Source organism: Pleurodeles waltl, chromosome 3_1 (genome assembly GCF_031143425.1).
Source record: "Pleurodeles waltl isolate 20211129_DDA chromosome 3_1, aPleWal1.hap1.20221129, whole genome shotgun sequence".
NCBI lineage: Eukaryota > Metazoa > Chordata > Amphibia > Caudata > Salamandridae > Pleurodeles > Pleurodeles waltl.
The window spans coordinates 280,601,254-280,838,357 of record NC_090440.1 but is presented as its reverse complement, the minus strand read 5'-3'; the positions used below and the strand labels follow the sequence as shown (position 1 = coordinate 280,838,357).

Below are 237,104 nucleotides of genomic sequence, written 5' to 3'. Positions count from 1 at the left end.
CCACTACTGTGCTGCTAGACGTGGCTAGAATCCCCTCTTCATCTCATCGCCATTGTAATGAACTCCATTTCCAAAATAAATTGTGAAAGTGGTTTATTTGTAGCAGCACAGTGATTGTCTTCCACGATACACAGCTTAAACTGACTGGCCTCCTGCATTCCACTGGTAACCTACTCAATGGAATGCAGAACACCATACATAACATAACAAAGCATGTGCACAGAATATGCACTGAAGGCAGTGCTAAGTTACATGAGAACAGATATGACAATCAATATCCTTGAAATATTTCTCAATGGATTCACTGGGTATTTGCTTGAAAGGCTGGTCCCTAAGAAGGATTTTATCAAAGTGCCACTGAGGCATCCTCTGCAGGGCTGTCCGCTGCATTTTACAATCCCACAGAACCCATGCATGGTCTAAGAGCACTACAGAGCTCTGTTCAATAGTAGCTGTCGAATCAGCAAATATTTGGGATCTCCATATTAAGTTGATCCTAGAGTAGGATTTGTGTACATGGGAAAAGAAGGTGTAGTCCTCATCCGGGTGCTTCACCTTCCATAGATCTAAATACCTATATCTGGTATTAAGTTCATCGTCTCTCGGGGGAATGCACCCTGCAGATATTTATCCTGAGGGTCTCTCCAGCAAGGCATCTGTTGCGAGGTTAAAATTCCCCACTCAGACAATATTATCCGGTACCCATTTCTTGGTTATTTGCTATGCTCTGAAGGTACTGTGCCTGTCCATGGTTCGGGATATAAGCATTGAGAATAGCCAATGTACTGTCCCGAACCCTACCTTCCATGTACACATAGCACCCCGCTACGGAATCTCATTAAACCCTCACAACTTTGTGGGGGAAGTCTTTATGTATGGCAATCTTAACCCCTCCCTTCTTATTAGATGTAGCTGCAAAATACTATGTGGAGTAAAGGGGGTGTCTTGTATAATGCTTGTCCAAGGTTCTCAAGTGTCTCTCTTGAAGGCATAGTACATCCAGGAGCATACCCCTAATTTCTCACCATATTTCATGCCTTACGACTGGGGAATCTAACCCCTTTACATTCCGCATGTGGATGGTAACCGTTAGGTATTAGTGTATGGTGTGTCACTGCATGCCTTCTGTGGCCTGCTCTCACCTGCCGTGCTATGCAATAGTTCAGAGCTACCTACTCTTGCCTTACCATGTCTGACATCAGTTTTGTACAACCCCCTCCTTAAGTCCTGCTATCCCTTGCCCTCCCCCAAACCCCACATTTTCCATCCCACCTCCCACACCATCAAGGGTAAAGGAACCAGAACATTCCCCTTACAGCAATGAACCATGATGTACCCCCTGGAACCTCATCCACAAGCCAAAGTGTCCCCAGCCCAACAATACATACAGAAATGTGCCCTGGCAGTCCAGTGCATTGGCTCAGTGCATCTACTTAGCCCACCCAAACAGGCCTCCTTAGAGGCATCTAGAATGAACCATATATATGCCTTTCACCTGTGATATGACATCAAGCAGTAGGGTCACCACAGTACTAACAGTGCAAAATATCTATAGGGCCCATCAGGGTACATCATTTGCAAAGGTTCAATCCTACCTGTGGCACACCTGGAATGCCAGTGTGCCTTCAAGGATGGTGTCTCTTTCTGCCCATCTTATGTGTTGTCCGCCATCTAGGTCCAACTGTTTCCCATTTATTTTTGGTGGCCCATGACTTGCTCTGCGCTCCAAAGTTTAGTTGTCGCCAACCTTGTTTTCTAAAGTTACTGGGCTGTCTCTCGAGGGCCGCAGTACGTCTTGCGCCTCCTCCACTGTGCGGATAATGAAAGATCTAGCCATATCCTGAGCCACAGAGCAAAGGGAAACATCCACCTTTATCTTATTTGCTTCTATAGAGTTCCGCAGTCACAGTAATGAGCATGTGTCGTCTGTTGAGGGCTGCCTGGTCCTTAAAGGTGACCCATTTTTCTGGATTCAGTCACTGTTGTGTCTTTAATATGGGAGACAAGGAGCGATTTTGTTCACCATCATTTTACACATCCTGTTTACTAGAGCACACCAGTGTATTAAATTCCAGTCGCATTGTTCTTTGGATGTGAACGATTTGGACTTCAGGTGGAGGAGTTGGGTGTATTATGTGTCCTAGTAACTGCAACTAAGTTGGTTAAAGGGTTGGATTGGGATTTTTGTGAAGCATTATCTACCCTTCCCCTCAATTCCTTTAAAACTCTTTCTTGAACTGCAAGGGCAGTTACTCTGAACGAGGCCTAAACTGAAGTAAGCTTTCAGAAACGTAATCAGTCAGTGATCCATTCCTTACGCTTACTGCACCACCCTTCCGCACATCCTGAGCAAAAAATATACCCATCTACCAATCAAGCAAATCTCTTTTGTGGGAACATTTGTGCAGATAAGGACTTACTGTTAATGTATGGAAGTTTTACCTTTACTGACATCTCCAGTGTTTCGACTGAGAAACCTAACACCTTGTCTGAGCCACTCTCTTCAAATATTCCACTTTGCCCTCCGTTATTGGTGTCCTATCTTCATCAGACTCCATGATGGATATTTTGCTATTGGTGCAAAATAGCTTATAATTAATAATGGAGTATCAATAAACAGGATTAGGCTACTAAGATTAACATTTTTGGAGTAATTAAAATATCAATAAATGTGTCTCCAACTGATTACATTTTTGCACCTATTGATCATTATCATGTTTTCTTAAATTCTGTGATTACTTATTAAATCAGTAGCAACCACTGTCAATTTCGTGAAGAAGTATATACATTTTATTCTGTCAATCTGTAATCCCAATTAATTAACCCCGGAATGTGTCATACCTGAAAATGTATTGATAGACTATCTTCAAGATTTATATAGGGCAGGAGGTTTCAGAAATCAGGCAGACTTTCCCCATGAGGAGTGGCTAATTCTACTTCTGCTGTGGGTTGGATAATTTACCAGTGATGTTTTAGAGGCAAAATCATGTTTGGTGGTCCTCAGTTTTCTGTTGAATTGTGAAAGCAAGCAGTCCCCGAAGACGTAGATTCCAGAAAAGTTTCTTAAAAAGGGTGATGGAGGAGCCCCTGAAAACTGTCTTAGCTCCCTCTCAGATGCTACTGTCCCAGAGCAACAAGGAAGTTTTCAAGAGAATCATTCAACAATCTATTACTGTACGGCTTCTAGCTCATACTACTATTCAAGTGGCGGGTGGCTTGTTGCTACTTTGTCAATTTTGAACAGCTTTTGACTGTGTTTACAGAGCAATTTTGTGGGAAAAATTGAAATCTTGAGCATACCAACTGGGTCACTATTCATAATGAAGTTGTTACATAATGACAATCAGGCCCAATTTGAGGTCAACTGGGAGGGCAGACTATCTGAATGCATCATTATTAAGAATTGACCGTAAGCAGCTTTGAGTATTAGCTTCAACTCTTTTCATTTTATAGTTGGCCAATCTACCCAAGTTGCTTCCGAAAATTCATTACATCTCTCCTAAATTAGCAGCTAACAAAGTTTGTGTGTTCTTTATGCCTAAGACTGCTAACTGTTAGGGTTTTGAAGTGTAAATTAGACATTTGAATAATTATTGGAAAATGAACAGGTTACGGTTCTTTTGAATAAAAAAAAGACCCTGATGTTGCTGACTAAGAAGTTAAAGTTTTCATGGTGTTTAGAGGGGTTAAAACTGGAACAGGTCCAAACCTATAAAAAATGTTAAATGTGATCTTTTCCTCTTATTTAAAATTGGATATCCACTTTGCAATGGTTAAAATTAGGATTTTACGTTTTAATACTCAGTGTGGTGGATACTCTCAAGCCCCTTTTTTGGAAGCATTTAGAGAGACAATTGTGCTCCATGATTTATATGTGGCTAAATTATTGGCACTGGATCCATGGATTAACTTGGCTAACCTAGAAAGCCTTTATCTTTAAAGTACTTTACTTGTTTTACTCACAAAACAATGCTTCAAGCTCTTATAGCAGAACTGGGGAAAATCTAGGACATGTATGCAAACATTTGTTGTATAAAACAATCCTCACACTTAAGGACCATTTTATCAAATACAATTTCTAATATCTGTTATAATGCCATGAGTGTAGGGTTGTAAGAATTTACAAACAAGTTAAGTCATCATTCACAAATGTTAAGGTACGACCTGATCCCTGTCCGCCCACAAGATCTTAGTGTGAGAGGAATGAGACATCTGTAGAAAGGGTTTAAGAGTGTCTAAGGAACAAACCATCAGTTTGCTTTTTCAAAGAGATTGGTTAGAATATATAGAAACCACCCCTTACTTGTCAAGACTTCCTAATGAGAAGCTGAGGAAACAGATTTTGTGTTTAAGGATTTGTTTATGTTTTTTTGGCACTTACCAAATTGTCTACTTCAATTAAAGCAAACGACAGTCTGTGGATTAAACGTTAAAAGTGGACATTCAACATGTTTTGTTGAATTTGCACAGTTTATACGAGTCCATTGTTTATCCATACGCTTCATCTGTCCACTAAATTTAAAATATAACATTTTTAACTAGGAAGAGGCAATTAATTTTAAAACACAAATGTCTTCACTGGAAAAAGCTGTTTTCCTTGATAAATAATTATTGATATTCAAGAAATTGTATTAAAGATTATTATTCTGATTATTTGTTTGCTTTTATAAGATGATGTCTCAATAAAGCTATCTTTAGAAATGAAAACCATAACGAAGTAGTTTTTGCAGTAAAAAAGATTTATTAGCTCAATGGCTGATTTATTAAATAGTCCTTGAGGATAGCACAACATACCAGGTAAGCAGCAGGCTTAATGTTGATTTTATATATATATATATATATATATATATATATATATATATATATATATATATATATATATATACACTCTCTCTCCTGTCATCATTGATTGTAGTTTGCCTCACGTCCTCCCTCTCACTGTTTCCATTCCTACACAAGAAAAATCATGATCCCTGGCTGTGTGCATGTTTAAGAATAGTCATGCCTATTAGTGATCGTCAGGACTAAGGTAGACACAAGACACATTGAGATGGGTGGAGGCAAGATAGCTTCAAAGATGTGATTGTTCAAAAGCCACAGATGTTTGGACCCTCTACTTATAATGTGCAGAAATGTTGCATCTAACTAATCCGCTGACTTTTGGCTCCAATTGCAACAACATGACAGACTTCAACATCGGCACCAAGCTTCCTCAGTTCATCCAGCCAGATCATCTGCTTTTGTGAGAGGCGATCATTAGGACCTTTCACTTCCACAACCTAAACAATTGAAACATGTAAAGACGTTAAAAGTATTGACATGAGAAAGACACACAAACTAGACATTTTGTAATGATACCATCTGTCAGCAGTTTTGCAATCCCTAATAATTTGTATCATTTATACCCATCTTCATAGGTGAAAGTGCACAAATAAACACATATCTGACAGGTTCTTTCAACTTTATATTATTTATTGAATAGGTTGCATTACACACCGTGTTACTGACTGCAGAATAATATGAACTAATTTAATTTATGATCATGGTTTACAATCATTTTATGGTATTTATTTTTCAGCACACATTATACAAAGATCTTAGATAAAATGGCATATCACTATGATGAATCGATGTAAATTGTAACATAACTACAATATTGAAGTATAACCAGCTATTTGAGAAATATGCGGTTAACTCCAAAATCATAGTCAAAAAGTGACAGAATCAAATCAAATCATTAAAATTTATAAAGCGCGCTACTCACCCGTGCGGGTCTCAAGGCGCTAGGGGGAAGGGGTTACTGCTGCTCGAAGAGCCAGGTCTTGAGGAGTCTCCGGAATACGGAGTGGTTCTGGGTGGTCCTGAGGATGGTGGGGAGGGTGTTCCAAGTCTTGGCCGCCAGGTAGGAGAAGGACCTCCCACCCGCTGTGGAGCGGCGAATGCGAGGGACGGCGGCGAGAGCGAGGCTGGTGGAGCGGAGAAGACGGGTGGGGGCGTAGAAGCTGAGGCGGCGGTTGAGGTATTCTGGTCCCTTGTTGTGGAGGGCTTTGTGTGCGTGGGTGAGGAGTCGGAAGGTGATCCTTTTGCTGACGGGAAGCCAATGCAGGTGTCTCAGGTGGGCGGAGATGTGGCTGTTGCGGGGTATGTCGAGGATGAGGCGGGCGGAGGCGTTTTGAATTCGTTGCAGCCGTTTCTGGAGTTTTGCAGTGGTCTCAGCGTAAAGGGTGTTGCCGTAGTCCAGGCGGCTAGTGACGAGGGCGTGGGTCACGGTCTTTCTGGTGTCGGCGGGGATCCAGCGGAAGATCTTCCGGAGCATGTGGAGGGTGAGGAAGCAGGAGGAGGACACGGCGTTGACTTGTTTGGATATGGTGAGAAGTGGGTCCAAGATGAAGCCGAGGTTGCGAGCGTGGTCTGAGGGGGTCGGTGCGGTGCCAAGGGCCGTGGGCCACCAGGAGTCGTCCCAGGCGGTCGGGGTGTTACCGAGGATGAGGACTTCTGTTTTGTCTTAGTTCAGTTTCAGACGGCTGAGTCTCATCCAATCTGCGACGTCCTTCATACCATCTTGCAGGTTGGTCTTTGCGCTGGTGGGGTCCTTGGTGAGGGAGAGTATAAGTTGAGTGTCGTCGGCGTAGGAGTGATGATGATGCTGTGCTTGCGTACGATGTCGGCGAGGGGGCTCATGTAGACATTGAAGAGTGTCGGGCTGAGCGAGGAGCCTTGTGGGACGCCGCAGATGATCTCGGTGGGGTCTGAGCGAAAAGGTGGGAGGTAGACTCTTTGAGAGCGGTTGGAGAGGAAGGAGGCGATCCAGTCCAGGGCCTGGCCTTGGATCCCGGTGGAGCGGAGGCGGGTTATTAGGGTGCGGTGACAGACGGTGTCGAAGGCAGCCGAGAGGTCGAGGAGGATGAGGGCGACTGTTTCACCGTTGTCCATCAGGGTTCTGATGTCGTCTGTGACTGAGATGAGGGCGGTTTCAGTGCTGTTGTTGGCTCGGAATCCGGATTGAGAGGGGTTGAGAAGGTTGTTGTCTTCAAGGAAGTTGGTAAGCTGCTTGTTGACGGTCTTCTCTATGACTTTGGCAGGGAAGGGGAGGAGCGAGATGGGGCGGAAGTTCTTCAGGTCGCTTGGGTCAGCCGTAGGTTTCTTCAGTAGGGCGTTGACTTCAGCGTGTTTCCAGCTTTCGGGGAAGGTAGCAGCTGAAAACAAGGAGTTGATGATGGTCTGGAGGTGCGGGGCGATGATGTAGTCGGCTTTATTGAAGATGAAGTGTGGGCAGGGGTCCGAGGGGGCACCGGAGTGGATTGAGTTCATGGTGGTTTTGGTTTCTTCTGTGTTGATGTGGATCCAGGCGTTGAGGGTGATGGCTGGGGGTGTGGGTTCAGTGTTGGTCGGCTGGGTCTGGTGTCCGAAGCTATCGTGTAGGTCGGTAATCTTACGATGGAAGAAGGTGGTGAGGGAGTTGCACAGGTCTTGTGAGGGCGTGATGGCGTTGGCGTTGGGGTTGGAGAACTCTTTTACGATGCTGAAGAGTTCTCTGCTGTTGTGGCTGTTTTTGGCCAGTCTGTCTGTGAAGAAATTCCTTTTGGCTGCGCGGATCAGGTGGTGGTGTTCGCGGGTAGCGTTCTTGAGGGCTGTCATGTTGTCTGCGGTGTGGTCCTTACGCCAGGCTTTCACGAGGGCGCGACAGGTTTTCTTTGATTCTTTAAGGGTGTCAGAGAACCAGAGAGGTTTTTTGGTGTTGGCCTGTCTTGGAAGGCGTCTGAGGGGAGCGATGTTGTCTGCGCAGTTGGTGATCCAGTTCGTGAGGCTGAGGGCTGCGTCGTTGGGGTCGCCGTTGAAGGTAGGTTGGTTGTCGATGAGCGTGGAGAAAAGCTGTTCTTCAGGGATTTTGTTCCACTGTCGACGAGGGATGGGTTGAGTGTGGAGGTGGCGGGTCTCGCGTCGGAAGGTGAAGTGGACACAACTGTGGTCGGTCCAGTGTAGAGCGGAGGCGTGGCTGAAGGAAACGTGTTTGCTGGCGGAGAAGATGGGGTCAAGCGTGTTTCCGGCGATGTGGGTGGGGGTGTTCACCAGTTGCTTGAGGCCGAGGTTGGCGAGCAGGGCGGTGGTGTTGGGGTCGTTGTTCTGTTCTAGATGGAAGTTGAGGTCGCCGAGGAGGATGTAGTCTGGCGAGGCGAGGGCGTGCGGGGAGATGAAGTCGGTGATGGAGTCGCTGAAGAGGGCGCGCGGTCCGGGGGGACGGTAGATGAGGGATCCTCTGAGGGTGGTCCTGGGGTCAGTGTGGATCTGGAAGTGCAGGTGCTCGGCGGCGAGGGGGGTGTCTTCGGTGGAGGTGGTGACGCTGATGGAGTCTTTGAAGACGATGGCGATTCCTCCTCCTACTTGGTTGGTGCGGTCTTTCCTGGAAATCTTGTAGCCTTCGGGGATGGCTATGGCGATGTCGGGGGCCGAAGAGGCGTTCATCCAGGTCTCAGTGATGAAGGCGACGTCTGGTGCTGTGGAGTCCAGGAGGTCCCAGAGTTCAACGGCGTGCTTGTGGACGGATCGAGCGTTGACCAGGATGCATTTGAGGTGGTTGATGGCGCGTGGGCTGGTGGTCGTGGTAGTTTTGTGGTGGAAGGTAAGTTTGCAGGTGTGACATGCGAAGGTTCCATGGGTGCGTTTCGGGTTAGCTTGGAAGCAGGTGCTGGAGCGCCCGGGTTGAGGGCGTGGAGGGTGATGGAGTCGCAGCGGGGTTTGGGAGTGCTGAGGACCAGGGGTCGTGGCGCTGGGCGCGGACGGGCGCAGACGGGTTTGCCTTTGACGCGCCAGCGGCGCGCCCGCTGCGCACGGTCGTGCAGCGGCCGCCATAAGAGGGAGGAGGGGTCAGCTGGGGGGGGACAGGAGTGGGGCAACGAATGGGAGCTGGGGGGGTGGGGGCGTGCAGGAGGTGGCGGCGGGAAAGCGGAGGGAGGGGGGACAGGTAGAGGGGAGAAGAGATGGGGAGGAGGGGTGAGTTTAGGAAGAGTTTGGGAAGAGAGTTAGGAGGAAGGTTAGGAAGATAGGGGAGGGGGGGTTGTCGAGGTGGGTGAGGGTGAGAGATAGAAGATAGGGGGTTGCAGCGATGGAGGTGAGTGAGGGTGAGAGGTAGAGTGAAAGGATAGGAAGATAGGGGGGGTTACAGAGGAGGTGGCGAGTGAGGGGGAAAGATAGAGAGATAGGTAGATAGGGGTGTTACAGAGGGGGAGGCGAGTGAGGGAGAGAGACGAGACAGGAGCAGGAGGACAGGAGCGGGAAGAACCAAGAAGCAGGTAAAAGAAGAAGAGGAGCAGAAGATCAGAAGACAGAAGAGCACCGAAGAAGGTAAAGAAGAAGAGGAGCCGAAGAACAGAAGACAGAAGAACACAGAAGAAGGTAAAGAAGAAGAGGAGCCGAAGAACAGAAGACAGAAGAACACAGAAGAAGGTAAAGAAGAAGAGGAGTGCAGGAGACAGAGGAAGGTAAAGAAGAAGAGGAGCGCAGAAGACAGAAGAATACAGAAGAAGGTAAAGAAGGAGAGGAGCCGAAGAACAGAAGACAGAAGAACACAGAAGAAGGTAAAGAAGAAGAGGAGCGCAGGAGACAGAGGAACACAGAAGAAGGTAAAGAAGAGGAGGAGCGCAGAAGACAAGAATACAGATGAAGGTAAAGAAGGAGAGGAGCGCAGGAGACAGAGGAACACAGAAGAAGGTAAAGAAGAAGAGGAGCGCAGAAGACAGAAGAATACAGGAGAAGGTAAAGAAGAAGAAGAGCTACGAGCAGCAGAGGGAAGAGCCAAGAAGAGGGACAGAGAAGAAGAAAGCACACGCAGGTCGCGGTGCAAAGAGAGAGAGAGAGAAGCACACAGAAGAAGAACACAGATGAAGACAGAAGACGGGGAGCAGGAGAGAAAGAAGAGTACAGATGAAGACTAGCACAGAGGAAGAACAGAGAAGAAGAAAAGAGGCAGGAGAGGAGGTGAGTAGTGCGGGGCAGGGCGAGGGGCTGGGCGGTGGGGGGGGGGGGGTACTTACTGTGAGTTCGCTGGGCTTGCTAGGAGGTCTCAGAAGCCTGGGCTGGTGGAGCTGCAGCGGCAGAGGGAGCGACCTACCCTTGGGTCAAGGGTCGCTAGCTCTGTCGCGCAGCGGCCGCCATAAGAGGGAGGAGGGGGGGAGGGGTCAGCTGGGGGCGGGGGACGGGAGTGGGGCGACGAATGGGAGCTGGGGGGGGCGGGGGCGTGCAGGAGGTGGCGGCGGGAAAGTGGAGGGGGGGACAGGTAGGGGGAGAAGAGATGGGGGAGGGAGGGGAGTTTAGGAAGAGTTTAGGAAGAGAGTTAGGAGGAAGGTTAGGAAGATAGGGGAGGGGGGATTGTAGAGGTGGAGGTGGGTGAGGGTGAGAGATAGAAGATAGGGGGTTGCAGCGATGGAGGTGAGTGAGGGTGAGAGGTAGAGTGAAAGGATAGGAAGATAGGGGGGGTTACAGAGGAGGTGGCGAGTGAGGGGGAGAGATAGGTAGATAGGGGTGTAACAGAGGGGGAGGCGAGTGAGGGAGAGAGACGAGCCAGGAGCAGGAGGACAGGCGCGGGAAGAACCAAGAAGCAGGTAAAAGAAGAAGAGGAGCCGAAGATCAGAAGACAGAAGAACATAGAAGAAGGTAAAGAAGAAGAGGAGCCGAAGAACAGAAGACAGAAGAACACAGAAGAAGGTCAAGAAGAAGAGGAGCACAGGTGACAGAGGAACACAGAAGAAGGTAAAGAAGAAGAGGAGCGCAGAAGACAGAAGAATACAGAAGAAGGTAAAGAAGGAGAGGAGCGCAGGAGACAGAGGAACACAGAAGAAGGTAAAGAAGAAGAGGAGCGCAGAAGACAGAAGAATACAGAAGAAGGTAAAGAAGAAGAGGAGCGACGAGCAGCAGAGGGAAGAGCCAAGAAGAGGGACAGAGAAGAAGAAAGCACACGCAGGTCGCGGTGCAAAGAGAGAGAGAGAGAAGCACACAGATGAAGACAGAAGACGGGGAGCAGGAGAGAAAGAAGAGTACAGATGAAGACTAGCACAGAGGAAGAACAGAGAAGAAGAAAAGAGGAGGTGAGTAGCGCGGGGCAGGGCGAGGGGCTGGGCGGTGGGTACTTACTGTGAGTTCGCTGGGCTTGCTAGGAGGTCTCAGGAGCCTGGGCTGGTGGAGCTGCAGCGGCAGGGGGAGTGACCTACCCTTGGGTCAAGGGTCGCTAGCTCTGTCGTGCAGCGGCCGCCATAAGAGGGAGGAGGGGGGGGGAAGGGTCAGCTGGGGACGGGAGTGGGGCAACGAATGGGAGCTGTGGGGGCGGGGCGTGCAGGAGACTGAGCATGTTTTTGAGTTTCTTTGTGCAAATTACAACAAATTTAAGCATAAAATATTTTTTTTAAAGCGAAACAAAATTTAGTGAGGAGATACAAACTTTTGATGGAAAACGAAAAACGTGAGCAAAATAAAAACGGAGAAAAATACTAACCTTACCCACACTACTTTACCTGATTCGTTAAATGAAATCCACAGGGGAGACGCTCCTATTTTTTTTAATTCTACCACTTACCTTAGTTTCTTGAATTTAGCAAGTTAGATTTGGAGAGGTGTACAAACGAGCAAGAAGTGTAAAGGTCATATGTAAGTATAGTTGATCAGTGAATTGAGCCCTGAATTATAGGATTGTGCTGTGCATGCTAAATGTACGACTGAACGTGTATGTATACTGCTGTGGTGCCAGATTTGGTGAGCGAGATGCATGGGAAAGTATCCACATGTAATACAGTTGTGTATTTGGTGAGTTCTGGTTGGGACACCAGATTGTGTGGCGGCTTATGCGTGTTTGAAAGCTGCACGGCTGTGTAGTTGTTAAATAAATGTTAAATTCAGTAAGGGTTGCATATCAGGAAGTACCCGAATGTCATAGATTTTAATTCCGTCTCTCTGGAACAGCAAGTCGTTTGCTGGATTGTCTTGTATGGTGGACATCCAGGAGTGTTTAAATGACATTCGGATGCTCACTATTTGGTATGTCCTGGATTCAGCAGGGGCAGGCATCCATAAGTGCGCTGATGTGGTGTGGATGTTTTGTTGAACAGTGTGGAACAGCGGAGTGTATCTAGACGTGTAATGGGGTTCACAAATATTACATGCACATTTATTCGAATTTCAAAAGCTGGTCTGTGTTTTGAACAGTGGACGATGTGTGCGTTGTACACATTCTTGAGTGCCTGTATATCATACAGATGTGCATGTGATCTATGTCAAATGGCGGGTCCTCTTTTGAAATTGGTGGTGTAGTTTGGCTCTGCGAGAACGTCTGCCTTGACAACGATTCGGTAAAATACTTACACGGCCGCTGGATGCGAATTTCAATTTCTTCATAAATTGCTTAGCATAGGCATATGTGTAGTTATCCAGATATTTACCTGGGTTCTATGTGCATAGGACATCCACTGCATATATACACCTTGCGTTTCACATATGGCCCTGCCTCTGAGTCACACTCTGAATTCAGCAGACAAACGGGACAGACGAGGTTTTGCAGATTATCAAAAGTGATTTGTGAACACTAAAACAACTTTAACCATTGAAGCGCTATCAGGCCTGGTTTTATGTGACTGATCGTCCTCGGGTTCATGCACAGCCGACCATTCTGGTGAGCGGATCGAGGCTGTGAATGGACCTGATGTCGAGCAATGTGAACTTCTTTGGGACGATTACTTAATTGCTATAGGATGGGAGAAAAGTAAGTGCTAACGTATATCTGGAAAGGTGAAGAATAGTAGATTTTGTAATGGCAAGAGTTAAATCGGTTCAGGCAAAATGTAATATTTTGCAGTACTTAGTTCATAAAAGGTAGGCTGCATGGATTCTAAGTGTGTGCAAGTTTTGGAACGGAATAGAACAGAAAATTAATCAACGGACCACTAATATTGTTGACGTTAAAATGATAGGAACTTTCGGTACTAATACAATGGTGACATATACTCCGAGAGAAATAGAAGAAGTATGAGCACGATCTCTGCTCAGTGTAAATGAGCTAAATGAAAGTAGAAGAGTTCAAAAGAAACTGGCACAGCTACAAAAAGTCATACTATTCTGAGAGCAAATAAACATCCAGGGGGAAGCAGACCGGGTTACACATGGTCCATCATGACAGCTACGGCAATTGAAAATGAATTTGTAGAGAATATTGCTCAAATCTTTCATGTTAAAGTGGAACTAATTATCGAAAACTTTGTCTCCACTTCTGGAGGAAGATGTAGGAGATTACACAAGGAAAGTTTTAGGATTTTGTTGATCTCAAAAGTGATCACTCCTGGAAAACATTAAGTGTCAAGCTCCCTGCTGGACATTTGTCCAGGTATATATTCTTAAAACACACTTTAGCACCCACTCTAACAAACGTTATCAATGTCTATCGTAGTTTGGGTATGGTTTCCTCGACATTCAAGACCTTAATAGCATGCCTCCTCCTGCAGAGAACATCTTTAAATGCCAATGGTCCAGCAAACGTTAGGTCCATATCCCTCATATCACAAGCTGACAAACTAATGGAAAAAGTGGTGCCCCATTAGCTTCAACTCACTTCTGAGGAGGTAAGACTCTTAGGTGAGGTCCAGTGGTTTCTTTTCTTTTTTTTTTTTTACAACACAGGACTTTACAAGCATTTTCAATGCAACGGGTCTTGCATTTGCTCGAGTTAGAGCTATTAGAGTTGTAAACTCCTAACTGGACTTTTTTTGCCACACGAATTAAAAGAAAAAATAAACGCAGCGCGATCGCCCTATGTAAAATGCAGAGAAATCACGATGAATTTAAAAACGGAAAAACCGAGCGCGATCGCGCTATGTAAACCCCAGCGCGATTGCGTTGTGTGGAAAATAAACAGATAAAGTAGTCCGGAAATCATGCTGAAAACATCGAGCCTCATATGTTTTTTTAAGTAATTTACCGGTGCTGTGAAGGTGGGCTAAACACCGGAAAAGGCATAACGTATGCATGCCTTTCACAAGAGAAAGTAAGCGGATTTTAAAAGACAAGCGCACAAACCAATGAAAGTGACTGACGTGACATGGGCGTGGTTGGAAGCCCAAACAGAGATTACTACAGGGGCAGAGCGCTTTGCGCACGCCCCTAAAAAGAACCAGGGATAACGGTCATGTAGGCACACTGATACTTTTAGGTCGTTCAGCTGCTGATTACAGTCAACAGTCCCAGTATTACTAGAAGACTCAAGTACAATGGATTATCTAATTTTTTGATAGACCTATGGAAGCAGTACAGTAAGGATATTTCAGGATTAAATTTTGGACAAATGAAGTGGGAGGTCCCCAATAGGTCTCTGTAGACACCTCTTTTATTAATTCATTATCCTCTCACTTGTCTGCTACAAGGATATGGCTTTAGTGACAATTAGAATAATGAACAAATCTGAAGAAGAGCACAACGGCTCTGATAGGATAGCAGGCATTAACCATCTCTGAAGGAAATTAGAGACTTTTCCAAACAGTGCTCTGTGGATTACACAGGGTTTTAAAGATGACTCACTCCTTTACTGAAAGTCAGTTTTTAAAAGAGTGCGGTGTGAACTAACCTAGGAGCCTCCATCACCATAGCGCTGTCTAGTTTCGGATTATCTGTAGATGACATATCAGAACTGACCAAGGAGGATGGAATGGTTGACAGTGCCAATGCTGCTGACAGATAGGTGTATAAGCACTTATACACTTCCATCTTTGACCATTGCTATAAAATCATAGCTGAATAGCTATAAGGAGCAACTTGGTGATGTGAGAAAGTCAAAACCCTATTTAATTCAGAACCAAAGTTTGTTGCATGTACAGGATTACTTTGATAATGGTATGGCTGTAATATTTTAGATCCGGCAGGAATAATACAAAGTACGTGGAATTGGCATAGTGAAGTCAATGCTTAGTGATGGATGAGACAAACTGACTTTTACCCTCTAAAGGTAGGCAGGGTGCAATTCTTCTGAGGATTTTCATATGGTATGAACACTCCGAAACTAAAGCAAAGATTGTATTCGTAAGAAGGGGTAGGACTTAATTCAGGAGGTCAGTTTGATTTTTTACATCTACAATATCTGCGTCTCTGTCTTATCTGCCCAGTGTTTGAGCCAGTTACATTCCATCCAAGACCAGATGTCTCACTTACAGTGCTGAAAATTAATATTTTATGAGACGTCACCTCTTACCTTACTATCAACTTGGTATCACTGGGTTGTATGCATAAGGTCATCTGCCTTAGCTAAATGATCCTGGCTACCAGTTCTATATACCTCTTAAAACTGAGTGGAGAAAATGCTTAACCAAAGGGTACTCGAGGAGTCCAGCTTGAGGTAATTTGTAGAGAATTGCAGTAAGCGTTCTGTTTTAGTTTTGCCCGTGAGAAAGGATCTAAAACATAATAAAGCACAGTCAGATATCCCAACAGCACTGACATGACCAAGGAGGATGATATGATTGACAATGAAAAATGCACTGACAGATCTAGGAGTAGTAGCACTCAGATGCTTCCACCAATGGCCTTTGGACTACCCAGAGTGGCAAGAAGGAACAGCTTTGTCCTGTGGGCAAGACAAAGAACTCAATTAGTTCGATAATTATATTGTTCTAATATTTTAGCTGCTTCAAACAGAAGAGAAATGGGTGATAACATTTTAAGACAATGGGGTCTGCAACTCGGTTTCTGGGAATAGGAGTTAATACACCTTTATAAGCTGACGAGGGACTTTGCCAGATTTAATCAAGAAAATGAGCAGAGTTCTTAAAGATTCTAAGATGTGGGCCTTAAAATGTTTTAAATAAGAAGCCTGGAAAAGCTTAAATAATTAGTGTATTTTATTTTGAGTTTGTTAATTCAATCATCAGGATTGCAATAGTTTGTTAAATAAAAATTAGAAAAAAACTAGACGGAGAGCAGTTAGTTTCAAAGTCTATGCCTAATAAGTGGTCTGGGTATGCGTGATAGTTTCGCTTGGGCTATCGCAAACACTCATCTGCAAAATTAGTTTTTCTTCAGGCTAAGCCTGATATTTGGAATGTCCACATGTACTAATTACAAACAATGTCACTGCCACAGAGCTAGCCACATATATCACTGGCTCTATCAAGTGCCCCCTTGTTATGAACCAAATAACATGACACCTGTTTTTTTATTGTAATTTTATTTAGGGTTATTAAATGGTCTTTTCGGGTCACCTTACTTGAGAATGTAATACCTAAACACAGAATGCATCTCACTCTCTCCCTGTATTGACTGTGCATATTTATTTGACTTGGTTTTTGGACCCAAAATATTAACAAACGTGGGACTATTTGTTGTTGCGTCCCTTCCAGCAATATATGAAACAGATCAATTATGTAACTAATGGCCATTTGGTGTTTGGTTAATGGCACCAACTCCCCAGAACGCACACCTAATGGGAAATATTTCATACCATCTTTAAGGGTATTAATGGATTAATCGAGGAGTACATCAAGGCAGGTATTATAATAACTACAGGGATGAGAATTTGCAACTGATATACTCATCTAGTTGATTTAAATGTTTCAGATGTTTACCCATACCTGACTAATGGGCACAGATCTGTGTGATATTGCATCAATAAGCTTAATAACCCATTACCAATAATCATATCCCATGGATACCTCCCCACGTTTTCTCTACTTGCCTCATCAAATCCTGATTTAAGGTCCATAAAACTTGATAGAGGCAGCTCTTCTTGCTGTTACTTGCTTACTCTGAGAAATGTAGAATGTGTGCCAAAATTCCAACTCTATCAGCTTAATCCATCTGATTTTTAATCAGCCTTGTAGGTGTGTTTGCCTTAGGATTCGATGTATTACCCTTCTTAAAGAGAAGAACAATTACTGCATATTTGGAAGTCATAGCTAGTGGGTTCGTTAGAAGCACAGAAATTTAGTATGTCTGAAGAGGAGAGGGTACCAGAAAACATTATGAGAGTTACATGGACGTTATAGTTAGGAAATAGAATTTAAAAAACCCCATAGAAATTGACTTAAAAAAAACAAAGGTTACAGGGACGTTATAGTTAGGCTCACATTTTAAATGTACAAAACCATAGAAATTCACCAGTTATAGTTATCTTAAGTAACTATAACTTGAGCCCTACCATGAACATTTTTTCGTCAAGAATTTTACTGCAAACATCACATTGATATTATCAATGGTATTATCAAAGATGTCATGAGTGCCGTAATTTGTGGGGTAATTAGCAGTCCTTGGAGGAGTTCATTGCAAAGTTGAACTCTAATGGAGTAAACATCCAGCTACCTAGTACAATCAGTCACTTCTTTGAGATGGAATTGGAAGTTGATATTGGAGAATTAAGGACAAGAATACATATAAAAGCAACAGACAGAAATTCAATTCTCCACGCTAACAGCGGCCATCCTGCAGTATTGAAGTGGAGCATTCCATATAGTCAAATGCTGAGAGCAAAAAGAATCTGCTCAACAACAGAGGCGTATGAAAAAGAGAAAACTAAAATGATTGAAAGATTTACTCAGCGGGGATATTCTCTCAAGGCACTGAAAGAAGCTAAAGAAAGAGTTGATAATAGAATAAGAGAACAAGTACTATATCAGTAAAAGTGGAGTCCAGTGAAACAAATGATCAAGTGAAGAGATTATTACTGGAGTTTGGCCCCGGCACAACCCAGTATTAAAAAAGTTCTGCATAAAAACTGGCTTATATTAGAGAAGGATGAACCCGTTAAGGGGATTATTGGTACGGGCCCAAGAATAACATCTAAAAAAAACAAAATCCCTGGGAGATATCCTCATACACAGTTGTTTTGACCCTAATAAAGGAAAGAACTGGATATCCAATAAAATAAATAGATTTATAAAATATGGCTCCTGTAAAGCCTGTCAGCACAGAGTGAACCAAAGGATGTATCAGATGTACGAGGGCCGCACAGTTATGATCCAGGACAGTATAACATGTGACAATGATCATGTGGTGTACGTTTTAAAGTGCAACTGAAACAAACTGTATATTGGCAGCGCAATTAATAGACTGAGAATAAGAATACTGCAACACATGCGAGCCATAGAATATGGAGACAGGATTTATCCAATGGCTTGCCATTTTGAGAAATACCATAATCGATCACTAACAAGCTTTACATTCAATGGAATAAAACATGTAAGAAAGAACAGCCGATGGGGTGATTGGGAAAAAGAATTGAGGCAAGAGGAGTCTAGGCTGATTGTAATACTGGCACAGAAATCTTCCTGGGGTCACAATACGAATGCAGAGCTGCATCTGCATTTGTGGACTGTTCTAGAGTTGTCTGTGGAGGAATATCATCTCCCATGAAGTGGTCGATGAATTACTGTAATGTGCAGGAATGTATTAATGAATGAATTGTATTTTACTTATTTCCATTATATCCTCTTTTCAGCACATCACACTTTTACAGACATGGGCAGCATTGTCTGAAGTCATTGATCTTATATACAAATGCCAGGGGATGACATTTATTTTCATATGCTATTTTTTGCCTCCCATGAAATCCTTTGATCTTTATATGTAACATTCAATAATGGTCCATTATGAGTGACAAGAATGATGAAAATGCCACCCCAATTCCAGAATATATTATAACCTGACCATCATATTACACACACAACGATTTATAGCAATTTAGAATTTTTAAGAATACAGTCTTTAACTATGATTGGTCATTGATAATATGTTGCATATATAACAATTTGTCGCAATAGGAAATTAAGTGTAATTTGTGTTGTTCACAATCCAACTGAGATTACAACATGTCTAATTGAGAATTATAATGCAGCTGTAATTATGTGCCATAAATGGTGGGTAAGTATGAGCTTAGGACTGGACTTGGCATGAGGATTGTTGTTTGACTCTTTAGTGTCACTGACATCATCATTCCACAGAGCATGTGGCACTTTACTGCGATTACAACATGCCTAATTGAGAGTTGTAATGCTGCTTTAATAATGCACTTTTAAAGGAGGATATATCTAAGTTTAGGCCTGGAATTGTCATAAGTATTGTCGTTCGGCTCTATTGGATCATTGACATTATTATTGCATGGAGTACATGGCACGTTATATTACAAGTGAGGTACTGTATCTGTGACGATGCTGATGAAAATGAGGGAACCTCCCTCTCTACCCATGATGATAGAGAACAAGAAACATCTTCGGAGTAATGCATTTGGAACACAGCACTTGTCATTTTAAAAGACACAACATAGAAATGCAGCACATGTAATATTATGGCGGGGTTCATTCCGCGACATATAAATACTTTTGGGACACAGCAATATAATTCATTTATTAAATAGAATGGCAACACTCTGGCTCTACATTATGACTATTGCGAAAGAAATGTAACATTTCTTGATAGGATGCAGTCAGATTATGTGAATGGTGGAAAAATTATGAATTATGAAATGCGCTGCTTTCTAAATTGGGGTGATGTTTACATAATCATTATTCTTGTGGAACTATGCATGTTGTTAATAGAATAAAATAGAGACTCATGGGATCACAGTATAACATAAATGGCGTGTGACCGGAGTCGCATAATTTCCTGAATCTTGAAGTTCTAGTGTTACATTGAGCAGTACAATGAAGGAAGGACTATATAGTTTCACTAGTACCGATATGAAGGTTTGACAGTACCAGTAGAAGGCATCACCCCGAAAGGCGCCGGCCACGAAATGTATTTTTAGTTTGTGTACCCTTGCACACAAAATTGCAGAGCTTGTAGATGTTTCTATGTGACTCAGGATGGACTTTGATTAAAGCATGTTAGCACCTGTAGTGGAGTCTTGTGGTGTTTGGTGCCATCGTGTTACGTGTCAATGGAATGGGAACGCGAGGAAAATGTGTATATATATATATATATATATATATATATATATATATATATATTTTATATAGATATATATATGGAAAATGTCACTTACGCAGTGTACATCTGTTCGTGGCATGAGACGCTGCAGATTCATATGCTGTGCATTATCCTGCCATCTAGTGTTGGGCTCGGAGTGTTACAAGTTGTTTTTCTTCGAAGAAGTCTTTTCGAGTCACAAGACCGAGGGACTCCTCCCTTTCGGCTCCATTGCGCATGGGCGTCGACTCCATCTTAGATTGTTTTCCCCGTAGAGGGTGAGGTAGGAGTTGTGAATATAGTAAATGTGCCCATGCAATGGAGTAAGTATGTATGTACATAATGTGTATTAAAATAGTATTTATTTACAAATTTACAATTTTCATTCAACTTATAACGGCTGCAGGCTCCCGGGGAGGTGGGAGGGCGCATGTGAATCTGCAGCGTCTCATGCCACGAACAGATGTACACTGGGTAAGTGACATTTTCAGTTCGATGGCACGTGTAGCTGCAGATACACATGCTGTGCATAGACTAGTAAGCAGTAATCTCCCCAAAAGCGGTGGCTTAGCCTGTAGGAGTTGAAGTTGTCTGAAATAATGTTCGTAATACAGCCTGTCCTACTGTGGCTTGTTGTGTTGTTAACACATCTACACAGTAATGTTTTGTGAATGTATGAGGCGTAGACCATGTGGCTGCCTTACAAATTTCTGTCATAGGTATATTCCATAGAAAAGCCATTGTGGCGCCTTTTTTCCTAGTGGAATGCGCCTTTGGTGTAATAGGTAGATCTCTTTTTGCTTTAATATAGCAGGTTTGAATACATTTCACTATCCATCTGGCAATGCCTTGCTTGGATATAGGATTCCCTGCATGAGGTTTTTGGAAGTCTACAAACAATTGTTTTGCGAAACTCTTTTGTTCTGTCAATGTAATACATTAGTGCTCTTTTTATGTCTAACGTATGTAAGGCTCTTTCGGCTACTGAGTCTGGTTGTGGAAAAAAGACTGGGAGTTCCACTGTTTGGTTTAGGTGGAATGGTGATATAACTTTTGGTAAGAATTTGGGATTTGTACGGAGAACCACTTTATGTTTATGTATTTGTATAAAGGGTTCTTGTATAGTAAATGCTTGTATTTCACTTACTCTTCTAAGAGATGTGATAGCTATTAGGATGGCTACCTTCCAAGTTAAGTATTGCATTTCACAAGAGTGCATGGGTTCAAATGGTGGTCCCATGAGCCGTGTTAATACGATATTGAGGTTCCACAAAGGTACTGGTGGTGTTCTCGGGGGTATGATTCTCTTTAATCCCTCCATAAATGCTTTGATAACTGGGATTCTAAAAAGCGATGTTGAATGTCTAATCTGCAGATAAGCAGATATTGCTGTGAGATGTATTTTAATAGAAGAGAATGCTAGTTTAGATTTTTGGAAGTGTAATAAGTAACTTACAATGTTCTTTGCGGAAGCATGTAGTGGTTGAATTTGATTATTGTGGCAGTAGTAAACAAATCTTTTCCATTTGTTTGCATAACAATGTCTTGTAGTAGGTTTCCAAGCTTGTTTAATGACCTCCATACATTCTTGTGTAAGGTCTAAGTATCCAAATTCTAAGACTTCAGGAGCCAGATTGCCAGATTGAGCGATGCTGGATTTGGGTGTCTGATCTGTTGTTTGTGTTGAGTTAACAGATCTGGTCTGTTTGGTAATTTGACATGAGGTACTACTGATAGGTCCAGCAGTATTGTGTACCATGGTTGGCGAGCCCAGGTTGGTGCTATGAGTATTAGTTTGAGTCGGTTTTGACTCAGTTTGTTTACCAGATAAGGAATAAGTGGGAGTGGGGGAAAAGCGTAAGCAAATATCCATAACGCATTGCCCTTGGACAGAGGGTGTGGATACCTGGACGCGAAGCTTTGGCATTTTGCGTTTTGCGTTTTCTTTTGTTGTGAATAGGTCTATTTTTGGTGTTCCCCAGCGTAGAAAGTAATCTTGTAGGATCTGGGGATGAATTTCCCATTCGTGTGTGTGTTGGTGATCTCGACTGAGATTGTCGGCTAACTGGTTTTGAATACCTGGGATGTATTGTGCTATTAGGCGAATGTGATTGTGAATCGCCCAATGCCAAATTTTCTGTGCTAAGAGACACAGTTGTGACGAGTGTGTCCCTCCTTGTTTGTTGAGGTAATACATTGTTGTCATGTTGTCTGTTTTGACAAGAATGTGTTTGTGGGCTATCAGTGGTTGAAATGCTTTCAATGCTAGAAACACTGCCAACAGTTCTAACTGATTTATGTGCAGTTGTTTTTGTTGAATGTTCCATTGTCCCCGTATACTGTGCTGGTTGAGGTGTGCTCCCCACCCCACCATGGAAGCATCTGTTGTGATCATGTATTGAGGCACTGGGTCTTGGAATGGCCGCCCTTGGTTTAAATTTATAGGGTTCCACCATTGAAGCAAGAAGTGTGTCTGGCGGTCTATCAACACTAGATCTTGGAGTTGGCCCTGTGCTTGTGTCCATTGTTTTGCTAGGCACTGTTGTAAGGGCCGCATGTGTAGTCTTGCGTTTGGGACAATGGCTATGCATGAAGACATCATGCCTAGAAGTTTCATTACAAACTTCACCTGGTAGTATTGGTTTGGCTGCATATTTAATGCTATATTTTGGAAAGCTTGTACCCTTTGCGGACTTGGAGTGGCAATCGCCTTTTGTGTGTTGAGTGTTGCTCCCAAGTATTGTTGTATCTGGGATGGTTGTAGATATGATTTTTGGTAATTTATAGAAAACCCTAGTTTGTGTAGAGTTTCTATAACGTATTGCGTGTGAAGAAGACACTGTTGCTGAGTGCTGGTTTTTATTAACCAATCGTCTAAGTATGGGAATACGTGCAAGTGCTGTCTCCTTATATGAGCGGCCACTACTGCAAGGTATTTTGTGAATACCCTTGGGGCTGTTGTTATCCCGAACGGTAACACCTTGAATTGGTAATGCACGCCCTGGATTACAAACCTTAAGTATTTCCTGTGAGAAAGATGTATGGGTATGTGGAAATATGCATCCTTGAGATCTAACGTTGACATGTAGTCCTGTTTTTTGAGCAAGGGAATCACGTCTTGAAGTGTTACCATGTGGAAGTGATCTGATTTGATGTAGAGATTCAGATTTCTGAGGTCTAATATGGGTCTTAATGTTTTGTCTTTCTTTGGAATTAGGAAATATAGGAAGTAGACACCTGTTCCTTTTTGATGGTTGGGTACTAGTTCTATTGCTTGTTTTTGTAACAATGCTTGGACTTCTAGCTGTAACAGGTCTAAGTGTTGTTTGGACATATTGTGTGCTCTTGGGGGCACACCTGGTGGGAAATTTATGAATTCTATGCAATAACCATGTTGGATAATGGCTAGGACCCATGCGTCCGTAGTTATGTGTGTCCAGTTTTTGTAGAATGCAGAAAGTCTCCCCCCCACTGGTGTTAAGTGTTGGAGGTTTGTGACATTGAAGTCACTGTTTGGCTGGAGTTGTTTTAGGGCTTTGGAATTTTCCCCTTGCTCTTGGGAATTGACCACCACTGTATGAGCCTCAAAACCCTCCTCTCTAGTACTGCCCCTGATAGGTGGGTCTGGCTTGTGAGGTGGAAGGCTCTGTGGTTTGGGTACGAAACCCCCCTCTAAACTGTGGCCTTCCAAAAGTGCCTCTGCTTTGTGGGGAGTAGAGCGCGCCCATGGCTTTGGCCGTGTCTGTGTCCTTCTTTAGTTTCTCAATTGCCGTGTCCACCTCCGGCCCAAACAATTGTTCCTGGTTAAACGGCATATTTAACACAGCTTGCTGGATTTCCGGTTTAAAACCTGAGCTCCGTAACCATGCATGCCTGCGAATGGTTACCGCAGTGTTCACTGTCCGTGCTGCTGTGTCTGCCAAGTCCAGTGCAGACCTTATCTGGTTGTTGGAAATTGCTTGTCCTTCCTCAACAACCTGTTGGGCACGTTTCTGGTGTTCCTTGGGCAAGTGCTGTATTATATGTTGCATCTCGTCCCAGTGTGCCCTGTCGTAGCGAGCCAGTAGAGCCTGTGAATTGGCAATCCGCCATTGATTGGCTGCCTGTGCTGGCACTCGTTTGCCCGCAGCATCGAACTTCCGACTTTCCTTGTCAGGCGGTGGTGCGTCTCCTGATGATTGGGAGTTTGCCCTCTTTCTTGCCGCTCCCATGACTACCGAATCTGGTGTCAGTTGCTGTGTTATAAACACAGAGTCCGTTGCGGGAGGTTTGTATTTTTTCTCCATCCTAGGCATGGTAGCTCTGCCTTTCACTGGGTCCTGGAACACCTGTTTTGCGTGCTTGAGCATGCCTGGGAGCATTGGCAAACTTTGATAAGAACTGTGGGTGGATGCCAAGGTGTTAAATAAGAAATCATCTTCTATTGGCTCCTCATGCATTGCTACATTGTGGAAAGTAGCTGCCCTTGATAATACCTGCATATATGCAGTGCTGTCCTCTGGAGGTGACGGCCTTGCCGGGTAACAATCGGGACTGTTGTCGGAGACCGGTGCATCATATAAGTCCCATGCATCCGGGTCATCCTGTGTCATCCCCGTGTGTGTTGGTGACTGCATTGGGGGTGTTGTTACCGGGGACAGCTGTGGTGAATGCAGTGGAGAAGGCTGTGGCGAAAACCTTGGTGGTGGTGTTTTGTCTCTTGCCACCTTTGCCTTTGGCTGCATTTCCGACTCCTGAAATGCTAGCTTTCTTTTTATTTTAATTGGAGGAAGAGTTTGTATTTTACCAGTCTCTTTCTGGATGTGCAGCCTCCTTTGAGTAAGGTCTGGTTGTCCCATAATTAATCCCTGCTCAAATCTATGCTCTTGCATTTGGCTGGAAAGTCCGTGCTCTTCTGTGTAGGAGCCTATTTTCGGCTCAGAGGCAGCCTTTTTCGATACCGAAGGTTTCGGAACAGTCTTTTTCAGCTCCGAGGTAGCCTTTTTCACCTAGGGTGTGTCGAACTCTCGTGCCGAGATGGTTCGGATCCGGTATCTCGACCGGAGTCGGATGTCTTCAGCTGTTGTGTGGCCTTTTTCGGTGCCGATGGTTGGTCACCATGTTTTCGGGTTAAGCCATGGCCTGTTGGCGGTGGCATCCCCTTGGCCTTTATGATTTTTGAGTGAGTCTTGGACGGGGCAGTTTTACTCAGTTTTCTGCGGTGTCGTCGGTAGCTCACTTTCGGAGTCGTCCGATTCTGATTCTTGTATGGAGATGCCATCTGTAGTCTTCTGGCTCTTCGATCGCGTAGGGTCTTTTTCGATCGAAATGCCCGACATGCCTCGCAAGTATCCTCCCTGTGTTCCGGTGATAGACACAGATTACAGACCAAGTGTTGGTCTGTATAAGGATACTTGGCGTGGCAATTCGGGCAGAAGCGGAAGGGGGTCCGGTCCATGAGTTTCGACGATGGACGGGGTCGGGCCGACAGGCCCCGCTGAAGAGTGGAAGCCCCGAAGAGCCGCCGGAGCACTTCTACTATCGGTGTCGATGTACTAACACTAAACCGGTACCGAGCGCGAACAATACCGTCGAATTTTCGATAACTAGCTAATTTTCCCGGTTCTAAATACGGAGCGAAGAGGAACACGTCCGAACCCGATGGTGGAAAGAAAACAATCTAAGATGGAGTCGACGCCCATGCGCAATGGAGCCGAAAGGGAGGAGTCCCTCGGTCTCGTGACTCGAAAAGACTTCTTCGAAGAAAAACAACTTGTAACACTCCGAGCCCAACACTAGATGGCAGGATAATGCACAGCATGTGTATCTGCAGCTACACATGCCATCGAACATATATATATAAAGAGAGAGACAGAGAGAGAGAGAGAGATATCTATCTCACTAGGGACCTTATCTATACGAGGGCTCTTAAACGTGATTCCTATCACTTCAAACATTTATAACTTCTGCTAAGGTAATGGGCGCTGGATAACACACTTCATCATAAAGACTGACAGCAAAAATGTATTATCTGCCCCATTAACTACTGAATTTTAGAGCCTGGGGATATGGATTGCCCACTCATGTAGTTCAACCTCTATTTATAGGTATTAAAGACTAATCTATCTCATGTCATCCCCTGCCGCAAGAACATGGATCGATTGTGCCATTGAATCTCCCAGCTTCACTAGCTTATTACGCTACTCAGATAAGCAATGATTACAGATCCTTCCATGGGATTTGTAGGTTGTCTGTAACTTAGCTTTTAATTTTCTACTTTGGGATAGGTACCAACTTAATCAATATCACATTCTCGTTTCTGGCATTTGCTGCAGGTTTCACTTTTGGCTGCCAGCGCATTACACATTACAAAGGAAAGGATAGTAAAGACTTTGGACACTTATCTAAACACTGATCCTGTGCAATCATACAAGATATGATAACCTCCTCATCACTTGGTCAAATACCTTCCAAGCAAAAGATCTGTGATAATTCAAAAGCATTAAAGTGCCTTTATAAGTTAACAAAGCCCCGCAGAAACGTGTCACCTTCAGCTCTCCTATGACCTTAAATAATCTCAATACAATCAAAGCCCTAGACTCATGTATTGTTATTCATTTTTCTGGATTACTATCCAGAACATGGCCCGCGAGAGGGATCTAAATCCTCTGCAATCAAGGACTTAGATGTTGTACCAAAATGAGACAGAGAACCCAGTGTGCTGCAGCCCTAGTCCCACATTGATCATTACTTAAGGGTGGTGTGCATTAGATAATCTGATTCCTGTGTGACGCACAGGAATAGTAAGTGAAACTCAAGTCGTCTTTCATCCTGAATAGATACACCCAAGAAAACTGGGAAGCTAGGAATATATTTTAAAGATTTATTAGAATTAAAATTCTATCCTACTGCACACAGTATGAATAATAGTTATAAAAATAAAGATTATAGTGGTAATAATAATACTTGTCAATAGACAGAACAGAATATATTGTAAAATTATAATGGTATTTTAGGTTTTCTTCAAATCAGTATCCACAACCTCTCCCTTCCTTCTGCTAACTAAGCAGAACTTTGCACCATAAGGAGCTTAATCGAGTTTCACAGATGGTCGCACTCGCACACCTTTTCTAAACCATAAAAGCAGTGCTCAGTAAAGAAACAGCAGCTGCTATTTTTGTCCCTGTGTCTCAGTATCTATGTTCTCAAGCTGGAAAATAAGCCAGTTGGAGGGCTAATGTGCTTCCTCTGCTGCCTTTAGCAAGAAAATGAGTTTACAGCTACTTAGCAACCCCTAAAGTTCCTCTCCATCAACTAATGCTTTATTCAGGGTTACGCACTCCGTCTGAACATTTTTTTAACATTTTCATATTAAACAACCAATAACGAAGGCATTTAGCCTTTTACCTACTTCTGTTCTGTGAAACCTTGCTTATTATTTGAAGCAGTAACTGAGACATCAAGATAGTAATTTCTCTATAATCCATGGTCAGTATTTAAAAACAGAAACAAGAGCAATTCAAACCATGATAAAATAATACATGAATATATGAAGAGCAAGCTCAGTTATGTTCCAATGAAACAAATACTTAAATATTGGCATTTGTGCATTCCCATTTCAAACATACACCTAAGTCCAAGACAATATATAGTGCAAAAAGGGGACAGCTAAAACAAAATAATATGAAGATTATGACAGTATATACATTATTACAGTACATATAGCCACTAGTACATGCTACAATGTGTTATACAATCTGAAACATGTGGCTTTGTTCAATTGTTAAACATCCAAAAGGTCATCTAGTACTCTCTGATCAACACCTTTCTTAAATGTAAGTAATTCTTCAAAGACAAACCAGGTCCTGATTTTAGAATCAGTTGTAAAAAGGTGGTCAGGTGCGTAGCATTAGTGTGGTCCCTAGGAAAATTACTGCTAATGCTTAAATCAAAAGAGTTTGTAAAAGGTTGTTCAATAATGATTTCTAACAAAACAATGGCACTTTAAAGGTAGTTTAGTGTGAGAGCTGTTTTTTCACACAGCCTGAAACACTAATGGGCAGATTCACAACACAATTTTCAGCCAAAAATGGATGGGTTTATGTCTGCCAGGTAACTACAAAAAGATGAGTACCAGGCATTAAAACATTTTCTATTGTGCGTGTAATGCCATTACCATTTACAATTACGCAGTAGTAAACACCAGGCAATGGGGTTGGGAATGGGCAAATCAAGGTGGAGTCTGCACTGGGAGTGAAGGCCCACTAACTCAGTATTTTGTGAGAATTCAGAAGCTTCTGTCTGAATCTTAATCACCTTGGAAATGGTCAGAGATTTGCTCCAGGAAAGGGCTGATATAAATCCCCTTTCAGGTGGCAATGGCAACAGAAGAACCTCAGAGCATTCAGAGGCTTGTTTAACTCTTACTCACCTGAGAAATGGTCAGAGATTTGCTCCAGGAAAAGGCTGATATAAATCCCCTTTCAGGTGGCAAGGACAACAGAAGAATCCCAGACATCAGGTCTCCTCCACAGGAAAAAATGTTTTCCCCACAAGGGAAAACAAAATATAAAAACAAAAAAATCTGGCACTGCACAGCAGAGCAGGTGTTTTCCAGTAGGCAACTATACTGTTAGTATAATTTCACGATAGGACCACAAGCTTTTTTTTCCATTCCTTTTTTTTTTTTTTTACAAATTAAACGGGTGGTTGTGGCTTAACTATGTTTAGGAGGAGCGTTTGTGCAAAACTGGAATTTCAGAATGTGATTTACAGAACATCCTGTTGCATTATTTTCCCATCCTAATTGGGAACACTGTGGCTCTGTCAGTGAGCTATTTATCTTAACTCTAAACCCCAATTTCAAGAATATACAGTATTCTCCCATCAAGAATTGGCAATACTACATGTGCTGTCAATAATGGGACGCAGGGATACCAGAATACCAACCTTTTCTGAAAGAGGGATTGATTAAATGTGCTAACATGCCAGTGGCAACTTATCATAGGTTTGATTCCTGTAGACTTTGCCTTTAATTTTTCTAAAGCTGATAAAATCTGAACTAATATTAGTTATAAAGCAGTAAAGTGACGACAGTGTACGCTGAACAAACTGCATGATAGAGCAGGACCATCAAATACAAGTAATACTTTATCATCTTGCCTTAAATTTGCAGTTTTTTGTATTCCACACCACCAAATCAGGAAGTCCTCCTCTGCAGTGCCGGAGATCTTTGGACAGTCGCATACAAACACCACTTAGAAAAGGTCCACCAAAACAAACCACAAGGCTCTGAAAAAAAGTTGATGATGCCGATGTGAATATTTACAATGTCAAAAATAAACAGGCTTAAGAAACTGGAAAAAAGTGAACTGTTAACTGTAACTCAGTTTATGTATGGATATACTATGCACATATTTAAAATGTTACTTTTGTATAACATGTTAATACTAATTGACAATTATGAGCTTGGAAAGATAGAAAGTCAGTTTTGTATATGAATATGCCTAAGAAACCACGAAATGGTGGGGCTGTTAGTCCCACTCTATGCACTTATTGTCTCAAGATATCCTACATAAGATATTCTGAACTGCATTCTCTTACAGTATTTAAAAAAAAGCACCCACACAATCCTAAAGATTGTAGTATACTTTCTATGTTCCACCTATGCTTACAAACGTTATTCTGTCCAAGTTAAAGATATGGATAGAAGAAAACAACATTTTGTCCTTTACACATCTTGGTTTTCTAAAGAATCTTTCTACATTAGAAGAACAAGTTACTTACCTTCGATAATGATTTATCTGGTAGAGTCATGTTCTAGTTGCAGATTTCCCCAGGCGTCAGACTGGATCTAGAGATTTTCCTTCGTGCAGTACCCTTGCGCGCAGTTAGGTGGCGTCAGTCGACTCTGCGTCTATTGTTGGCATTATGGTCACCGTAATGATGTCGCGGTCGTTCATAGGTGCCACACAGACGCGCTGACATCAGTTTCTTTTCTCGACTTTCCGCACCATTAGCGGCTGGTAACTTGTTTATCTGATAGAGACTTCTAGTTGCAGATTCCTTACCTCAGAATAGATAACCAAGCAATACCATCCTTGGTGGTGGGCTGCGAACCAAGATCATAGTAAAAAGTCCTGCAGGACGGAACGACCAAAGTAGTCGTCTCTGCGAACCTGCCTTTCCAGGCATTAATGTCTTATGAACGTGTGCAGGAATGCCCACGTAGCTGCCTGACAGATGTCCAGGACAGGAACTCCGCGTGATAATGCAGTGGTAGCAGCAGTTGCTCTGGCAAAATGAGCATGCAAGCCCTTAGGGGGTTGCTTCTTTGCTAAAGCGTAGCACTTATCTGATACAGAGCAGTACCCATCGCGAGCTGGTACGCTTCTGCACCGCCTTCCCTTTCTTCACACCCACATATCAAACTAAGAGTTGATCGTCCACCTGGAAATCATTAGTGCAGTTGAGGTAGAACGCCAACACTCTTTTTGGGCCCAGGCAGTGGAGTCTCTCCTCTTTGAGAGGGATGTGGGGGTACATAAAAAATAGGCAAAGTGATGGATTGGCCTACGTGAAAATGCGTAACAACCTTAGGAAGGAAGGAGGCCCTTGTAAAGAGCACCATTTGTGAGGGCGGACAGACAAAAATGGTGGCTTGGAAGAAAGAGCTTAAAGCCCACTCTGCGAGTAGAGGTGATGAAAATAAGAAAAGCAGTCTTGATTGTTAGGAGCCGCAGGGGACAATTGTGCAGCCACTCAAAAGAGACACACATAATGTAAGTCAGGACCAGGTTCAAGTCCCACCGGGGCATAATGAACAGGGTTGGAGGAAATAAATGGGTGAGTCCCTTAAGGAACCTTCCAACAATGGGAGACTTGAATAAGGAAAGTTAGTCTGGCAATCTAAGAAAGGCTGAAATGACTGATAAGTAACCATTAAGGGTGCCCACAGCAGAGCCCTGCTGGGCCAAAGAAAGTATGAACAAGAGAAGCTCAGAGAGAGGTGCAGAAAGGAGCTTAACAGACTTGTTGGTACACCATGCCACAAATTTATGCCAATGACAGGCGTATACCGTTTTGGTGGTGGGACGCCTGGCTGCCAGAATAACATCACAGACTTCGGACGGAAGGCTGAAAGCTGTCAACTGCCACCGCTCAATATCCACGAAAGAAGGCGAAGACTGGACAGGTTCAGGTGGAGAACCGTACCCTGCTGCTGCAACAGAAGATCCTCCCGAAGGGGCAGTCTGATCAGAGGATCCGTAGCCATGCTCTAAATACCATACTCTTCGTGCCCAGTCCAGAGCCACAAGGATTACTTGGGCCCAGTCGGTCTTGATCTTCTTCATAACTCTCGACAGAAGTGGTATTGGCAGGAAGGCTTAAAGGAGGCCTGAGTTCCACTTGAGACGAAAAGCGTCACAGAGTGAGTGCCACTTTGGAAACTCCAACGCGCAAAACAGTTGACATTGCGCGTTCTCTGCGGAGGCAAACAGATCTAACCAAGGCTCTCACCACTGCTGAAGGAAGCCTTCTGACACCTCCGGATGGAGATGCCATTTGTGATCGACTATGCATCGATGGATGAGTTAATCTGCTCTGGTGTTCAGAAAGCCCGCCAAACATTGAACCACCAGGATTATGCCCTGATGTTCAAGCCAAGTCCAGAGCCGTAGAGCCTCTTGACAGAGACCACGACCCCACTGCGCTCTGCTTGTTTCAGTACCACATGGTGGTAGTGTTGTCCATGAACACTTGCACCACTTTTCCTTTTAGAGAGAGAAAGAATGCTTTCAATGCAAGCCTGATCACCCAGAGCTCCAAAAGATTGATGTGGAGTCAGGACTCCGTTGGAGACCAGAGACGTCAGATCTCTGCCTCTCCCATGGGGCCGTCCCATCCCAGGAGTGACGCATCTGTCATGACCATAAGATCTGGTTGGGGAAGGGCTCTGCTGTTGACCTAATTGTGATTCGAAATCCACCACTGCAGGTCTTTCGCAGTTCGTTCCGAGATCTGGACCATGTCGGAGAGTTTCCCCTGCTGCTGGGCCCACTGTAACTTCAGGTCCCTTGCAGAGCTCACATATGCCATCTGACATGTGCCACCAGCAGGAAACAGGGGGCCATGAGGCCCAGCAGCCTCAGAGTCATTCTCACTGAAATCCAGGATAGAGGCTGAAACATCAGAATCATAGCCTGAATATCCTGGACTCGCTTTTCAGGAGGACAGGCCAGAAACTGCACTGTGTCCAGAACAGCTCCGATAAAAGGGAGCGTCTGAGAAGGAGTCCGGAAGGGCAGTCTTGAAGGGGAGGGAGTTGCCCCTTCAGACTATTTGCAAAACCCACCTGTTCATCATGATGGATTCCAGAGGGGCAGGTGCAGGTGATGGAGGATTCTGGTCTGACATGGTGGAACGGACTTGGCGGGTTTGGAGGTTGGAGAAGGGGTGGCAGTGGACTGGACAGACCTCTGGTGCCCTGTCCCACGAGCCCGTGGGATTCCATGTCCTTAGCCACGCATTGGCTGAGTAGCATGCGCAGCTCTGTGGCTGACAGGTAAAGGATGCAACAAGGAGCCCCTTCCGTGATAACAAAAAGGGGGAAAAGCAAACTGTGTGGGCCGCAAGGCCCACGGGACCGAGCCGCAGCCCAGGTCTCCTTGAACCTCTTGAGTGCTGAGTTTGCTTCGAACCAACAAGACCAGTACCATCGAAGGTCATGTCTATGAGAGACTGTTGGACATCCCCATAGGCCCTCGACCAGGCGTGGCGCCTCAAGGCCACCGTCGATGCAACCGATCTGCCCAGTGAGTTGGTTTTGTCCAGTCCATAACGAATCATGAACCTAGCCGCATCCCTCCCATCAGCAATGGCTTGGGAGATGATGGCCCGGGCCTCCTCCTCCTACGGCAATATCTGCATGACTGTATCCCACAATGAATGGGTTTAGCGGCCCAAAAGGCATGTGGTGTTCACGGACCGCAATGCCAGACTGGAAGAAGAAAACATTTTCTTCCCAAGTTGATCCAGTCTTTTTGATTCCCTATACAGGGAAGAAGATGGGAATGCGCCAGAGGACGAAGAAGCCTGGATGACAAGGCTCTCAGGCATGGGGAGTTGGGAAAGGAATTTAGGGTTGTTCGGGGCGGGCGATTGTCCTGTTCACAGGAGCCCCTGTGCTGGGTCTGGACCAAGTACCCAGAAGGACATCGGTGAGGGCTTCATTAAATGGAAGGAGAGTCTTCAAAGTGGAAGCCCCACGCTGAAGCACCTCTGTCAGGAGGTTAGTCCTGACTACCACAGAGGGAAGCTCAAGGCCAAGTACCTCAGCTGCCCTCTGCCATTGCCACAGTAGGAGGAGAAAGCATGCAGACCACTAGGCTCGCCCAATTCCTGTGACCAGTCCAAATCAGGGTAATCTAGCTGGTATTCTATAAGGTCCAGTGTCCCCTACAACCCTTCCTCATTTTCTTACCCATAATAAAAGGGGTCAGAATCCAACCTGGGGTGAATAGGCCCGTCGAAGTCGGAAGCTCAGTTGATCGACGCCGTTCTGGCTCATCAGTGATAAAGACTAGGCTGATGTCGGACCAACCTCGGTAGCGTCGACGTCTTAACCAATGCTGGGGAAGGTCGCAATGGTATGACCGGCATCAGCACAGATCCGAGAACGGATCCGGAGGGGCCCTTGGAGGCCAGACCCGGAGCCCCTGGCACGGAACCCTATGCCCCAAAGGCACCGCAGGGGGTTCAGTCTGCCCAAAGATGAGGTGCATGGACTCCTAAAATTCCTTGAGCTGGGCAGGGGTGGATCTGGCTCCCGGAAACTCGGGTGGGCGTGGAGGGGACCCAGAAGTAGGCTCAGCGGACAGAGGCCTCGAGCGTCGAGAATCTTCCTGAGTCGCATTGGCCGAGCGACGGGGTGAAGTCGAAGAACGTTTAGCTTTCATCGTTTTCTTTTTATTGTGACTCGAATGTCCCAACGATTTGGAATGGGATGAGGAGGAATGGTGATAACTCCGCAAGCGGTCTCAAGACCTTCCTCTCGAGCGAGACCAGGAGCGACGAGGAGTCGAGCGCAGGGTCCCCATGAGCTTCAGGGACCACTCCCTCAAAGCCTTCAGGTTCACGGCCCGGTACGCAGAGTACAACTTTGGGTCGTGGTCGCGCTCAAGACACCACATACACACACGATGCGGGTCCGTCACTGACATCATGCAGCGACTGGGGGCGCAAGGTTTGAAGATGGTATTTCAAGACATCCTTCGACGCACCAGCGAAGTCCAAAAGATGACAAAAAGGTCAAATTTGGTTAAAAAAAATTACCAGAGTAGCTCTCTCCCGATCTACGCGTGGCACGGAAAGAAAAGGAACTGACATCAGCACACCTAGGTGGCACCTATGTATGACCACAAAGTCATCACGGTGACACCGACGACGGACAGCATGCAGGGGTACTGCTCGAAGAAAACTCTCCGGATCCAGTCTGACGCCTGGGGAAATTCTAAGGTAAGGAATCTGCAACTAGAAGTCTCTATAAGATGGTGGCAATACCTGCATGACTGTATCCCACAATGAATGGGTTTAGCGGCCCAAAAGGCATGTGGTGTTCACGGACCGCAATGCCAGACTGGAAGAAGAAAACATTTTCTTCCCAAGTTGATCCAGTCTTTTTGATTCCCTATACAGGGAAGAAGATGGGAATGCGCCAGAGGACGAAGAAGCCTGGATGACAAGGCTCTCAGGCATGGGGAGTTGGGAAAGGAATTTAGGGTTGCAAGGTTTGAAGCTGGTATTTCAAGACATCCTTCGACGCACCAGCGAAGTCCAAAAGATGACAAAAAGGTCAAATTTGGTTAAAAAAAATTACCAGAGTAGCTCTCTCCCGATCTACGCGTGGCACGGAAAGAAAAGGAACTGACATCAGCACACCTAGGTGGCACCTATGTATGACCACAAAGTCATCACGGTGACACCGACGACGGACAGCATGCAGGGGTACTGCTCGAAGAAAACTCTCCGGATCCAGTCTGACGCCTGGGGAAATTCTAAGGTAAGGAATCTGCAACTAGAAGTCTCTATAAGATGGTGGGGTTACCTTATATTTACTTGCAACTGTTTTTTGGGAATTAAAGACAACACACTATACTATGCTTTTATAGCTTTTGACTACACTGGTGGTGGGTGGGTTTATTGCTGTGGATTGGTACAGTACTGGGTGATGGAAATTGCCAGTATGGGTTCTCTCTTATGTGAGTGTTAGGGGGTCAAACAGTATAGGGGACTTAATATGCAAGCTGTTTGAACTACAGTTAACTGTGTAATCGCTGAGTGTTATAGTATTAGTATTAGGGTGGGCCAGGAGGGTTACATTTGAATTGACATTTCTATGTAATACCCAGGCTAGACACAGGTCAGCTCTTCATATCTTAGCTGGGCATAGAAATGTGTGTGCAGTTTGGGGCTCTTTCATATCTGTGGACTTTAAGCTGTTCTCCAGGGAGTAATTATTATTCCAGGTTCTATCCCAGGGTTGTGGGATGATGTAATTATCTTGGAAATAGACATGTATTCACTTCTCTTTTGTAAATGCTCCAGAATGAGTTGAAACTTAGCACTGAGTTACAGAGCTTGGCAGCTTGTACCAATAAAGCAGTGCCTCATAAGGATTTCTTATAGTGTGGCATGATGATCGGTGGAGACGTCTGTGGCATATTTTGTGTGTATTGCTTGAATTTAACTTGTAGGTAAACTGGCCGTTTTACTTGGGAGGCACTTTGGATGATGCAGTGTTTTGAACATTGCTCTTCTAGCTACTGATAGTCAGTGTAGTGAATGCAGAACGGGCGTTATGCGTTCTTTTCAATAGGGGTAAATTTGAGGGTACCAAGAGATAGGCTTAGTCATGCCTGGAGATTACGACTGAGGCTAGTTTGAAGCTATGGTTGGTGTCCAAGGACATTTATTGCGCAAAGGTACTCATCACATTTTCATTTTCAGAGGTCTTTTTTAGAATGATTTCAATATCATCTGCACAGTTATTACAGGAGAGATTAAATGATCTAACCAGGACCGGTAAGGGTGTAAGAAAGATGTTGAATGCTAGAAAAAAGATGATGAACTCCTAAGGGATGTCACAGTGTTAGGTGTACGGAGCTGATGTGAAAGGTGGTAGGTACAGCATGCTGCATCTGTCTCTGAAGCAAGGGGAAATACATTGTAGGGCGAGTTCATTTATTAATAGATGATGCAGTTCTTTTAGTAGTGTGTACTATGGAACAGTGTCAAATGGTGCTGGTCCAGCAGCAATAAGGCAGCCACTCCATTCTGGTCCACTTTTAGTTTATACCAAAAAGCTATGACAGTTGACTATTTGGTTTGAGTCCAGCTTATTGGTCTGAAATAAAGTAATTTTCCTCTGTAAGCTTGGACATTTGATTAAACAATTATCTTTTAAATATGTTTCCTAGGAAAGGGCCATTAGATATTAGATTGCAGTTTACTGGGTCTGTTGGAGCTTTCTTTCTGTGAAGTGGTCTTCTGGAGCACGTATCCTAGTTTCAAACGCTGTTTGAATAAGATTCTCGTTACCTACGCTATGCAGGTTATGTGAAGCATTTCTTTAAAGACTTTTGGAGTTGCAGTGTCTGAAGTTGACCCTGATGGTCGGCTTGCAATGATAATATCGAGGAAAACCTTTTATAAGAAGATACTGAATCTATTTAAGTTGGTCAAGACTGTTTTTGTCTCTTTTTATGGTGGTTGAGTCGTGTTGGGGCAGGTATTAGTGGTTTCTCCTTAAGGTAAGTTTCTTTTTTTCATTTTTGAGATCAATTCCATATAGAGTTTGTTACAGAAGGTCTGGAATTGTGGTGGTTCGGTGTTTAGTCACTCTGGACTGCAGGATTCTTGTGGAGTTCCCTAGAAGGGCAATAACCTTGAATTATGTGTTTCGAATAATGTTGTCTTTTCGTGGTTCTGATGGGTCTTAGGCTCCTTTATAATGATATACTATGATTTTGTCTTTTTCATCTACTGAATTTCTAAGTTTAGGTTCTAGGATTATGAACTGGGCTTTCGTTATTTTGATTGTAAAATGAACAGGTAATGGACGGAATGCTGAACAATGTCAAACATTCACCATCAAGTACAGAGATCTGGGCCTAAATCCATCGTTTTTTTGCTACCCATGCCATTCCAGTTTGGACCCAGCCATATGCAAATCAGTGTTAACCCTATTCCCCATGGGAACAGTCCAGCCCAAGCTGGCCTGGCTGATGAAGGGTGATACGCTGAAACTGGCCCCATTATGCTTGTTTCTAGTCCAGGGAGGATCTGGCTTGGCAGTTCGGGCTGGACTGTTCCCATGGGCAAACAAGGTCAAGACTGATTTGCATCTGGCTGGGTCCAAACTGGGGTGGTGGGCAAAAAATTATGAATTAAACCCAGGTCTTTGTGACTGGGGATGAATGTTTGCATTGTTCAGCATTCCGTCCATCATCTGTTCTTTGTGCTTTTGTTGCCCTAAGTGGAAATGGAATGCCCAGCCGTGGGTCCTGTGCTCACAGTGCCACTGGATTCAAGCTGGCCTGAAACCGGTCCCAGAATACTTGTTTCCGGTCCAGGAAGGATCTGGCTTGACAGTTCAGGCTGGACTTTTTCCATGTGGAACAGGGTCAACATTTATTTGCATATGGCTGGGTCCAAACTGGGGTGGCGTGGTGGGCAAAAAAACGACTGATTAAACCCAGACCTTTGTGACTGGGGGTGAATGTTTACGTTGTTCAGCATTCCGTCCCTCATTTCTTCTCTTTGCTTTCACTATTTTGATGTCATTAATCCAGGTGGTTTTCTTTTTGTGGTTAACCCTGGATGTGTTTTTTTATCAGTATTTGGTTGTCCAATGCAATGGAGATCCAGTTGTAGAAGTTGTGCGCGTCTTGAGGTCACATATTTATTGGGGTTCTTTCGAGATGGGAGTTGAGTTTTTGAGGTCTATTTTTTCCCACTGTATCTATATGCACTTTTTGTTGGTGGTTGTTGGTGTCGTTATTGCTAGGTATGATGATCCTGAAGGTAACGATGTTGTTTACTTTGTAATACTGGGGAGTTGTCTGTCATTGTGCCCTGTCTCATGGCAGAATACAGGACATCTAAAGTGTGTCCCACAAAATGTGTTAGAGGTTAAAGGCTGCAAGGTTGGTCATGATAGCTGTGAATGCAGTTTAATTCTTCTAGTCAAACCACATGATGATGTCTACTAGAATGCGTAGGTTGAGGTGGTTCAGACGACTCGATAACTGTATCTAGTGAGACATCTTCAAAACTTACATTGCTGGGTGGTGGTGGATGTGTTATTTTTACTGATATTCTATGGATGAGTGCCAGGACTCCTCCAAATACAATTTTTGCTGCTAATGCCTTATTTAGGAGGAATAGCTTTGTAGCATGTGGGTAGTGAGTCTTAACTGAGGCATGTTTCTGTAAGGGTTATGTCCAGTGTTGTTTCTGAGAGTAGATGACATATGTTCCTGGACCCTGCGTTGAAAGGCAAGTATTTAACTGGTTGTGTCTCTCTCCTCTTAATGTGATGGTTCTTTGAGGAGGTGTGATCTAGTGAATAAGGAGAAACAAAAGTATAGGGGATAAGGGTGGGTGTAGAACAAGGGTAGTCTGTTTAAAACCTGAGGTGCAAATAGAGGTATGGTTGTTGAATTAGATTTCTGAAGTTTAAGAGGTAAGTGCTGATGTGTGGGCTTTTTGTAGAAGGTGATGTGGTTAGCGGTGTTGTGCAATGGTCTGAATGCGGTATAGAGGTCTCTGAGGAAAGGTTTGACTATGGACCCTAGTGATCATATGCTTGCACCTTCCCTTGATTTCTAGTTTCCTCCTCACGAGTTACATTATGTGTGTCAGTTGTTTGGGTTGTGGCCTTTCAGTTACTGTGTGAATAGGAGTGTTCACATCTTCTCCTGTGCAACAGAGACATGCCGAAAAGTGTCACTTTCTGGAGAACTAAACAGAAAATGTTTGTTTTTTCAGAATTTTCTCAGTGTCTCCAAGCCAGTGTTTAGATTTGAATAGATGTGAAATGCCTCCCAAGAGTAAACAATTTGCTGACCTGAACTGGCAGAGGTGACTCCTCTGAACTTGCAGCACACTTGAAAAGGGGGTGGGGCTGGAGAAAAGGATACCACAACAATTCTTGTGGATCCACTGTCTGCTTTTGCCCTAACAGACTTCTGTTTCTTGGTTTGTTGTAGGAACAGTGGTGGCTTCAAACTAGATTTTAGTGTAAGATATTAGAGGGCACTAGGATTACCACAGTACACTCGCCCCACACACCTGCCCTCAGAGCCCAAGTTTAGTGTGGCCAAAGATGTCTGCCATCTTGAAAATATCCTAAGTGGGTAGAATCTGCCCTGGCAATATATACTCCATTGGTTAGGGCATGCCCAGTTGTTATTCCTACCCATTAGAAGGTCCTTGGAATAAATGTAGCACCGCTAGCCGCCTGCTTCAGAACACTTTCTAGATTTGCGGAAGATCAGAAAAGGAATTGACCTGCTGTCTGCGACCTGAGAGGAGCTGTGCAGGACCTCTCCTGCTCCTTGTAGTTGCCAGGACAAAGAAGTGAACACTTAGGGTCAGTTGTGTGGCTACAGGGAGACAACAAGCTGCAAGATGTCTTTTCTGGAAGTACCCACCTGACCAATGGCAACTATACCTGGAAAGGACCCTGCTGTTGGCCTCTTTCTGACACCCTGTGAGTCTCCTAGTGTCTAGCCTATATTGTATTTCTGCAGTGGACTGGGGCTCAAAAGATTAAGGGCCTGATTTAGAGATTGGCGGATGGGGTTTCTCTGTCAAAAACATGAAACGTGCCGGATAGCCTGTCAGCCATATAACAATTCCTTTATAACCTATGGAAATCATAATACGGTGAATGGGATATCGGTAACGTTTGTGATGGAATAACCCGTCTGCCAAACTCTAAACCAGGCCCTAAGACGGAAGGTAAAAGCTTTCACCAGGACAAACCTGTTTGGTGAATCCGACCCACGCACGATCACGGTCAGCCTAAATTTGCCCATAAGCCCCAGTCTACTGCAATCATTGACGAACATTGGGGCTTTGTGCTTTTTGGAGCTAGTTTTACTTAAAACATTAAGAATTCATATTCTGTTCCCCTAATTGGATTTTTCTAATTTTGCTTACTAAATTTTACTCTATTTTTCTGATTTAGTTTGCGATTTTTATTGTTTTGACTTTGGACTTTATTGTTTTAATACTGCATAAGTACTTTACACACTACCCTAAGTTAAGCATATCTGCCCTAAGCCATCACTACCATGGGGTTTAGCTCAGGTTATTTTAGTGACTTTGAGAGTAAACCCACCAAGGGTTCTGATTATTCCTTGAGGTGAGTAGTCACCCAGCCCAAATTATAATCCAATGTCTTACACCCATCCAGACATACCTGACTTTCAAGGCAATAGTGTTTCATGAATGTGTGCACTGATGCCCCCATAGCAGAGTTACAGATATTCAGGATAAGTACTACATGTGCCAGCGAAATAATAGCAGCTTTGACCCACATATAATAAGCCCATCAACCCCTCAGGTGGCTGCTTCTTAGCTAACACTAGCCGATTTTAATGTGGGGGACTATCCACCTAGAGAAGGTTCAATTTCTGCAATGCCTTGCCCTTCTTTGATCCGAGAGCCTCACAGAGTTCATCCTCCATCCGATGGTCCCGGGTATGATAAATCTAGAAATCGAGAGCTCTCTTCTAGACCGAATGAATGAGTCTCTTCTCCTCCTCTGCCTTCTACAAGGATGGGTTTATGTCGAAAAGGACAAACTAATGTGGTTTGCAGATGTAGTTGCTGGAGGGGCTGGGGACTCAACTGCACATTGTCCCATTGTCCCTGATGCCCTGAACTTTGTCTCAGGGAGCTGCTGCCCCAGCCACGAAATGGCTGAGAAGGCGATTGTGCTGGCTGCAGGGTCTGGAGCTGGCAATATTACAAACCCCTGGTATATCCATGAAAGGGACAAACCTGCTGGGAAAATTGCCTTGTAGCAGCAGACAGGACTAGGGAACAAGCTGTGGCTATGACTCTCTTTAAAGCATTCCAGGTTCAAGTTTACTTTCTCACTGAAAAGGCAAGAGCTATCGAATGGCATGTCCATTAACGATTCCTGGAAATCCAGAAAGTCTCAAAATGTTATTCAGGTATAGCACTGACATTCCACACTTATGCCCATCGCACAACCCAAGTGATCAGTTGAGTCCAGCCCACACTGGATAATAAATCATGCCACATCCTTGTCAACCTGTATGGTTTGGGCTAAAGACACCCGTAGGTCCTCTGGAACTGTTGGCAGAATTTGACCTACTGTATCCCACAAAGCTTACCTGTAGCGACCAAGAGGCAGTTGCCATTGACAGGATGTAAACCAAGGATGGAGGAAGAGAAAATGAGCTTGTCAAAAGTGTCTGTGACTTTGGATTCATTGTCAGGAAGGATCATCAGAAAGACGATAGGATTCAGTCTGCTGGCGAACGCCTATATCACCACACCCTCCAGCGTCAGTGGTTGAGTAGGGCTCTCCCAGTGCCAGTTTGTGGCAATGAGCTACCTGCCCATGGACTGAAGGCTGAGAAAATGTGTCCAAGACGGCATCTGTAAGGGTCTTGTTGAATGGCAGGAGAGGATCAGTAGGTGAAGGCCAGGATGGAGAATCTCCGACAGGAAGTTAGTCTTTACTTCCATGGTAGGGAACTGCAGGTCTCGGACCTCCGCAGCCTGATGCATGACGATGACAAAAGAAGCCCTATCCTCGTTTTCAGGACCATGAGGAGAAACAAGTCTAGTGTCTTGGAAGGGGTCTAGATCACTGGCATCCAATAATTCTGTATACAGATTGTCCACATCATACAGTGGGACAAACTTGTCTCCTTAATCGCTGTCATTATTGTCAGAATCAGGTTGGATCAGAACGTGCCTTAGTCGAGGTCGGGATGAGGCCAGCTCAGAGTCACAAACCACTATAGATAGCTGATCTTCTTCCAGCATTGGCACCAGTGTCCATGTTATGGAATCTATCAAAGTGAGTGGCACTAGAACCAAAGTCGGTGCTGAAGCCGGTTCAGAACGTGAAGCGGGATCAAGAGGCACGAATGGCACTGAAGGTGAAAGCGCCGTCAGGACCCCAAATTGTGATCCAAAGGTGCACCAGAAGGAACTGGAAGCGTGACAAATAGGTCCAGTATTGCTTCCCTAAAGACTTCTTATTTGCTGCAACTTCGCCAATGGATATAGAAATTCGGGTTGCTTCGGGCACAAATTCTGAATTAACTCTTCAGGAGTGAGACTGAGGCCCTCATTATGACATTGGCGGTAAAAACCGCATACCGCCACGGGAACGGCCGCCAAAACACCGTCGCCGTGGCTACCAGCCGACCGCCATACTATGACCATAGCCGGAATTTCGCCTGAAGGATGGCGGAATTCCGGCGACGCCCATAGCGGCAAGGATGTTGGCAGCAGCGCCATGCCTGTAGACCGCCGCAGACCGTAGCATGACCCATGATACGGCCTGACGGTGTTCTGTTGGCGGACAATGCTGCTGGCAGCAGCTCCCCGTCCAGTCTCCTGCCAGAGGACCACCTGAAATCAGGTAAGTTGGGTGCTCCGACAGGGGAGGGTGGTGGTGTGTGTGGCGGTGTGTGTATGTTTGTGTGTTCATGAATGTGGGTGTGCATGTGTAGATGTGAGTGTGCCTGTATTGGGTGTTGTGTGAATGCGTGGGTGCTTATATGAATGTAAGTGTGTGTGTATTTCTGTGTGAGTGGATGTATGCATGCATGCATGGATGAATGTGGGTATGAGTGTGTGTATGCGTTTGTATGTCGGGGGTTGGGAGAGGAAAGGGGAGGACACTGTGGAGGGGAAGGGGGACGGGGAAGACCCCTATCAGTGACAGGGAACAAATTCCCTGTCACTGATAGTGCCTACCGCCATGGTTTTCACAGCAGTACGGAAGCCATGAAACCCATGGCGGTAGGCAGGGTCATAAACCCGCAGGTGGGAATGTGGCGGCGGCACTGTAGTCTCCAGCCCGGCGGCTATTACCACCCTGGGGGACAGAGTGGTACATTGGCGGTTTGGCTTGAGCCAAACCGCCAATGTCATATTTTGGGGAAAGGTACAGCCAGCCTGTTGGCAGTACTTTTCTCCAAAATACCGCCGTCCGCTAGGGTCATAATGAGGGCCATAGTGACATACTAATGCTTTTGCGCCCTCTCTGGAGTTCAAAAGAGGTGGGAAGGGGTGATTCCCACTTGGAATTCTTGTGCATTTTCTCTGACTCACCCCAAAGGCTTCGACTGCAAAGAGGATCTGCTGCGAGAAAGACTTTGGGAGCAGCAATGGAAACTTCCTTACGACTTGAAGCAGTCGCCGGGGGAAGTATTCTGATGTATGGCAAAGCAGAGTTTTGCCTCCTGGTCCCATATGGCTTTAGGGTTCAGCTGGGTGCCCCGACGTTGTGTTCCAACCCCAGACACCACCAGCATACCTTGTGAGGGATCTGTCATCAACATTTGTTTGCGACAGCCCCTACAAGGTTTGAACCCTGTTGTTTTGGTAGGTGACCTATTTCCCTGGTTAAACAAAATTTTAAAAAATTGAACTCTAGATCTGCATCTGAAGGCACAGAAATGAAGGAAATGACGTAAGCGTGCCTAGGTAGCGATTATATGCAAGTAACGTTTGCAGCAGAACGTCATTGGTGCAGAGCTACATTACGCCACACTCTGGCACGAAGGAGTACTGCTTTTGATTTTCATTTCCGGCGATAGTCTGATGCCTACAGGAATATTCACAATGTGAGGAATCTGCAGTTAGATGTATCCATCAGAAGTTTGTATTGGTACTTTTCTTTCCTTCTGGGAACTAATCCCTAGAGGCAACAAGTCTCATCTTGTGTACTGCAATGGGCAACATTTCTTTTACCTGAGGCCACTGGGTCACTGGGTCGCAGGTGGGTGTAGACAGTTTGCTTTTGGTGTGCCCGGTGTGTGGATGTGCAGCTCTTCTGTATGTATATGCTGCCAATGCTACATACTGGTGAAAACTCAGAGCGTTAACCTCACTTCCTGTATGATAGCGGTCGTGCAAATGAACGGGGCTGGAAAGCAAAGTGTAATTTCAACCTTTCCAAATTCTTACACTAACCACAGAACACTGCAATGTTCTCTGTATTTACCCAGTAAGCCTCTTAAATCATTTTCACTCAACAGACTACAATACTTCCTTCCTACACTGTCTGACGGTCTAAGTAATGTGAGGGGCATAATCCTATTCCCATTCTGACACCGTCTAGCAAACCGCTTCAAGAATTAAGAAGATACTTATCTAGAAATATCCAACGTTTTTCAGAAATTTAAAAAATAAAATACAAATGCCCAAAATATAGTAAAGGTTAAAAATAGCATGCCACACATTTCTGACTGTTTCCACTGCAACACGCAGCGTTTTTAAGGAAATATGTTTTCTCTCTTTTTCAAACAATTATGCTCTTGTACAGGGGGGATTGAGGGGGGTTAAAGATATAGATCAATTCAGAGAAAACTACAAAATGTTATGACAATTTAACAAAAAAGCCATTTTGAACAATATCTCCTGTCTAACCGACTGGGGGGGTGGGGGGTTAGAGAGGAGGTGGGGGGCAGGGGGAGAATTACCTCCAACCAATTGACTCCTCTGGATAAATAGTTTAAAACATACATAATACTGCCATGTTTTCCAACAGTCTGGGGATTGTATCTCTAAAACCACAAAGCTTTGGGCAACAAAATATCCATTAAAATAAAAGGAGGCAATTATTATGCTCATATGAAGGCAAGCACATCTGCGCCTGCCAGGCAGCCCCATACATATAATGGAGGCCATAGAGAAAGCTTTTTAGGAAACTCTGTGCTATAGAAGATATGGGCATACAACAGATATTTTTTAACTATATGAATTTGAAAAGTTCCTTTACAGCCGAGGCTAGATATACTTCTGGAATTGACCAGATCTACTAAGCACTGGTAGGAATCACAAACCCGTAGGAAACCTACAAAATGCCTGAACACATATATAGGATATTTCTCTATGGACATCCCCATGTATTAGAAAGGCTAAAGAAAAATATCATAGTTTGGCAAATTTTGCACGTTATGTGAATTTTTTGTTTTTGCCATTCTCCTGATAAGCCAATAAAAGTGAACGGTGGACTGCCACTCACTGACAACTTGATAACGATGTGCAAATTATTTGCAGTTTGTTTTCGAATTGAAATGGACATCTCACAAAGGGCAAGGCTGTGTTGAGTGGAAAGATATAGAGCAGTATAACAGTGATTTTTTCAGATCAGAAATTCTCTGGAAGAGGCATTTAATAGGAAATAACTCCTTGTGGGATGTCATCCTAATACATGAGAATGAATGATGTTCGTCTTCCAAACTGATGCAGGCCTTTTCTATAGGAAAGACAGTGTTTCTATCTGATTATATGTGGTTCCTATTCGGTATTTAAACCTAAGGGCGTTGACACACTGCACATCTCTAAAAGGAAAGATACAGGAAAGAGGTGCATCACGTCTTATTTCTCTTCACAATACGTCCTAACAAAATCAGAAAATTATTTTAGTTTTATGTACCCAGATAAAACAAGGGTCTTCCATCCATAAGTCTAGCCCTTGCTACGAGCAGGGATAGAAGATGAAGAACTACAATTTTTATTTTGGTATGTACCAGCCGATGGTGCTTAAGCAATTCCTGGTATACAAATGTAGAATAAGTTATTTGCCTTCAGTAACACTCTTTCTGGTGGACACTCCAACTAACTGTAGCTTCCACAGCCTGGGGCTCCAGGCACCAGACTGGATGCCAAAACTCTTGCAATGTGTCCTATGTATTGGTAGGTGACTGTGCTTTCTCTGGACATGACAACACAGAGTCACATAAAGGCTCAACAGGTTTAATTTTAACTGGCAATGTGTGACTAATATGCAATCCTATCAGTTCTCAAGGGTCCACTTCACATAATGAGCAAGAGGCAGTGAAAAAATGGTATTAGAGTATCCACCAGAAGCATTATTGACAGCAAGAAATGTATTTTTCTGAGGGATACTTCTAACCGCACAATTTTCAACCTGCAAATCAATGTCAAAGCAATGCCTCCTCCAAAGAGATGGGTCTGAGGAGTGGACATTCACACCAGGAAGTCCTTCAGTGCCAACAGGGCAAAATGGACATCTCTGAAGACTGCGGAGTGAGTCGATGCAGTTGTGTCTGGTGCAATTACAGACAGAAGGCCATCTGGATGCCGAGCAAATGTCAAAAAGTGGAATGCCCTGAAACACAGCTGTAGTTACAAGCTTTGCCCTGGCCCTCTCAGGGTCCCTTTTTGGCCAAAGCATAGCAAGGCAGGATGCAAAGAACAAGCTATCAAGATAAAGCACATTTCTGGGCCACCTCTCCATTCTTCGCACTGGCAAATACAACAGCCCCAACAAACAGCTGATCATCTGCAAATATAGTCTCTACCAGAAGGTGCATTACCAAAGGTAGGTAACTTGTTCTTCTGATAGAGACTTCTAGTCAAAGATTCCTCACCTTTTTAATACATACCAGAGCACTAATTACTCGGAGGGGAGTCTAAAATGGCCTCAAACCAGAAAATCCCGCAGGACCTGTAGGAGGCTGGCTCAGCATATGGTGTACACCTATAGGTGAGGCACCCTGTACTGAGTACTGAGTACAGGCAACCCTTAGTGATAGTGTAGGTGGCTTTAGATAACCAGAGTACTCATATGGGTAGCTGTGGAGAGCAACTAGGGCTTATCCAGGAGGGTGCAAACACTTCTGCAACCCTGTGGTCGTGCATCCTCCAGAGACACTGGGACTCTGCCTGCACTCAGGAAGGCAAGAAGGAATCTCTGTTGGAGTGAAAGAGTCACTCCCCTGCATCCGCAGGCATCCCAATGATGACTGGCTTGTGGATTCTGCTGTCACACGGACTCTCCAAGGCTCTGCAACACAGTTGGTGGTTCTGTGGCTCTCTACAGGTCTGACCTATGTTCCTTGCAACTAGGAAGTTAGTGGTCCCTCACTGGAGCTGCTTGGCTGGAACCCAGTGCACCGTCTTTGCTTGTCATTGCAAAGGCTTGTTAGCTCTTCAGTCTGAGGACCCCCTAGCTCCAAGAAGCCCCGGCCTCCAGCACTCTCCAAGAATGACGTCCTCTCTGCAACTCCTGTGACGTGGGCATCTCTCCTTGCTGTGCTGTTGAGGCATCCCTGTGACTTCCTGTCCCTGTTGCCACAGGGTCCTGCGGGGTGCTCCACCGATGTCTGCTGGTTCTCCTGCATGCTGAGGGCTGGCCCTGACCTACCTACCAAGGCTGGATCACCTGGAACTTGCTGGTCCCCACAAATCCTGCTAACTCTGTGCAACACTTTCCTGCATTTGCCAGGGCTTGTTGGTGGTCCTGCTGACTACTGCCCCTCTGCAATTCGACGACCGGTGTGGGAGAGCTCGTGGACCACTCCTGGGATCTTCCTGCATTGCCTGGACTCCACAGCTGCACCTCTTCGTCTACCGTTCGACAGGGAAGCATCAACGAGAAGGGTGGCCATTGCCCTCCTGTACCATCTGGGTACCTCCAGGTGGTCTGGACTCTGTTCCCTTTTTCCTTAGGTCCTCTTCTTATGGAATCCACGCCTTGGTTTCACTGCCCTGGTCCACTGATCATGACAGCAGCTGGACAACCGATGCCCCCAATGACTTCAGCAGGAGGTTCTGACATGATTTCACCCCTATGCACCTGGGCTCCCTGGTATAAGTACTCCACTGTTCTGGGTATCCACAGGTGGGGGCACTATCCAACCTCCCTTGTGCCAATGGGTTTCCTCAGGGGCCTCTGGGAAGGGTCCTGAAACGCAAAAACTCCAACCGTGACTTCCCCATGTTAGTCTATGGACATTGATCTGAGATTTCGACTCTGCACTCGGGTCCTACCTAGTTACCTTTGGGGTTTTAGTACTTCCCCAGTCCGAAGGGTCCTTGGGTGGAAGTGTGGGTTGGGAGTGCTCTGTGCACCTCCCTAGGGTAGGAGCTGGACAGGAGGGTGGTCACTCCCCTGTCCTTTGTCTGCTTTTGCATCCGAGCGGGAACCGGGGGAGGGGAGGGGAGGGGTGTTTCTGCACTAGTACAAACCTGCTTATGCAAGAAGGGCACCTAATGTGGCCTTCAAAGAAGTCTGGTGGTGCTGAGATGTACCCAGCCCAGCTCATAGACACCGATTTCTACAGAAGTGGTCACACCTCCGTGCTTAAGGAAATCATTTGTTCTGCCTTCCACTCCCCGAGTTTGGCTCAGTAGCAGGAGGGCAGAACAGTGTCTGGGGCTAGCATGCAGACCCCACAGGGCTGTACAGGCAGACATTGGGGATCCCCTAGGGAACCCCGAGAGTACACAGTATCATGCAACTATTACTGGAATCGGTGTGGTTGCACGATTCCAACATGTTTGATACCGAACATGCCTACGTTCGGAGAAGCCATTACGTAGTAGGACTACTTGTGTTGACCAGTGTCCACTACATACCTTAAAATGGTTTTCTCGCACTTACAAAGCCCAAGGAATGGAGTCTGGGTTTTGTAGGGGCATCTCTGCTCATGCAGGGGTACCCTCACACTTAGAACCATGCACACTGCCATTGGGCTAAAGAGCTTACCTTAGGGGTGACTTACAGGGTCAGAGTGCGGTGACCATGATAAAAGGCAACCCTTATAGCTGAAGTGAAAGGTGCATGCACCATTTCACGCAGGCTGCAATGGCAGGTCGGTAGTCACAGTTTCATGTGCCCCTATGGGTAGCATAATCCATGCGGCAGCCCATGGGGGGCCCCTGATGTACCTGTACCCTGGGTACCTAAGTACCCTATACTATGGACTTACATGGGTGCACCTGTATGCCAATTGTGGGGTGTAAAACGTACCTTACAACTAAATTTAGGGCAGACAGCACTGACACTGGGGTCCTGGTTAGCAGGATCCCAGCATACTACAGTCTAAACACACTGAGTCCAGGAAAAAAGTGGGGGCTAGCTATGCCAGAAAGTCAAAATGCCTTCCTGGAGAACCTGACTGTTCAGGCAATAATGCTTCACAGAGGTGTCCAGGGACACCCATGTACCCGCCTGGCAAATGTCTAGGACAGGGACTCCACCTTTAGGCAAGAAGGATGGCGTGTTTGCCAAGCCAGTTTGTCTGGGAAGAAGGAAGTGCAAGGTGCATTGAAACTAATAGCCTGGAGCTCAATAACATGCTGTGCCACAATGATGGCAATGAAGAGCACAGTCTCAATAGTAAGGAGCTGTAAAGGATAGCTGTGAAGTGTCTCAATTCAAAGGAGCTTTATTGCGGCTACAGGAGCCAAAAAAGCGCAAGCAGAAATAAATACAAATAAATACACAAAATGATAATTACAAGTAAATATAATGATAAAAAGGGAGTAAAAGATAAGAAAAAATGGAAAAGGTGGAATAAAAATGGAATAAAATGCGCTCGCACAGGACGGTGGGACAGTCTTAATTGGAGTCTTTATACAGAAGGGTTTTCCCTCTAACAAGCCAGCTAGCTCCGAGGAATTTGGCGACGGCGATCACTAGCGTTGGCCTAGTGTCTGAACTAAGGATTCGCAGGGCTAGCGCAGAGCTGCGGACTCCCAGTAGTCTGCATGCCGGGGCCAGCCATTTCCTGCGGGGGCGGTGTACGCGGGGCAGGCAAAAAGGACGTGAGGGAGATTCTCGACAGGGGCTTTGCAAGCTGGGCATACTGTTGATTCATTGTGTGACCAGCTGCTGGTGAAAAGTCTTAATGGGAGTGTTCCAATGCGGAGCTGGAAGTACAGTTTCCTTTCCCTTGGGGTCGTGATTAGGTCCCAAAAAGCTTTGTACTTGCATGACTCTTTTAGGTTGGCAAAGTCACAAGATAGTGTAGTGTGGAGTGCAGCCCTTATGTTTTCGAAATTTGCCATTTGCCAATATAGTTTCTTTAGTTTGCTTTTCGAGGGGAAGATGGACGAGGTTGGTGAGTTCCAGAGATCATCGAGCCCAAGTGAGTACAGTGAACCCTTGATGCGTCGTAGCCAGGGGATTCTGTGAAGATGGTCGGCTTTTAGAATGACCTGTAGAGCTTCAGTGAAGATGTCAAGCTCAGGGGTGGTCCAGAGCCGCCGCCAGTACAGCAGAGGTCGCAGGCGGGCTTTGTGTCCAATGCATTTGATACCGAGATCCTTGAAAAGGGGGAACAGTGGGGTGCTTTGCGGAAGGGACACAAGGTTTCTCAGGAAGTTATTTTCAGCAGTGGTTAAGTCTTGGGTTTTGGTATAGCCCCATAGTTCAGCCCCGTAAAGCGCTGAGGAGACGGCCTGGGCTTCGTATAACTGTAATGCTGGGCAAATTGGTTTTGTGTGTGAGAGGTGAAAGTTTTTTAGTAGTACCCCTGTTGTTTGTTTTAGTTTTAGAGCTTGTTTCCCTATGTGTGGTTTCCAAGACATGTTGTCAGTGAATGTTATGCCCAGGTAGCTGAAGATGCCCACCTTCTCAAGTGTGGAGCCCTCTAAAGTAAACTTCCCTTTAAAAGATCTATGGGGATTGAGGGTCATTAGTTTTGTTTTCGAGGCGTTAATTTCGAGTCCCTGTGATGAGCAGAATTTCACGAAGCACGCAAGGAGTTTCCTTAGGCCGCTAGGGTTCTTGGATATCAGAAGAGTGTCATCAGCAAAGAGTAAGACTGGGATTTTTTGTGTGCCAAGTGAAGGTGCGTCAGCCTGCAGTCTGAGGAGGGAGGGGATGATTTCATTGATATACAGGGAAAAGAGGGTCGGGGCAAGGACGCACCCTTGCCGCACACCCCGGGAAACGTGGATTCTATCAGTTAGTTGGCCCTTGTTGCCCCACCTGACTTGTGCGTAGTTCTCCTCGTGGAGTCGTATCAATATGGCAAGAATGTGCTCCGGGATTCCTATCTGAGAGAGAGTGTCCCATAGTTTGTTGCGAGGTACTAGGTCAAAAGCAGATTTGAGGTCCACAAAAGCTACATAAAGGCTGCCTTTGCCAATGAGCATTGTTTTCCAATATAATAATAGGAATCTGAGGGCTTGATCAGTGGTGGAGATTTTCTTCCGGAAACCGGCTTGGAGGGGGCTAAGGATGTTGCGTTCAGTCATCCATTCTTCGATCTTTCCTAGGAGGCAATGGCAGAAGACTTTTTGGACACATTCAATTAGGCTAATAGGTCTATAGTTGCAAGGAAGTGATCTGTCGCCCTTTTTAAAGATTGGAATAACAATAGCCGCTTTCCAGGACTCGGGAATTGGCGCCCCAGATGCTATTGCGTTTGCTATAATGGTGAGGTATCTTGACCAGGATGCTAGGTCTGTTGAGAACAGGTCTGCTGGGACGCAGTCTGATCCAGGGGCCCTGCCGCGTTTTAAGGTGCTTAGGGAATAGGTTATGTCACTTTGGGAAAACAACAGGGGTGCTGCGGTGGTGGGTGCTAATGAAGGATTTAGGTGGGGGCCCGTGCAAACAGGGATGGGGCTATCATGGTCAGGGGAGTACAGGCTACTAAAGTGAACTACCCAGTCTTTCGGGGCAATATTGGTTGTGATGTCCAGACCACTGGTTTCTGGGCCTCGCGCTGCCAGGGACCAGAACAGACTATGGTTCCTCTCGCGCACAGCGTCACTGAGTGCTGTCCACCATTTATTATCTTGGTCACGCTTGGCTTTGCGTATTGCAGATTTATAGGACTTCCTAGCTACGTGGATGGCGGTGGGGTCCTTGGATTTAATGGCTTGAACTAAGCGCTTGTTTAGGGACCGACATGTTTTGTTGAACCAGCGGTGCCTGCCTATGGGTCGTTTGTCGTCATGGGCTGGGGGTACTGAGAAGTGGGCTGTGATATCCCTGAAACAGGAGGTGTGAATTAAGCTTATTTCCTGGTAGGGAATTGCAGGACCTGCCTCTAGGCCCATTAGTGTGGATTTTAGGGTGTTATTAGCAGCGTTGATGAGTGCGGGCCGAGCCACAACCTTGTCCCATTTTAAGTGTTGTTTATTGTTGGCCAGGCTAATACCCTCGGGTGCTACTGCTGGGAGTTAGACGTGGATGGGAGATTACCTAGAGCTAATGTGTGGGCAGAGAGAGGGTTGTGATCGCTTTCAGTCCTTTCAACGATCGTCATGTCGATGACTAGAGGCCATAGTCTTATGTTGAATAGACAATAGTCGATTCTGCTGGTGTGGTTGGTTTTGTTGAACGTGTGACTGCCATTGGTGTCTGATTTGGTTCTGCCATTTAACGCCCTGAGCCCGAACTCCATGGTCAGTGATTTGACCTGGACAGCGACCTGCGTCCATCTCTTGATGGGTGGGATTGACAGGGCGGGGATAGACCAGGCTTGATCCTCCTCGTTAGTGGACCTGAGATCGTCCCAGTCAAGGGGTTCGAATGTGACGTTGAAGTTCCCTGCCACAATGGTTTTATGATGGCGGGGATAGTTTTGTAAGAGGGCGCAGAGGGTTTTGGAGACTTGACCCCCCCCGACCCCTCGAGTGTAAATGTTAAAGATGTTCACCACAGAGTCAGGCCCAAAGGATAGACGAAGGCCTAACAGGTCGGGAGAGTCAGTAGGTAGCTGTGATATATGGCAACTAAGTGATGTTTTGATCCAGATGGTCAGACCCCCTGAGGGCCTGCCTCTCGTACTGGCCACAGCGGGGATGTGGAAGTTTGAATAGCCTGTTCGAAAAAGTGGGTCGAGTGACCATGTCTCTTGGAGAAGACATATGTCATGTTCGTCAATAAAGGAGGAGAAGGATGGAAGGGGGAGAAAAGATTTCAAACCTGCCACGTTCCACGAAACAAGTCGTACCCCGGTCAGTGGCTGAACTATCCTGTCTAAATGCCTGGGGTTTGTATGGTTGGCTGTCGGTGGTTGGTCTGGCAGATGTGGTTGAGTGAGGAGAAGTGGGTTGATACCAATGTTTACCCATGGGGCCTGGGGTGATTGGTGATGTTCCTCTATTGGAACTGACCTGGTCCTGATCCGGGAGGTGCTTGCAGGCCTGGCCAGCAGCACTTGGTTTGGTGGGCAATGCGCCTGCAAGATGAAAGGTGCATTGTTGTCATGTTTGCTCAGTGGACTGGCAGTGGTCTTAGTATCATGTGTAGGGAAGAGAATACATGGACAGACAGTGGTGGGGTATAAGGTAGATCTGGGGGTGATAGGTGATAGAAGGTTGCAAGGTTTGCCAGCATAGATTTTAGGTGAGGCTGTGAGTCAATCATTTTTACCAAGAGTGGATACATTTTCTGCTGGGTGGTAACTCGAGCACTCCTCGTAGTGCGTAAGTGGCCTGGGGTATTCAAACTGGATGCGTGAGTGTCTTGGTGGGCTTGTTCTTGCATCTAGGGCCACCAGATTGTTCACCATGGTCCCGTCCTCGAGTGTCAGTTTTAGGATGTCAAAATGTGTTCCCGGGTCTGGCCGTCGTACTACATTAATTAAGTCCTCGCGTATTATGGAGCGGCAGCCTCTAACATGGCGAATCCAATGGATTGCCTTGTTTTTGATAGCGTCTGCCCCTTCCTTGTGTGTCGATGTGGTTAACTTGGGAACGTTAACCATTAGAACTATATTACCTGAATGGGACCGATCAGTGGCAGGCTGAGCAGAGTATTTTGAGGCAGTGTTGCTCATGGGTTTGAGGGTTTTATGATGGACGTCTAGTGAATTTCCTATGCCTGAATTGTGGAAAAAGGGTGTCTGGTAAGAGCTCGTGGTCTTTTCTCCGATAGGGAGAGGGCCGACATGGCTAGAAGCTGAGAAGTTGGGCAGGTTTGTTGTGATGCCTGATAGGGTTGGGTTTTGGGTAAGGTTCGTGGTGGCTGTGTTATTTGTGTGAGTTAGCTGTTTTACTATTGCAATTAAGGAGTTAACCATAAGCTTGAGTTCTATAACTTCCTTTTTTAGATCTTGTATGCATTCAATATGCTGTGGGGTTACGTGAGGAAAATGCATATTTGTGGCTGCTGGCCCATCTGCCAGGGTGCCTGGATTGATGTTGTTGTGTGATTCAGGGGTGTTGATTAAGGGATTAAAGCAGTTACTGAGCTGGATGAAATCGTTGGTGGCCAGTGGTAGGTCTTCTACTAGAGAGGGGGCGGTATGGGTGATAATATTCCTGCTCTCGCCCTGCCCTGTAGTGTTAGTGACTTGTTCTCCACGTTTCACGAAAATCTCAGCGATTCTCATGGGACCATCCTTCCTGTTAATTGGTGTGGGCTCCCCCCCGGTTTCAATAGAATTATTTCCCTGGGGGCTAGTTAATATTCCATTACATTCACCCAGGAGAGAGTCGATTCTATCCATGACGCAGATGCTAGCTGCATGCTTATGTCTTTTTCGCTTGGCTTTTAGCACAACCCCGGCCCCAGACTCTATTGCTTTCCTTTTGCCCATCTGGAGTTGATGTTGGTGCAAGGTTGATCTATAAGGTGTCAGATTTAGTAGAGCAGCTTACTGAGGGCTCAGTTTTGGCAATAGCAAATGGGGCTAAGTCTAATGAGGCATGCTTGGATGGTAAATATCAGGGGGGTGGCCCAGCCCAGCCTCTGCCAGCCGCTGATGGGCGCAGGACGGGCCCGCCCTTGGCCCGGGCGCCGCCCGCGCGCGTCCCGCGTAGTGGGAGCGCTACGCGATGTTTAAAGGGCTCCTGCCCATTAAGGAAGAGTTCAAGCGCGTCCCGAGTGGCGGGAGCGCTACGCGATGTTTAAAGGGCTCCTGCCCAATAAGGAAGAGTTCAAGCGCTGAAGAGTTGAAGTGTCTCAAAAGGAAGGTACATCAAATAAGTCAGGACTAGATTAAGGCCCCACTTGGGGATTACAAAAGATAAAGGGAGAAACATGTTGCAGCCCTTTAAAAAAAAAAAACAAGCATATTATGACACACACATACCAATCCGTCACTATACAGCCACACACATAAATCTGCCAGCCCAAAGGTCAGTGATAAACTGGCGGTATTCAAACCCACACCGTTAAGCCAACAGAACTACGCCCACAACATTATGACCCACGAATCACTGCGGCAGACATTCCATGGCGCTAAACCATTGGCAGTACATACCACCGCGCACAAAATACACAAACTCAAACAAAACACCACCACATTGGACAAATCAAATTACACACACCTGACAACAATAAACACACCACAGCCACAACACTATAAAACACACACCCACATCCCTTTACGACTAGAAAGAATTGCCACCAGAGAGAGATACAGCAAGAGAACCCACACAACCAGAGCTACATAACACCATCCACACACCTTACATCACACACCAACACATCACCCCACACACCCTCAAACACACCACTCACTACACCCATGGCACCACAATGACACCCCAGGTTCTCAGAACAGGAGCTAAGGGTCATGGTGGAGGAAATCATCCCGGTAGAGCCACAGCTATTTGGATCAGAAGTGCAGCAGACATCCATTGCTAGGAAGATGGAGCTATGGTGGAGAATCGTGGACAGGGTCAACGCCGTAGGACAGTACCCCAGAACAAGGGATGACATCAGGAAGAGGTGGAACGACCTACGGGGAAGGTGCGTTCCGTGGCAGCAAGATACCAAATAGCTGTACAGATGACTGACGGTGGACCCCCACATCTTCCCCCACAACTAACAACATGGGAGGAGCAAGTCTTGCCAATCATGCATCCTGAGGGCCTGGCAGGAGTATGAGGAGGATGGGCCTCTGGTAAGTCAAATCTTTGATACTATCACCCGCCCCCTACCTGCATGCCATCACAAAGCCCCACCCTTACCCTCACTCCCATCACATCACCACCTCCCACATACCACACCATCACAACCTACTCATTCCAATACCAAGCCCTGCATGCAACACCAATGCATGGACACCCCTCACAGACCTGCATGGACACCTATCACCACTGCCTGCACACTGGAGAGAATCACCTAGCCTACTAAATAGCAACTCACACAAAGGCAAATCTGCCAGGGCAACAACAACCATAGAGGGCAACACACCCATGCACAATATGTCACATGCAGAAACAATAACACTGCATTTACATCCCCACAGGTCCCCCAGCCAATGTCACCGGAGAAGAGGGGCCAGCAACATCGAGTTCCCCCCACCCACAGAAGAGGCACACAGTGATGACAGCAGCTCTGCTCACCTGGATCGGGATGATTAACCTGGCCCATCAAGGATCTCCGGACAGTCAGTTATCCAGGCACAGTCACATACCAACACAGACCCTCCCCCTCAGGAAACACCACCACAGCACCTACCCAGCGTGCCCATACCTCTGTCCCCAGGACACGTCAATCAGCAGTGTGTCCACCACTACAGGGACCCAAGGTATCCCCACAAACACAGTATGATCAGGGACTTGGGGTCAGTGGCAGTGGGCACACGGTTCAGGGGACAGAGGCACAGGACAACAGGGAAGCTGGGAGGGCTGCTTTGTGACAGGGGAGGACAGGCCCAGGGAACTGACTCTCCAGGCGGCACTCACCGCGATCCTGGGAGCATACCAACACTCACAGGATACGCTGGACCAGATACTGGACAAGTTGCAGGAGAACATACGGCTGCAGGAGGAACAGTACCTGGGGATCAGGGAGGGCTTGAAGGACATCAACACCACCCCGGTCACCATTGCAGGGGTGCTGGCAGACATGGCTAACACTATGAGGGGGGCAGTGGCACACCACCGGGCCCCTGACACTAGCCAAACCGATGAACAGCCCTCCACCTCCGCTAGTGGACGGGAGGCCCCGCCACAGGAACAACAGGCCACCAGCACCCCTTCCCCTGCAGAAGGAGATCCACCCCGCAAACATTCCCTGAGACTCTGCTGATTGTCACCCTTGTCTCCCACTCTGTCACCCTGTCCACCTTGAACTGTCACTGCTCACCTTCCTATGCCCCTTGGACAATGCACCTGTGATACAAATAGACTGGACTCTATCCTGGACTTTCCTCCACGATCACCCCAGCCCATTGCACACCCCCCTCTGCTTCTTATCGCTTAAATAAACCCCCTTTGAAAAAATACAAGTATGTAGTATGTCAAATGATTGAAGTATGTATTCGTTTAACAAGGTGTAAACATTGCAATTCAACTGTACAGTAATGTATACATAGGAATGACCTGTAGTTGACTGCAGTCAACACACCAGGAGTGATAGTGGTGCACAAATATCTGCAAATAGAGTTGCCAAAGGGTACAGTGAGTGGCCATAGAAGTGGGAAAATCAGCCTGGATGGGAAGGGGCAGGGTGGGCCATGAGTGTAACAGGCAGGATGGTCGGACTAATACCTTTCCCTGTGTCAATTTCCCTGAAGGTCAGCTCCCATCAGAAAAAGGTTATATTATGTTCCATCGCCAAGAATGTGTGGACCCTGGGGGTCTACGGCAGGCGGAGCACCCACTGTCGGAAACGGTGGGAGGACCTGAGATGGTGGCCACAGAAGATGACCTCTCAACGAGGAAGGGGTGCCCGTCGAACCCTGACCCCACTGATGGCCAGCATACTGGTGGTGGCCTATCCAGAGTGGATGGGCACTTGGGGGCATCACAGCATCCACAAGGGGGTGAGTATAGTGCCCCAATATACAACTTGCGCCTGGAATCCTGGCGGGGGATGTGGGCCTGTGGGTGCCCCTAGGCCAGGCCTGACATTGCAGAGTAGGTGTCATGTTGGGCAGGGTTCTGATGTGAAAGTCCTCCAACCAAGCTAGTAGGCATCCAGTACTGGGCAGGGGTCTGTGGGTCTCAGGTATGCTGCAATTGGCGTTAGGTGTCCCTAACCATGGCCTGGTGACTAGCATTGTGACTGGTAGTGCATTGCCTAGTGCGTGGGGTGGGGTGTGTGTGTGTGTGTGTGTGTCTGTCTGTCTGTCTGTCTTGTACGCCAACGGTGGTGTTGGTGCCGCCATTGACCAAGTGTATCCTTTGTCTTCGCCCGCCCCCTTTTTGTTTTGTCACCCTGTCCTTCTGTGCATTAGCATCATCTGGTGGAGGAGCAGAGGCACCGGCGATGGAGGGAGCTGCATCCCACAGGACCCAGGATGCCGAATCCACAGATAGTGAGGGCACCAGTGGAATGGAGGGCAAGGGGAAAACCACAGCGGAGACTGGAGGTGACAGTTCTGACATGGATACCGCCTCAGATGGAAGCTCCCTGGTGGTCTGTGCCCACCCGAACTACAGGTACAGCCGCCACCCCCATACCAGCACCGCCCTTCCAGCAGCCCCTCAACGAGTTTTCCGTGCCCGCTCCCCCAGGAGGGTGGCATCTCCTTCGCCCCGGGCACCTCAGGCCCTGACCTAGTTAGCCCTACTGCCCTGAGTGAGGAGGCTATTGACCTCCTGCGATCCATCTCTGTTGGGCAGTCAACCATTGTGAATGCCATCCAGGGGCTTGCAGCCCAAATGCAACAGACAAATGCATTCCTGGAGGACATTCACACTGGCATGGCGGCCCAACATAGATCAATCCAGGCTCTGGCCTCCTCTCTGATGGCAGCCATTGTCTCTGATTCTAGTCTCCCCCTCCAACTTCCTCTACCCAATCCCATTCCCCTCAACCCCAACCTATCCCAAGCACACAGTCAGACGAGCATGCACCCAGGACAACACACAAGAGTGGACATGGCAAACACAAGCACCACTCTTCATCCCACAGGCACTCACAAAAACACCATCCTGAATCAGACATACCAACATCCACTGCCTCCACTGTGGCCCCCTCCTCCTCATCGTCTACCTCGCTCCCATTTTTGTCTCCACTTGCATGCACTACATCCTCATCTACTACCCCCATCACCAGCACACCTAACAGCACACGCCCCTCAATGGCAGTCACCACCCCCACTTCCATGCACATGTCCCTTTTTTCCTCTCCTACTGTGTCTGTGCCCCCCTCCTCTCAAAGTACACAAACGCAATCACTCCGACACCCAACAGCCATCCACCTCAGAACAGCATCCAGCCCATGCACCTGCATCCAAACACAGCAGAGTGACACCTCCTACAACCACTCCCTCTTCCTCCACTCCCAAACCATCTCCATCTTCCCACCCCAATGTCCCTTTGAAGCTTTTGCTCTCCACCGTTGACCTCTTCCCTATCCCTCCCCCCGTCCTTCACATCCTGCTCTCCTTAAAATGCTTGTGGAATAAGCTTTTTCCCCCGAACAGGTGAGACCCATTGAAAGACCAAGCTGGAAGAAAAGAAAACTTTGACAAATGTTTCCACTCCTTATAATTCCCAATCCAAGGGAGTGGTTGGAAATGTGTAGAGATTAGAGTGGCTGGTGGAAGCCTGCACCACTAGGATTTCCGGTGCAGGATGCAGTGAAAGAAAAGCTGGGTCACCAGGGGCAGAGCAATGGTGCCTGGCAATTTATTTATTGATAGGGGGACAGAGCAAGGATTGGCTCAAACTCCCAACCATATATCAGTTAGTGCCTAGTTAAAGGGAAGGAGGGGTTCAGAAGATGTTTGTCCCAGCTGCAGGATTTTGGTCAAGACACTGGTTTTAACCTCCAAGGTGGGGAGCCAGAGGTGAAGAACTTCCCTACCCTATACATCACCACAGCGTAGGAAGCGGACTCCTCTGTGGCTGATCCATAGGGAGAAAAAAGAGGAGCTGTGTCTGGGGAGGTATTGAGGCCAATAGCCTCATGTAAGCTCTTGTACCAATTATCATTAGGGATAGCAAATGCATCACCTGGGTCATAGTCAATAACTGAGTCAATCCCAAATGGTCAATAGAGAGAATGTTTAAAATCCTGTGTTAATTGAAGTAGGGGAAGCGGCACCTCAGGCGGGTCATCAGACAAGGTCGGACCGATGTCGATTTGGTGTCCGAGAGGAAAATCTAAGCCACTTCTTTAGGTGTCTGGGGCCGGCGCAGATTGTAGCGCAGGCAGCGAAGTTGCAACAAGAGCCAGAGGCAAGATAAGTGTGGTGGTTCCAGCTTGCACCGATGGCGAACCCACTAGTGGTATCCTAGAGGAACAACTTATTTACCTTTGGTAACGCACTATCTGGTAGAGACTCTATATCTAGCTGCAGATTCCTTGATTTTTCCAGGCATCAGGCTGGATCCGGAAACTTTTGCTAAGCAATACCCCTTGTGTGCACCATCTGGTTGCTCCATTTGACTCCACGTGCCGTTGGCACAGGATGTGATGTTGCAGCCCCCCATATAGGCACCACCCAGGCACGTGGGCATCAGTTACTTTTACCACAACCTTCCATGCCAGAAGCTCAGAGCCATGATAAGAACTGGAGCAAAGTGTCTCAGAACTAGGGCCCTGAAAAAGGGATCACCCTATCCCTAGTAACAAGTCCGCAGAGTGGTTGTAAGGAATCTGAAGCTAGATAGAGTCTCTACCAGATAAGGTGTTACCGAAGGTAAGTAACTTGTTCATCTGATAGAGACTTTTCGCAGAAAATTCCTTACCTTTGATTAAGTACCCAAGCCATATCCTCCTGGCGGTGGGCTGCGGATAATGTTTTCAGACCAAGAAGTCCTGCAGGACCGAACGGGAGAAATGCCCATCCCTGCGGGCCTGACTATTCAGGCAGCAGTGCTTTGCCGTGGTCGCAGCCTGTCCCCTGGTGAAATGGGCCCTTAAGTCCTCGGGAGGCTGCTCCTTAGCCAGGGCATAGCAGATCTTGATACAAAGAACGTCCCAGCGCAAAATGGTCCGCTTCTGTACTGCCAGTCCCTTCTTTGCTCCCACAAACCTCTCAAAGAGTTGGTCGTCAACACTGAACTGTTTTGTGCGATCAAGATAGAACGACAATGCTCTTTTTAGGACCAGCCGGTGGAGTCGCCCCTCTACCTTAGAGGGATGTGGGGGAGCAAAGAAGGTGGGCAAAGTGATAGTTTGACCCAGATGGAAAGGGATCACTACCTTGGGAAGGAAAGAGGCACAGGTGTGTTACATCACTTTTTCTGGAAAGACAGTGAGATATGGCAGTTTAGAAAATAAGGCCTGTATCTCACTGACCCTCCGGGCAGATATTATTGCCACTAAAAAGACTGTCTTGATGGTGAGCAGCCGGAAGGGAAAAATGTGTAATGGCTCGTAGGGAGCGCACATAAGGTAAGTTAGGACCAAATTAAGATCCTACCAAGGCATTACAAAGGGCATAGGAGGAAACCTATTTACAATAGGGGATTTGAAAAGAGAGGGTTGATCAGGCAGCCGCAAAAAGGCTAATAGAGCAGAACGATAGCCCTTCAGTGTCCCAAGAGAGGAACCCTGTTGGGCAAGAGAAAGAATGAAGAGAAGAATATCAGATAGAGAAGCAGCAAGAGGATCTATAGACTTCTCTCTACATATTTTTTTGCCAACAACAGGCGTATACTGTCTTTGTGGAGGAAAGCCTGGATGCCAAGATAACGTTACAGACTTCAGGAAGGTCAAAAGTTGTCAACTGCTGCCGCTCAATTTCCATGCATGAAGGAGCAGAGTTGACAGGTTTGGGTGGAGAACCCTCTCCTGCTGCTACGACAGAAGATCCTCCCTAAGGGGCACCCCGATCAGAGGATCGATGCTCATTTTCTGAAGGTCAGGATAGGAGTCTCGCCTTGCCCAATCCGGAGCCACAAGGATTACTTGAGCCCGGTTGTTCTTGATCTTCTTGAGAACTCTGGTCAGGAGTGGTATGGGTGGAAAGGCGTATAGGAGGCCTAAGCTCCAACCGCAAAGAAAGGCGTCGCTGAGCGAGTGCAACCTTGGATACTCCAACGCGCAGTAGTGCTGACATTGCACATTCTCTTTGTAGGCGAATAGATCTAATCAAGGCTCTCCTCACTGCTAAAAGAGTTCTTGCACCACCTCCGAGTGGAGACACCACTCGTGATCTGCTAGGTGTCTACGGCTGAGTTTGTCCACCCTGGCGTTCAGGGAACCTGGCAGGTGTTGAACCCTTATGACCTGCTGTTCCAGCCAGAGATGCAAGGCCTTTTGACAAAGGGTCCACGATCCCACCCCATCCTGCTTGTTGCAGTACAACATGGCGGTGGTGCTGTCCATGAACACCTGCAGCAACTGCCCCTTGACAAAGTGAAGAAATAACTTCAATGGTAGTCGGATGGCTTTGAGCTCCAGCATGTTGATGTGAAGCCTGGATTTCGTCGGAGACCAGAGCCTTCTGATCTCCACCTCTCCCAGATGGTTGCCACATCTCAGGAGTTACACATCTGTCACTACTGTGAGATCTGGTTGTGGAAGGGAGAGGAGTTTGCCTCTGACCCAAACGCATTTCATTAACCACCACTGTAGGTCTTTTGCAGTTCCCTCAAAGATTTGGACCATGACAGGGAGGTTTCCCTAATGTTGCACAAACTGGAACTCCAGGTCCCACTGCAGAGCCTGCATATGCCATCTGGCATGTTTTACCAACAGGATGCAAAAGTCCATGAGGCCCAGCAGTCTCAGAGTCATTCTCCCCGAAATACAGAGTAGAGGCTGAAACAATGGTATCATAGCGTGAATATCTTGGACTCGCCGTTCAGGAGGATAAGTTCAAAACTGCACTTTGTCCAGAACAGCTCAGATGAAAGGGAGCGTCTGAGAAGGATTCAGGTGTGACTTTAGCACATTTATAGTGAACCACAGCGAATGCAGTAGGTTCGCCATAGTCTGGAGGTGGGAGACAACAGCCTGGGGCAAACTTGCCTTTAACAGCCAGTCGTAGAGGTAGGGGAAGTCTGAAACTCTTGACCTGTGCAGATGAACTGCACCCACCGCCACCACCTTGGTGAATACTTGAGGGGTACTGGTAAGGGCGAATGGCAGCATGGTGAACTGTAAGTGTTCATGGCCTACCTTGAACCGCAGGTAGTGCCTGTGGGCCGGCAGAATTGGGATACACATCCTGCAAGTCTAGCCTACAAACTAGTCTTCTGGATCTAGAGCAGACAAAACTTGCGCCAACGTGAGCATCTTGAATTTTTCCTTCTCGAGGAAGAGATTCACGGTCCATGAATCTAGAATAGGGCGAAGACCAAAGTTCTTTTTAGGTATCAGGAAGTAGCGGGAATAACAACTACTGCCTATTTCTGATATCAGGACCTTTTCTGTGGCTCTCTAGGCCAAGAGAGCTGAAACTTCCTCTCGGAGTAGATTTAAATGATCCTCTGTCAGTCGTTCGAACGTTGGGGGAAAGGATAGAAAAGGCAGGGCAAAGTCCTTCCTGATAATCTGCAGTAGCCATGCGTCTGGCGTTACTGACTTTCAGTGGAAGAGATGATGGTATATTCTCCCTCCCATTGGCCAAGCATGGTCCTGCAGATGCAAGCTAGTAGGGCTTACAGGCTGCAGCTGCCGGTGGCTGTGTGGTAGACAACTTCTGGTCTGCAGATCCTCTAGATCTGAAGAATCTGAAGACACCACGCCAATGTCCGCGCATACCCTGGGTTTGTTACGTTTGATGGTGGCTGGCATAGGACTGGCACGGTGCCATGCCTCTTCCATAGCCATAAAAGGGGCAGTAGGCAGACTGTGGAAGAGGGGTCGCTGAGAGGCCTTAGGACTTGGCCATAGCCCGAGATTCCTTAAACCACTCCAGCGCCGAATATTCCTTCTTATCAAATAAGCGAGTGCCATCAAAGGGCATGTCCATCAGATTTGGTTGGACATCCCCAAAATGCCAAACGTCCTCAGCCAGGCGTGGCACATCAAGGCCAGTGTAGTCGCAACCATGTGCCCAGTGAGTCAGTTGTGTCCAGTCCACACTGTATGGTGAACTCAGCTGCATCTCTCCCATCTTTCACTGCTTGAAGAGTATGATCCAGGCCTGCTAATGGACCTGAAGCAGCACTTACGCAACCGTGTCTCAAATGGTTCTGTAAGAAACATCTCAATAAGATTGAGGTGTTCACCGCCCTCTGTGCAAGACTGGTGGAAGAAACCAACTTCTTCTCAAGGTGGTCCAGCCTCTTGGACTCCCTATCCGGGGAAGCGGAAGGGAATGCGCCATGGAACGTAGAGGCTTGGACAACCAAGCTCTCCGGGTAGGGTGTTGGGTGAAAAAGCTAGGGTCACACAGAGAAAGTCAATGACAGCAGGCAATCATCCTATTAAGAGGAGCCTCTGTGCTGGGCTTGGACCAAGTTCCCAGCAGGAAATCTGTAAGTGCATCATTAAAGGAAGCCCTGGGCTGGAGCACTTCCGTCAAGATGTTCGTCTTGACTGCCACTGATGGCAGTTTGAGGACCTCCTCTGCCCTACGCACCACCATTGCATAGGATGCTCCCTACTCTGTAGCCACAGTAGGGGGAGAGAATAATCCAGTGTCTGGAGAGGAGTCTAGACCACTGGCCTCTACTACCTCCTCATACCAGTCCACGGATTGTTCCAGCTGGTCTTCTAGAGGGTCAGGCGACCCCTCCAACTCTTTCTCCATGCCTGAATATGGATAATAAGTGGGTCAGGCAATGATTTAGCCCCTGTAGGCGCAGTCGGAAGTATCATCGGATGACACCGTTCCGGCTCATTGGGGATGGGAATGGGGTTGCAGCGCCAGGAGTGGTGTCGGGGAAGGTCGCATGGGTATGACCGACACTGGTCCAGATTCAGAAGCATGAGACTCTGCCAGTGCCAAGGCGTAAGCCGTCAGGATGGATTTAGCAGGAGTCTCTTCCAACCCTGTGGGGCCTGAGGCACACCAGAGGGGTCGACCGGCTCAAATACACGGCACATGGCCTCGTTAAAAAACTCTCATTTGAGCGAGTTCCCCATTCATCCCATCGGCCGACAGACGAGGCAAACTCAAAGGCCTCTTGGATGACTTCTTCTTCTTGTGCCTCTTTCTTGAGTGTCCCGAGGACCTCAAATGGGGAGAAGAGGACTTAGGGCATCAAGATTGGTCCCGCGACCTCATCGACTAGGACATTCTCGAAGTCGTGTGCACCGGTGTTGCCGACTGCCGGGCCGCAAGAAGGTTTAGGGACTGCTCCCTCAAAGCCTTCGGCCACATGGCCCACCAGTCCGAGCATGACTTGTACCTTCCAGTGCACTGAGGTACTGCTGAAAAAGTACCAGATCCAGTCTGGCCCCTGAGGAATATGCTAAAGGAGAGGAATATGCATCTTGAAATCTGTAACAGAAATAGCTTTGCCTGAGTTTCCTTTCTTTCTTCTTCAACTCATCCCTCACCTTCATAGTAGATGATACCTGATGAGGGGAACTAACATCTTCTTTTACCAGACATGACACAATATACCCTTATGTCTTCAGGGGAGAGCTACATCTCTGTACGCTACCAAAAATCGCAATTTGGAGAAGAAAATTAAATTAGTAGAAGTGGAGCATTAGATCTACATCTACAGGACCGGAAAACGAGAAATTGATGTTAGTCTGCCGTGGTAGCACATTAGTGCAGCTCTGTGCCGTCAAGTCTGAAGACAGCTCAGAGTCATGAAGTAGGCCAATTCCACCATCTGTCAGCAGGAAACATTGCAAGATCTTCTAGATCCAGACTGGTGTCTGGGTAGGTATTCAAGGTGCAGAATCTGCGGTCAGATATATACATGTCTAGAGACCAAAGAAACAAGTTGAGGTTTTAATTAATCCTCAAACCATTAATTGCCACGCAATTTTGGGCAAAGCTTGGAACTCTATGAAGGCCCAGAGCTGTCCAACCAGATAAACATAGTAAGTAAAGCGGTTGCTCATTGCATTCACAGGTATTGTAAGAACAAGATTAGGTAAAACAAAATCTCAGATTTTAAGCAAATCAACTGCACAGATCATTACTCCATCGACCAAGACTTGTCATAATTTGGGCTGATTTTCTGAAGCATGTAGCCAGGCACTACTTTGCTAGGATTCAAAACTTATCAGTTAAACTACCTTAATGAATGAATAAGATCGACTCTTCAAACCCCTCAGTAATATTTCCCGTGGGCTTGAGCCAGTGGGGAGGAAGGTAGTTTAATATTTTATTACATATATAAAAAGTAGGATAACTAAATCTTCCTATAACACTTTGGGGATTATTTTCTTACTACATAGACGTTCTGACATCATAACACCTGGTTAGTAAGAAAATAACACTACTAAGTTACCTGCACTAAATTACTATAAGTGACCTGTGATAGCCCGGTAGGACCACATGTATGACAGCAAAAATGCTGCAGATACTGGCCCATTCACTGCCTCTTCAGGAGAAGTGGCACACAATATCTCATCAACCTGCCGCAAGGCAGCACACAGCAGCCCATCCCCTTTGTATGCCTGTAAGAGGAAGGAGGCCACAATAACGCAGAACAGACCAACTGTCAGACATGCACCGAGACCCACCGATCTGCCACTATGCAGACCAACCGATCCACCTGCTGTGGATGTGACCCTGCTGTGAAGCTGCATACGCATGCCCATCCCTGTACAGTCAGAGAATGCAAACACGATAGGGAAGACCTGCAAATGCTGGCATAGCAGCAGCTCAGTTATTATTAGGCAAAATATACCTCTAAACTTGTTACATTATAAGCATATGGCAACTTACCTTAGAATGCCATGCACTTATAAAGGCACTCTGTCTGCAGACTCGTGCCATATGGCCATGGGACTGCTCTGTGACTTACAATATCCTTGTAATGTACATTTGGGAGTACATAATTGGTGCACAATCCAATATATAATACCATGATATAAAATGCCTGATGCCAAGCTTCCCTGGTGTATGATATTACGGTCTTTCTTAAAGCATTTGTATATCTTAATGCTTCTTGCAGCAACTTTGTCATCAACAGTGTTTGTAATCACAGCTGTAAAATGGAACTATATTGCTGTTAAATATCGTAAATCAATGATAAAAAGTCAAATATTTTTAATCAAGTTATGAAAATGCTACTTGCAGAGCACTGCAAATATTGAAAATAGGGATGGAGAACAGAAATGCTGTGAGAAGAAGGAAGGCAAGAGAGAAAGTGAAAATATCAGAAGAGTCCATGGGGAGAAAATGTTTAAAATAAAAATGTAAAAAGAAAGCAAAAGTGAATGAATGAAAAAAATGAAAAGGGATAAGGAGGAAAACCTACTCATTACACAAATGTTCTGTGTTGCTGGACAGCAAAGAGTCACTGTGATTGTGATAATAGCAACAGCATTGTGTTATGAGCGTATCACATTGCATCATACAGGAACCTAAGTGATTGAACGGTAAGCTGGCTAAGTGGAAAGGCACAGAAAGATATGACACGCTGAAAGAAGTGTACACCATGGCATATATTATCAAGAGCCGTGCTGCTGCTGCCACCTAAAAGGAAATAGCAGCTTAATGTTTAACAATGCTATCAGAAACACAAATTTACGTATAAGGTCTACATCACACTCATTATTTCTTTTAAGGTTCGTATTTTGCTGTCAAACAGACACAGTGAACGCATTATTGCCTCTATCTTGTCAAACATATTTTAGTTAAGATTTGAAAATGACAGCGTGGAGTACCTGAGCTTGCTCAAGGGAAGTAAACCGTTCCCAGCTGACGAGTGCTGCAGCTTTGCCCTCCTGATCATTCCAGACGTCAGCAATCATTTGTTCCAGGGTCTCTGTGCACGCTTCCGCAAGTAGCTTTATCCGGGATTCTATAGCATTCCTCCTGTTCTCAAAGAAGCTGTCGGTGTACAGATCCAGAGGGAAGGCCTGGCGGGAAATCCACAAAATGGTTACCAATACACATACCAATAACAAATAGAATGACGGGTGGGAGATGGTGGTGAGCGCGTCAGCCACACTTAAAAATAAACTGCGAAGTTACAAAAAAGTAGTTATCTCCAGCACCAGGTGAAGAATACGAGAGGAGGGAAACTGTAGCTGAGCGGTGCTCCTCTGCAGAAAAACAGACGTGACATATCGCTGCATGAACCATTTAGCAGGCTGCAAAGAAGAGCAACACTAGACTAAACCAATGGCAAGCTGCAGGCAGGAGCAAAGTCCTTTACTTAAAACAACAGGTCTTTCAGACAGCGCATGTGTGCTGCCTAGGTTCGACCTAAAAATGGGGAAGAGGGTGTATGCAAAACTGGTCATTCCATTGATCAAGGGAAAAGAATGGGCATTTACTCCGGGACGGAGAAAATGACTAAAAGTAATTATAAAAATGTGGGCAAAGGTTCGGTATGCTTCAGGTGTGGCAACAAAAGACATTTTGCACAAGATAAATACTGTCCAGGAGTTAAAGTCAAATGCACATATTGTGGGATCATGGGCCATTACGAAAGTATGTATAGGAAAAAGAAGAGTGGGAAAAACCACATGGTAAAATGTATATTAAACAGAGAGGAGACCCATGTACAGGATTCCTTGAGTGATGACAGCATTTTAAGTATTAGTGAAAATGATACAGTTTTAGATATTAATGTTAATGCTAAGAAGAAACCAAAGTGTGATATAAGTATAAATGAATTAGTATATCAGTTGTGGCAGGCACGGGATCTCCATATTTCATTATTCAATGTTCTGTATGGGAAGAGAAATTTGCAGCTGTGTGGCAAGAACAACCACATTCCATTGATATACATTTAGCGACGTTTATAGGCGAAAAGATTCCCATTGTGGGTTTCAAAGATGTAGTTTTCACATTTAAGAACAGAATGGTTGATGGGATGTTATATATCGCTGAGAAAGGGCCTTCACTTCTTGACTGGGTGGAACAAGGAGCTTTGGGCATTGTGTTGAATCCTAGTAGTGGGGACCCAGTGACGGTTGTCAAGGATCCCACTTTAAACCTTGAACACATGGCTAAGAAACAATTTCCAAGTGTGTTTTTGGGTAACGTTGGGAGATTGTTGGGGGTTCACAAATAAAAATTAAATTAAAGAAGGGTGCAATTCCGGTATGTCATAAAGTCAGGAATATAACTATGAGTATAAGAGAAAATGGTATCAGGGGATTGGAATCTTTGGAGAGTAAAGGAATTATTGAACCAACAGAAAGTGCTGAATTGTTGGCTCCGCCGGTTGTGGCTTGTAAATCCTATGGACATTTGCATCTGTGCATTGACTTGAGGGAATTGAACAAAAACATTGTTATTGATAAATTTCCCTTACCTAAAATCGATGAACCTCTGTCTCAATCCAATGATGCAAAATGGTTTTCAACCATGGACTTTGGCTTACCATCAAGTCCAATCACACGCATCTAGTAAGGACCTTACAGCGTTTATAACTCCATTCGGTTGTTACAGGTTTGTTAGAACGCCATCTGGGCAGATGTATTTCAACGGTTGATGTGTATGCTATTCAAAGGGATTGGTAAAGTAATTTACTTCTAAAATGACATATTGATTATGGGGAATAGTAGAGAGGAACATGATCACAAACTCAGGTTGGTATTGGGAAAGTTAGCTGAGGTGGGTTTGACTGCAGAACTAAGGAAGCGCAAATTTGCAATGAATTCAGTGACCTATCTAGGGCATCACACCTAAGAAGGATATTATCAAAGAGATTAGTGATTCACCTGCACCTACATCGAAAGAGTAAGTAAGATCCTTTTTAGGACTTACAGAATTTTACACTAAATTTGTAAAGAACTTTGCCATAAAACACACAAATTGGGACAATTATTAAAGGTAAGGCAAGAGTTCAAAAGGGATGAGCAATTACAAGAGGATTTTGAAAATATTAAATCAGATATTTGCAGAGCTAGTCCCTTACAGGTATGTGAGATAGGAGCACTTAGCATTGTTATAACAGATGCCAGTGGGAAGGGTCTAGGAGCCGTACTCACCCAAATATCTGAAGAGGGTAGAGAAAGCACACTGGCCTATGCCTCTCGTTCACTTTCGCCTGCAGAAGAGAATGCTCTGTGATTGAAAGAGAGATGTTAGCTGCCGTGTGGGCGGTAGGGCAATTCAGGCAGTTGTGGAGAGAACAAAATTTATTCTAAGAACAGATTACAAACCACAGGTGAAAATCCTCATTTCATGTGGGATTCTCAAAGCAACACCACGCATAGCAAGAATGACATTAAAGCTTTTGGATTATGTGTATGATGTGGAATATCTACCAGGAAAGATTAATAAAGTAGCAGATCATTTAAGTCAATCTCCATTACCCTGTGAAGAGACTGGGACTTGGTACCTCCAGATGGGTTAAGATTTAGAATTGAACCATGAAGGGCATCTGGGCATAGTGAAACTGAAGAAAAGAGTGAAATCCTTGGATTGGTGTCCTGGTATAGATGTAGCATTTGAGAAATTAGTGAAGAATTGTATTACTTGTTCTAATACTGATAAGTCTCACTCTGTGTTTAAACATTCCCTGGGTGAACGTATACTTCCAGAACGGCCTTGGGAAGAAGTGAGTATAGACATATTAGGACCAGTTTTGAATGATATAGGGATATCTAAGCATATGATAGCTGCTGCAGACAATTACTCTAAGTGGCTGGAGATTATGGTTTTAGAGAAGATTGAGGCGAAAGAAGTAGTTATCTTCTTAGAGAGTTTGTTCTTAAGAGAAGGTATTCCAAAGTATGTGTTGAGTGACAAAGGACCACAGTTTATGTCAGAGAAATTTAATAAGTTCATAAGGAGGAATGGAATCATTGCTAAAAAAAAAACTAGTTTACCATCCAGCACGAAATGGTATTGTTGAATGGTTTAACAGAGTAATCATGGGTAGTATACAAGCTGCCATTGCGGAGGGAGATGTGATGTCTAGGTTACTGGCTCCACAGTAACCGGACACGATGTTCGAGAATTGGGGAAACGGAGTGGACAGTTGGAGTGGAGCTGTAGATTAAGCGGTTATAGGTTTGCTCTCCTAAATAAATACATAAATTGAACATACCGACTCAGAAAGAATTCTGACAATGGACCATGCCCAGACACATTTTACATTTATTATGCTGGTTATTCACCACCGTTACTGACTGATTAAAATAAATAAACACAATTAAACAAATGAAATAACTGAATAACAAAAGCTCAAGATCTTCAACAAAAGAAAACAAAATTTGGTAAATAAAATGACAGATGAACACCTAACAAATAATAAAAGAAAACTGTAAACAACTTAGTGGCAGAGTAATCTCTTAGAAATTATACACTGTAAGGAGAAAGGACAAGTAGCAACAGATTCCTCGCCTTGTGAATATTTTGCAGAAGTGAGACTGGATCTCCTGAATGCCAGTTAGTGGTGGTGTGCAACCACGCACTAACGTCGTCCTTCTCTGGAGGTGATGAGCATACCTACATGTCAGCGCAACAACATCAGTTGCTTTCTTAGGCTGTCTGCGGCCTATTGGCAGATTGGTGTGATCCATGAGAAGATGGCTAAATTGGGACACTTTTGGGTGGGAAAAGAGTCAAGTTCACAGAACAGGGAGATAGGAGGGTCAGTAAGAAATCTGCAGCCTGATCTTTCTGTATTCACCAGAAAGATCATTACGGAACGTAAGTAACTTGTTCTTCAGGTGGATACCTCTAGCCACAGATTCCTCACCTTCTGAATAGATACCATAGCAGTACCTCCCCAGGTGGTGGGTCTATGAAGTAGCTCAGACCAAGCAGGCAAAATTTCCCCTTCGGCAGACCGGACAGTCAAGGTAGTAGTTGTCGAGCTGATCTTCAGCAGCCAGTCATCAAGGTAGGGAAAAGACTGGTAACCGCTATGTGCTGCAACCACTGCAATTACTTTCATAAACAACCTAGGGGTACTGATGAGGCCAAAAGGGAGCACTGTGAAGGTAGAGCATTTGGGCTAGTAGGATGGTGGTATGGAAATAAGTGTCCTGCTGGTCCAACACCACCATCCAATCTCTGGTGTCTAGGCCAGACAGGTCCTGGGCCACCATGAGCATCCTGAGTTTGTCCCAGACCAGAAACCTCTTTATTGCCCCTTTGGCTAAAAGGGCCTGCACTTCCTGCTTCAAGAAAAAGGGTTCCCCGTCAGCCGACCTGATGGCAGTGGAAGGTGCGGCACAGTAGAAATAAATGAGATGGCATAGACCTGATCTACAATGTGGAGGCCTCACTTGTCTGAAATGATGGTGTGACACCCCAGGATGACATACTGGATCCTGCCTTCAACGGGTAGGTTGCGTGCCAACAAGGACATACTAAATCAGTTTTGCAGCTGTGAATGCTGGAGACAGGGGACTGAGCTGCACGCTGTCCTTGCTGTCCTAATTGTCTTTGAGAACAGCGACCTAAGCCAGGAAAGGACTGAATTGCCTCCTGTGCTGATAGAGGCATCTGGCATTGGCGAAAACGAATACCCTTGACTGAAACAACAGAGAGAGCACAACTGTTGATGGAAATGTCTGAGAGAGCAGAGACCCCCAAGAAATGTGCTACTGCCCTACTCTTCTTAAAAACAGTTTCAAGGACTGAATCCTCTTTTTCTCCAAAATGGGAAGAGCTATCAATGGCATATGCTTCACAGATGCTTGGACCTCCCCAGAGAAGTTAGTAGACCTCATCCAGGCGTGATGGCAAAGTTCCATACTGGTGTCCACTGCTCAACCCAAGGAGTCAGTGGTGTCCAAACTAGAACCTATTACAAATTTCACTGCATCAAGAACATCCTGAATAGCTTGAGTAAGGGAACTCAGAAGGTTGCTGGTAAATATATGTCACTGTGTCACAAAGGGCTTGGAAGCAGCAACAGAGAAGACAGCTGGCTCACCTCAGAGCAAGGTTTACAGAGGATAAAATACACTTGTCAAATGTCTCTATTCTTACAGTCAGGCAGAGAAGCAGAAAAGGCATTGGAATTTACTTTGCTGGTGGACGCCAGTACCACCAAACTCTATGGTGCCAGATGTTGTGTATGAAAGGATGGGTTGCCTATTGTAGGGTGATGGCAACAGGTAACCTGCCTTTTACCAGATGGATCTGAACAAGGATTTACCCAAGTGCCCAAAACAGTATCCTCCAGGCCTTGTTAAATGGCAGGAATGCATCTGTAAAAGCCTGGCCTCTCTAAAGTACATCAATTAAAGCATTAGTTTTTACCTCCACAGTGTGGAGCACAAGATCCAAGACTTCTAACTCCCTCTGCATAACAACTGTGAAAGAGGCACTTTCCTCCATAGCAGGGCAAGGAGCAGACACAAGGCACCTTGTAGTACTTAATTCCAGTTTTCCTTATCATATTGTGGGTTATAATAATTCCATTCATCTTAACTTTCATTGCCTGGGTCAGTTCAGACAAGATTGTGTAAAGTTTGGACCCTACGGCATGGTAAGGGCAAAGTGTCAGAATTGGTGGGATAGCCTGTTGGCTGCATGCTGGTCACAGCTCTGCATTGTCTCAGTCAGGATCATGGTAGATAGCACAATAGTCTGTGAATTCCTCTGGTGGCATTGCCATGCCCAGACACATTTTACATTTATTATGCTGGTTATTCACCACCGTTACTGACTGCACAGATACGGACGTCTGCACTGGAGCCACTGCTGGACCTGATGCAGGTTCAAGGAGCAAAGATGGCACCAAGGCCAGAACCGCCAGCAGAAGTTTGACTGGAGGTCTCTGGGCCACAAGGATCTCCAAAGGCATGCCAGAGTGAGCTGGTAAAGAGTCATAAATACTCTTGCTGAGGGCTTCTGCTTGCTGTTACGTCACCAGCGGACACGGGAAAACATTGTGAGTCAGGATTAGACTTGGAACTGGCTCCGATGAAGATCGGGAGGAGTCTAGTAGGTAGGTTGAAAAAACTCACTATGGAGCTCGATAGGGGCAGGAAGAGGCCAACTCCCACTTATTATGCTTCTTCTTACCCAAATCCTTTGACCAAAATTATTATCTGTCACAGGAACAAGACCTTCTTTTCGACTTCAACTGCTTGCATTAGTGAAAAAGTTTGGCCTTGCGGCCCGATATGGCCCTGTATGGCATTCGGGTTCATCTCAGTGCAGTCATCAGAGGACCTGGAGTTGTGCTCCAAACCAAGGCACCAAAGACACACTTCATGAGGGTCTGTCACAGACATCTGCTTTTGACAGGCCCTACATAGCTTCAACCACTGTTCTGGGGTTCATTTTCTGGAGTTAAATTTTCCCGTGCACACTGGTAAAACTTTGACAATTTGGTCTTGATCTGCATGTGAAGGCAAGGAAAGAAAGAAACTGACGTCAGCTGGACTTATAGGCAGTTCTGCTCATCACTTCCGGAGCAGAATGACGTTGAGGTGGAGCCTCACGACATCACCTTCCAGCACAAAGGAGTAGTGCTTTAAAGTTTCTGCATCCAGTCTAACGCCTGGAGAATATTCACAAGTTGACGTATCTGCGATTTTAAGTAACCATCAGAAACCGTATTACAGTTTGTAAAAAGAACTCGTTCTTAGTGTCACTTAATGTTTTTGCATCATTTTAACTTATCAAAAGCAAATATTGGTAAATACCTGATAGGGATTTCTGAAGACATCTGGCACACCTTCCATAAAGATTATGTCCCACAAAAGTAAGCTAAACAGGGTGCTAAATGTGGATCCTTCACCATGAATTCCTAGGGTGAATCAGAAAAACAAGTTTTGAAAACACAAAGCCTCCAAAAGATATATGTTTAATAGGGATGTGCAAGATAATGAGAAATTCCTTGACTATATTTTTATGACCATTCAATTTTGTCAAATACTCTACCTTTTTCCTCGCTGGGTCACTCCGAATTTCCTGTCCACTTCTATACTTGTATGATTCTCCCTCTCCAACAGACTTGTATTTATAGTTCGTTTAACCCACTGAACATAGTACGTCCAATGCTGTTGACGCCATAGACATTTCCTATTCTAGTACTGATCTGTGTTACACAAGTCTTCTTTCTATTTTGGAGACTGTAAATTGAGAGGGCACTTGTAGGAAACCTGTGCCTGCTATAGCAGCAAAGGAGCCAAGAATATCGGTAGGGAGGAACATAGGATCAGTGGTGTCCATGCAGCCACTGCCTACCACCTACCGTTGGTCAAACCTGCTCCTGCCAGGTTTTATTATCTGTAAATAATAGTTTGGCCATTTTTGTGGGTTATTTGGGTAAGCAGGTAATACATGCTTACAATTTTTCATCTCAGTCAAAAGGGTGTCTCAGGCTGAAATAGATAAAGGTGCACATGCGGCACAGTGATTCTCTTGTATACAATGATGCTGACTAGTGACAAGTGGCTGGTTTACTACTTAAATATAATATGATATAATTAATATAATTCGTGACATGGTGACTTTCATTTAGGCCGCAAAAGATGACACCGTCAAATCAGGAAATTGCAAAATTCTTACAAATAATGTGAGAGAATCTACTACTTTTTTTAAATTTAAAAATGTTTCCTGTTGAATCACGTTATGTTGAAAAACACAACGGTGTTATTATTTACTGGCATAGCATCCACTGCATTTGAAGATTTGTGCTTATGTTAAGCACCCTTAAGGTGGGCACTGGTATAACAGGTCTCATAGTGACAAAGGCTGAGAAGGGGAATGCTTGAAAAACAGAGCCAAGTCTAACCTATATGATTTGGTTAGCTTGTCTTAGCACAGTTTTTTTCTGGAAAGAGAATGGAGTCTGCAAGCGTCATTGGGGCTTATTCTTGATTTTCTACCAAGGGAAAGAAGCGTATTAGATGTTTCAGGAGCGTTGAAATGATGATGTGTATGTTTTTTTAATGCATCCCTCCTATTCTCACGTTCTCTGACACAATGTACGTGGACAGAACAAATGCTTCCAGGCTCGCACCAGCCAGGTTGGCCATAAACCAACAGCAAAGCATATAAAGTAATTTAAGGACAGATCTGGAAGCAATATCGAAACTGCGTGGATCCAGCCTAGGGAGGCCACTGCTGGGACAAATCTCCTTCCCGAGTTATCTGTGCTTTGGTTGCATTGTGTGTGGGAATGACGGGGGTTATACATGAAGTACCACGCCTACGTGAGAGAAGGTTGCGCTGCGACTACCTGTGCTGTACTTTTCTTTAAGTATGATGGACACTTGCAGTGCTGTTGCCTGTGCTGCACTAACGTTGTCCATGCGCTCTCTATTCTGTAAATGGGAACCTCGAATAGTTACTGCTTTTGCTGTAGTGTCTGGTTGCAAGCTTGCCCTTCTGTCGCCATGTAGTACTTGTTTTATGCACTTAATACTTGAGCACCTGCTTCCTATGCTCTACTTATTAGATGCCTCAGTGAAGCTTGCTGAGCTGTGTTGGGTCTTGCCTGATGTATTGGGATCGTCAGTCTGTCGAGTCTTGTGCTTATTACCGAATCTTGGGCACGAGACTCAACAGAATACGGGGTGCATATGTGGAGGAGACGGTTGGTGGAAGCCGGTGGAAGAAGAGCGGAGATCTGTATCGTTCTTTTATATACAAATAAACTTACCAATTGTAACTACTAATACTTTGTATTGCCGATGAGGGACTCCTTCAGGACGATACTCTCATCCACGAGTGCATCAAGGTGAGATCTCCGATTTTCACAAGGCAGTTCGGCAATTAGCCTTCATTCTGTCGAGAGACGATACTCTGGCTGCCAGCGATTTCTGGTTGGTGGATGGGTGGTCCATGCCCGTGTTTGCAGCTGTCGCTGTTTTATTCCTTAAATTAACCAATTCTGGTTTCCCTGTGGAGCCACGAGGAGCTGATTTTGGAAGCGTGCGCAGCCGCGAGGAGACGATTTTGGAGGCACACGCGTCTCAGTTCCAGCGTGCGCGCTTCACAATGTGGTAGCAGTGGGGGTCTGTAGGAGGCTGGCCTGGCTTGTAGTGGGTACCAAGGGGTACTTACACTCTGTACCAGGTCCAGTTATCCCTTATTAGTGTAGAAGAGGTGTTTCTAGCAGCTTAGGCTGATAGAAGGTAGCTATAGCAGAGCAGCTTAGGCTGAACTAGGAGACATGCAAAGCTCCTACTATACCACTGGTGTCATATGCACAATATCATAAGAAAACACAATACACAGATAAACTAAAAATAAAGGTACTTTATTTTTATGACAATATGCCAAAAGTATCTCAGTGACTACCCTCAGTATGAGGATGCCAAATATACACAAGATATATGTACACAATACCAAAAATATGCAGTAATAGCAAAAGGAAGTAATGCAAGCAATGTAAAGTTACAGTAGATTGCAATAGGAGCACATAGGTATAGGGGCAACACAAACCATATACTCCAAAAGTGGAATGCGAACCACGAATGGACCCCAAACCTATGTGAGCTTGTAGAGGGTCACTGGGACTGTAAGAAAACAGTGAGGGTTAGAAAAATAGCCCACCCCAAGACCCTGAAAAGTAGGTGTAAAGTGCACCTATAACCCCCCAGAGAGCACAGAAGTCATGATAGGGGGTTTCTGCAAGGAAGACCAACACCAGCAAAGCAACCGAAGTGCATTTCCGGACCTGAGTACCTGTGAAACAAGGGGACCAAGTCCAAGAGTCACGACAATGTCGAGAGTGGGCAGATGCCCAGGAAATGCCAGCTGAGAATGCAAAGAAGCTGCCACCGGATGGTAGAAGCTGTGGATTCTGCAAGAACGAAGGGGAAACTTCCCCTTTGGAGGATGGATGTCCCACGTCGTGAAGAAGCTAGCAGAGGTGTTCCCACGCAGAAAGACCGCAAACAAGCCTTGCTAGCTGCAAGGGTCGCGGTTAGGGTTTTTGGATGATGCTGTGGCACAGGAGGGACCAGGATGTCGCCACTTGGGTGAGGAGACAGAGGGGGAGCCCAGCAAGTCAGGGAGCCCTCACAGAAGCAGGCAGCGCCCGCAGAAGTACCAGAACAGGCACTTGGAAGAGGAGTGAACCGGAGTCCACCCGAAGACACAAAAGGGAGTCCCACGACGCCGGAGGACAACTCAGAAGGTTGTGTACTGCAGGTTAGAGTGTCGGGGACCCAGGCTTGGCTGTGCACGAAGGAAATAATGGAAGAGTGCAAGGAGCCGGAGCAGCTGCAAATCACGAGGTACCCAACAATGCAGTCTAGCGTGGGGAGGCAAGGACTTACCTCCACCAAACTTGAACTGAAGAGTCACTGGACTGTGGGAGTCACTTGGACAGAGTTGCTGAGTTCCAGGGACCACGCTCGTCGTGCTGAGAGGGGACCCACAGGAGATTTCTTCAGAGCTCCTGATGCAAGAAGGAGGCAGGCTACCCTGAGAGCATGCACCACCAGGAAACAGTCGAGAAGGCGGCAGGATCAGCGATACAAGGTTGCAGTAGTCGTCTTTGCTACTTTGTTGCGGTTTTGCAGGCGTCCTGAGCAGTCAGAGGTCGATCCTTTGGCAGAACGTGAAGAGAGAGATGCAGAGGAACTCTGGTGAGCTCTTGCATTCGGTATCTGAAGAATTCCCTAAAGCAGAGACCCTAAATAGCCAGAAAAGGAGGTTTGGCTACCTAGGAAGGAGGATAGGCTAGCAACACAGGTAAGAGCCTATCAGAAGTAGTCTCTGACGTCACCTGCTGTACCCTGGCCACTCAGAGCAGTCCAGTGTGCCAGCACACCTCTGAATCCAAGATGGCAGAGGTCTGGGGCAAGCTGGAGGAGCTCTGGGCACCTCCCCTGGGAGGTGCAGGTCAGGGGAGTGGTCACTCCCCTTTCCTTTGTCCAGTTTCGCACCAGAGCAGGGCTGGGGGATCCCTGAACCGGAGTAGACTGGCTTATGCAGAGATGGGCACCATCTGTGCCCATCAAAGCATTTCCAGAGGCTGGGGGAGGCTACTCCTCCCCAGCCCTGACACCTTTTTCCAAAGGGAGAGGGTGTAACACCCTCTCTCTGGGAAGTCCTTTGTTCTGCCTTCCTGGGCCAGGCCTGGCTGGACCCCAGGAGGGCAGAAACCTGTCTGAGGGGTTGGCAGCAGCAGCAGCTGCAGTGAAACCCCGGGAAAGGCAGTTTGGCAGTACCCGGGTCTGTGCTAGAGACTCGGGGGGGTCATGGAATTGTATCCCCAATGCTAGAATGGCATTGGGGTGACAATTCCATGATCTTAGACATGTTACATGGCCATGTTCGGAGTTACCATTGTGATGCTATACATAGGTAGTGACCTATGTATAGTTCACGCGTGAAATGGTGTCCCCGCACTCACAAAGTCCGGGGAATTTGCCCTGAACGATGTGGGGGCACCTTGGCTAGTGCCAGGGTGCCCACACACTAAGTAACTTAGCACCCAACCTTCACCAGGTGAAGGTTAGCAATATAGGTGACTTATAAGTTACTTAAGTGCAGTGGTAAATTGCTGTGAAATAACGTGGACGTTATTTCACTCAGGCTGCAGTGGCAGGCCTGTGTTAGAATTGTCAGAGCTCCCTATGGGTGGCAAAAGAAATGCTGCAGCCCATAGGGATCTCCTGGAACCCCAATACCCTGGGAACCTCAGTACCATATACTAGGGAATTATAAGGGTGTTCCAGTATGCCAATGTGAATTGGTGAAATTGGTCACTAGCCTGTTAGTGACAATTTAGAAAGTAGAGAGAGCATAACCACTGAGGTTCTGGTTAGCAGAGCCTCAGTGAGACAGTTAGTCATCACACAGGGAACACATACAGGGCACACTTATGAGCACTGGGGCCCTGGCTGGCAGGGTCCCAGTGACACATACACTAAAACAACATATATACAGTGAAATATGGGGGTAACATGCCAGGCAAGATGGCACTTTCCTACAGGGTCACTGAAGCCGGCATTCCTCCCCTCATTACGTAACACACTACCAACGAGTCTGTTGTCCTGGAGACTATGATTTGCCTACAAATTGGGCAATTAACTATAATTCACTACACGGCACGCTGCAAACATGAATTTAGCGTTTTTCAGAGCGTTACAGCGTTTTTCAGCGCTCATTTACTTCTAGGAAGGACGGGAACTTGACAGCACGTTTTCTTCTGTTAGTGGCACTAACTGTAAACCATGACACACACCTTAACACACAAGCGTGTCACTAACATTCCAGTTGTACGTATTTACTATCGTATTCTATTGTTGGACAATTTGCCTTCAATTTACGGTGACACGCACACCTCATAATTTTAAGTGTGGCAATTTAATAGTACAAAATTTTCTCATGCACCACTCCATTTTACCACCTCCTGTTTTTACCCTGGATCCTGCTTCTTCAGATTCAGGCTGGGAATTGTGGAAAGAAGGATTCGAGGCTTATCTGGATACACTGGATGGTGATTCCTTTACTCACAAGAAAAAAATGTGCCATTCTTTGACATTGTCTAGGACCTGAAGGCCGTAAAATTTTGAAACACATTCCTCAAGTAGGAGTACCAGTGGCAGAAGGAGAGGGAGATGGAGGAATTGATGAATATTCTTCTGCTATTAAGTCTCTAGATGCTATATTTAAAGTGTGTAAGAATGTTATTATGGAGAGACACAAGTTTTACAAAAGAGTTAAAATTTCTGGTGAATCTGTTGCGAGTTTCGTGGTGCCCTGAGAATTTTAGCTGTATCATGCGATTATAAGGCATGCAAGGAGATCAACTTGTTGAAAAAACACACAATAAGAAGGTACAAGAAACTCTTTTGTCAACACCAAATTTAACATTAGAGAAAGCTGTGGAAATTGCTACTAGAATAGAAAAATACAACAACGGACTTGGAACAAATGAACACATCTGGTGACAAGGACTTGCATCAGAGTGTATCGCTAGTTTAACAGAAGTCTAACATTAATCATGTAAACGTTAGACCTGAGTCATCTGGTAAAAAGGAGAATTTTAGAAAGTCTGAGTTTTATAGATGCTTTACATTTAGGAAATGCGAGTGTTTGTCCAGCATTAGAAAAAAATAGTTCCAAGTGCCTCATTTTGCTAGGGTGTGCAAAGCCAAAGGTAAATTGGCATTGGCGTCCAATACTAGAGGCAGAGTTCTCAGAGTACTTAATGATAATGTTAGTGGGTTAGAGTCTACTACCAGTGAGGAGGATGAAATACAACCATTACTAACATATCTCAATTAAGTGAAGGTAATAATTGTGGGGTATTTTCCAATACGTCTAAAAGACTTTCTGCAATTTGATAATTTACGGCTATGAAGTAAAAGTGGTGGCTGACTCAGGTTCACCTTATACTCTCTTGAGTGAAAGGAAATGGAAGGAATGTTTTGCCCACATTGAACTTAAGGAATCTCACATCAAACCAGTGGGTTATGGAGGAAAACCTGTAGAGGTGTTGGTTGAGTGTGAAGTCGAAATCAGTTTTCAAAGAAACACGTCAAAGGGAATTGCGTATGTTGCAAGGGATGATACATGTTTATTGGGATGGGATGATCAAAAGAGTTTAGGAATCTTACTGGATCCTAACAATCCTGATCAAGTGATATTAAGCAAGAACTATAAACATGTATTATCTGTGCACGGCAAGATGAATTTCCTGGCGTCTTCAAAGAGGAGATTGGAATGTTCAAGGGTTTTTTACACAGAATTAAGGTGGAAGATAATGCTGTTCTTATGGTGCATAAGGTTCAGAGAGTACCTTTGGTGTTAAGGGCAGAGTTGAGAAAAGAGCTTGACAGGTTATGCGAGCAGGATGTCATTGAAAGGATAGAAGCTTCTGATTCGGTAGCTCCAATTGTGATTGCTCGCAAGGCTAACGGATCAACACATATGTGTGTGGACCTGCAAGATCTTAACGCACATATTTGGGTAGATCGCCACCCCTTACCTAACATTGCTGTGATGTTGTCTACTCTTGAAAATGCTAGCAGGTTTAGTTTGCTGGATATGGCTTCTGCATACCACCAAATCAATTTACACCCTGAGTCAAGACACTTGGCGGCTTTTATTATGCCTGAAGGGTTGTTCCAATTCAAACGCATGCCTATTGGTTTGGCGTCAGCTTCCGCCATGTTCCAAAGGGTTGTGGATAACTTATTAAAAAATCTAGGGGAATCATTGCATTCCAGGATGATATTTTGATTTTTGGGAAGGATCAAAAACAACATGATGAAAGGATGAGTCAAGCTTTGTCAATTTTAAATGACAAAGGAATCACTCTCAAGGCAAACAAGTGTAAATTTGGCACAATGTGTATTGATTAGTTAGGCTACAAAATATCTGAACGAGGGGTAGAACCAAAAGCAAGTTTGGTTAAAGCTATTGAAGATTTTCAATCCTCATACAATAAGGATCAAGTTAGGTATTTTATGGGATTGATTGAGTTCTACACCAGATTTATTCCCAATTGTGTGGAAAATACTTATAACATAAGAAATCTTAAGTTTGAGAGGTGCTGAAGCTACTTATTCAACTATAGAGAGGGAATCTCTTGCAAGTTGGTGGGGGACTATGCATTTCAAAACTTATCTGTGGGGTGTGCATTTTATGGTCAGGATGGATCATAAACCTCTAGTGCAGTTGTTTTCCACCAGTGGTGCGCAACATGCTACTCCCAGAATAGCAAAATTGCAGTACAGACTACAGATGTATGATTACCATGTGGAATATGTGCCCGGAGCTAGAAATGTACTTGCTGATTGTCTTTCCCATCTTCCAAGTCAATGTGATAATAAGCAGGATGGAGAAGGAATGGATGAGGATGATGTGTTGGTATGCTCCATAGATTGCCAACTGGATGGTGCTGTAACAGAAGCTGAGTTGAAAGAAGCGTGTGAAAAAGACAAACAAATAAAAGAAGTTAAGGAGGGCATTCTTCAAGGGTGGTCTGTGAGTAAGTCTAGTCATTGTGAGGCTTACAAACAAGTCATTGAAGAATTATCAGTTGTGAACCAAATTTTAATGCGAGCTGATGTTCTGGTTGTGCCAGAGGGCATGAAGCACAGGATACTAACATTGTGCCATGAAGGTCACATAGGAATGCGAGCTATGAAGAGAAGAATTTGTGAGAATTTTTGGTGGCCAGGGTTGGATAAAAGTGTGCAATAAGTGACAAGTCTCAAGTCACTTTACCTACTCCTGTTGAGGCAATAGAAGTACCCAGTAAACAACGGAGTAAAATTGCTAATGACATAATTGGTCAATGGCGCCAGTGGAGCCTAGGGCGCTCAAGGATAAGTGGACTGGGCCATTTAAGGTGGTGGAGCGCAAGAGTGAAGTCACCTACCTGGTGGACTTGCGGTCTCCAAGGAACGCTTTAAGGGTCCTGCATGTCAACCGCCTCAAACCTCACTTTGAGTGGACTGAACTGTCTATGCTCCCTGCGACAAATGATGGGGTAGAGGAGGAGAGTGAGCCTCTTCCTTACCTCCTGTCTGCAGGAGAAAAAGATGGGTCAGTGGAGGGAGTGATCCTCTCCCCCTCCCTGACTGAGGAGCAGCAAGGTAACTGTTGCCACATGTTGGGACAGTTTTCCTCACTGTTTCCCCTGATCCCAGGAGTCACACACTTGTGCACACATGATGTGGACACTGGGGATAGTACACCTATTAAACAGAAGCTTTACAGGGTGACTGACAGGGTCAGGACATGCATTAAGGATGAGGTATCCAAAATGCTTACCCTAGGGGTTATTGAGCACTCCAGCAGTCCTTGGGCCAGCCCAGTGGTATTGGTCCCAAAGGCTGCTGCACCTGGTGCCACTCCAGAACTCAGGTTCTGTGTGGACTACCGGGGACTCAATGCGGTCAGCAAGACTGACGCACACCCCATCCCCCGAGCTGATGAGCTCATTGACCGGTTGGGAGCTGCCAAGTGCCTCAGTACATTTGATTTAACATCTGGGTACTGGCAGATTGCCTTAACTGAGGGGGCCAAGGAGAGGTCAGCATTCTCTACACCAGATGGACACTTTCAATTTAAAGTGATGCCATTTGGGATGAAGAATGCCCCTGCCACCTTTCAGAGGTTGGTCAACCAGGTGTTGGCAGGACTGGATGAGTTCAGTGCCGCCTACCTGGATGACATTGCTGTGTTTAGTTCCACATGGGAGGAACACCTGCAACACCTCTGGAGAGTGTTAGAGGCCAAGCAGAAGGCAGGCCTCACTATTAAGGTGAGCAAGTGCCAAATAGGGAAGGGTTCTGTGGTGTACTTAGGACACTAGGTGGGAAGTGGCCAGGTGGCACCCCTACAGCCTAAGATTGACACGATTCTGGCTTGGGAGCCTCCCAAGACCCAGACTGAAGTGAGAGCCTTTTTAGGTCTCACAGGATATTACAGGAGGTTTGTTAAGGGATATGGTACCATTGTTACCCCCTTAACTGAGTTGACTTCTAAGAAGCAACCCAGGAAAGTGATCTGGACAGAGGCTTGCCAGAACACTTTTGATGCCCTGAAGGCTGCCATGTGCACAGCACCTGTGCTGAAGGCACCTGACTACTCCAAGGAGTTTGTTGTGCAAACAGACACCTCAGAGCATGGTATTGGAGCAGTACTCTCACAGCTTAATGAAGAGGGCCTAGATTAACCCGTAGCCTTCATTAGCAGGAGGTTACTACCAAGGGAACGTAGGTGGAGTGCCATAGAATGTGACATGTTTTCTGTGGTCTGGGCCCTGAAGAAGCTAAGACCCTACTTGTTTGGGACTCACTTCCGAGTTCAGACCGACCACAGGCCCCTCAGATGGTTAATGCAGATGAGGGGTGAGAATTTAAAATTATTGAGGTGGTCCATTTCCCTACAGGGGATGGACTTTACGGTGGAACACCGTCCTCGTACAGAGCACGCCAATGCTGATGGTCTGTCCAGGTTCTTCCGCCTTAGTAATGAGAAGTCCCATGAGGTTGGGTAGTTGCTCCCCACTTTCAGCTGGGGGGGACACGTGTTAGACTTTTCATCCTTGGCGTGGTCTCCCTTAACTTTTTGCCTCTGTTCCCCAGGTTGTTGATCTGTGCTGTTCTCTGATTTTGCTGTTTTTGTTACTCTGGGTACTTTACCACTGCTAACCAGTGCTAAAGTGCAAGTGCTCCTTTACAAAATGTGTATGTGATTGGTTTATCCATGATTGGCATATTTGATTTACTAGTAAGTTCCTAGTAAAGTGCACTAGAGGTGCCAGGGTCTGTAAATCAAATGCTACTAGTGGGCCTGCAGCACTGGTTGTGCCACCCACATAAGTAGCTCTGTAATCATGACTCAGACCTGCCATTGCAGTGTCTGTGTGCGCACTTTTACCTGTAAATTCGACTTGGCAAGTGTACCCCCTTGCCAGGCCTAAACCTTCCCTTTTCTTACATGTCAGACACCCCTAAGGTAGGCCCTAGCTAGCCCCAAGGGCTGGGTGCAGTGTATGGTTAAGGTAGGACATATAGTAATGTGGTTTATATGTCCTGACAGTGAAATATTGCTAAATTCGTTTTTCACTGTTGCAAGGCATGTCCCTCTCATAGGTTAACATGGGGGCTACCTTTAAATCTGATTAAAGTGTAGATTCCCTTTGGGAGCGGATGGACATGTGGAGTTTGGGGTCTCTGAGCTCACAATTTAAAAATACATCTTTTAGTAAAGTTGATTTTAAGATTGTGCGTTTGAAAATGCCACTTTTAGAAAGTGAGCATTTTCTTGCTTATACCATTTCTGTGACTCTGCCTGTTTGTGGATTCCCTTTCTGGGTCAGTTTGACAGTTGGGCTGGTTGTACCTCACATTAGACAGTGACACAAAGGGAGCTGGGGTGTAGCCCGCATATCCTGATGAGCCATCTGTGCTAGGAGGGAGGGAAGGAGTGGTCACTCGCACCTGAAAGGGCTGTGCCTGCCCTCACACAATGCAGTCTCCAACCCCCTCGTGAGTGTCTGGGGCCTGGGCAAGGCAGGATTTCACATTCCAAAGAGACTTTACTTTGAAGTAGGCCTACTTCAAAGGAGAAACTGGGTATAAGAAGGGCACCCAACACCACAGACTTTAGAACACTTCTGGAAACAAGAAGGAACCTCTGCCTGGAGAAGAGCTGAAGAGCCCTGCCTGTGACTGTGCTTTGTGGAGCTATCCTGCAGTTGCTGCTTCTGCCAGAGTAAGAGGGCAAAGACTGGACTTTGTGTGCCTTCCATCTTGTGAAGAACTCTCCAAGGGCTTGATTTAGAGCTTGCCTCCTGTTGTTTGAAGTCTCAGGGACAACAAAGACTTCTCTCTGCCAGCACCTGGAGTCTCTGGAGAGACTCCTGCTCTGACAAGTGGTGCCCTATCCAGTCCCTGGGCCCTTGAAAGGAAAGCTGGTGGAAATCCAAGGAAATAGACTTCGGACGACTTCGGACCGACGCCGCTGCTGAATCCAGTGACGCCGCCTGCACCCGACGCCGTGACCTTCACTGGAACGTGATGCTCTTCGCAGTCCCGACGCCGCTGCAGCCCGCTGAAGTCCGCGACTCCGTGGAAGTCGCCGCACCACGTCGTGACCGACGCCGCGCAAAGTGCGCGGATTCAACATTTCGCACAGACGCCGCGGTCCCCGACTTCGCGCATCGGCTTGTTTTCACTCTTCACCAAAGGTACTGTACTTGGGGGTCTACACGACTCCGTGTCCGGCACCGCTGGTGTCGGCTTGTTGGGAAGGACTCCATCATGACGCCGTGTTAACATCTTATCGAAGCATTTTTGTTTCTAAGCGCTATTTTTGAGTTTAATCTTTAAAAATTCATAACTTGACTTGTGTATGTCGGGTTTTTGTCGTTTTGGTCTTGTTTTGTTTAGATAAATATTTCCTATTTTTCTAAATTGGTGCTGTGTCATTTTGTAGTGTTTTGCATTAAGTTACTGTGTGTTGGTACAAATACTTTACACCTAGCACTCTGAAGTTAAGCCTACTGCTCTGCCAAGCTGCCAAGGTGGTAAGCAGGGGTTAGCTGAGGGTGATTCTCTTTTACCCTGACTAGAGTGAGGGTCCTTGCTTGAACAGGGGATAACCTGACTGTCAACCAAAGACCCCATTTCTAACAGTCCCATTGTGCTGTCTAGTTGTGTGGTCGAATATGGAGTATTATTGATTGATTTTTACAGCCGTTGGCCCGAGCTTAAGTTTGTTAAGGTACCGAATTGTAAAAAGTCATTGAGTTCTTATAATCTGTTTTTGACAGGGAAGGAATCCCTGATGAGATACTCACGGAAAATGGATGTCAGTTCACTTCAGCTCAACTTACTAGTTTCCTGGCATACATGGGCATTAAGCATGTCAAAAATTCGCTGTATTATCCTAGAAGTAATGGCCTTGTCGAACGATTTAATAGGGTGATTAAGGAGAATGTGCAGCTAGCTAAGGCCAGAAGTTTGAATTGCAAGGTAGAACTGAGGAAATTGTTGTGGGCAGTGCGTACCACTCCAAATGCAGATACAGAGTATCTCCTTTTGTATTATTGAGGGGTAGGGTTCCTGCAACCAAGTTAACAAGACAGTGGATGGGTGAGTTTGCCATTAATGAAAGCTTGATTGAGAAGGTAAATGAAAGAAGAGAGTCAGCTCAAAATAAGTATAGGGGGGAACCGAGGAAGACAATTTGTGTGAAAGAGGGGGATTATGTAAAGGTTAAGAGTGCACATATTGTTCAGAAAGGAGAGTCTAAGTTTTCTATCCCCAAAAGGGTTGTAAAAATTTGCAGTAATGCAGTCAAATTAAGTGATGGTAATTGGTGGAATAAGGAGAAATTGTTCATTGCGCGTGAAGTGGAACTATTGGATAAAGGGAGGGAAGATTCTACCATGGTTAAGCAGAAAACAAAAGATATAAAACGGAGAGCATCGTCAAGAGACAAGGTATTGCCCAGCAAATATCGAGATTATATGCTTTTCGCATAATTTGCTAGGATGTACTGCACTGGATTTCTTTCAGATATTTCTTTCCAAGTTCTCAGTGTTAGTTCTCAAGAAGAATGTGTTATTCCTAAATGAATGTAGTTATGAAAAGGCCAGGTCAATTGTTACTGTCATTACCGTATATTTCTCTTGGATTTGTTGTTGTGTTAAGCGGGAAGATGTGTTGGGTCTTGCCTGATGTATTGGGCTCGTCAGTCTGTCGAGTCTCGTGCTTATTACTGATCTTGGGGACGAGACTCAACAGAATGCGGGGTGCGTAGATGGAGGAGACGGTTGGAGGAAGCCGGTGAAACAAGAGCACAGATCTGTATCGTCCTGTTATATACAAATAAACTTACCAATTGTAACTACTAATGATATGCACATATACTGAGTGTGTACCGATGCTTGAGAGAGTGTGATACTCTGTACCAATGATGTCGGTACTATGCATGTTTGTGTGCTAGGGAAGCATGTGTGGCAGCTGTACAGGCTGCAGTGTGTGTGCTCATAGTTTGCACTGCTGCTATCCATACTGTACCAGTATTAGTGAAACCTGAAAAACCTTTTATCACAAAATAAAAAGCAAAACGAGGGGCTTCGTCTATTCTTGCAAGACAGAATTATACTTCAGTCAGCATGCTAATTAGCGCATCACTGCTTCTCAAGGAGGGACGTAGTACAAATGAAACTTTCCAGTGACACGTGAAAAGTGATTCATAAATCGCAAGTGACTCTTCCTCCATTGAACTTACACCTACCCGAGCAGCATCCATAAGAAACTAAAGCCCTCTGCCACTAATCTTCCTATGCCTTGGGGTATTGTTGCACAGAAAGAGACAAAAAGTGATTTTAAAATGCAATTTTAGTTGACTCCTTCAAGTAAAGGATTGCTTGAATCATCATAGTGGCCCATGCCAAAAAATCAAGAACAAGAATGCTCATAAACCTACTACTACTGAAAAATAAAGCAAGGCAATCTCTAATGAAGCTAACAAACATCTCAGAAGAGCTCATATATCAAAATATGCAATTAAATTTTTATAGGGCTGATGTTCCAATAAAGAAATATGATCAACATGGATTAAACATCCCTATACTAGCTTCTCCATGCACAAAATATTTTTCTACTGCTGTTTTGCTACTGTTATGACACAAAATCATGATAAAGACCAGATTTTACCCTGATCATAGCCCTGCTGCCTATAGTGGGCCAGCGCCAGCTCTTCAACGGAACACATGACCGTAGACAGCGTCGAACCTTCGCCACCTTCGTCATCGCATACCTCCTCACGTAGAAAAACAGACTTCCCCATCCCGGTGTGAGGAAACATCTTCCCTCTGATGGTAACCTGTAAAAAACACAAAAAAGAATGATTCTTTCAGACTATCACATGGTCCGGGATGCCAACTGACAGGCATCAGCTCTTCCCTGGAAGCAGGCATCTCTTTTGGGATGGTAGTACCATGATCGCTTTCATATAAACGCCCAACAGATCTCTTCTTTCAATAATGCAGGTGCGCATGCAAAGAAAATATACACACCAGGTGTACATACATGCACACACACAACTGAAACACCAAAAATCCGTGGTTATTCATGATTACTCTTTTTTGATCCATAAAAAATCATAGGGATGTTTTTTTTCTTTTAATTGCTTCCTTCCTTCTCTTCATTTCTATTGTCAATTATTCCTTCCCTCTTTGATGTACCTTTAACTTAACTTTTCTTTTACATGTAACTTTCCCTCACCACCCTACCTACCTCATGTTCAGCACTCCGACTCGTCTTTCAGTCAGACCATTATCACACCATGTCCAGGATGTGCATGGATGGCGGGATGCTCACACCTCATTAAGATTAGAACTGCAGCAGACAGAAGGTTAATGATGAGCACTTAGTAGTTCCTGCTTTCTATTTAGAACATGATATATGAGGGGTGCTGCTCTACGTCTTTTACAAGGCAGTGTGTCACACTGCCCTGTTCTTTGTGTCGAGGTACCATGAAGGAATCGAGCTAATAAATATGATCAGACATATTCCGTCTGTACATGGTTATAGTGGAAACGCCTGCTAAGAAATTAACAAGTATACAGTTAGCTATGGTGTCTTTGGTGACAGTCATCTGTGCTGCTTTATTAAGAAGCAGTGTAGCAAAAAAAGTTAATGACATGCAGGATACCTTCAGTTATTTGCTTTTGCTGGTTGTAGGAAGCTGGCTCTTTATATAGCTGGACCAAATGAGGTACACTGTGCAAAGAGTCAAAGCAATCCCCAGAGGTATCACAGAGGCACAAATGATATCTCAAATGCCCCCTTTTGTGGTTGTGTGGACAAGCACTGAGACATATCAGAGGGTAGGGCTAAGCATATAAGGCACACACTCATACAGTAAGTGAGACACACACTCAATAAAGAAATTAGACACCAATTTATATAAATAACACATACTTCTATATAAACGTTGATACCAAGATCATCAGAATCAGTTGAGTACTTTTCGAGTCAGGAATTCTTTGAGTTTTTAAAAGTTGACAATGCATTTTTCAGATGCAGTGTTATCCTATGGAGGAGAAACAAGCACTGTATACATGTATGGTACTTACCGGACCAATCTCCTTAACTAAGGGTAAGTACGGGACAAGGTCCAAGGCCCCACCAGCAGGTCACCTCGAGCGGCACTGGGGCGGTCGGGTGCCGTTCATCGTCTGGTGCCCCGTGTAAGTCTATTGGGATCAGTCTGGTTACAAAGTTGCTGCAGGTATGGACTGGAAGATCAGTCCAGGGGAACCCAGAGAGGGGCTCGACCTTTAAGGTCCTCAGGCATACGGGGCACCGCTGGTTCCTCTGGCTGCGTCAGGCCCGGGGCTGGAGTAGCTCGCGGTTGCAGGGGGGCCCGCAGAAACAGTCTGCAGGCATGGACTGGGGGTCCACTCCCACCAAGTGGTCTCAGGTCTCACAAAACTGGGAGACGCGGGGTAACCCTTGATCCTTTTCTCCTCAGTCCAGGGCGGACAGGTGTAGAGGTCTCCTGAGGCGTTGGGTCTTTTTCTCCAGGTCACCCGTGGATGTAAAAGGGTCTTTTAAACAGGCTGCAGGCACCATTGTGAAGTCCACAGTGGGCAAACTCAAGGTGGGCTTCGTTTCTGGAGGGCCTGGGGACCACACTGACACCATTGGCCCACTTCAGTTCAGGCTAGGTGGCTCTGGTGCAGTAGTACTGTCCGGCGTCTGGTTTTTGGCGGTCTTCACAGTTCTTTCTTTGGGTGTCTGCAGATGCAGAGAAGAAGCTCCTCTGCTCCAAGGGAGTTATTCTTGGTGATTTCCAAAGCACTGGCAGCTCTCCCTATTTGTTGGAGGCTGAAGCGGCAGGACAGGCCAGTTGCTCCTTGAGGGTTGGGTGTGGCAAGCAGGTTGGAAGGGTTGGCGCCAAATCAGTTGTGCTTCTTGATTCACTCCTTCACCGAACCAACAAGCATGGAGGTGGAATCGCCATCATCTACACGACGATGACGACCCGAAACCGGTAATAGAACACCCCAACTTCCAACTCCACACAGATGGAAAAAACACTATCAGATGCACCCTTACCTACAGACCACAAGGACCATGCCCCAGCTTCTGCAACGCCATCCCAGAACTCATCGCCCCGCAAGCAACAGACTCCAAGCACTATATATTCCTAGGGGACCAGCAAAACCAACTCCATTGACCTTCTGGGAAGCTTGAGCAACATCGGCCTCAAGCAGCTTGTCCACTCCTTTTGTGTCCAGCAAAGATTTGAGAATCTGGTATCAGGGGGTCTCCTAAATACTTAATTTAGGGGGCGTTAAGGAAAGTGAAGGGTAGTAGCCAATGGGCTACTTACCCTTTGGATCACTACAACCCCTAGATGACAACTTCCTGGTGGGAGTGGGCATCACCCTGTCAAAAGGTGCTAAATTCCATCACACACAAGATAACAGAATTTCCTAGGCTGTGTCCACTTCAGGCTGTTCACCCCAGGGGTGTGACCAGTCTCAAAATGTGACACACCTCCTGCATAGCTAATTTTCCAGCCTGTCCAGGTGCCAGATGGACCCTGGGGCAGGGGAGACGGCTTCCTCCTCTGAGGAAGGTCAGTTCTGCATACCAAAGGTGATGGGTTTCTTTGAAGCGCCTGCCTTGGAATGCAGGTCATCCTGTGGGAAGGGGAGTGTAACACCCCTGCCCGAGCATGCACTGTTTCTGATCTGCAGAGAGCAACGTCTCTCTCCCTTGGGTTCATATTCTCGTCTGTTGGTGGCAGACTGGTTAGAACTGGTCAGTGAACTCAACAACAGTCGGTAGGTTTTCTGGGGGTACTTCTAAGGTGCCCTCTAGGTGCATGTATTAATAAATCTGTCACTGGAATCAGTGAGGGTTAATTAATACGAGATGTTAGATACCAAACATCCCTATTTTCAGTGCAGCCATCATGTAGTTGGGGAACTCACATTGACCAGTGTCTAGCACATGTACTTAAAATGGCTTCACTGTTCACTTACTATGTCTAAGAATCGACAAAGACATATCAGGGGCATAGCTGCTCTTGCAGATGTGCCCACACATGTAATATAATGCACCCTCCCTTAGGGCTGTAAGGCCTGATGTACGGGTGACTTACAAATATTACATGCACTGTTTAGGGGACAAGGCACCATGTTGTGTTTTCACTTTTAGGGAGCACCTTGCCACGCATCCTGTAATGGGAGTCTGCATAAGGTTGTTGCTGGGTCCCTTATAGTGGCACAAGTTGAGCTGCAGCTCTTTAGGCCCGTCTCCAGTAACGATGCCCTAGGTACCAGCAGTACTACTAACTATGGACTTACAGAGGTGCTATAGGGCCTGACCACTTGGGGAATCAAGTTAAAAGGCGTCTTGCATTACGGAAGGAACACTGGCAACCTGGTTAGAAGGAACCCAGTACACTTCAAAGTTGCATTAAAAAACAGGCAAAAAATGGATTGGGGGGGTGGGGTGGGGGCATACTGCAACCAGAACCCAACTCCCTACACTGGTCACACTATGACTGATGTTTACTTTTACATTGTTGGGCTATGCCGTTTCGATTTTGTGTTTATTTGATAGCTTGTGTGCGGACAGCTAAACATTGATTTTATTTGAAAGCAATGCGTGACACAAGCCACTTTACCATTGAGGTCTGTGCAGTATTTACTGTTCTAGTCAAATTTCCGTCAGGAGGATTGTGGAAGGCTTGTGTGGGAGTTGTACAAGTCGCTTTACCTTTCTTTTCTGTGCAGCTTTCACTGTTCTAAAACATTTTCTGTGGGAGATGAGGAAAAAAACAAGCACATTTAAGTATGGCTTCGCTAAATACACTCACCATGGTTTGTACAGGGGATTTTGAGGAATGTCAGGCCTAGTTTCAGCACATTACGTTTCAAGCTTCATTCTGACATGGAGACAGTAGGAATGAGAGTTGAACTTGGTAACCCCAGGGTTCTATCATGATTATGTTCAACTCTGGAGTACAGACTCAGACCAGGTCAGAGTACCTATTTTTTCTCTAACTGTGTTGTCTGCAGCATATGCTAGATAAAAGAGCATTGACTGCCTCTTCATGTTTTTTGAGCTGCACTTTTTGCATCTTATATAGTAACTGGTGGATTTCTGATTTAATGTATGCGGTGCAGGCAGCACAATTTCAGCATGGACCTGTGCTTGGCTGCGGAAGATGTTTATAATATGGTACATGTTCTACTGAACAAGGAGATGTGGCACCTGTAGGTATGTTCTTGAGTCAATCACAGCATAAAACTAAGGACAGAAGTGAGCTATTGACATTGGAGGCATCATTATACAAAATCATCTTTGTTGTCACAATATTAACAGTAGAGCTTTCAGAGAGCTTTCAGAGAGTGAAGCTCTCATTGAAGGAGGATAACATCATGGTGATGCCTCTTTCCCTGGACAGAGCTCCAGATCGCAATTCAACTGTGAACCTGCTAGCAGGTACACAGCAATGTGCAGGGAGCAGTACGCTGAGGGCATATGATATCGGCCGAGCTACCAAAACGGCATAGGAAGTAGGTCCAGGAAACTTGTGGATGATCAAAAGGCCCTTGTTAAGTGGTTTATAATGGACTAAGAGGGTCTTAGAAGGAACATCCTTCACAGAAAAGTGCTTAAAGATAGAGGCTGCGCTAATTCTCTTCCACACCACCGGGCAGCAAATCAGTAAAAGTACAGCATACTCCAGTTCTGTCCAGTTTTTACTGAAAAGGAAATATTCCTTTTGCTGGTGTTTAGTTTGTCAGAATTGGCTTTAACTGAAAACCGGAAACGCCAGCCATAACCTACCTCAAATGTGAAAACGGCCAACACGAGGAAGAAAAGGGGGCGATCACTGATGCTGCTCTGCAGGCTTTGCTGCCACAGTGGAAAATAAAGTTCTGTCCGGCTTCATTATGTGCTCTGGACCATGTGTTAAAATATGACTGCAACTACTGGGCATCTCCTTTAACGTGGGATAGGAAAATGATAGCGACAAGGGAGGCACCTCTGGTGTAGCACCTCTTCGGATCCTGAGTGTCAGAGGGAGTAACAGATCCTGGAGGTCTGGAGCACAGCCAGTCATGAGCATGGTGTGCCAAGGCTTTGCAGGGAACAGTTTGCCAGTGGCTCATAGTGCTGCTATTTTCACATGGACCTGCAGGACTAGAGAGCCAGCTTTCAGCAGCGTACTGGAGCTGAATGAAGGAGCCATGGACTAGCATGGTTCAGAAAGCAGGTAAGTGTCTTGTGCTGCGGTACATATGCAGGGGAAGGCGTTTTTCTCATATCAGAAACACTTTGCTCACAACGTAAATGCTAGATGGCACTGTATAACAAGAAGCGCTTTTTGTAGACAACATCCATAGTAGTAAAATACAGGAGGGATAATTTTGCTTTAGAAAGGCACCAATATAAAAAAGTACATACCAGATGGTACTCAGCTAATGATACTGCCCAAGAGTGCAGCTCCTTATGCAGCTGCTCCTCCTGCCAGTCAACCATCTCAACGACCAGCAAATAGTGCAACAAGACGTTGCCAGCAATGCAAATGGTTGAAGGGGGTGGACCCACTGCCCCATGCTATTCTGTGGGCTGATTCGACATATGAATTACACTGCAATTGATTAATGGTTGATGGAGGCTGACTCAAAGCCCTTCTATTTGCTTTTAATGTTATTATAATTATAAAATGTATAATATTCTTGAGAGTACAAAAGGCATGCAGTCAGTTAAAGCTACTAGCACTTGGCCTGACTTAAGCATGTAGAAAGCTGAAAGAGTTGTGCTACCAAAACCATATCAACAACAGGAGAATGTTTAGGAGAATGTTTAGTTTGTACATTTCATTATTTTTCTAGTACTTTCCAACCATGCTTCTACAACGTACTATAATTTAGAGGCAAATTAAGGAAAAAAGTGAAATCATGCAAACAGAGTTTAAGGTATCTTCCAATAGATTGAGCAAAAATTGAAGAAACTCAACTAGTATCAACATCTTTTAGAGATGTTATAAAATTGTAGAATCATCAAGGCAGCAATATATACTCATAAAAAGCTGAACATTTCTTCCAAGACTTCAACTGCATTAGATTGCTCTGGGAGCAGAATCTTCAAGTGCAATATAGAACAAACCAAAACTCCTCCAGATTCGTGCCAGAATGCAACCTGGTTTGGTGCTTTATAAAACATTGGAAATAAATACATGGCTGAAGAAGCGTCATGTTATTTCTCTTCTCCTCAGCTCCTTATCTGTCAAAGTTCAGACTGCTGTTTGAAGGGTTTCTATCTCCTCAAATCAAAATGTGATCTGATCAATGATCTCTACTGCTTGGTGTTTAGAAAAATGTTTTAAGCTAAGAAAAGGGTTACCATGAGGTTAGGTATGTTTCATTCAAGAATGCTGCACTAAGCTCACCCATCAAGCAAACATTCCTGAAAGCAGAGTTGCCTTATTAGCTTCAATGTATTGGAAGCAAGAGTCTTAGATAGCGCCAGAGAATAGATTAGACCTTGTAAATCATTTGCATGGCTCATTTTGACCACAGTACAGTCTGAAGCAGGAACAAGTATATTCTTTTCTATGAAGATATAGGCAACAACATAGACAGTTAGGCAGATCCTACCCAAATACAGAGATTGTGATTGTATGGTGGCCTGCACCGACCTCTGGGTCATGGAAGATATGTCTGCTACCCATTGTATGTAAAGGCTCACAATCTCACAGTGCCAAAACTCACTGCCTTTACCCTCCCACCTCCAACTGACTTCTATATCAAATACCACCACACAAACAGGATCCATTCCGACTACAACCACTGTGGGCCACATGTCGCAAAAACATATTTTAAAGCTGGAATTTCTGAAGATTTATTCTGTGCAAAAAATAAATTCAAAGGTTCAGTGCAAGAAGAAGTAACATTAATCACAGAGCATTTAAACAAAGTTCACTGATGTACATGTACCTTGTCCAATCAGTAGAAGGCAGACTTTTTAGTTGGGAAACGTTCTACGGTATTCATTTGGCAGTTTTATATAACATGGACAATACCCCCCACAAAACAGAGCACTTTACAGTAGACCAGACAAGAAGAGACAGTATGCAAGTGACTAAATAAGCTGGAGGGTATATCTTCAAAATATACATATCTATGATTCTACCTACCTGTTTTGCCACTGATTCTTCAAGAGTATCACACATTGATTGATGGGAAATCAAGTTACATAAGAATAGGAGGACGTGGTGAAAAGGGGGCTTTTTACTGTTCACAAACAGCATAGTCTTTGGAATACTCGGATTTTCAGTTCTCTTGCTACTTATGTATAGTCTGAATTTGTTCTTAGATTGGGTGGGAGGGCATTCCAGATCTTTCTGGCACTTTCAGTGAAGAGCAAGTGTTCGCTCTTTCTTAAAGATAGGCGTTTCCAAGTGTAGGCAATCCATGTTCATGTTTCTTAGGGGTCATCATGTTCCAGATGGTGTAAGTTTCTTTGACAAGTATGTGGGAGTGCTACATGGAGCGCTTTCCTGACCATACAACCTTGCTTAAAAATGCTTCTTGATGCCATGAGTTAAACAGTGATGTGTAGAAGTGTGACATGCACAAAGCAACTCGTGTCTGCGATAAGAGTGGCTGCAACGCCAAGCGCTGCTTTCACAGGAGCACGGTGTGATTTGGGGCTCCTGGAAAGTTAGCACACCCTATAATCCAGTTGTGAGAGAATCAGGCTTTGGACCACTGTCTTGACATCAGGTATTGGAGTCTATTATTTGATAGCTCTCCTAAGACTAAGATGATGGTTGGCATTTCCTGCACCTATGTGAGCTTGCATGTTAAGTTTATTGAACAGGGTAATGCCAAGGGAATTTTGCACAGTCAATGGGTGAGAGTTTTCCGTCCAGGATATTAAGCAAGTTAAGCAATGATTAGGAGAAATTCTGTTTAAAGGGGGTTTAATTTGAGGTGCTGTTTTGTCATCCAGGATGAGATATCTGTTAGGATCGAGGCAAGAGTAAGATGTCTGCAGGAAAGGAGGCTATGAGCTGGATGCTAATGCAGACAAATTGTAGGAGATATTGGTTTGGTCACCAGGACCGAACCAACAAGCATGAAGGCGGAATCCCCATCATCTACACAACGGTGCACTATCAGATGCACCCTTACCTACAGACCACAAGGACCATGCCCCAGCTTCTGCAACGCCATCCCAGAACTCATCGCCCCGCAAGCAATAGACTCCAAGCACTACATATTCCTAGGGGACCAGCAAAACCAACTCCATTGACCTCCTGGGAAGCTTGAGCAACATCGGCCTCAAGCAGCTTGTCACTGAAACTACTCACATCGCAAGACACACGCTCAACCCCATCGTCACCTCCAGCAACAGAGTCAGGTACATCCACACCACGCCACTCATCTGGTCCAACCACCATAGCATACACTTCACCATCTCTGGACTTACATTCCCTGGCACTGTGCACCCCAGATCCAATGCGAAGAAACTGAAAAAAGGTACCAGAAGACCAGTGGACCAACGCTCTCCCCTCCCATCTCCCAGACTTTACACATGACCCTGAACAAGCAGCAGAGAGCTTCTCCCAGTGGATCACAAAATGCGTCAATGCCATCGTCCCAACCAAGGTCAAAGAATAAAGCAAAAGAGCAGGCTGGTTCACAAAGGAACTGCACTCCTCCAAATGCAACTTCTGACAACTTAAAAGGAAGTGGTGCATTAGCAAAGAAACAGAAGACCGCCTTCAGGTTCGCCCTCAACCAGTACCACTGCCTCCTGAAAAGAAATCAAGAAGAACGCACTTTTTCCACAACATGATCTTGGTTATCTACGAAAACTTCGAACGCCAACCCTCCACTGCAAACAGCATCAACCAGCTCACATGCATAAACATGAACCCCAAAAGCCTTCTCACCCACTGGGAACTCCTCACCACGCAATACACTATCTCCCTCATGAACCCCATACACTCAGGAGCACCCACAGACCCTTGCCCCCATCACATCTTCCACCTCGGAAGCAAGACTATCAGTGAAAAGCTCAGGAAGGTCCTGAATACCTCCATCACTGCGGCCTCCTTCCAAGAGGTCTCGAAACATGCTGAAGTGAGACCCTTCCTGAAAAAAACATCTGCCGACCCAGCCGAATTAAAGAACTACGGCCCATGTCTCATCTCCCCTATCCAGCAACCGTAGTCGAGAAAGCAATCACTCAGCAACTCACCCAATACCTAGAAGACCACAACCTACTGGACCCCTCCCAATCTAGATTTTAAGCTAACCACAGCACCAAGACAGCCCTGATTGCAGCCATGGATGACATCAGAGCTCTCCTGGATAGTGGGGAAACAGCAGCCCTCATCCTCCTGGACCTGTACGCTGCATTTGACACAGACTCCCACCACATGCAGATCAACAGACTCCACCACATTGGGATTCAAGAAAACACCCTCAAATGAATTGCCTCGTTCTTCATCGGCAAAACCCAAAGGATCAGTCTCCTCAGAGTCCAAAAAGATCATCTTTGGAGTCCTCCAAGGATCGTCTCTCAGCCCGACCCTCTTCAACACCTACATGACCCCCCTGACCATTACCGTCAATTCACACAGACTCAACATCATCTCCTACGCTGACGACACACAGCTCATCCTCTCACTGTCCAAAGATCCCTCCACCACAAAAGCTAACTTTGACAGATGTATGATGAACGTAGTGGGCTAGATGAAGAACAACTGTCTCAAACTCAACACACTAAAAACTGAAGTCCTCATGTTTGGGAACAACACTTCGCCTTAGACTGACACATGGTGGCCCGCGGAGCTCAGCACACCATCCGCCTCAACAGACCACGCCTGCAACCTTGGCACTATCCTGGATAGCAAGCTATCCATCAAGAAACAAGTCGTCGCAGTCTCATCTGCCTGCCTGCAACCTCAGCATCATCACCCACAGATCCGTCGAGCCAACAGCGGAGGACGCTCCTTCTCGCAGCTTGTGCTTGGAACAACCTCCCCCTGCACTTCAGGACCACACCATTACTCCAGCGATTCAGAAGAGAGCATAAGACCCACACGGGTGGTTTGCTGCGCTATAAAAATGCTTGTTTGATTGATTAATTGTTTCTGAAGATAGAACCTAGGTGTCCTATACAGACTATGTAGCTGTTAAGAAGTGTCAGGGAGGGGCTCTGGAATGTATTTTTTGTTTTTGTTTTTTAGCAGAGGGCTCCTACAGGGAGCTGCATATTCTCATCTGTTGGTCTCAGCCTTTGAGGAAAGAGGAAAAAGAGCACCAGACTTTTCCCTCTAGACCCCTGCATTCCTTTAAGTTGCTGGTGAGGGGGTTGACTAGATAGAAAACTGCAGAGATAACTACAAGGATTAGATGGTATGATCCACTGCCTAGGATGCAGAGTGCATCATCTATACCCATGACTGTTCTGTGCTGCATCCTTCTCTGAAGCTAGATTGGACAGTGATGAGTAGATCATTTGCACAAGTGTGGTGGTTGAGTTGTACGGCACAACAGGTCTTCATGACTTTGATCAGAGAAGGGTGGAATGTAACTGTTAAAAGTTATTTAGGTCCTTAAGATGTTAGCTTTCAGGAGAGGCAATTCCTGGCTTAGTTTCAAGTTAGATGCCATCTTTCAAAGATGTGTTGATGATCTTTGGTCCGAGGTAAATGGATATTTGGTCGGTAAAGTCAGAGGAGAGATTGGGGACATAAATTATCTTTGATGCTTTGTCAATAGCAATCTCCTTGAAAGGAGACAAAGTCTTGGTGCTTTTCCTACTAAATGATTGGAGAGATTGTTTAGGGAAAGAAGACGAGATGGAAGTAATGGAGTACTCAATCTTTTATCTTCTCATCAGAAAACTGCACATATTTCTTACTCTTCAAGGTTGCTCAAAATTGGAGGGGTTGCAGGACTGGTAATCATTACTGCTTGCTGCCTGCTTGTTCTTTCCAGTTCTTCTCTGAAGCGGATAGATTTTGGTGCAAGTATTATCTCCTTGTATAGTCTGCATTCATGACAAAGTGATTCAAGGCTTTTCACAGAAGGTGATTGTAGTAAAAAATGCTCAGTGGCTCGTTACTTCCCTGATTTCTTTTTTTTTTTACTGTACCATAGTGCAGATTTTGTTTTTATTTTTTGCCTTTTTTTTGTCTTTAAGGGGCAAGAACTGCAATTACTACTGTCATCGAATCATTGTAGTGCTTTACTAATGAATAAATCTCAATCCCCAAGTAGAGGAAGGAAGAACTGAGGTAACTTTAGTTTCTTGGAGCGTATACGGACGTGTCTTGTATCGTTGACCTAGATTTTCAGTCTCTGGGATTGTCTGTAGGTAATGGACGGTAATGGTTTTGAAGCTAAAGATGAAGAAAGGTATACAAATTTGGTCTGAACAGTCCAGATACGACGGATTTTTGAATGATTGCTAGCCCCATTTACCCAGCAAGAGACTCGAAGCTGGTGAGGAAGGGGGCTCAGAATCACAGAGGTGAGCGCGGACTCGGTGATTGCTGTTAACACAGGCCGCTTATGTTTCATAGCTGCCAGCGGGAGACAGCCTGCCTGTACACAGCACTTTTGGCTTCCCCTGGGGCAGAAAAAGGGCTGTCCCAAAGCCAGCAGGGTCCCATAGATGGATAGTGGAGGCCAGACACATGGGGATTACAGCAAGGATTCAGCCATGCCCCCAGGTAAGACACCCATAAAAGTGGCAGCAGAGAGACATGCAGGGCTGTCTACAGAAGGACTTAGTGCAGTGCAGAGTAGTATATGTGTGACACAGAACGGAGATAGGGGCCAGTGCATGAGAAGGGGGTACACCATAAAAGCAGCCTGAGATCCAAATAGGCTCCTACTATCCTCTTCCATTGTATAACTCAGCAAACTAGCACTGGGGGTTTGGAAGAGGTAACACCCTGAGAGTAAAGAGAAAGCTGGCTAGACCTTCACAAAGCGGTATGGACACAGAGTGGCGACAGGTGTTTTGATTTTTTAGGAAGAAAGGAGGATACCTCTTCATTCCCCTCTCCCCCCCCCCCCCCCCAACGCCTGTCCCCCAACAGCCCTGTCCCAGTCAACCTCCCAGCAGAGTATGTGACTCCTCCAAATGAACTGACATTTTGATCAAAGGCCAAGAACTGTCTCCTGAGCTGGGACACAGCTCTGGACACTTCACTTATGGCAGACCTGAGGCGGCAAGACTTAGACACGAGGAAGCATGGCAGGGAGCCTACAAACAGAACCTGCAGTTGTACACTACAAGTGTGTGCCTGGAACAGACAGAACCTCATGATGGTCAAGCCACACACTGCAAAAGGGGCCCCAATGGATGTTGTGGTTGGGGATGGCCTACAGAAACAAATCAATAACAACACCTCCTTGGCAGCACACATGGTGGCTATCCTGAAGGCCATAAAAGAAACAAGGACTTCACTAGAAACACAGATCGCAGAGGTAATAGGAGATTTGGGCCTACTGCGGGATTACCACAAGAAACTGGTAGACTGGGTCGAAGAGACAGAGGATCACTTGGAGACTGCCCTCCTACAGGTGAAGACCTTCCTCAGAAAGTTCGGCCATGAAAAAAAAAGTACGGCAGTTAGTGAATAAATTGGAGGATGAGGAAGGCAGTTCCCATCGCCACAATGTCCGGATAGTCGGGTACAGGAAAGGGCGTAGGGGCCATCCATAGACCTGTTTTTGGAAGAATGGCTAGAAAAGACAGTGCTACCAGGAAACACCTTCCAGATTCTTCTCCGTAGAAAGGGTACACAGAATCCCAGCATTCCCACGACCAACTGGGGCAAATCCACACCCGATCATAGCACGTTTTATGAACTTTTGGGACAAATATGTCATTCTCTAGGAGGAACAGACACATGGTCCCTGGACAACTGATGGCCAAGAAGTGAGCATAAACCCGGACTACAATAGTTTAGTGTAAAATCAAAGAGGTGAATTTATACCAGTAAAGAGGGTGCTCCAAAGGCTGAAAGTTAAATATGTGCTCCTTTACCCTGCTAAGCTGCGAGTGGTGCGAGGCGGACATACCCACTTCATGATATTGCCACAAAAGGCCTGGTCATCGTTGGACACCCAGGGAATGTAGTCTGCCCACCTCCCAGTACGCAGAAGGACTAAGGTTGGGGCAAGCAACATCGAAGCGAAGGAACAGAAAGAGGAATAAAATAGCCTCCCCACCAAAGAACAAATGAAAGCAGCACAGGAAAAAAAGTAAGGTCCCAAGTACTGATTTTAATCAGGACACTCCCCTTAGACACAGTACGCACTTCGATAGATACACAGGGTGCTACTTGGCCATCCTGGGCGAACATGAGGGTGAATCCCTATTACTGGCCAATGTTTATGCATCTCCTGGTCTCCAGATGGAGACTCCCCAGACAGTGTGTGGCCTGCTTACAGGAGCTCCCCCAGCTCTCACAATTATAGGAGGCGACTTTAACCTTGCTTTAGACATGCAGCAAGATTGAGGGAGTTCAAGGGTGGACGGGGAACTGACCAGAGGGAAACTGGAGGGATGTGCACAAGTGATGGATCTAAGTGATATCTGGAGGGCTCTACACACCAATAAACGAGGGTACTCCTTTTACTCTGGGGCACATGACATCACTCCTGACCTGTCCTGCTCCGGTTCACCTTTCGCTGTATTCTCACCCTCCCCGCTCCCTGCCGCTGCTCCCCTGCGGCCCCGCCCCCCCTCTTGCCTCTCTACCTGTTCCCTTCCCCGCGTCACCCCGCTCCCGCCTCCCAGCTTCTCCTCCTTCCTTCTGGATACTTAGGGACTGGTAGCGCGACGGGGAGCTGTGACCTGACCTGACTCTGGTCGGTGACGGTCGCTCCACCCGCCGCGCAGCTCTCCTTGAGTATGCCCGGTGTCCCTGCCTGCCGTTTCTGCCTGCTTCTCTGGTTCCTGCTCCGGTTCACCTTTCCCCGGATTCTCGCCCTCCCCGCTCCCTGCCGCTGCTCCCCTGCGGCCCGCCCCCCCTTTTGCCTTTCTACCTGTTCCCTTCCCCGCGCCACCCCGCTCCCGCCTCCCAGCTGCTCCTCCTTCCCTCTGGATACTTAGGGACTGGTAGCGCGACGGGGAGCTGTGACCTGACCTGACTCTGGTCGGTGACGGTCGCTCCACCCGCCGCGCAGCTCTCCTTGAGTGTGCCCGGTGTCCCTGCCTGCCGTTTCTGCCCGCTTCTCTGGTTCCTGCTCCGGTTCACTTTTCGCCATATTCTCGCCTTCCCCGCTCCCTGCCGCTGCTCCCCTGCGGCCCGCCCCCCCTCTTGCCTCTCTACCTGTTCCCTTCCCCGCGTCACCCCGCTCCCGCCTCCCAGCTGCTCCTCCCTCCCGATACTTAAGGACTGGTAGCGCGACGGGGAGCTGTGACCTCAGGGATGTGGAATTCCTATCGCCCGACGCCCGGGACATCTTGTTTGGGGTCAAGGGCAACAAGTTTTTATGTTTACTTTGTCCTTGGGACAAGTAGGCCCAACCCTCTGCAGCACAAACCCTTTGGCTGCCTGTTTACAGAGAGTGAATTTCTCTGCAGTTGAGGTAATGTGTTTCCAAAAGATAATGCTATTCGAACTTGTATTTATGGTTCATTATTTGAAAACCTTCATTATTAGGGTGAGTGCTGTAAATAAATGTTTTAAGGTCACACTTCACTACTGACGTTGGTTCCAGTACAAAAAAAAAAAACGTGTATACACATGTTTGAAAAGTTTAGACTATGAGGCTAAGTATAATGCTCCCAGAATGCTCTCTGATTAGATGCAAATGAAGTGTCATTTAGTAAAATGTTTTGATGCATGCTAGTATTTCCCAAAATTATTTCTAATGGAAAATCAGTGTAACCATTTTCAACACGATTATGGAAAGCATGAAAATAAACAAACACTGACAAAGCCAACTGATCTGACATATTTTTATAAGTCTTTTAGTTTCATCAATGCGTGTCTTGTTTTGACATGGCTTTTGTAACACTTTATTGTTGTGGGAGCTACCAGGCCCTCAACATTGTAACAAACACTGGCAAAACCCCCCCAAAACGTTTTTGAACTCTAAAAGCACACGTTGCCACCAGTGGCATAACAAAGGCCCTGCAGCCGCCCTCCAGGGGGCCCCTTCAGCACAGCACCTGCCCTGAGTGAGTTTGGAGAGGGGGCTCCTCCATGTTCTTTGCAAAGGGGCACCCTCCAGTTTCGTTACGTCACTGATTGCCACTGTAGTTCCTGACACTGAACAAAACTACTTTGTGTGCCAATATGCTCCTTGTGGAAGAGAAGAATGCGATCACTCACAGTAAAGCCAGCCGAAAGAGAGAGAGAAATAGAAGTTTAATAAAAACAAAATGTCTTTGTTAACACCAGACCTAATTAGGGACCAAGACCCACATGTAGGTAGCTTTTTGCATGTCGCAAACAGCGACTTTCGCGAATTGCGACGTGCAAAAAGCACATTGCGATGCACAAACCCAGTTTTGCGATTCGGTAACCTGGTTACCGAATCGCAAAACGGGTTTGCGACTCGCAATTAGGAAGGGGTGTTCCCTTCCTAATTGCGACTCGCAGTGCAATGTAGGATTGTTTTGCGAACGCGGGTGCAAACCAATCGCAGTTTGCACCCATTTCAAATGGGTGCTAACACTTTCACAAAAGGTTGTGAATGTCACTGTAAACATTTTTAAATGAAACGAAAACGTTTCATTTTTCGTTTTTGTAATGCATCTCGTTTTCCTTTAAGGAAAACGGGCTGCATTACAAAAAAAAAAAAAAAACTGCTTTATTGAAAAGCAGTCACAGACATGGTGGTCTGCTGTCTCCTGCAGGCCACCATCCCTGTGAGGCCGCCATTCGCAAGGGGGTCGCAAATTGCGACCCACCTCATGATTATTCATGAGGTGTGCATTTGCGAAGCCCTTGCGAATCACAGATGGTGTCAGGGACACCATCCTACATTCGGATTTGCGGGTCGCAAATCTGAACCTACCTACATGTGGCCCCAAATTCTTAAAGAAAGTCACAAAAGTGCACCCATGGTATATGTCGTACCCCTATAAAATATTTGTGAACTGTATTTTAGCATGGGTAAATACGCATGTGTAGATTTGCTCATGTGAAAATCTATTGAGCATTTGCAAGTTCATTTTCCCTCCAGACACTTTCTTCCCAACCCTGGAAGAAGTTCTAATTCTGCCATTGTCCGGAGTAAATGTCCAACCTTTCTTATTATGGGAAAATATTAGAGAGAAGCTGGTGAAAATCTTTAAAACATGCAGGTTAGTAGGTTTGCAGACTCAAAGGCATTCCAGCCCTGGAACTATTGCTGGAACTATTGCTTACTGCTTCCTTCAGCCCCAGTATGCAGATCTGCAGAAAGGTGGAAAAATAAGGAAATTGCTACAGTAGGGATTGAAACTGCAAGTATTCAAGCCCTACTATGGTAGTAGCCCTGGCATAATCAGAGAGGCTATTATCAGAGCTCTTACATAATGAGATTGCTGCCATAATTTGGCGCCACACTACATGGCACCAAAGGGACAAGTAGATCTCTTTACAGGACAAGTAGATTTGAGAAGCAACCTGTCCCGTGGACAAGTAGATATTTTAATAAATTCCACACCCCTGGACCTGACCTGACTCTGGTCGGTGACGGTCGCTCCACCCGCCGCGCAGCTCTCCTTGAGTGTGCCCGGTGTCACTGCCTGCCGTTTCTGCCCGCTTCTCTGGGTCCTGCTCCGGTTCACCTTTCGCCGTATTCTCGCCCTCCCCGCTCCCTGCCGCTGCTCCCCTGCGGCCCGCCCCCCCTCTTGCCTCTCTACCATTTATGGCGGAGTCCACACGTACGCGCAGCGGGTGCGCCCTATGCGCGCCAAAGGCGTGCCAAAGGCAAGCCCGTCTGCGCCCATCTGCGCCTGCACCGCACCCAGCGCCAGACCCCCTGGCCCCCGCCGACCATACGACGCCGCCACCCTCCACGCACTCAACACCGGCCGGATCCCCGGCTGCCACTGAGCCACCCCAGGACGTACCCACAGACCCTTCTCCTGCCGACCCTGCAAGTTCTCCTGCATCCGGACCTGCACCACACCCGCCAAGCCGAGCACCAGCAACAACCACCTGAAGTGCATCCTGCTCAACACCCGCTCCGTCCACAGACACGCCGTGGAACTATGGGACCTGCTCGACACCACATCCCCAGACGTAGCCTTCCTCACGGAAACCTGGATGAACGCCTCCTCAACGCCCGACGTCGCCATCGCCATCCCGGACGGATACAAGATCACCCGGAGGGACCGCATCAACCAGACAGGAGGAGGCATCGCCATCGTCCACAAGAACACCATCCGCGTCACAACCAACTCCGACGACACCCTCCCAGCCGCCGAACATCTTCACTTCCAGATACACACCGACCCCAGGACAACACTCAGAGGCACCCTCATCTACAGACCCCCAGGACCCCGCACACAATTCAGCGAAGACATCGCAGACTTCATCAGTCCTCTTCGCTGACTACATCCTCCTAGGGGACTTCAACTTCCACCTGGAGAACAACAACGACAACAACACCACCACCCTGCTGGACAACCTCGCCAACCTCGGACTCAAGCAACTGGTGAACACCCCCACCCACTACGCCGGCCACACGCTTGACCCAGTCTTCTCCTCCAGCAAGTACATCTCCTTCAGCCACTCCACCGGTCTTCACTGGACAGACCACAGCTGCGTCCACTTCAGCTTCAGAAGGACCACGTCTCACCACCACTCGCATCAGGTCCCCCGCAGAAGCTGGAGCAAGATCACCACCGACCAGCTCACCACATCACTGAACCAGAACCCTCCCGCCAGATCAGCGGACCCCAACAAAGCAGCCAACAACCTCACACAATGGATCACCAACTGCGCCGACGACCTCGCACCCCTGAAAAACCATCTCAGCAGGCCCAACAGCAAGAGAGCCCCCTGGTTCGACGACAACCTCAAGAACTCCAAGAAGAACTGCCGTACCCTCGAGAAAGCCTGGCGAAAAAACCCAACTACAGACAACATGACCGCCCTCAAGCACGCCACCCGCAAACACCACCAGCTGATCCACACCACCAAGAAGACAGCATTCAAGGATCGACTTGACAACAACGCACACAACAGCAAGGAACTCTTCAGCATCGTCAAAGAGCTCTCCAACCCCAGAGCCGGAATCAACGACATCACTCCCTCACAAGACCTCTGCGACTCCCTCGCCTCGTTCTTCCACAGCAAGATCGCAGACATACACAACAGCTTCGGCGCACAGACCACGCACCCAACCACAGAACCAACGCCCCCCACCACCACCCTCCGCGCCTGGACCCCGGTCAGCACCGAAGACACCATCCACACGATGAACACCATCCACTCCGGATCGCCAACCGACCCATGCCCTCACCACGTCTTCAACAAGGCTGACTCCGTCATCGCACCCCAACTCCGGGACATCATCAACTGCTCCTTCAACACCGCCACCTTCCCGGAGAGCTGGAAGCATGCCGAACTCAGTGCCCTCCTGAAGAAACCATCAGCAGACCCCACCGACCTCAAGAACTACCGCCCCATCTCGCTCCTCCCGTTTCCTGCCAAAGTCATTGAGAAGACCGTCAACAGACAGCTGGCCGCCTTCCTCGAGACGAACGGATCCCTCGACCACTCGCAGTCCGGCTTCCGAGCCAACCACAGCACTGAGACCGCCCTCATCGCAGCCACTGACGACATCCGAGCCCTGCTCGACAACGGGGAAACAGCGGCCCTCATCCTCCTGGACCTCTCCGCAGCGTTCGACACTGTCTGCCACCGCACCCTAGTGCAACGCCTCAGCAACACCGGAGTCCAAGAGAAGGCACTGAAGTGGATCATCTCGTTCCTCGCCGGTAGAACCCAGAGAGTCCGCCTCCCCCCGTTCAGATCCGAGGCCACCGAAGTCACCTGCGGCGTACCACAAGGATCATCACTCAGCCCCACCCTCTTCAACGTCTACATGAGCCCCCTCGCAGCCATCGCACGCCAACACAACCTCAACATCATCTCCTACGCCGACGACACCCAGCTGATCCTCTCCCTCACCAATGACCCAGCCACCGCCAGAACCAACCTACACGAAGGGATGAAAGACGTAGCCGAATGGATGATGAACAGCCGCCTGAAACTGAACTCAGACAAGACGGAAGTCCTCTTCCTCGGATCATCACCCTATGCCTGGGACGACTCCTGGTGGCCCCCGGCCCTGGGCAGCGCACCCAAACCAATGGACCACGCACGAAACTTGGGCTTCATCCTGGACTCCTCCCTCTCGATGACCAAACAAGTCAACGCCGTCTCATCCTCATGTTTCAACATCCTACGCATGCTCCGTAAGATCTTCCGATGGATCCCCACCGACACCAGGAAGACGGTGACCCAGGCACTCGTCACCAGCCGTCTGGACTACGGAAACACCCTCTACACCGGAACCACAGCCAAACTACAGAAAAGACTCCAACGCATCCAAAACGCCTCTGCACGAATCATCTTGGACATCCCCCGTCACAGCCACATCTCCGGACATCTGAGAGACCTACATTGGCTCCCCGTCAACAAGAGAATCACGTTTCGACTCCTCACCCACGCACACAAGGCCCTCCACGACCAGGGCCCCAAGTGTCTCAACAACCGCCTGACCTTCTACACCCCCACCCGCCAGCTTTGATCTGCCAGCCTCGCCCTCGCCGTCGTCCCACCCATCAGAAGAACCACCATGGGAGGAAGATCCTTCTCCTACCTGGCAGCCAAGACGTGGAACACCCTCCCCATCCACCTCCGCCGGACCCAAGATCACCTCTCCTTCAGGAAGCAACTCAAGACCTGGCTGTTCGAGCAGAAGCAGGCCACCCCCCCCCCCCCCCAGCGCCTTGAGACCCTCCGGGTGAGTAGCGTGCTATATAAATGCCTTGATTGATTGATTGACTCCAATCAAGACTATTTCTTTATCACCAGTGATTGACTCTACATTTGTTATGGCAAATACCTGGCATGGGGAATTAGTGACCACTTCTCCCTACAAGTAACACTATCCATTAACATGCGGATACCTCAAGGACAATGGCGGATGATAAAATGGTGCCTTGTGAATTAAATGTAGGTGAAACACCTGGGTAGGGCCTCCAAATGTTATTTTGAGAACAAAAATATGGTACAAAGCTATTTACACTGTAGGAAGTGTATAAGGCCACACTCGGAGGGGTCATTATAAAGAAGGAGATTGGGGATGGTAGGCTAAGACAAGAAAGTGTGACCACACTAGAAGGAGATTTGACACAGTTGGAAAGGGAAAATGCAGACTCTCCTACACCCTCTGGGAAAAAGGAAATGGACCGCAAAAGAGCTGAGTTTCAAGTTGTTGCCAAACAGGAGCTCTGAACGGCATATCTCACAAAACAAAAAAGGATATATGAGGCAGGTATTACAACAGGGAAACTGTTGGCTTGGATCGGAAGCAAGGAAAGGGAAAATATGATCATTACAGAGTTGAAGGCATCATTGGGAACATCGGTGAGAGGGAGCCAGGGAATAGTGGAAGAGTTCACTAGGCACTTGAAAAAATGCATAACACATACCTGCAAGTTTCGGAGCTGGATGTTCTGGCATTTATCAACGATTGCCCGATGAGGAGACTGGTCAAGCATCATATGAGAGATATTGGGCAGGGGAGGTCTTCCCGACCATGGCACAGATGCAGTCAGGGAAGGTCCTGGGCCCCAATGGATTCCCGGAAGAAATGTTTTGCAGATTGAAAAGGTGGACGGGGCCCTCTTCGGGAGGCCTACATGGAGGCTTTTCCTGCGCATGTCTGGGGTTGGCTGGGAGGTACAGGCTGATAGGAATGCATCACATTACACGCAGATGATATTTTATTATACATAACACATATAACTCATATGCTACACAGGCTGAGAGAAATCTTCCATATATTTGGGGAACATTCCAGGTGTGCCATTAATTGGGACAAATCTTTATCGTTTCCAGTGGGAGACTGGGAACAGGGGGGGACGCTTGCCATTACGGGTTGAAATGGGTAAATTCAAATATCTGGGGACATGGATCGTTAAAGACCCGTCCATTCAATTTGAGGAGGATCTGCGGTCCCTTTTGCAGAGGCTAGACCAGGACGTACAGCACTGGCAAACATTACTACTTTGTCTCTCTGCTTGAGAAGACAGAAATATTTAAAATGGTAGCCCTCCCGCAGTTCATGTACATCCTACAGAACAGTCCGTACAAGATTCAAGGTTCCTTTTTTACCTGGGTGGATACGTAGGTGCGAACACTGTTATGGTCAGGAATAGAACCCTGTATTGCATTAAGAATCCCATTGAGATCCAAATAGAAAGGGGTCATTGCCCCCGGAATGTTCGGGAATATTATGAGGCTGCATAAGTGAGTGTGGTTAGCACAGCCACCTGGAGACAAATCAAACAAAAGAGAATTGGTGGAAAAGAGAGGGCGGGCTGGGCACAGTAAAGAACTGGCCCTAGCTGCGGGCAATATTTAGACATTTTCAAAACTACAGAAGCTGTGACTGGGAGCGATGATGGTGAAAGACAAATGCCAAGGAAGAGCGCAAACTAACAAAATAGTACAGTACACTGTCCCTAGACATGGCACCGGAGAACAAGAAGGTGAGGGCTGACAGGGCCCCGATCGGAGAACACAGGCGCAGGATAAAAAAGAAATACTCAAGGCCATAAGAGGAACTTGTGTAGCACTGGAGACTAAAAAGGATAGTATGGCGATGGACATCAATCACCGATGGAAAGTTATGAAGAGAGTCACATCAGCTTCAGGATACAGTGGCGTGGCTCCAGACTAAGACGTCTCGAAAGGAGGAATGCATCGAGGACACTGAGGGATGTTCCAAACAGAACAACCTAAGATTTATCAGGTTCCCTGAGAAGGCAGAGGGTCACTCTGCGGAATTATTTTGGAAGATTGGATAATAGAAGCGCGGAGCCCTATCCCATTATCAAGATTCTAAACTACTGAGAGGGCTTATCGGGCTTTGGCTCCTGCCCCTCTTAGCCGGGGATGCCCCTGTGGGCCCTCAATGCACAACTGTTTAAACACAGACCCAATCCTAGAATGTTTTAGCTCATGGCCCACCTCAATTCGAGGATAACCAGATTCAGATATAGAGCAAAAGGAGAGGAAGGCATCGGCCAGCTTGCAGGAGGGAACCTTCGCTGAGTGCGGAGCCCACCCCGGAGAAACAAGCCACGGGAAGCATACTGGTAGGTGACAATGGTACTTTGAGGGCGGAGGCCGTCCCACTAGAGACCACAAAATAATTTTTGCCACTGAGCCTGATGCCACACACCCAGGAAGGCGAGGAAATGTCGATGGCCTGACAAAAGTAGAAAATAATCAGGGATGGGGATTTGGGGTGGGGTGGGCGCTGCTGTATGCAGGTAAACTAGGAGCATGACGGCTGTCGAGACTTGGAGCCAAAACTGGAAAATAAGTATTATGAGGACTAACAGGGAGATGCCACGAAAGATGACCCACCAGTCAAGTTAAAGTATATAGAGCAAGATAATCTGGTTGCCTCATCTGGGCACCTCGCTCAGATGAGGACTCGCGCTGGACTCTGATATAGGTACACTGGTTCGATTTATATTAAAGAGTTAACTTTGAGATTTCAGTTTAGATTTACGGGGAAAGGGAATTGTGGGTGGGGTTTGCTGTCCTCTTGCTTACTGTTTAAGCTAGGAGAGAGGGGTGGCCACTGCCTAAGGCTGGGAGGGGTGATGACACGACGTGATATTTTTGATAATTACAAATTATTCATTGCTGGGTTTACTTGGTAGGGTATTGTTCAAAGGGGAGGAGAGACTTCCATGCTAGAGGACTTCATATATTTCTACTGTAAGATATAGGATTGCTTTTTTAACAATGAAACATGAAAGGGGACGGGAATGATTACAAAGGGGGTCATTCTGACCTCGGCGGTAAAAGGCGCTTACCGCCGGTCAGAAGACCGCCATAACACCGCCGCGGTCGCGGTAAACCGCCACGGTCATTCTGACCCGCAACTGGCAAACCGCCAAAAACCCGACATCCACAAAAGTCCGCCACACCAAAGGTCAGCGAAAAAATGGCGATGACCAAACCTCCACCGCCACGCCAACAGAAATACGCCCATGCCATTCCAACCCACGAATCCACGCGGCGGTCTTTCAACCGCGGTATTCCATTGGCGGTACACACCGCCGCGCTCAAAATACACACACCCTTACAAAACACCACCACATTGGACATTTTGAAATACACACACCTGATACACATACACACACCACTCCCACACACCCAATCCAATATAAAATACACACCCACAAACCCTTACTACCACAATTGCGAATCAAGGACAGAGAGAGACTGCACAGCTTAGAGTAGACCATCACACAGAGGCTAATCACAACATCACCCACACAATTACAACGCACAAAACACCATACACCACCACACACATCACACTCCACAACACATTCAACATCCCTCACCTCATCCACACCACCCCATGGCACCCCAAAGACACCCCAGGTTCTCTGACGCAGAACTCAGGGTCATGGTGGAGGAAATAGTTCGTGTAGAGCCCCAGCTATTCGGGGCACAGGTGCAGCACACCACAATTGCTAGGAAGATGGAGCTATGGCAAAGGATAGTCGACATGGTCAACGCGGTGGGACAGCATCCAAGCAATCGGGAAGACATCAGGAAGCGGTGGAACGACCTACGGGGGAAGGAACGTTCCATGGTATCAAGGCACAACATTGCGGTGCAGAAGACTGGCGGCTGGGCCCCACCTACTCCCCCAGAATTCACAGCATGGGAGGAGGAAGTCTTGCACATCCTGCATCCTGAGGGCCTCGCAGGAGTACGCGGAGGAATGGACTCTGGTAAGTCAATTCTTAACTACTACTTCCCACCCCCACCCCACCTGCATGCCAGCACATACCCCCACCCTCACCCCCACCCCATCACACCAACTCCTTGCAAATGTCCCACCATCACAACCCACCCATCCCAACACCTAGACCTGCATGCGACCACAAAGCATGGACACCCATCACCAAAGCATGCCCACTGCACACACACATCACCCCCACAAGCCACCCTCACAAAAGCCCCCACAAGGGAATGCCTGCACTTGGGTACACGGACACCCACCCATCACACAAAATGCCACACACAGAACCAATAACCATACCCTTATACCCCTGCAGGACCCGAACGCCACCACACCGCCACGGAGGGTACAGAGATGTCCATCCCACCCCCAGAAGAGGCCCCCAGCGATGACAGCAGCTCTGTCGACCTGGACCCAGATGACCAGCCCGGCCCATCGGGGACCTCTGGACAGTCGGTTCCCCACACACAGCCACAGGCTACAGCAGACCTAACCCCCTCTGGGAACACCAGCACAGCTCCCACCCAGCGGGCCCATGCCTCTGTCTCCAGGACACGTCAATCAGAAGTGTGTCCGCCACTACAGGGCACCCAGGTTGACCCACCACCCCAACAACAGGGACCTGGGGGCAGTGGTAGTGGGCACACCGTCCAGGGGACAGAGGCCCAGGGAAACAGGGGAACTGGGAGGGCTGCTGTGCGACAGGGGGGGGACAGGCCATGGGAACCCACTCTCCAAGAGGCCCTCACCACCATCATGGGAGCATACCACCACTCCCAGGAGACGATGGCGACGGTACTGGCCAGGTTCCTGGAGATCCAGGCACAGCAGGAGGAACGGTACATGGGGTTCAGAGAGGAACTCAGATCCATGTCCCCTGTGGATTCTTGAGCTAGCACCAGAAACTGCTAAAACATTAAAACCTATATTTACCTTTAGGTACTTTCCCTAGTATCTGGAAAAATGCTAAAATAATTCTACTTATTAAAAAGTAATCTGAGTGAGTGAAAAAACTATCAGCCAGTTTCTCTTTTATGCTTTCCAGATAACTCTACAGAGAAAGGCTGCTTGAATTCAGAACTAAGTACAGTTCTGGATAAATATGCAATACTGGATCAGACTCAATCTGGGCTTAGAAGTGGACACAGTATGGAGTCGGCATTAATATCTGCCACGGATGATATGGTGGATGGTAAATAAAGGAGACTCTGTGGTACTTCTATTACTTGATTTTTCTGAAGCTTTTGATACAGTCAACCATTCTGTGCTATTGTCCCATCTGACAGAGTTAGGGATTAAAGGGGAAGCTCTACTGTTAGTGACATCATCTCTCACAGGAAGATGTCAGAATGTAGTTTATAACCAATTTTGCCCAAAACCCTTTTTCTTAGGGCGCCACAAGGATCTTCACTAAGTCCTGCTTCATTTAATCTTGATGTATTCTTGTTAGTAACTTTAATTGGATCCTTTGGCCTATTAGTACATTCTTATGCAGATGACACACAAATAGTTGTCAAGATCTCAGAGGATGTTCAATCAACAGCTTTGAATTTTCAAGACTGCATGAGAGCAGTTAGTGAATGGATGCTGAGAAAGTGCCAGAAATTAAATGCACAGATTGCCATGTAACTGCAAAACGTTGGAATTCTTTACTCCAAGATATACAGGACCTTCACAACCATCTGTCTTTTAGGAAAAGATTGAAAACATGTTTTTTTTAAATGGAGAGTATAAACATGGGTTGTTGTTGGCAGCGTTAGGTTCTTTTTTGTGGCAGCACCAAGACGCCTTCAGGGTATTCGAGCACTGTATAAACTGTATTATTATTATTAGGGTACTAAGATGATACAAATGGATTTCTAGTAAGGGTGGGTTAGGTCTGCGTTTTACGAAGTGTTGATGATATGGTGTTTATTGCGCGTGGATACATCACTAATGGAAGAAATCAATAGCAAAATAGTGTTATTTTCAGTTGTATCCAGAGTCCTATTGTGGGAGGGCCTTGGCTCATGTCAGCGTATCTTTGTGGGTCAGCCTATAATCGCTGGGAGAGAGGGGCGTAACTGGTGGAGATTCTCATGATTCTGTGCAATTTCTTTGAGACACAGCGTTTTGGAGGATGGCAAGAGGGTGGAATCCTGTTTCCTATAGCTAGATCGGCTTCAAGAGAAACTTAGGTGTCCACATTAGGTTTATATTTGTAAGGTATTCTGGCTTTGTGGGCTAAGGCTAGGGTTTTGGAAAGTACATTAGACCAAAATGTTGTGCTGTGCAAGAGGAATAGCAGTTCTGTTTTTGCGTCACGTTCCTGTTGTAGTAGTGGTATGTGATGGGGGTGTCCTTTGAAGACGCTGATTCAGGTTTTTGTTGCAGTTTTGGATTCATATGGGTTGTGGGGAAGGGAATAAACAAACCTTCAAGAGTGAGGGACTTCTTTATACAGGAGGTCAATAAGAGGAGAAGAGGGAATCCGTGCTGTCATGAGGATATATATCAAAGTACTATATCCATCAGGGTTGGAACATGGGCATAACTTGGATGTAGAAGGAGGGAATGAAGTGCAGAACCCAGTTCTGTTTTGTTGATAGTGAAAGTAAGTCTGATCCTTCATCCACTAAATTAGAGACGAATTAAAGTTTTTTTTAAGCAGGCCAGGTGTAGGTCATAAGTGTTCAGTGGATTAGGTTTTTTGGGGCATCGTAGTCTTTCTGTGGAGTTGAAGAGGTATGCACGGCACAAAAGAATAGTCTGAGTCATTATTAAGGCAAGTGGAAAATAGATTACTTTCCTTTTATTTAGCAGAGTAGGCAGGAATTAGGGCTTGTTTTCCATTAGTTTGTGCTGTTATCAGGTAGTAGTATTTCTCTAGCTTTTCTTTTAGTTTGCTGTAGGAATTTAATTTTCTTTCCAGCCGATTGAGCTGGGTTACCTACTTTCAGGGAAGGCTGCACAAACAAATGGGAGTTTAGGGGAGTTTATTCTTTGAGAGTGATGGGTTCAGTGAAGCTTCCCTTGAGTTCATGGAACCTAACAAGGTCACCTTCGTAGAATGATTTATTGCTTGCAATGCCGCCCACTAAAGGAAAATGTGACATACCCTGTTAGTACTGTAGATTCACGTACTCTGAATATCCCTGCCAGCTAGTGTTGAGCTTGGACATATAGAACTTGTTTTTCTTCCAAGACATCTTTCAAGTAACGAGGTATAGTGGTTCCTCCTATGACTCCGACTCCATTGTTGAACTGTTTTCCCGCACTGCAGATGAGGATGGAGACGGAGCACAAAAGCGCAGGAAGATGACCATGCAAGTGAATGTAGGAAAGAAGGAAAATAAAAGTAAAGACATCTGCAGCAACTAAAGGCTTCCGGGGAGATTAGGTGTATTCTAATCTACAGCACTGCATACCACGACAGAGTAAGCAACAATTTATTTTTGTGACATGTGTACCTGTAGAGAACATGCTCTGTATAGGATGTAAAGCAGTTCTTCCATAAGAGATGGCTAGTCAGAGGACACTGCAGAACATTGAAAAAGTGTACATAATACAGGCTGGCCCTCTTGAGCTTGCTGGTGTGCTAGCACATCAACACAGTAGTGTTTGGTAAATGTGGGTGTGGTGGACCAGGTAGATGCCCTACAGGTGTTAACTAGACAGGCCATGGAGGTTGATTGCTTGCATGTAGAAGGTGGCCTAGGTGTCGGAAGAGGTTGTTTGACTTTAGCATAGCAAGTCTGGATGTACTTGACTAACCATCGTGCTATCTCTGATTTTGGGAAATTGTGCTCCCTTGTAGGCAATAGTTGTTGAGTTTTACAAAGATTTTTGTACTATCAGTGTAGTACACGAGGGCCCTCTTTACTTTTACTGTGTGAATGGCTTTCTCTGCTACCGAGTCTGGGTGTGGAATGGACACCAGGAGGTCAATGGTTTGATTGACTTGGAAAGGAGATACAACATTGGGTAGGAATCTTTGGTTAGTCCTAGGAACTACTTTGTCAACATAAACCTGGGGAAAAGGACTTGAGGACTCCAGCTGAGGCCGTCTTGGGGCAAACGCTGTGTTTGACATGCAGCTCTGTTGGCGCTGATCTTTAAGTTAGCAAAGAGAAAGATCGCCATCTACATGACAGGATGCTTTCCTGGTTCAGTTCTCCAAGTATGGGGGCTAAGGCTATCCCTTTGGATCGGGCAAAGGTAGAGGGTCATTTTTCACTATGCTCTCAGTAAAGGTTAGTGATAGGTTTATCTTGAAACCATCTACCATGGTTGGGCTGTTTATTCTTTTCACCATGTTCATAATGCTGATAACGCTTTTTTTCATCTGCCAAATGATCTCAGCTCATTCTCTCTATCAAGACCACGATTGTTTCAATAAATGTATTGGAAAAATTATCTCTCTTGTGTTTTGCCTGGGCACGCATGAATAAGACAACGAAAGGGTAAAATCTGCTTCCACAACTCTCTTAGGGATCGGAGTGTCATGTTGCAGTGAGGTTAGGGGTTTGGGTGAGGCACTGTGAGCTAACCAGGAATTGGGCCAACAGCTTCTGATGGTGTGGACGAACTCAGTTACCGCATTCAGAAGTTCTGTTGTCCTAATGCAGTCTTACTATTTTGGTAGGAACCGTATAACATGGCTGTTACTGGCTATCTGGCTCTGGAGCAATATCTGAAAGGCTTGAACCTGTGCAGGGCTGGGGAACTAGCCCCAAAAGGGTTGGATTTGTAGGGGCTGGAGATGAGGCTGTGTAGTATTGATTGTGAACCCTAGAACATAAAGTAGGTCTGCGGTAGCCTGGGTGTGAGCCAAGCGCGAGTGCTGTTGTGCTCTTGATCAGCCAGTCGTTGAAGTAAGGGAAGACGTGGATGCAGCTCCTCCGAAGATGAGCAGCCACCAGTGGGGAGAGGGGGTGGGAGGATGTTGTTAGTCACCACAAAAGGCCGAATTTGGAACTGGATGTGCTGTCCACAAACCTGGGATAGCATTGTTGTACCAGGTGGATTGGAATGTGGAAACAGGCATCCTTGAGGTCGAGGGTGGTCATAAAGTCACCATGCTTAAACAGGGGAATGACATCCTGGAGTGTGCCCATGTGGAAATGCTCCAACAGTATGTACTTGTTGAGGGACCTGAGATGGAGCATAGGCCCCGGAGACCCATCCTACTTATGGAATAGCGAATACAACTCTTTGCTGGGTTGGTGTGGCGGCATAAGCTCTATGGCACCTTTGAGTAGGAGGGCTTAGACTTCCTCTTGGAGGGGGCGTATTGTGGAGGAGAGGGGATGGAAGGGAGGATATTTGGTAGTGGAGCAGTAGTTCCAGGCAGTAACCCTGCTCTATAATGGAGAGTACCTGCTGTTCTAAGGTGATATGTTGCCAGCGGGAGAAGAAGCCCTGCAGCCTTCCCATGACAGGTATTGCGTGGTCAGGAGGATAGAAGTAAGTCACTGTTTGGCATGAGCGGTTTACCGTGCTGCACCCCCTCTGCCTCTTCCCTTGGAATTAACCATGGGAGGGTTGACTGCTGCTGTTGCCTTTGGTAGGAGGTGGAAGCCTCTGTGGAGGTGGCTTTGGCAGGAGGCCCTGAAACTGGTACTTGTGAAAGGAACCACGTGCTAATGAGGTCTGAAGAGCTCCCATAGCCTTAGCCTTGTCTGTGTCCTTCTTGATTTTCTCTAGCATCTGATCATCTTGAGGCAAAAGAGCTGTTCCCATCAAAGAGCATGTTGATTGGATGCTGCTGGACCTTGGGTTTGAAACAAGACACATGGAGCCAGGTATGGCAGTGTATAAGGACACTGGAATTAAAACCTCTGGCAGTGGTGTGTAGAGCATTCCGAATCGTGATGTTGAAAATAGTCGTCCCTTCCACAACTAATTCCTCTGCCCCCTGCTTATAGGAATCCTGGAGGTGGTGGATCAAGTCTCCCATCTCATCCCACTGGGCCCTATCATACCTAGAGAGTAAGTCAACCGAGTTCCCCGTGCATTAGCCGATTTGCGTGCAGTATACGCCACTAACAAGTCTTGTGGGATTTGACCTTTTATATAGGGTGGGTACAGAGGTGAGGGCTTTAATATCTTATCCACCCTGGGAGAGACCACCCTACCCTCTACAGGGTCCTTAAAGATATCTGAGGGGCTGGGGGTTTTTAACATGCCCTTGAGCATACAGAGGTATTGAACTGAGCTGGATGTTGGAAAGTGTGGATACCTACCTTGTGGAAGGTGGGCACTCTATGAATGACCTCTGAAGGGGAGGGTTTGGCTTGATATAAATCCAGGTCGGTGTAATCACATCATAATCGCCCCAGGGATCATCCTGTGGCTCAGGACCCTAAGAGGATCATAAGAGCCCATAGAATGCAGGAGACTCCACTACCTGTAGAATGAATGTGGTGAACCCTCCTAAGAAGGTGGAGGAGGCACAGAAGGATGAGAGTACAGACAACCAGTGCCTTTATTCTGATGCTTCTTCAGCTTGAGAGGTGGTGGAGGCTCCAATGCAAGCTCCTCCTCAAAGGTAAGCTTCCTCTTGTGAGGAAGAGTCTTCACAACCCTTGGTGGTGGTTTAGCTGTAATTTTCTCCATGCAGGGTGAATAATCAGTCACTTTTGCAGTGTCCAATTCCTCCTGGAGGCATTGTAGAATTGTTAATTTCTGACCCTCAGAGTCTGCTGTGGGTGGTCTACTGGGTGCCAAAGGATGTTTCAGATATGAGATAGGTTGCGACACTGAACATTACGCTGTAAACAACCAATTGGCGCTGGCACCGAGAACCCAAAGAGCGCTGAGGAAAGCAAGGTTTTGGGTGGTTGGCTTGGTGCCAGGGATGGAGCCAGTGTGGACTCTAAAGGGCAGTGCAGGCTATGGCTGGATGTAGTGGTGGAGCGGAAGGCTGTGGCCCTAACTGTGGGCTCGGCACAAAACCCCCAGAGCGGCAGTGGGCGACCTGATTTTAACAGCTGTAAGGAGCTCCACTCACTGCCGAGGTCTTCTGATGTTGACCTGGTGTGGGCTGCCGAACTGCTGTCTCAGGGTCCAAATGTAAATCTGGCTCCAGGCTGAAAGAAGTCGCTTGTTTGACGAAAGTGGCGACAACCACCTCTCCTTTGGCGTCCTACCTGAAGATGCATCCTCATCTCGCTCTTTTCCATAGTGTACTGAGCGAGCTGACTATCCTGGTGGTATTGGATGATTTTCTTGGACTGGAAGGTGAAGCGAGCGGAGAAGGAGGTCTTATCATGCTCCTGCAATAAGCAGAGGTTTTACACCAACTGCTGATCTGTCCATGAGTAATTGGAGTGGCACTGTGGACAGCAACAAAAAGGTGCCCTTTCCACCACTGTCTGTGCATTCTCGAGGATTAAGCCCAATAAAACAAACCTGAGAGAGGTGAGGCCCCGAAATGGGAGTCGACAAAGTCTCAGACGTAAAACTGACGGAAGAACCACGGAAACCAAGAGACTATGATATTGCGAATAAACCAACTGTCTCTTGCAAATGGGAGTGGAAGAATTGAGGCCCCAATGGCGAACAACACGCAGTGTTGACTGAAAGCTCTGGCGATGCACATTCGACCCTGGCGGCAGAAGAAAATAATTTAACAATGGAGCTGATGCCCATGACCATTACCAGTCACTGAAGGATTCACTATACCCCGAGACTCAAAAGACTTCTTAGAAGAAAAACAAGTTGTGCACATCCGAGCCCAGCAATGGATGGCAAGAGTATGCAGAGCATGTGTCATAAATGTGTAACTACACATGCCACAAACACAAATTTCCTTTGCAATGAACAGAGCGTGGAGAATGTGTACACCCAAAATCATCCACTTGATCGGGACAGGTGATGTCAACCCCACGATGGCCTGGGCTATGCTGCATAGGATAAATCCCTTGACCGGTTCCCTGCTCAGTGGTGGCCGAGAAAACTTAATTGATTCTCAGGTAAAAACAGGTGAAGAGTGGCCTTAGGTGATCACATAGGTTCCATGGGCCAGTATCCTTAAGTCATGTCGGCCGGAGACACCATTCATTTTCTTAGTCTGTAGCCCTGGCTTTGCTCTTATCAGGATGTCTGGAAATAACACTGGACGAATATCAAGATATCCAGGGTAATGACAGTGGAGAAGCCAGTGAATATAAGAGTGGGCGTAAATTACGATCTCTGATTCGGGCAAGCACCGCAAGTTATCAGGGATTTCACATGTGCTTTTGAAATATGCACACATAACAAAAAAGGTAGGTAATCATGGTAGTGCTGCAAGTGAAACTCTGCAAATGTTTTTGCCTATAACGTTGTTTTGTTGTATGGTATTCTGGATGTATAAAATATTTTTCTATAATGACAATACCCATTGCCTATTCCTTAACACTGCTAACACTAAACAAAATATATGTTCACAACACTACTGCCTGTGTAATAGATTTTTTGTGAAAGCAGCAAACTATCCAGTACAAAAGCGGGGGGTAATGCTACAGTATAAATGGTACCAAATCATCTTGAGTTCGACAATCAATTACTAACTTTAATCACAGGGATGACACTTTCCACTGAGAGCAAAGGCCTATTTTGTAACAGGTTTCATAACTTTGTGCAGCAAGGTAATTCTCACAGATGCATTGTGCCAATGTACAGAATAAGACGGTGGCCTGAAAGGACAGATTGTTTTTTTCAACCCATTCTTAGTGTTCAAACCAATCCCTGACTTTACTCACATGGGTAACATCTTCCACTTCGATTACAGGCATATCTTGGAACAGATGTCGTAACTTCTTACAGCTGGCTGATTCTCTGATACGCAATGCACGTTGGTAAAGAGCAAGGCGATGGCCAGTTCGAACAAATGGGTCTGCTAACCCCTCCAAAACATATCCAATGGCCTGGAAAAAAGACAGACAAATGTTCAGAAGAGTCTGCTAACTCGACCTTTGTCAAAAATGATTTGCCTTTTATGAACATGAAACATGAGTGCACTTCAATAAAAGTCATGTTGTCTCAAGTATAATAACTTCTGTATGGTCTACATCAAGCTTGGTAAAGAAGGGTTTTACGATTTTGCAAAGGAAAACGAACAAGTAAAGATATGCAGTGTACAGCACAGCCTTAGTTAAACACAGCACATCACACATCAATAATAATAGTAATAAGAATAATAATGTTAATGACAATAAAAACTACGACAACAATAACAAATTCCACCAAGAGTGGTAATCAGAAACTATGAATAGGAGTTGATAACTTTAGGAAAGGAAAGCAGGGACAAGTGTTCACTACAGAATAAACAATGCACATATCCACACCTATGTTGCGTATGATTGCAGGGTTTCAATGCAGTACTATGGACAAGGTACTTAGAATCCAAGACTAAAACTGCTGTTGATATAGAAACATTGTGTGACTGTTACCGCCTTTGTCACAGGTGGTAAAGTCAAAGCAGTACTGAATTGCAGCACTGTGCAAATTTATTGCACAGGATTCTTCTGCGTTTGTCAGGAGCACAGCCACAAACCTCCCGTTCCTCCAGTCACTGCCTGAAGCAGCATCCACAATATCAACACAGCTTTTCTGCCAGGCAACATACAAGGACCATGCTACTGCTTTGCTTCCCTGGAAACAAGATAGCAAACAGATCCCAAACCTGCAGGCAACAGAAGTTTTCTGTGCCCACCCTCGAAAAGCAGGTACAGACAAAATCAACACACACACGCACACACTATAAAACTTCAGTGCTGATGATGCTCAAACCTCATCCCCTCCTGCTCACAAAGGAAAGCTTTGCTATAGAAGCTGACAGACCAAAGTATTTCAACAACCTAAGGATGATAAAGACCAGTACACTGTTAACACAACCTCGACGGTAGGAAAACAGAGGAGGACAGGGGGCGAAGTAAACTTGTTAATGCCTAAACAAACTTCACTGAGGTAACCACAAACAAAGACAAGTGAATTACATCATCACCAACAAGCACCAAACACACTCGAACAGCACAATCTAGTAACACATATATCCAGTAACATGCAAGCCTGTAGACTGCGTACAACTTAGGTTACCAACAGGGCATTCTGGCTAAAGGAAGAGATTTGATGAGGTTGCCACAGTCAGTTGTAGATGTTTCCTGCTACAACCTAAGAAATAGAAGGTGGAGATAAACTGTCACTGTGAACTCAATTTCAATCTTAGTATATTCCTGGAATGGCAGGAAGAAACAGACTCACAAACGGCAATGTACTATTTAACCAAAAACACCTCAATCTCAGTATCAAAAATGCCCTCAACTTACCTTACACATTACAATAACTGACTATCCTTTATGAGTGTTAAAATGATATAGACCGTATCAAGACTGCATGTAGTCGTTATTTGAAGGACATACTTTTTTAAATGGTTGTCCTGTGTGGTAGACCCTCATTGCCTTCCCCCTAATCCTTTAATTTTCAATATTTTCTCATATCAATCAATCTTCTAGTTCTGTTGGGTAAAATATAGGAACATTATGTTGCATCCTGGAGTGCAGGAAGTGGGTTGCTACATTTGCACATATTTTCTTTTGCAATTGTCATCATACATCAATAAAGTAAAATCATGGAGTAATTCCCACAGTGCATCTCATCTCTTTAGGATTGCCACCAAAGACAAACGGAGGTCTGTAATATTAAATTACTTCATTGTTATCAAGGTTCTGTTGAAGCAGCGGTGACCCATCATTTAGGGTGAGGGGCTGAGTCTCTCCACCCTTTTGCAAAACATGAAGAGTGTTGGTCAGGCTGAGCAAAGGTCTCTTCATTGTCTGGTCAGGCAGACAGGTGCTGATCATGCAGTAAAAGAGGAGGCGTCTGGCAGCCTGACCAAAGCTTTGCCAGGCTCAAGATTTCACAGCTCTGTGGGCGTGACCAAGTCAGTCTGGCAAAGAGCTGCAAGGTCCTCCTCCTCATGATGAGGGGAAGAGTCACAGATAGCATCAGACCTGGGCGCTTCAGATTTAAGCCCTGAAGTACCTAAGGCTGAGTGACATCATGGACGCCTCTCATAGAGTGGGTTGGGATCAGCAGCTCTCACTCTCCCTCTCCCTATTGGGAAGGTCCTCCTCTCGTTACCTAACCCATTACAAGGTCAGCCAATGGGCCATTGTGTTTTCCCTTCCCTCCCAGAAATATCCAGCTCCTTCCGGTGCTTTCTGCATCTTTTCCTGCTACCTGCTGGACCTGCTATCACAAGGTAAGTACATTTATTTTAATGTCTAGGTGCATGAGTGAGTGTATGAATGTATGTGTGCTGTAAATGGATTTTCATGTGTGTGTAGGCTTGTGAATGGCGAATGTGTGTGTGTGAGGTTGTAAATGGATAGGTGTGAGTGAGTGTGCATGTGGATGAGTATGTATGTGCCTGCCCATTACTTCCTCATAATAATGGCAGCCACTGCAGTAAAGGAAACTTTATTCATACCAATAATCCTCATTACACTTAGTCCTGTCTTTCCTCACCATAGATCTTACTGCTTGAGGAACAGTCAATGTTCGGCATTTAAGCAATCTTGCTCACCCTTGATGGTTATTAACATTTCTGGTGTCTCCCCCGTTTAACTTGATGATACTTATACCGCTCATCTCAACTAGAAATTCTCGTTTCAGATATCCAAGCAGGTTTATATCAGATACAGGCTAGGCAAGAGAGGAGGGGATGCTGTACTGTGCCAAGGAAAAGGGGTAGAACAGAGAGTAGTGGTAAGAAATCAAAACGTTAACACTTTGGTCCTGTTTCTTTTCGCACTCCTTAGTAAATGAGATGATTCTAAGCCAGTACAAAGTTGTTACCAACCACTTTGACATCTAGCCACTTGACACATACAAACAACAGGACATGTTGGATTACCAATTCCAACACACAGCTAAGCAAGAATCAACAATTCCATAACCAGGAAAGAAAAGGGGGATGCCCACTTTATATAATATTAAGGAAACGGAGTCAAACAGTACTAAACCAAGATCAAGGCAGACGTCAAAGGTGTGGATTGAATTACAGCAGAAAATCAAATCAAATCCTGATGTACAGTAGCATAGAATGCACCATCCAGCCTCCAGAACTGAAGATACCTGGAAAAACATCCCAGCCAGTCAGAAGATGGGATTTCCAAACAAGGACAGTTCAATCTGAGCCTGGAGGACTTGGAAGGACCAGTTGCATATGCATATACTGTATTGTTCAAGACTAAATCTCATTGAAGAAAGAAAGAACAAGCACTGAAACAAAGTGGTAGAGAAACAATGTATTTAATCAAGCTGTTCTTGAAGAGCTATGTCCTGTGTCCTGGCTGAGGAAACATGCAGCAGTTCCCCAGAAACACCGCAAGTTCAACTGTGCGAAGTGTCTTACGGTAAAAAGAATTAAGGAAATCCTGTCAGCACAAGAGAAAATACTTGTGTGACTGCGCTGCAAGAGCATGGGTGGCTACTATGTGTATTAAATGACAAAATTACTTATCAAACTGGGAGAATCCATTTATATGCCAAATATGATGTCAAAGAATAGGTGCAAACAATTACCACTGTAGGCTGAGAGACTATAGAACAGAAATGAAACTGTCAGGGGTACATCTTCCTGCATTTATCTCTCATTTTGAATATTCTACAGACACCAGATGGGATCCAGAAGCTTTATCCAAAGCAATAGGTCAGCTTCAGCCACAATACCGGCCACTCAGAATGTGCCAACACTGGATTATACATGGTGCCAATGGGTGTGCTGGTGACCTGTTTTTCTCTACTTTAAACATGGGGGTCCAAAGCTCTTCTCACTTCCTCAACGAGTAAATTCTTCCTCTTTGAATTTTGGTATTTTAAACCTTTTGCAGATGACGTAAGAAGAAAGCCTAGTTGCATATACATGACATATGCATATTGTGTCTAGGATTCGAACAATCCTGCTTATTCAAGCACCTAAGAAACAGTAGACCAGGTGATTTTTTGATTAAGACCCTCTGGTATATGCCAAATTGATACCCTTCCCCTGTAGGTAAGTCTTCCGCACAAGGGAACAACTTACCAACAGATCCTGCCAAAGCATAGAAAGCAGCAGTGGAAGCAGAAATTCTCATTTTCCTTGAAGCATGGGTCCCTCTCCCAAAACCATTCGGACTACCAATCTGATCCAATTCCCATGTAAAAAAAGATGAAACCAGAATTTACACCTTCATCAATTGACTCCGGGCACAGGCCGAGGTCTTCCAACAGGCCATGCTTTATATTTTTAGGGCGGCCCCGTTACCCTCTAAGTCACTCACTGTAAGTCGGTCCATTCCCTTTGGGTTTGACGATTCCAGTTGCTCCAACCCTAATGCCGACAGACTCTGTGACTCCATAGGTTCAAGCTTTGGCACTGCATCTGACAACTCCAAGGCACCACCCACCGAACTCTGACTCATCTACATCATTTGTTTGTGCAGTCCTCAAAGTCAATGTTGTTCAAAAAGAAGAAGTTCAAGCCTGTTATAATCATGAACTCTTGGCACAATCTATCCTTGGAGCCAAAAGAGACGCCCCTACAGTCAAGTTTTCATGTCCGACGCGAATGCCCTTGCATGCCTAATAAAGATTATGGCCATATGAAATAAGAAGCCAACAAAATCCTCCACTCTTACAATACAGATTCTGACATTTTCCTTTACTTACAAAACACCAGTGGGCTAGAGTCATCTCAAAAACGGTATCCCTTACCTTATCTGGGCCTTCCGAGGAAGTCACTTTGTTCACTTGGAAGGTACGAGAGGCAATGGAATTCTTTAAGTTAATCTTGCCTTCCAGTGAGCCCATACTAAATATTTGACTGAAATCCTTCCTCTGCAATTTGAGAATTTCTGCTACCTTTCAACGAGAAATGCTTTGAGAAATCACATGTTGCTTGGGAGTAACCCGTTTTGGATTACGCAGTCCACATGCAAATTGCTTGATGAAACAGACCCATTCCATGCAACGCAAACTTCTTCTCATCACATCCATAATTAGTGTCTAGTGGCTCAAGCCTCCCCTGCCAAGATGACTCCAAATGCCTTTACAGCTGTGCCTCGAAGGCCAAGAGTCCAAAGCTTAACTATATGGGTTGAAAAGTCTCTACCTCTGGTAGTTTCACCTTCTGCACAGCAAATGCACAGTTCCTGCTGAGCCAATACGCCAGAGTTGGCTAAGCTGATAGTTAGCAGCCTGCCTGACTACATTAAAAAATGTTTTTACTATCAGGTCTACAATAGGCTGAATGCTTCCCCACAGATCCTGTAATAGACACTGTTGCTCAATCCCTGGGAAAACCTGTCCCTCTATGTCTCCATGCTTAGGTACATTTCTCTGGAGATTTCCAGGCAACCCTTGTGGACAAACGCTTACATGATGAGCAGTTATTTGGAGAAAAGGCTGGCATACTTATGGGACGCTTCAACAGCAAAGCCATGACACACTCACTGCCTACTAAGTGAAAAAAATCCACCTGCAGTAAAGCTGATGTTCATGGTCGCTGCATGGCACAACAGTCCTGGCAGTACCAGCCTTCACCGATGATCCAAACACCCCAGCGTACTGCCCTTTTTAGTGGAGGGGTAGATCTAAAGGACACCAGACCCATGACAGCAGCAGCTCCAGGTCCAGACGTCTTCTGCTCAAAATCTCTACTTCCTCTGTGCCACCAACATTCAGAGTTTGGGAGGGTCTCTCATTTCTCCACCAACCGAGAGATGATTACAACAGACTGCCTGTTTAGCCAGCTAACCGCCAAGGGCTGTGCTGAACCCTTTGTACATTCTCCTCTGGACGGTCCTTTTTTCATAAGAACTTCTTCTCCAGCACATGCTTCAATTTTGGAGGTTGAAATTCTTGCCCTGCTGAACAAAGGGGCCACAGTGGCCTCAAAAATAAGGGGTATGATATTCTACTTCCTTTACTTCTTGGTTTCCAAAAAGGATTGAGGTTCAACACCCACTATGGACCTTTGGCTCCTAAATCTGTTAATTAAGCAGGATAAGTTCACAATGATGTAATACAGCTAGGTTGTGGTGGCCTTCAGCGCAAGTCAATGCGGTTGGTTGGAGTCCGCTTACCTCTAGAATGGCTACTTTCATCTGCCAATCCTTTCAGTACACAAGCATTACCCGAGGTTGACTGTAACGTCTTAGCACTTTCAGTTTCCAGTTCTACCATATGGTAGGACAACTGAATCACAAAACTTCATTAACAACTGCATTGCCAGATTTCACCAAGGTGCTGGATATAGTGGTGGCTGCACTTTGGAGGTCAGGAATGTATAACCGTACTCGGAAGGCAGGCCTGTAAAGGCCGGGTCCCCTCACTAGTCAGGGAACATATTCAACCTGCTGGACCTGACCCTCTCTGCAGGGTCACCCTGAGACGTTTTGCCTTTACCCTCCACTTCTTACCCAATTCTTTGTTGTTGGCCTTAAGACTCTGTGCACTTTACCACTGCTAACCAGAACTAAAGTGATTATGCTCTCTCCTCTAAACATAGCAAAATTGGCTTATACCCAACTGGCACATTTAATTTGCTTGTAATCCCCAGTAAAGTGCAGTACATATGTCCAAGGCCTGTGAACTGAATGCTACTAGTCAGCCTGGAGCACTTATTGTGCCACCCACTTAAGAAGCCCTTTAAACACGCTCAGGTCTGCCACTGCAGCTTGTGTGTCAGTTTTTTAACTTTCATTTCTATCAGGCAAAATAAACCTTTTGTCACGACCAAACGTGCCTTCATAATACATATTATGGCCCTAAACAGCCCAGAGATTAGGGTGCAGAATATTTAAAAAGATGGAAATGTGCTATTTAGTTTTACATGTCATGGTAGTGAAAAACTCTTACATTTGCTTTTCACTACAAAGAGGCCTACCTGTCTCGTAGGATAACATTGAGTTACCTTGTTACAATTACTTATTCATTATTTTCAATCAAGAGCAGGTCGAGTTTCGAGTCTAAATAATTGTAATTACAATCTCTTGTGAACGGTAAAGTCAGATTGTTTATCACAATTCTGAAAATGCCACTTTAGAAAGTTGTCATTTTCTTGTGCTAACCACTTGGTGCATGCAGTCTGATCCTGGGACACGTGACTAATTGAAGCTGGTCGTTGAGGTCTGCGTATTGCTCTTGGATAGTCAGACAAAGGGAAGATAGGTGTTGGCAGGATGGGTCAAGGGGCAGAAGCTTCACCTACCATGCTTGCACATCATAAAGATTCTGCCTGAGAACTCTCACAAGGGCCTGGGGTGAGGGCAGAGAGGCATGACATTCCAAGCACTTCTGAGGGGTAGAATCTCTGGAAGCTTCTCCTACTTAAAAGTGGGAACTAGTTGTAAATATTGAACCTCAGACCCCAACTCTTCAGTACTCTTCTGGACTCCTTGAAAACTCTGCCAGACTTGTTGAAAACTCTGCCAGGAAGAAGGACAGCTGTGCTGATGAGAGGAATGTTGCTCTTCTGAACTGCTGCCCTGAAGGACTGCTGGCCTGATGTTGCCTGGGAAAGATGGACTGAACCTGCAACCAGTACACCTAGGACCACCAAGCACTAGTCTCCTGTAACCAGCAACTGGACTCTGCAACTGTGACTCCTAGCCTGCCAAGTGGTGCCACCCCAATCCTGGACCCTTGGAATTAGGCCTGAAGGTTCCTTGCATCGCAGCCTCACAGCTCTCTGGAAATGCTGCTGCATGACGCATCTCAAGCCCGGAACTCGTATCACCTCGGCTATGCAATGCACCTTCGGCACAGGGCCTTGCAACACTGTGCAACCAGGATTTGAAGTACTCTTGTTCAGGAGACCTAAACAGGTCCCTGCAGCCGACATGCCCTCCATCGCAGTCAGTCTGAACTTGTGACTTTGTCCTGGTCTGGCGCGGTCAAGTAGCCACTTAAATCTTTAAAACTGCATATCTCTGGTTCTATTATTTGGATTTTTTTCATTTTTGTATCACATTAATTATCACATTTTACTCTACTTTTCTAAATGGTGTGGGATTTTTCTTGTGTTGTATTTTTACTTCATTATGGTTTGAAGTGCTGCATAAATACTTTACACATTGCCTCCACGATAAGTCTGACTGCACTGTGCCATGCTATCAGAGGGTTGAGCAGAGGTTAATTTGGGGTTTGCTTGTGACTTCACCATAACAAAGATTGTGGTTACTGCTTGAGTAAGGTTTCAACCCCCTCAATCAGTAACCCAATTTCTTACAATGATCAATGCACAGAAGTCTCATCTCACTTCTAGGCAATGACTGACTTCTATAGGACTGGTGTTAGACACAACTTGTATACTTGTAGGCTTTTCCTCCTCTGTGCAAAATTGCAAATATTTGAGACCTGATTCCAAAGCTTTAACGTTGGACACCAATTTGGGTTCCTCAAGGAATGCACTATGTGGGGCCACGTGCTAGATGGTGGATGAGGGTCCTTCAGTGACACACGAGAAAACAATGGCTCCAGCACCAGGGGGACCTTTCAGACTCAGTTACATGGCTATGGCTCCATACTCCTGAATTCGCTCTGATGAATGCACCCTATAAACTGTTGGTTGATTGCCCCTTCAGCCCTCCACAACTGAAGGCTACCATAGAAATGGTGTTCCTCATGGGGCTAGGGCGCTCACCTGGACCTCTACTGTGTGGTCACTGGCAGCAGGAGTTGTGGTCACTGTTGTGGCTGCTGGTGCTGTCCCTACCTTAGTGCCAATTGTTGTGGTGCTGTTGCTCCTGATGAGGGGGAGCTGTTGTCACTGAGGTGGGCTCTGCTGTTGTTGCAGAAGTGGTCAGTTCTCTGCTACCAGACCTGGTGGCAGTTGTTACAACTGTGGTTGATGTTGTGCCCCCTGCTCAGTTTGCAGCAATTGCTGCTGTTTTGGGAGTGAGGGGCTCATAGACAAAGCCCCATCAGTAAGCTTGTTTGTGTTCACATGATGTCTGGGAGGCAGTTAAAGTTGTGTATACATAGACCTAAAATGCCTCTGTCCATGTGCAACATAATAAAATTACTGGCCAATCAAATGGATATCATCTGAAAAGGGACTAATCAAGATTCCATAGCTCCCTCTTTATACTATTTTTATTCAGCCACAATTATTTATTTGAAGAGTGATAAATAGAAGGTACCAAGATACTGTTATAACCAAGAGATTGCAATCAACAAATCACAAAAGAAAACATGATATGAGACAAAATGCAGTGCAAAGAAAAATACCACCATAAACATTGACTTAAGAGACCCTAACAGATGGACTAATGAACATGTTACTTACCTTTGGTAACCCTTTATCTGGTACAGACTATATCAAGTCACAGATTCTATACCTTAGAATTGGCCCAAGGTGTCAGACTGGTTCTGGATTTTTTTTTTGTGAGTAGTTCTTCAGAGTACCTAGAGGAGAGCCCTACAGGGTAAAAAAAAAAGAAGAAAAAAAAGAACTTGAAAAGAGGGAGCAGAAAGGGGAACAATTTGCTTTTCTAAACACCATGCCACAAATGGTTTCCAACATCAGGCGTATACAGTTTTGGTGGAGGGACACCTAGCTACCAAGATAAATTGTCCTACTTCAGGAAGAAGGTCAAAAGCGGTCAACTGCCACCACTAAATCTCCACACAAGAAGGCGAAGAGCTGGCAGGTTCGGGTGGAGGACCTGCCCCTGCAGATGCAACAGAAGATCGTTCCGAAAGGGCAGCCTGATCAGAGGATTAATGGCCATGCTCAACCACTCTGGATACTATACTCTCCGTCCCCAGTACGGGATACAAGGATGACTTGGCCTGGTTGCTCCTGATCTTGTTGAGAACTCTGGGCAAGAATGGTATGAGCGGAAAGGCGCACAGGAAGCCTGAGCTTCACTTGAGACAAAAAGCGTCTCCGAGTGAAAGCCACCATAGAAAATCCAGCATGCAAAGCTGCTGACTTTGCACAGTCTTAGTGGTGGCAAACAGATGTAATCAAGGCCCTCCCCACTGCTGAAAGAGGCCGTGCACCACTTCCAGGTGGAGATGCCATTTGTGATCCGCTAGGTATCTTTGGCTGAGTTCATCTGCCCTGGCATTCAGAGAACTGGCCAAATGTCTTATTATCAGGCAAATGCCCTGATGACCAGCCATGTCCAGAGATGCAAGGCCTCTTGAAAAAGGATCCACAGACCCACACCACCCTATTTGCAATAGTACCACATGGCAGTGGTGCTGTCCATGAATACCTGTACGGGCTTTCTCTGGATGGAGGGTAAAAAGGCTTTCAGTGCCAATCGGATTGCTTGTAGCCTGAATATCCTGAACTCGCTGTTTAAGAGGATAAGCCCGAAACTGCACTGTGTCCAGAACACCTCCAATAAAAGGGCTTGTCAGAGTAAGTCATGAGTGACTTCGGCACATTGACAGTGAACCCTAGACTGTGCAGGAGGTCTGCCATAGTCTTGAGGTGGGAGACAACAGCCTGGGGTGAGCCCGCCTTCAATAGCCACTCATCGAGATAGGGGATGACTAGCACCCCTGATCGCCACAGATGCGCTGCAACCACCGCCATCACCTTGGTGTACACCCTAGTGGCGTTGATAAGGCTGAAAGGAAGCAGAGTGAACTGAAAGTGCTGATAAAGCCTGTGGCCAGGCAGAACAAGAGTGCAAATAAATGCGTCCTGCAAGAACAAAGCTACTATCCAGTCTCCTGGGTCCAAAGCAGACACGACCTGAGCGGTATGAGCATCCTGAACTTCTACTTCTTGAGGAAGAAACTGAGAGTGCAAAGGACTAGTACAAGTCAAAGGCCTCTGTCCTTTTTGTCACCAAAAAGTGCAGAAATAGCAAACACTACCTACTTCTGGCGTCAGCACCCTCTTTATGGCGTCCTTTTTGAAGACAGCAGCAATTTCCTGTCAGAGAAATGATGGGGGATCCTCCCTCAGCCAGTCGTAAGTTGGTGGTATGGGGAGAGGGGTAATCATGAAGGGGAGGGAGTATCTTTTTGGACAATTTGCAAAACCCACTTGGCTGATGTTATGGACTGCCAGTGTAGCAGGTGATTACACATCCTGTCACCAACTGAGTGACTATGGTGGTACGAGGGCAGATTAGGAGGGTTTGAGGGGGGGAGCTGCCTTTGGACTGGCCCGACTACTGGCAGCCCGAACCACGTGGTCTGGTCATACTGCACATTTGGGCACATAGAGGTTGGGGGGCATGCAAAGTGCGGTTGGTAGGAGAGTAAAGACGCAGCTGGAAGCCCCTCTGTGGTTGCAAAAGGTGGATTGTGGGTGACAAGAGGCCATGGAAAGCCCGAAGGACCTGGCTGTAAGCTCTGCTGTCCTTACAGTGCTCCAGCACTGAATCCGCCTTGTCTCAAAAGAGATAGGAGCCAAAGGGCATGTCCAATAGTGATGATTGGACATTCCCAGAAAAGCCAGTCCTCAACCAGGCGTGATGCTGTAAGGTCACTGCTGACTAAACCACTCTGCTCAGTGAGTCAGTTGTGTCCAGTCCACATCTGATGGTGAACTGCACTGCATCTCTCCCGTCTGCAACAGCCACGGAGAGGACGGCCTGGACCTCCTCCGGGAACAATGCCAGCACCTGCGCAACCATATGTCATAGTGCATGGAAATAGTGGCCCAAAAGGCATGCGGTGCTCATGGACTGCAGTGCCAGGCTGGGGGAAGAAAACATCTTCCCTAAAGCATCAAACTCTTGGATTTCCCATCCGGGGGTGAGACAGATATTGTGCATGGGTTTCCATGGGAAGTAGAGGCTTAGACTACCAACCTCTCTGGCAGAGGATGGTTGGGCGAAGAACTGTGGGTCCCCTGGAGCGAGGTGGTGGCAGTGGGCAATCATCCTAGTCACTGGAGCCCCTGAGTTGGGCTAAGACCTGGTCCCAAGTACGACATCCGTGAGGGCCTCGTTGAGTGGGAGTAGAGGTTCTGAGGGGACATTCACAGTTGTAGCACCTCTGTCAAGACAACAGTCTTAACTGCTACTGAGGGCAACTGAAGGCCGAGGAGCGTTCTTTCCACCAAAGCGAAAGACAATCAGCCGCCCTCTGCACTACCAAAGTGAAAGTCACTACTTCCTCCATAGCTACGGTAGGGAAATAATGCATGCCAGTATTTGGAGAAGTGTCCAGTCCACTGGCCGCACCCAGATCCTCACACCAGTTCATGTTGGAATCATAAGGCTGGTATTTTCAGGGTCAAGCGACCCCTCCTAATTATCCCCGATTCCTAGTCCTCTAGACTGGGATCTAGAATGACATTTGATCTTTTTGAATGGACAAAAAGACCCTTCCATAGAATGTGGAGGTGAGAGGGGAGTGAGGAATCTGCGGTTAGAGTATCTACCAGAAAGAAACATAAGGTAGTTCTTCTGCAGAATGCTCCAGCACAAAGAAATGCCTCCCAAGGTCGAGGAGTTGTGGAGAGGGCTTGGACAGAACAGGTGGGATGCCCTTCTCGTCCCATCTGGTTATCAAGGCAGTGGTGCTTTGTGAATGTGTGCACTGAAAGCATGTCGAAGACTGACAAATGTCCAGAACAGACAAACCACGTACCAATGCACATGGACCTCAATTTGTTGCAATGCTGCTGATGACTTACGGAGTTTGGGGTGCATTGGATCCAATTGCTTAATCAACTCCTCTGTGGATCAGGAGTGAGCTTGAGTGATAAGCTGACACACTTTCAACTTCTTTGGACAAAGTGTGGTTGTGGTGGGAATCAGTCTTACTAGGCTTTCTTGCGTTTTCTCCTCCATTTCAATCTGGACTCATATGAAAACTTCAACCGAAACAAAGACTGTAATGGGTCTGCATCCTCAACTCTGAACAAGAGATGGGTTTGTGAAGTTTCTTCGAGTGTTTGGCAACGTACAGATTCTCTTCACGTTCCCAGGTCACCTTCAGCTTTGGCTTGGAATCGTGCACTGAGCCCTATCACCAAAGACAATCCTAATGCAGGTCTGTCAACGACATCCGTTCACGACATTCATTGTATGGCTTAAATCCTGTAGTGTTCCTACAAATCCTGTAGAACATTATTCCCTTGTACACTGATTTTTTTTTTTTTTTTTTAGAAACATCTTTGCAAAATATATGTCAAAAGATGAAGAAAATGAAGAGCAGAGCCCGGATCCATGTCTGAAGGCACAGAAAGACAGGAATTTACGTCAGTGTGCAAGGGTGGCACTTAAACAGCTCTGCTCTATCACTTCTAAGGCAGAACAAAGCCAACAGAGAGAAGCACAACACCACCTAGTGCCAGGCAAAAGCACTGCTGCAGTCTGGCACCTCAAGATTATTCTAAAGGTGAGGAATTTACAGTTAGAAGTACCCATTGTAAAACCTCCATATGGCAAAAACAGAGGCTTGCATTATGATCAAGTAATAAGGTTTTATGTAGAGGTAAATTCAATACTTCTGCCATTTCTAAGGTCAGTACATAACAAAATGTTACTATTATCCAATTACAGTACTTAATTTACTCATCTGGAAAGGATGGAAGGCTGAGTCTGCTGTATCAGGATTCAGACATTCAGAACACTTCACTGACCAGGGTTAAAGCTCAGCTCAGTGACCCACTCTCCCAGCTAAAGTTTACCAAGGAGCAACAATGTTCTCTTATCTGATCAATTATGTTAAAATAAAATTCCTTGAAAACAAACTGGCTTGAGCAGTGCATGATGGACTCATTGACTCTTGCACATTATATTGTCCACTGAACCTATCTTGCCAACATACATGAGAATACAGGAACTTAGGCTTACTGATGGAAATTAAAAATGTTGCTGACTATCACAACTGCAACCAATATCTCTGCCCCTTAAGACTCGAGGCAACGGATTACACATAATTTCAGTCTCACAGCAATGGCAGGGTATCTTGCAAACCTAGCATTGGTCTTCGCCGGAACGGAAATGAAAGTTACAAGGTAGTTAAATTCAATGTCAATAAATTCAAAGTTCCCTGATGAAATATGCAACAGTAATAATTTCTTGGAAGATTCTCTGAGTTATAACTAGTCACTTCAGCCAACTGAGAAAATGTGGAATATATTTTGTTCATTTTCCAGAGATATGAGTGACTGGGTTTTTGTGGTATAACTTGCTTACTAGCACATAGACAATTTCATACTGCAAAGCAATCACATACTTTGTATTCTTTGCTGTACTTGTGTAGGTATTAAACCATTGATCTGTACAAAGAGACTCTTCCGCAGACTTACAAGTAGAAGACAATTCTGAAGTCAGATGTGGGACACAGAGCAAAGCTGCTGAAGGGGAATGTAGATCTTATCGAAAGCCGTATGCGCCAGCAAACCCCTATGGACTTCTAACTCTTGCATGGGTTATGTGGTTATGAATCTTAGACAAGGCTTTTTTTAAAAGCTCTGTATTATTAAGTTTGACCTGAAACCTTACAAGCCATCAATGCCAACATCAATGATCTCCTAGACCAAATTAAAAGGGAAGCAGTACTCAAGACAGCCAAACGACTGCAAGGAGACACACTTCTCTTACAAGAAATGTACTTGAAGGGGAACAAATTCCTGTTCTTGGCCAGAGGAGGATATGCACAGGTTTACCAAGAGAGAATTTTAAGGGGACGGTCACAGTGATTCAACAACATGAGCTCTTTAAACTTATGTAGCTTTACCAGGATAGTCATCGTGGTGGATACATGGCAGTAACTGGCTTGATGAATGGGAGTCTGCTGTCGCTAGTGAGCGCAGATGTTCCGCCACTACTGAAAGCAACATTTCTATAAGTTATCACTTGCCTAATGGAGAAACTGCAGAGGGTCCAATGATTTTAGGAGAAGACTGGAATGAGGTGGTGGAGGCCTAGGGGTCTAGTGGACGTATAGATTGTTTCAACCCTGTCAATGCAGCTTCTCATTTTAGCTAAAGGTGAAAAAAGCATTCTCTCGGCTAGACTACTTTTTTCTTCCCAGGACACCGGCACACAAGGTAATGGAGGTACAAATCCAAGCAAGAAGTATCCCAGGTAATGCCCTGGTGAAACTATGCCTACAAACAGATGTGTCGCTTGGAGACTAGAGGCATGGCCCCTGCTAAATGAAAAATGTGGAGGTTTTAAAGACCAAGCTATAAACAACGTTTTTCAAGCTATCAAGCGGTCAACTGAATCACCAGGGACGCTCGGGGAGGCATTTAAAGCCCAACTACAAGGTGATATTATCAGCTTCCTGACAGGGGTCCAAAGTAAAAGACAACAAGAGATTTTGATTTAGAGACTTGACGTAGTACACACACACCCACGAGCCTGAGACATTAAATAATTGTGTACATACTAAGACAATTCTACACCAAGTCTTAGAAGACGAAGCGTGAAAGGTATGGCTTACAGTGCAGAGTCGTATTTACCAATGGGGGAACTATGAGCCTCTCATGCATATTCTGGAGGTGGCTGGCTCAGCCATTATAAGGGAAAGTGACATAGCTCAGAGATTCACACAATACTACACACATCTCTATTGTTGAGAAGGGAAGAAGTTGGAGGAAAATATTTAAGGCTTACTATTGGATCTCCCGTTGAGAAGTATAATAGTGAAAGAAAGACTAGTTCCCGTCATAGGGACAGAACTACTTGAGTCTGTGACCCAACTACTCTCTGGTAAAATGCCACAACTCAATGCATCTCTGGCAGAGTTCTTTAAGGCACATACCTCTAAACTGATTGAGGCACTAAAGAACATGGTGGGAGAGGCCCTTGACGTGGATTATCTCCCTCCGGATTTGCACACAGTGTAAATAATAGTTATACGTAATCCAGGTGGACACAGACAACTATATTCCTCATACTGCCCTATGTCCTTGCTTAGTTTGGTAGCCCAAATAATGCAAAGGCTTTGAATTAATCGGGCTTTATGCCAAAATGGGCCATGAGGCATAATAAACTGCATGTCGACAACGCTTTGGCACTGACTGAGAAACTAGAAAGGGAGGTGACGATTCTCTCTACAGAGATGACAAAAGCGTCAGACTCAGTGAGTTGGAGCTACCTGTTTGCCTTATTAAAGAGGCTGAACATAGGTCCTAAATTATTTCTTATATAGAAAGGCAGCGGACAGGGATATATATAAGCCAGGGCATGGGTGGTCTGCCTGCGTTGACATGGTCAGTGACATACTCTTAACACTGACAGACCACACCACTGCAACCTGCACCCTTTGTATCCTTGTAATGATACGTGAGTTTTGACCACTGACTCCATGTTGCACTTAGCCTAGCAGCACACAGTCACATTAGTGACCACCAGCTTCATTATGCCTATTGACTTTATTTTAGCATTAGCCACCACCATGTTAAAAGCTGCAAGTAGTTTTCCACGTTGTACAGTGTGCTCATGTTTTTATTTTTCGTGTTCTTTCCCACTAAGGGCTTAGGCTGATAAGAATGTACTAAGGCGGTAGTGAACGGTCTAGTTTTGAAGTGGCACCCTGGGATTGTGGCCAAGTCCTGACGTGTTATTTTCAAAGTTGGCCTAAACCAATCAGCAATTTTTTGAATAAATAAACTTCTGCAGTGAGGGAAAGGTTCTAGAATTTTCCTCTCTTGTTTGTTCAAAGTATGAGGCCAAGAAAAAGATGGTCCAGGGACTGAGAGTGTTTTCAGATCTCAGGCATGCCCAGGGCGCTGGGGTATGTCATTCTTCCCATGAGGATAATTGACCTCTCTCTCCTCGATCGATTCTGGGATCTGGCAATCTGATACTGAATAGAAGGGAGATGAAGCAGTTGTGTCCTTGCCTCATAGTGATGCATATTTTTTATTCATTATTTGCTTTGCATTATAATATAGATACTATATTTGCTGTGTATACTGCAGTGGAGAATCATTTTTACATGTTTTCATTTCATTGCTGTGACCATTTTTAAATGTGTGCTTTCAGCAACAAACCTTACAAAGTGAAATAATAAATGTCTTCTTTGGACTAAGAAGCGCAATCCAGAGATTTTTGTCAGAGCATGAGTGTTTCTGCTAGAACATTAGTGAAGCAAAACAATCCTGTAGATTTGAAAGGAAGAAAGGTCAGCAGGTTAAGCACTGCAATAATCAAGATGGGAGCACTAGCAGCAAAGCCCTGTGAGCAGTTGATAGCAGACAAAGAATGTATCCTAAATTGTTCAAGTGACAGCCTGTCTTAACTCCGATCTGTGCATTAAACAATAAATCAAGACTGAAAAGGTTCACATTTTTTCCTATTTACAAGACTAGGAAATTCTGTACTAAAATTTCTGGAATGTGAAGAAAGGCTACACCCGATCTTCCTTGTTATCTTGACTATAAACATCTTAGAGCTATTTAAATTGAGACTTTTATGAGACAGCCATAGTTCATTTTTTTGAGAGAATGCTCTGCAAACTACCAACGATTACATATCTTTAGAAAAATAAATACAACCCGCAGAAAATCACCAGTAGACTAGGCTGATCGATGCAAATGTAAACAAGCATTTACAATGCAACGGTCTTGCGTTTGCTCATGTTAGAGCTGATCGCGTTGTAAACTCCTAACCCGACTTTTCACCTATCGGGCAAAAGTGCATTTATGTACATAACCCGAAAAAGTGAAATTAACTATGTAAAGCGCTCGACTTCTGCCAAGCGAGATCGCGCTCGTAAATTAGAGAAAAAGAAGTCCACGAGCCCGATGGAAAACAGCGAGCCGCGCATGTTTTCTGTACTTGGTCGCTGCGCTCTGGGAGGGCTAGCTACCGGAAAAAGGCATGACGTATGCGTGCCTTCGACTAATGAAAGCAAGCAGATTTTATTAGGCAAGCCAACGAACCAATAAAAAACACTGACGTGATGTTGACAGGGCTCCGAGCCCTTTTCTAAATGCTAAAGCGTCTTGCTGCGATACGCATGCGCGAGCGCATGCAACGCAGGCTCGACCATAAAAAGAGAGGTCTAGCAGTTATCACCGAGTGTGCTGATAAAAACCCTAGGCACTATGCAGATCAGGGGAAACCTTTGAATAAGTAAATGGACCCAGAAACATGGGGCTATAAATATAGATGGCTACTATTTAGGTCTATCTAATCAGACAGGATAGTATACTATGCCAACCTTTCCGGAGAGGTCTCCTAGAGCCAGCAGGCAGCCAGCTCCCTCAACCCAAAAGAGTAGGGTGCCCAACAATGAAGCCTTAAGAGTGTTTGTCTTCAGTCCATGTCTGGACTCACCAGGATAGATTTACCACTCGCAGATGAGAGGCTCAAAGAGCGAGGAAAATTATTTTATCTGCCTCGCAGGTTCAGGCTGATTATTAGCTGGCAAGCATGTGTTGCAACTAAAACAGATTAATATTTACTGGAATTTCTATAGCAATGTTACCCACTAGCAAACAGACACATACTTTGTCAGGTTCAGGTTCTACAGTACTTGTACTATGCAATGCAGAAAAGAAAGCAAAAATATTATCAAATGAAACAATGCAAAAAAAAAAATCAAATCAACGAGGCTGCTCTTTGTCTACTTCTCATTCAAATTACAAATTAGCATTCATGGGTCTTGCATGCAAGAAGAGAAAAACTAATCGGAGGTTGACACTTAAATTATCAGACCATCTCTTTTTGGCAAATTACTTCCTAAGCACCGTCGCTGAACATGGTGAGTGCCTGGAATGAGAATTAAGCCAAAACACAAAACGGATATACAAGTCTGCACTGTGAAGATTTGGTGTGAGAGATTTATTTTCTTGATGCTGCTTCAGAACGTTTTTAGCCATGCAAATGGTAGGGAAAGCGCTGCCCGTATACTGACGTGTCACGATGTATAAACGGCAGCTTCAGGCACTGGCTAAAAAGGTTCAAGCTAGCATTGCAGTTCCTATGTCCTGAAGCAAGGTACTGTTTCTTTTTTTATTTTTATTTAGGAATATGCTTATGGCATTTTGGCCCATGTACTGAGAGGAAATTTTATGGAAAGCTCTTAGGTTTACCGTGGATAATAATACTTTGAATTTCCTAAAACAGCATGTATGAGAAGGTACTACGAAGAAGTATCAATGACAATTACAAAACATACAGAGATTACGTCTCGCAATATCACTTATGTGAAAACAAAACGAGAAACAACAGCAGAAGGATAACTTAAAACTATGGCTGTAAAGACACTACCCCTGTAACCAAAACAGTCCTACTGACCTGGAGAGTTTCCCTGCCCCACACTTATTGGGTAAATACACTTACACAGAAAACACCCCTCTGCCATAGCACCTGGATCTGCGTAACTGCGACACTACAAAGCTTTGAGAGATAGGACCTCATTGGATTCTCACAGTCAGGTGATGTATGGTCAGGGACACATGTACAACCATTTCAAAAGCTTCAGCGCACTTACGCACACATTATTACACAATTTTATAAATACCTTAAGCTATGACATGCTATCCATTCCCACATCTCCCACAATTCAGCCCTATGGAAGCCAAACTTCTTATGGAATGTTAGGCAAAGGAGGGATTATCCCAAATCTACCGGACACTGATCAGTAATACCCCTGGCGACCTAGACCATCCCAAAACTCAGTGGGGGAACTGGATAGGCCCCTTTGACGATGATGATTGGAGGGACGTTCTGACGGCACCAAGGATTATTACCATTTCCTCCAGCTTGCGCCTCATGCAAACATCAGTGCTTATCTCTCACGCTCCACCGCACAAACCTTCTCCCTGAGCCCGTTTGTCCCCACTGTGGTATTGCCCCAGCTGACTTTTACCCTATGGTTTGGATGTGCCCTCAGATGCAAAACTATTGGTCTGCTGTAGTGGATGAGCTCACTTAAGTGTTGGGGTGTGGGGTTCCACTGATGATTCTGTTGGAGTTCTTGGATGGAGCTGGAGGTTTGGGGCTGACCAAGCATTCCTGGGCACGGCTCTACTGATTGCCAAGCAAGACATTGCAGCTCACTGGAAAGCCCCTGCCCCTCCCACCCCCTCACAATGGAGCTGAGGGGTTGACTGGTGAACCCAGCAGGAAAGACCGGTCTATGAGGCTTGAGGCAGCCCCCGTAAACATGATAGATTGTGGGGGGAAGTGGTTGGGACAAATACCTTAAAGCTCTGACAGCAGAATAGATGTATTATATCGTGCTAATCTATCTTATCGTTTGATGACTGAGTAGTGCTCACTTGCTTAAAGCAGTAATGGTTTTGCTTAACCTGCTGCCTGTATATTTTCTTGTCTTTTTTTAATGTTCTAATGAAAACACTCAATAAAATCTGTTTATAAAAATAAAAACTATGGCTGTAATCATTGTACGTTAACATACTATGAAACAAATAGCCTGCGATTTGGTAAATAAGGAATTCTTGAGTTTTTGTGGGTTCACTTTAATGTACTGGACACATGAATATGTGGAACCGTACACAACAAGTGAACCCCTTGGTATTCGACTCCCTGTCTCTGCCCTCTTCTACCCACTCCCCCAAAGACAACACTGCAAAGACCGTTGTCTTGGCAGTGTTTCTTGTGCTACCCTCCCCCCCCCTTCCAAAAGTCAGCCCAGTTTCGCTTTCGAGGGAATAATGGTGAAAATGCAGCATGCTCCTGGTGCCAGGCCAAGCAGAACCATAAAAAAGTCAGGGGGGTGCATGTGTGCCGAAGACTGAGGCGGTGGTGCCAGTGGTGGCTGTGACCAAAGGTAAGCAGAGACCATCCCACACCCCCTACCTCTGTCCTGCAGTCCAGTCCCGTGGGGAGAAAAAACTATGGGTGCATGAAATTGGCATAATTTGCAAAATTACGGTAAAATTTATCAAAACATTCAAAAAATTATCCAAACCGTACGTTTGAGTGAAAGTTCAACTCAAAAATGTAATTTCAAGTTGATTTACAATTGCTTGCATTCAAAACGCTTGGCAGTTTTGGTCTAAAAGATTATCCTAACGGTCTGCCCAGTAAAACATTTACCTAAAATGATTGTTGACTGCCGCTCGCATTTAAAACACTGCAGTTCTGTTAAATACCAAGCATGACAGTGGAAAGTTATATATAAATCCTCGAGTTTATTTTGATCAACAACAGCAACATCCGCTTGCTTCGGTCTCCAACAGCCGAGTCCCGAATCCTCGCATGCCTCCCACATTCCAACTCCACCCCACATTCCATAAACACATTCTCCTGTTACCTAGATACAACACATTTCCCTTCCTAAAACAGAAATATATAAAACGAAACCAAACACAATAAATGGTGTTGCATAGTCCAAAAAACACAGAAAATACAAAATAAAAACACAAAATATAGATAATGATGGAGAATGCAACAAAACTATTATACACATTAACACTTAATTTCTAATTACACAAACTCTCTAAATTTGCCCGGTGGACAACGTTTCCTCGCATTAAGTTTTACTCTTGAAGCGACAGAATCTCCATTCCCTATCTTGTCCCCAAAACTCCCTTGATCTGAGGAAGCATCAGCAGAGACAGACTGTCTGTACTCTCTTTCGCTTCCTGCCCACTCAACAGGTCGTACAACTTCTTCACAACAACCACTCCACCCTGTTACCAGCTGATCAATACAATTACCTTCATTACCATCAACTTGGTCACCACGGCACTTCGCCACCCTTCTCACATTCCACACCCTGCCATCCTGCGTAACCACACTATTTCTTAACACCTTGACCACCTTGATAGCCTTGCTAAATCTGCTTTCAGTCTTTCTTACCAAACCAGGCTTACGTATCTTAACCCAATCTCCCACTACAAACTTAGGTTCTTTCACATTCCACTTTCTGTCATAAATTTCTTTAATCTTCATCTGTTTGCCCTTGACTCTTTCCCTGACTTCTTCCAGAGATACACTTTCCCACTCCTCCTTTCCATGCTTCCTCTTGAACCACCATGGACATAATTTTGATACAGGATGTCTTCCCCTTAACAGTCTAAAAGGACTCACCTCTGTTGTGGATTGTGGAGTAATCCGATAAAGCCATAATCTTTCTCTTAACTTTTCCTTCCACAAACCTCCAAAACCACGTGCCCAAATTATGCTGTCTTTAAGAACCCGATTAAATCTCTCCACCTGTCCGTTGCCTTGTGGTTCATACAATGGAGTAGTAACATGTTTAACGTTGCTGTACCTAAAAAATCTCTGTGTTTCACTAGCAACCAATTGAACCCCATTGTCCGTAACTACAACTTCTGGATAGCCCTCTCTTGCAAAAATTTCCTTGAAAAATTCTATTATACTACTCGCTGAAACGCTTGGAACCATTTTCACCTCAGGCCATTTGGAAAAATAATCAATAAGAACCAGAGCATAACGTGCATCAGCTGGAAGTGAATAAAATGGACCAGTAATGTCAAATCCCAACTTCTGCCAGGGAGAGGTCGGCCAGGAAACAGGTGCCAAAGGGGCAGGCACAGTTCTTAACATTTTTTCTGCATTTACACAAACATCACATTCTCTGACCACTCTATCTACCATTTTATCTAATCCTGGCCACCAGAAACATGTACGTACCAAACGTTTCATAGACGACATACCCGGATGTCCCTCATGGGCTATGCTCAAAATGGTCTGTATCAATCCACTGGGAGGAATGCACTTCCCTTTCTTGAATAACATCTCATTTACCACTTCCAATTCATCCCTAACCATAGCAAACGGTTCTAGTTCTGATGCAAACCTCCCTTTACCCGGCCAACCATTTCTCACATATTTTATTACCTCCTTCAAAACACTATCATTTTTCAACCCATCCATCCAATCTTCTTCTTTGATACTCCCAAACTCTTCAGTCATGTATCCTGACACATTAGAAATTACATCATTCTCTAACATCTCACGGACTGCCTCATCCCCCTTAGTCTCATTCTGTGGAAGTCTTGATAGACAATCTGCCATCGCATTATTCCTCCCCGGTACATATTCAACATCAAAACAATACTCTTGCAATCTTGACACCAGCCTTGCAATACGAGCTGTGGCATTCCATCCCCCACCTGGAGAAAGAATACCAACCAAAGGTTTATGATCCGTTTGAAGAATGAACTTTGTACCCCAAATATAATCCCTGAAATGTTCCACCGCCCAAGTACATGCTAACAGCTCCTTTTCAATCACAGCATATTTTCTTTCTGTGTCGTTGAGTGTACGTGAGGCAAACGAAACATTCCACCTGTCCTTACCACTTCTTTGAGATAGTACACCTCCAATTCCATACATGCTCGCATCCACCGTCACCACACATTGCGCCCCCACACTGAACGGTTTCAAAGTTGGAGCCTCCACTATCTCCCTTTTTATCGCTTCAAAAGCTTCATTTTGTCTTTCCGTCCAAATATATTGGATCCCTTTCCGTGTGAGCTCTCTCAAAGGTTCCATTTTTGTGGCAAAGTTGTCAATAAATTTACTATAGTACTCACACAATCCAGCAAATGACAGTAGTTTCTCCCGATTGTCAGGAGCAGGAGCCTTCACAATAGCATCAACCAACGCCTGTTTTGGAACTACCCCATTGCCAGATATGCTATGCCCCAAATACTCCACAGATTCGGCAAAAAACTTACATTTGTTTTCCTTTAAAGTCAATCCTTTTTCCCTTAATACATTACAAACATTTGCTACATGTTCTTTGTGGACTTCTTCATCACTGGAAAATATTAAAATGTCATCTTGAAAACACTTTACATATTTATCCATGTCCTTGAACAAGTGAAACATTGCCCTTTGAAAAACTGATGCCGCAGAGGCTAAACCAAAGGGCATCCTTTTGAACTGGAACAAACCCTGTGGGGTGATAAACGCCGTAAGATGCCTTGAATCCTCTGTCAATTCTATTTGATGATACGCTGACCTTAAATCCAGGGTGGTAAAAATGTTTGCTCCTTCTAGCAGACTGATCACCTCATTGATCTTAGGCAGAGGATGACAATTTACAATAATGTTTGCATTCACCGCCCTCAAATCCACACACAATCTCAAAGATTTGTCTGGTTTCCGGGTCAACACAATTGGAGAAACCCATTCAGAAGATTCTACTTCTTCTATTACATTGTCTTTTATCATCTCCATCAATATATGTTTAAGTTCTTCTCTAACACAAATGGGTACATTTCGAAGTTTCTGCACTACAGGTATAGCATTATTCTTAACCTTTATCTTATGGCTGTAATTCACCAATTTACCCAGATTATTGGTGAATACTTGTGGAAATTTGGAAATAATGTCCTCCCTGTTTTTCTCACATCCTACTGCCAACACTGGTTCTCTGCTCCTGGGGTTCAAAATTATATTCAACTTACCTTGATCCTTCCAACCCAAGACATTCACGCCTTTCGATGCCACATACAATTTAATGTTTGCTCTTCTTTCTTTGAACACAATTTCCGTCTCCACAAATCCCATAACATCAATTGTCGTACCTTCAAAACTCTCAGCTACAATGTCAGGTCCACTCAAGTCAGTCATGTCCCAAATACCTTCAAACATAAGTTTGAAATAATCTTGCACAACAATTGTCCACGGCGACCCCGAATCCGCCATGAGTACTAACTTTCTTCCTGCCACCATCACCTCACACATAGGTCGTTTAGATACACTCTCTTTTTCGCCATTGCAACTTTTCAGTGATAACACCGTCCCACTATACTCATCACTTTTCACATCACTGCCCCATCCATCCACCTTAGATTTTCCAACACTCACACACGCCATCTTCCCTCTCAAAATGTTATTGTTTTTCTTAACATCCCTGCATACCCTAGCAAAGTGTCCCATTCTTCCACATCTCTTACAATCCTTCCCAATAGCCGGACACTGAGCTGATGACGCTAAGTGATTTAAACTACCACACCGAAAACAAGCATATTTATCCACCCTGCCAACCCTTTCTTTTCTCTCCACAACATTGTTGCTATCACCCATTTTACTATTGGAATTCCCTCTCACCGCTCCCACAACATCCAATTCCATACTACTAGCTTTGTCAGATTCTTGTATCGTTTTTATCCATTTTTCTGACTGTTCTAAAGCTTTAGCCGTTGCAATAACATCTTGTAGTTTAGGATCTCCCATAACCCACAAATGTTCCTGAATTTTCCTACTTTTTACGTGCACAATAATTTGATCCCTAATCATTTCATCAGTTATTTCTCCAAAATTACAATGTATCGATAAACCCCGGAGTGCCGTTAAAAAGTCATCAAAAGTTTCTTCAGGATGCTGCATTCTTGTGTAAAACTTGAATCTATTCAACGCAACGCTTGGTGTAGGCTTGAATCTGTTTTCCAATCTTATTAAAGCTTCTTTGAACACATCTACATCTCCTTCACCTTGTCCCAACATAGCCACAGGTGGTAAAGTTCTGAACACCATTTGTCCCTCCGAGCCCAAACAATGCAGCAAAATATTTTTTTTTCTTTCTTGAGACATATTTTCAACGTCAATCGCACTCAAATAGGTTAAAAATTCTTCCTTCCACCTGGACCAATGCATAGGCGGATCACCTTTGTTTTGCAAAAATTTAGATGGTGGTTCAAATTGCATCTTCAATCCTGGTAAGTCTTATTGTCCTGATACAATTCCTTCTTTTAAAATATATCACTGAAGCACGAGTTGCTCCCAATCAATACAAGCAGCACGAAGAAGACAGTGCAGCGCGTGTTACCTGATCGCGCTTACTGAACAGTGCAGCGCGTGTTATTTGAACGCGCTACTCCATCGCTGAAGGAGAATGCTGGCGCGCGGTAAACATATTGCGTGCGCCGCTTGTTTTGAACTTAGTCTTGTTAACGGCTAAGTTCAATGCCATAAATCACACAGTAACTAACATTAAAGTTACCAATTCAGTCCGTAGAATTTCTCCTCAGCTGTATGTTCTTAAAATGCGATCTTTCCAGAACACCAAAGAAAAATAATCGAAAAACTTCCCATACGCATATAGGTCCGCTAAAAAATACACTGTATCTAACGAAATTGTCTCCAGATCCTCGTCGCCACTGTTAAATACCAAGCATGACAGTGGAAAGTTATATATAAATCCTCGAGTTTATTTTGATCAACAACAGCAACATCCGCTTGCTTCGGTCTCCAACAGCCGAGTCCCGAATCCTCGCATGCCTCCCACATTCCAACTCCACCCCACATTCCATAAACACATTCTCCTGTTACCTAGATACAACAAGTTCGCATTCAGATTTGTAGTTTTCCCCACAAAAACTAACTAATGGTCCACTGGGGTAAAAAAAATCTAACAGACATGTTCCGTGTGTTAAAAAAAAAAGTACCCTAATTGTACATCTTGTTCTAAAATTTCTCCCAGAAATGATGCAATGATGAGTAATAATGTAATCTTAATAAATTTTACCTACCAAAATTAACAAAATGATGCCAATTACGCCTGTATAATTGAAATTTCATTCAAGCCTAAAAAACAATAGGTGCACTTCCCCCAGAAAGCCAGGCTTAGCCATTTGCCCCCAGTCAGAAACAAAATAGGAGGTGTGACCTCAATCAAGCAGCCAGAGCAAAGCTGCAAAGGTGATAATGGGATCAAAGTTAGGAGAAAGGCAAGTACCCTTGGGAAATGAACAGCAGCACAAGGGACTATGGACTGTATCCTACAGGTTTTATGGCAGGGAAACCAGTGCTCGAATATGGTGGTTTTCTCACAACCGTCACTGACCAGCTATGCTCCATCCCACACTAACTCCTTTCCCCAACCTTAAACCACCAAAGACGATAAAAAAAAAACCATAAACCTACTGCATTGCCTAAAACGGTGTCCCTCTCAAAGCAAAAACAGGGTTGCCCCATCCTGTTCTGCAAACGTTGTTAAAACAGTGATAACAGCGTACTGCCATCATTTTACAGAGCTCACTGATGTGTTACTTTGGCCAGTGTAGATGGACGTTGATTCACCAATTCGCTAGTGGTAACAGAAATGACAGTGCACACCATTTGATATCTGACAACATATTGTTGGTTCCTTATTCCTACTTAAACTGAAGGCTATGGAGTCTAAAGGTCAAACATGACCGGCAGCCCTCTTTCTTTTTCTGTTGTTTTCAATGATTTTATGATCTCCAAGACCAGGGTAGAAGGACAGGGTCAGGGGTACCAGAGGAAAAGCTGGTGGTAGCAAATGCTATCCATGGCCACCTCAAGTTGCCATCCGTGCAGCAGAGTCTCCATCAAGTCCAACCTCAGCCCTCATGAATTCCTTTACTGTGAAGGAAGGGTTTAAACGGTCATATGCTAGAGAGCAAAATCACAAAGGCAAACAAGGGTTAAAAACAAGCACTGGCAAAGCCAATAAGTCACACGTCTGGGTTCTACTGGCTTTGCCAATGGTTTTAAGCAATGCTGTGATAATGGCTAAAAGAGGAAACCAAAACAAAAGGTGCTATGACACAGCCACACGAGCCATGTCATTTTGCAGTTATGTTTCATGCAAGCACTCGCCTACAAAACGTGCAGGGCTATTTTTTTCTTTTTTTCTTACTGATCCAAATTGGATATGTAAATTTAAAACAAAAATAATGCTAAAGGATTTTTTTTTAAAGTGGATTGGGAAGCAACAAAGAGAGCAGGGTGGAAGCAACAGGTAAGGCACAGGTGGGTGGAGATCAAGAAGGAGAGGGGTGAAAGCAACACAGAGGTTGCAGAAGAAGTACACAACACAAGCAAGAGAGAGCAACGTGGAGCAGGGGTGAACAAAAGCACATGAGAGAGATGGCACATCATGGAACTTGGAGAGGCACTCCAGGGAGAAAGCAATCCAAGAGAGAAGCACAAAAGGACAAGCATAACATGGAGGTGCTTGAGGGATAAGCACACGGATGGGAACAAGAAGAAGCACTGTGAAGGGCTGAAAGGAAGTACACAAGAAAGACAGCTGGAAAGCACATCCACTCAAAAAAAGGCTAGATCAAAAGGAAGCAGTGGAAGGACACAAATAATGAGGCCGTGCTCCAGGGCAGGGACAAACAAAAGAAGACTTATTTAGCTAGTCTTTGAAGCAGAAATTAAACCGATTTAACTAGTCATTGAAGCAGAATGGACTACTGTTTAAGGTTGCTTTGTTAAAAGCATGCCAAGTAATGCCGTGGACACTAAGTTTTCTCATTAACTCTGCACAGCAATTAAAACATACAAGGCAATCAAATATAAAATGTATTCAAATGTTGAATCTGCCAAGCAAGCATTCCCAGCAACATCATACTGGAGAGTTCCTTCTCAGCCTCAACGTTCGCATATTAATTTCCACACATAAGGGGTACAGGTCAATACATAACTATACGCAACTTGTGAATATTTTTTAATCTTTGGTATAACTTAGCTATACTGGATATATAGATGCATAGTTTCAGGTGAGAACAAGTTACTTGATAGTAAACAAATGCAAACGTAGACCACAGTTCTCCATCAAAACAACAATCAGGTAATGAGTTGGAAAGGTCTGTTACAAATATAGAGCTTCTACGGGCATTGAGAGCTATGTTGAGTGAAAGGGCGGGTTAGGGTACGGAGGTGATACTGGTGGTGGTGAGGATGGTGAGGGTGTATTGAAAATGATGCTGAGGGTGATGGTTGTAGGGTGGTTGTGGCGGTAGGGGTTGTGAGGATGGAGGTGGTTAGGGTGGTGGCAGGGTAGAGGTGGTCAGGGTAGTGATGGTTAGGGTGATGGTGGACAGGGTGGTTGTGGTTAGGTGGTGATTAGGGTGAGGTGGTTACGGTAGGGTGGTGATTAGGGTGGTTGTGGTTAAGGTGGATGGTAGGGTGGTGATAGGGTGGTAAATCTCATGAGGGTGGTGATGCCGAGGCTGGTGGTAGGATAGTCATGGTATGGGTGGTAGCGGTAAGGGTGGTGGTTGTAGGGTGGGGATAAGGTAGAGGTGGTGGCTGTGGTGGATAGGATTGTGGTTGAGACCAGGGTGGTTGTGGTGGCTAGGGTGATGACAGGGTGGTTGTGGTGGTAAGTGAAGGTATATGGCAGTTATGTTAGGGCAGTGGTTATGGTAAAGTGGTGGGGGTTACAGTAGGGTGGTGGTGGTGGTAAGGGTAGGTGGTGATTAGGTTGGTGCTGGTAGAGTGGTGGTAGGCCGGTGGTGATTAGGGAGGTAGAAAAATGGAAGGGTGATGTGGTTAGGATGGGGGGTGTAGGTGGTGGTTGGTTAGGGTTGTGGTTACGGTGGGTAATGATTAGGGTGGTGCAGGTTAAGGTAGTGATGGTTAGCATAGGGTGATGGTGGTGGATAGAATGGTGGCTATGTTGCTTGTGATTTGGGTCAGTTAGTGATGGTTAGGGTGATGTGGTGGTGGTTGTTAATAAGTTGGTTGTGGTAGCTGTAGGGTGGTGGTAGTGGTGAGGGTGGTTGTGTGATGGTAGGGTGGGTATAGGACGTTGGTGATAGTGGCTGTGGGTAGGGTAGAGTGGTGATGGTTAGGGTGATGTGTAAGATGGTAGTAGGGATGTCATGGGGTAGTGGTGGTAGGGGGTGGTGGTTAAGGTGGTGTTGGTTACGGTGATGCAGACAGGGTGGTGTTGGTGAAGGCATGGGTGGTGGGTAGGATGGGTGTTGGTTAGGGTGATGTGGTTATGGTGGCGGTGAAGGTAGTGGTGGTGAGGAGGGAGGCAATGGAGTGCTGGTGGTAGTTAGGGTGATAGAGGTTAGGGTGGTGATGGTGGTAGGGTGCTGATTAGGGCAGTACTGATGGATAGGCTAATGTTGGTTAGGGTGTTGGTGGTCAGGGTACAGGGGTGGTGGTTATTGCTGGCGGTTAGGATGGTGGCAGTTATGGTAGGGTGTTGGTGGATAGGGTAGAGTTGTAGTGATTAGGGTGGCTATGGTTAAGGTGGTGGTGGCTGTGTTGGAGGTAGGGTGGTGGTAGGATGGTAGTGGTGGGAGGGTGGTGGTACACATACTGACAGGGAACAAGCAACAACAATGGTGGTGGATAAGAAGAAAGGAAAACAAACACCTCATTCCCCATACAAGTAGCAGAAGGACACTAATCAAAAAGAAGATAACAGTACTTGGTCAATAGTCCACAGAAGGAAGAAGCAAATGAAGTGAAACTGTGCGCGCTGACTAATCAGGAGCCAGCAAATAACAGTGGCAATACAGCCAAAGACTAGAAAGCAATTGCAATAACAAAAGCCTTTTTTCGTTAACAAAATGTCTTGCAATCAACTGTGCATGCGCCGTCTCAGGCGAGACCTAAAGGCTCTATTTATCAGGTCTGCATACACTACCACACCCTCCACAGATGGTACCTTCCCAGGTCTTTTTTGACACAGTGGTTAGATGTTAAATAAAGTCTTAAAATTCCCTGCAATAGGCAGCGTAATTCTGGTCTTCTGGTAGACAAAATCCGAACATAGCAACATGAAAGGTGTCAACAACTGGAGGCTAACACGCCTAATCAGAAATTACCAGCAGAACCAGCACTTGTTCTTCAGTTTTCGAATAGCAGAAGACTTTGGAATAGAATAACCATGTAGATATCAATGAAAAGTATATCCTATAATTATGTGAAATAGAAGATTACTAGGCTAAGCCTGACCATAAGAGCAGATATCAGAACACCTACCCACCCCCAACAATAATCAGGTTGCAATTTATGCTTTTTTTTAATAACGAAAGTCACTTCTACCTTGAATAAATTAAATAGTTAGTATATCTTCTGAGCAATACATTTGAAACCTGAACTTGTTTGGATATGATCATTAATGGACAGGGTCTAACATGTGAATAATAAACAAATGACAAATAGATGATGCTTATGCTCCGTGTAGTAGTATTTGAATTTGAACTATTAGGAAGTGCATAAATCACACTTGGCTTAATTTAAATAGAGCAAATATTTGATTATTTACCTTGGGGCCCACTCTCTTGCTCTCTATCCACTTTTTTTGGTCAAACCATCTCTCCTGTCAACTTACTAAAAAAACTTAATAAAGACTTGGGGACGGCACATTTCTTATTCCTCCTCATCTGAACTATTGACTACTTTGGGTAACTGTTCACTCCTACCGGGATTACAGGAATCATTTGTATTCTTGCACTGAAAAAAAATTAGATCCAATAACCTACATTCCAACTATGTTATGCCTTTTGCTGAGTAAGCAGCCGACACTACCGCATTAATCTGAAGACAGCCTTTTATGTACCAGGCATCCTTACACTAACCTTAAAAGCATTGGTACGATAACAATCCTTATGTATTTATGTAACTGCTCTGGATTATCAGTAATCATGCGTAAACTATTTCTGTCATTTTTTGCTTCGGCACAGTCTTTAAGTTATAAGGGTGAGTCATTTCAGGGAAACAGACAAGCCTGCAGGTCCAACACTTTTCGCCCCTCTCCATCTTATCAAGACACAAATGTCTGTAGTTCTCCTGGGGTCACATCTAGAACCCAACCTTGTTTCTTTATTTAGAGTTTATCAGAATGAGATTGGACATGCAACCTAAAATTATGGAAACTTGGCATTCCCTTAGCGAGTGTAATGGGACCCCGGTTCCTAAAGCTGTGGTGTGACAGAGGTGTTGTAATACTCAAATTCCCCCTTTTAATACCCATTTTGGGTGTGTCAAAGGTGATAAACATTCTGATGATAGGATGTCCAGCATAATTCTTTAACACACATTTATTACGGCGGAAATTGTTTTGTTGTTCTGTACACCATGCTCAATATTCTCTGGGCTTGCTGTTTTAAAGGTTTATACAAAGCAGGGCTTTGCAGTGCAGCCACGGCCATCTAACATTGCATTAGTTTCTGAGGGTAGTCTTCTTACGACAATTAAACTGATGTTATATATCCACCTCTCTCTCAAAGTTGGTATGTGCACTACCAGTGGGAATATAAAAACTATTTGCCCCATAATAAGCAGCTTGTTTAGCTTGGTTCACACAGGATGGGTTATTTTCTCAGGGTACCACCTTCAAATATCTCTAGGTTGTACTGCATTTCAAAAGTCGTTGGTTAAATTCTGGTGGCTGAAAGTTTACCTTGGGGTTCTGAATGAAAGGATTCAGATTTTCTTGCCTACGTTGCCAAATATCCAAGTTCTATTGACTTGTTATTAACAATTCTTTCAAGCTGTGAGGAGCTAGTAAAAGCCTTAAATATATTACTATTATGCTACAAGGTGGTCTTATAAAAGAACACCTAGTACAGCCACATTGCAATAATCTACGGTAATACTGTGGCTCTCTAAATTGCAAGGCATAATTGGACTGTTGTATTCACTGTATGTCATAATTATTAATATTTTTTAATATATTGTAATATTCCCAATGGGGTTTCTTTTAGAGACATTAATACACCATAGCCTGGCATGATCGCCAAATTAATTCCCTTTCAAAATGTCTGGCTGTGCTAGAATTTAAGTTTTGTCTTAAGATTTTTTCCAATTCCCACTATATCTAGCATCCACAAGACCTCAAGAGGACTACATAAGACATGTATCAAATGTATCTTCAGACATGAGGCCAAGATATGTATGACCGAGAAAACCTGAAGCTAGGTCTTCTAAAGCTACGCAGAAACTGTATGCAATATTATTCCCATCAAAATTCAGCTAACTCCATCTCTCCTCCACATGAGGAACAAAAATAAAGACTTTCTTCAAACAATATGTAACTGCTGTGTAACCTAATCACATGACAACACAGAAGAGTATCGCCATGTCAGACATAAGCACAAAACAATGACAACTGCTGTGTAACCCTTACCACATATTACAGAATAGCTTCACCATATAAGACATAACATAAATGCAAAACAAAGACACTGCTTTGCTCAGGAATACTACCCACAGGCAGATCATCAATGACTTGTTTCAAATATCAACCATCAAAACAATATAATCTTTTGTCTTACTGAACACACACATGAAAGACAAATTTAGTTAAGTATTTACCTACAAGGATTAGTTAATTCATCCAAAACAAACGAAAAAATACCTTCTCAGTGCATTTCAAATGTTGATGCAAATTGAGAGCCAGCCGGTCCCACCATCTTCCTCTACTGTCCAGGCAGTAAACTGTCTGAGATAAAAGACGTTCAAGTTCATCCACAGCCTCCTAGAGAAAACACATTGTTTAAATCAACACTGTGAAACGCTCCTGCTCTTAAGTCACTTTAATGTACGATTGGATTTCAACGTAGTGAATGACAAATTACATTACAGCATAGAAGCTTCTCAAGATTTCATTGCACAAACTCTTGGAATTAATGCAATGAGCTGCCTGGTAAAGAGGCACACTGCATAGAAAAGTATAGAAATAAACTGATTTATTGAAACCAAAGTCTTGATTGAATTATATAACTGGAACAGAACAGTTACTTCTCAACTCAGCGACTGAGGATTTTAAAGTGGTTACTGACATTAAAAAGGAAACATTAGTTGTATTTACAGGTGTACGATAAGCTTAAGGTGGAGAGTACATGCAAAATGTCTAACAATTGCAATTTTCAGAGTATCATTACAGCAGCAGCAGTAACCTAACATTGCTATTCCACCACCATCAACAAGCAAACAATGCCAAGGGTCCATTTCTGAAGATGGCTGGAATCGGTGGAACAGGCTTAAATATTACAGCTCATACTGGAGCAGCTATTGTTATTGGGCACCATAGTGGTCAGATATCTCGGCAGGTCCAAGCGGACCTTGGCATTTAAGACAAAGACCGTAATGAAGACCTACAGGAAACTGGAAGCAACAAAGAGTGTATGGGGGGAAGTAAGGGGGAACAGCAACTATCTGGTAAGTGAAGTGGGGCAAGACAAATCTAGAACTCACAGACTGAACGAACGAATGCACTCTTATTACATAAATGATGTTTCTTAAAAGTGCAAACAGTAGCAGGGCGCTGCCTTTTTGGAGAAAACTCCATGAAGTGCTGCCAACTAAAAACTGCCATTTTAGTTCATTTGGACCAGGATTCTAGGGTCTGCGAGCAGCCATGAATACAATATGTGTGGCCACAGATACCAGAATGTTTAAAGTCTAGCAGATAACATTGGGTATGGTGAACCTATTGGAAATCTGCACAGGGAGCAGGGAAAATCAGTCTCTCAGTGTGCAACGTGGACTTCCTTAACATTTTTAGGGGGTGGAGGACTATTACAAGGCAAAATCTCTGAAATAACCATGTTTAGTGAGATCAGAATCTCCCCACCCCAATCAAGGCCCAGATATGGGTGTGCCACTGCAGATCTGGTCAGAACAGCATCAACCATGCTCTCTGGGTCTGTGGGGAAACTTGCAGGAGGCTATCTTTGGCAGGGGTCTTCTTAAACCCCTGCAAAAGCACTAGATGGGGGATAGGGATGCAAAAACAGGGATGCAAACCTCTGGGTGGTCTATAATCAGTGACGCCTGGGAGCACTACTTTCCCTGAACGCACACTCATCAAAGGACGTTCCAAGGCAACCTATAATTATGTTAATTTGCATAAATAATGCACCCATTCCAATGAGAAAACTAGAGACCGCAATACTTTATTGAACGCACCGAGGTTTTCCTTGACTTTAATGAACCATGAAAGCCCACAGCTGCTGCCTACCAGAGCAAGTTGTAAAAATGTGTAAATGGAATCAATTTTGGTCTCTTATGTGATAAAGTTGACTTTTAAAATGTCAACGACATTAGAGTTGACCACAATGTGTATAGGTAATAATGGTGTGGCCTACATTATTACCTATGACAAAAAAGTACCGACTTTAAAAGTCGTTTTAATTACATAAATTATTTTATTTACCTAACTTTACACTAATAACCCCGTAGTGCCCCTTAAAACTTCCCATCTATGAACTACACCTTAATACTCCCTTCCCTAAACCCTAAAAAACCCTTACTTGCCTTCCCTGAACCGCAAGGGCACCTAGCTAACTACCCCTTAACACTACCAATCTCTGAGCCCTACAAAACCCCAACCTACCCATAAGACTACTCTTCCCTGAACCCTAAAAATCCATTACTACCAATTTATCCAAAAATCTCCTTGTGGCCCGTTACCACTACCCTTTAATGAACTCTAAACACTGCTTACTATCCCTTAAAAATACCCTTTCTTAAATCCTAAAAACTCCTTACAATTCCTTCACTTTATCCTTTCCTGAATGTGACAAATCTTTACTTCCCCCTTACTGCTAACCTTCCCTAAACCCTAACAAAATCTAAAAAAATATTACTATTGCTTATAGCTACCCATCTCTCAACCCTAGAACCCGCTTACTACCAATTAGTGCCACCAATCCTGAACCCTAAAAGCCCCAAACTAACCCGCAACACTGCCAATCCCTAAACCCTATTAACCCTTTACTAATCCTAACTCTATCCCTCACTGAATGCTACAAACTCCCTGTTAGTCCCAAACCCTTCCCAACCTCACTGTAAATGGTAATCTCTACTGTAGCAGAAGGATTCCCCTTGCCCCTGTCCATTTACCTTTGGCCTAAAAGGGGCAGTATTTTTCAATATTTTGTAGCCACAGATTTTGATTCTATCCATTTTATCAGTAGACAATTTTTCTGACAACGTATTTTTAGTCTGCTTCCCCCCCCCCACAATAGTTTTGCTGCAAACCCAATTTTAAGCACTCATTGTCTACAGATTCCTATTTCCAGCTGCAGACTGAATGAAATAAACATTTCAGGAGAGTTGCACTTCACCGTTTATTCTATTCAAACATAAATTTTACACCAAAAAGAACTATTTGGAGCACCGAGGGGTGCATGTAGGTGGGCTATGTGAGGAGAAGAACGGGGATGTGTTACTTTATAGACTTTGTCAGAACTCTGTCCTTGTGGGGTGAAAGTTCCCAATAGTTATGTGCAGATTTCTATTGCTAGAATGTGTTACAGAAATTACTGAGAAATAAGCCGGAAACCACTATCCTCAGCTCCGCAATTTGTACTTGCTGCCAGATGGAGGAGCACACTAGTGTAGGAGACCGGAGAGTACTAGTATGCACCCAGTCCCCCTGGTGTATGCCCACACTGTCTTGTCCGCATCTCAGCTTCTCCTCATGGCACTTCCCCGCTCCTCTTTATAAAGGCGGGAGGAGGAGATGTGCACAATGCATCTGAGCATGTGGCTGCTGACTCACTGACATGGCCATCAGAGATCCCCTCCCATCTCTCTCTCTCTCTGGTCTGCTTCAGGGAGTCCAATTCAGAACAAACAGATCACCTATTGCTCCAGGTCACGTCAGTTGCAAATGCCGCAGTCATGATTCCCGGAGCGGCATGCTAATTAACCGGGCATGGAGCATCTCAAAGGCCAACCTACATCGTCACCACCTCACAGAAGTGACACTTTCAAATACTAGGCACCCTACCCTGACCACTACAAGATCTTCGGGGTGACTTAAGTATTATTTTTATTATCATTAATATTCAAAAGTATAGTTTCTTCCTGCCAGGCTTATTTGATCATGTTTACCTGCATATGTAAAAACTGCAGCTGTCAAGCTACATATGTAAGCCTGAAGCTACCATTTCCTTGTTAGTTTAGAGGTTGGCATAATTTGTGAATAAGACCACAAGTGATACTAAACGTCTATGTCACTGGAGTATTTCCTGGACCATATATATTGGGGATTGGTCAGTAGTGCTTCTGGAGGCAGAGTGCAGAAACAATATTAGCCAGCAAAAAAAAATTGAGGTGACAAGGAAAAAGAGTCATTTTCCAACTGCAATTAATTTTGCAAAATAAGTGTGAAATGATACTTTAAAACATAGTTGATGGCAGACATGTTGATACTACTTGAATCGATAGACCATCTTCATTTTATCTATCTGGAAGATAAACAGACCAAGAAGTGGTTTTAAAAAATGCACGTGATCTGATAATAACATCACACCCTCTGAGGGTTAAACATTAGATTTTTAAAATGTTAAAAACTTTAAAACCAAATCCTGATATGGTGATGAAACTGAGGTAGAGGCATAGTGTTGGTAAAAAAAATTAAAAAAGATTATTTTCAATCAACGCTCAATCTATGCTCTAACTTCTGCATACTGACCAGCATTATAAGAAACTCAATAAGGACCCCACAAATGGATTACAAGGGATAATTAGAGAAAGGGGTTTGGAAAATGAATGGTTGTCCAGTAAGTATTTTTTGTCCCTTAACAATCTATCACCAGCCATTTCATCAATGTATGGTTTATCAAAAATTCATACTGACGTCAGCTATACTCTTTATTGTCCCATAGTTTCAGATATCAAATGCTTATCAGAATCTCTGTATATTTTGAGGCTGATTGTGACAAAGGCCCCTACCTATCTCAAAGATACAATATCCATCAACAATCTTGTGGGGGGTGTATCGTATGACCAAAAAAAGAGAATATATGATATGTTCTTTATTTGGGAAAGCAATGAACAAGAATCGTTTTAATTCTTAAAATGGATAAATCAATTTGATATCAATTTTAGATTCACTGCCATAAAACACACTCCAGCAATGTATCTATTGTTTCTAATTTTCAACAGAAATAAAGTAGAAAAAATGATTCCATGTTTGGACATGTGGGTCAAAGACAATAAGAGCAAAATTTATACTTACCTTTTTATCAAGTCATTCTTTAGAAACTCTTTGGTGCACTTCTATAAGTTCACTTGAAAGTACTGAAAATGACCTTATCTTTTGGTCAAAGTTTGATCCATTCACAAAATCCATGTCTACTCCCAGCGCAGTGGCAGCTAGGAAAAGGGCTAAATATTAAGTCTGTGAGGCATTAGTAAAGCTCAGATTTAGGGATACAAACAAAGACCAAAGGAACTTCCATGTATCTGCACCAAATCCAACTAGCCTAGCAGTAACCAATATCATCAGATGTAACTGGCCGATATTCAGCCCTGAAAGCAACATCGTTTGTTGACAAGAGGAACAAGAGTTTCAGAGACTCCTTGGTATACACTAGTAAAGCACACTCTGGAACTACGATTGCATTCTATGGATGAATAGAAACACAATGACATCTCCATAGTAGAAATTGTAGTGTTTGTAAATTTACTGTAAATAAACATGAACTCAGGATAGAACTGATGGACTACACTAGCTGTAACACTAAGAACATTATATATCTGGTAATCTGCGAGCGTGGCCTACCATGTATAGGTAGGATTATTAATAAGACGATGTAGAATATTAATCAGAGGTTGTGTATAAGAAACAAATAACAAATGTGATTAGATGCCACTATGGTGTTCCACTATGTAGATAGCAATTAACCATCAAGCACTGATTTTTTCCAGGTTTTTGTATTGAATAATACAACGTATGTTGAGAACACACATTTGTTTACCTGTAAGAATCTAGAAAGAATGAAGGAGAGTATTGATGTCTCTGACATGTTTCATAAAATTGTTGATTAGGCATGGGAATTGAAAACTGTAATACATTTGTGAGAAACAATTGAAGATGATGAACTTTTGTCTAAAGAACTACAAAGCATACATTGTATTGACGGAAGGGCCACTTTTATGAAAATAACTCTCCTTGTTCACACTTAACGTTAATAGCAATATGTTATTTAATTTCAATTAAGTATGGCCCCATGATCCATTTGTTAAATTGGGGGACAAATTAGAATTATGAGGATAATAAATTATTAGAGTGATATATAACCTTAAAAGCCAGGCAAAAACAGTTACATACAATTAAACAATGCTAAACAAATGGTTTATTGGCAATTAATCCAGAATAAATGTGATTAGTGGCATGGCTAGAATGGGTCCAAGGTTTGTTTTCACTATTTGCATTCTTTGCACATAAAACTGTTGGCTCCTTTTGGGTGTCACACATAGTTATAAACTGTTATTATTAATTTATTACAGATGGAATTTTCCATAATCAGAATGACCAGTGTGAATGATTTGATAGTCCCGATGAAGAAGATTATTGATAAGAGGCCACAAAACATTAATAAAAGAGAACAGAAAAAATATTATATTAATATATATTAGTATTTATGATATTGCATCTATTTTTCCATTTAAAAAATAAATATGTTAAGAAAAAGATTGTGCTATATTGATACTCAAGACATTTTGTCCTAACATAAATTGAAGTGATATGTGCAATACAATGACATTACTTTATTGAACTTTGGAAAATGATTGTTATACTGTGGAAAGACATTAAATATCCCCCAAATCAGTGGTCGGACACATCCATAACTACACTGGATGTTTAGCTTAGAAGTATACAGTGAATCAAATTGCCAACACATAAATATTTGGTATCCACTATATCTAAACCTGAGCCACAGCTTAAACAAAAGTTGAGACCCACCAAAAGACAATGCATTTACATTATTCTGTGGGCACTAAGATTAACTTAATAACAGTTACTACCCTGTACAAAACTGAAGTGCTAAGCATGAAGTAGCAAACCCTTTTAATTAAAATTGGGTGCGTGTACATGCCAGATATCTGCACTTAATCACTTAAGTAAAAAGTTAAACAGAGAAACAAAAAAAGAAAAAAGGATACCTGGAGTGGCTAAAAATTAAGAAATGGATTACACATGCAAAATTGCTAGCAACTGAAAAATGCAGGTTGATCATATTCTTCCCCTTTCACAGGGAAAATGCCAAATTAATAAAATAACACAATGTGACTTTACCTTCCATTCACTTACCGCATACAAATGAAGCCTCTGTAAGATCTCAACCCCTCGAGAACGAATTCGGGTGTAAACCCACCCAACAGTAAAACAGCGCAAGTAAACAGGTAACCTTTCATGGTGGCTAAAGATAATGAGTAAATAAAAGTTAGATTCACAATGATAATCATGACTTTATAATACTGTAACACACCAGTGGGCTCATTTCAACTGAATCAAAGGGGTTTTACCCCCAAGTGTCATTCCATACACCTTAACCTTTAATAATATTACACTAAATTACATCACAAAACCCTTTGATCATGACGACATGCTGACGTACTTTATTCCAACATGTAAATAAGCAGTTACTGATAACAAGCACAAACAGCTACTGCGAGTAGGAAAAGCTAATGTGTAACTTTCCACAGGATTGCAAGCAGTAAAATGGAAATAGAAGCTGCTACTGCTAGACACCCTTTTTTCAGAGGTCTGCATCCCACCACTGAATCAATTTAGCAAAACTGCTATCTTAAAAGTGCATTTTTAATCGTACTCTTTTGTCACATTTCAGTTTTGAGCAATTAATAATTGCATGGCTGGCTATATGGAAGCATGGGAAATCTACTTATTCTACATTTTCTGATAGAGGCTACACACTGCAAGACATATGTTGTAAGCTTTTTATTTTAATTATCATGATGAAGCGAATACAGCATTACCGTCTAGTTTTAGGTTTGATGTACACTATTTTGAAAATTAGCACTGGTGTGTTACTTGTGCATTAACCAACCATGCTAACATGATTGTATTATTGTTTGATGTTATTCAGATGTTCTTATTAGTTAGAAGGCTTAGGTTGCCATCCAAGGTTAATTAAACTGTGGTAATTAGGCAGATGTTTTGGTTTTCTGAAGATGCGCGCAACAAAGAGCTTTTAGAATGAAGAGCTTTACAAAAATCTGAATGTGTTTCGATTAAGTTACTTAGGTGTGAAGGGTAAATTCTGTTCATTTGAACAGAATAGACGAGGCAATGGTAGTTCATTCTTTCTAGTTTAGACCAGCCTATGACTGATGGATGAACATATATGAGGTCTCGGTCAGTTCCAAGAGGAAAACATCCACTTTCAGACACACACAAATCTAGTGCTTAGATCTGATTTGATGACATCCAAATAAGGCAAAATGAAGTGGTGACGGTGGAAGTAAGACAGGAACCACGGTGAGCGTTGGTTGTTCTTTATTAAGTAAGCCAGTACGATGAGGGAACAGGTATGATCGGCTGTGCGTCCAGGCTCAACTGACTCGAAGGGAACTCCAGCGTCATGGACAATGGAATTCCCTCGTGTCACCGGCCATACATTCCATCAAGGAATGTACGTACGCACACAGAATGTACGTACGCACACAACACAAAACCTGAGCCAATCATGTTTCCATAAACGTTAATTTTCCCGCTGTGATGGGACACTGCATTTGGCACGCAGGGACTTCGAGTCCCAGGAGAACTTGCGCCTGGAGGTGCCATTTCCAGAGGCAGGGGAGCAGGCGGCCACACACCCCTGACACTGCTACATAGCGCAGCATGCTTCCCACTACAACACTCTACATTTGGCACATAGGGACATCGAGTCCCAGGAGAACTCGCGCCTGGAGGTGCGATTTCCAGAGGCACGGAGGAGGCGGCCACACCCCCCTGACACTGCTACATAGCGCAGCATGCTTCCCACTAGGACACTCTACATTTGGCACACAGGGATTTCGAGTCCCAGGAGAACTTGCACCCCAAGGCACCATTTCCAGTGGCAGGGGAGGAGGCAGCCACACACCCCTGACACTGCTACATAGTGTGGCATGCTTCCCACTAGGACACTCTACATTTGACACACAGGGACATCGAGTCCCAGGAGAACTAGTGCCTGGAGGTGCCATTTCCAGAAGCACAAGATGAGGTGGCCATACCCCCACCGACACCACCACATAGCACGCCGTACTTACTGATGCACTGGGACTCTCTGCATTTAGCACACAGGGACCAGAGTCCCAGGAGAACTCACGCCCAGAGATGCTATTTCCAGAGGCAGGGGAGGAGCCGGCCACACCCCCATGGCACCACTACATAGCGCAGCATGCTTCCCGCTGAGACACTCTGCATTTAGTACACAGAGACTAGGAGTCCCAGAAGAACTTGCCCAAGGTAGCGCCAACTGCAGTGGAAGCGGAAGAGGAAGAGGCGGCCACACCCTTGACACCGCTACATAGTGTGGCATGCTTCCTGCTGCACTGGGACACTCTGCATTTGGCACACAGGGACTTCAAGGATCAGGAGAAATCGCGTTGAGGCACCATTTCCAGAGGCAGGGGAGGAGGTGGTCACATCTCCCTGACATCGCTACATAGTGCAGCACCCATTCCAGCTGCGTGGGACGCGCCCGGGCCAAGAGCAGGCCCATCACTGCCTGGAAGACGTTGGGGTGGGTCGCCCCTCTAGGCTGTTGGACTTGGTGAGCTTGCTTTCTCCTTTTCACTTTTCCTAGAGCACCAGGGGGAACTATGGCAATCGGAAGCTACCGGGAGACAGAGACACCACCATTCCTAAGTTGCCTGGAGGCACAACGTTTGACTCCCTCCTAGCATGTGCAGTTGGTCTAATCACAGCAAGCCCCTGTACACCTACCCACCCATCCCCAGAGATGTCAGGCCCTCGACTGCTCCTAGTGATAGTCTCCTACGCCGAACATAGGGATACCTGTCAATTAAGGTCAGCCCTGCCCATACTCGCCACAGGCACTTTGAGCCTCACAGATACTAGTGAGGGAGATGGAGGTCGCTCTCAGGCGACTTGAAGGCCCTGAAGTTGCAAGCAGGCTGTATCACCATGGGTGTAGCTCTCAGGCCCTATCCCTTCCCCACCTGACCTGCCTGAATCTTCCCCCTGATTGCTGACCTTATGTGGCCATCCAAATCGTCCTACGGAGGAATCAACCCTTCAGCTCAAAAACAAGGTGTGCTATTGGCTGTCTCGGGAGACTGATTTTAACACCTCCAAATATGATTATATTTTGTTGGTACGGAGGGTTGAATGGGCTGACCCCTCAACCAAAAACATTATTGGGGATCGTGTTGCTATTAATTGTAAAAATCCAGGTCTGGCTCATTAACTAGTTGAGTGCAACCCAGGCAGGGGGTGGAGCGTGGATCCTTGCTCGCTAGGATTGACGTATCAGAGGGATTTCTGTTGCTACCTCCCCTTGTCAAGTCTGGGCGGCATAGATTGACGCATAACTTTAACTACAGATGGCAGCAACCCTTCTCACAAAAGGCCAGAGGAGGTGAGTGTAGCTCCCATTCTTTTAATTCATACTAATATTTCTTGGTTGCACCCTGCATTCTCTGTAGTCCCCGGCACTGCTCATTCTAGTGATCTTATGTCCTACTCTACTCGCCACATTAAGATAATCTCTTGGAATATTGCTGGAATAGTGCCCAAAATTTCAGCTGCGCTAGTTCATGTTTGATATCTGTGTGTTTGAAGAAATGTGGTCTCTTACCCCCAAGTTTAGATCTGGCTTCGCTAATTTCTCCCAGGCTGCAATCTCTTCAGAGAAGGGCAAACCTTCTGGGGGTTATCAATTTGGATAAAAACTACATTGCTTTGTGTGGCAAAAGAGATTGACCTGGGCTGTCCAGATGGTCAGTTTGTCAGTCTGACATTTCCTTCTTGTGGTACGTATCACATATATAATGTCTATAGGTCTGGGGGTAGTGAAGCCAAGCTGCAAGTTATAGATCTGATTGGTTCACATATGGCAGCCCTACCAGTTGGTTACTTCAAAATTGGGGCACCATACTTTACCTGTAAAGGTTGAGCCTCTCAGCACGTATTCTGAGGTCCTTAATGCTGGCGAGGATCAAGTTTGGTCAGAGGTTGGTCCTTACACTTCCCCATCAAGAAATGAACTGCTGATGTGTTACAACTACATGCTTTTACACTCAGTAATGGTCTCCGAGCCTGTAATGGAAGATAGAGTTCTGACAAAGATGGGAGGCACAAGTTCAAAATGTATCCTTTGCTAATCGGATTGATTACATCCTGTTGGACATTACATTGTGACCTATTATGATTGATATGTGTGACTCCTCAACAGGATAGTGATCACAATGCTTTGATGTTAACGCTGAGGGTGCTGGGCACCCCTCTATCGAACTCTTCTACTTAACCCTTAGATAGAAGGCTCTTTCCTACCAACAACGTCGCAGGCTAAAATAGATCTCTTCAGTAGATTTCTCCGAAGCTCTGAGAAGGGTTTATGAAACTGTGACCACTGGTCTTAATACTGTGCTGGTTGAGAAGGTGTTCCGGTGCAAACTGATTCCTTGTTGAGACTTAGGGCTTGATTTAGAGTTTGGGAGATGGATTACTTCATCACAAACCTGACGAATATCCCCTCCGCCATAAGATATAATGGAATCATAATACGGCGGATGGGATTTCCATCACGTTTGTGACGGTGTAACCCCATCCGCCAAACTCTAAATCAGGCCCTTAGTGTCATACATTTCATTATGCTCGCCTCCTTAAGGAATCATTTCTTAAGCCATGCCCATAAGGTAGAAAGGGCCTCCTGGGACTCCAAACCCTGTAGATATGCCAGCCATGCTCTCTCTACAGGATGAAGTTAAGGCACACAAGGAAGTCTGGTGCCCTTACTTCTCTTTGTTTTTTAATGCCACATTGAAAGGTGCCCCATATGCCACCCAACCTGGGCAGGGGCAGAGATCATCCCAATTTTTAAGAAGGGCTGTTGGTCTTTACCTTCTAATGACAGGCCCATCAGCCTTATTGATAGCTCCCAAAAATTGTAAAGTTTGATTATTTTGGACAGGCTGAGTGAGTGGATAGCTGATGTTGGTGTGCTGACTCCACTAGAGGCTGGCTTCAGGGATGGCATTGGTACCATCGATCAGGCATTGTGCCTTGAGTTGCTTTACTGGAAGCATGAGAATGATGCCTCAAGCCTAGCTGGGGTGAAGGTTCCTGCCCTTCTGTTTGGGGATGACACACTCCTGGTATCAAAATCTCCAAAGGGGGTTCAGAAGTTCCTGGATAGTTTTGGGTCCTTCTGCAAGCAGAGGGGCCTGGAGATCAACATCAGCAAAACCACATATATGGTTTTTAATCCCTGTTCAATAACACGATCCAATCCAACTCTCAATGGTGTACCGCTGGAGGGAGTTCATGTATTTGATTATTTTGGGGTTACGCTTACAGTGCGTTTTGATTGGCTACCCCACATCTAGAAGTGCAGGCTTATATTAGCGCAATATTCCAAGGGTATTATGAGGTTGCAACAAAGATATTTATTTCATTCAATTTCACCAGCTTTTGAAATCTACAAATGCCAAGCTCTTGGGGCAACTCTTATTGGCGGGGAACTCTGGGGCCACAATGACATTAGATCCTTGGAGATCGCAGAAAATCATTTTATGCAAAACCTTACTAATCTCACTTTCAGTACACTGCTTATCCTTATACAGCTTGACCTCAACCTTAGATCTATTGTTGACAAATTGGGTCTTAAACCATTATTATATTGGTGGAGACTTTAGGTGGTTCCTGAGTTTTTCCTGTACTGAAGGGGCTTAGAGGACGTCTTGGGACAGCTTGGGGCCCATAAGAACACCTGTCTTTGGTTTATAAGGTCACAACTGCTCCAGATTGGGTATGAGAATCTTTGGTCCACTCCCTCAAAAGCCACTGGGGTTCTGAAAGTAACGCTCAAGGGTTGGTGCCCTTACAGCTTCCTTTCTGGAGCTCAAAGATGATTATATCTTAGAAGCCTTCTCAGATGAGATTGGGCCCTCTTTTGCTAAGACACTTTATATTAAATTTCGCATGGTGACATTGCCACTCTGTTTGCTCGGTTTCAGCAAACTGGAAGCATGACCCTAGTGAATCAGATGGGTCTCCTCCCTTTTGTTGGCAGGTAGAGGAAACCGTCAATCATGTTGTTTTCTTCTGTCCAATCTACCATGGTTACCGAAGAAGGTGGGTCCTTCCATTATGTTGTAACTTGGGACTTAGGGATTATCCAGCATCGTTCAGAATCCTAAAACACGATCCAAGGCAAACTACTGTATTTGCTGTTTTGCAGGCAGAAAAGGGGGGGCCTGTTGACGGGCCCAAGCTTGCATACTCCCTCCCAATCTCAGATCTGGACCTCTGTTTGTAAATTGTGTATTGTACTGTAAACAAATAAATTTTATTCCATGAACTACCAATTTTTATCTTGTATTTAAATGAAGTTTAGTCCTTGAATAATTTTTGTTGCACTGTATTTTTTTCTGTATACTGTGAAATTTCTATGTACTTTTAAGGCTGTATAGCCGCATAACGTTTTTTTGATTGATTGGTTAATTTAAGTCAGAGGTGCAGACTGGAATTTATATATAAACCCCTGCTTTTTTAAACTGGAGCAAGAGATGTGGGAGAAATATGAGGCTGAATTAACTGCTGCCTTGGTGATGCCAAAGGAGATGAAAAGCATCTTTTTGCTCATTTAAGCGGAGTGTCAAATGTTATTAAAACATAACTAGAACTCCTATGAGACATGGATAGTGAATCAATATGTAACTTAAATAATATGGTTGTTCGTCCATTTCTAGAGCATAGTGTCCAAAGTTACATGCATAGTTAACTGTGATCTTCTGAGTGGAAATATATAGAGGTGTATTCTCACTAGTCTCCTAGTAGAAACCTGAGTTGTACTTTTTGGGGGTCAGGAAAAGTCACAACAATGGGATCAAACAATTCTCCCTTATTTATAAGGTTAAATCTGGCATTATTTTTTTGCAGGCTATTTGTTAGGCATGCAAGCTTATTATGTAATCTCCATCAAAATACTAGAGACTGTGGCACTGAATATCGAGCAGAACCAAAAAACACCCTTAGTTGAGTTTGCATGTCGAAAGATATTCCAGTGGCAAAGTTGTAACAGCTGCTTTCATCATATGACGGCATAGTCTCTCACGAACATCCCCTGACAAGAGATACATTCTTTGCCAAATCGATGGGTCATTTATTTAAACATATGCTAGTCAAACTTATATATAAACCCAACTTTAATGTTGATTCTCAAAGACAGCATTTTGTATTGGACAGAACGTCAGCAAAAGTTTTAAGTGGACACCAGAACTGTGTTTGCTTGCGTCTAACAGTACATTCCATAGTAACAGGTCTCATATGAGAACTCACCCTTCTTTCTTCCAAAAACTCATTCTGGTTTCTGAAATAAACCAGACTATTTCTATTCCATCTTTTTTCCTAATTATTACTCTCAAACAAAAATGTAAAGAAATGTAAGTACTTTTCTGAAAACATTAAGGGATTTTAGTAAGCAGCATTTAATTATGGTACGTGTATAGCTGCCTTTGATCAATTACCATTTACAGAGCGATTCTATGAAGGAAAGCAGTCACTGTTGCTCCCATGAAGTTCACGTTCCTGAAATCAGCACAGTGGCCACTTGGTGATCAAGCTTTAATTTTACGAAGCAACTCTTCTTCGTTTGTGACCTAAGAAAGACGCACATGTGGTAAAAGCCTCCCTTCAAAACTTATTTGTTTTTTCTTTCTTTACATTTATTTTTCTCATTTCTCCCTGATCGCCACCTTCTTGCTACAATGCATGAACCTGCTACAACATTCTATGTTCATAAATGTCAATGGCACTAAACCATGCTGCAGAAGGGAAAGTTACTTTTAATTCTACTTCTCAATCATGTGCATCTTCGCTTAATTCATCTACAACTCTCTCATCTGAATGGTGAAGGTGGAAGGGCAGAGAAAACTAATTCTAAGAGCTTTCCTTAATCTGATGCTTCAAAATGATTTAACTAAGAGTTACTGCAGTGCACTCTCGGGGATAAAAGCTACTGTCTGCCTTTAAGTTGCAGTGCAAAGCTAGCCATTTTTTAATAAAATGCTGCTGCCTATTTGGCCACAATTAAATGTGTTTTCCTGTTAAAAGAACAATGTTTTTCTACTACTGAGCTTTGCCAAAGGCAATACGTGTGGCTCGCCTGTAAACACACAGCAGACGCACAGTGGCACAATTAATTCATGCATGCTAAACTCTGTAGATTACACCTACTGGAACCACTTCATCCAAGATATGAGGTTTTCAGTGGCATAATGTAAACATCAACCGTGTATTGTAGCTCTACATCCAACGTACCAATCTCATTAGTGGTGCCCAGAGACAGCTAAAGCTCTGTAGCTAGACATTATTTTTTTTTATTTTAGTCCAGTTGAATCATGCAAGGGACTATTAATTTCAATTAGATAACAAAACATTGAAAATGATTCCTTTTTAGAGGAATTTGTACAAATTTCATTTTTAGAAAGAGATGGTGCACTATGGAAACTTGTGACACTGGAGACGATACTTTATATTCACAATTAATACGGAAGATTCTTTGTTGGAAAAACATGTGAAACAAAGAGTAACAAATATCACAGTCACTATTTCAATACAATACAAAAACATCAGGCAAGCACAACACATCTTTCCCAAAATCACACTTGCGTCAAGGGCCCAGCTTCTCCTCCCCACACACAAGTCCAATGCCTATATACTAAACACATACTTGTTCCCTTGCATGGGTTCTCCTCCCAGGCACAATTTTAAAAAGCTTGCTCGGTCAACCAAATTAATAAAGTAAACAAGTAAAAGTAGAAAAATGCCAGGCCTGTTAGCTTTAATAATGGCTGTTATAGAATGGAAAAATGCCATGCCCCAATCAAGAATACTAGAGAAATAGAGTTCCCGAAATGGAGATGAAGTAAAGTGAATAAAATATCTTGTCCCACCAATTATTGCAGATTACATTTTACCATAATAATATAATAAGCCATTCTATTTGGGCAATGGGTCACCATACTGTTCGTGGGTTCTTTAAGAAACACAGGATAATGCTTGTTCTAGGAAGAGGAGAGTGATGGGTTGGTCGTGTGTCACATTTCCTAACTGAAATGGACTAACTGTGATCACACACCTGGCCCCATCATGCAGTGCAACTGCAAAATGCCACATCTGATTCATCAGTATTTCTAAAATGTGTGTTGGACTACCTGTCCATTAGGATTACAAACCCGAATTGCCACCTTGAACAACTTATAGGCTATGGTCAAGGAATGTCACATGCATGCTATTTCAACAAGATTACCTCAGATTTGGGTGATCTTTTAATTCCTTCCAAGATTCCTTTGCACACTGATATAGCTGATTAGCATCTTCCCACTTTCCGTTAGACATGGCAGTTGCAATATCAATCAAACTGTGCATAGCTGTTTCATACCTAGTAAAACAAAAGAATACATGTGAGGAGACTAGATTGTTATATATGTTACTTATCTATGATACCAATTTGACAGGTTTACCTATTTTATAGATTCGCAGTTTTTCTATACCCTGACATTTAATGGTCAGGAAAAGTCAGAAAAAAATTGAAATTACACAGCAAGCATAAGTAGTGTGAGTGTTTGTGATCATATCATTATGACATCAAAAACACCTAAAGAATGCTCTTGAAACTGGCACACAGGTAAACTGATCATTTCATCTTAAGGCATTTTGCTCAAGGACAGTTTAGTTGGGGCCATGTTCATTTATGGAAGAATCCAAGATGCAAACCATGAGGTAAGAGACTTGTTCGGTAGCAAAAAGTTTACAGATCTTCAAGTTCTGCAGTGAGTAACAAGCATCCTCAATAGCAAGTACAACAGAGCTGAAGGTATTGTAGCTGAAGATATGTGTTGCCTGACTACCGGGAAGAAACCTAAACAGGTGTATGAATACCTGGTACATTTTGCGACTTATAATTGAGAATTTCTATAAATGCTTTGTTGGAGTCTAACACTATTTAAATGGACTTGATGAGATGCCATGATATGGGATTGCAAGTTGTTAATAAAATCATTAACATTGTTACAAAAATCTGTTATGTCATTCAAGCATCAGAATTGTTCCATTGGTAAAGGTCTAGAGAAGCATGTGGAAGAACAGCTGTTGTTCTCAACCACCAAGAAGGAACTTCTAGCCCCACTCCAATATGAATTCTTGCAGGGCTAGATGACAGAAAATGCAAGCTTAAAAACGTTTGAGGACATTAATGGCATGCTGGACAAAAGTAACACATACCTCCTCATTCTTCTGAATTTATTTGTAGACTTTGATGCCTATGACCATGATAGACCCCACAAATTCCCCCATGTGCTTCACAGGAAATCTACAGAGGTGGTTTACCTCATTCCTTACCAATCCTAAACTTTTGGCTTTTATTTATCTTACCTATCACCTAGAGTACTTCAGTTTTCAATACTTGTTCTTATTTTATTCAACTAGTATATGGAGCTGCTGAAAAATCTGATATAGGTATCAAAAGTTCACCAATATGTGGAGAATCACATTTTCATAAAAACTCTTTCCCTCCAAGGTATTCATACTGCTGAGGATTGCCTTAAAACTTCAAACAGTAGAGGTCATTAAAGTTCCACAGACTAGACATGACCACAAAAAAAATGAATTAAATCTTTCTTCTAGGCATGGCTGATCAGTTACAATTAGATGTCTTCAATTCTTCTCTTTCAAATTAAGTAAAATCCCTTGCCTCTCCCCTTCACTATCAATGTAAAACTGCAAGAGGTCTCTTTTGACATCAAGTAACTTTTACCAAGTGGTCCCAGCTCTTATAATCTCCCATACAAATTATGGACATGTCACCGTAGAGAAATTCCTAAATCCACATTGTCAACACTCACCGTGATCAGCAGCAAGTTCTGTGTCAGGCACAACAAAAATTTCACCTCGGTCTTGAAAGGCCTGCATTAGCTTCCCATTAAAGTCAAATTCAAACATAAACTTGCCTATTTAATTTACAACACCATCTGTTTCAGATAAATGGGGAAACAAAACAGCTACGGACCAAAGATATCCGAGTCTGGACGTAAAATAACACATTTGACCTTTCTCTGTCCTCTCACCCTACAGTTTTCCTGCTAAAGACATGTGATGCCAATAACATCTTTGCTGACTTCAGAATAAATTGAAAATGCTACCTAGAGCTGGAACACCACAGCCCCTTGTTATCATTTTATATTCTGTCCATCCATCTTCCTATACATTCTCAGTTATGCCTTCTAGCACCCTTCTCTCCTTTTCATAAATAAGAATGGACAGTGTGGTCCTAAGAGGCACTGTAAACTCGCTCAACTCTTCCTAATATGATTCTGCAAGATAAGAATCCCCCAACAAATTGTGACAATGGAGAAGTCCAAGGTGTAGGAGTCAATATTCGATTAAAAATTGAGACATGGTTGTCTGCTGATTTATGTTTTTGGGTGTTGCATACTCCCGAGCTGCACGGGGATGAGGTGGGTATGTGTGAGCTTTAAGTGAGAACTTAAGATCAATACTATAAGTGTTGTTCTTGAGAAATACAATTTTTATGAGCTTACCTCCATTTTCAGGGTCAATGCTTTTGTGTTGAAGTATGGGCTGTCAATGAGCTTTTTTCAAAGAATGGTTATCTTCTTTCTTGATGAGATTTATCCTCTCTCATTTTTATAGACACCCCAATACCAAGTTGTCACTATATGCATAGCCAGAGGCAAATTAATCACTGAACAAAACTAGTGATGAAGAGAATTAATGCAACAGTAAGGCAGCCATTGTTATGCCTCCTTTTCCGAGAAAATTGTTTTTTCTCCCCGAACATTTTTTTTTGGATAAAGAAATTTTATTGGTCTCAAGAGTCACATCATTCTCAGTGATCATAGTGCAACAGCAATACCTCGCATTTAGAGTACAGCAGAGACACAAAATCCACAGTGTAAATAGCAGAAAAAATGAATGGTCATCATGCAAGTACGGTTACAGTGGCGGACTCAGTCCAGAATGGTCCTACTATTTACCCTAAATCCAGGCATGCTTGGAAGGGCATCCACTGGCCTCATACACCTGCCTCTCCTGCTGGGCGCACCAGTCCACTCCACGACGCCAGTGTGGGGGGCTCGGGTGCTCTCCAGTGGGCAGCTATCTCTCATTTGGCCACCATGGTAGCTGTCCCCAAAAGCGCTCGGTCGGCCTGCGAGCCTCCAGCGCCCTCAAAGATACCTAAAAGCAGCAACTGCAATAAAAGTTCCACCTCCCATCCGAGTACCGCCGATAGTTCCACGGCTACCGCAGTCCAGTACCATTTCATCTCAGGACAGGTCGAAACCATGTGGTAGAACTCCACAGGAGTTTGTGAGCAATGAAAGCATGCAGGACTGAAAAAGATATCCGCCTTAGACAGTCAGTCAGGAGGGAGATAAGCACAGTAGAGGTAGTACGTTTGCATCTGGAGGAGATTGTAATGAATCAGGGGCCATCAATGCATTACCCCAATTTTCATCCGTCATCGATCCCAACCAGCCCTCCCATCAGAAAGGAAGGTGTTCCAGTGTAGCGGGGGCATTATTAATCGGTGTGCGTTATATCTGTGAGACACCACCCTTCCCCAATGCACCCATCAGGATCTTAGCTTCCACAGGGCTAAATTCAAGTAGAAGCATGCCATATGGAATGTGGGTACATAGCACGTATCACAATTGTAGATATCTGTGGAAATGTGTAGCGGATAGCGCATAAATGGATTGGAGTTCCTGAAAGGAACACAGTTGCATACCAGACGAGGTGCTGCCCAATTGCGAGATGCCAATGGCATCAAAATTAGCGAATCCCTCTTGTGCAGCCGGTGCACCCAACCATGTACCCTGCCACAGGGGAGTCTGTTGGGTGAGTTTGGCGTGCCACCCAGTGTGACGAAGAGCAGCCCGCCACTCAAGAAAGATCACCCGGGTCACCTTTGGCATGCAGTGGAGACACTGGCACCATATAGCATGGCCAAGATCCAGGGAAACCCTAGTGAGGTCAGCTCCACTCTATATGCTGGGTTGGACCATCCCCCTTTGAGCCAGTCATTTATCATCAGAAGCTGTGATGCGAGGTAACAAAGATAATGGTTGGTCGTACCGAGCTTGCCAATTTATGGGGCATGCCGACAGTTCACAAAGGCCAGGTGTAACCTAGAGTTATGCCAGAGAAAAGAGATCGCCATCAAACCCATCTTGCTGAACCAATGGCAGGGTATCAGTTGGGGAAAGTTTTGAAAAAGGTATAAAAATCTTGGCAACACCAGAGGGCCATCCAGCCCATCATGTTAAGCAAGAGGGATTGCCACTTCTGTAGATATGCCCTAACTCTACTAGTCAGCAGGGTAAGGTTAAGGGACCAGGTCAGTGCGAGATGAAGCACCATTTGTATACCTAGGTAGCAGAAGCTCAATTGACGTACAGGGATGGTAGTCTGCCAGTCAACACAGCTCCACAATGTAAACCACGGCACCAGTATCAATGTGGCTAGGTTAATATGTAGTCCAGATGCCTCAGCAGAGAGCCGGAGGAGCTAGAAACAGTGAGGGCAGCTTGTTTTAGGGTTGGAGAGAAACAGGAGGACATCATCTGTGCAGTGCAATCCTCATGTCCTGTGTCCCACTCCAAGACTCACACCTGCGCATCAGAACAAAGTAGTAATGATGGCCAGGGCAAAGAGGAGAGAGTACAAGGGGCAGCCTTGACAAGTCCCATGGCGTATGGGGAACTCGTCGGGGACTACCTCATTAATCTGTAACCGAGCCCCTGGGTTAGAGTAAAGCACTTGAATGAAGCTACGGAAGCGAGGACCAATCCCCGCCCTTTGCAAGACCCAGGAGAGGTACCCTCAGTCCATTGTATCAAATGCTTTATCAAAGTCAAAATAACATACAGCCATTAGAAAACTGGCTTTGCTGTTTGGAATAAGAATGCTGAAACGAGGAGTGCCACCCTGATCAATGATGGACAAAGAGATCTGATTCTGCAGTTCCTATCAATATGAAGTAGGCCTTATCACAGACAATTACTCTATTCGGTTGACGGCCTAGAGTATTTTTTCATTTTTTTTAAATACTAATCAGTATTTAACCACTATCTCAAGAGTATATAACATACAAAATGTATTCAGCAGCTTACCATATTTTTCATGAGGCAAGGTATTGTCACATGTCATCTTAACTTTCTGCCTTGAGTAAACTCTACACAACTGCTCACAAAAAATAAAGTTTGGAGCTTTGGAACACCTTCAAAGTTTGGAGCTTTGGAACACCTTCAACATTTTGAAGTGGCATATACAGCATTTATTAGAAACTCCTTCCGATTATGAAATACTCTAAATCACAATAAAGCTCTGCTTATCACTTAATTGCCTCTATTTCTTCTTCTCTCAAAATCCTTCGCTCCCTTGCAGAGGCTAATTTTATTCTCCTGGCTTTTGCCTCCTTGACCGGGTTCATTAAGGAAATTATAACAAAAACGAACTCAGCAGTTCACAACGGAAAGGAAGTAAGAAAAAACATACCTATCACCCTTGCAATCCTGATTTTGGTGCAAGGCAGAGTGTAAGCTATGGTTCATATTTTATGATTTACTGCCATCCAATTCCAATGTGAAATGTTGGAATTCTACCAGTGCAGTCTGTGTTCATTTTAAAATCTAGGCATAATAGAGAGTGAGGCAGGGAATAACAGAAACTAACCTAGTACATGTGAGAGGTGAAACAGTACCAGGAAATAACAAATTGTCTTTAATGCCTTGGATCAAATGATACCTGTCCTTTAATTCAGAGGGAATTAAAAATGGACTTAGAGACTGGCACTAAAGGAAAAACCCCTTGGAGCAGAATACCCTTCACAATACTGTCCCTGTGGTGGAGGGAATTCCACTAGGGCACTGTCCTCTGGAATTAGTATATCTTTCAATTCTAGCTCGAAGGCCAACGGTGTCCACTGTGCACCTCTGCAAAGGGAGTATGGTAGCACCATAAAGACTTTCAATTAATTACAAGAATCACAACTGTGTGCTGTATTAAGGCTTGTGGTATTCAGATTCGCTGACCATAAAAGTGGAATAGTAGAAATGGAGTGAAAATATAATTAATTGTCTCATGGAGCTGGACACACGTCAGCTGTATGCTCTAGAGCAGTGGTTCTTGACCTGTGGCCTGCAGGCCCCTGGGGGTCCACAACGCCATCTCAGAGTGTCTGAGACTATTTAGAAAAGTAAATATTATTAGCAGATTAACTAAATATATACACTGGGATTTGTGGCCTGAGTTAGTGGCTTCATCCTAATTTCTTATCAGTATGTGATACACGATTTCATGCCAGTCAAATGTTCAAGGGGTCTCCAACCTTTTTTGTAGTGAAAGCTACTAATGTTGAAAAAAAATATCCAGAGCTATGACTATCATTAGAATTCGAATACTAACCACATCAGACAAGTTTACATGTTTGTTTAAAATATCAATGTTTCAGTTTTTGTAGGCCGGGCTACACACAGGAGAGCTGCTTATGGGTAGCTCGAGAGCTACTCGCTGGAGATCCCTGGTTATTACAGGCTTGCAAAATGGTTTGACATTTTTGCCACTTAACATGTTAACTCTGTCATTAAAGTACATAGCATATAACCACAGCCAAAAAAAGTATCCTGGTAAAGCATACACCACACTTAGCACACTGGCGCTCATAGACCCTTCAAGATCCACCAATTGCTCCAAATATCACACAGACAATTCCGACTTCACACATCTGACATGGACATGCAGCCACATAGAGAAACGTTGGTGTAAGGTATTTTCCAGACTCTTCTTAATGAAAAGGCCTCAACCTGGTCCCAAACCCACTCCTGGTCTTGCTTGGTTATGTGAAGAACATCCCACAGGGAGTCCCCAGATTCACGGTGATAGAGCTACTGCTAGCCAAGCAGGAGACAGGGGCAACAAAAGCTCTCCAACCACACCTGCTTGGCTGAACAGCCTAGTCTAGTGTGATTCTACCAGCAAGATATATGCCACTGTGCAGCCTCCCACCTCTCGCCCCAAAGATATTAGGGCAGCCGCTTTGTGCATACTTATTGAACTCTGGGGCCCACCCCTTCAAACTAATGGTTAACCTGCAGTATATATTCCCATGTTCCTGATCAGACTATCGCTGCCTGCATGGGACATGCTGTCCCTAAACAAAGCTTGCATTGGTAACCGATCCGCCCCCCACCGCCACCTCTTCCCCTCTATCAACCCCGATTCGCAATTATGTTTATAAATGTATTCATGTTATGTTGGCACTTTCAACTAAACTACCACAACACCTTTGGAACTCAATGTTACTCCCCTTGTGGGATCATGTTGTTTGTCTTACCTGGGGCTACAGAAAATGATAAATAATGTTGTTAAAAAAAGTATACAGATAAAGTCAGCCTGTCACTGGCTGAAAGAGCTTGCAATGGGCTGCAGGGGCGATGAGACCCTAACTGAAGTGCAAGTCTTTGAGTTAGGATAAGGAGCATCTAAGAAAAGAATTACATAGCAAATCTAACAACCACAATGGTATCAGACCAATTCCATAAATTATGTTTGTGAAATGGAATGTTAAATGCTTCATATGGGTGTTGGGGCTCCCCTTCCAAATTGTGATCAACGCAAATGAGGAGGTGGCACTGACTTCATGCAGAAACAAAAGTGTTACTGCAGCAAGCATGCAACGGTCTGTAACTGAGAGAAGTTCTACCATTCTTTAGATACATTCTCACTGCTCCTGGGCAGTATGCACACTTGTACAACCCACCATTTGACCATCATCAGTCGACGGATATATCATAGTCTGGATTGGTTTCTGCAGAGGATCTTTGGAGGATTATAAGGAATTGATTTAGACTCTCTGAGGATTTGGAATGGAGTAAATGCAGCAAACAGAAAAGAACCAACCAACTGTTTTTAATGATTTTTGTATAGGTTTTTGATTCATTGGAATATGTATTATTATTCTCTCTATCACGAGCACTTTTCTTTTTCACACTATCTGTCCTTTGGTGTGTTGTTTTACTAGATGGGTTGTCCATATAGGATGAATATATTAAATTGATATTTATGTATAAGTAAATAAATGAATATATATATTTATATGAATAAATAGTTTTTTTGTTTTCACCTATGTTGTTTTATGATATATAAATAATTTGTCGATCTTTCCCCGTCAGGGCATTGTTGTATGTAATGATACAGCAAATGGACCGCTTCAAGAAGGTTGTCCTCACGCCATGGTGGGGATAGGTTTGTTTTCTGTTGTTATTTAGTGCAGTGCACATTCTCACAAAATGTAGGTCCACATCTGTTAAATCTGTCTGGAAACTCCTTTAGCTATCTGCACAGCTCAGCAATCACAAAAAGAATAGTGTAGGGAAATCTGGGGTGGCTTCATCCTTTTGATGATCATCTTTTTTATGTGCATGTGATTGGCAGCAGTTGAATCTGCCTACCTATGAAGCGGTTCTCTTGCTCATAACTAATAAAAAACATAATTATGGTATACCAGCTGCCAAATATAGCAGAAAGGGGCTTTGCATGGCACAACATCCTCACAAATACAATAGTAAAAGGTTTTACATTGTGAACTCTCTGACAGATTGAACAGGATGAGCTCTGTGGTGAACACCATAGGATGGGTCTTTACATTAATAGCAAAGGAATAACTGGAAAAATAAAGTACCTCCCACTTTGAACAATATGGTATAAAACAAAATGAGCGATCGCTAACAATTCTATGAAGGCCGATGGGGATTGTTTCCCCTTTCATTTACTCCCTTCGTTTTCTGTCTTTTCTTTTATTCTTTGTTCCTTCTTGGCTTCTGTTTTTTTATAATTCTTTCCTCCTTTACATTACTTTCTTTCATTTTTTCCTTTCATTCCACCTTTCATCTTACTATCTTTCTTACTGTTAATTCTTCATTTGTTCCATTTCTCGTTCTTTATATCTTTCTGCCCTTTATGCACTAATTTAATTTTCTTTCCTTCTTTACACCTTGCTGTATTTCCTCCCATTTTGCTTTCATCCCTTCTTTTCTTCTTCATTGTCTTTAAATGTTTTCATTATCACATCTTTTTTTTTTAAACATTTTCCCTCCCTTCCTTTTTACCTTCATTCCTAGCTGCATCTCTGCTCCTACTGTGTCCTATTCATTCTTTTGCTATTTCTTTCTTCCGATTTTATTCTATATTCCTGCTTTTCTTCTCATAGCTATCACTGCTGCTGCCCTTCCCGATTCTGTCCTTTGTGTTGAGATAAAATGTCCACTATTGATTCCAGACAAAAATATAGTTGAGGCAAAATTAGCAAATTTTCTACATATTTCCGAATTACTTGTGATAATTTCTTGTGCTGATATGGAAACAAATGCTTCTGCTGCTATAAGAAATGCAAACATGTGGCTTGGGGACAACATAATTGCATTTACTGAAAATAAACATATAAATTATTTTAAAAAATAGTTCACATTGAATTTTCAGTATCAATTCTGAACTGTGAAGGCCTCTTGCTGCAGATACAATAAAAATCTTGGCAGAGGGGCTCTTCTGAGTTGCTGTATCACTTGTTGTATGAGTAATGCTTCAAGAAGTATATTAATAGATCTGTATGGCCACAGTGGTGCATGTTATTTGATTTTTGCACATTATCTCAAATGGACCAGCCTCAAGAGCCTCTTTCAGATGTCAAACTCATTTATACTCAAAGGCATAGTGCAATTCAGGACACTGCTTTACGCCCCACAACTTTCAAAGTTCACAAGCCACTGGTGATAACTGCTACGAAGGCAATCACCTATGCCCTACTGCTTAATACTCACATTCTTCAAATAATTATTATAACAGAAGCCCTTACTTTTACCTGAAAATGGAAAGCAGAAATGGTGACAAGAATGATAACAAGTTTGAGGAAATGTATTCTACATATGTTTCATTCCTGGCACTCACTCACTGCTAGCCAGAAAGAAGCTAGCTCCTGCAAGTCAACCACAGACACAGCATTCCAAATTATTTACCATATAAGGTCCTCTCTGTCCTGGAAGATTTTTGTTTTCCTATTCACAGTATAGGTTGGGAATATCATACGCCCCATGTTGACCATGAGAACCGTGGAAAGCTGTGCTTGACCACCACTTGCAGCCTCTTCCACCTCCATGGAATCAGTCAAAGAAAACAGCAGCAGGACACGAGAGAATACAGCACGAGGAGCCCGGCAGACACGGACACATTTGCCCACTTGTTCCTTCGCCCTAGGGGAAAAAAACAAAAATACATCTTTCATGTAAGCAACTCTAAAATGGGCAATTGTGAGAGTCATAAGGTCACCAGCAGCATCCTTGACAATTTCCAACCATTAATTATTTTTTTACAATGCCTGGCAATGGTTTAATAAGCACTTTCAAGTAACATGTGTGACATGCATGGTAGCAAGTCTCTGTGTGGATTTGATTGTAAGATTGCTGAGATCAGCAGGAATGATTTTGGAGTTACAAGGCACTAGATGGAAGTTGTGGTACACCCTGCTTACAGAGTGGTCCTATACTGACTGAATTACTGATCTGAATTGGGGAAACCCTAAAGACTGAGGAAGGATGCCAGAGGGGACTTCAGAAATCCCTCACCTCTGAGATCAAGGCACTAACGATCCTAGACAACCAAATCCTTCTAGAAAAGTGGCCATAATGAAGAGACAGCGAAAAATGTGTAGAACCAATCAGGCTTCCAATAGGACAACCATTCACTGGCAAAGACAATAAGGCAGGCACTTTACTGGCCAGCGAGCTTAGAGTATAAGTAACTAAATAATTTGCTCCACATGACAGAGTAGGGAGACTGGGCAACTAGAGAGAAAAAAACATGCTGTGTTCTGTAAATCTGATTGAACTCTTTATAAACAAGGTAATGAGAACCCCAAGGTTATTGAGAAGTAATTGAGACACCAAAAAAGGCTGCCTATCCCTCCTGATTATAGATAGCTGCTTAAAGCTCCCATGGATGTGACCGAGCTGCAACAAGTGATCAAAGCAATACCATCAGGTAAATCTTCTGGGCCAGACAGCCTTTCATTAAAGTTCTATAAAACATTTTCCAGTGCACTACAGGATCACTTACTACCTCTATTCAAACTCCTTCTCACAGAGCTCTGGGCTAACTCTCACCATGTGCGAAGCAGAGATACTCTCATCCCCAAACCGGGTAAAAATGTATACAATTGTTTTTTCGTTTCTTCCTACTTCCCTCCTAAATACAGATGCAAATCTCTACACATAAATACTAGTGATTCGCCTGAACCCCATCTCCCCAGACTGATTGATCCCAACCAAGAAGGCTTGTTCGTAAAGGACAGAGAGCTGATAACGTTCTCTGTCTCGCTCACTTGGTTGACAAAACTCATAGAAGTAACACCTACCCTTTAATTGCCATGCTTGATGCAAAGACAGCTTTTAACAGCATGAGCTGGGTCTTTTCAAAAGCACAGTTAAACAAGCTTCAACTCTGGCCTAGTATGATGGATAAAATGATGGGAGCATACGGAGTCCCCATGGCAGTTATCCAGACAAGCACAGGCAAAGCCAATAGGTCTCAGCAATCCGAGAGACATAGGCAATGGCAATGTTAATGCAGTTGTACACGGTGCTGTGGCTGTTTTTAATGAGATATAGGTTCTCGGGTCCCGTAGCTGGTGGTGGCCATTATGTCAGCACTGAGCATCACAGATCGTTCAGACCTAAAAAATATACTCGCCTACTCACTATGGTGAGTCATATTTTATCAGTTCAAGCTATTTGTAGGACCTGCTCACCACTTCTGGCGAGTTGACAGAGAACAGAGACAAAGGTCAAAAGTCAGTTTGTCTTACAAAATTATTTTTCCTTCTGAATGCAGAGTTCTAGGATTTTCTAAGGTGAACTTTCTGACCAGATGTAAAAGGTGTGTAAAAACGAAAGGTTGTAGGGTGTCAGTTTTTTCCTAACACACATTTACATTTCTAAGTCAACTGTACAAACATTTCAAAACATATTTCAGTAGTTGTGAAAGCTCATTGCTTGTACTTTTGTTGGATGAAAAAAATATTTTAATAGGATGAAAATAAATTAGACACTTGGTTATGTGCAAAATATAAATGTTTTCTGAAACCCAATTTTCACAAATTGTTAATATATATTATATAGTTTTATCAGTACAGCTGCAAGTTAGTGGGAAGGTGTTTGGACATTTCTTGGAAACTTACTGTGTATAAATGACAGTGTGCGACCACATCATGCCTTAGTAATGTATTCAAAATAAACGTTTAAACATAAACTGAGACACTCCTGCCCTGATAGCAATGCTACAAGTAAGCTAAGAGACAAGTCATGTATCATGAGTCTCCTATATGTGGACTAGATTATTTTTATTCATGAAGCAAACGTTTAGTCCATTTAATAAAAATAATAAAAAATGAGGTCCTTTTGTACATCAGAAATGCTGAGCTCACATATTTGAAGGTTCACTCATATGAAAATGAAGAAAAAAGTGACTCCGTCAACTATTTGCCTAGGGTCACACATTGAGACCCATTTACACGTCTAATACATTAGAGTTATTCGAGAGTAGATTACTCAAGTTACTTGACCTGCAGGTCTAGTAAAAATGTTATGATTTTTCGAGGCCTGGCGTTTGTCAGTGTTATTAGCATAAAGCCATTACTCTAGCTCTTTTCACAACCCTGCCTTGGAGTCTTTCTTCCATGTGCATAACCCAGCTAATTTACTACACGTTTCCTGTAGTTCGTAAACAGGCAATACGCAATAGGTGGACTATAAGTCCACTATAAGTTCTGGGTAAGACCACAGTAGGTCTTTTCCAACATACACGCACAGATTAAGGATAGAATGTAAGTTCAGGCCCAGGACCTCAGCTCTCGTGAAATGTCTACAAATTATCACTAGAGCAAGGAATAAGAATTCAACTGGTGTTCTATTACAGTTCAAAACCTCTCTAATCTTATCTCCATACAAATTTCAAAAGGGTGTACAAGCAGCTCACTCTAGAATTTAAATTACAAGAATGTTTGTTGAGAATACGTTTTAGCCCTTTAACACTACATTTGCATTGATGAACATGTGATTTCTGAAGTGCACTTCGAGACATTAAGTCAGCCTAAGTCAAAAGAAAACATGCCTTGTCCCTTGAAATGATGAACACAGAAACAAGTACAAATATAAAAAACAAGCCATTCATACTTGATCCTGCATACATTTTCCAATACATAAAAATCACAGTAAGGAGCCCTGCATCATATCTTGTCATGCACGTGATAATACAAGGAATTACCAAATGGACAAATAGTTGTTTGTTAAAGGGAATTCAGACACATGATAAGACCTTATTTGCTGGAGAGGCTTGGCAATTCAGATCTTGCACAATGGCTGTCCCTGCCCCAAGAGGCAGACACCAAATGTTGCCACTCACACGTGCCTCATAATAACCATACAACCCTGGAATGTGCCAGCCCCTTCAGAAGCAAACAATGCTCTGACTTCAACAGGAAACAGCTGACATCTGCAACGGTGTGCATACTTCCTAGTGGAACGACAGCAGGGAAAAGCACCCCAAAAAATGGAACGAAACCCCTAGCAACACTGGCATTAAAAACAAACACAGAAAAGTAAAAATGTTCACTCATGTTTTACATTCAATTATACCCTTTTGTGCATTTAATTTGAAGGTTTGCAAAAATTTACATAATGTGCAGGTTAAAACAGCATCCATATTGTAATCTCAGTTGCCAAAGTTACTATCTAATTAAACAACAAAACAGCCAAACATAAATTTAGGTGAAAGCTGCATAATATTTGTATATTTCTAAAATGTTGTAAGGTGAATGATGTTTTATGTTTTTCTTTGAATAATGGCCCACTCAGGACATGAAGGAGAAACACTTAGAATTAAAATGGGCTTTATAAACAATTTATTTTGGCATTTAACTGACAAACTCAACCAACTTTTCCCCTACCCCCCTGCAGCACACTGTAGTTAGCCTACCTGCAACTTACAATGCTGGCTTCAAAGTAGCAGGGAGGTAACGTGCTGCTGATAGACATGATACATCCAGAGCGAAAGAGCCCACGTATATGCGTACAATAAATCACAGCGAACAAGAAACAAAATGACCTCTCTTCGGCTTACCTGGACTGAGGAAGTATGCTTTCATGCAGTACCAACACACTCTACAGTCTTTGCTATCATTCATTGGAAACTTGAGGCTCAGCCAGGTGGAAGCAATCGAGCTCTGAGCAGATCATCCGATGACTCTCTCTCAGAACACCAGGCCATGCTATCACAGATGGTACGGATTAAGATGTGTGGCATAGAAAGCTTACAAATGCAAACCAATAGTAGTAAAACGCAGATTACAAATTTGAAAAAATGAAATAAAAAGTTAAGAATTACACATTTTACACAGGGGAAAAAAGGTTGGTAACCGGGTTTACAAAACAGAAAGACGGGTCGCTTACATGGAAGAGGGATTCCACCTGCAATACTTCGAACATAGAAGACAGCCTGCTTCAGGACTGTTGCAATGCGGTAGCTGTTCTTGTGGTTTCTTAAAGAACTCTTCTATTGTAGTGTAGTTAGAGGTGGGTGAGCATCTCTATTAAGTACGAGCCAAACCCAGACAAAAACATGCAATGGCTGGGTGGGGGTGAGTCAAGCAGCAAAGCAGGTGGGACTCGGGCATGGAACAGGCGGACCCTGAAAACAGCGTCTCACATTTGATCTTGGTCTTTGCATGCCCAGAAATATGAAAAGTTAATATGATTTACAGCCCTGTTTACAACAGAGCTTGGAGCAAGTAATAACAAGTCAATAAAAAGCCAGGAAGCAGATAAGTAACAGCATCTGTCAGATAAGAACAAGATTTACAGCCCTATTTTCAGCGGAGCTCGGTAAACCACAAGTGCTTGCATGAAATGTTCCAGATTAAAGAAAAATGTAGTTCAGATAATAGATACTAAAATGGCACCTGAGAAATGGATATTAGTACTTGGTCCTTGCTCCCAGGGGGATTAACAGAGGAATAGGCATAACAAATGCATGCCATGAACAAATGGGGAGCAAGAATAGGAGCAGGACATTAGAGCTAGCAAATGGGAAGTCTATGGGCCGCCTGAAGCCCACAAAGTATAAACAACATGTCTCGAAGACTGTCTACCCAAGACATAATAAATGAGCAGTAGCTCAAGTCAGTAGGCACAGGTGTCCTCTCTCCTCCTCCTTTTTGATCCAGTGGTAAAACAAAAGATAATAATGGCCATCGCTTTTGGAGGCGGATTAACAAATTCAACTTATTTGCAGACAATATCCTCCGCACACTAACCAATACCTCTGAATCCCTCCAATGCCTGTTCAGAGCCCTAGAAGAATTTGAACAAGTGTCTGGCTTTAAAATGAATAAAGAAAAAGCTCATATCTTTACCATTCTCTCAGGAGAATTGCACTCCCCTCAAACACTGACACTCTTCCAGTGGGATACACGTTTCGCTAGGTAAATCCTAAACCGCAACAAGGGATGAACTAGGGCCAACTGGATAAAGACCCGCAAAAAATGTTCTGGAGGATCTAAGGAGACAGAGGGCAATATAACATCATGGCTGGGACGTATCAATGTCATTAAAATGAAAGTCCTTTCTGGAGTCCTGTATTTGTTTCAGGCAGTCCCAACTCCAATACTGTTGTTGGACATTGCTTAACTCTAGACCAAAATACGCTTGTTCATATGGGGCGGGAAACACTTTGCATCTCTAATGCGATTCTCATGCTTTCTAAAGACAAAGGTGGCCTGACTTTCCCTAATTGTCTGGAATATTACTGGGCAGCACACCTTGGATATAACTACAGAATGAGTTGTAGGGGTAAGTGAAAAAACACTGGCTCCTTGTGGACCGAGCTGTAACTTGTCGCCCACTAGAGGACCTAGCCAGGCTTCCTTCACATGCTGGACCAAGAAAAATCTGGATGTGATATAAGTAGATAGCAGAAACAAATAATAGCGGTCAACAGAGATGAAGGCAACATGATGATGTCATAGTAATAATACAACATATGTGAATGAAGGGAATCATGCGTACGATAAAAGAAAAGTCTTTTTTTTCATTTCTCAGTGTGTGCCACAAAGCGAAACAGTTATCATGATGTGATTCAATTTTATTCCACTGCTGATGTTTGAAGTTGCTACGTGAGGAGTATATTGTTAAAATTGCAATGTAAAATGTTTTTTTTAAAACTACAAAATGACCACCATCTCTTTGCTGCAGTTTATGAAGCGGTAGCTATATTTGTAAACCTTGACACACATTTCATATGTGTTCCTGGATAATGTTACTATTTTACACTGTAGGAAACGCCTACTACATAAACCGCTTGTCACCACTTGTCTGTGATCCATTAAACAAAAAAAAACAAAAAAATTAAGATTTCTCAAGAGGCAGATGTAGATCAATAACAATATATTAATAACGTCATGCCAACTTCAATAATGTTCTTCCGAACCATTTACAATGAAAATGTACCTTTTTAGGATAACTGTTCCAATTCCAGACTGGTGTTGGCCAAAGCTGAAAATCGATCGTTGCTTTGCCAGTCGTAGAAAACTTTCAATTAGCTGCTGCTTTTGACCATTTAGATTATCCAGATGAAAGGTCTTAGCCAAAGTTTTAAGCTCAGGAGCTGGGAGCAAATCCAGCACTTCAGAAACCTCTATTAATTCAGATTCTGCAAGATTACAATGAAAATATATGTTAATGAGGCTGTAGGAAAATGGTACTTTTTGCGTTGTCACCCCCACTTTTTGTAAGATTTTGTTGCTGATTTTTGCACATTGTGTCATGACTGCCCAGTACATGTGCTCTGACCCCTAAAACATTTAGAAACTGGCTATACCCCCATATGGCATATTTAACTTACCTGTAAGTTCCATGGCCTGTAAGTTAAATAATGGACTAGTGGACTGTGGCACACATCGGGCCACCACTAATATTTTAAAATATGAATAAATTACCCCTTAAGGCCCAAATCGGGAAGGGTGCATGGTATTTAGAAGTAGCGCATATAAAAGTGGAATTTAACACATATCCTTACACTGATAAGGCCCCAAAAGCTACTTTCACTGTAGCAGGGTTAGATTTCCACAGGGAAGCATTAGGAACAAAATGTAAATTAAATAATATTATCCCCGCCTAGCAACCAAATAAAAAGTTTGTTCTTAGATGTTTTAAAATATTTATCACAAACCCAAGTTATTGGTAAGGTTGGATTTATATTAAATATTTTACAAAAGGGGCTTGTTAAAAGTCAGTTTTCATCTGCCTAAAGCCTGTAGTAGCCTATTTGCATGAGCTTCGAACTGACACAAAGGAGCTGAATAGCTCCTTAGTTAGGCGTGAACTTGCCCCCAGAGCTGAGAAGAGAACGGCATTGGACGTGTTCTGAGGTGTTCTGTTCCTCTGACAGGATGACTATCTGGGCAGTAGCCAGCAACTTAACTTCAAAAAGGCCTATTCTGTCACAGGCAGATGTAGCTAAAACTTGGACCTGGCCCATCGTTTGTCCCTCTAGTTAACCAAGCACTAATCCAAGTGGGAGTAACTGCCCCAAAAGAGATTTTGAGTGACTACAGAGGAGGGATTGCTCATTTCCCTGGCCATACTTCTAGGATGAGGACAGAAGCTCTACATAGAGGAAGAAAGATTTTGCCATATTGGATTTAGATAGAGAGGGGCACTGTTGGATGGTTTGTAGAAGGGCTCACAGGAACCGCTGGGAAAGCTGGCAGGGGTATCCCTGGGAACTTTTTCCCTATTGGTTAAAGAAGGACCAGGAGTCACCCCTACCCACAGGCTAGTGCCAAGCATAAATGTGGCACACGTGGGTACCCTCTTCAGAACTGGTGGAAGACAGAAGGAGGATGGCACCTGTTGTTGAGACCTATCAGGAGAACTTTATGCCTGGAACTGTTCCCACTTTTACCTAGGACAAACTAGTGGGATCCTGCGGTCAGTTGGCTGACCTCCTGTTAAGCTACAGGGACACAAAACCTGCAAGAAGCCCACTTTCCTAGAAAAGCCTAGCTAACCAGTTTCCATTGCACCTGCCCTGGGTCCTGTTGGTGTTGTCCATTGGAGAGAGTCCAGACTCCTAAACTGTTGTTCATGAGGTCCCAGAACCCTTTTCTGGTGTCAAAGTGTGCTCTTCCTGCCTATATCTGCCTAGGCTACAGCTTACAGCCTTGCCAGACTAAGGACATCCGACTTCCAGAAAAGAGTTTGAGCATGAAGACAGAAAGCTTAATCTGTCCCAACACTGAGAAGCATCCAAACTACAACGACGATTTTCCTAGGTGCAAACACAGGACTTTTCCCACTCTGAGCTTTTCCCACCATCGCCGACAGCTTCACCAAGATCTCGTCCTTCACCAACCTGTTATCAATTACCAGTTTTCGGATGCAGCTTGCAGCTTTGCCCAGTGAGATTCTCACTTCTCTAAAAATGTTCCAAGCATAAAGGTAACTTTCTGACCAGAACAAATCTGACCTGTGCTCTATTGCGGTCGGCATCAAACATTACCCGTCTCCCAATCTAGTGCAAGCAGTTGCCTGCAGTGGGTACTTTGTGCTTTTTGGCACTATTGTTAGTTAAAAATGTAAAAAATCATATCGCCAGTTTCCCTTACTGGATTGTTGTTATTTGGTGTCACTTGGCTCTTTAAATTATTCTTTTTTTTTTTTTTCTTTTTTTTAAATGGAGTGGAGTTTATTGTGTTGTGTTTTTTACTTTTTAACTGTTTTGGTAAATTTCTTACACATTACCTTAAATTCAGCCTTTCTCACCTGTGGCATTGCTGCCAGGGGTTAAGCTCAGGTTTCAATTAGTAAAACCTTTACTGCCTTATCTTGAATAGTGACATTACCACTTGTGGTATACTACCATTCACCAAATTAATAATCCACTTTCTCACAATCGCACTAAAAGGAAGTTGAAGTGAGTGTACCCTTAAGACATTAGGGCCCTCATTTCAACATTGGCGGTAAATCCAGCTGACCGCCGTGCAGAAGACGACCAACACACCGCTGTGGCGGCGAAATTCTGCCACAGCTATTACGTCCCACAGTCCGGAATCCGCCAAAATCCAGACACCCACACAAGTCCGCCACACCAAAGGTCAGTGATAAACTGGCAATAACAAAACCGACACCGTCACGCCAACAGGAATACGCCCACACTATCACGACCGACGAATCCACGCGGCGGTCTTTCAACCATGGTAAACCATTGGCGGTACACACCGCTGCACTCAAAATACACACACATATACAAAACACAACCACATTGGACAATTTGAAATACACACACCTGATACACATACACACACCACTCCCACACACCCAATATAATATAAAACACACACCCACATCACCCACAAACCCCTACAAAGAAAATCGAGAAATAAGGTCAGAGAGAGAGACTACCAGAAACAACACTGGCATCCACAGGCACACAACACCATCACTCACACAACATCCACGCACCTCAGACAACACACACAAACACATCCCCTCACACATCACCTACACCACACCATGGCACCGCGAAGACACCCCAGGTTCTCTGAGAAGGAGCTCAGGGTCAAGGTGGAGGAAACTGTCCGGGTAGAGCCACAGCTATTCGGATCACAGGTGCAGCACACCTCCATAGCTAGGAAGATGGAACTATGGCGCAGAATCGAAGACAGGGTCAACGCAGTGGGACAGCACCCAAGAACACGGGATGACATCAGGAAGAGGTGGAACGACCTACGGGGAAAGGTGCGTTCCGTGGTCTCAAGACACTAGATTGTAGTTCAGAGGACTGGTGGCGGACCCACACCTCCTCCCCCACAACTGACAACATGGGAGGAGCAGGTCTTGGTTATACTGCATCCTGAGGGCCTCGCATGAGTAGCAGGAGGAATGGACTCTGGTAAGTCAAATCTTAACTATTACATCCCCCACCCTACCTTCATGCTATCACATACCCCACCCTCACCCTCACCCCCATCACTCCAACACCTCACATATGCCCCACTATTACAAACTACCAATCCAAACACCAAGCCCTGCATGCAACACCAAAGCAGAGACACCCATCATCAAAGCATGTCCACTACAGATACCCACACAGATCCCCATACCAAATATCACACAAGGTTGTAGACAAGAATGTAAGCACTGGGGTACAGTCACCCACCCATTGCACACGATGGCACACACAGATGCAATAATCATGCCTTTACACCCCTGCAGGACCCCTACTTAACATCACTGGACAGGAGGTTCCAGACATGTCCACTCCCCCCACAGAAGAGGCCTACAGTGATGACAGCAAATCTGTCCAACTGGATCTAGATGACCAGCCCGGCCCATCTGGGACCTCGGGACAGTCGGTTCCCCACACACTGGCACATGCCACCACAGAGCCTCACCCCACAGGAAACACCAGCACAGCACCCACCCAGCAGGCCCATACCTCTGTCACCAGGACACGTCACGCAGCAGTGTGTCCACCACTACAGGTAACCCAGGCAAATCCACAAACCCAAGAACATCAGGGACCAGAGGGCAGTGGCAGTGGGCACACGGTTCAGGGGACAGAGGAACAGGAAAACAGGGGAACTGGGAGGACTGCTGTGCGACAGGGGGAGGACAGGCCCAGGGAACCCACTCTCCACGAGGCCCTGTTCAACATCATGGGAGCGTACCATCATTCTCAGGAGACGATGGCAACGGTACTGGCCAGGTTTCAGGAGACCCAGCGGCTGCAGGAGCAACAGTATTTGGGGATCAGGGAGGAACACAAGTCCATCAACACCACCCTGGTCACCTTTGTAGGGGTGCTGAAGGACCTTGTGGACACCAGGAGGGACACTGTGGCACAACAAGGGGCCCCTGACACTAGCCTGGATGATGAACAGCCCACCACCTCCGCAGGCGCTATTGGACAGGAGGCACCGCCACAGGACCACAACACCAGCACCCCACCCCCTGCAGATGGAGAAACACCCTGCAAACGGTTACTGAGATCCAGGCACAAGACAGAGAACAATGCCAAAACCCCGCCAAGAAATGAGACCACCCTGAATGTCATCCTTCTGTCCCACTTCGTCACCCTGTCCATCCTTAAACTGCCCTAGCTCCACTTCCTATGCCCCTTTGGACAATGCACCTATGAAACAAATAGACTGGACTCTGCCATGGACATTCCTCCACCATCACCTCTGACCATTTTACAACCACCTCCACTAATTTGCACTTAAATAAACACCCTTGAATCACAAAACAATCTGGAGTCAGTCTGTGCTTTCACAAATGTGTATTTGCTATAACTAAGGAAAATAGCAATGTTGATTGTATTGTCAACATACCTATGTCACACAGCTCTAGTCCATGAGGTAAAATAGCAGAGGTCACACAGTGGGACCCACATCTGTGAAACAGAAAGACAAAGTGACAAGTCAGGGTCCATACACTGGATGAAAGTGACAGACATATGATAGGTCTAACAATTGTATGAGATGTGTGAGGCAGTGATGTCTTCTTACCTGTGTCTCACTGGAAGTATTGCTGGATAACGTTGTTTCTGTTGTCGATATCCTCTTCTTCTTCCTCTTCTTCTTCACTGTCCACAGGCTCCACAGCTGCCAACAGACCTCCTTCTGGACCATCCTCCTGCAGAAAAGGCACCTGTCGTCACAAAGCCAGGTTGTGGAGCATACAGCAGGCCACGATGATCTGGCACGACTTCTTCGGTGAGTAGTAGAGAGAACCACCTGTCATATGGAGGCACCAGAACCTGGCCCTGAGGAGCCGAAGGTCCTTTCGATCACTCTCCTAATTCGCCCATGTGCCTCATTGTAGCAGTCCTCTGCCCTTGTTCTGGGATTTCTCACTGGGGTCAGTAGCCATGACAGGTTGGGGTAACCAGAGTCACCTGCAAATGTCGAGGGACAACTGTTAGACACACACTAACCCTTAAGGACAAGCCCAGACCCAGACAATCATTCACACGGTATAGGGTCCTTGTCCTCACCTATTAGCCACACACGGTGCCTATAGAGTTGCCCTATCACATAAGAGATGCTGCTATTCCTCAAAATGTAAGCGTGATGCACTGAGCCTGGAAATTTGGCGTTCACAAGGGAGATGTACTGGTCTGCAAAACACACCATCTGCACATTCATTGAATGGTAGCTCTTCCGGTTTCTGTGCACCTGTTCACTCCTGCGGGGTGGTACCAAGGCCACATGTGTCCCATCAATGGCACCTATGATGTTGGGGATATGTCCCAGGGCATAGAAGTCACCTTTCACTGTAGGCAAATCCTCCACCTGAGGGAAAACGATGTAGCTGCGCATGTGTTTCAGCAGGGCAGACAACACTCTGGACAACACGTTTGAGAACATTGGCTGGGACATTCCGGATGCAATGGCCACTGTTGTTTGAAAAGACCCACTTGCCAGGAAATGGAGTACTGACAGGACCTGCACTAGAGGGGGTTATCCGCTGACATCAGGTCTGGCTCCAACTGGGCACACAGTTCCTGGATTGTGGCACGATCAAGTCTGTAAGTGATAATGACGTGTCTGTCTTCCATTGTCGACAGGTCCACCAGTGGTCTGTACACCGGCGGATGCCGCCCTCTCCTCATCTGCCCCAGCGGACGTGCCCTATGGATGAGAACAGCGAGCAGAGAGACAGCCAACACTGAGGTATAATAACAAATATTTATTGCACACATTTGTCAATCCGCAATGTGCCTGTCACTGTGTGTATGCAAGTCCTAGATAGGTGTGATGCATTTAAAATTAATGCCATGTGACCCCCTGAAATGGCAGCTGCCTGACCTGTAATGTGGGACATGGGGATATGAAGTAACTGCGCTGGCGTTCTACACCGTCGCGGTAGGCGGTCGAAGACTGCGGCCCAATCCTGCATTGGTTAACATTGGACCCTATGGGTCCGAGGAGCCAATGACGATGTACGCCAGCAGTGATGGTACGCACCGCCGCAGATGTGACCGCCATTTTCTCTCTGTTTACTCACTTGATACCTGACCTTCGACAGGAGAGGACCTACACTGCAAGTGCTGCTGTGTCCTCAGTCTGGAAGCGACGATGGCTCATGTGTCTGGGGAAAGGGCCCCTGTCCTCACTTCAGAGGAGTTGGAGAAGTTAGTGGATGGGGTCCTCCCCCAGTACATGCTACTCTACGGTCCTCCAGACAAACAGGTGAGTACACTGTGAGCATGCTATATGGGCAATGCCTGTTTGGAGTGGTATAGATGGAAGATAGAGGGGGGGGGACTGAGGCCTGCATGAGCGGACAGTGATTTTCTGTGTGTCAGGGCAAGGGTGGGAACGTGGGTCAATGACTGACGGTCCGGACATATCCTTTTCCCCTGTACTATTACTCTAGGTCAGCGCCCACCAGAAGAAGGATATATGGCGTGCCATCGCCAAGGACATCCGGACCCTGGTGGTCCACCACAGACGGAGCACCCACTGCGGAAAAGATGGGAGGACCTTCGGTGCTGGAGCAAGAAGACAGCGGAGGCCCAGCTGGGGATGGCCTCCCAATGTGGGAGGGGTGCCCATCGCACCTCCCTGATGCTCCGGATCCTGGCAGTGGTGTATCCGGAGTTGGATGGGCGCTTGAGGGCATCACAGCAGCCACAAGGGGGTGAGTACAGTCTCATTCAGCTGACTCTGTGTGCATTACGAGGTGTCTGGGTGGGGGAGGTGGGCAGTGGGTTACCCTAGGCCAGGGCGAGTTTTGTAGGCAAGTTCCCTTGGTGAGGCAGGCTACGTGCACCCCAACCCCACCAGTGGTAAGAGCCAACTACACCTAGTCAGGCTCCTGTGACTTCCATGTGTGCAGCAATCGTGCATACGCCTTGTATCCCATGTCCCTGTGATTAATAAGTGGAACTCTAAGTGCATGGCATAGTGCAGAGGGCTGCCTTGTCTGTAGTGTCCGTCAACAGTAGCGGTATTGCATGCACTGAACATGTCATTCTTCTGTTTCCCCCCCAATTCTTCTGCTCTCCCTGTTCTTGTGTGCATTAGCATCATCAGGCCGAGGAGCAGTGCCACCGGAGCAGGAGGGAGCTGCATCCCACATGGCCCTGGATGGCGAGATAACGGAGTCTGACGCCACCAGTGGGACGGAGGGCAAGGGAGCTCCACGGCGGGGACGGAGGTGACATCAGCGGCGGGGACGGAGGTGACATCAGCGACTCCTCCTCTGATGGGAGCTCCCTTGCGGTGGTAGGCCCCTCTGTGCCCTCTCATCAACAGGTACAGCCGCCACCCCCCCCACCAGCACTGCCTTCCCACTAGCCCCTCAGCGTGTGTCCCGTGGCCGCTCACCCAGGAGGGTGGGCATCTCCTTTGCCCCAGGCACCTCAGGCCCTGCTGCCCTCAGTGAGGAGGCTATTGACCTCCTGAGATCCCTGACTGTTGGGCAGTCTACCATTCTGAATGCCATCCAGGGTGTAGAGAGGGAGTTGCAGCAAACAAATGCATACCTGGAGGGCATTCATTCTAGCCATGCAGCCCAACAGAGGGCATTTCAGGCTCCGGCCTTAGCACTGATGGCAGCCATTGTCCCTGTGTCCAGCCTCCCCTTCCAACCTTCTCCACCCAGACCCAATCCCCTGTACCTCAGCCTATCCCAAGCACACCATCAGACCAGCATGGTAACACCTCAACACACAAGGGTGGCTCTGTCAAACATAAGCACCACACATCCCACAGGCACTCACACAAGCATCATAACCATGCATACATACCAACATCCACTGCCTCCACTGTGTCCCCCTCCTCCACATCTCCCTCCTCCCTCCCAGTCTTGTCTCCACTCACACCTGCATGCACTACATCCTCAGCCACTACCTCCAACACCAGCATGCCCATCACCACACACCGCTCACGTGCACTCACCACCCCCACTACCATTCACACATCCCCTGTGTCCTCTCCCAGTGTGTCTGTGAGCCCTCCTCCCAAAGTACACAAACGCAGCCACATACCCACCCAACAGCCATCCACCTCATAACAGCCTCCAGCCCATGCACCTTCACCCAAAGTCAGCAAACCTACACCTCCTACATCCACTACCTCTTACTCCACTCCCAAGCCCCCTCCATCTACCCATCCCAGTGTGTCTAAAAAGCTTTTCCTATCTAATATTGACCTCTTCCCTACCCCACCCCCCATCCGTCCCCTAGGGCCCGCCTTTCCATGTCCCAACCTAGCACCTCAGCCACGACATCACCGGGCACAGTGGTGCCAGCAATTTCGGGCTTTTGGAGTGCGCCAAGCAACAGGGCTGCCAGTGTTCCACGGAGCAAGGGCAAAGACATTCCGCCACCTCCAAAAGTCAAAAGTCAGAAAGTTGCCCACATCCCAGAGGGAGAAGGCGAAAACATCTGCCACCAAGGGCTCAGGCAAAACAAAAGTGGATAGTGGCAAGACAGCTGCGCCACCATCCAAGATGGGGAAGGGCCAGAAGAACAAGAGCAGGTCCACGTCAACGCCAACCTGCACGGCGGACAAGACTGCCACCAGCACCACCACCAGCACCGCAGTCACTGAGGCCGCCACCAGCACTGCAGCCACAGAGCCCGCCGCCAGCACCGATGCCACAGAGCCCGCCGCCAGCACCGATGCCACAGAGCCCGCCGCCAGCACCGCCGCAAATGACATCACCGCCAGCGGCCCCGCCACATCCTGAGCCAGTGGCACCACCGCAGGCATGGCTGCCATCCCCAGTGGTTAGCCGTCCGAGGCTGGTTGTCAGTTCCAGGAGCCTGGGCAGCTTGCATGTTGCACCACCGTCAGTGGAGTGTCACATCCACTACCTCAGTCCTTGGCAGGATGAAGCACTCTGGGCACCAAGCTCCCTCCAAAACCAGTGGAGAGATACATCCACTACCTCGGTCCTTGGCAGGATGAAGCACTCTGGGCACAAAGCCCCCTCCAGAACCAGTGGAGTGTCACATCCACTACCTCAGTCCTTGGCAGGATGAAGCACTCTGGGCACAAAGCCTCCTCCAGAACCAGTGGAGAGATACATCCACTACCTCAGACCTTGGCAGGATGAAGCACACTGGGCACAAAGCCCCCTCCAGAACCAGTGGAGAGATTCATCCACTACCTCAGTCCATGGCAGGATGAAGCACTCTGGGCACAAAGCCCCTTCCAGAACCAGTGGAGAAAGACATCCACTACCTCATTCCTTGGCAGGATGAAGCACTCTGGGCACAAAGCCCCCTCCAGAACCAGTGGAGAGATTCATCCACTACCTCAGTCCATGGCAGGATGAAGCACTCTGGGCACAAAGCCCCCTCCAGAACCAGTGGAGAAAGACATCCACTACCTCATTCCTTAGCAGGATGAAGCACTCTGGGCACAAAGCCCCTTCCAGAACCAGTGGAGAAAGACATCCACTACCTCAGTCCGTGGCAGGATGAAGCACTCTGGGCACAAAGCCCCCTCCAGAACCAGTGGAGAAAGACATCCACTACCTCATTCCTTGGCAGGATGAAGCACTCTGGGCACACAGCCCCTTCCAGAACCAGTGGAGAAAGACATCCACTACCTTAGTCCTTGGCAGGATGAAACACTCTGGGCACAAAGCCCCCTCCAGAATCAGTGGACTGTCACATCCACTACCTCAGTCCTTGGCAGGATGAAGCACTCTGGGCACAAAGCCTCCTCCAGAACCAGTGGAGAGATACATCCACTACCTCAGTCCTTGGCAGGATGAAGCACTCTGGGCACAAAGCCCCCCTCCAGAACCAGTGGAGAAAGACGTCCACTACCTCAGTCGCAGGCAGGATGAAACACTCTGGGTACAAAGGGCCAGATGTACCAAACGTTTTGCGACTCGCAAACGGCAAAATCTGCCGTTTGGGAGTCGCAAAACGCGTATCCCAATGCAGAAATGCATTTTGCGAGTCGTTACCGACTCGCAAAATGCATTTCAGACTCGCAAATAGGAAGGGGTGTTCCCTTCCTATTTGCGAGTCGCATTGGGATGCAATACCATTTGCGACCGCATATGCGGTCGCAAATGGCATCGCAGTTACCATCCACTTCAAGTGGATGGTAACCCAATCGCAAATTGGAAGGGGTCCCCAAAGGACCACTCCCTGCCCTGAAAAAAAAACGAAACTAAAGGTTTCGGTTTTTTTGAAGTGCAGCTCGTTTTCCTGTTAGGAAAACGGGCTACACTTAAAAAAAAAAAAAACTGCTTTATTGAAAAGCAGGTCGCTAACATGGAGGTCTGCTGACGACAGCAGGCCTCCATGTTAGCGAGTGCCTATACTCGCAATGGGGCCGCAATTTGCGACCCACCTCATTAATATTAATGAGGTGGGTCATTGCGACCCCATTGCGAGTTGCAGTCGGTGTCTGAGACACCGTACTACATAGCAATTTGCGACTTGCAAATTGCTAGTCGCAGGGACTCGCAATTTGCAAGTCGCAAATTGCTTTTTTCGTACATCTGGCCCAAAGTCCCCTTCAGAACCAGTGGAGAAAGACATCCACTACCTCAGTCCTTGGCAGGATGATGCACTCTGAACACAAAGCCCCCTCCAGAACCAGTGGAGAAAGACATCCACTTGAGATATTGTGGCTTTGCACTCCCCAGGATAAAGCAGTGGGCAAACCACACACTGGAAAGACTTAAGAGACTGTGGCTTTGCACTCCCCAGGATGCAGCAGTGGGCATTAAGCCCCATCGTGGAGCTGGCGTCGTGCACTCATCCGGCTGAGGTGCCCCTCCTTCCCTTCCCCCTGAGGTGCCTGTTTCATTTCGATCTGATGCCCAAGCAGTGTTCTCTCCGTTTGGAGTCGGGTATCGAGTGTGGGCCTCGCCCTTGCATTTTGGGCCCAGTGGTCCACGAACTATGAATAGTGCACCATCCAGACTTGTATAGTTGGTGTACATAATTGTTTATACTGTATTTAAAGTTTTGACTAATGGATTTTTCATGATTACAATCGTTCAACTCATTTCCTTTTGTTAATGCGTTCTTCCGGGGGTCTGGGGGTAAATGTAATGTTGCATGTTTTTGTGTGTATGTTGTTGTGTGTGAGGGTGGGGGTGGGGGCTTTGCGTGGTGCGTGTGTGTGTGTCACACTGTTTTCCCTCCCAGTAGTTAAAGGTTCATAGAAAAATCATCAAATTACCAGATATTTGAGCATCAGATCAACATGCTACAGAACTGTGGTGATAATATATTTTAAACAGCCATATTCTGCAATTATACATGTAGCTTAAATGAATCACAATTTTGATTGGAAAAGCATGCTATGGGTCTAAATCCATTAGTCAAGTTACTTAACGTGGCGTCCAACTGTACATTTACAGTTTGGGATGATCAACATCCTTTGCATACTGTAGTGGATCAGTCGAGTATCCATCAGGTGATGACTACAGACTCTGCAGCATATTTAGGCAACTGGGCCAAATGTTAATTCAGGGATATCAACTTTGTATTGCCTGAATCCTCTACATTTTATTTCGAGGCAAAACGTTTTAATGTCTATTTTTTCAGACATGAAATTACTATTACGTGCTGTGAGCCCTATTTCATCATGGGCTCACAGCCAATCACATAGTCAGAAACAGATCCCATCACGTTTTGATATGTGTGATGGTCTGTGATTGGTTAAAAGATCATGTCTGTACTCAGTACTGCGACTGGCTGAAAGGAGACTGATCCCAACACCTAGGTAAATCTATTGTTCCATTTTGTGATTCAATCCCAGAGGTGGCCTTAGTTGCACATATTAGACTGCTGCTTGTTGCGAGATGGTAACTGCAGAAAAGGCAGCCCAGCCCGTCTTGATTTTTCCACATGTCCAGAGTCACACTCACTGGGGCATAACACAGCTCCCTCCAGTAAACTTCCATCACTGCCAGGCAAAAGGCTGGAAGGTGGTAATGGGACCCTTGGCCATCAGGCTGAGCTCTTTTCATCTGCGTTCCTTACCGTAAACTCTTTGCTTCCCTCTTGGACATCTCACTGCTACACATCTGGCTGCTCGGGCAGGCTTTCCCTGGACCTTGCAGACTCCTCTGCTCATTTCCCCTTTTCCATGGCACTTTCATTTATGTGGGCATCTCATACCTGACCATGTACCTACCTAGATTAAGCTCTTTGCTCCCCTACACCATCTCCAGGCAATTTTGGGCTTGGTGACAGCATGTGTTCTGTACAAAAATGTTTAACTATGAGAAAATAAAATGATTGATTCTTCTTTGATACTACATCAGCATTAACGAACGAGAAGGAAACACAAGGGGTACGATGGAATGTACTTTTACATATTTGTAATGCTGTTTTTCTTTTGTTTTATTTGCTACAGAAACCAGGCATCTATCCTTTCTGTTATGAGTTCCCTAAAACATTTCATTTAACTTACCAAAAGGCTTTATAAGATTTTCTGTGCCGTGACGATGTGATTTCTTGGACAGCTGTAGGGCATGAGAAATATCCTCTAATGATTATTCCATAGCTATAACAACAAATGGACGGTCTCTTAAGGTCTCAGTCGGAACACCATTTGCATCCTGATTAACCCAATAATGTGCTGTTAATCAACATTAAAGTCTCATATCCATTTATTTTACTTAGTGCATAATACAAGGGGTTAGCGTGGGGCATTGTGCACCAACACTAGGCAAACATCGAGAATGGTGACCTCAAGTAAACTGGTAAAAGTGAATAGTTACATGGATGCATACGTATTAATGCAGCGTACAGAAAGGTGTTACTCAAAAATTAAAATGGAGAACTGGGAAGGAGTATCAAAGGTCGGATGATACCCTGCTTTCCTTGTTCCTTTGAGAGAGTAGACTGATACCACCCTGTTGTTACCTCACGTCAGTCATGTTTGGATGTGCGCTGCCTTCGGGCTCCAAAGTTCTCTCATGGTCTCGGAGCCTACCCTTTGCACTGGATTGCCCTTTCTCTACTAAGTGCTTCAAATACAGTAGAACAGCTACACCATGCAATGTAACATCCCTTTAAATTGGACCTGAGTGCAGGCTATTACCCCAGGCAGGCAATACTGAAACTTTTCTTCCATTCGAAAGATATCTCTTACAAAGGGGGTTTAAAAAGCTACTAAAATTAGGAAGAGCCAACACTGCATACCTCTCTGAAGAATCATTGAGTAGAAAAGCAGGCAAAAAGAAAAGCAAGGGCGAATTTATGCAGACTGCTGCAGTGACTGTTATTTTTGTTCAGCAATTACACCACCCTGCCAACATCCAATACTTTAATTTTTTTTAACCCAGCCTAATCCTCATCTCACCCTTGTCTCCAGATCCAAGTCTAACACATACATTCCCCTTCCTTTTCCTCTTCCCCGTGCAAAGCCTCTGCCAACGCTCTTGTTCCTATTATTTCCCTCTCTAACTCCTTACCTAACCCCTAAATGATTATTCTCCAGCCATCTGCCTAATCCTAGCTTCATGACATGTAATCTGATCAAGTCATCAGTGGCTCCCAATGTGATACCTCAACATCTCCAGGAGTTAACCCACGGACTAATACTGGCTTACTTTGGAACCCTGCAACCATTACTGGCCCTCGGTGTGATGATGCTACTCTCAAACTATGCTAGGTTCTATGTAACCTCTCAGCCATTACGGTCTCCCTGTGCAAATCCTCTTCCATCTCTAAATCCCATCTAAGCCCGCTCCCTTTTCTAAGTCTGCTGTCAATGTCTCCAAGTATCTACGGGTTTGTCATTCATATTACGGAAGAGGCATTCCATGTTTGTGTGTAAGGGTGTGCTGGGATCATGTTACACATTGGTAGAAAAAGACACCGAACTCCCCATTTTCAGTGTGCAGGTACCATTCCTGCCTCTGTAGCCTTTTTTTATTGGTATGAAAGCTACTATCCCAACAGAGACTCCCAACAGAGACACCCACCAGAGCTCATGATGCACTCACCCTATCCTAAAAATGCTAGTTTTCGAATGCTGGAAACTTGTGCAACCACCACATACTAACCCCAGGGAGAAAGTTACTAATGGTTACTGAAATGTATTTCTTTTCCCTCTCAGCTACTTTCTCGCCTAACTTCTTCTCTTTAATGATTTTATCTAAAGGGGACTGAAATCTTTAGGGCAATTACCTATCCCTCCCGGCAGAGTTCAAAAGTCATCCATCTCTGTGCCAGCAGTCACTCAACTTGAGACCTACGCACACATAACATTCATATCCATCTTTGACTCCTACCTTCAGCCCAGGTATCTGTAGATACCAGCATGGTTTAGATTGAGATTGGTAAATGTATTTTCTTTTCTTTGAGGGTAACTTATGACAAATCATGTGAGTATGTAAAATTGCTTTGCCTGTTCAATGTACATTATCTAAATTCGTAAAAGACACCTTTCTCCCAGTTGGAAGCTTCTCTGAGTAATGTGCTCAGATGTCTGAAAAGCTGTCTACACTATTTGAAACCCCAAGTACGTTCTTGTCAGGCCCATATAAGTAATTTATGGAGAAAGTGGGGCAAAAGGTTTTCTTTGTAGGGCAAGTATAATTGTGGAGCATGTAGTCCCTAGGACACGTATTTTATAAAACAATTTCACATCCCTAGTTCAACTGTGTTCCCCTCAAGCTCCTCATTTACAAATCAATGTTTCTTACATTGCGATCTATTTAATGAGGTCCTGCTTCAATAAATCTGATTAGGAGGACTTTCCGTAAGCCAATACCGATCTAATAGCTTGTTATATAGCAATGAAGAAAGAGGTACACTTCTAATGAGTTATACTATCTTTTCTACAAAGTATCAGACACAGTGAAAATATCTTAGGATCACATATGCTGTGACCTCCTGTAAAAACACAATGCAATCTATAACCCCATGGAATGGCCTTGAAATACCAGCAAAACCCCTGACATGTTGTTGTGGACAGGTATACACAGACATGGGTCAACTGCACACTGTGTCACTGGAAACAAGCTGTACTCAGCTGATGAGCTCATAACTAGGGCAAAACCAGTCCTGGATTGCTTGTGTTCTGGTTCGTGGAGGACCATGCTTTGCAGTCCTGACTGGACTGTTCCGATTGGAGCAGGGTCAAGACTGATCTGCATATAGCTGGGTACAAACTGAGCTGACATGGTGTGCAAAATAACAATGGATTGGGATGCTGCCCAAGCAATTACCAGTGGCTTAGATTTATTGAAGCATTTAATGTAACATTTTTTTGTATACTTTAGTACATTTTAAAGGACAGCAAAAAAAAGCAGCATCATTTAACAGTGGGTCACTGATGTGGCCTGCTCAAACCATGGATGAAGGAATATTCTATGGGTCTATCACCATATTAATTTCGAAGCCAGTGTTTTTACTTCACAGACTAGTGTCACCTGTATGGAGGATCGCACTACTATTGTTACATCACAGTGCCAGCTACAAGCCATACCTGTCTGAAGGAAGCCACTCTGTACTAATTCTTCAATTATCGGTGATAAATCAGCCCCAATCTCTGTATACTCAATTTTGTTCACTTTTATCCAATTCAGCTTGCGTTGAAAGAGTCTCACATAAAGCTTCTGGCTACCAGCTTCAGTTGTTAGATTTAATTAAAAGAAAAAAAAGAAAACAATCAGCCACAGAATATATTACTTACTTGGCGCATCAATATTTCACAATGTTGCAGTAGTGGACACAAACATTGTATGAGGCACAATGCCAACAGGACTAACACAATTTTAGCTTGTCATATAATTGCATATATGAATAATTTATCTGTGAAGCTTGGTTCATGTATCAAGCACATAAAATACAAAGTTACAATTCAAAATACACACTGTTAAAGATCAAATTTTACTAATGCATTAGTGGCATGGAAATTAGCATATGGTGACTTACTAGTTTCATTTAAGAGCCTAACTTAGAAGTTAACAAAAGATGTAAAAATGTGCATGGTTGAATTAAGGGTGGAGATTGTGATCTACACTTGTTTTCAACATCATGTTTTACCATGGAAAGATGTTGTGTGTTTATATTTCAGTGAATTACTGACATGGGTTCATATAAAAAGTGTTATTTCTCGAGAAACAGTAGAGATGAAAAGCATATCATGAGTACAAAATGAACGTGAATAAATCATACTTATATTGAAGTAAAATTAAGTTATTAGCGTGAGTTACACATGTGCAGAAAAATAAATGCATGTTTATTGTTTAAACCAAAACACATAACAATGATTGCAACTAAATAATTTGATTTGCATATTTGATTTAAATTGTAAGGTACGCAATAGGTTTATATGTATTGATTTTCGTTAATATGGATTTAGGCTTTCTTAGCCAGAGTAAGCCTGGAAATTCATTTCTTTGCACTAATGGAAATTGCCAATTTATTCTGTTTCCTTTGACCCGAATATCTTTCTTCGGCTGCTGATGTGTTATTGAATGTCCTATTGTATTTAAGACAGAAGAGGCTTTTAGTTGAAACAAATGTAACCATATTTGTTCTAGCTGTTGAACAAGACAAGAAGCATTATTGTAATAACAAGAATGCTAGAATCGTCCCATTGGAGCGTGAGAAAATTGTTCTATGTTTCAAATCTTACAGTTGTTATATTTTGGCGTAACTTTATGAACTCATCAAGACGACATCGAATCATCTCTGATAAAAACCTGGAATAGCTGCAAACCCGAGGGCCACCCACAATTCCAATTGGATATCGATCTATCTGTGCAAGATGAGTCCACCTTGAGGTCCAATCAGGATTCTTCGTACATTTCTAGCTAGTGAGAGACTTTTTACATTTTTAGTCAGTCTCCTGTCAGTCTGCCCTCTGACACTTTGAAAGAGGGTCTTATGATGACCATTCTGAGATCTAGTTCTACTCTTTGTCTCCCTCTCCGAACCATCCCCTAACTTTGTCTGCCTCTGTTATGTTCCGAAGTACCCCTCATGAACCATCCTCTTGGTTAAGCCTTGTCACCTATCCTAGTTTCCCCTATGCCACTTCCGTTCAGTACTTTATGTCCATTTAACTCTGAACTGCTGACCTGTTCTATGTGCAGCCCGTGTCTTGCTCTGCCCCTGATGATCATGTGTATTTTTATGCTGCTACACTGTGAGTGCTCTGATCTACGAATCCTTCCTGTCTGCCGTACCATGAGGAGAGGTATAATATGCAATGTTGTTTTCCTTGTTTCCTTTTCAGCTTAGATAATTACATCAGTGAATTGTTATAGTTAGTTACCCTAGTTAGATGATTTTCCAAGCTATTTTTGTCTCTTCTTTCGTTTCTGCCCGCATGTGCTAGTCCATTCCCACACATGCATGTCCAAATTTGTACTAGGGATAAGGAAGACCCAGCCCAATTACTGATTGCTATTCATTGACTTTGATGATTACTGAGGTCACCATCATCTGCTTTGAAATCTGATTTTGATGTGCATATTATCATTTTGTTTGTTTGTGTTATTCTTTTGGAGTGTTTAATAGTATTAATGTTTAGAAGGCTCAATCTATTTAGACGTTTTGATAAACTTATGATTTTCATGTATGTTTATAATATAGTTTTGCACACCATTTACGTTATTTTGGCTTTGTGTTTGTAATAAAGCTTTGAAACTTTATTCAGTTTGGAGTTTTGTTTCCGTGGCCAAATTGGTCTTGGTGTATAACATTATTTGTGTTTTCATGCTCTGGTTTATGTTGATTGAATCGGACTACCACACTCTTCACTGAGTCCAAAGATCTGGTCAGCATCTATGTGGGTGGGACGTTGTAGGAAGTTGGCTCTGTATGTGCTATTTCAAAGTAAGGAATAGCATGCACAGAGTCCAAGGGTTCCCCTTAGAGGTAAAATAGTGGTAAAAAGAGATAATACTAATGCTCTATTTTGTGGTAGTGTGGTCGAGCAGTAGGCTTATCCAAGGAGTAGTGTTAAGCATTTGTTGTACATACACCTAGACAATAAATGAGGTACACACACTCAGAGACAAATCCAGCCAATAGGTTTTTATATAGAAAAATATCTTTTCTTAGTTTATTTTAAGAACCACAGGTTCAAATTCTACATGTAATATCTCATTCGAAAGGTATTGCAGGTAAGTACTTTAGGAACTTCAAATCATCAAAATTGCATGTATACTTTTCAAGTTATTCACAAATAGCTGTTTTAAAAGTGGACACTTAGTGCAATTTTCACAGTTCCTAGGGGAGGTAAGTATTTGTTAGTTTTACCAGGTAAGTAAGACACTTACAGGGTTCAGTTCTTGGTCCAAGGTAGCCCACCGTTGGGGGTTCAGAGCAACCCCAAAGTCACCACACCAGCAGCTCAGGGCCGGTCAGGTGCAGAGTTCAAAGTGGTGCCCAAAACACATAGGCTAGAATGGAGAGAAGGGGGTGCCCCGGTTCCGGTCTGCTTGCAGGTAAGTACCCGCGTCTTCGGAGGGCAGACCAGGGGGGTTTTGTAGGGCACCGGGGGGGACACAAGTCCACACAGAAATTTCACCCTCAGCGGCGCGGGGGCGGCCGGGTGCAGTGTAGAAACAAGCGTCGGGTTTTCAATGTTAGTCTATGAGAGATCTCGGGATCTCTTCAGCGCTGCAGGCAGGCAAGGGGGGGATTCCTCGGGGAAACCTCCACTTGGGCAAGGGAGAGGGACTCCTGGGGGTCACTTCTCCAGTGAAAGTCCGGTCCTTCAGGTCCTGGGGGCTGCGGGTGCAGGGTCTCTCCCAGGCGTCGGGACTTGGGATTCCAAGAGTCGCGGTCAGGGGAAGCCTCGGGATTCCCTCTGCAGGCGGCGCTGTGGGGGCTCAGGGGGGACAGGTTTTGGTACTCACAGTATCAGAGTAGTCCTGGGGTCCCTCCTGAGGTGTTGGATCGCCACCAGCCGAGTCGGGGTCGCCGGGTGCAGTGTTGCAAGTCTCACGCTTCTTGCGGGGAGCTTGCAGGGTTCTTTAAAGCTGCTGGAAACAAAGTTGCAGCTTTTCTTGGAGCAGGTCCGCTGTCCTCGGGAGTTTCTGGTCTTTTCGAAGCAGGGGCAGTCCTCAGAGGATGTCGAGGTCGCTGGTCCCTTCGGAAGGCGTCGCTGGAGCAGGATCTTTGGAAGGCAGGAGACAGGCCGGTGAGTTTCTGGAGCCAAGGCAGTTGTCGTCTTCTGGTCTTCCGCTGCAGGGGTTTTCAGCTGGGCAGTCCTTCTTCTTGTTGCAGGAATCTAATTTTCTAGGGTTCAGGGTAGCCCTTAAATACTAAATTTAAGGGCGTGTTTAGGTCTGGGGGGTTAGTAGCCAATGGCTACTAGCCCTGAGGGTGGGTACACCCTCTTTGTGCCTCCTCCCAAGGGGAGGGGGTCACAATCCTAACCCTATTGGGGGAATCCTCCATCTGCAAGATGGAGGATTTCTAAAAGTTAGAGTCACCTCAGCCCAGGACACCTTAGGGGCTGTCCTGACTGGCCAGTGACTCCTCCTTGTTATTCTCATTATTTTCTCCGGCCTTGCCGCCAAAAGTGGGGCCTGGCCGGAGGGGGCGGGCAACTCCACTAGCTGGAGTGTCCTGCTGGGTTGGCACAAAGGAGGTGAGCCTTTGAGGCTCACCGCCAGGTGTGACAATTCCTGCCTGGGAGAGGTGTTAGCATCTCCACCCAGTGCAGGCTTTGTTACTGGCCTCAGAGTGACAAAGGCACTCTCCCCATGGGGCCAGCAACATGTCTCGGTTTGTGGCAGGCTGCTAAAACTAGTCAGCCTACACAGATAGTCGGTTAAGTTTCAGGGGGCACCTCTAAGGTGCCCTCTGGGGTGTATTTTACAATAAAATGTACACTGGCATCAGTGTGCATTTATTGTGCTGAGAAGTTTGATACCAAACTTCCCAGTTTCCAGTGTAGCCATTATGGTGCTGTGGAGTTCGTGTTTGACAGACTCCCAGACCATATACTCTTATGGCTACCCTGCACTTACAATGCCTAAGGTTTTGTTTAGACACTGTAGGGGTACCATGCTCATGCACTGGTACCCTCACCTATGGTATAGTGCACCCTGCCTTAGGGCTGTAAGGCCTGCTAGAGGGGTGTCTTATCTATACTGCATAGGCAGTGAGAGGCTGGCATGGCACCCTGAGGGGAGTGCCATGTCGACTTACTCGTTTTGTCCTCACTAGCACACACAAGCTGGTAGGCAGTGTGTCTGTGCTGAGTGAGAGGTCTCCAGGGTGGCATAAGACATGCTGCAGCCCTTAGAGACCTTCCTTGGCATCAGGGCCCTTGGTACTAGAAGTACCAGTTACAAGGGACTTATCTGGATGCCAGGGTCTGCCAATTGTGGATACAAAAGTACAGGTTAGGGAAAGAACACTGGTGCTGGGGCCTGGTTAGCAGGCCTCAGCACACTTTCAATTGTAAACATAGCATCAGCAAAGGCAAAAAGTCAGGGGGCAACCATGCCAAGGAGGCATTTCCTTACACAACCCCCCCCCAAACGAAAGAGGATGAGACTAACCTTTCCCAAGAGAGTCTTCATTTTCTAAGTGGAAGAACCTGGAAAGGCCATCTGCATTGGCATGGGCAGTCCCAGGTCTGTGTTCCACTATAAAGTCCATTCCCTGTAGGGAGATGGACCACCTCAACAGTTTAGGATTTTCACCTTTCATTTGCATCAGCCATTTGAGAGGTCTGTGGTCAGTTTGAACTAGGAAGTGAGTCCCAAAGAGGTATGGTCTCAGCTTCTTCAGGGACCAAACCACAGCAAAGGCCTCCCTCTCAATGGCACTCCAACGCTGCTCCCTGGGGAGTAACCTCCTGCTAATGAAAGCAACAGGCTGGTCAAGGCCATCATCATTTGTTTGGGACAAAACTGCCCCTATCCCATGTTCAGAGGCATCAGTCTGCACAATGAACTGCTTAGAATAATCTGGAGCTTTGAGAACTGGTGCTGAGCACATTGCCTGTTTCAGGGTGTCAAAGGCCTGTTGGCAGTCCACAGTCCAGTTCACTTTCTTGGGCATTTTCTTGGAGGTGAGCTCAGTGAGGGCTGTCACAATGGATCCATATCCCTTCACAAACCTCCTGTAGTACCCAGTCAAGCCAAGGAATGCCCTGACTTGAGTCTGGGTTTTTGGAGCTACCCAGTCCAGAATAGTCTGGATCTTGGGTTGGAGTGGCTGAACTTGGCCTCCACCTACAAGGTGTCCCAAGTAAACCACAGTTCCCTGCCCTATCTGGCATTTGGATGCCTTGATAGAGAGGCCTGCAGATTGCAGAGCCTTCAAAACCTTCCTCAGGTGGACCAGGTGATCCTGCCAGGTGGAGCTAAAGACAGCAATATCATCAAGATAAGCTGTGCTAAAGGACTCCAAGCCAGCAAGGACTTGATTCACCAACCTTTGGAAGGTGGCAGGGGCATTCTTTAAACCAAAGGGCATAACAGTAAACTGATAATGCCCATCAGGTGTGGAGAATGCTGTCTTTTCTTTTGCTCCAGGTGCCATTTTTATTTGCCAGTACCCTGCTGTCAAGTCAAAGGTACTTAGAAATTTGGCAGCACCTAATTTATCAATGAGCTCATCAGCTCTTGGAATTGGATGAGCATCTGTCTTGGTGACAGAATTGAGCCCTCTGTAGTCCACACAAAACCTCATCTCTTTCTTTCCATCTGTGGTGTGAGGTTTGGGGACTAAGACCACTGGGCTAGCCCAGGGGCTGTCAGAGCGCTCAATGACTCCCAATTCCAGCATCTTGTGGACTTCCACCTTGATGCTTTCCTTAACATGGTCAGACTGTCTAAAGATTTTGTTCTTGACAGGCATGCTGTCTCCTGTGTCCACATCATGGGTACACAGGTGTGTCTGACCAGGGGTTAAGGAGAAGAGTTCAGGAAACTGTTGTAGGACTCTCCTACAATCAGCTTGCTGTTGGCCAGAGAGGGTGTCTGAGTAGATCACTCCATCTACTGTACCATCTTTTGGGTCTGATGACAGAAGATCAGGGAGAGGTTCACTCTCTGCCTCCTGATCCTCATCTGTTACCATCAACAGATTGACATCAGCCCTGTCGTGGAAGAGCTTAAGGCGGTTTACATGGATCACCCTTTTGGGGCTCCTGCTTGTGCCCAGGTCCACCAAGTAGGTGACCTGACTCTTCCTCTCTAGTACTGGGTAAGGGCCACTCCATTTGTCCTGGAGTGCCCTGGGAGCCACAGGCTCCAGAACCCAGACTTTCTGCCCTGGTTGGAACTCAACCAGTGCAGCCTTTTGGTCATACCAAAACTTCTGGAGCTGTTGGCTGGCCTCAAGGTTTTTGGTTGCCTTTTCCATGTACTCTGCCATTCTAGAGCGAAGGCCAAGTACATAGTCCACTATGTCCTGTTTAGGCTCATGGAGAGGTCTCTCCCAGCCTTCTTTAACAAGGGCAAGTGGTCCCCTTACAGGATGACCAAACAGAAGTTCAAAGGGTGAGAACCCTACTCCCTTCTGTGGTACCTCCCTGTAAGCGAAAAGCAGACATGGCAGGAGGACATCCCATCTCCTTTTGAGTTTTTCTGGGAGCCCCATGATCATGCCTTTTAATGTCTTGTTGAATCTCTCAACTAAGCCATTAGTTTGTGGATGGTAAGGTGTAGTGAATTTATAAGTCACTCCACACTCATTCCACATGTGCTTTAGGTATGCTGACATGAAGTTGGTACCTCTGTCAGACACCACCTCCTTAGGGAAACCCACTCTGGTAAAGATACCAATGAGGGCCTTGGCTACTGCAGGGGCAGTAGTTGACCTAAGGGGAATAGCTTCAGGATACCTGGTAGCATGATCCACTACTACCAGGATATACATATTTCCTGAGGCTGTGGGAGGTTCCAGTGGACCAACTATGTCCACACCCACTCTTTCAAAGGGAACCCCCACCACTGGAAGTGGAATGAGGGGGGCCTTTGGATGCCCACCTGTCTTACCACTGGCTTGACAGGTGGGGCAGGAGAGGCAAAACTCCTTAACCATGTTGGACATATTGGGCCAGTAGAAGTGGTTGACTAACCTCTCCCACGTCTTGGTTTGTCCCAAATGTCCAGCAAGGGGAATGTCATGGGCCAATGTTAGGATGAACTCTCTGAACAGCTGAGGCACTACCACTCTCCTAGTGGCACCAGGTTTGGGGTCTCTGGCCTCAGTGTACAGGAGTCCATCTTCCCAATAGACCCTATGTGTTCCATTTTTCTTGCCCTTGGACTCTTCAGCAGCTTGCTGCCTAAGGCCTTCAAGAGAGGGACAGGTTTCTTGTCCCTTACACAGCTCCTCCCTTGAGGGTCCCCCTGGGCCTAAGAGCTCAACCTGATAAGGTTCAAGCCCCAAAGGCTCAGTTCCCTCAGAGGGCAGAACTTCTTCCTGAGAAGAGAGGTTCCCTTTCTTTTGCTGTGTTGCAGTTGGTTTCCCAACTGACTTTCCTGTTCTCTTGGTAGGCTGGGCCATTTTTCCAGACTCCAGCTCTACTTTTTCACCCTGTGCCTTGCATTGTGCTCTTGTTTTCACACACACCAGTTCAGGGATACCCAGCATTGCTGCATGGGTTTTTAGCTCTACCTCAGCCCATGCTGAGGACTCCAGGTCATTTCCAAGCAGACAGTCCACTGGGATATTTGAGGAGACCACCACCTGTTTCAGGCCATTGACCCCTCCCCATTCTAAAGTAACCATTGCCATGGGATGTACTTTTCTCTGATTGTCAGCGTTGGTGACTGTGTAAGTTTTTCCAGTCAGGTATTGGCCAGGGGAAACCAGTTTCTCTGTCACCATGGTGACACTGGCACCTGAATCCCTCAGGCCCTCTATTCTAGTCCCATTAATTAAGAGTTGCTGTCTGTATTTTTGCATGTTAGGCGGACAGACAGCTAGTGTGGCTAAATCCACCCCACCCTCAGAAACTAGAGTAGCTTCAGTGTGGACCCTGATTTGCTCTGGGCACACTGTTGATCCCACTTGGAGACTAGCCATACCAGTGTTACCTGGATGGGAGTTTGGAGTGGAACCTTTCTTGGGACAGGCCTTGTCTCCAGTTTGGTGTCCATGCTGTTTACAGCTATGACACCAGGCCTTTTTGGGATCAAAGTTTTTACCCTTGTACCCATTGTTTTGTGAAGAGGCTCTGGGCCCACCCTCCTGTGCAGGTTTTTGGGGGCCTGTAGAAGACTCTTTACTATTTTTAGTTTTGGTTGTCTCATCACCCTTCTGCTGGGGAGTCTTTGTGACCCCTTTCTTTTGGTCACCCCCTGTTGAAGTCTTGGACACCCTTGTCTTGACCCAATGGTCCGCCTTCTTTCCCAATTCTTGGGGAGAAATTGGTCCTAGGTCTACCAGATGCTGATGCAGTTTATCATTGAAACAATTACTTAACAGGTGTTCTTTCACAAATAAATTGTACAGCCCATCATAATTACTTACACCACTGCCTTGAATCCAACCATCTAGTGTTTTCACTGAGTAGTCAACAAAGTCAACCCAGGTCTGGCTCGAGGATTTTTGAGCCCCCCTGAACCTAATCCTGTACTCCTCAGTGGAGAATCCAAAGCCCTCAATCAGGGTACCCTTCATGAGGTCATAAGATTCTGCATCTTGTCCAGAGAGTGTGAGGAGTCTATCCCTACACTTTCCTGTGAACATTTCCCAAAGGAGAGCACCCCAGTGAGATCTGTTCACTTTTCTGGTTACACAAGCCCTCTCAAAAGCTGTGAACCATTTGGTGATGTCATCACCATCTTCATATTTAGTTACAATCCCTTTGGGGATTTTCAACATGTCAGGAGAATCTCTGACCCTATTTATGTTGCTGCCACCATTGATGGGTCCTAGGCCCATCTCTTGTCTTTCCCTCTCTATGGCTAGGATCTGTCTTTCCAAAGCCAACCTTTTGGCCATCCTGGCTAACTGGATGTCCTCTTCACTGGAGTTATCCTCAGTGATTTCAGAGTTGTTGGTCCCTCCTGTGAGGGAACCAGCATCCCTGACTATTATTTGTGGAGTCAGGGCTTGAGAAGCCCTGCTCTCCCTAAGTAGGACTGGAGGGGGGGAATTTCCCTCCAAGTCACTATCTTCATCCTCTGAGTTGCCATCCTCAGAGGGGTTGGCCTTTTCAAACTCTGCCAAAAGCTCCTGGAGCTGTACTTTGGTAGGTTTGGGGCCCATTGCTATTTTCTTTAGTTTACAGAGTGACCTTAGCTCTCTCATCTGTAGATGGAGGTAAGGTGTGGTGTCGAGTTCCACCACATTCACATCTGTGCTAGACATTATGCTTCTAAAAGTTGGAATACTTTTTAAGAAACTAAAACTGGTTCTAGAATCTAATTCAAACTTTTACAAACTTTTAAACTCTAAAAGAAATGCTAAACAGGATCTAACACAAGGCCCTAGCAGGTCTTTTAAGAATTTAGAAAACTTTTCAAATTGCAAAAATCAATTTCTAATGACAATTTTGGAATTTGTCGTGTGATCAGGTATTGGCTGAGTAGTCCAGCAAATGCAAAGTCTTGTACCCCACCGCTGATCCACCAATGTAGGAAGTTGGCTCTGTATGTGCTATTTCAAAGTAAGGAATAGCATGCACAGAGTCCAAGGGTTCCCCTTAGAGGTAAAATAGTGGTAAAAAGAGATAATACTAATGCTCTATTTTGTGGTAGTGTGGTCGAGCAGTAGGCTTATCCAAGGAGTAGTGTTAAGCATTTGTTGTACATACACCTAGACAATAAATGAGGTACACACACTCAGAGACAAATCCAGCCAATAGGTTTTTATATAGAAAAATATCTTTTCTTAGTTTATTTTAAGAACCACAGGTTCAAATTCTACATGTAATATCTCATTCGAAAGGTATTGCAGGTAAGTACTTTAGGAACTTCAAATCATCAAAATTGCATGTATACTTTTCAAGTTATTCACAAATAGCTGTTTTAAAAGTGGACACTTAGTGCAATTTTCACAGTTCCTAGGGGAGGTAAGTATTTGTTAGTTTTACCAGGTAAGTAAGACACTTACAGGGTTCAGTTCTTGGTCCAAGGTAGCCCACCGTTGGGGGTTCAGAGCAACCCCAAAGTCACCACACCAGCAGCTCAGGGCCGGTCAGGTGCAGAGTTCAAAGTGGTGCCCAAAACACATAGGCTAGAATGGAGAGAAGGGGGTGCCCCGGTTCCGGTCTGCTTGCAGGTAAGTACCCGCGTCTTCGGAGGGCAGACCAGGGGGGTTTTGTAGGGCACCGGGGGGGACACAAGTCCACACAGAAATTTCACCCTCAGCGGCGCGGGGGCGGCCGGGTGCAGTGTAGAAACAAGCGTCGGGTTTTCAATGTTAGTCTATGAGAGATCTCGGGATCTCTTCAGCGCTGCAGGCAGGCAAGGGGGGGATTCCTCGGGGAAACCTCCACTTGGGCAAGGGAGAGGGACCCCTGGGGGTCACTTCTCCAGTGAAAGTCCGGTCCTTCAGGTCCTGGGGGCTGCGGGTGCAGGGTCTCTCCCAGGCGTCGGGACTTGGGATTCCAAGAGTCGCGGTCAGGGGAAGCCTCGGGATTCCCTCTGCAGGCGGCGCTGTGGGGGCTCAGGGGGGACAGGTTTTGGTACTCACAGTATCAGAGTAGTCCTGGGGTCCCTCCTGAGGTGTTGGATCGCCACCAGCCGAGTCGGGGTCGCCGGGTGCAGTGTTGCAAGTCTCACGCTTCTTGCGGGGAGCTTGCAGGGTTCTTTAAAGCTGCTGGAAACAAAGTTGCAGCTTTTCTTGGAGCAGGTCCGCTGTCCTCGGGAGTTTCTGGTCTTTTCGAAGCAGGGGCAGTCCTCAGAGGATGTCGAGGTCGCTGGTCCCTTCGGAAGGCGTCGCTGGAGCAGGATCTTTGGAAGGCAGGAGACAGGCCGGTGAGTTTCTGGAGCCAAGGCAGTTGTCGTCTTCTGGTCTTCCGCTGCAGGGGTTTTCAGCTGGGCAGTCCTTCTTCTTGTTGCAGGAATCTAATTTTCTAGGGTTCAGGGTAGCCCTTAAATACTAAATTTAAGGGCGTGTTTAGGTCTGGGGGGTTAGTAGCCAATGGCTACTAGCCCTGAGGGTGGGTACACCCTCTTTGTGCCTCCTCCCAAGGGGAGGGGGTCACAATCCTAACCCTATTGGGGGAATCCTCCATCTGCAAGATGGAGGATTTCTAAAAGTTAGAGTCACCTCAGCCCAGGACACCTTAGGGGCTGTCCTGACTGGCCAGTGACTCCTCCTTGTTATTCTCATTATTTTCTCCGGCCTTGCCGCCAAAAGTGGGGCCTGGCCGGAGGGGGCGGGCAACTCCACTAGCTGGAGTGTCCTGCTGGGTTGGCACAAAGGAGGTGAGCCTTTGAGGCTCACCGCCAGGTGTGACAATTCCTGCCTGGGAGAGGTGTTAGCATCTCCACCCAGTGCAGGCTTTGTTACTGGCCTCAGAGTGACAAAGGCACTCTCCCCATGGGGCCAGCAACATGTCTCGGTTTGTGGCAGGCTGCTAAAACTAGTCAGCCTACACAGATAGTCGGTTAAGTTTCAGGGGGCACCTCTAAGGTGCCCTCTGGGGTGTATTTTACAATAAAATGTACACTGGCATCAGTGTGCATTTATTGTGCTGAGAAGTTTGATACCAAACTTCCCAGTTTCCAGTGTAGCCATTATGGTGCTGTGGAGTTCGTGTTTGACAGACTCCCAGACCATATACTCTTATGGCTACCCTGCACTTACAATGCCTAAGGTTTTGTTTAGACACTGTAGGGGTACCATGCTCATGCACTGGTACCCTCACCTATGGTATAGTGCACCCTGCCTTAGGGCTGTAAGGCCTGCTAGAGGGGTGTCTTATCTATACTGCATAGGCAGTGAGAGGCTGGCATGGCACCCTGAGGGGAGTGCCATGTCGACTTACTCGTTTTGTCCTCACTAGCACACACAAGCTGGTAGGCAGTGTGTCTGTGCTGAGTGAGAGGTCTCCAGGGTGGCATAAGACATGCTGCAGCCCTTAGAGACCTTCCTTGGCATCAGGGCCCTTGGTACTAGAAGTACCAGTTACAAGGGACTTATCTGGATGCCAGGGTCTGCCAATTGTGGATACAAAAGTACAGGTTAGGGAAAGAACACTGGTGCTGGGGCCTGGTTAGCAGGCCTCAGCACACTTTCAATTGTAAACATAGCATCAGCAAAGGCAAAAAGTCAGGGGGCAACCATGCCAAGGAGGCATTTCCTTACAGACGTGTTGTAGTGTCTCACCCGAGTGAGCGTGGTTTCTGAACCCGAGGCGGGGAGAGGTCGTCCACATTTGCGCTCCAGCAGCACCAATATGTCATACACGTTTGGCAAAATATAAAGGTTTCAAAAAATCTGTGTGTGTCAGACCATCAATGGCATAGTGGACAGGCGGAGGTTGTGTAGGTGCAGACTTTGGTAACTGGAGTAAGCTTTCCGATTACCCTGCCCAACCCCAACCCAGTGGTGGGGAAGTGTGGCACATGAGGGCTAGTGAACACTACACAGAAAATATGTCAAGAACAAGTCAAACTAAGCAATGGGAAGAAACAGACTTACAATGCAACTTGAGTGTATTAAATTAACTACACTAACTGTTTGGGAAATATTTCATATAATAAATATATACAAACATTATATTTTAATCAGAACCAGTCCAAAATCCAAATATGCAATTGACATTTATGTCATTTATAGAGAGTTACAGAAAATGTGGATTTTATAAATGCTGTGAATATATTAATTCTGTGCTTACTGACCATTGGAACAACCAGTCATGTTTTCAGGATATGTACAATGAATATTAATGCAAACAATTTACTTATAAAACATATTAAAGATATTTTACATGTATTTGGATGGATCTGAAAACCCAACAATATAAAGAGTAACTATAAGGGCATCTCTAAGAAAACAAAAGTAACATACATGGAACAGGATGCTCACAATTACAATGTTTACGGAACTGTCCTGGTACTGTATGATTCATATTTCTACATAGACAACAGCTTGGGCCAGAGCACTGTTCTAAGCAATTTCACATATGCATAACATTTATGTTAGAAAATGGATATGCCATTTTGGTTTACTAAGAACACAGGGGGGATACGTAGGAGCAGGTTTATGTCCTGCGTTTGAGACTTATGAGTTCTGGACTTAGTTATCAAACTCAAAGTGGTCATTAACTAGAAAATAACACATGTACTATTATTATATAGTTCTTAAATTAGAAGGCAGCCTATGCTGTTGCCATGGATGAGACTAACCAAGTCTACATGAGAACACATAGTAAAGGAAACAAAGAAATATCGTTGGAAATAAAGTAGAAAAGAAAACCCAAATAGCACAATGCATGCTTTCAGTCCACTGCTTCTGTAAAGACTACACAAAACATCATGCATGACAGCGGGTGGCTGTACTACTACCTTGTAGACGTCAGTTTAAAGAAACAAGAGCAACAGATTAAAGTTTTTATAGAGGGATAAACAATGCTAGTATAATTGAAGAACAGGAAGCTCAAATGGGAACAAAAGTACAGTTTTGTAACTTTGTATTTTACCATTTTATGTCATAGATTTAAAATAAAAGAATAATTTGGATAAACCAGCACATGCCATACATTTTTAACAAGTATCATTCACTCAGATTTCTGTCTTCACTATTGAAAAAAACATACCTGTAAGTTGAAGGAATTTGGACAGAATGCTTGTATCCTGCTCATTAAAAAGGTTCATATCATCTTCATTATCCATGATAGTCTGCAAAACCATCAAAAAGTTTCGAAGGTAATATGGCTGCCCAGATTGATGCAGCAGAGAAGTTATAGCACTATCTTCTTTTTCAGAGGTTTCAGACACTGGGTTCTTCTCCTCAAAGGGTTCTAAAGCTTCACAAAGTATGTCAGTTCCCAAGTCGTTAGAATCATCTACAGAAAGTTCTTTCACTCCACTTTCAGGAATGCAAGAATCATTTTGGTACACATGCTTGCTGTCTGAAACTGATACCATACCATCCTTTGTCACTAGTGGAACATATGCTGAAGAGCGATCACTCAATTCTGCATTGATATAACTTTCAGGACTTGATATGGCTTTGCCTCTCATAGTAGGAATTTTGGCAGCAGACTTCCTTTGTTCCCTTGATCTTTTCCTAGGAGACTTTGATACTTTAGAAAAGCCTTTTTTCCTTGATGGTGACGCCATTTCAACTGTTTCATCAGAGCAGGATGCAAATGCAGGTTTATCACATCCTTGTCCACCTGCTGCAATATCAGAATCATTAACCAGAAAAAGAGCTGTATTTTTTTCCGTGGCAGTTGTTTGTGTACTAGCACCTGTCTCCGGTTTTGTCTTCTCTTTAAATAGGTTTTCTTTTTGAGAAACATTAGCTACACCACAACTTATAGAGTTATCAGTTCCAATTTGTGATAACTCAGAATTTTTTGCATCTCCACCCTTTTTTAGACCCTGGTATCTCCTGGACAGTTTGGATGACAGGCTTACTACTGTATTTAACTCACAGGCATCCACACCTCTGTCATGGCTACAATTCAAATCATCGTGCTTAAAGTAAGGGCTTGACTGCTGTACCAAATTTGTCTTCCTCTCCTCACAAATGATCCTGCTGGGACTCATAATTGTCCCTGGATCCCTTGCTTTCTTTGCGGGAGGCGGTCCAGTGTGGGATTTTGTACTCACGGGTGAAAGTACACATTTCAAAGTTGGGCTATTCGCAGGCTCCACCAAAATGACATCATCTCCATGTAACGTTTGGTCTTTTTGGCATATTTCATCAAGGTGCTTGTTCATCCCAAATCTCGGCACTAGTTCACCACAGATAGGACAGGCAAATTTTGCAGGTGGTGTATTATTAAAAAATGCAAGGATAGAGGAAGGATTAGACGGTTTCCCTTTCTCAGAGGCATTTTTTTTTGTTTTACTGATTGAAAGTCTTCCGGATTTTTTTTCCTTTTCGGGAGACTTACTTTCTGACATCACTGAAGCATGGCAGTGAGACAAAGTCTTTGGTATGTCAGACTGAAAACGTTTCTTCTATTTAATACATTTTCTGTTGAACTTTCATCGAGTTCATAATATCTTCAAAAATATCTTTTCATTTCCTATGAGGAAACAAATGTAAGATTAAAAGACTAAAAGTCCACATATCAACGCAATATGAAAAAGTCAGCATTAGTCTACAGTAATCTTTCTTTGTATTATTTTCAATAACTGCGAGCTTCAGCTTTTCTATGCATGGCACTCATGCACCATGCTTTACTTTTTTATTAATATAAAATACAACAATAAAAATATTAATTAGTTATGGTGCAGAACACTTTCATGAAGAATATGAAAATCTAGCAATGTTATGTGCACTATGCTTATGAATGTTCTAGCGTAATACAGAAAAGACACAAGTTGTAAGACTACAGACAAAATTAGAAAGATTAATTACACTGTTTATCATGTAGACAGCATTTTACCTGCAGCAGGTAGCAATTTGGAGTTGTAAATTCAGAGATTATCATCATTTCAAATAACATGGAAGTTAATCTTGGAAAAAAGAATTTGATTGTACTATCCAAACATTTTTTAAATTTAAAATACAATGCTTTTTAGGTATTCCATTGGCTTACTTTTCAGGGTTGTAAAGGATGTACAGCTTAAACTATTACACATTTATAAAAATAAAAAAATAGCCATAGTGTACGTTTCTAATATTTCTTCTATAGTAATAGTCTCCCACATGCCTTGACTCAGTCAAGTACTTGCTTGGCTAGTTCATCAGTTGATGCACGCTAGAACAATAAACAAACATGAAGAAGCCAAACTGTTCTATGAAACTTTCAGTCTTTAAACAATATCTTTGTATATAGACGATATCACACGGCTAGAGCTCCAGGTAGATACCTTGTAAATGTTAACATAGAGGATGTCGCCTAGCAATGCTGATCTAGCAGACATTCCTTTTTAAAGACGGGATTTAATAATAGGTCTACAATTCATTGAAACTGTTTGCTTTTTCCAAATCTGGTATTGGGGAGCCAATTTCATGCATCCTGGGGGCTCCACCATGGACCCCCAGTACTGCCAAACCAGCTCTCTGAGGCGTGCACTGCAGCTACAGCTGCTGCCACCTCACAGACAGGGTTCTGCCATTCTGGGGTCTGGGCAGCCCAGTCCCAGGAAGGCAGAACAAAGCATTTCCTCTGAGAGCAGGGTGTTACACTCTTTCCCTTTGGAAATAGGAGTTACAGGCTGGGAGGGTTAGCCTCCCCCAGCCTCTGTAAATGCTTTGAAGGGCACAGATGGTGCCCTCCTTGCATAAGCCAGTCTACACCGGTTCAGGGCCCCCTTGTCCCCTGCTCTGGCGCGAAACTGGACAAAGGAAATGGGAGTGACCAAAGCTCCTCCAGGGTGTCCCAGCATGTCCCAGACTTCAGCCATCTTGGTTTGCAAGGTGTGGGGGCACTCTGGAGGCCTCTGATTGGCCAGTGCCAGCAGGTGACGTCAGAGACCCCTCCTGATAGGTCCATACCTGATAAGGTAGCCAATCCCCCTTTCAGGGCTATTTAGGGTCTCTCCTGTTGGTTCTTTTCAGATTCTGCTTGCATGTTTCCTTCAGGAATCCTCTACAACAACTTCATCATCCTCTGACCTCGGATCAACCGCAACCTGCTCCAAGAACTGCTGCAACTGCAACAAAGTATCCACACGAGATACTTTTCTTCAGCAACCTCAGCTCCAAGTCAGCAACTGCAACAGATTCCACAGTGTGCACGCTTTGAGGACTCCCTGTCTTCATCCTGCACCAGAAGGACCGAGTCTCCTGTGGGGTGACGGAGTCACTCCCCTGCTCCAGCATGCACCTTCCAAGACGACAACTGGTACGCTTGGACTCCTCTCACAGCGACAACCGTGCTCCTAAGGACACAGAGGGTGAACATCATCAACGTAGACTGTCCTGAGGTCCTGCTGACGCAATTTGTAGGAGGTAAGACCTTGCCTTCCCAGAGAGCGACGGTACCACTGTGTACTGCATCTTCTTCACCTCCTGAGACCTCTGTGCACTATTTGCAAAATTCCTTCGTGCACAGCCTGGCCCAGGTCCCCAGCACTCCATCCTGCTAGGCTCAACTCGCTGAGTTGTTCCCTGGCTGTATGGGACATTCCTTTGTTGTGCTGCATCAACCGCATTTTGCACCTCCTTTGTCCCCGTGTCCTGGGACTCCCGGGGGCACTGGCTGGCATCCTGAGGTCTATCTAAAGTGCTGAGAGCCCTACTCTTCCTCCTCACACAGAGTTTAGGCCCCCAGGTCCCTCCTGGGTCCATCCAGCGCCATTTTGACACAAAACGCACTTTTGTCGTAGCCAAGGCTTGTTGGCGACTTCCAACACGAAATCACATCTGCAACGATCTTCACGTTGTGGGACATCCTTTGCATCACGCAGGAACCCGCTGGCGTCTTCCTAGGGTGCATTTCTGCAGTCTTCGACTATCCGTGGACTCTTCTTTTGCACCCTCTTCTGGGTTGGCAGGGGCTCCTGTCCTTCCTGGAACTCCTTTCAACTTCTGTACTTGGTCCCCTTCTTTTGCAGGTCTTCAGGTCCAGGAATCCGGTAGTTGTTGTTTGCAGACTTGGTTGGTTACTGCATAATCCTAAGGAAACTTGCAGTACTTTATTCCTGCTTTTCTGGGCTCTGGGGTGGGGGTAATTTACTTACCTTTACTGTATTCTTACTCTCCCAGCATTTCTGCAGACATTACATTTGTCTAGGGGGGAATTCGTGATTCGCATTCCACTTTCTTAGTATATTGTTTGTGTTGCTCCTGGACCTGTTTTCTCCCATTGTATTCTATAGCATTTCCTATTGCTTGCATTGTTATATGACGTTTTACTTGTCTAATTTTGGTGTCAAGTGTATATATTGTGTATAATACTTACCTCCAGAAGGAGTATTGTCTCTAAGGTATTTTTGGTACTGTGTCACTCAAATAAATACCTTTATTTTTGGTAACACTGAGTATTGTCTTTACTTGTGTATAAGTACTGTGTAACTATAAGTGGTATTGCAGGAGGAGCTTTGCATGTCTCCTTGTTCAGCCTAAGCTGCTCTGCTATAGCTTCCTCTATCAGCCAAGCTAATAGAACACTACTACATTTCACTAATAAGGGATAACTGGACCTGGTATAAGGTGTAAGTACCCAAAGTACCCACTACAAACCAGGCCAGCCTCCTACAGTTCTTCAACTATCCTCCCACTTCCTGGCTCATATAGTAATGTTTTTGGTAGTTTTGGCTAAGACTGGTTTGGCTGTATCCTGGATTTGCCTGGAATAGCAGCCCCCTGGCCTTGAAAGGGATTGTTTTCCCTCCTGTAGTCCCTCGATAAGCTGTTGTTCTATGAAAGATGTTCTCCATGCTAACATTCTGAAAATAAAATAATTTTCCTTCCTGCTGCTGATTTTTTTATTAGTTCATTAAGTTGTGGACTAAATAGCTTGGGTCTGAGGCAAGGAAGAGGATGTATCTAAGATTTTTGAGCGACATGTAGTTTCCAGATGTTCATTCACAGCAGTCTTCTTCCTGCTACAGACACACCAGCTGATGTTGGCACTGATCACAATATGTCAAGGTGGAATCTGACAAAAACTGAGCCAGGAGTTCCATATCACCTAGGACTGGGGTCAGAACAGCCCCTTCTTGTAAGCAGTCAAGCATCAAATAGCTTTTAGCTGCATATGCTGTTTTTAAAAGCTGTTTACACCTTTCTATCAACTACATTCAGCAAAATTGATTCTATGGAGGCCAGTGAGGAGAATGAGACCATACTTGTCACAACTCAATCTTGTGCTCTATGTGCAGTGGGTATTACTTGCCAGCCTCATGTTATTCCTTCCCCTGTGGCACCTTTCTGTCTCAAGCACTCCATGGCTTCCAACTCCACGAAGGCCTGAACTTCCGTTCAGTTCCGTTGTTATGCACATTTAGGCGAGTTAGCACCTGCAGATGTCACATGCCCTGTTACGATAATCACAGTTCCACTGTGAACCACTGGGTTGTACCATCATGCACTTGGGTTCCATTGTACTTGTTGTTGTCAATTACCGTCTACATCTGCTCCTGTTAAGTCATTTCATTTGTATGTAACACGTGACTTTCCCCAGGCGCCTTCAGAAGCCTCCACTGGAGACACATGCCCTTCTGGAACACTCTTGGCTTCCTGTAGATACCTCAAAAAATCTACTTGCCCACTCGCTATGGTGAGTCATATTTTATCAAGTCGAGCTATTTTTAGGACCTACTCACCCCTTCTGTTGAGTTGACAAAGAACATATGCTCTGTTCAGTCAGAAAGTGAAGGAGCAATGAAGACGCCTTAAATTTTGTCTTTGTCACATTTGCTCTGTGTTCAGAGGAAGAGGTCAAAAGTCAGTTTGTCTTTTTTCCTTCTGACTGCAGAGTTCCGAGATTTAGATTTGGTAAGGTGAACTGTCTAACCTACTGTAAAAAGTGTGAAATGAAAGTCGGAAGGGTGTAAGGTTTTTCCTAACACTCAACATTTAAATAACTAAGGGCCTGATTTCGATCTTGGCGGAGGTAAAAGTCTGTCACAAATGTGACGGATATCCTGTCCGCCGTAGTACGATCCCCATAGGGTAGAAGGAGATCGAAATGTGGCAGACAAGATATCTGTCATGTTTGCGATGGAGTATTCTCCTTTGCCGACTTCTAAATCAGGCACTAAGTCAACCATACAAACATGTCAAAATATATGTCAGTAGTTGTGAAAACCCATTTTTTGTACTTCTGAGTGATGAAAAAACATTTTAAAAGGATTAAAAGAATTCAAAACACTTTACTAGGTGTAAATGATAAATATGTTTTCTGAAACTCAATGTTCACATATTATTTTAATACGCTATATAGTTTTATCTGTAAAGCTGCAAGTTAGAAGGAAGGTGTCATTTACTGCCTGTAAATGACAGTGTGCTACCACATCATGCTTTAGTAATTTATTTTTTTCAATTGAGTGTTTAAACATAAACTGAAAAACATTCCTGCCCTGATGGCAATGCTATTAGTAAACTAAGAGACAAGTCATGGACAATGTTCCCTCTAATTTTTTTCCACTGTGTGCGGCAGTATGCGGTCTCTGTGCGCTGCAGCCAAGGATACGTGTGCCAAGAAATTGACGATTCACGTGCGCGCAGCGCATAACTAGCCAAGATCTTTGGCATTAGCCTCTCCATACCACTAAAGCAAAAAAGGGATATCATTGCTCCATGCAATAGGGCATCAAGGCTGTTTTGTGACCTGGTTGTACACCCCAAGGACATGACCTGTTAGGAGAGCACGTATATTGCTCTAAAAGGCTTATTTAGGCATAGAAAGTGGTAACGCATATAAACTACCACAAAGTATAGGAATGTTGGAACATTTGATAACAGCACATTTTCTACTGTTCTGAAGCATTTCCTAGCTCATGAACCATTGATTTGCAAGACAAATATCACTTGCCCGCTTGTATACTAAAGCACGCCAAATGATGTTTAAAACACTCCCCGCGGTATTTAAAAGCTGTTTTCATTGACTTTAATCCAGATTCAAATATAAGCATTATCTGCCTTAGGGGAGCACGTATATCGCTCAAAAAGGCTTATTTAGGCTTAGAAAGTGATAACGCATATAAACTACCACAAAGTATAGGAATGGTGGAACATTTGATAACAGCACAACGTGCGCGCTTGCCAAAGGGGCCTGCGCGATGGGGGAAGGAAAGGTGTGCGCGCGCCTTACAGGGAACATTGGTCATGGATCATGTGTACCCTATATGTGGGCTAGAATTGTATTATACATGGAGCAAACGTTTACTCTAATCAAACAAATGAGGTTATTTTATACAGCAGAAATACTGAACTCACATATTTGAAGTTGCACTTGTGTGAGAATGAGAAAAGGTGACTGTAAAATAAAATAAAATATTTGCCTAGGATCACACAATTTGAGACGTGTTTATGGGTCAAGTACATTACAGTTAGGTCGAGTATATTATTCAAGTTACTCGACCTGCAGGTCTAGTAACATTTTTATGATTTTTCGAGTCCTGCTGTAATAATAGCCCCTTTGAACTTGCATAGGGGCTTGTCCTCATACCTGTATCCGGACCAGCACCTGCCAAGTCCTGCGCAAGCAGCTTCCTTGCACTCACCTCTTGAGTTACCCGAATGTTCCTGTGTTCCTGTCCAGCACAAGCTTCGCCTCTGTATTCATCCCCTGATTCGCCGGGACCTTCACCGATTCAGTCCTGTGCAACCTCCTACCAGCACTCATCTTCCGAGTCATCTGGAAACCTTACAGCGCTCTAGTCTTCCAGTCTCTTCCGATGACTCTGAGATCCTGACTTCTGCAACAGCTCCAGTGTCTACTTCCATGAGCTACGATTCCGCTTCTTCACAAAATCCTTGCCGCAACCCCATGGCCTCCTTCGAACTCCATCTGAAGGGAGTAACTGTGTATTTTAGCATATCTTGGGTGTGCCCATTACTCCAAGTTATATATCGAGTGTAACTTTGTTTCTAGCAAACCTTGGGAGTGTCTCTAACTCCAATCCATGTTCAAGCACTTCTTGTATTGTCTTGTTTTCGAGTTTAGATGTACATAATACGACCTTGGGAGTGTCCGTAACTTCAATCTTGTGCCCAGAATAATCTTGTTTCATGTGTAGTCTCATTTCTGAGTTTCGCCCATGTAGGAACAACCTTGAGAATGTCAGTGACTCCAGCATTGTGCCACAGATAGTCTTGTTCTAAGTTCACCTAATTCCGAGTGTAATTCTGAGTGTAATTTTCGAGAGTAACCTGGTGACTAACATACTTTGAGAGTTAGTATAACTTCCAACATATGTGCCTAGAGCAACCTGGTTTCCTATTTCCTTGTAAGTTTTTCCGATTCCAATTTATGTACAAAGTGCAATTGTGGGAGTGTCATTAACTCCAGCCTATGTTCTGAGTGGATCCGTGGAGTGCCTTAAACTCTGCCTAGGACTTCAAATTATTCTTCGAGAGTTCCAGAAGCTTCCATTCGAGTATCTGGTTGATCTGCTCTCATTGTATGATTATTCAGAAATACCTAAGTGTGAAATACTAAAGCGTTGTACTGTAACCTGTGTAGAGGATTTGATGCATTAATGGTAATTGCCTCTTCTTGTTCTTTCCAGTGTACTGCATTTTCATGATAAGCAGAAGTGCTGTCTTGTAAACTACCACCTTCACCTAAACCCGAAGGTCCAAGAAGTGACGATCCTGTTAAGCAGAGTAGCACCATCGCAAGCAGAACCAGTACCACAAGTGTTCTTTTATTATTTTGTCCCTTCCCTACTTCCTCCTTTGGAAGTCGCCCAGAACTAGGAGTACTGTCCCTGGGTCCAGCTTCTTCCTAATTGGGAGTGAGGGTTCAGTGGGGGTCCAGCACGGCTCCAGTGTTGCCTCGTGGTTGGCACCAGGTGTGTGCGACAATACTAGTTAATACTGAGTTCACCTTAGGAGTCTCCGAAAAGAACTCATCAACATTTTTCAGACGCTACCTATTTGTTAGAAATCTAGTAATGCTAAACTTATCAAAATACATAAATGTATTCAAAATAATAATTGTTACTCCATGCAACGGGGTCATCAGCTGTAGGGCACTCCAGTGTGTATAAATATCATCTTCCTGATATGAGGCTTACTGTGAAATACCATCTTTGACATATCTTACAAGTTATTGCATCCTTGCTCCCTGCACATACTTTACTTTGGGACAGGTGTGCTGATCTTCTCCATCACCAGGCAAATATATATATATTTTTTTTAACCTGAGGCTCATTTGAGCCAAACTCGCTACTACTTTCACCAAGGCCTCCAACTCAGTCCTAGTTATAGCAAAGACTTCTTACACCTTTGCATATGAAGCCGTATAATGGAATTTCTCAGTGCTCTTCCTGCTTTCTGTTTCTGCAGACTACAACTGACTGCCCTAAAGTAGTAGTCTTCCACTTGTATTTGCTTCCTATAACTTCAGATAAAAAGGTGCTCCCTATTTAAGCTTCCTTGCCTTGTGCACAAGTCCCTCTTCAAAACTTTTCTGCTTTATCTACAGAAGAAGTTAAAGAGTTTTTATGCACCCATGCGCAATCTTAGATGCAGTGAACAATTTTTACTTCATCCCTGCCGTATTCATACTGCCAGATACAGGGATAGGTCCTTTTCTTAATCGGCACCCGATCATTGGAACACGCTACATTTGCACATACGAGCCTGCTCTGATTTTTTGTCTTAAAACCTGGCTCTTTTAATTCCTTCTGGTAATGCTGTATTGTTATAGAGTGCTTAGAGACCTTCTTGGGCGTGATTAGTTTGCATTGTACAAATATAATTAGCATAACATAACCAAAATCTCATCTCAAGAGTTGAGCATTCTTGCTAAAAAGCTGAGTGCTGGCTTTTTTTTAAACATTTGTGCTTCCGCACACTGCTTGAATGTGGAAATACTGTTCTATTAAGGCTGTCACGCCTGCAGAAGCCAGAATTGCTCCTCATGCCATCCTAACACATGAGCAGGAATACTGTCCTTATTCCCTCTTTAGTAGGCTGTGAATATCCCAGAAATCAAACAAATGAGTTTCCTGTCCAATTTCCCATGAAGTCACTGGTCTTACCCGGAGCACTGCAAAAAAGCTGAGGCAGGTGTCAGAACCACTCCAGTCAGTCCCAGTTCTTTCCACACTGTACAGCCACACCTCTTTCCATAAAAGAGATGCTACACTTGTCTGGGGGGAAAAGAAGAAGGAGGTGTCAGAACCACTCGTCTGTATTGGTTCCTCAACCAGACTGAGGACAAAGGAATAAATTAAGTAGGGATTCTGCTTTCAAGGTCCCTCATGACCACTCCTCCACTGCTTAGAGCTATTGGTTAATTCCATGGAACCACCACCACCACTTCAGAATGGTGTGATGTGCTTGGATGGAAATCGCATGTGGCAAATGTGGGAAGTCTCAAAACTTTGTCCCCATCTTAATAGCAAATCTAGAACTTCTTTGCACCATTTCACCTTTGGAGAAGGAATCTGCTTTGGAGTCCAACGTACATGTCGGCAGGCTTTCACCTGTTCCTTCCAATTCATAGTCCTGCAGAACGACGTCCAGGATTCGATAAGTAGTTTATGCCCATGTAAGCCAATGCCACACAAAGGAAGCAGGTATCCCTGAGAGAGGTTGCTCGATAACAACAATGGTGTCCTCCAGGAAAATCTCCCTTGTCAGTGATGAGTGTGCAGACTCGCTTGAATTTCGAAGGATATGTCTGGCCACTTCACCAACAAAGGATCTCTGTAACAGTTATGATTAGTGTCTGGGTAAAAGAATGTGTTGAGGTTGGGTGTTATATTAAAATAAGAGTCAAGGTCAAGTTTAGGTTCCAAAAGAATGCTTGGATTATGAGTTGAGATGAAACCAAAGGTTTAAGTAAATGGTAGACTAAAAGTGTTGGACTTTTTTGCTTATGCAGGGTCATCCTCAATCTTTTTGCCTCCTGCCTCCTATTTTTTCTGACCTGTTGCTGTTGGCTTTTGAACTCTGAGCACTTTACCACTGCTAACCAGTGCTAAAGTGCATATGCTCTCTCTGTAAAATGTGTATGTGATTGGTTTATCCGTGATCGGCATATTTGATTTACTAGTAAGTCCCTAGTAAAGTGCACTAGAGGTGCCAGGGCCTGTAAATCAAATGTTACTAGTGGGCCTGCAGCACTGGTTGTGCCACCCACATAAGTAACCCTGTAATCATGTCTCAGACCTGCCACTGCAGTGTCTGTGTATTTTTACACTGTAAATTCGACTTGGCAAGTGTACCCACTTGCCAGGCCTAAACCTTCCCTTTTCTTACATGTAAGGCACCCCTAAGGTAGGCCCTAGGTAGCCCCAAGGGCAGGGTGCAGTGTATGGATAAGGTAGGACATATAGTAATGTGGTTTATATGTCCTGACAGTGAAATACTGCCAACTTCGTTTTTCACTGTTGCAAGGCCTGTCTCTCTCATAGGATAATATGGGGGCTACCTTTAAATATGATTAAAGCGTAGATTCCCCTAGAGAGTAGATGGACATGTGGAGTTTGGGGTCCCTGAACTCACAATTTAAAAATACATCTTTTAGTAAAGTTGATTTTGAGATTGTGCATTTGAAAATGCCACTTTTAGAAATTGAGCATTTTCTTTCTTAAACCATTCTGTGACTCTGCCTTGTTTGTGGATTCCCTGTCTGGGTCAGTTTGACATTTGGGTTGTTTTTCACCTCGCACTAGACAGTGACACAAAGGGAGCTGGGGTGTAACCTGCATTTCCTGATTAGCCATCTCTGCTAGGAGGGAGGGGTGGAGTGGTCACTCTCATCTGAAAGGACTGTGTCTGTCTCTGACAATGCAGACTCCAACCCCCTGGTGTGTGTCTGAGGCCTTGCCTGGGCAAGGCAGGATTTCACAAGTAGGTGTGAGTCCCCTTTGAAGAAAGGTGACTTCAAAGACTAAAATGGGTATAAGAAGGGCACCCAAGTCTACAGACTTTAGAAACACTTCTGGAACCAAGAGGAACCTCTGCCTGGAAAAGAGCTGATAGTTGAGGAAGAAGTGCTGCCCTGCCTGTGACTGTGCTTTGTGGAGCTTTCCTGCAGTGCTGCTTCTGCCAGAGCAAGAGGGCAAAGACTGGACTTTGTGTGCCTTCCATCTTGTGAAGAAATCTCCAAGGGCTTGAGTTAGAGCTTGCCTCCTGTTGTTTGAAGTCTCAGGGACAGCAAAGAATTCTCTCTGCCAGCACCTGGAGTCTCTGCTCTGACAAGTGGTGCCCTATCCAGTCCCTGGGCCCTTGAAAGGAAAGCTGGTGTAAATCCAAGGAAATCGACTTCAGACGACTCCAGAGCGACGCCGCTGCTGAATCCGGTAATGCCGCCTGCACCCGACGCCGTAACCTTCGCTGGAACGCGACGCTCTTCGCAGGCCCAACGCCGCTGCAGCCCCGCTGAAGTCCGCGACTCCGTGGAAGTCGCTGCACCACGTCGTGACTGACGCCGCTCGAAGTGCACGGATTCAACATTTCGCACAGACGCCGCAATGCCCGACTTCGCGCATCGGCTTGTTTTCACTCTTCACCAAAGGTACTGTACTTGGGGGTCTACACGACTCCGTGTTGGGCGCCGCTGGTGTCGGCTTGTTGGGAACGACTCCGTCACGACACCGTGTTAACATCTCAATGAAGCATTTTTGTTTCTAAGCGCTATTTTTGGAGTTTAATCTTTAAAAATTCATAACTTGACTTGTGTATGTTGGATTTTTGTCGTTTTGGTCTTTTTTTGTTTAGATAAATATTTCATATTTTTCTAAACTGGTGTTGTGTCATTTTGTGGTGTTTTCATTAAGTTACTGTGTGTGTTGGTACAAATACTTTACACCTAGCACTCTGAGGTTAAGCCTACTGCTCTGCCAAGCTACCAAGGGGGTAAGCAGTGGTTAGCTGAGGGTGATACTCTTTTACCCTGACTAGAGTGAGGGTCCTTGCTTGAACAGGGGGTAACCTGACAGTCAACCAAAGACCCCATTTCTAACAAAAAGGTATGATTATATTTCACAGTATTACTAAACAATATTTAACATTATAGTACAGCAAAACAAGCATGGAGTATTAGTCCAGTTTTCCAATGAAAACAATCTCAAAGCCACAGTTTACTATAAAACAGCAATTTCAATGAAAAGTATAGAAATCTCGGTTTAAGTATAAGAAACTTGATTGTGAAGCAAATTTGTATTGTATCTACACTAAAAACTGAACTAAGTAAAAATATGTTTTTTAAAAAACCATACATTTCTTTCTCTTGCCATACATTTGCCAAACCTCTTTTAAACATGGAATACTAGAATCCATGTTGTGTGTTTTAAGAGCCATAATAGAAAATTGTCATTGAGGTCATCAACATCCTGAGGCTTAGGACCTGATTTACATTATTGCAGATGAGACACTCCATCACATCGGTGACGACATCGGTGACGGATATTCCGTACGCAGAAATCTAAATCCCATTATTTCCTATTTTATTTAGATTTCAGCGGACGGGATATCCAATTAACGTCCACCAATATCTAAATCAAGCCCTTAGTTGGCAGAGGTCAATAAGAAAGGGTGGCTGACCCAGTGGATCAGTGAACATTAATTATGAGTGCAATTATCAGAAAACATTCAGCCCACAAGAATAGAAAAATAGAACAAAACTACAGTGTAAATGTTGTATATATTTGTTGTGGTTTTAATTAGTCAACATGTCAAGCTCTAAAGTGTGTTATTGTGGGGTCTCTGGGCTCGAATATATCTCTACCAGATAACTCTCAAAGGCTACGGAACACAGGTTAGGAAGAAATTGAGCAGTGCATTAATTACTGAGGAACAAATGGCTTTTAGGACTGCTCAACCATTCTGGACTCAAGTTTTTTTTAGTTTTTTTTTAATGAAGTGCAGTTAAAGATTAAGCCTACAAATTGATCTTCATTATGATTTATAAGTTAAGCAAACTTCCAGCTATTCACTTGATTTGTAAGCAAATTAAGGAAAGCAGGTTTTCATATAGGGGGTGTTTTGCAACCTGATTTCCTCAACATTACATCCCTTGTAAAATTTGTGTTAGCATGGTCTGTTTACTTTCACGAATACCCCCTTTGTTGGGTGCCATAGATGGACTGATGCAGAACAGCAGATGGCTACCAAGAGCTCCCTTCAAAATAGGTCTGCACAGATATATCCATGTATCTAAGCACCTCTTGATCAGAAGTTAAAAACAATTATTAATTTTGACCTGGCACCCCAAAGGGTGGGACAGAAACACGGTGCCTCCTCTACTGCCTAGACAAGTACCCAACACAAGAGGAGACTAAATATGATCTTTCCAAGTTCTTGGGAAGATTATGCACAGGGCCTTCCTGTCTGCTTCATAAAATGTGGTAGGTGGTGGCATTTTCTTACTTGCCCTGCAAAGCGACCTAATACTTTTCTGAAAGCGAGCTGGCTGCTATGCTGAATTTTATTTTGTAATATAATACCTAATGGTATTTGACCTTTAGTGTTCCCATAGATTTGAGTTCTGATTTTTATCCACTCATCATGGTTGCTCAGGTCTCAGGATACAGCTGCTCAGGGACCTTGTTACAGCATTCGTCAACTACAGCCTCTTGTCATACTGGCAGATCCTGCTTCTCCTGGCTATTTACCACCCAAAACCTACTTGTGTTCCTCACCAGCCATCCGTCTTCACATCACTGCTTTTAGACCTCTCTCCTCTCTGCATTATCAGTGCAAATTACTACTGCTTGTTGTGGTATGGGAACCACTGAGCTGCAGTCCACTAACAGGATTAATTCCAGTTGGTAGATCAGGGCTCCTCTGGGCTCAAACTCCCACGGATAGTCATGCCGATCGACTTTAAAATTCAACTGACATGCAAAAAAAGAGAAAACTCAAAACCTCTACAATCAACCAAGCATCCAAGTACTTGTACTACAATAGTTCAATATAAATAGACACTGCTATAAAATTCCCAGTCTTATCAGTAGACACAAACAGTCCTTATTTATCACAAGATGAAGGTGGGCAGGTGAGAGCTAAAATTTCAAAACATCACACATTCAGGCTTCGCAGCACTACTCCTCAAATAGATTCAGCCAAACACACACTGTGTACTGTAGAGGCCCAGGGAATTAGATCGTGTCTTCTTGGAGACATGTGGAAATGGATTACAGCTATGATAAGAGAACTGGAGGGCCCTGAATGAATTGCTATTGTTTAAAGAGTCTGTAAGGGATGTGTGATCAGGAATATTTGTGACTCCCCAGACATAAACAGCAAGGATGTTGCAAATCAATATTTAGCTGCTCTGGGGTCCATGGTGAGAGAACAAATGGATTAGCAGCCCCTAGGGGAAGCCTGCCACACAGACGGGCAACTGAGACCACAACTGTGGATCGACGTAGGGGGGTCTCCCTGGCAGGCTGTGACAGTTGACTGGAAAGAGCCTCTTGTGTGTCATATTGTGTTTCCGTCCCGCCCACCCCTCGGTGGTTAAATGTAATTCTACTGTGTCCACATGTCCTCGGGTTTGGGGGTGGGAGGTGTTTTGCTGTTTACCTTTATGCAAAACTCAATAAAGAGATTTCGAAAACAAATTTAGCGGCAATGGGGCAGGAAAATGGGTGAGGCTCTAGGCCTCCTGCTCCCTAGTTCTTTCTGGTTCATGTGTGGAGGTAAGAGGGAAGGGTCAAGACACAGAGGCTGCCTGTTCCCGCAAAGTATTGTTTATGTGTTTCTATCCCTCTGTTGGGTAAAGTGGTGGTGGTTTAAAGTGCGTTAGTAGACTTGTATTTGGGCCCCAGTGTTGTACTGGCAAGGGTTGCTGAAGTTGTGAATTGACATCCACTGGTAGGGTTTTGTGTTTGTTCCACCACCATATGGCAGGGAAGCGGCAGTGTGGCATTATGGGGAGTACAGGTAGGGCTGAATGTTTCTTTCAGTGTAATAAAGAAGGGAGTAGGGCACTATAAAATGATGAAGTGTAGTAGCAGGGCTGTGTATGGGTTTTAGTTCTGGTACAGTGATGGTGTAGTAGGTTTTAGACTGAGGCCATCAGTTTCAGTCCTAGTACTGGAATAGAAGGTGGGTGAGGCAGAGCTAATCTGGGATTTGAAAGGTTGTGTGCATTTCCTGTCACATCTTTGGAACAATATGGATAATCATTTTGTAGACTGTTCATACAAATAATATTTCAAAAAAATCATCATACAACTTTTAGCTACAGTACAGACGACCAAGAACAAAACCTCCATACAGTTGATATTCTGAACATTATTTAACAAATAAGTTAACCATTTAAATCCATGTAATCAGTTCCGACTGGGATGTTGCTCTTTTCAACTGACTTAGTTGGACTACCAGACCTGAAAATACTGCTATGTGAAAGGAAAGTTAAGAACCCTTCACCAGTCAACCTCATCTGCATAGTTTAACAAGGATCCTCACTCTGCCCCACTCCATTCAATGCCTATATGACCTCATTCGCCTGAATCATCTATGGATTCACCATCATGTCCTATGTTTAAGTCACCCAGCTCATAATCGGCCTCCCTGAAAAGACTCCAAACAGCTGGACCAATTTCTCTGCCTGCATGACCGAAGTCACCAGACATTAAAAAACAAATGGCTCAAGCTCAACATAGACAAGTTGTAATCTTCAACAGACATCTTGCTGAGGGACTCAACCTGGTGGCCTGCTAAAATCTGTCCCTGCGCCTTTCTCGGCAACCTACGCAAAGAACCTTGGAATAGAAATTTACAACCAACTCACAAGGTCAAGTGAAAGCAGTCTCCATCTGCTGCTTCCGTACACAAGATGTAAAGAAGATCTTCAAGTGATTCCCTATCAACACTCACAGAACCATCACCCAAGCTCTCATCACTAGCAACCAGGACTGCGGCAAAAGACTAAATGCTGGAATCAATGCTCAAATGACTCAGTGACCAGGCTCACTCTCAACCTCTCACCCTGCACCTCAAAGAGATTCACTGGCTCCCAATTCACAAACAAGCACTCTTCAAACTACTTACACACCCACACAAAGCGTTACACAACATTGGCCCATATTCCTCAATAACCGCATAAACTTTCACAAACCTATCAGGACTCCTACTTGTACGCACACCCACATGCACAGAACCAGATCCTGCAGTCGTGTCTTATCCTACCTCACTCTTAAAATCTGGAACGGCCTGCCCCTGAACATCAGAGCCTCCTCCTCGGGTCTTGAATTTCATCAAGAAACTGAAGACCTGGCTCTTCACCTATCCCGACCCCGGCTTGGCCCAGGTAGTTCCTGCTTCAGCGCCAGGACACCTTGCCAGGTGAGTTGTGCATACATGACATTAGACCCGATTCAGATGGAAGACTCTGGATTTTTAAAGGCAAAAATGGCTTTAATAGTCTCTCGTCTGAAACCACCTTTGATTCAGTAGAAGACAATGGGGAAAATGTATTCCAAAGATTATTTTTGTTCAAAGCCTTCCACTTTCCTGTTCTAAAAAGCTGGCATGTTTGTTTTTCCGCTATTCACATACTGCACATAACATACCAGTACTGGAATCGGGTGTGTGACTAGACACGAGGGTCCCCTGGTTAAAGTAATAAGTTTTACCCCATTATTTCCAACATATATGTATTGCTTCCTTTCACACATTCTTAACACTTCTCCGATACCCTCATACACGGTAATACTTCAGATATACATTAGAGACGCTTTTTTATGTCAAACAGGCTATATGTTGTTTTCTTTTGTAGCTATTCGTTATTCAGCTCAAATCAAATCCACAACTCTCAGCCACGACAGAGGGGAAGTTAAGTCCACCCCCATCCCAAAACTTTTGCTCTAAATGTCCTCGTGTCCAACTCTTGGCATGTATGCTAACACCCATATGCCATGTCATGATGTTTCGGGGTTCTGGCATCCTTTACGTTAGTTACGTTTCTCGGGTTATAGTGTACTACACCCACATTTGTACAGTAGCAGGGGGCTGTGCAGTAGGGTAGCCCGCCTCAGTTGGTAATCTGTTCCTTTCTAATATGTCCTTAACTCTGGAAAGAGCAGGGTCACCGCCTGGTGGCGGGGGAAGCCCTGGGTTTCGTGCCAGATAGGAACGGCGGAAACATGGAATTGGCGGGGGATTTCGGAACGTGAACCTTACCTCCCGCCGCCCAGCTCTAACAAAAATTCATTTGCTTTCGGTTTTGCCTTCAGCTGTAACAGAGTTCGAAGAGGGAATTGAGGTAAATCCTTCCTATTAGAGGAAAGAACCTTCGCACCGAATCTACATTACCTCATCACGTGATAAACGCGTCACGTCTTTGGTCTATCGGGCAGTAGTGCTCTTTTGAGTAAACGCCTTGTGCAGTCATTGATGTAAATGGAACATGTGAATGTCGTGCTGTTCAGCCGTCTCTGAAAAAAAAAATCATTTATGCTTACTGGTCACGCAGATCTGAATTGTAAAGCTCACTTTAAAGCATAATTGCTAATTCTGTTGTGTTATTAGGTGGCTTTGAAATGAAAGACACTATAGAAACCCTGAAATAGGGAACAATGGAAATTATCCTGTTAAGCACATCCGAACAAGGCGTTGCTGTTGTTCTTACTGTTTTCTAGGTTATTGTACAGTTTACAAAACAGAGGTATCAAATGGCTAAAGTTCAGCCATTAGTAGCTCACCCAGTAAATTTTTTTCATTACATTCTGTGATTAGCTTCACGTCCAGTGACAGCGTCAAATACAGCCATACCATGGGACTCACCTGGACCGGCCACTCCATCGTCCACTTCACCATTGCAGGAACACCTCACACCACCCACAACCCTCCCAAGATCTCCTTCAGTAGGTAGAGCAAAGTGGCACAGAACTAATAGATGGGCGCCCTAAATACCACTCAGTCCGACACCACAACCAACCTGAAATAGGCAGTAGAGAACTTCAACACCTGGATCACCAATGCCGCTGACCGGGTTTTCACCATCAAACCAGTCAAATCTCACAAATCCAACAAACAAGCCTGCTGGTAGACTCTGGAACTCAGGACAATGAAACACAGCTGCAAACAAGCCAAAGAAGATGGCTTACCAGCAGAGATGATACAGATCGAGCCACCTTCAAGTCAGCCCTCCAAAAATACAATCAACTAGTCAAAGAAAAAAAAAAGGACACCCTTGCAGACCGCATCACGGCTAGCGGCAGCCACACCAAGGAACTCTTCACCATTGTCAGAGAGTTCACCTGCCCAACAGCCACTGAGAACACAATCCCTCCCTCACAGGAACTCTACGACGCTCCAGCAAATCACTTTAACAACAAGATATCAACCATCTACTGGAACTTTGATCCCCAACCCTCTGACCTCCTCAGCCTCCCACTCCAACGGAAGCCTCCCATGACCAACCTCCCACCGCATGGGTACAGCGCACCACACCAGACACCACAGTCGTAATGAAATCC

The 237,104-nt window shown here is 44.9% G+C and overlaps 1 protein-coding gene across 1 annotated transcript; it reads right to left on the bottom strand.

The window, feature by feature from the left end:
* Nucleotides 1–4,772: 4,772 nt before the first annotated feature.
* Nucleotides 4,773–235,898, bottom strand: FAN1 (FANCD2 and FANCI associated nuclease 1). Its single transcript, XM_069222393.1, has 14 exons — nucleotides 235,807–235,898; nucleotides 217,682–219,124; nucleotides 203,465–203,605; nucleotides 187,479–187,680; nucleotides 180,939–181,172; nucleotides 171,155–171,286; nucleotides 161,962–162,070; nucleotides 155,269–155,388; nucleotides 122,016–122,180; nucleotides 88,919–89,087; nucleotides 74,468–74,571; nucleotides 67,562–67,756; nucleotides 29,062–29,190; nucleotides 4,773–5,279 (listed from the first exon to the last, which is right to left on the bottom strand). The coding sequence occupies exons 2-14, from the start codon at nucleotides 218,997–218,999 to the stop codon at nucleotides 5,142–5,144; spliced, it is 3,156 nt and encodes a 1,051-aa protein (XP_069078494.1). The 5' UTR covers nucleotides 219,000–219,124; nucleotides 235,807–235,898; the 3' UTR covers nucleotides 4,773–5,141.
* Between the last annotated feature and the right edge of the window lie 1,206 nt (nucleotides 235,899–237,104).

What these genes read in the sequence shown, in the direction of transcription:
- FAN1 (XM_069222393.1), bottom strand. Translation starts at nt 218,999, where the DNA reads ATGTCAGAAAGTAAGTCTCCCGAAAAGGAAAAAAAATCCGGAAGACTT. An exon ending in ATTTGAAATGCACTGAGAAG is followed by an intron (nt 122,181 to 155,268) that starts GTATTTTTTCGT and finishes TCTTTTTTCCAG; the next exon opens with GCCATTGGATATGTTTTGGA. An exon ending in CTTCCCTTGAGCAAGCTCAG is followed by an intron (nt 29,191 to 67,561) that starts GTACTCCACGCT and finishes ACTTTTTTTCAG; the next exon opens with AGCCTTGTGGTTTGTTTTGG.